The sequence below is a fragment of the Netta rufina genome (assembly GCF_964035555.1).
Source record: "Netta rufina genome assembly, chromosome: 1".
NCBI classification, from domain to species: Eukaryota; Metazoa; Chordata; class Aves; order Anseriformes; family Anatidae; genus Netta; species Netta rufina.
This window is the reverse complement of record NC_140123.1, coordinates 182,817,726-183,061,518: the sequence shown is the minus strand read 5'-3', so window position 1 is coordinate 183,061,518 and position 243,793 is coordinate 182,817,726. Positions and strand designations below refer to the sequence as shown.

Here is a 243,793-nt window from a genome sequence, read left to right as displayed (position 1 = left end):
TGGGGAAAGTTACCTCCATCCCAGCCAGACACAGTACAATATTCAGCTTCCTGAAGATCATCTTCTAGTGGGGCTGCAGTGTTCTGTCTCTCTGTGGAAAACTGCAGATCTGCCAGATTTGCCACTGGAATAACAGACAAGGGGTGCTGACAGAGTTACAGATGGGCAAAACGCATGCACCTTTCCACATCTGATATTACAGAGGTACGAAGAAGGACAAGCAGGCAGGCTTCAAGCAGTATTCCACTCTTCTGAAGGACTTTCTGAATTCTCTATTTACTTCTGTGGATCCCACTGTGTATGTTGAGGATTTGCACAGGAAAACTGTGAAGCAAGAAAAACAATGCTGTTACCAGAAATATTTTTCCAAACGGTTAACATCATAAATGTTGAAAGCATTTAAATTAGAGCAAAAATTATTGTGTATCTTGTCTATCACTGTTTCCAGCAAATAAGAGGGTCCAATATAAAGCTGCTGAAGTGGAGTTTTGTCTTCCATAATTCTAGCATGAAGATGATTCCAGTATACCCATCATGATCATGATCTGCCCATGTTTCCCACATGTCCCACATGAAGGGACTAAACTCTCTGCACTTTCTTTACTCTTTTGGTTCTTTTCATAAACAGGAGAGTGTGGTAGATACTTCATTACTTTTAGGACTGTCAGATCTTCTTCCTCTTAGTAGGTTGATTCTACTTGACTGTACAGAGTTACGAGCTGTTATGGACCTTAGAGGAAACAAAAGCAATGAAAGTAAGTAATCCCCAAGACAAATCTGTCACTCCTTAAAGAAGCACTAATAATAGAACTATGCACTGTGAAATGGCAATTAACGTACCTGCATCCCACATAGCAAGTCTGTTTTCTCACTACTCCTCTGCAATGCCAGAACTGAGGATCAAAATGACATAAACTTGGTATTTACCTCCTCTGCAGACAGTGTCAGGTAGCAGATGCTGGAGGTGACATCGTGACCAGAAGAAGAGAATCATCATCAGACGTTTGGCCTTCCTGCTAAAGGTGTAAGTAGCTGCCTGCGTGGAGGTTAGCAAAACCTGGGAAAAAAGTTTAATTAGATATGAGTATTTGTAACCAATCTATGCTTGATATGCACCTTTGCTTGAAAAACCACGTTACATTTAGAGAATCAATTCTCACTTTAAACAACCATGGACAACCATAAACAAATTTTGTTGTATAGGCCAAAATGTGCTCCTCATGTTACAGGGAAGCTGCCCTTCTGAAACCAAGGGGAAATGTGAAAAGAGTAGCTTCTTCCCTTGAAGAGCTGAAGGTACTCTGTTATGTGTAGCTGATAATCTCTGTTGGTTCAGTGTGGAGTGCTTTTGATCTCAAAGAATTTTGATCCGAGTACAGGAAAATCTGGTGCCAACTGAACCATGAACATGAACATGAACTCCATATTCAGATAACACACCATCTAGCTAAAATAAACCTTGTTGTTTATATACAACACACTCTTATGTTTTGGTGGGCTGTCATGACAAACCATAATCAGCGAAATCCATTTATTATACATGGTCATATTGTATAAAGTGATCTGCACATTTAATTTATATAGCTGAGGTCACTATTAGCTTCACTACACACAGGCCGACAACTGGAATGGTTTTATTTACATGTGTAATCAAAAAGGAAACATCTTTCGGTATTTTTCTTACTACACTTCAAAAAAATGGAAACACGATAATTCTCTATATGCCTCTTCATCTATTTATGTCCGTGTTAGCTCTTTTTTAGTGCACCATAGAAATTAGGAATGCAAAATACTCGTTAAATCATGTCCTGTTTTTTACCCACAGCTTCTGGTGATTTGGGAATTTCCCTTCCAATTTAACCACAGTTAGGTTACAGCTAAACCACTGAACAAAACAGAAAACTAGATTAAAGAGTAATTTCTGTGTTTTGCAATGCACACAAATTGGGTCAAAATAGATGTTCCTTCTAAGAAATGAATCAACTATTCTTTTCGAAAGACATTCCAGCATTGCCATGTTATGACATCTAGGAATCACCCTGATCAATGTGCAGGGGCACATTGGAGACCTAGTCTGGGGACAGCTGGTTGTTATTCTTGGATAAAATTTTGGTTACAGCTCATGCTTCAGGACCTGCTTCAACATGTACTCCTCAATGGTGAAGCTGAACCCTGGGATATTAAGGCAACAGTCCAACGTGCATTCTTGTTCTTTTCATTAGCAGTAGTGGCTTAAGCAGACTTCTTCTTTCCCTCCTCCCATCCCTGCCCCACTCAGTACCCATGCCTGCGCACACCTTCAGTTGTGTAGGATGCTGCCTGCTGAGTTGTACTGCAATATGAAAAGTTGATCCCATTAATTTTTATTTTTTTTTTCTCCTCTAGCCTGTTCAGTTCTATATTACTACATGGCTACACAGAAGGTTGTGCCAGCATAGAACCTGTCAGCATTCATTATACATGCTTCTTACTATTTTCAAGGTTTTGCTGAAATCATATTTAAGTCATCAGTGATTTAAAGGATGATAAACAATCAAGAAGGTTTGCAAAAAAATATGACTCAGGAATCCCTGAACTTCTGTTTCAACACTGATCTGAATGCAAATCAGGAGCCAAAACATAATTTTTGTATCAGTTTTCCCAGCTTTGAAAAGGACGCAATTCACTTTCTCATGCTGCTGAATTGATGAAGACATTAGTGGTACAAAAGTGGAAAGTGCTAAATAAATGCAAAAGGCTGTTGTTTTTCTGTCACCTTTTTTTCCTTTTTTTTGTTTTGTTTTGTTTTGTTTTGTTTTGTTTTGTTTCTATGTAAGGTCAGCACTTTCCGACAGAGACCAACTGCTCCTGGAGGAGATAAGGCAGGGACAACCATTATTTGCTAAAGGAGCTTCAGAAGCAAGGTTGCGCTTTTAATGCAGCTATGGCATAATTGCCTTAATGGCCTCTTTAAGCACTAAACCCTGATTCTTTCAAAAGAAGGCCCAGGTTTTGGTTTTATTCACACTACGGATCCATACTTAGTGGAGGATTGCTATTGACTTGAAAGCCCTGCTAATGTGAGCAACGGTAAGTCTAATTAATAGACTCAATGAAGATTCTTATGGATGTATATTTCTGATGGATTATTTTAGCTAAGCGGCTGCAGGTTCCTGCAATGAACCTAGTACTTGTCTTCGAGTGAGCCACTTCCCTGATCTGATAGTGCAGGCTGGCGTTTTCTGTGTTTGGGTGTATTAGCATGGCAATTTAAAAATACTTATGTAAGGTATGAGGAATTAAGAGAATGACTGAAAAGGGCATCTCAGTTTGAATCAGCAGTTCTAGTATGCACTGGAAATGCAAAAGTAGTAATTTGTCTGGTGGATATAGCCACTATTGTGAATTCCAGTGGGTACAAATGTGACCAGATATAACCTCAAGAGTTACTAAAAGCAGAAGGTCTTTATGCAGGGGTGCTGTAAGCCCTGAGAGATGGCAATTTCCCCTCGTGGGCAATAGGAATTTAAATATATTCTCTATGTGGTTGTAAAGAATACAACACTGTGCTGTTCAGTGATGTCTAGTACTCTGCTGCGAGGTCAGCATTCACAGTGGCAGTCAACAGCCACTGCAGGTAGTGGCTTTTGAATAAAAGGTCATGTTTTTCAATAGCCTCATTCTGACTGAAAGCCTGAAAGCTTCTTGGAACTTCTTGATCTCTGCAGTATAAAACCAGAATTAAATGGGAAACAGAGTTTGACAGGTAGAGACACAGTCTGCAAAAATCTCTTCAGGATGCCAATTCCCCTGTTCATTTGAGACCTAGGGAGAAATCCTAGCCCAGCAGAAGTTAGTGCGAGTTCTTCATTGACTTCAATGGATTCAAGGTTTATCCTTGATACTCTAAGAATAAAATTTCTGAAGCCCACCTCTCTCTAGGTGCTCTGGGAGTTTATTGTTACCGTAATGGAAGTCAGCACTCCCCCCACAGTGCTGAGTAAAAAGCGTTCCAGCTGGGTAAGAGTCAGACCTTATAATTAGGGATCGTCAGACAGATGGAATCACAGTCAAGACGAAACAGGAGGCATTTATTATAGAAAGCAGCCCCAATTACACACTAGCATGTTTTATAAAACCTCAGTTCCAATTTTGCTTTATTCATTTTAAGCAATTCTGCCTTCCCTTTCCGGAACACAGTACACAGGTGGAATCCATCTCACCTGGCTTTACACTGGCACAGTGTCAGAGCCCTCTGGTCACCTAGGTTGCCTTTTTCTCTATGGAGCACAATAGGAACTTTTGGAGTGCAGTTCACCTGGTCTATCTGAGATGAAGGAAAAGACTTAAACGACTCCTTTAAAGTTGGGTGCCATTAAAATTCTCAATCTCCATTCAGAGTGAGAGGAAATCTGTAGTGGAATTTGAGTCTCCCAGAGGCATTTTGGTAGAGAACCTTGTTCAAGTTCTTACTTGCTCTACTCCTTCTGTTTGCACTTCCATTTCTGCTGGATATAGCCACAGTCACCCACGTATAACTCTGAGAACAGAAATGGATGGATCATTGGTTTATATATTGGTATATATATATTGGAAAAGAGTCATATTTTTGGAATACAGTCATATTTTGGCCCAGCCTTAGCACAAGATATGAAAAGGATCAGTAAACCAAAATGTAGAAAACCCAATGTTTTCCATTTTTATTTATTGTAAAGAATACAACAGAAGTGTTTTGAAAGGGAAATACTCTAGTGTTAAAAAATGGTTTTAACCTCTGCTTTTTTAAAATCCACTACTGTGTCTAGATGTTGCTCCTGCTGAGCTCACTGGAGCTTCAGCGCTGCTTATATCCAAGCAATATCCTCAAATTAGGAATCAGCCTACCTTTCTTACCTACAGGAGCCAATCCAGTAGGTAGGTGTCTTGTCTCTAAATCATATCATGATCCCTCAAAGGACAGTGGGGACTTGTAAACAAATTTTTCATTACCATCACACGCAAAGGTGACTCAGATATATAAAAACCTTCAGTTATAAGCAGCAATTTATATAAACAATCTTCCAGTGCAAAAACCTAAAAGAGGCTCACCGTACAAACCCCAGTGTTCTAGTGCTTGTGCTACAGTTGTATGCTTTTAAGATGATGTTTTCAATGACACTGCAGGTTTCAGAAATGCCCCTGGCCTCTCAGTGGAGTGCTCTAAGCATTTGGCTAGCGGCCAGACCAGAGAACGGGGCATAAGGGAGAACATGTGCATGTCATTTCCATTAGAAAGGCTAACCTGGCCTGGCAAGGATGCTGAACTCCTGTAGAGAGCTCACAACTGACAGCTCCTGGAAAAAGCAGACAGCTCCTTTCTGGGCAGCGTTAGGTTCAGGAGCCTTCTCCTGGCATGCTCTGCCCAGGTCTGTACATAGCTTTCTCCATGGATTTCCTTGTAGCACAAGGCTGGGCTCCCAGCTGAAGCCTGGGGAGCTCCAGTGTGAGGCAGAAAACTTTGTGGGCTTAATCCTTTATTTCTCTGGGTTTGGATTCCTATCTGCGAGACTTGGAAGAGTACTGAGAAATAATGAGGTGCTAAACCCAGTAAAGAAATACTGCAGAAAGTCTCTGAATAACATCTTACTCAAAGAAAGAACCTCCAATTTTTTTTGAAGCTTACAAAGTAATAATAAAAAACCTCTTCAGTATATTCATTGAGGCCTACCTATTGCAATAAATGCAGTACTCCCTCCCCCCCCCCCCCCCCCCCCCGCAATTCATTCAACAGCCAAAGCAGCTTCCAAAATGCTCTCAATAATTTAATCAAAGCCAGACTATGCAGGAATATAATGGTGTATTCATCTGTGCCCTTTCTACTAGTTTTCAGTATGAAGTGATCAGTATGATGAATTGACACAAAATGATAAGGGATCATGAGTATTGCAAACAGTGTCCTGGTTGAATTAAATTCTGCATCCACCAAATAACTGCATGTTTTTGCAGATAGAACAGTCATATTTCATTGAATTTTGTGAACAAAAAAGGACAAGGAAATTTGCACATGGCAACATTGCCTTCCTTAGCAAACTCCATATTTTTCTTTCATCCTAAACTGAAGAAAAAAATAAGAAAATCATTTCTTATGAGTAGTTTGGAATCATTGAGTAGGAAGACCAAAGAATGACATAATTCTTATAATTCACTATTTAATTTACACTTTCTGCAGTTCAACTGAATTTTCCTCCAAATAAGCAATTTTTACCAATAAAACAGGAAAAAAAAAACACAGATGCGTTTTCTAAAAGGCATTATATTTTAGACATATAACTTACAGACCTATATGTGTTTTATTAAGTCCTCAAAGTGGAAATTAGACATTGGGAACACATAGACAACACCCTTGTGCAACAACAATATTTCCTAGAGTAAAATCTTTGGGATCAAGTGAAAACTCATCCTGTCTCACTGTTTCTTGGGCTCCAAGGAAACATAGGACTGTTCATTTCTCTTACTGCTTGACTGCCAAACCTATCCTTGTAGGTTTGTATCCTTACTGCCTGTATCAGGAATAGTGTAGCCAGCAGGACCAGGGAGGTGATCGTCCCCCTGTACTCTGCTGTGGTGAGGCTGCACCTTGAGTCCTGTGGGGCTTTGGGCCCCTTTTGGTGGTTTTACTCAGGTGGGCAGCCGAGTTCCACCACAACTGCTCTCTCACTCCCCTTCCTCAAAGGGAAAGGGGGAGAAAATGTGATGCTAAGGGCTAAAGGATTGAGATAAGGACAGGGAGATCACTCAACAATTACTGTGATGGGCAAAACAGACTCAGAGTAGGGAAAGTCCATATTCTATGATTGCTTCATGGAGAAAGGGTTATATGATCAGGAGTCTGGAAGCTCCACAACATGTCATAGGCTTGTGGATTATTTAATGCATGCACAGTGCTCAGTGGCACATCCCAAAACAACTATGCAGTTTAAAGACTGATGGAAACTTGTGCAACTTGAAGACTGACGGAAACTTGACCCACTTCAGTAAAGCTGTTCTGAGTAATGACATGGATAGCATGTACTCCTTCAGGGCTTACTGGCTTAGGGCTTGCTTTCGTCATGGGTACACTGACCACCCTTCCAGTAGGGAAACTGGAAAGGAAGTGCAGGGAAAGTGTAGTTTGTAGGGAAGCCAGCTACATGCACACCTTGGTATAGTTTTAATTAATTCTCGACAGAATAAAACATGCCAGGCCCAGGATTTCTGAATCACTGTCAGTGCTTGGGTTTTAGTTAGCATAACAACTACCTGAAAGGAAGTTGTGGGGAGCTGGGGGTCGGCCTCTTCTCTCAGGTAACTAGTGGCAGGATTGGAGGGAATGGCCTCAATCTGCACCAGGGGAGGATAAGCTTTTAAATTAGGAGACATTTCTTCTCAGAAAGAGCAGTCGGGCATTGGAGCGGGTTGCCTGGGGAGGTGGTGGCATCACTGTCCCTGGGGGTGTTCAAGGAAAGGTTGGACCTGGCGCTTAGGGACGTGGGTTAGTGAGTGACATTGGTGGTAGACGGATGGTTGGACCAGACGATCTGGAGGTCTCTTCCAGCCTTAATGCTTCTGTGATTACATGACTTACACAAAACAGGGAAAAACAGCCCATGTGCCAGTTTAAATACGAGAAGCTGCGGCTGAAAAAAGGCACGCTTTACAGAAGAGCGAGCAAACTGCGCAGAAAGCCGCCTGCGAAGGGCCACCTGCCCTCGGGCCGGGCAGCGGGCAGCGAGGCGCGGGTCTTCCAACCCCCCCCGCCCCCCCCTTCCAGGAACCGGGGGGGGGCGTTGGGGAGGCGTTGCCGGCGCCCGCCGTGACGCCACGCCGCGAGCGCTCCCCATTGGCGGCCGGCGGAGGGTGTAGCCGGAGGGCGGTCGGTGGTTGGCTGGCGCCCCGGGGCGGTGGCGGGACCGGGGCAGCGGCGGCGGCGGCGGCGGCGGGCGGAGGGAAGGGAGGGGGGGGGCAGCGCCGCCGTGCCCCCGTCCGGCCGGCCCGAGGTAGGTTCGGCGCTGCCCGGGGCCGCCGCCGCCTCCGCCCTCCGCGGCCCTCCAGGGGCCGGGGCAGGGCAGGGCAGGGCAGGGCACGGCGGCAGCGCCCGGGGCACGCTTCGGGGTGGCGGCGGTGGGTGAACGGGGCTCCAGCGGGAAAATCCGCCCGGGGAAGGGCGGCCGGCCCGCTCCGCAGCCGTGTGCTGCCGCCCCGTGCGTCCCTGCTGTGTGTTTACTCATAATTTTATATCGTCTTTAATATGCATTACTATTTTTAACATATACTATTATTATTTTTAATGTATGCCTGTATATTTTAACAATTATATTTATTTTTAACGTCCATCTATATTTTTAACATATCATTTTTAATGTATATATCTATATTTTTAACCTACTATTGTTATTTTAAGTGCAAACTTCTCTATTTTTAACATATTGGTATTATTTTTAATATATATCCGTGTTTTCCCCCTGCCCCGTTGCCCGGTGCTGCTGCAGTGTCGGCGCCAGCCCCGGCCCTGTGGCCCCACTGTGTCAGCCTGGGCACGCACCGGGAGGCCCCGCTGCGAGCTTTGGGCCTGCCAGAGGTCACGGCGAGTGTTTGCCTGCCGGCCCCGTTCCCCTGTCCAGCTCCCTCTTGGGAGCCGTGTTTTTCTCCCCGTAGGTCTGCAGGGTTGGGTGCGGGCAGCCAGCTCTCCATGCTGACCGCTCTCGCCATCATATTACAGGGTAACAGTGAGCGACCAGCTTTCCTCGAGCTCCACGAGGCACCGACAGGCTCCCCGAGGACCCTCTGAGTGTGCTGATCTGCAGCAGGATCATACAGCCCCAGCCTCTGGACATCAGCTTGTGCAGGTGGACGAGCGTGGTGACAGTAGGAGTGCCCCCGCAGAGCTTGCATGGAGGACTGTGTGCTCCTGCTAATACTTTCTTTAGCAGACTGGTTTTTCTCCTTAAGCAAGCCTGGAGTTAGATAGGACCTTTAAAGGCTTAGATACATATTTTTTTACAAGATTGAGGCGTGAGGACAAACAGGATTTTCCAAGTGACTGGAATATTAGAGGTTTAATTAGTTATTTCCATCAGTTAAAATTGCTGTGAATAGGAAATTCACGTCTTAAAAGGCCGTGTGTTTGAGATCCCCATCTTTTAATCACATGAACACCTGAAGTCCTTAGACTCCCAGGTATGTGGTGCTGACACCTTGCCATTCACAGCAGAGCTGAGCAGTGGTATGTAGGAGTGAAGAAGAGGAGAGAAGAAGTAAAGGGATAATCCTCTGCTATGGAATCTCTCCTAAGGAAGCTTTTTCACTTTGCATAATGTTTTAATTAGGAAGAAAACATTCCATTCCTGACCACATATACAATCTCTGCTAAGCAAATGGCTGTGGTCTCTTTCTTATCTTCCACGGTTTTCGACTTGTGTAAGACTTAGTTATGTACACATACTTAGCATTGGTTTCACATGTTGGACTTTCTCTTCTTTCTCTTCTGCTTGCATTACAGCCTGTGCTCTACTTTTTTTTTTTTTTTCTTCAATGTATTTATTGCTTGGTTGTTGCTTCTTTTGATGCAAGCTTTGAGAAGCGGTTGATCTTTGCATGTTTATGGTGGCAAATGTATTGGTATCTTTAGGTTTCCACTTTAAAAAAAAAAAAAAAAGTAGCACAATTAAAAAAAAAAGTTGTTATGATGAACACATTGAAAGCCTTTGTTTACAGTAGAACAAGCAGCTTGTTTCTTTAAGGCCACCCCCCCAATCTGAGATGCACCAAAGTACCCGCTGGCTTAGTGCCATTTAGGAATGAGAGCAAATTCCTGTCTCACAGAAGTAGGGTGTAACTAGAGTATAAAATACCTGGTTTGTGTTATACAGCAGATGTTAAAGGAGACCAGAACTTTTGCACAAATTATGTTTGAAGTATCTGTGTAGCAGGGTTATTTTACTCCTTTGTCTTTGCTGCCATCAGGCTTTACCATGCTCCGAGCCTTCAGTCACACAAACGGTAAGTGTGCGTTCCGTCATGCCAAGTGTCGGCACCATCACAAGTCTGTGCTGGCAATCAGGAGAGAAGACGTTAATGCATGGGAAAGGAGAGCACCCCTAGCACCAAAGCATGTTAAGGAACTGACACAGATGGGGTACAAAGTCCTGGTGCAGCCGTCGAACCGGAGAGCCATCCACGAAAAGGTAAGGTCCCATTCTGAGTTAGATGAGCAAACCAATAGCTTGACTGTTAAGCATAGTGCAGGAAAAGTAGTACTCGAAGGATGCACGTGAGAAAACCTATCACTCATTTTATTAAATGAGAAGTTACTGTGTCCTGGTGTAAGGAAAAAGGACTAGTTTGTTTAGCCTTTTAATGTAATTAATATTGACACATCAGTGGGTTTTTGGAGCTGTTCTTAATGATTACTCTCCCTTTCACCTGTCTCTGAAGAAGTGCAAGGTGCTTTTGAAGTAGAGACATGGGGATTAATTTAAAACTGATGGGTTTTTCTCTTCTGTTTTTATAGAGGCAATACTAAAAAATAAGCATTTTTTTTTAAAATAATGAATTATGCATCTTCCAATTGTGAATCCCACTCCTGCTTGAATCCCATTCCTTGTGTAAAATCAGAAGAAAAGTTTCTTTAATGCTGTGGGCTTCAGGACTGAGAGCTTTTACAATTCTTGTAGCAGCGGTAACACTGCTCTAAGGTATCTGAGCCAACAGATGAAAACTGAAACATAAGTAGGGAATTAGTGATCACTTGCGCTATCACCCTTCAGTTAAGACACAATGCTGGTTTTCACCAAAGCATGTATCACATTAGATACACAAGTACAATGTTGAAGGCTGGAATTTTAATAATGTTTTTGAGTTAAGGGGGATCAAAAATATATTTTCATATGGATAAACATTCTTTTAGAAGTTGGTCTTCAGCGTGGACTTACACAGTTTTATAAAATCGTACATCATCAGACTCATTTGTCAGATTTCTCTAAACTTATTTCCAAGTGTTTCAACACATTACAAAGGGCTGTTCATTACTGTAATACTGTAATACTATAATTAACTGTAATAAAATGTTCTCTTTGTAGTCTGTGAATTTAAGATGAATTTTGCTAATATGTAACTATGTTTTAGCCTCATATAATAGTATATTAGCATAGAAATTCAGTTTGATGTTTGATACCCCTTTTGAAAATGAGACTTAGGAATTTATCACATGCAGTAACTGGTTTCTACTTTGTAGAATTTTCTGTTTGTCCTCTGCTTGAGATGCTTTTGTGCTTAGAGCTACGAATATGGAAAGAAACAGAAACATATACTTGATTTTTGTCTTTTATAGGACTATGTCAAAGCAGGTGGCATTATTCAGGAAGACATTTCTGAAGCTTCTCTGATAGTGGGTGTGAAGAGACCTCCAGAGGACAAATTAATTCCTAAAAAGAACTATGCCTTCTTTTCTCATACTATTAAAGCCCAGGAGGCAAACATGCCCCTTTTGGATGAGATTCTAAGACAGGTAAATGCTGTCAGAACAAGGAGCAGCGTGGAGCTCAAACTGAACTTAGTCCTGGTAGAAAGCTTGCTGCCTTGTATGGTTGCTTCCAACATGTATATGCGTAGATAGCTGATGAGGACCATTTTCAGTATCCCTGCCTGGAGCTGAGTATTTTTTGCCCAGCAGATCTCTTGCTTGCAGTGCTACTGTGTGTATGTGCGTAAGGCAGATGAGCTGTGAGCATGGTGTGTGCTCAGGAGATGTTTATGCTGCGTGAACACAGGCTTGTGGGGAGTATTGGCCCTGACTGAGGGATGCAGCCAATTTGCACAAAACAAACAAACCAAGCAAAAGCAACCTCTTGGCCAGAGATGTGGCCTGCAGAGGTTGGAGTGGCCTATGGGGGTGCTCTGTGCCAAGGGTGAACAGGCAAGGCAGAGACTAATGTAGTTTTTATGTTTTAATTTTTATACATAAATCTTGTTCTGAATTATTTGCCTTCCTCATATCTTCCTATCAGCCTCTATCGGGAAGGATGACAAAGGCATATGAAAAGGTGGTTCCTAGGAAAGCAGTGTGCCACTGACTGTGCATTCACGGGAAATTTTAATATTCAATTTGCTATGTATTTTCAGGAAATTCGACTGTTTGACTATGAAAAAATGGTTGATCATAAAGGAATGCGAGTTGTGGCCTTTGGAAAGTGGGCTGGTGTAGCAGGTATAGTGCATAAAGTAAAGGCAGGCTTGCACCAAGTAACTTCCTGTAATACTTCTGGTTCTGTATGTCTCCTGAACGCTGGGGCTTTGCAATGCATTTTTAATTGTTGTGTTGCTTTTAAGAGCTTTTTTGCTTTCTGTTTTGTGCTGCCCGCTTTTGATCAGACTATGTGTCAAACAGTCCCATGGATTCCTGGCAAATCTACTATTTTATGTTGTTTTGAAGTCCCATTCATCTGTTCAGCTAACCTGAGGCAGACTTCATGTCAAGGTCAACTGAAGAGAGTTTTGAAGGATATTGTTGCTGACTGTCCTGTGGTTTGAAACAGCTTCTGTTGTTTCTTCAGGAAGCTCTCTGTATTATCTCCTTCTTTGGAGTCTGGTGATGTGTTTGCATCTGATAAAAGGATATCCAAGTATTAAATAGTGTTGGAATGAATAATGTAGGTCAACAGCAGGCTTAAGGTTATGGCCTGCTATTGAATTTCTCCTTCCCTGGTGTTGTATAGACTTTCTTTATAAGTAACAATATTATATCACAAGCAAAAATATCCAGGATGATGTTAGACTTCAGTAAGTCTCTGCAGTTTCTAACTGTGTATATTCTTAATTAACACTGATGGTGTGATTTTTCTTTTTTTTAACCTATAGGAATGATCAACATTTTGCATGGATTGGGATTACGGTTTTTAGCCCTGGGACATCACACTCCCTTCATGGTAAGAGTATATGTATATTGTTCTTCAGCAAAATGATGTACAGGTTTTGAATAATCGTCAGTATTTGGATGTGGCAAATATCCCATCTAATGACTCTGTGCCTTTGATTTCAGCACATTGGGATGGCACATAACTACAGAAATAGCAGTCAGGCCGTGCAGGCAGTACGTGATGCCGGGTATGAAATTTCTCTGGGACTGATGCCAAAGTCAGTTGGGCCCTTGACATTCGTGTTTACAGGCACTGGTAATGTTTCTAAGGTAAGAATTCTGTCTTCAGGGTGAAATACTATATTACTTTTAATAGAACTTCTTGGCATTTTATGCGTCAGGTTAAATGGGTTAAGATAGGTTCATTTTGTTTGCTTGCACTTCAGGTTTTTCAATGCCATAAGAATTTTTAAGTACCCTAAACAAATGCCTTTAATGTGAGATCATGCCTGACAAGGCTGACTATGCTAACTTCTAACCATGACAAATGGGTTAAGACTTACTCCTCCTGTCTCTTTTCCCACCTGTGTGATTTTTGTCTCCCTCTCTCCCCTCTGGGCTCACAAGGTGTGTTGAATCAGTCTGGTAAATTACGGGGAAAGAATTACCTTTCTAATACTTGAGGATTTTTCTCTTTTTCAGTAACATTGATGTGGCTTACAAATGCCAGACTTTGGAGCTGTTGTCTAGGAGGTAGGGAAAAGACACGTGCTTCTGGCAACAAAGACCAGTTAACAAGCCTCCAGCTCTAAAGAGAAAGCATTGTCATGTAAATGAGTGCCTTCTGGAAAAATGGATGGCTTGTCTGAAAGGCCCATGTTTTGCAGTCACGGCTCTTTGGGAAAGTCATTTTGAAGTTCTTTGCCTTTAGAACATCCTGGTTGGTGAGGAGTGGCTTCAGGGGTCTTCCCTAAAGAGAAACTGCTCCTCAGAAGGCAGCAAAGCTGTCTATTGTGGCTGAGTTGAGGCCTTTCAGCTCTGCTGTTGGAAATACAAAACAGATGTTAGATCGTGGGCCAGGCATTCTGCAGTAGTGGGGAGTGATGTAAATTCCTTGTGCGTAGAGTCCAGGCAGCTTTATTTTGGAGAGCAGGGGTGTGTGTGAAACAGGATCTACGTCTGTGAAGATGTTCTTGGGCAGGACTGTCGAGCTGTATGTGGCATTTCTGTACCTGTTTTCACAGACCAAATGAGCAATGTTACACTATCTCTTTGTTCTCTGCTCATTCGGAATCCTACTTTCGCTTTACAGGGTGCCCAAGAAATGTTCAATGCTCTGCCATGTGAATTTGTGGAACCACATGAGTTAAAGGAAGTTTCCCAATCTGGAGGTATGCTGTGATGATAAATGTGATTAAAAACATTGGAACCCCTTTTCTCCAAGTGTAACAGCTAATTATTATTATTATTTTTTCCTCAGACCTCAGAAAAGTTTATGGGACGGTGTTAAGTCGTCACCATCATCTTGTGAGGAAGCACGATGGAATGTATGATCCAGTAGACTATGATAAACATCCAGAACTTTACACTTCTCGCTTCAACACTGATGTGAGCATATCTTTTGTTCTTTTATGAAAGGTTTTCCAGCGTTGGTAGTTAGTATTCCTTTGTGTATCTGTTGATTGAGAGAGCATTCAAGTAAAATATTAGACCCGGAGCTTTCAACTTTGTAAAGTGCTAGATGGGAACATTGGGCATCTGTACTTTTCTTTGCAGATTGCACCCTACACGACTTGTTTAATTAACGGCATATACTGGGAACAACATACTCCTCGCTTGTTAAGTCGACAGGATGCTCAGAAGCTGCTCATGCCAGTTAGATCTGCTGCAGGTGCACCGGAGGGCTGTCCTGAGCTACCGCACAAGTAAGGCACTTCGTTTCACTAGTAGCAATTCTGCAGCATCGAGTCATAATGCTAAGCAGTTTCATGATAGTGTCTGGCAATTGATTTTGTTTCTTAATGTTGTTCTTACATGCTGTGAAACGTCTTGTTGCTCCCGCTTTTGTTCTGTGATTGGCAGTGTTGTTTTCACAGTTCAGAGTTTCTGAAAACATCACAGTAGAAACAATTAAGAGGTATCTGTCTTTCTGCAAAGGTAGTTCTGCATTTGACCCTTGTGCAGAATGCAATGCAAACATTTTCTGACATCTGGGATGTGTGCCTACTGCACCATTACCGCTAGAAATTTCTATGCATGAACAGAGTTTCAGAGTGGACAAGTTCTTTTTCTCCTCTTGACTTGCACAAGTCAGTAACTGTTTCTTACCAGCTCTGATGTCTGCAGCGGGTAGCTGGAATACTTCTCAACCCTAAATAGCTTTCAATATGGAATGCAGGGTGAAAATCCAGGGTTAGGCTCCTTTCAGTGTGGGTAGGAGCCCACCCTTTCTTTAATAGCCTGGCCAATACTGTAATAGATCTCTGGTAGACTGTCCTGAAGATATATCTTGGGAGGATATGGATATGTATCCTGGTAAGGAAGCAGGCCGTTGTCTCTTTGCCCACTTGTGACACATTTATTTATGGTACCTAACAAATAGAGACTTTAAGAGTTAACGTTGAGTAGAGCCAGAGATTGTGAGTTAGGCTCATGAACACTCCACCAGTGCCAGCTGTCTGGGAGGCAGCCATCTCGTTCAATGGTGAAGTCATTCTGGCACAGGACTGCTCACTGGTAGGTTGGGGGAATTGGAGGTGTTGACAGCACAGGAAGTACAGAGAAAAGATGGTGAATGAGTGGATTCTTCTGGTCTTTGAGAAGTTATGGATGAAATTTGGATCCTGTTGATGTGAACGGAAGTTTTATGACTAAAACAGGTCTAGATTTCCTTTGCATTTATGTAGGTCATTGTGGTGTGTTGACTTCTACGTTGGTTAAGTAGGATGAAACTACAAGGTTCGAAATTCTTCTCATGTTTCTCTCTTTTTTTCTTTTTTTTTTTCCCCTGGTGTTGACTTGTGATCTGTTATATGTTTGTTTGTAATTTGGATAATGCTGTGTTCTGTTCTTTTTTTTATTTGATTGCTTTAGACTTCTGGCAATATGTGACATTTCGGCAGACACTGGAGGATCTATAGAATTTATGACGGAGTGTACAACAATTGACAGCCCATTTTGTATGTATGATGCTGACCAGCATATTATTCATGACAGGTGGGATAGCCTTTAGTTTGTATTGCTTTCCCCTGTAATTTGTACAGTGAAATATTATATTGAAAATCATGAGCTGAAAACACTTGTGAAACGTGGTACCTTTCAAGTACCATGGAGAAATTGTTCAGAAGAGCTGTGTTCTCTCTTCCAGTGTTGAAGGCTCTGGGATTCTGATGTGTTCCATCGACAATCTGCCAGCACAGCTTCCTATAGAAGCAACAGAGTACTTTGGTGATATGCTTTTCCCATATATTGAGGAGATGGTAAGATCTTACGTATGCAACAAGGAGGTGAAAGCTTGGGCAGTCTGCTTGTTTGTTGCTTTTCTGGTCTCCTATATATTTTTAAAATGAATCTGCTGTAGAACATTAACAGACTTTGTATTTTTAAAAACAAGCTTTCTATGTCTTGAGGCAATACTTTCAAAAAGCAACATGTGAACAAGATGTTAGGGACTTGGATATCTTAGGGAAGAACCAAAAACTTTTTGTAGGCAGGAAAAAGTCTCTGGAAGGTAGCCTACTGCTGATGAAGCTTGCAAAAGGTATTAAAATCCAAGGTTTTTTTGGGTACTCAACAATCACAGTAAGACTGCTGTTTGAATTCCTATTTTTTCAAAAAAGTCAAAGGACACTGATCAGGGGCAGGATAATTTTACATCTAAAAGATGCCATTGTTGCATGCATTTAAATGCTATTAAAAAACTTGGTATTCTACTCTGAAAGAAATACGTGAAATAAAATGATTGATTTTCAATAACTTATCTCCCTAGCTGTTATCTGAAGGCTCAGAACCTCTTGAAAACCAGAATTACTCATCTGTTGTTCGAGATGTAAGTTTTGCAGTTTGCCTGTCTGCTTGTTTGCCTCTGCTTTAAAACATACAGGTGCAAAAACCCCTCAGACTTTGTTTCATGTATTTCTAGGCAGTGATTGCATCCAATGGCTCACTGACAGCTAAGTATGAATATATCCAGAAATTGAGGGAGAGCAGGTAATGCATACTTTCTTAAAGTCCAGTTCAGGACTGTAAATAAACTTCTCTGCATTCTGTTTCCCCTTTTGCATTTATTTTATCTTCTGTTTTGGTGGGCTGCTGCTATTTTGCACTGTATCTAACTTACTCCTAGCTTGCTGATTATCTTCTTCCTTCATGCACACTGTTTAAATCATTAGCATGTATTGTTACTAACTTATACTGAAGTTAGAAAGTAGCCATTTTTCTCTTCCTTATGTTAGCAAGACTAACCAGAGACAGCAAATAACCACATGCCAATATTATGTTCTTCCTGGCTCATTTAAAATGGATGTAACATACAGTCCTTTGAAAGGAATGGCTGAAAAGGCTGTCTAATGTAGCTTGAGTCTAGTTTCTTCAAGTATTGCTCAAGTGCATTGTTCGGTAGGTGGATGTATCCAGGAGCCTCTGTGAGACTCTGACTTTTCATTATACTCCTTTAGCTACAGCTTTAGCTGCTGCTTCATCCTGACCCTGTCTCAGTAGTTATCTGCCAGTGGTAACATGAAAGAAGTAGCACTGAGTGGTTTAAACTAACAGAAGTATAAATAACCTGGATATCCCTTCCCTTCCCTCTCCTCCCTGTTATTAACAAACACTATAGTTTAGCTATGAAAGATGTTAATTTGACAGTAAGTGGATACTTCTGGCTTCACGTTCATGATCGGTGCCAGCTGTAGTATGCATCGCGTAAAAATTGAAATTGGTCTGACCACAAGTGCTGCATGCACTAGTGGATGCTAAAAGCATGGTATGTTGACTTCTCAGATTTCCTTCGGGAACTTTAAGAAGTCTGGTTATGAATTTGTGCATGATGAATTATATATGGGTGCTTTTTCCACTCAAAGTAACATGCTGTTTGCTTCTCAAAGATGACAGCTTACAGTTGTTTTTATCTTGTGCTATTTAGTAGACCACCTCAAGAGGCTGTCTCAGTAACAAATTTTCTTATTCCTCACACAGCACAGTAATCTGTTTTTTTTGGCTTTCTCCATAATCATTTGCATGGTCTTGTGTGAACTACCCTGAGAATCTGGAGACTTCCTTCCCAAGGGTTTTTTTGTGGGTAGATTTTTGATATTTCTGCAGACCTGTGTATTGCATGTGATGTTCAGTTGTTCATTGGTGTTGCTCACTTAGCTATGAGAAAAACAAGACCTGCTAACACTACCCTCCCTTTACTTGTGAAGTTGGGAAATAATGCATATGAAAGTGGGGAGATAACTGCGTAAAGTGTAATGGTTTAGTTAAAGATAGGCTCTTGTTTAGAGCCTGCAAGAATTATGTGGCTTCTGGTATTACTCTAACAAAGTAGTGCTGTGTCTAGTTCAGTACCTGAGGGCTCTATTTAGACTAATTGTGTATTCTCTTTGAATGTCTGTGAACATTTCAAACTTATGCTAGCCCGGTTACATCAGCTGAACTGTCCTGGTTGCCATCAGAATGCAGGAGTGGGTTGATTTACTGAACTTTTTTCCATCCTTTCACTTTCACTTGCCTCAAACCTGCTACCAGTTCCTCATCCACAGCTGCATGTCCCATGAACACTGTGGATGTCTCAGAGGCTGATGTAACTGGATTATTTAAATTTGTAGGTAGAGAGTTGGCAATAATCTGAGATGTTCTTTTTTGGAATTCTGTTCCCACTCTTGGAGGATCATTTGGCAGCTCATGTTTGTGCCTGTCCCAGATAGGCGTGCTGCATTTCATCCAAGTGGTATCTAATTATGGACAGTGGAAAAGTTTAAAATAAGTGTGATAAGATGTTTGACTGCAAAATCCAGCTTTCTTTTATTTGGGAAGTCTCCCCTTTGTCAACACTGTTGCTTCAAGCTCCTGCATACCACTGCTGCTTCCTATAAATGAAGGGTGGAGTGGAGCTCACTCTTTTCCTTTGCTCAAGAAAGTGTAGTTGTAGAAGATGTCCTATTAGAATAGGTAGTAGGTGAAGGAAGGTCCTAGGGTTTGTCATATGAAAGGAGATGATGGGCTTAGGAGGCCTTCTGTGAATGGATTAAATCATGGCTCAACTTTTTTTTAAAAAAATAAGATCTATAAAACTTGTGTGAAGGTCAAAATGTACAGTAACCTATAATAATAATTTAGATAGATTAGACAGGTGATATGCTGGTATGTCCCTTTCAGATGTAATGTTGAAAAAAGTTACTTAAAAACAAAACCAAAAAATCCCTCTGAAAGTACAGGAATGGAGAATGGGACATTGGAATTTCGGAGATTAATTCAACCTTCCCAAATTCTCAGACAGAGGAGACGGGAATGTGCTTCAGACAGATGGATTTGGTATTGATTTAACTCTGTCTACTCAGGATAGTCTTTCAATACTATTGTTCGAGGCTTTGCGCCCCCAGATACACATTTGTACTTCATGCCATGCCTTGGGTCATGTAGTACCCCTGTTCTTATGCACTTTAGGTGTTGCTCTGGCCAGCTGCAACACTGTCCTTCATTATTTTGGTAGTTTTTGAACTGAAAAAACAACAAAAAATTGAGTTTACAGGTGCCATGTAGAGCTCCCCAAAAGTCTGAGACAACCATTATTTAGTGGAAATGTGGTTAATCCTCTTCCGAGGGCAGGAGCTTTACACAAAGTTTGTCAGCTAGAGGTCAGAGTTCTCCCTATGCCTATCCACAATGCAGGGTATGCCTGTGTAAACTCTTGGTAGATAAAAGGGAGATTGAGGAACTTGTGTATACACTTCGGAAGTTTCTCTTAAATCTTATCTTTGAAGGCCCTAACTATTAGTTGAAATTTGTTCTCAGGATATGGGGTAGGAAAAACAAAACCTCAAATAACACTGTTAATTTTGTTAAACAATAGGGCAATAAAGAACTTCCTTTTCTTCAACAATAAAAAAGTGCTATAAAAACATTTTATTTACAGCAGTTTTATTTATTGCAGTTTTTAACTGCATGGTGATGAAAATATTTTAAATGAACATTTTTACAATATTAGTTTTAACAATATAAATTTTAAGGTAAAAGGAAAGCTATAATGAGATAAAATGCATTTTCTTGCTATAGTTTATGCATTTCCGAGAGCATATTAAGTAATTGCTGATCTATGTTGTTCTGACTGACAAAATGAAATGCAGAATCTGATGTGAACACTTTATATTATAAGTCAACAGAAGAGCTTTTTTTTTGATTTTATTTTATGTAATTCAGCAGTTCCATGATGTAAAGTAAGCAAGACAGGGACTGGAATCCCTTGACAAGTCATGGCAGCCCAACATGACATAGGCAGCTTGGTGGTCCTCAAGTCATCTTGTTACAGTCATTTGGCCATTGAGGAAAACATAATGACAACTGAGGAAAAAAAATGTTCAAAATCCAGTAGCAATTGGAGAAGCAGTGGAGACATTGATGGATTTGATCTTGGTTATATTAGAGGAAGGAAACTAGAAGTTATGCAGCAGGACAGTAGCAGTACTTGACAGCTATTGACCAGTTTTGGGCTAGCTAGCCACGAATTTGACTGTTGGTCTGAATAGAGCTCTTGGTTTGTAGACTTACTAAAACATACTTATTCTGTTAGCTTTATCAGCATGCAATTTATTTCTTCTGTGTGGTTTTTAATTTTCCCTGTAACACCTCCTAGGGAGTACGCCCAGATGTTGAACATGGATAACAAGAAGAGGGTTTTAGTACTTGGCTCTGGCTACGTTTCTGGCCCTGTACTTGAGTATCTCACTAGGGATTCCAACGTTGACATCACAATTGGTATGTAAGACTTCTCTCATTTATCACGTAAAAAAACGTCTTCTATGTATAGTATGGACTTATTCCAACCAACTTGTGTGGCAGAACCTTTCTCATAAGTACTTTCATAGGATTTCATAGCTTTCTGAGAATTTTGAGTTTATATAATTGATTTGAAAATGACATAGCCTCATGGAAAGTTTATTGTTTGCATATGTAACCTATAGGGAGATTAGAAAGAAGTATTTTTCCTTCTAACCTGCTTTGGACTTGAGATTGGTGTTGTTGATAGTCAGTCTCTTTTATTGTTTCTCAGTTATGTTTTCCTCCTCACACAAGATGAAATTAGTTTTACAGACGTCTGTATGAGTAAAGTCTCCTCTGTTGTTAAAACCAGTACTGTGGTGGTAAACATTCTTCATGCCGTAACCCAGGTTTGTTTATTGCTCTGTTTAGGTTCTATCTGTAGCATATTTCAGGCTGGATATCTCCAAAACACTTCTCTGTATGCTCATAGATGATTTTACCCTAATTCTGCAATTTCAGAATTAAAACCCAGGCTGTATTGCCTGAAAGATACTTTACTAGGAAGAGATTTATTTTGAAACAACATATTTCTGTATTGTTTTAATTGTTGCTAGTTTTATTTTTATAAGTATATATTATATAAATTTTCTATTATTATTATTATTTTTTCTTTCATACTACTTTCATGCTGTGCTGCTTTTGTTACCTTTTGCAGTGGTAACAATAATACTTCTAACTCCTGGGAAAAGACTTACTAGGAAGAAGAGAGGCACTCTAAGGAAGCTGTATGCTTTTATTAGACCTGCCTGATGTGGAGGACAGGGAAGGATTACAGAAATGTGCAGCATCTATTGCCTCACCAGTAGGGAGGCTGCATCAAGTCCCTTCAATCCAGTAGTGGTAAGGGAAACCAGGTGAACTGGAAGATCTGATTTGCCAGGCTCTGTGCAAACATAGCAGGTGCCTCTTATCTGGGTAGCTTAAAAACATGCAGTTTCTATAGCGCGCACACACACCACCAGAGGGGAAAAAAAAAAAAAAAAAAGCTTGGAAGGAAAGAGACACAAAGATGTTACTTAGGCTAATATTTAACAGCAGGCAGGTAGATACGGAAAGCATAAAATGCACCTCACAGTGCCACATTTGGCTCCCTACTGCTAGGCTAGACCGCTTTAAATCCAAATGATTGAAGACTTTGAATAAAATCTTTAATTAGGAAACCTTCATGTAATCATCTGTTTTTGTTTTGAATTGTAGACTGCTTTGCCCAGTGCTGTTTCCTCAGCACAAGTTGATTAGTAGGATAGGGAGAATCACCCTCTAGCAATATTTATTTCCCTTTGACTTTGGAAAGGCCATAAGGAAATAAGGCCTTAACTTAGAGGCACAGATGCTTTTAATTCTCTATAAGCCTCTGCCCCACCTGCTGCCTTCATTGCCCGCTCCTTTCTCCTGGCTGCGTTCCCATTGCCTTCCTTGCACTGGCTGCGTGGTGAGCAAGGATGGGGGACCAATTCATTTTAAGCCAGATGTAGCAAATACTGGCTGCTTTTAACCTGGATTGCTTTTTCAGTTCCACTTTCCTTATAATGGTAAGTGCTGATGGCAGTGCAAGCAAAATAATAGGAAAAGAACAAGTGGAGGCAGGAGGGAGGTGGAGACTGGTTTTTTTTCCCTTTTAGTGATAATATCAGCACACGCAGGGCTGGTAGGACTAAGCCCTAGGTAAATATTGAAACCAGTCAGATTGGATGTGGGCCTTTTAGTTATATTTTGCCTAAGCAAAAGCTGAACATTTTTAGCTTATTATGTTAGAAGCGGCGAATGGTGAAGTGGTGAATTGTTTTTATTTATGCTATTAAGCTGGTGTTGGCTACAAATATGAATTCTGTTAAAAATATACTGAAACAGTGTTTTGAAATACTTTTTTTTTTTTTTTTTTTAAAGGAGATTTATCCATAAGTATAGTGGCTATGTGAAATGAAGGATAGGGTGGGCTTTTCTGGACATACCTTTTTTTTTTTTTGCCTCCTAAATCTCTTAGTCAACTGTGTTGAACCTACATGTTTGGCAAGGCCTTAAAACTAGCAAAGGTTTTCCTTTCTCGTTTAAACCGAACATAGCCTGAAAATGAAAAGCAAGTTGTCTTCTCTGGAGTTGTTCTCCTCCAGGGCTGTTCTCTCCAGGACTTCCTTGCTTTTCAGTGAAATAGTCTATGCATTTGTGGAAATGGCTGTTTAAAAATGTTTAAATGTTTAAAAATGGCTGTTCAAAAGCTGTTTAAATACTTAAATCTGTTTGTCTGGGTTAGAAATGTGACCATATTTTAAACCAGGAAAAAAGACGCGGTGCTGTGTAGTGGCTTAAAATGCTTTAGGCCTCAAGATAAGTTGTTGCTCTAATTGAAAATAGTTGTTTTTTAACAAGATGCTGCTAGTCTAAAGCCAGTTTTGGCACACAATTTTTTTTCCATGACAATCTTCTGTCAGGAGTCAGCACAATGCAATATTTCGTTAAATTGGAAAGCACCAGGCCTGGCTTTTCCATATTTCTGTGTGAAAGTCAAAACAAGAACAAAAACTGCACCTGTTTCAAGGAATTTGATTAGTTTGTTTCACTTGAAGGTGTAAACCTTCAAGAAAAGGTGTTTTTGGGGAGGAGGTATTTGCTCTCTGTCCCTGCACTGCCCTTCCTAGTTGTACATTGCTTCTCCAGCAAATTGGTGAGCTCATGTATGCCTATAGAAATTTAATATGGCTAGGGCCCCGAAGTGAGTTTCTGTCATTCTGGTTTACAATCCTACACCTTTCTGTGTCAAGCAGACCAGTAGATGACTCGTTTAGGTAAAAGGGTCTGTCCCTAAGTAAAGGTTAAGGGCTGACATCCCTCCCAGATCAAAGCATGAAGATCAAGTCTGTTGTGTGATTGTCCACCGAATAAATAGGGAAAAGAAGAATTACTGCTTAGTTTTGTAGTGCTGAATGTGGGATGTCATTAAGTTCCTGCTTGTTACTACTCCTACTCCTGGTTTTATCTCCATTTTTTTCAAGTTTTTTTTTTGTATGTTCCTTTTGACTCCCGCTCCCAACTATTTTTCCATTAATATTCTGGACATCTCCAGAGAAGTAGACACACCTATTGAGAAGGCAGCAGCTAATCTGGACTAAAATAATAACTACCATGTGAGGTCTTGGAAAATCAAATAAAGATGATCAGCAGAAAAACATAGCAGGTCTACTATGCTCAACCAGAAGTACCACCAGCCCCTTCAGGCATACTTGTGCTTTTTTGGAGAACCTACTTCTTCATCAGCATCAAAGCAGGATGATGACTTCTAGTTTTGCATAAATAATTTGTGTTGACCTATTCTACTGACAGGAGGAAGATTGCAGCTTAAACTTTGTTTTAAGTAAACCCATAATGGTGCTAATTGTGGGTGTTTGTTAGTAAAGAGCAGCCTGGGGCTCTTCTGAGAGTAAACGTTCTTAGGTTATTGTTCTTGCGTTATAGCAGCCATGGCTTGACACTGGAAATCGATTGACTACTTCAGATGAAGTAAAGTGCTTTATGCTTAATTTTTCTTCAACTGCTAGTAAAAAAGTATCTGTGCAACTGATTCTCTTTGGAAAGAAGCGGGCATATGTACAGCAGTTATACCTGGGCACGCTTTGGACTTGTTCATACTTAGGTAACGGTGTGTTTTATTTTTAAAACAGCATCTGTCATGGAGGAACAACTTGAACAACTGACAAAAAAATTCAGCAATGTCACTTCAGTTCATATGGATGTCCTTAAGCATGAGGAAAAGCTGTCCTCTTTGGTGAAGAAACACGATCTTGTGATCAGGTCAGAATTCCGAGTAAAACATGATAGGCTCAACTCAAAGTCATTCTGCTTCTTTCTCCTAGTTCACGGCCTAAATCAGCATTGTAACTGTGTAAAGGACCTTATGTGACTGTTTGCTAGACCTTTTGATGGAGCCTAGATGGCCACTTTTATTCTTTCTTAATGCCCAAGAACTGGGGTCATATTTGTATATGTAAATAGTTGTAACTGGCCACTGCCTTCTTGTGTAGAGAGGTGTCAGGGATAGATTTTGAAAGGAACTTTGAATGCAGCTTCTCTTTTTAAGTGTTCACCAATTACTTGGATAACTTTAGTAAGAGGGGCCAGTTGTGTCTACCAGCTTATGTGTGCCTAGGATCAAGTTTGCATGTTTTCGGGAGGAGTAAAAATTCTGACATATTGGTGATTTCACTTGAATATCCAGTTAAGAAAGATCTCTTTCCAGTTATTGAAATGGGAGGAAATGACCTTACCATTTTGTCTGTTTTGCAATGGAAGTCATGAGTGTTGTTTCTTTTCTAGCTAGAACATGCTTTTCGTGAAGTATATCAGCTGGATTGTTGTAATGAAAGGATTCTCAAGGATGGTTTTACAGTTCTGTATCTTCTAAACCTTCAGCGTGCCTGTTTAGAAGATGGTATTGAAAAGAGGTCTATGTTTTTTTTGTTCTGTATTTTTCCCTCCAAGGAAAAATATGACAGAAACGTTGTCTAAAGAATGACTCTCATATTGTTTTGCACCCTATTCTGAGTGCATCTGACAGTGACCTCTGATAGGGTGGGTGACATTTCACTTGTGTAGGTATGAAGCAACCTGGAGCAAGGCAGATGTGATGGGTGCATTTAGTTGAGCTTTTCTGTAGGCACACAAAACCATCAGTGAGAGTCTTTTCAGTGATGGCATAAGTAATGGATTGGATTTTGATGTTGTGTAATTCTCTTTCATTTGCAGTTTGCTGCCTTACTCAGCACATCCTTTGGTTGCTAAGAAATGTATTAACAACAAAGTGAACTTGGTAACAGCAAGCTACTTAACACCCGCTATGAAAGAACTCCAGAAGAGGTAGGTGTGAGAGTCTCTTTCTGGTATTGCTTCCTTCTTTGGTGTATATTTGGTGTGAACGTTTTGTAGTGTTTTACATCTGCAACCTTTAATTAGTGTTTTCTGCATTCTGTCCCTTTCCCTTCCTTTAAACGAGGACCAGATACGTTTCCCCAAAGTTGCACACAGAGACTGTAACAGAACAGAGTGAAGGATGCATGCTGCAACCTGCTCAGGCTACTGCTCTGGAAACTGGAGTATACTGTTCTGCGTGCCCCAGCTTATTTCATGTTAATGTGCCTTGTCTTCCCCCTTCAAACTTGTTTAGATGTTTGAAGGAGAAGCTGGTCTGTCCTGTTCTACCAGTGGCAGAAAGCTTAATTGTCTTCGTCTTCCCCTTATGAAAACTCATTCTTGGCTTATTGTACATTAGTCTCAAACTGGTTACAATTCTAATTACTCTAATGTTTCTGTTGTCTACTTATTTTATATGATTTAAAATTGGTTTTGGCCTGTGGCTTCATTTAGGTGATTCTCTGAGTCGCAGTACTAGAATCTCTGGAGTCAATTCAAGTGAGTGAGATAGGAATCTGACATTCAGTGTCTCTGAAAATGATAAAATGGAGAAAGCTAGACAGGTAAAGAACCAGGGCAGCAGGAATGAGAGAGGTTTATGAACTTCTCCTCCTCATATTGCTGTGATGTCAAGAGGTCATACTGCTTTTGCCAAAATAAAAACTCCAAAAAAAACAAAACCCTAAGCCAGAAGAAATCCCCTTCTCATTTGTCAATATAAAAAGTGTTTTTTATTAATAAACTTTTATTTTAAAATAAATCACCCTCATTTGTGGTGATGTGAGCTGCTTTGGAAGCTAGGCAATTGTTTTTATTAAAAAAAAAAAAATAAATTGCTTACAGCTTGGGAAAAAAGACCTTTCAATCTCTCTCCTTCTGTAGGATCTGTTACGGGCTATTACAACCAACCTTGTTTTGTCTTCTACATTGATGCAGGAAGGCAGTAAAGCACTGTCCAGGAGAACATAGGATACAGTGTACCTTGTAGAAATTTATTTTTTCACCAGCCCATAGATGTTGCATCAAACTAAGAGAAATCAAGGCTACAGTGACTTTTAGCACAATTGTACGCTTGGGGTTTTAACATCTGTTTGTATTGTTGTTTTTTTTTTTTCTCCCACAAGCTGCAGACAGAATGCAGAATTTACTGTGTTGGGGAAAGTTTGTTGGGCCTCCTTTGGACAGATTTCATGAACAAAAGTGAAATTCTGACGCTTCTCCATTTCTGCTATTTTTAGTGTAGAAGCTGCTGGTATTACAGTTATCAGTGAAGTGGGCTTGGATCCTGGTCTTGACCATATGTTGGCAATGGAATGTATTGACAAGGCAAAAGAAGTCGGTGCCACGGTAAGGTTGTCAGGCTGCGTGTGATTCTGCCAGGATTTTATTAGTAAAGCCATTCCTTTAACACTAGCCAGCTTTTGGGCATGTCACTGATATGTGATGGGTTCTGGACACCTTATTTTTTTCTGATGCTGGGAATTTGGTGCCAGCTAAACCGATTGGTGAGAGTCTGTTACCTAAGATGGGCTTGCTCCAGTGTATGTTTTGGTTTCCTCTCCTTTACAGACAGTGCCTGCATTGTGGCAGATTGATGCAGTTGTTCAGTGAAGTTCCTTCTGTTTCCCTCACTGCAGGTGATTTGGCCTGTTTGGGGGTAATGTCATCAGGAAGTTTAACAACTAGCAGGGATTCCGCAGGGTAGCTCTGTACTGTTTCCATCTTGTGTCTGTCATCCATTCATTGTTTCTTCCCTGTGGACAAATCTGACAGGTTGTATCCTACACTTCTTTCTGTGGTGGCCTACCAGCTCCAGAGCACTCTGACAATCCTCTGAGATACAAGTTCAGTTGGAGCCCACAAGGAGTCTTGCTGAATACAGTTCAGTCTGCTACGTATTTAAAAAATGGAGAGGTGAAGTAATCCTAGTATTTCCATTTAAATACCAAGAAGGTGATGTTGGGAACTGGGCTTTGTGCTGTTTGCTTTTAAGCCTAAGCACCATGGTACCTTCTAGTATCATGGTGCCTGGCTGCTGGCGGCTTTTTATTCTTACTGTATGGAATCTGATAGCAAAGGAGAAACGTGCTAATGACTAAGGCGCTAACTTGAGGTTAATGTTCTGGGTTCAGCTTCCATCAGCTTGCATGTATTGCTTTTGCTGCTTAATTGCCCTGTGTCTGTCTCTTTGAAACAAAAATGAATGTGTATCCTACTAGCTTTTCTTTCTAGTCACGTTTGCAACCCAAACAGCTTAATTTTGTACTTGCTTGGTGCTTAGCAGAATTCTCGAATTGTTTTCCTTTGGTGCAATGTGTAATGCCAACTGGCTTTTGTGGAAGCGAACAGGGCTTTCTAACAAGGTTTATATATAAGCTCTGGTCTGCTGTTTGTGCAGAAGACGGTGGAGTAGATCTAACCCAGCAAATGTCATTACCTCTGTTTTATGGAAGGATTGCAACTGATTTCTGCAAAGCTATTGCAAGCTATTGTCACATTTCTGCTTTCCGCTCCTGTTTGTTTGATCAGTCCCACTTGCTCAGAGTAGTTACTGAGCAGGGACTCTTCAAATGTCAAGGAGACTGTCGTGTATAACCACCCTAAAGTTTGGCTAATTACCTAAACCTTTCGATCTGCAAAACTGAGAAATCGTTTGAGATGCTTTGTCATGACATTTTGGTTCTCTAGTGTTCTTACTGCAGTAAGAAAAAATAGAAATTCAGGACTTGTGCATTGGATCTTTGTAAGTAAAGCAGCAACACTTAGTTGTAAGTTTCAGATGAAAGAGTCTCTTGGAGAATGTGAAAATGTTTCTTCTTTAATTCTGACCTGGTTCACCTGTTGCTAGGAAAAATTAGATCATGCATGTGAGTGATTCATTATGAGAGCACTTATTGGTAAATTGTGCAATTTTTCCTCCTTGCCACTAAATCTGTAGCAATCTCTGACTTGTGTAGGTTTCTTCCACACAAGTGTCTTGCTTCACAAACACAGTAAGATCTTAGGGCATTGGTGTGAGTTGGTTGCTTTAGTCTTTGTGCTAGAAGGAAGCCTTGCCCCTTTGGTCAGAAACCACAAAATTAATTTGTATTGGTGCTGTACAGCAGATCTGTGCATCTGCTGCTTGCAGGAAGCAGAGTTCAAGGCTTTATTTGGTAGTGATAATGGAATTAGTCAACCTTATTTTTGTTTTCCTTCAACATTGCATTCTCTCTGTGCTTTGTAACCCCAAGTGAAGATGCACATGGGAAGCAATTTTTATCAGTATATAATCTATCTTTTTTTTTTTTGTATCTTAAAAAAAACACGATAATAGTAAATAACAAAACAAACAAAATCCACTACCATCCTCCTCTTTACATTTACATTTTCCTTTTTCTAAGAAAGGGAAAGAAAAAAATTGATCAAAAAGCAAGGAGCCTATGGGAAGAATCTCCCTGCATAATGGTGTAGTTTGGGGGTTGCTCCAAAATTACAGTAGTGTAAGTGAAATGGGAATCTGCAACCTCAATATAGATGCTAAAGGAATTAAAATTACTAGGGTGTGTTAGAAGGATGTGGATTATCTGAGTCCTTTGATTAGTAATGGCTGATATAGCGCATGCTCCTTGTTCATATGCTTAATGGCTTGTGCAACTGCTTTACTTAGATTGAGCCTTTGTTTGCAGCAGAAACACTAAACGTAATGTTCCTACTTTGAGCACACTTCATCTTTTCTGTTGCAAAGTAAATCAAATTACTCCACCAAAATAATCTTGCTGTTCTTTTGCGGAATTCAGGTTATCAATATTCCTGCTGGAGGAGCGTTGCTTGATTCTGTTACTTCGATGGATTTTTTCCCAGGATTAAATTTGGAAGGTTTCCCCAACAGAGACAGTACCAAATACGCTGAGCCGTATGGTATTCAGACAGCTCACACTTTGTTAAGAGGCACCTTAAGATACAAAGTAAGATTTTATTGTTCTGTTGTTGTTCTTATTTGCCTCAAGAGATTGAATGCTGTCATTTCAACAAAGCTCTGTATTTTGTGGATGTCTGTCTTCTGAGTTAAGGTTTTTGTCAAGGCTTAAATTGTTTTGTTTTGTACATGGCATGAGAAATGGCTTATCTTTTTCCCTCTTAATACCTCTGTTTCAATAGAACAGGATTTTTTCTTTATTTCTGGGAGGGAGGGAGGCTTGCTTCGTAAAAGAAGACTGAAGGCCAATGTAGAGATATAAGGGCTACAAATTGCAATAGCTCTCTCTTTGTCAGTCTAGATACAATCTCTTGATCAGAAGCTAGAAATATGCAGAAAGCATCTTATCTCCTCATGAAGTCTTAATATGACAATATCTGCTCTTCCCTTTGGTGCCTGGTAAAACTCTCTTCTGTATAATTGTTAGCACAAAGGAAAAAAGATGTCAGTGTGTCATAAAAGAGGTGTTATTGGCTGTGCTGCAAGAAGTATGTTTCTATGGTTAGTGTTGTCTTCTTAATCACCGAAGGAGGTCAGTTGCCTTGGGTTGGGGTGATGTTGGTAGGGATGTGTGGAAGAGCACAGCGTAGCCCTAGCCATGTGGTATCCCTGCTGGGATGTGATGCTGAGCATGGCAGAAGTTAACGCTGGCCCTTCATGCACTGCTCTGTCATGGAGCAAAAAGCGATCCACTGAATGCAGAGGCTGATATCTCCTCGCAGTGCCTTTTAGAGATCAAGTTCAGATGGCTAATGGAGTCAATTTAAAAAGAGGTGTCACAGAGGGATCTGACTGCAAGGCCATCTGAGCTAATAACCTTGTGCTGGTGGAGGTGGCTCCTAATTATAATTAGCCCTCTCCAAGGGTGCTTTATTTCCACCATTCTGTTTTGTTTTTTTTAACAGTGTTTCTAGTCACTGGTACTTGAGTGTTTTCAGGTATCCAGCAGCTGTGTGGGAGTTGTCCTTGTTACTGTTAATGGGAAAAAAACAAAAATGAGCAGAAGCCAGTTGAGACTTATTTTATCATGCAGCCTATTGTCCTTTGCAGTTCCTTTTAAATACCATTCCACTCCACTCATTGTCTCTATTATTCCTGAAGAAAGATGTAAACACACAGGGTTTTTAGCTTAAAAATTAGTTTATTTGATGTCAGTACAATTAAACAATGTACAGCTGTGCTGAGCTGAATTCAGTCATGGGCTCTCTGTGGCCAGCTGGCTGATACTACCCTGTCTGTAATGATGTGCTGGCCAGCTTGGCCTTTCACTCTCATGAACCAATTCTACTTACCACAGAAAGATTGATGGCAGAACAATAATAAATCACTAAAGATGATACTGGACAATTAGGGGGAGAGGTGGAGAGGTACTGAAGGTTCTGAGGTACCAATCTGTTGTTGTAACCCCATTGGCATCATGTTATTGTAGCTGCTTTCCCATGGGCATAATGCTTAACACAAGCATTGTTGCTTCCATAACTACATTTGAATCAAAGTAAATACTCACCTCAGTTTCAAGTGGTTACTATTTTTAACTATGTCATTCTTTTATTGCAGGGATACTCTAAAACTATGGGAGGCTTTGTGAAATTGGGATTAATTAACCCAGATCCTTATCCTTTGTTAAACTCAGATGCACCACGTCTAACCTGGGTGAGTTAGTTCAATTCTTCTGCCTTCTTTTCTCTATTTTATTAACCTTTTTCTTTCTAGGATTGGGTGCCCATAGCAATGGGAATCTTGTATTGCATCCTGCTCTTCTCTGCTTTTTATTCTTAGTCACTAGGAAGATTTTCTTCAGCAGGAACACAGCACAATGCTGGAACGGGTTACCCAGGAAGGCTCTGGAGTCCCTGGCCGTGGCAGCTTTCTGGGCTCAGCTAGACATGGCATGCTATGGCTGATATGAGTGCTAGCAGAAGTCCTGCTTCAAGCAGGGCGTTGGGCTAGGTGACTGTCAGAAGTAGTCCCCTCCAGTGTTTCTCTGAATTGTCTTAAATTTTCTGCTAGTAAGACTCCAGCCCTCAGTGCTAAGTTTGCAGTGTCTATATTGGTATTGGCCTGTGGTCTTCAGTGTAAAAATTTTTTTTAGAGCATTAAGAAGTAAGAATTTAAGCCTAAAGGAGTATATGAAAATCTTTCTGTCTGTTAAAACTCTATACGGAGTTTTGTGGTTTTGTGCTTCTATACAGAGGCTTGTGTTTTTTTTGTTGTCTTCTGTTAACTTGCTTTTCTGTCTATCTTACTCATGTCTCCATGCACTTTAACTCATCAATTTTGCAAAATCTTTGCTGTTTCTTTCTCAGACATATTTTTCACTGATTTTACAAAGGCACATCTGGGGATATATATAAGTCAAGGAAAAATTTGACACTATAATGAAATATCAGATGTACCAGCTAAGGAACTTTTCCAAGGTGTGCTTTCTGGTCCATTTAGGGTTACCTGTAAGGGACGCTTTGATGGAGATGCTCTTAGTGATGCATTAAGTTCAGTTAAAGGATAAAACTGACTTAAGTTTTTTCAATAGTACTGGCATTGGTTGCTTCCTTTGCCATCAGAAGGCATTTATATGTGGGAAGTAGTTTTACTCATTTTCTATGGCAGTGGAAAGTACAGTAACTTTGAAATCTGATTTGCTTTTGTTTCGTGAGAGCTGAATACATCTAGAGTTTTGTAACATATGGATTTCTAAAAGAATTTAATTTGACCAGAGAGTATAGTTAGTAGAAAAGAATGATAAAAGGAGGCAGCCAAGGTATGACTCTTATGATATGCTGCTGTTGCACTTGACAGTCCATGTGTTGGTTCTCTGTGGGCAAAGCAGGGAATTTTCTATCTCAGTATGTTGTAGAGTGAGCTATATTTACAGAGAGTTTATTACTTGTCAGGTCTGCATGTATGTCATGTGAAATTTTTCTTGTTTTGCAAACCCCTGAGACAATAACTTTATTACCCAGATGAACAAAATTCAGATTTGTCTCCTGTGTCCTTTGTGCTTTTATCCGCGTTAATCTGGAAAAATGCACCAGGCTTACACTGTGTGAAAGGAGAGCACAGTATTTTTCTGATGATGCTGTTATTTCAAGTAATGAATGTCTTGAATATTCTCAAAACCAAAGAACTAACAAGGTGAAAAGGCTGAGTCTGACTATAATAGAGCACTGCTCATCTTCCCAAACTCCAGAGAGTTTTTTAGGCTGCAATTTCAGCAGTGTGTTCATTTCAGTGATTGGAAAACAGCCCATCAGCAATGGGCTTATTAAAGTGACTTATTTTTTGAGATGATTTTTGTCCACTTTCAGTTGTAGGGTCGGTATCTTCAAGCTTTCTTTGCAAGGATGGCTAGAATTTCTAATCCTCCTATCCTTCAGTCTCATTGCAAGCTCTGTCTCAGCAATGTAGTTACATCTTAGTACTTTTATCTTGAAATGGACATTCACTGTTTATAGATCAGCTGAGAGAGATCCTTAAGTTCCTGACTTACTAGCTGTCTCAAGGTAGCTTCCCTTTCACCTAAATATCTTCACAGTGTTTATGCAGATTTCTACATTCCTTCTTCACTGCTGGAGAAAGGGATAAGACAAGACAAGGTAGCAGGAAACAGCTGAGTGGTGGGATAGAAACTGTTTTAGGAAAAAACAACCCCTATTTTCATTTGCTGTGATTAAAAAAATCTCAAACTATCTCACTTTCCCTATTTGTACAATCTGTCTTTTCAGATGTCCTGGGTATTAGCTGAGCTTAGGTTCTGGAAACCTTGACTGGAAAGCAGTGGGAACAGATATCAGGCCTTCAGGAACTTTTTCTTTTTTATTTTAATACAGAAACAACTTATGTGCAAACTGGTTGGAATTCAGCCTCCTGTTGAATACTCTGTTCTCAGAGAAGCTGTGTTTAACAAACTGGAAAGAGACAAAAGTCAGCTTGAGGCTGTGGAATGGTATGTTTCAGTGCTTTCATTATTTTTATTTTTTAAGTAAAAAGTTCTACCAATTTTGGTCCATGTTGGGACTGTTAAATTGATATGCTGAGCAACGTGGAAATTACAAAACAGACTGTTAAATTGATATGCAATGGCATCACTCTATTTTACTACTTCTGGCAGGCTAGGATTACTGGGAGATGAACCTGTTCCAACAGCAGATTCCATTGTGGGGGCTCTTGCAAAGCACATGGAGATGAACCTGCCTTTTGGTATGTGAGAAATCTTCTTTGTGGTTATGACTGGAACAAGTCAGTATCTCTTACCAGCATTAATTATTAATTCTTATTAAGGTTTCTTAATGTCTTGAAATGAAAAATGTAACAGGGAGTGAAGAGAGTAACTGGGGGAGTAGGGAACATTACGTCTTAATAAAAACATTACATCTTTCTGTCCTCCTTTATAGCCCATATCCTAAGTGTATTTCACTTCCCTAATGTAAATGATATGTATGCACAGTGCCTTGCTTGTCAGGAAACTCATCATGTTATGACTGGGAGACAGTTAATGAATAGTTCGTGTGCTTTTCTTTTAGGCACCGGAGAGAGAGATATGATTGTTATGAGAAATGAAATAGGTCTCAGGCATCCTTCTGGTCATTTGGAAGACAAATTTATTGATCTGGTTGTCTATGGTGATAACAAAGGATATTCTGCCATGGCTAAAACTGTAGGATACCCCACAGCTATTGCTGCTAAAATGGTTCTAGATGGTAAGTGACAGATCAGCCTTCAGTGAATGTATTTCAACCTCTGTATCTCTCTTCCTATAGAAAGCAGTATGTGTAGTGTTCCTCAAGTATATATGTGTATTATTATTATTTTTAACTTACGAAACTTCTCGTCTACTTTACAGGAGTGTTTAATCTGCATGTTTGGATCTTCCGATGGCACTTCTTAATTTACTTCTAAATCTGTAGAGATGTTTATTCGTTTATTCTTCAGTGTTTCACTGGTGTAAAGAAGACCTTTGTGATAAAAATTATTTGTTTCCTTGGGAGACTATGCCACAGTGAAACAGGCTAAAATATACTTGTGTTGAGCAAACTAGCAACTTCCACTGCTACTTTACAGATTGACTAAATTTGAGGTTTGGGGCATATTACCCGGTCATGGCATGTGCTTTTATATAAACAGCCACACTCTGCCTAGTCATCACCATGTAAACATGAAATGGTGTCATTTTTCCCCCTTGCTTGTTCTTAATCTTTGGATCTCTGCTCCCCTCCTGGCTAGCTGAAATGAACAAAAACTTTTTTTTTCATCAGGACTTTAAAAGTTCATCTGAACTTTTCACCTAGCCAATTTCACAGCTGTAAGAATCAAGTTCAATCTGTGTGTGATACTGTTTTCAAATGTTTTTTCTTTATTTTTGATTCAGTACTGATGCTATTAGAGAACCTGACACCAGTCACTAAAATTGCAGATATACGTAAAATTTATGTAATTGCAATTTGATATTTGAACTTGTGAGTTGACTTTGGCTGGCTGGCAGACACCCACCCAGCCACTCTGTTAATCCCTCTTCTCAATAGGGTTGGGAGACAAAATGCAGTGAAAAAGGTTGTAGGTAGAGATGAACACAGGGAGGTCACCTACCAGTTACCATCACAGGTAAAACACATTGGATTTGGAGAAAATTAGTTTATTTCCAGATAAAATAGTTTTGGACAATGAAATACAAAGACAAATTAAAATGACACCTTCCCCCCTTCCTCTTTTTTTTCCAGGCTGAACTTCACATCTCTGTGCCCAATTCCTCAACTCTTTTCCCTGGTCCTGAGTGGTGCAGGGGAATGGGTTGCGGTTGGTCCATAACAGTTTGTCCCTGTTGCTTCTACCTCCTCAGACTTTTCCACTGCTCCAGTGTGGGCTCTCCCCAGGCTGTACTGGGAGGCTCTGCTGCAGCACCTGGAGCACCTGCTCCTCTCCCTCCCTCTTTCTCTGATGTTGTTGCTCACAGAGGTTTTTTTCTCGTACTTTGTTCCTCACTCTCCACTGCCGTGCAGCATTTTGAACCTTTCTCAAATATGTTTCCCCGAGGTGCTCCATTTTGGGCGCTGGGCCCAGCCGTGCCCCATGTTGGGCCTGTTGGAGCTGGCTGGAACTGGCTGTGTCCAGCATGGGGCAACCCTGGCCTCGCCTCACAGAGGAGCCAGCCAGTCCCACTGTCAGCACCTGGGCATGGACACACAACTTTAACACATAACACTATTTTTTTTTCCTCCTTTATTTCAGGTGAAATAGATGTCAAAGGCATGGTTATACCATTGACGAAGAACATTTATGGACCAATACTTGAACGTGTTAGGGCAGAAGGTATTGTGTACAGTACTCATAGTGTTATCAGACAGTAACTGGAAGCAATGGATTGAATCTGGTTTTGGCTTTGTTTGCTTTACCACCACAACGTGAAGAATCTAAATTTGGACCAGTTAAAGACAGTATCTGGTATTTCAGACCCAAATGGTGCCTTCCATAAAATCAGTTGCCTGACTTTGATGTAGAAACTTTAGATGCCCAGATGCATGTGTTAGTGTTTTCCTTTCAAAGCTGTAACACTTTCATGCACGTTTCAGCATCAATGAAATCTTTCCTTATATCTTTCCTAAATACCTTTTTTTTAAATAGAATTTATCTCCTAAATGTGTAGGGTTATTATTGAGTCAAAACTCAGCTGAAAGGAAAATCCACAAGTGGCTTTTGTGAAGGAAAAGTCTGCTTAATGAGTTCCCTTTATTAGTTTGAGTTTATTTTATTTTTTTTTATGTGCTGTAAACAATTCAGTAGAGATAGAAGTTATACTCAAATTTTAAGTCTTCTCCTGTTCCCTTTGACAGTATTTTTGAACTTTTTCACAATAACTATACGCAAGAAATAGTTTAGAAGTTCTGCACTACTAGCAAATAAAATCCTGTTAAATCTTGAAGATATCCAGCTGTTTGAACCTAGATCTTAATATTTGTGAAATCCATCTGTTACAAATGTAAACTTAACTCCTGCTGTCCACCAAATTAATTTTAAAACAACTTACCCTCCATTCCCTTTCCTGTTACAGAGCGGAAGCTCTTTGTGATACATCAAAATAACTGTTACGTGCTGTTTTTGCTGTTAGGAGAGCACATTAGCATTTAGCTCTGCAGCTAGGAAGGGTATTCTTAAATACACCACAGTTAATGTGTTCACAAGCTGCTCTAAATGACATGTTTACTCTTTCCACTTATCCCACGTGCCTCGTCCAGGTTAAGTACTGTTACAAAGGGAATGGTCTGTCTAATATAAGCAGCTTTGAAATGCAGTAGGCTTAGAGGCTTAAATCATTACTTTTTTGAGTTAGCTTCTGTCCTTTTGCTATCATGCTTTTGAATTGTTGCTTTGGGAGCCTATCCATACTACTCAATTCATTGCCACTTCACACTGATGAGGGTTTACCAGTGCACCAGCTTATTTGATGCTGAGTGCTGTGCTGCACAGCTGTGCCAGCTCAGCTCTAGCAGCAGTGTCACTGCACCAGCCCAGAACTGAACTTCAGTCTGAGTTCAGCTTCTCTCTGACTAAACAGCAGCTGCTTCCTTCCCGTTCAGGGCTGTTTCTGTACTTTAGCTCAGGGATTTCTACACTACCTTGCAATGCAAGTATGGATTAGACTTCTACCAGTTAGGTCTGTGCAAAGCTGTGTGCAGATGCCAGCTGCAGCTGTATCTGTGCAGCTGTCTGGAACTCCCCTTCTCTAAAGCTGAATACTGATTCTGGAGCTGTCACCTTTGACTTTGCTCACAAATGCACTTTGCTGATGAACGCACAGTCTTTTATCTCCTGAGCATCATAGTTCTATTACCATGGTCCTGAGGGGCTAGAGTTCCCAGTGTTGCTCTGTCTGGTAGGAAAAACATAGTATAACAAAGTATAGCTGAAGTTTTAATCTCCAAGACTTGCTACTCAAGATTTGGAATTTCTTTTTGCATATTTGGTGAAATAGCACCAGCAACAAAGAGGAAGGTGAAAGGAGCCAAAGAGAGAAAGAATAATGAAGGACATAATTATAGTAATGTTGTCAAAGAGGAGGGCTTTTTACATTGAATCAGTGAATGCCTTTGTGCTGTTGAATTTGGAGTCTGTTACATTGCCATGCATTTTCTGAGTATTGGATAAAATCGTGGCTCCACTGAGTTGCTGGACTTAATGTTCTGATCACTGTTGCTGCCTCTGTCCCCCAGGCAGATTAGAGGCCTAAATGTAAGGTTTAAAATTAAATTTGTATTTGTTGGTCTCTTCCATTCTGATGCTGGGTGAGACCATGATTTCACTTGAGAATTCTCTTTTTCTCTTTTACGCCACAAATACACAACCATGGAGTTATGACTCTCTCTACATATACCTTGGTTTCTCTCTATATATACCTTGTTTTTTTTTTTATTTTTTTGACCCAAAAATACAATATTTAAAGAAAATTGGATTTATTTTTTAATGTCTGAAATGACTTTGGAACATAAAAGGAATGAGCACTACAATGTGTTTTCTTCAAGAAACACTGTTACTATGGTTGAAAAATTTTGTATCAGAATGTTATTTCCCAGTGCAATGCTTTTTGTTTTCTGAGTTAGGCTTAAATGTATTGTTCAGCTTTTGTATGAAGATTAGACTTCTTGGTCCTCTTTGCATCCTGTTGGAAAGATAATTGTATCTTATACATAAGATTGCCTGAAAAATAAATCCAGAAACCTACGTGTCATTGCCATGTCATCTTTACTGTCTGATGAGATGTAAATGAATGGGATTTGTTTATTACATAGGTGGTGTGTCAACACATGTACTTCCCGATGTACGTCAAATACCTTTTCATACTTCTTACCAGATTCACAAGAGAAGACTCTTCAATGATTGTTTAAGTATCCATATTTAACTCTACAGCTATTACTGTATCATGACATCTTCATCTATAGTCTTAAGATACACAAATGGTTTTAGCACGTCTTGTAGCTGTCCTTGTGCCTAAGCACTTTAGTGGAAAGCTACAGAACAATAGATGTATAATGTCTTCCTGTGCCCCAGAAAGCAATGAAAGCTTGGTCTCTCACTACCCATCTCAGCTTGAGGGCATTTCTTTCCAAATAAGCAGCTGAATACGTGGTTTGGTTTCTGTTATCGCTGCCTGGGCTCTTAAGCTGCTTGTTCACATCAGGCTGCAAAGAACAGATTGTTTGTCACCATGCCTCTCAGTTTTTCATTTTGGAATTTGTTTTAGTGCCAGCTCTCTGTGACAGATAAGATCCCACTTTCTGAGACAGGTACACAAGACAGGTCATGCACAGCCTCTCTCTCCTTTGCCTTGGTGTTTGACTCTCAGCCTCAGATATTCCTATAGACCACTGGGGCACAAATGTATGCCTGCCAGACAAATGACATAAACCTATAGTGGAACATCTGTTGAAGGAGGGAAAAATCTGGGGTAAACTGGTTGTGACAAGGCTGGAGAAATAATAAGAGGAGGGGAGAAAAAAAAATTAGCTTTGAGTTTCCAGAAGAATTTATGAAAGCAGATCAGACCATCTCAAATGCACTGTGACCAGTTACAGGGTTATGGGATCTGACTTCCCTGATACAGAGGAATGAACTGAATAAGGCAAAGAGGCTTTTTTGTTGTTGTTGTTGGTCTCAGAAAATATTGTGGCAAAATGTCCCAAGAGAGGGCATTCTATTCCTCCTTGTGCATTTGAAAGTGTTTAACACACCAAAGCATAAACATGTGAAACAGAAATGGATGGTCAGACCTTAGCCTTGCTCCAGGGAAGTAGACAAACTAAGCCTGCAAGCTTTTCCTTGTGCCATCTGTTCCATTTTTCCTCCCCTCTCACATTTTTAATGTTAAGTATACTTTTCTAGCCTGGACATCAGTTGGCCTTCCCTTTCCTTTGTTTGAAAAACTGAAAGAAACTGGCTGTGTCCTACCCCAGCCTCTAGCGGGCTGAGTGTTTGGGTGGCAGCAGCCAAGTGGAAGTGGAGGTGCTCCAACCAAGGCTGGAGGGAGGGAGATGTGCTGGGCTGGATTGCACCCACAGTTGGAGCAACACTGCTAGAAAACATGTTCCAGATGCTTCATCCCCTTCCCCGCTACAGCATGTAAAATTCATGTGGTACTACCTGGCACGTCACCAATGAACTATTGTCTCATACACTAGAGAAAAGGAAACTCAAATAGCTGCTGTGCAGCATTAAGTGCTCAGGCTGCAGCACTCTGATCTCCAAAATGCCTGCTTGCAACTTGATGGCTGGAGGGACAGCTCTAGGAAAGTCTTCTCATGGCCTGAGGATCCAGCATGGACCATGGCCACTGGTGGTGGAACCTGCAACTCACTGGGTTTTGCCTTGATGGATCTCTTGAGCAGAGTGGGGTGCTCCATTTGGAAGATCACCAAGGCTGAGCGTCCTGTGTTGACACATCTGCACAGCATCAAACCTCAAGTTCTGGCACCAGCGCCAGGGGACTGGGACATCTCAGGCTTCCTGTATTATCTGGGTATCTGTTTCTGTTTTAACCTCAAAGTGGCAACAAAACTCCTCCACACCCCTGCTTCACTTATACTTCAGATGCACTAGAAAGAGAAATGAGTTTAAACTTGTTAAACTCATCTTGGTGTAAGCATTTACCAAAGAAAATTTCAGCCCATCTGATATTTTATACGTTATCCTAGGGTGTCATAATGAACAGACAAAGCATTGTTATAAAACTGGTAGCTAGCTTAGTCAACTGGTTTTCAAAGTCCTTACCAAGGTCTTTAACTAATGCGCTATTGTGCTGGTAGCCATGAATTCTACTCATCATTCGTTGATGACTTTTGTAAAGCTTTTCTGTAGGTGTTAAATCACAACACTATGATCTGGAAAAGTTGGTGATGATAGCAAATTAGTGTTTTTTTAACTCTCAAAGTTTCCTAAGCATACATGATGGTTGTAACTTTGTTAACAAAAATCTTAAGTGGACATGTTTATTAATATCCTGCTTCTTGCAGGAGATACATAACATCTTTTCCACACTTGACCCAGTTTGTAAAGGCAGGCTATACGTCTTCTGAGTCTGCAGCTTGGATTACAAGAAAAAAATAATTAGAATATGGCCTTTGTCTGAGATAGGAACTGACACGCATTTATTAAAATCTGTAATCCATCACAGTTGAAGATTATAGAAGATTTTTTTTTATGATTCTTATTTTTTTTTTTTCTAGATCAGAACCAATATGTATGAGTAAAGAGATTATCCTAAGCACTTATGTTTTAAATAACTTGTCAGCATGCTAAGATGATGAATGTGATTACAAACATCTCTGGAAGAAACCTCAAACAACAGCTGATTCCTTGGATTATCATTTTAAAATGTCTGCAAAACAGTTTAGGTTGAAAGGAACAGTTATATCAAGATGGGATTTTAGAAAGGAGGATTCCTTTTTTCCTTTTGTTCCGTACAGGCTTGAAAACTGTAGTAGAATTTATTGGCCTAAAAACTACTTTGTATTTACAACTATATGCAATTGCAAACACATTAATAGAAGATATCAAAAGTAAAAGCACAAAGTTATGTAAGGCTGCAAGCCAGATTTCCTTAAGAAAAGGCTGCAGGAGTAGCAGACAAGCATTACAGGCTCTTACGTTGTGTGCTAATATGGTGAAGAGGAGAAGTATAAGGTAAGAAGATTATGGAATAAGGTTTGGAAATGACCATAAGATCACAATTAACCTCTTTCATACATGTACGCTTGGTGATTAAGAGAGAAAAAATCGTGTCTGAGTGCATCCTATGTTTCTGGGATGAGAGGGGGGAATTACATAATAGAGCTGTCCTCATTAACCTAGATGTGTATGTTCAGGGTTTCAGTCAACCTAAGTACTTTAGAGGAAGTAGTAAGCAACCCTCAGGCCACCTGGAAAAAGGGTATATTGCCTTTCTTTAGGTGAAAATGTTACACACCTTTATGTCTACTACACACATACACACACACACACACATATATATACATGTATACTTTGTGCCTGAATGCTGTGAAGAATGCGATAGAGATGTTTATATTTTGGGACAAGGAGCAGATTCTGTATGTTTGTAACTCTTATCACCCGCAAAACAACACAAATATAATAATAATAATAACAAAAACCTAAGATCCTATTTTTCAAAGTGTTTAACTTGTCTAGGGATACATTGTAAATTATCTTGCACATAGAAACCAAACCTCCCTCCCATTCTTCCTGGATTTCAACATCAGCAATGATGGAAGCATGACCAGGGCCACAGGAAAAACAAACAAACAAACAAAAAAAAAACCGTAAAACTTGAAGGCAAATATCTTGGCTCAGCAAAACACATCCACTCATTTCTGAATGAATCAATCAATTTGTTATGGTTTTGAACGACAGAGGTGGGTATGGATATCTGCAGGCACAAGACCTGAAGTTGAGCTACCTGCACAGATCCTGAGCAACTACTGGGCATTACAAGGGGAACTGCTGAACACTGCCAGTGAGAGACAAATGTTATGAGTCTTGCCATTAATTCAGGCTGGATTTCACAGGTGGTTAATGGGGAGTTATCTCATATAATTTAGTTTTTTTTTAAAAAAGATCTATTTTTCTTCGGGCTCTTCTACCCTCATAAATGCCACAACCTTTTGTACAATCAGCATCTTCTCCTGCCAGTTCAGAAGACTGCAGAAAACAGATGAGTGGCCAAACTGAAACATTTTGCTTTAGTTCTTGCAGAGGTAACTCATTTAATTGCTTGCTGGAGTTTGGCTTTTGCTTTGCAAAAGGAGGCAGCAAATTGCTCAGCACCTGAATGAAGGATCTGAGCCAAAGACAGGAAGGAGAAATCTTGTGAAGGGGCAATGAAGGTGATTAGGAAACCTGGGACAAGCCATTAATTAACCTGTGGGTGACCAGGCTAAGAGACCTGCAAGGAGAGGCTAAAAGAGTTGACTTGGAAACCATAAAAGTGTTCCAAAACTGGCTTCTGAGCTTGCAGATTCCGCAGCAGCTGCAGCAGCTGTTTCCAGGTCAGTCTCGAGTCATTCTTGTAAGCAAAATCTGTCCCATGTGACAATGCAGACTGTTTACTGTGTGTGGAAGACTGATAGGCACAGACTGGAATATTTATATTTATTTTTGCAATGCCATAGGTAAAAACAATTTAACAATGCCAAGTACAGGTGTTATTCTCATAAAAACTTTTCCTTTCAAAACAAATGATTTCTATTCCCCACAAAAAGTTAAAATCACATGCAGCTATATGAGGTTAATTCCTTAAGATGCACAATTATATATCAGAAGACTTTGTTAAAATAAGAACATACTGGACTACGTCATTTTAACAAGGCAATTACACAGAACTAGAAAACTGACTCTGTAGTAAAATATAAAAATCTACAATTATAAATATAAATTTGGTCCATGGAGTCACTATAGAAGTAGCAGTATTTACAGTAAGTATCAGATTACTATTCTAAATGTCTAATTGAAATCTTAAAATGTTGAATGTTATGGAGAACAGTATTTTATTTACATTCTACTATATTAAAAGTTATATTTCTAGCAAATGTAAATTGTTATAAATACAGCAAATAAATCAAATCCTAAAACCATAACATGTTTGTTTGTAATTGAGAATCCCCTAACATCTATAAATATGATATTTTTAAGTTAAAAGTAAAGCCAGATAAATCAAAACTAATACTGAAAAAACATACCACAATTCAATTCTTAGAAACACTGTAAAAGTCAATCAAGTTAGTCCGGACATAACAATGTATTACAAGAAATCTTTCAAGAAAAGGCACACATTGTTAATGATAAAAGTTCCACAGTAAAGTTGTGTCACAGGAATGACTCTGTTGGAACGAAGGTTGGGAACTGATTATACATACAGTAGCTGGACAGATTTCCCCCCCACAAAGTATAAAACTGAAAATAATAATGGTAAACTCCAGGTGTGACCGATGTGGTTCAAGTGTGTGTGTGTGTTTAATTTGCTTTGTTAATTAAACTAAGGATTCTAAACTTTCAGCTGCGTTTCCGTCAGGTAAAGCTGAGCCATTACTGTCCATAGATGCTGAAGGGTTTTCTTCTTGCCTTGTGCTGACAAGGCTTAGAATAGCTTTGTACAGAAACTGGTACTGTTCCTGAAGAAGAAAAGAGGAAAAGTTCAGTACTTTGTCATAAATAATAGCACTAGAATACCCGGTAATGCTGTCACTCAGAAGTAATTAACACTTTATGTGTCAGTCTGTTAATGTACTGTGCTCCACAATTTGTTGTGTTACTTAGCAGCTTTATTAATTTTCAGACAAATGACTCCCCCTGCACACAATGCAGACAACGACATTAAAGAGCACAAGTTCCCACTGACTGAATGGAGTCAGGATTAGGGCTTCAATTTAGCTGTTAGCTTTTTTTTTTTTTTTCCTTAAACATGGTTTATTCTTTTTCTTTCTCTCTCTCTCTTTTTTTTTTTATTTATTTTTTATTTTTTTATTTATTTTCCTTCTGGTGGTACTTTTGGTTCCTGCTTCTGTTTTTGAAGACCTTGTGAAGTGTAGGAGGAGAGATTGCAATTTTTTTGAGAAGATTTGCTGAGGAGACCACTGCCTAGAGGGAAAGGGATCCCAGGCAGGTGCAGTGTGAAATGGGGAGTGCCAGAAATCACACGGACTACAGAAAAACAGCTGGGTGCTCTGTGTAGGGCAGCATCTTGGGACAGCAGGCACCAGGTAACAGTGGATGCTGTGAAAGGGTACAGTTGTGTTGGGTACTAGGATGGATATATGAGGATAAAGAGCTCCTGTGGTGGAAGGTGAACAGTAGGATAGACTAAATAGGTTGGGAGTATTAGGGTGGACAGAGCAGCGAGTAGGAAATGGTGGCAGGAGCATGGGAAATTTGAATTCTGAGATTAAGGGCCCAGGTCTTTGCGGGAGGCTTATAGGGCCAGGATAGTGAAGGACTTGATGGTGCCGCTAGGTGAGACGGGTCCCCATGTTCACTGTGCCATCTGCCAGGCACCTCAGTCTGTGCTATCTGGATAAGGGAAGGGGCAGCTGCACCTTTCAACCATCTGTCAGTCCTGCGTCATGTCCTGTTTATGCTGCCAGGAATGTTGTAGCCCTAACCCTAACACTGCACTCTGAAGTGTTCTCCTTACTATGTCCAGTGTAACTACAGTGTTTGGATTTGTAGCTGTATGAACAAGGGCAGGGTTCATAGCTTTTTATTTCTGTAATGATTTTTCACCTGTCTGATGCTGACTTAGTAGGTAATTGTAGTTTGTTACAGTTTTCAAGTCTTTTCTTCCTGTAAGCACAGTGACAATTGTGTCAAGTGACCCTTCAACAGATCACGAAAGATGAGAGCCCATCCTGGAATGGGAAAACAGGGTAACTACTTCAGGGTCTAGTTAGAGTAGAAATGTATTCCTTGATGGATTAAAGCCATTATTTACATGAAACAGTGCAGATTTTATTAGGACTGTGGCAGCTCTGCACATTTAGAATAAGCTCACTTGATAATTGCATAACAGTTTCATGGGAAATTCCAGATTTTGGAATAAACACCAGGTCCACTACAGCATCCCTAGAGGATAGTTTTGATTAACTCACGCAGAAACTAACACACTGATGGTGCAATAATGTTGCCCTAACATGTAAGCATGCTAATAATACCACACATATTAGAAAAAAAAATGCACACATTTTGGTTATTACTTACAATGTCTGTAAAGACTCCAGGCCTCATCAAATTTATCATCTTTGCTACCTGGTAAACATCCACTGAGTTCTCATTTTCCAGCTGGTGCATGAGTGTTGTTAGTGCACAGAAAGTGCCTGCTGTCACCCCTCCATGCCTTCGTAAAGTGAAAACAAAACAAAACAACAGTAACAACAAAACAAAAGAATGAAGCAAAAAACACAACACGAAGAAAAGTCTCTAGAAACTGGGTCAAGTTTCAACATGGAGAAAATACAGAAGCCAGGATAAATCGATAAAATGAATTTCTGTGATGTGATGTCTACATCTTCCTAAAACAGGACTGCACAGCAGTGCCTTAACACAATCTTCACAGCTTTTGGCTACAACTTCTGGAAAGTCTTTAACAGCCTGTCTCAGACATAGTTTCCATATGTCTCAGACATATGACGTATGTCTCAGACATAGTCCTCTACTAACCAAATCCCAGAGGCCTCAGGGCCCTTTTACATTTCAGTATTTATGACCACTGCTAAACAGCTGGCAGAGGGTAGGATGCCTCATCTCAATAGTCTTACTTCCCTCAGTAACACGCAATGAAGCCCTGATAGATTTCTTCTCCAGTGCCCAACTCGGCAATTATCTGGACTATAAAAATGATAGAGCTGAATTGAGAACATTCAGAGCGGGATAAATACAAAATGTTTCTCTTGTTGATGCAACTGAAACAGAAGCAGCAGCACTGTTGTTAGGTGCAGACTTTGTGGCTTGTTTCAGTGGCTTTCACTGTAAATGAGATAATAAATGGCTCTACACAAAAGCATGAAAAACAACTGTAGGCTGCAATGCTTACTCATCATGTACAATCATGGGTCCATCGCGGTTGGAAGCTTCCTCTTTGATGATGCTGATCAGTTCAAAGGTTTTGCTAATAGGACTGTCAGGATTTGGCCATTTTGGACACTGAAAATGCCTCACTTCAAGTACATAGTCATCCTAAAAGAGTGAAAAAAGCATAAATCTATTTGGTGAAAGATTGACTGAATTCTTATCCTTGCCTCTGCTACAGTCTGGCTCCAGTCTCCAGATACAAAACCATACCCCTGTGGAAGTTGGACTGTCTTATTCCCCGTGTCCCCACATTGCCTACAGAGATTACTCTCTATTTGGGTGTTTCAAGGGTGTGGGATTTTACCACTCATTTACCATAGAAAATGTGGCAAAAGCATAGGCATTACCTTTAACAAACCAAATCCTGAGAGTTTATGACAGCGTTACCTGTGTAGCTTCTAAAATAAAATCTTGGATTATAAGCTTTTCCTCATTAGACAGACACTTGTGTTCTTCAGCAATCATAGTGACTTTGAAACTCTCACAGTTTATAGGCTCGTCTTTGTTTGGCCAATAGACAAATTCATCTTCAGCCTCCAGGAAAAAACAAAAGCCATAAAAATAAGTACTGTTCAGCTCTTAAAATAAAAATTAATTGAACATAAAAATGTACCATGTACGCAATCAATGCAGATGCCTAGATTTAGATTGGTTACTCAAAATCTGAATGGGATGACAACTGTGATGGTTTTCAGACACCTTTGTAGTGACCCTGACCAGAACATGGTATGCCTTAGAGTTAGCCAGCCACAGAACAGCCAACATGTGCTGTGCTGCTCTGTGCCACACAGACAGACTGGATATGTGCTATCCTCTCCTGTAAAGCTTTACTTCTAATAAAGACCATTTAACAGAGTCTGACTTTATACTTTACTTATACTTAATACTTTACAGAGTCTGAGAGCCTTTCTTACAGGGCTTATAATGAGCCAGCACCTCTTGGTGCAAAACATCCTCCCTTATTACAAAGGCAAACTTAGAAATTCACCTGTTTTGTAGGACGTGTAACATTCATAAAATATTTGATGAGGAAAAAAACACCAAAAACATATATTGCCTTCGTGTGACATGGTTTTCCACTCATGCAAGACTCTCCAAAGCATATGCATGGCTTTCATCCAAACTCATTACCAAACACGATGCCCTTTCATGCTCAAAGTACTAAGCTAAAAGCTCTCAGATATTCCTAAAATACATTTCTAGTAACAGAAATCCATATTCATTTGTTATTAAATTACACATAAAAGATGAACACCTGAGCTTCTTTCACTGTTTATAGAGTCAAATAGATGAACTAGAGAAATGATCTCCTATTTCTCCCATACTTAATAATGGCTTAGGGAGCCATATTACACCTCAATTAAAAGTCCTGGAGCAAAGCTAAACTTGCAAAAAGGTGGCTTCTGCTGTTTGTCTCTTTTTTTATAAATTATGCAGGAATGATAAAATACCTTATCATCTCAACTGTAATTTGCCAGGGTAGGGATCTGCAGGTTAAGCTAAATGATTTGGGGGGAGTTTTACACTCAGTATAGTATTATTACCTTTTAATTGATTTTTGGGAAAATCCTGCATATTATAATATGGTAATACTACTACAATTCATACATAAAACCACAACAATCAGCCATTAATCTTACCATATTCTGGCTATCAGGAAGCATGACTATTAGCTGGGCATTATGATCCCATATCATTCTCCAGAAATCCTTGATAGTGTGTAGTAAGGGATGCTGGGTAATAATGAATTCATTACTTTGATAATAACCCTGCAAAATAAAACCATCACAGTAGGAATTGATACCCATCTCTTAACATTTACAGGAGTCTTCTTCTGGACAGAAACAGAAACCTGAAAAGTTAATTCCAGAGTTTGTGCCTTTTTGGCTTCCTGCAAATATTAGAAGAATAAAAAACTTTAACCACAGTATTTTCCAGGTGAAAAGCATAAAATCAATTACTCTGAAACAATTTGTAAAACTTTGAAAAATTTGAATAAGAAAATACAAAAGAAATCAGGAGGTACTTGAACAGCCATCTCAGAATGAAAATGCATTAGCTCAGACACACAAGCTGATTGTTCTACATTAGCCTGACTTCTAAAGTTGTTGGACACCTGAAAACAAATGACAGAATGTTTGGAAGATCTGCAAAAATCCCAAATAGTGTATTAAACTGCATAGATGTCTCAGACTATCTGCTTACCACAAAAGCCAGCTATGTTGAACTAATGCATAAACACCGTAGGGAGCTTGCCCTTCTCTTTACTGAATGTCCAGGAAGCATTTATTCCTCACTCTCAGTTAATGAAGGGGAAAAGGGTTGAAGGAAATTCAGGGAACAGAAAGCTAATGAAAAGCTGTTGAGTTATGCTGCTTTGGGCTATGCCAACTGCAAAAGCTGGCATAACATGCCAGTAAGATGAGCAGGCAGGAAAGCAAAACACAGTACAGCCATTAAAAGCCAACTTATTAGTTAATACTTTAGAAAACCTCAAAAGAATCTTCCATATTCAGATTTACTATTTTTTAAAACTATGATGGGATTTCTGGTCCTACTGATAGTCAAAATGCAATGCTTTTAACTGAATTTAAAATAGTAATAATGGTAATAGTACACCCTGGTGGAGGTAACTTTTTCACTGAAAGACTCAATAATGGAAGAAAGGAGCTTTCAAAATCAGGATTGCACCACTAAAATGTGGACACCTGGCAGCTTCACAAACAGCTATACAATGGGACACTATTTTTAAGCAGTGCAGTTAGCTGACTTACCATAATATAGGAAGCATTTATGTAGTCTGTCCCTTCACCAGACAGTGATGAGATACCCACTCTAGATCTTTCCACTGTAAGAAAAAAAAAAGCCCTGGACATCTTGAATTGATTCATATATTACTGTAATTATCCCATATATTTAACAGTATGATAACAACACTAAAACCCACCAGTCAGGATAAAGCGTTATCCAGATGTCTATTTTGTTTTCCTACGTGTAGTACATTTTGCCACCCAGAGAAGCCAATCTGAACAAGCTTACCAGGAATGATGGATGAAGTTCGGTTCTTTTCTCTGTTACACTGCTTGAGTGCAGTTGAATAATCACACTGCTGTGTGTTAGACTGGCTCAACAACTGAAAAAATGAAGTTAAAAAAAATCAGGTCCCCGTGCAAGAGTCGTTATTTCATTAGCTGCATTAAACAGAGAGGTGCACATATGGCAGGTTAGCTGTATCTCTTAAGACATCTAGTTATCTGGCTAAACTAGTTGGCAAGTTATCAGAGACTTATCTCTTCACTATTTTCAATGGTTCAAACGTTTCTTGAGCCCTAAACATATCTTTGAAGGAAATTCCCCTCTAAGTTTTTCCTGCATCCAGCACCCCACTGCTTGTTGTCACCCCAGTGTCACTTCCAATCTGCCTGCACAGTTGTTCACACAACTTTAAATAGTTTGGCAAACAGTAAAAGTCTGTACAGAAAAATCTGCACTGTTACACAGATGGTGTAACTCCTGACGTGAGGTAGCCCCAGTCAGGAGCTTCCTGATGTTCTCTCGAAACCTGTGAGAGGCATATAGGACTGATATGGGGGCCTCATTGTCTTGCTTGTTTCAACTAATACAATTCAAACAGAAAAAACATCAAAGTGTTCATTTATAGCCTGCTGAATTCATATCTGTTTTATAGCCATGGCCTTAAACTGAGGGGAATATGTTATTTGACCAATATAGTTCATAATTTTCATCGGAAAGTCTTTCTAGATAGTTGTGTTTATCTTTGGAGATCTTCATGCAAAGGCATATAGTTAGATTTTCCAAAATTTGCTTACTTGCCTGTTTCTTATGCTCTTGCTTTTGGAAAAAAAAAAAAATCTTATTTGAGAATACATAAATAGTTGTTGGGTCCCAATTAGCTGCATACATTTGTCAACATGCTCTATTAAATTACAGATAGGGCAAGGTAAAGAAAGTTGTGTTGGGATACCTATGTTCAGGTCATTCGAGCTTACAACCCTAAAACTTTTCATACTGCTATCTCAGGGAGCTCACCTTGAATTGTTTCTCCAGTCTGGTCTTTCCTGTTGGTCCGGGTATCAAGAGAGCATTAACGTAGGCATGAATGTGAGTCTCAAGGACTTCTGTCTCTTTACTAAGTATCGCTTCAACCAATGCATCATGAATGAAGATGTATTGCTCCTAGGAAAATAAAACCAAGCATCTAAGCTGTAATTATATTCAGTTTCCCCTGGACATCTCTGGCTAAGCTGTCACTTCTGACATGGGCAGCATTTCTTCACAGCTTGCTACTGCAGAGGAGTTTTCTCAAAAGGGGTCCTCTACAGTGAGTGCCGTTCCTCTCCAGTGACAGTACGCATTTACCAGTGCAATTGAACTACACATGCAATGTATATATGATATAATATCAAATCCCCACCACCTGTGGTATGTTACATTCATATATACATTCATGTTTAACTCAATACCGTTAAAAATGCAAGCATAGGCTGAAGTCAAATTTTCAAGTCAGCTTGTTATGCGGCTCTCCCTGCATTTCTTTCTTGCAATAAAGTGATCACTCTCAGTTCCTACTGCTATCTTCTATTTTCTCTCTCACTTCCTTTGGAACAAGTGCCCATGCTGCTGTTGATTACCTTTTCTTCTATTGAAAGGCACCGGGGAAGCTAAACACCTGTTCTTGGAACCTGAAATAGACTTTCAAATGCCCTGCTGTTGCCCTTATTGTTTTCTTCTGGTCTTTCGCTATTCTGTATATAACCTTCAGTTTAAATCAGCTATAGATAATCTTCTGTTGAAACAGCTTCTTTCCAACTTATTATTGCCTGATATCAATTGTTTGATCACATTCAGTGAAGATCTGAACACCTGAAAATGGTGTTTCCTTAAAAAAATCCATGACAAAAATGCATGCCCTGCCAAGGAAGTGCTACTGTGGGAAGCATGATAAAGGTTTTCTCTCTTCTGAGACCTCCATAATAAACAGACAAGAGCTTACAGGTAGTTCATTTTTTTTAGTGCATTACTCTACAGGAGCCTACAGGATGCCACTAGAAATATAAGGGAACAAAAAGGTAAAGTCTAGTCTGGTGACTGGCTGCCTGTTTTTTCTGATGTTGCCAACATGAAGACTGTATCACCTCTCCTCCTGCAAACAAAAATGTGAAAAGTAAGTCTCTCTTTAGGTATATATTTGTCTTACCTCAGTCTGCACCAAATAGTTCCTTTGGGTACGTATGTGTTTTAAGAATCCAAATATGTTGACTGTCCCCTCGTGCTGAATTTGCTGCAGCATGCTGTCTAACACTATGTATGTGCCTGTCCTTCCAACTCCAGCACTATAAAACAAAAAAATATCCTTGAGCCTGAAGTAAAATAGTCATGAAAAAGATTGTTTTTCTGTATATGTATATTTCAACAAATTGGTGCATAGGGAAGGCTTTGCTTTACAAATTTTGTTATTGTATGATCACATCACTTTGCTGAAACTTCAAGACTCCTAATAAAGAAAAATCTTTCCTTTTTTTTTTTTTTGTGTGTGTGTGTGTGTGTGTGTGCAAGAATAGCTCTAATGATCGTTTTCTTAAACGATTTTTAAAATATCAATTGAAATAGAACTAAGTGCAGATCTGCATTGTCATGTTTTTGATACTCCTTAGGATACTTTGTCAAGTATACCTAGAATGTACAGTGTATGTCAGTACTGGGGCACAGTCAATGTGCCCAAATTCCTCTATGTTGAAATACACAACACTTCAAAGGAAAAGTTGCATTATAGCACCCATTACAGATACTGCCTGCAGAGCTTTCAAAGATACCAGACTGAGGAAAACCCCAGGAAGTGGCAGAGCTGCTGAAGGTACGTCTGTAAAAGGAAAAGCTTAGTACTCTTCAGACATGGCTAAGAGTGCAAGCAATGATTGAGACCCTTCTGAAAGAGGGGAGATGCAGAAGAAAGGGTTAAGCAACTCCTGTTATGAACTCTGATTCATTTGGCATAACAATGGCTGTACTGTAAAATGAAAAAAAAAAATTTTTTTTCTTCCATAAAACATCTGGATCAGGAGTACAAAGTTGAGAGGTCCCCTCTTGGTTATCTGAAGCTGTTATGTGTATTGGTACATGTATCGGGGCAGCAACACTGCGCTGAGTCTGCACGGACCATTGCAGACAGATCAAGACCCAGACCACACATGCTAATTCATGCACCCTATTTCTTCCTCAGAAGTGACACAAAGCATGGGTAGCATGAGCTTTGGTTGCTGTAATATGTTGTCTAAATAAACATGGTATAAAAATGAAAGGTCCAGGTTATCAACATACCAGGAGACACAGAAAAAAAAGTACAGATTACCAGACAGCATCAGTACTTGTTTTGAAAGACAAAACATGTAAAGTACCAAAACACAAAAATAGCTAAATAAGGTTTCATGAAGTTCCTCAGATATGTACTCCACAGAGCCTGTAAAGATAAGCAAAAGTTAATTTTCTAAATTTCCCTTGAGTTTAGAGTGCATGGTGATAGGTGAACTAAAACTGCTGCAGACAGAGGTGAAATATTTTTGTGACCCAATGGAGAGGTCTGACTGAAGCCACACAACTTACCACTGTTTACTTTTTAAAAACTCAATTTAATTGGTTTATAATGTACTGCTGATCTCTCAGCCCAGTGGCATAGATCTCAGACTTGGTGTTTTGGGAAAACTCTTATTTTGAACTCCTCAAGAAGAGACAGATGCAGATAGCAGCAGAACAACCAAAATGTAGAATTTTCATTTTCCAAGCTAAAAACAGATTTCAGTCATATTAGATCATCCCAGAAATAATAATAAAAAAAAATCTTCATTTGCAGTATTTGTGAGGCGACTTTACCTGTTGGCTTCCTCAGAGTCAGCTCCAGAAGGACAGAATTCATGAGGAGGTTCTCTTTCCAAATGTTCCATCAAAGGTGAGGTACTACAGTGGAAAACCAGAACCTGCTTATATATTTTACAATAACCTGGTCCTCCACGGGCATTGTGAAGTCATTCCAGGCCCTACAAAGCCCTTTTTAACCAATTTTCCCTGGGCTGCCCAGTTTCAGTGAGGACTGACATTACACCTGCCTGCACACATGCAGACCTCACACCGCTCCCCAGTGCTACTCCATTGCAAAGGGCTGCTAGAGCGCAGAGTAATGTTAAAAACAGCAGAGGTGTAGTTCAGCCAGGAACAGAGTGAGTCTTCTTTTGTGCACAGAGCTTCTCTTAGGGTTACGGAGTATCCCTGAACCAAAGAAAGCACCAGCCAAAACCATCCTATTGATATATTTGCAGAAAGGAAAAAATTACATCTATACACATATCTGATAAGCTCATAGCAATCAAAACAGCAGTAGAGAAGTGTGCAAAAAAGTAAAATGGAAAGCATTTTTGCAAAAAAAAAAAAAAAAAAAGAGAACATAGTGCAGAGCAGCAGCATCTTGTTTATAGCCACTATGGAGGCTTATAGAAATTGCATAGAGAGTTGATTAGTTGGCCTTACCAAGGACAGAAATACCAGCTAAGAAATTATTCTTCTTCCAACAGGAATTGTTAAACGTGAGAGTGAAGTTTTGCTTAACCCACCACTGATTTTTTTTTCCTTTTTTTTTTTTCTGCAAAACAAAAGTGGAGTGAACCTTATGGTGGTAAAAAGCACACCTGCAATGAACCACAACAGGCCCAACAGCATGGCGCTTGGCATGCGATGCCTTCCGCACGAAGGTGAGCACGGGCAGTGTGTACTCGGGAACACCCATATCAGGCCACTGGGTATAATGGTACTGAGTTACTGCACGTCCACTAGACCTCCCTTTCTGGGAACCCTGCAACAGAAAAATAATTCCATATAGAAGCAGCCCACATTTAAAAGGCAACTCTTCACAGTTTTACTTATGTACCTGATACTTCAAGAATTAATACTCTCCCTATATAATTAACGAGTGTACCAGAGTACTATCTAGCCCTGCATATTCCAGCATTCAAATAGAACAGGAAGGACCAGTGTTTCTGTCCCATCAACCTGTCCACTGAATGGAAAAATGACCTGGCATTCACTGTCCCTTAGAAAGACAAAGTGAAAGGCTGAGAGCATTGGAGGTATAATAATTTACAGCTGTTCTCAAAATTCAACAGATATCTCTGCCACTTTGCTCCTCTGCTGGCTCGACAGAAACGGTAGGATTCATGTCACCCAGCTTTAGTAATGTACAAGAGATGTAGCCTCTTTTAGGCTTCTTTTCTAAGCCCCTTACCTCAGTGGCAACTGAGAGACAGACATACTTTCAGAGAGCTGTCACCTTATTCAAAGAGAAGTTCTTAAAATAGATGAGATAAACTTGATAGTAGGTGCTGTACTTTATTCATTAATAGTACAGGGAAGCTGAGAGACTAGATATCTAAGATTTAGGTGGCTGTAAATAAAACAGTCTTTAAGAATCCCCCTCAAAGTAGCCAGCCTCTTTTGTAACCACTCACTTTTCCCCAAATTATGCTTTCAGAATGCCATTGCAGAACATGCTGGTACTGACTTCCTTAAGAAAAGGTTTGGATTCACCTGTTTTGTAGAGGAGTAAAAATTCCTTCCTTAAAAAGGAAAATTGGTAGCTGAGGTGGAGGATTCAATTCTTCCCACATATTCTACTAGCTGGTCTTGTTCTGAAAATTTGTCCTCCTTCTCACCAGTCAGGGAAGGTCCACATCAGCCCTCCCATGTAATCACATCCTCTTCCCCGAAGGTTCTACACCACACCAGTGGTGAGATACTGTAGGCCAGTATCTCACAGAATCATAGAATGGTTATGGTTGGAAGAGACCTCTGGAGGCCATCAGGTCAAACATCCCTGCTCAAGTGCGTATTGAGCAGGGCACCAGCATAGCAAATGAGTGTTTCCTGATATTCACATGGAACCCTGATATTTACATGTCCATTGCCTCTTGCACTGTCCTTGGGCACCACTGAAAAAAGCCTGGCTCTGTCTTCTTTGCACCCTCCTTCAGGTATCTATACACATTGATGAGATTCCACCCTAAACCTTCTTTTCTCCAGACTGAACAGCCTCAGCCTCTCCTCATAGGAAGGGTGCTCCAGTCCCTTGATCTTCTTGGTGGCCCTCTATAGGACTCTTTCCAGTATGTCCATGTCTCTCTTCTACTGAGTGGCTCAGAGCTGGATATGGTACTCCAGGTGCAATGCTTCACCAATGCTGAATAGAGGAGAAGGATCACTTCCCTGGACTTGCTGACAGCACTTTGCGTAACACAGCCCTGGATATCACTGGCCTTCTTAGCAGCAAGGGCGCATTGCTCACTCATGTTCAACTTCTTATTTATCAGAACTCCCAGGTCCTTTACTTTCGAGCTGCTTTCCAGCTGGTTGGCCCCCAGCATGTACTGGAGCCTGGAGTTTCCTTCCCCAGGTGCAGGACTTCGTACGAGATTTTTGTTGCTCCACCTCTCCAGTCTGTTGAGATCACTCTGGATGGCTGCACAGCCATCTGTTGAGTCAGGCACTCCCCCCAGTTTTATGTAATCTGTGACTTTACTGAAGGTGCACTCTATCCCATCTTCCAGACAGTTAATGAAAATGTTAAACAGGACTGCACCCAGTATTGACCCCTGGGGTACTCTACTTGTTACTGGCCTCCAGCTATGCTTTGCATCACTACCTCCTCAGCTCCTCAGCTCTCAGATCTCATCAACTCTGAAGCATTTTGATGAGCATCTTGTCTGGTTGAAACCTATGCCATTCAGCATTACCTATACAGTAGAAAACTGTCAACAACTACCTTAAAAATACTCCAAGAAAATGTTACCACTTCTTTTTGCCCAATCTGTTTTCAGGATATCACAAACCTTTTTGATCTTGGTGTTTCTAACAGTAAAATTCCTCACAGTGTAGTAGGCAAGTACATGAACACTCTTCTGAGTAACCAAGAAGTTCCCATATTCTTCACTACCTTCGGCAGGCCAGTACTGGTCACATTTTCTCTGTTAGAAAGCAAAGCAGAAAGAGAGAAATAAAGAAAGGAAAAATGTCAAATTATCAAGGTGTATCATTTGATTTTATGAGCACAGTCAAGCACAAAACATGCAGAGACTCTTGATATGGCTTGTTTATAATAGACATGATGCTCACAAGAAAATAAATAATGTATATTTTGTTTGTTCTATAGAGAGATGACTGTGCAAAGATGTACTTTATTTGGAATACTCCAAAATAAAAACCAGAGAGGCTTAAATCATACTATAAGAGCTTAAAGTTCTCTAATAATGTGGAACCTGCCATTCTGTAGGCATTCTAAAATCGAAAGACAGTAGCAGATAATCTACACAAGTTACAGGAATACATTCAAGTCAGTAGAGTCATATGTGGCTTTTGGCTGGTTCATAGCATGGATATAGTATATTCACCTGACAGATAGAGTATATTCACCTGATCAGTGAAGATAACAGTGAGTTTGTCTGCAGCCAGAATGATACAGAGCTGTGATGTCCAGCCCTTTTGTAGGGAAGTCATACAACATTTTCCAGGAGTACTAGAAGATACATGTTTGTACCATGCTGTTTACAAAGTGGTGAAACACCCAGTGTGGCCCTCGTCTACATCTGCTGTTTGTATTATTTAATAACGCTTGTTCATATGACAAAGCTTGCATGCATTTTAGGCATTGCTGCCAGTATGTGGCAGGGGTGATGCAATGTCTCCTCATTTCACCCAGGTGTACCTGCATGGTCTCATCATATAACCAGGGGAACAGACATCCTCTGATAGGAGTTGACCTTATGTTGTCTCACTGGACAAATGAATATCTGGGCCTGTGATAAGACAGAAACTGTGGGTCCCATGGGACAGTGACAGGAAGTAGCCACTCAGTGTTCAGAAAAATTCACCTGAACTATAGCTTTTTCGTTTCCAGGGACACCCCTGGGAAAGAGAATGACAGTTAACAGAGTATGTTCCAAGGCCAACATTCAGTCCACTCCTGAATACAGACAAGAAGTCTTTTTCAGTAGAAGACAATTTTTTGTAGTTATAGAATTTTTCTATTTTCATGACATCAGTTGTTGGCAATTGAATTTAAATGTTTTCTTTAGTTTCGTAATACAAATCCTTATCTTTATACTTCTATAGCCAAACTTAATATAAACATCTACTACAAACTATTGCTTTTTGCTCAGAAAAAAATCTAAAACATTTTTGAAAGAGAGAAAGGAGCCTGTTACAGGTAGATCTATCAACATCAGAGAGAGAAATAGGAAACAAAGGTACTCATACCCTTCCTTTCTCAACGAGATTAGTTATCATCACAATAACTTCTACGTTATGTTCCCATATCATTCTCCAGAAATCTTCTGCGGTTGATTTTAGTGGCCCTTGAGCTGCGATGTAGGCTTTTGGCTTGTTGTAGCCCTAAATTGAAATATAACAAATGACACTTATCAAATCAGAGACCACAAGAAAAAGGAGGTTGGGAGGGGTATATGACATTTTACGTTTCTATTTTTAAAGAATCTCAAAAACATTTAAGTACTTTTGAATTTATAACTATCCAAATCACAGAAAGCCTGTGGTACCAGATGACATGAATGGAACTGTTATGTCAATGTTTATCATTCCAACAAATGGGATATATATTCAAATGCCCATGTTATGGCAGAATGTTGACATGATAGTGATTATGAGACATCTGTTATGATAGTGGTTTAAGAAATGAATCAAGATCATTCGCATGTAAATTACTTGGTAACGAAAACTGAATAAATGGTACCTCGGCAAGGCTCACAGCCAACTGGCATCTTCCTCTCATGAGATTATCTCAGACAGAAGAATTAGCCACTTACCAAAAATGTATAAAAGAATAAACATTCAGATGTGAAATGCTTCTGAAATGACTCAGATGTGACAGAACATTTTTTTAGTTTCATAAAGCTCTTCACTAAGCTGCAGCTGCTACAGTATCAAGATGGATCTGAGAAACGATTGGAGTTTTACCTGCATTTTAAGTTTCTATGTTTAACATTAAAGGCTTTTTTTTTTTTTTTAAAGTGATATTATGATTTTATTTTTTAATTGTCTATTCACCTCCACACATCACTATTTACAGAAAAGACTGACAGATGAATGGGCTGGCAGACAGAAAAAGTAGAAAAAGGCACTTACATCAACATAGTTGGCATTAATATAATCAGTCAGTTTTCCATCCTTTTCTGAAAGCTGTGCTAGTTTAACCCTAGTATGATCATCTGTAGTAAGACAAGGGAGAAAATAAGCATAGTTTCCTCCAAGAATCATAATCTTTCTATAAGAATTCTTTAGATTTCTATAATAAATTGAAAAAATGATTTTTTCAATGCATACAAGTAATACAGGGATGGTCACATGTGCAAACACCCCGTGCTTAGATATGAATCAGATACAAAATTCTAGTTCACAGAAAAATAAATTAATGAATCCAAGGATTCAGATATTCAGAAATCTATTCCAGAAGTAAATTACAATATCATTTAAAAGCAAGCATGATCAACTTTCCCTAGAAAAATTTATGGTCTTTTTGAAGTCCTTGGAAGCTGAACATTGTGCAACTGATTAAAACCTGAGGCTCTTGTAAAAAACAGTCCTCTTAAAAATGAATGAAAAGGATGACAGCGTAAAGTGGCCTTGTCATAACTTTTCAGTATAATATAGTGGGGAAAAAAAATCAGGTATCCAGTAATGTCTACCGTATCCACTGTACAGGGATACAGAGGGGCATGTCTGCACAGCATCCTGGCTGCACTGAGATGTCCCAAACAATTCAGGAACTGATGTTTAGGCGCATTCATTCCAAATTAAAGACAGCAGAGTCTGGAGCCTAGAGAGTAATGGGAGCTTGGAGCTTCATCTGAAGAGCCTCAGCTCTGGTAATCCAGACAGCAAGTGGCTATCTCAGGGTGAGCTGAAGCTTTCTTTAGCCTTCATTGGCTATCATATCATATTGGCTATCATACGGACTTGATTCAGTTCCACATGACAATCCTAGTTACTTGAGCTGAGTTACTTGTTAGTAAGCTGCTTGAGCACTGCCCTGTGATAACAAAGTCCCTGGTGCTGGGTTGGCACTCTTTGTATGATCAGATATCAACACACATAGTGGCAGAGGAAAACCTGTGACTTTCCTCTAGAGGTATCTTCAGCCAGGTGGAATGGGATTTCTTGCAACTGACGTAGAGTCCACATTGCCTCTTGTAAAATGGGTTGATTCTGTCTCTTTTTCTATAAATCTCTAGCACCACTGAATGTTTAATTTATATTTAATTTAGAGCTTGTTATCAGAACAAAGATGAAATATTATAGAGAATTAATAAAAATATATTAAACCACCAAAATGATCAAGAGCCTAGAGACAATGGTTTCAAAGAGAGATTAACCAAACTGAATAGATGCATTTCAGAGAAGAAAAGTCTGTCATAGTGAGGCTAAGCAAGGGGAAGATATGTCTTGGCTAATGAAACTGTGACATTACTTTGTGGCTGGGCACAAAACAACATAAAACCAGTACATTTATATTTATGTATGTCGGCAAATACATCCATGGATTGTGAAGCTCCAAGAGAGGATATATCATCATTATTCCAGATCAAAGGTGTATTAATTTTGACATCAAAACATTACTCCTTTGGCTTTGAAATGATATTACAGTGAAATCTCCCAACTCCCTTTGGGTCATAACAGAAGAAATAAATATGCCTTGCTAACAAGTGCTGAGCACAGCAGCAGGATGCCAGAGGACTAACTTGAAGAGAAGTGAAATATCAGACTATTCCTCTCCAGGCATTTTGCTGAACAGTATCCAGAGTTTTCAGTATAGAGGGCTTGTTTGTTTGTTTTGTCTTCCTCTAGTAATTGATGTAAGTCTATACTTGTCTATAATTGTTTCTTAAACAAAACATCAAGTGATGCATTTACTTACAAGCAACAATGTTTATATATCGATTCTTATTCTTGTTGTCAGGGTGATTAGAGCTGTCTGATGTAATACCTAGATCTACAGTACAGCTCTGGATTTCCTGAAAAAAATGTGCATCATACTTTAATAAGTATCAAGGTATATAAAATTTCTTAAAATACAGTAAGTCAGCAAGAAAAGAACCACAACCTTATACCCAGTTATCTATGATATTTTACAACTACTTCATTGCTAGAAAAAAATGCAGTGAAATAATTCCTTACCTGATAAAACTCTTTCAGTGTCTAATGAGGGAATGGATGCAAAAAAAAGTAAAAAAAATCAAATTCCACAGCACAGAACAAATGGTAAAAGAGTTTATATAAATTACAGTTACTATATGGAAGACAATTATGGTCATGCAATATATATCTCCATGCTAACAACAAAGCTGAATATTTTGATGTAACTCTTACAAGACACAAGAAGCAATTTTCCTGTTAAAATATTGACATCTCTTTTCCTGTCTTTAGATTTAACATTAGACCTTATGCCTGTGAAAGCTACATACATGAGCAACATCTCTGACATATTTAACTGTTAATAGGATTTCTTAATGGTCCTTGTAACTGCATTAGTTTCTCTGCTAAACCCTTTCGCTCTCTTTGCATTCAGCTGTGAAGCCTCTACTGGAACATGGCAGCATGCCACTCAGAAAACTTCATGGGATGGCAGTACAACCCTCTGACAGCCGTTTCTCAATGAATCCAATCTTTTTATGAAGATTGCCTGCAGGAGACAGGCTTGAGAAGACAGGCACAAAGTTTATACATTATTATTTTTTATTATTTTTTGATTATGTTAACTGACAGGAAACTCAAGCATTTATAAGGCCAACATTAGAAATGAGCTGTCATGACTAAAAGTACTACAATATTACCCAACACTTTCTAGCATTTATTTCAATATTAATCATCTTTATCTTCAGCTATTTAAATATATAATATAATATATGATAATTATAATATAATTATAATTATAACATTATTATATAATAATATAATATAATATAATTATAATATAATATAATATAATTATAATAAATTATATATATATATATATATATAATATATAAATATATAAAGAGTGGTTACCAGTCTGAAAATTATATTTTAAATATGAGTTGTTTTATAGTAACATACCCAAAAAACTCAACCACCCTTGTGCACTCATCTCCAAATATATGCTGACCGCGATGTTTAGATTTAAATTCTTCTGTATTTTCTATATTCTTTGTCAGTAAAGAAAAGGCCAAGAGACTAATTCTGGGGTAGCTAGTAATCTAAAAAGGATCTCCAAGAAATGATGATACTGAATTTTTTGTTCTAATTAAAACAAAAATGAAAAAATTTAGATGGCGTATGCTCAATGAGGAACTTGGTATTTGGTATGACCCATATGGTATTTGGATCACTGTAGTAATTTAGGAAAAGAAGATCATGAACAAAGTGATTTCTTCATTGGTTTTCTCACTAAAGGGTATTGTTACCATTGCATTTACACACAGTCTTTCAATATTTGCTTTTATTAACAGCTGGTCTATGTGGAGCCCATTTCAGTCAGTGCGTATGCACATGCTTAATATAACATATAAACATGCACTGGACATTCAGAAGTATTTACAAATTCAGTCCAAAAATTGGATGGATATTCTGAATGTCTAATGAATTAGAGAAGAAAAACTTATGAATAAAGGTAGGTGAACCACATCAAATTTTTGGTCTATTGGGTAACAACACATCAGATGGGGAAACAGAAGCAATACCCAAAGATGCAAAACTATGAATTTCTTTACTTTCAATATCATTTTTGCAGCAGGAATATTAAAACAGTTTTAAGTTAATAGAGATCGATTAAAAAAATGCTTCCGTCACAACTCTTTGATTTATTAGAGAACGCTTTTCAAGAGCTTTAATAGCACAGCTTTAATTACAGTTTATAATGGTTTATAATGTTTCTTTGATAAGTGACTTAAATTAGAACTTATGTATCTTTAATTGCTTGTAATGCATATGAATGTGAAAAACAATGAAGTTTTGCATGAATTAATTACATATGGTGATAGTAACATTATACGATGACAATATGTTTCAAAGTTTTGAAATACATTACACGAATCATATATTGTATGAGAGTAATTGTAAAGCTTTCACTACCACATATGAAGACTCTATATTAGCTCCCCTGTTAATCAGGAGTCTTGTCACATGTATTCATTATTACTTCCATATTTTTTTTCTTTGTAAATGGAACAAGTAAATGTATGTAGCTTCTACAAAATTAAGTTGGCATTAGTGTTGGAAAAGCTTTAAATCTACATCTATATCTGTTAAACCATATAGAATGCATTATTTTTGCACAGATTATTCACAGAACTATTTAGCATTATATCACAGCAATGAACATACCTGTCTGCATACCAGTCCTGCTAGCTTTTGTAAATCTCCCTAGCCTCTAGGTATGAACAGTCATTCCCGGGCTTACAAAACTCATATTTAAATGCGCTTATGAAATTGGTCCCCAAGTCAGAAAAAAAGCCCCCCCCCCTTTTTTTTTTTTTTTTTTTTTTTTTCCCCAGGCACTTAAAATTAACATTATCTGTATGCGCTAAGAAAGATGACGTCATAGAGCCATACCTCAAATTCTTCAGAAAAACCATTACTTGCATGTAAATCTGCAACATGTTTTGGAAAATGCTTTATTGGAATTGCTCCAACATCATCTTAGGGGTGGGAAAAGACAAAAAATATATTTATGAAGAATAAAAAGCCAGAGTAACATATAAAGAAGTTCATATGTAGGCAATCCACACAACATCCTGAAATAAAATTTTTGGCATGAACTTTGGATATACAGCTTCCCATAAAAATAAAAACACTGTTAACATTTCTAAAACCATTCTCAAACACTTAGGCATTCTCAAACACTTATGGCTATTCTGAGGGAAGATAGGGAAAATGCTCAACTAGGTCTTGCTCTGGCCTTAAGCTCCCAAAATAAAGGTGCTGATTCTGCAAATGCTGAGCTTGCCTGAAGAGCTCTTGGTTGACTGAACTTGACTGAAAAGTCAAGGGGAACTGGAAGGTTTAGCAGTTTGTTAAAAGATGTTCAAATGGAGAGGGTAGGATCAGAATTCTGGATAATTCTGGTAAAGAATGATCAGGCAGAGGAGTCTGGATGCTTCAGTGTTGCACTGGGACTCTGATACAGTACATGGACTAGCCACGTTGTCCCTAACCTACTAAATTAATGCAGCATTATGTGAGTAGTATAATTTTAACTGATGTGTTGCATATTTGCATTAGCATCCAAAGGAAACAACAACCAATTTACATTTTTTACTGAATAAATGAGTTTATCCAGCAAGAATTTTCCCCCATTCTACCCATGATTACCTATTGATATAATTTTATGTCTGATCCTGGAGTATTGACTGCAAATTCTTACGTCAGGCTTCATACTTCAAGTTATAAGTGGAAGATTTAAGATTTTCTGAATACCCACAAATCAAACATCTACATTTTCAACCAACAAATGTGACTCATGTAACTCATGGGTCCAAATACTGAGTCTGAATTTTTCATCAGATGTTTATATTCCAGTACATCTCCTTGCTACTTTATACAAATACAGAAAAACACTCATGTAGAACATTCATTAGTGATCATGTCAAAAACCTTTGGGACCTTTAATCTATTCTTTCTAGCAAATACGCTAGGTAAACAAAGTCATCTGTTCTGTTAATTACCTGTTAAAGGACAACATTATTTTAGCTGGTTTTGGCTCTGAAGAATACCAATTTTGTTTATTTATTTATTTATTGGAATGCCTTTCATGGATTAAAAATATGTTTATTTCACAATATATAAGTTCAGCACTATTTCATATGAGAAAGAAACGTCAAAAACATTGACCAAAGACTTCATATTTACATCAACAGATGTTCAGCAGTTGGGCCACCTAATAATTTTAGCTTTCAGTTACCAATAATTTGTTGATTCGTATTGAGATCCATCTGGTCTTCTACTTACGTGAATGGATCTGCATACAAAAAGTGAATTTATCCAGTCAAGCCTAAGGGAAGCTGAACAAATGTGTTACACTATCTTCACACTTCAGAGATGAAACCTGGCATAAAGTGTTTATTCTAATCATATGCAAACACAAAACCAGAAGGGAAGGTGGATAACCCTAAGAGTGAGGACAGAAAGGGAGAAAGAGATCTCAGGCTTGGTGTAAATACTATTTTATTTCCTAGCCAGTGTTAATCTCCTAATTCAATAAATTCTGACTTCAGGAGAATATTTTGTTTCTGGATAGTAGGTATCCCTTGAAGCTAACTGAATGTTGATATCAGTTCCTAATATTACTCTTTCACTCATTTGTGCTTAATAGATCCTTGGATTATACTGTGAAGTGCCAAGGCATTTTTTTCTGAATAACTGCAGATCTCCAACTTTTGCCAATGAAACTCCACAAAAGGAAAACTCAATATAAAACAAGATCTGTGGAGTGTGCTTCTGGACAAAGTTATAATAATTAAAAAAAGTCTATAAATAAGCAGTTACAAAATGCTCTTCCTTCTTTATGTTCTTTGCCAATATTATATGACAGTTAGTCTGAATTGTAAAATTACACCACTGAAACACGTGTGATAGAAAACACAAAACCTGCTCACTTGACATCTCTTGTACACAAAATAAAGTAAAAGTATTATTTTTTTTTTTCAGTGCTGGACTTTAGAATATTTTATAGAATATTTTATGTATCTGTTAGTCACTTAAAAAAACACTTTTCTCTTTAATATTTATCGGTATTTCAGAAGTAAAATGTCCAGCATCAAAACACATATTTTAAACACTCAAATAACTGTAAGTGCAATTCTGTCTTATGACAATGGAAAACACTATCTCCCTGAGGTGAGCTGGTCAGGAAAAATTGCAAGAAAATTATACAGTTGTACTGCAATACAGTTAATGATAGAGAATAAGAGCTGAAATTTCCTGTAATGATTGCCACTTGACATTCATATATAATGACATGTTTTCTGAAATCAAGCTACATGCCTGCCTATTAACCATTTAGAAAAAGGTTATCTGTCTCCTAACAACAGCAATCAATGTAAGAAGCATTTAAAGATGCCTACAATTCAGTGACAACAGAGCCTAATGTCTGGGGTTTATTTAATTAAATGTGTTTACTAGTTATCTATACAAGGGCTGATTCTCCTTCCCCTACTCATTCTGAGGGTAACCAATGCCCAACCAATGCCCTGTGTAACTGCAAAATTTACAAAAGCATTCTTTGTGGAATAAGGTATCTTTTTCTCATTTGTGAAAATGTGACTTGGGGTCTGTTGCAGAATTAACCTATTTAACTTACTTTTTATTCTACCCAGTTTGAAAGAGCAAGGAGGGCTGCACATACTCCTCTGATTGATACCTTTGAGGAAGAGAGAAAAAAACAGCTTCTCCAAAAAACTATAGTGGATATGGAAAGATAAAATGCTGATTATATTCTGTACTTGTGTATCATTTTTGAGAGGTTCACAGAGAATTTTACTGATAGAAAACATGCCAATAAAATATATCAGAGTTAATGAAAACATTGTAATTGTTAATGAAATGCAGATACATGAGGCATACCTGGGTCACACAGGTAAAAAAGTAAAGGTGGTGTTATATACATAGGTGATCAATTAAAGGAAAACATGCAGCAGAGTGTGTTGCTGGTGTAATCCTCTGCTTTGTGACAGTAAACTAGAGCTGCTTAGTGTAGCTCAAACGGGGGTGACACTGGTTAAAAGACACAGCATCTCCCTGTGACTGCTCTGTAAGGTGAGGATACTTCTCATCTGTGCCACAGGAGAGAATATTAGTAACAGTAACCTCTGACTCCACCAAGTGCACCTGTGTAGAAGTGGGTACAAGTGAAGAATTCATAAAGACACACACAAGGCAACACCTTTCAACAGCTAACACCAATCCACAGGACAGTTGACAAAAAATACCTGAGACTGGGAAGACTGGAGCTGGGGGAGCAGAAATCACTCGAGGTGACGTATTATCTTCTAAATAAAAGTGAGCAGTCTGGAAACATTTCCTAGAGGAGAAGAAACATAAATAAGTATTGCAAACACAAAGCATTGCCTAAAACTTTTCAGAATTCTGGCATCATTTAGTCAAGATACAAAATCATGGTTTTGAAAAACAGTTCTCATGGAGCATCACATGTAACTGCTACAATATAAATATTCCTCCAATATACCCCAAATTATGTACACAACTTGAAGATACTTCATTAACTCAGCATAATATGTAGTTCATGCATCTTTACCTATACAAGAGGCAGAAGATAGAGCAGACATCAGACATAGTGAAAGCTGAAAGAGGAACTCCGCATCAGGAGCTACTGTAGATGCTGTACAACAACCAACAACTTCAAGTATAAAAAATGCCATTGTCTTCCTGGCTTATCCAAATTTGCACACATAATTACCATTCACTTTCATGTGATTATGCTAGCCTGAAGATGGAGCAGTGTATGAGATCAGCCCTGGTAATTCATCGATAGAGCCTACTGCACACATGGAAATGCAGTCAGACGCAACATGATTTGTAGCAGACAAAAAAGAAGCTCTGGGCTACTGTGACTGTATTAAACAATTTTTTCATAATGTTGTTTTCAAAACACTGAGGGACACCTTAACCAAGAAGGACTTCCTGAAGTTGACAGACAAATGCAGGGGAATTTATGACTCCAGGAGATGCTAGATTTGTTGAAAAACACTGAAGGATGAATACAAATGGAATCAACCTTTGCTATGACCCACAATATTATTTGTATCTGTGCTGTAATCCAGATGTGAGGATAATAAGAATAGCGTCTGTTAAGAGTCCGAGCTATTCAAGGGACTGAATAACCAACTGCTGCTGTAAGCATTTCAAAGCCTCCTTAATTAAAAAATCTCCATATGATTAGACATGCTAATAACAATCTTTACTCTGGGTCACTTAATCTATTTGAAATATTAGTCAATAATCATTAAATTTAAAAAGAAATGTATGCATCAGGGAAATATTAATCTCATTTTGTATTACAAGATTCTACTTTTTGAAAGCTGTTGCCTGGAGTTACTGTACGATCTTTTTCTGTTTTCTGTGCTCAGTGTTATTTTAAATTCTAATTCGGCATTGTCCCTGTAAATGAGTATCACTGCACTAATAAACCTCCTCATATAACTGTTATAACCACACGGAAGTTTTGAGCCTTCTTTGAGTAATAAATATGTGGATGCTGTCATTCTTTCCAGAACCATTCATGTAGATCATAAAGGCTTTGGTAAGCTTATTTCAACTAAACCTCTGGGAAACATGCACATACTCATGGAATGTACTGGGAATTTTCTGTCTTTGTGTACAATACAGATTTTATTAAAACACAAGAAAAAAGTAGAGAGCTACATCAAAAAGAAAATAATGGCATGCAAAATAGTTCACACGACAATTAAATTTGGAGTCCAACTAGAATCCCCTAAAAGTAGTTTGTGATGGTCACAGAAGGGCTTGCAATTTTCTGTGTACTTAGCTTTACTTAGAAATGGCAGTTTTGGCTGTAAATCAAGAATATATTCAGGATATGCTTGGGAACACCTTTCTAGTTATTAAACAGGATCTTACATTTGCACCCCATGGAGCTAGTGGCTGCTGAGGTGAGAGAGACTCTCAATGCTAGCATAGTACTTAAGAGTTAGTCTCAGACCTGTGTGTAAAATGACTGTGGGAGGCAGGAGTACCAAAGTACTTCACGTCACTAAACACTTTTGGAAATCTGGTACTGTCTGCTGGGCACTGAGAGTCTTGGTGTTCTATGTTTATTAAAAACAGCATCAACCAACCAAACATGCCAACCAGCTAAAGTACTAAAACCAAAAAAATGTTCTCTCCCCTATGCTTACAGCTTATGAACAATGATCATACATGAACTTTATGGAACAATGCTGAAGAGATTTGGCATCTCTTTGCCTGAGAAATGATTGAACTAAACAGAATTTAATTAGTGTAATGGTTTTCACATCTAAAGCAGTGATTTAAATGTCCTCATAATATGCTATCCATTCACTATCCTTCACTGAGCCACTGTATCTTTAATCTTTAACAAGTTAATTGTGGCTGAAAATAAATTACACCCTTAGCACATTTGGGAGACAAATTCATAGCAGTTGACTTAACCTGCAATAAGACTCATAAATAGGCGCTCCATCTGCTTCTGCATCAGCAGTGAAAGCCTTCATGACTAAACCTAATGTTAATAACCATGTCTCGTTAATTATTACTTGTTGTTAATGAAAAAAGTGATGACTATTTCAAACTTCCAGACAAAGGTCCCATCACTCAATGCTAACCTGATTATTTAATTTACACCTTTCATCACAGCATTTAGATCTTCAACCTAAAACTGTAATTTGTAATTTAGACACTGCACTTCTTAGAACACACACTTTATATCTGAGATAGTGCTAAAACATTGAATTAATTAGAGTGTCTGTATCTGTACAGGAAGCCATGAAGCAGCAGCTCTTTGGTTTAACAAGAGAGATGCTAGATCTGAGTGAACGTTTCAGTGTGAACTGCTTGGGAGAAGACTGCACCTCAGACTGCAGAGGACTTAATTTTTCTGGCACATGGGCTTCTGGACTTCACCCCTGGACAGAAAGGGTGTGTAGGGTGCTCACTGCTTGTTTAGGCTGAGGAAGGAGCTGAACTTCCAAAGAAAGTGGCATCTGGGACTGGATGGGTATACCCACTGTTCACCCAAAACGGTCTTACAGGCATGGTTACTTCTTTCTCTGAGAATGTCAGGGCTTTTTGTTCTCACAGGGCATCTGGCAATGGGTATTCTCAAATACTTATTAGAATTTATTTTTAAATGGTTCTAATTGTTTGAATCCAGAAGTGGATCCAAAGGATATTTAAATGGCTTCTTAGCGAATTCAATGATTCCAGTGATCCCATTTTTAAATGGGTCCAATTCATTTTAAAGTCTTGTCAGCTGAAATTTTATTTTTCAGATTATATTAACTCTTTTATTTATGGTTTGATGTTACATAGTTGATCATCCATTCTCTTTCATGGATGGGTGAAGGTGACCTTTATAAGTTTAAATCTGTTTTTAATGTGTTTCCACATATGCAAGTTTAATTATCCCTACAGAGGATACTACTGTCCCTATAGAGGATATTACTATCCCTACTCTTTTTGCATAGCTGAACACAGGATTCAAGGCATCAGTTCAAATCATAGAGAAGAAAATGGACATTCTTTGGTAGCTGTGTTTCAGAGATACAGGATAGAAGAGGAAAGTTAAAATTTAAATGATTGCTCAGGAAGTTGCCTGTCATTGGGCTGGCAATTTCTGAAGCACTGCTGTCATGCAGCTTCTAGGAGGCTTCATGACAGCCAGCTGATATTCAGTATTTCTAAAGATAAAAATGTAGCTGGAACTGCATTAGCAGTTCACTGTTCACATTATTAGAGCTAGTCTCTTACTGAGATTCATATGTGCTTGTTGAAAAAGAATATTGAATGGTACAATTCCCACTGACAACTATTACCATTTTACTGTTTTCTAAGCTCTTCTTATGTTAACCATTATAAAAACTGATTTGCACAAATAGACTGACATTTTTTCCTATAAATCATTTAATCAGGTTCATTTTCATCGATCAATACTATGAACTGTTCCAAAAGAGTACATATACACATAAATTTCCAGTATATGTCAGCACAGAGAAACTTTCAGTTTGAGTCACCTTAATAGATAAGGTTAATTCAACAAAATGGGAATGATAAAGCTATCCAGAAATGAGGAAAACAGAGTGTGGAGATTCAAATATCCCTGCTGCATAGTGTGCAAGGACTCAATCAAGTAGATAGATACCAAGAGGGATATATAGACTTTAGGTTTGGGTGGAAAATTCTCTCCAGTTATAAAAAAAAGTGACCTGGAAGAGAAGGCCATTAAATAGGTAAAAGATTCTCCTTATTTATTCCACTGTAATCTTAATCATTCTGGAGAAATTAAAGGAAAATGACATTGCTTGGAAATTGCATGAATTATAAAAGGTTTGATGCAGAATGCCATAGTAATTCAAAACTATGCATTTTCCTACTGGCAATTAGATATTCTTTAGACAATGCTATCATTAAAGTTTTTATCCCTGCCAGAGAGATGAGTATTTTATCACAGAAAGATTGAAATTCTGCCTAATGAGATAGTGAAGAGATTGGGGAATTTCCTCAAGTGCTGATTAACAATTTAATGTAAAAACCAAAAACAACAAATAAAACAAAACCCAAACAACAGATGGTACAGAATTATTTTACTGATACATGTCATTTGAGTGAAGAACAAAATAATTTTGCCTTTTTTTTTTTTTTTTGTTTAACCTTGAAAAGCTGGAATTTGATGCTCTTGGTAGGCTCTATTTGCTTTTTATTTTTATTTTTTTTTAAAGATTATACCGTTTGTACATGCAAATCAGGAGCTAATGGTGACACTATTCAATCAAATATCCATCCAGGTTATAACATTTTTTTTTTCTTTTTTTTTTTTTTCTTCAGAACACTTTTTGCCAAAGGAATATAGAATATATTCTTGCAAACCTAAACTTTTTTATTAACTTTATTGGCCCATATAAAAGAGAAATAAGTAAAAAATACACTATCGAAAGAAATACTGACTGCTTACATAAATTATTTCAAAATCAGCTAAGCCTAACCATAAAAATGTTTATAGCTACATAGCAATAAACTTAAAGTTATAATTTGATTTTTCACAGACTTTAAAAAGAGTTGAGGGTCTTGTCACCTTTGAAAGAGGGCCACAAAATCCTACCCACAATACTTACTGTTTGTGTTCCATTCCTCTGAAACAAGAAACATGTTACTAGTGTTATCATAAAGCCCAAGAAAATTTTCTCAAGGATTAACAAAAAAAGAGCTCCATATTTTATTTTGTAGTACACAAGAAATACAGGAAAGATTAAATTCAGCTTCAAGAAGATATTACTGCTAACGGGATTTTTGCTTTATTTTGAAAGACCTATGTTACAGAATTGTTCATTCCCAGAGAAAGAATACAAAATGAACACAATGTTATTTGACAAAAACAAGCCTGTAACACATGTAGGATTACTAAAACTGCACTGTACAATCTGGGTCTTAAAATGGATGGTGTTCCCTGGCAAATTGAACAGATTTGAAATAATATTTAGGTTCAAGGTTGAATCCATTTGGAAGATGAGTATAAATGTTCATGTTGTGTAACATGAAAGATAGGAAAAGGTTCTAAATATAAAAGTAGTTAGCTGGAAATCCTGTGATGGAGAATGTAATTATCCAACTAGACATAAACCAAGAAATGAGTTGTGCAATTCTTCCTGTAATTAACTGTTTCTTTGAAAAGAAGAATAAATCTTTCTGACATTCACTCTTTAAAAGTGTCTTTAAGGCTGGCTGGCTTGTTACCATGTTTTCCTGGAATGAAGGAAGCTCCAACTCAATTTTTTAAGCCTAGTTCATTGAGGATGGATGTATTCTGTCCACGTGTGGGATATGGGCTGCTGGACATATAGAAAACCAGAGTCAGGATGAGAAGCAAAGTCAGCGAGCACAATCCTGACACCATAGCTTAAGGGTTACAGTAGTAAGGAGCTGAGAGAGGGCAGTCCTGGTTCTTGTTCCTGGTTCTTCACCACTTTTATATGTTTTAGATTAAGCAGGACTGGGTAGCAGAAAGAAAAAGAAGAAACAAACTCTGGAATCAAAATCTGGAATCTGAGATGTTTGATCCTACCTCCCCCTTTGTTTGTACAGCTCCTGGAAGATCAAGGTCCTGTTCCTTGCTGCTAGATTATGTGTTAGTACTACGCAAGCAGTGAAGGGATCTGGTCCCTAGCAATCACAAAACAGTAGGAGTCTCCAAGACAGGAAGTTTTTGTAACTTATGTATATCCCTTCTTGTCCATGACATTTCCTTCTTGGCAAGCCACACTCTCAGGAAAGGGTTAGGGTTGTACATGGATTTTGAAAGCCCGTGAAAGCTTAAACAGCCCTCCCTGTCCCTAGGAAGAATCTCTGGCTTTATCTGCAGCCAACGAAGAAGAGTCAAAAGTTTGAGCATTGCCACATACTGTCACATTGCTAACAAGATTCCTCGTATGCTTGTAGCTTAGGCCACCTTGCACTATTGCACACAATGCTTGACACAGAGACAGGTTAGGCCCAGGGACCATCCCTGGTACATGATCTGAATGCATCCACCTCATTTTTCCCCCAGTGAAAGAAGAGACTTTGGCTGTACCGAAGTGACCTGTGCCATGCCAGTTGGCCACAGGACTGGAGAAAAATTCTGGTCCACCTTGTTTCACAGAATAGACACAGTCTTTTGCCCTCAGTGGTTATCTATTCTGGATTTCTTGTATATCTATCACTTCTCTTTAGCCTATATGTTTTTTTCTTATTATCAATTTATCAAGTCACAGAGAAACATATCAATGAGGGAACCTGAGCAAATGTGCACATAGGAAACATCTTTAATTACTGAACATGATATAAGCTACCCAGGAAATGATTTTAAAATATTTACAAGCTATCCCATTTCTATCTTGCATACAATGCCAGCTACAGTATGCTCCTACATTCCTTCAGTCCTTTATCAATTACTTATTCATATGGTCCTGTTGAGGACCATAAATTCTTGTCTTAAATTGATAACTACCAATTGATAACTACCTCTTTTTTTTTTTTTTTTTTTTTTTTTTTTTTTTTTTTTTTAACAGTTATACAATTGGGAACATAGGAAACAAACCCGTATCATGCTCTTTATTTTTCTTCTTCCTCCTGTTCTTCTCAGTGCTCTGTTAACTCAGTTGGTTTCCAGGCATTAATAATCAAAGTAATTGTTAACTAAAATCTCTCAAAATGAAAATAAAGTATTTGCAATGGTTTAACACTCTGAAACCAGAAAGAATTGTAACTGAGCATTTTGGAAAGAAATCACCTTGTTACTTTATGTCACTGCAGCTCTATTCATTGCTCACTTTGGGAGTAATACAAAGACGCAGAGAGACAAGATCCAGTCTCCCTCCAGTAAAGCAGCTCAGTAACGTCAATTGCAGTTTTCAAATCAGAGCTCTTTAGAACTGGAAAAAAAGTAAAACAACAAAACAACAACAACCAACAACTTACCTCCAGTATATGAGAATACCCACAAGAATCACTAGACAGATAAAAGTCAGGGCTGATACGACCACAAGTGGTATAACTGTCTTCTTCTCTGATTCCAGACTCTCAGCTAGACCGATACGAGACTCATGGCTACTATTACTTGCCTCTGCAGTCAGAGAAAATTGAAACAGTTCATGTTTAAATTATGAAAAACGCACAGCATGAGTGAATGTGTCTTATAATGAGCCTACTTATTATCACTTACCTTTTTTAATTTTTTTATTTTTATTTATTTATTTTTACTATGCACCGCTGATAATGTATACATTTGCAAACCAGCTTACAGAAAATAAGCAGACAGAGGGCAAAGCAAAGTGTTCAAGCTTTTGTGACTCAGCCTTCCAGCAGTGGAGACTTCTCTTTGTAAAAATAGCAGATGGTTGTTAAAATATAGGAGAAGAAAGTTTTTTATTTTCATCTGTTTATTAGCTGAAAGTCAAATGAGTTAAGGGATCTGAATATATAAAGAACACTTTGGTATTAATCTGTTACTCACGTATTGCAAATCATTTCTCTTTGACTAATAATGAAATGTGATTTTTTATTTTTATTTTTTACAATAGAAAATCTCTACATGATTTCTTTATTGCACTTAAGACTCTTGTATTTTAATACGATGTCCATTTAGTAACCTGCCTTATAGACACATTAAAAAAATCCTAATTCCTTTGAATTCAATTGCAGTATTCTTCTACTGCAACAAGAATTAAATTTCCTACCTCCATCTTTACAGGGAATCCAATTATTGTTTAGATATTGTCTAGATTTCATGTATCTGTCAGTCTTGTAAAGTTGGAAGACCAAAATATTTGGACAATGAATCTGCATTGAGGTTAAAATTATGTATTTTATAAGCTAATTAAAATAAGAGACCATAAAGGTGGATGAGACCAATCCTGTAGGCTTTACTATGGTCATCCCTTTATAAGTAAGCACTTAATTTAGACAGAAAATAACTGATTCTTTTAAATCTGTGCAGCTTACTGTGATCTGTGATGATTATGTGAGTTAAAACACAGAAATAATGGCTTTCATGCTTTTTAGAATTAAACTAATTTTCTAGATTTTCTAAGACAATTACAAGTTTTCTGCTTTAGTGAGCAGTCCTAATACAACGAATGTTCTGTATGGGAGTAGAATTTTGCTGTCTACAAATCAGCTGCCCTCTACTGGGATTTCAAGACCAATTCTATGTGAATGCAAAACTTTCAAGCAAAGGGGAGAAGAGAATGGAGTTAGATATGAAAAAAATACCGACAAAAAAGCCTATGTCCTAAAGAGGATGTCAAAAAACAGCTTCACACAGTCCAAATTTCCAGGCAGCACTTGGCTTGTGTTTTCTTGAGTTTTATAGCTTTCTATACAAAGATGTCTAGGCTTCAATCTTGCAGGTATCTCCTTGGTTTTAGTTCAAAGTGCTCAAACGTTTAAACTATTCACTACCTTTTAAATCCTCAGTGTGTAAAGTGATTGCAGGCAAAAGTTGCTTCTGAAAGTTTGTCCTCCAGTTTCTGGTGAGTAGACTAAAATCAGTATTTTCTATTGATTTCAGTGGAAACTAAATATATGTATGAGAGATCAGGATACAACCCCTCTGAAGCATTCACACTTGCTTATCCCATTCTGGAGTAATTCATAGGGTGAGACCCAGCCTCATCTGTGTGAGGGCAGGGTTCCTTCAAACTGCATGACAAAATCTGTCCTCCTATGTGGAATTCCTATTCTCCTATGTGGAATGAAGAGTGGCAATTTCCTGCAACAAGGAGCTTCTTGCCCATTTGGCCATCACTCCAATGATGGTGGCTGAAAAGGCAGTCTCGTCTGTAGCAGATTTCTTGCTCCTTAATATGCTCCCCAACATGCTTGGATTATACACATTATTCTTCAAAGTAATTAATCTTATGTTTTTTCAACTGATGTTGAAAAGTTTAGAAAGCCACAGTGGTCTCATGGAGAAAGTCCTAGTTCTGAAGAAGTGTGAATAAAAGTCAACTACAGAGTGGGAAAAATTTAAATGACAGTTTTGCTGTAATAATCAAAACAAGATAATTCATTATTTTTTGCTGAATTCACTGTAATGTGTACAAAACCTCTCAGGTATATTTGATTTACTAGAGACCATGTTAGACATGCACACATTTATTTTTCAGGTTTGAAAAGACTATACTGGCATAATTTGTTAGAAAAAAATATGTACATGAAAAAATACTGTATGGTATCTTTCAATAATATCTAGAAAACAAAATTTAAGGCTATTGTGCTACTATTCTATTCTTATGTAGTCTTTTTTTCATTACTCTTAGTAATAGTTCAAGCTCATTGTTAATTAGCAATGACACCCATTACGTAAACTATAAATCTACTATGGTAACATTCATTTGTATTTGCAATAGAGCTTTTGAAATATTAATGTTCTTTTGCTGATATAATAAAAAAAAAAGTATTTGATCCGTGTGGTAACCACTTACCTACTGAATGACACCTTCCACTTATTGATTCAGTTTTATGATGCCTACCTTGTTAGGACTAATAATAATTTCAGCATATTTTTAATGTTATTTCATTTTTTTTTCTTACTTTCTCTTTTTCATATTATATTAGCCCCAACTATACAGAGTGTCGATTTACCACCTTTTTGTATTAGTATTCTCGTGTTCATGAGTAGTATCATCTCATGATTTTGCTGCGTATTTGTAGGACTGGGCCTAAAATTTCATATGCTTTGCAGAGCCCGTTTCTTGGTGGATTTAGCTGGATGATACTGCCCTCTACAGATGCTATGAATGCTTATGCTACGAATGCTTAAGCTCAATTTATTTAATTTATTTTCTAAAATAAAAGTTCTTTTTTTTTTTTTTCCTCCTCCTTCCCCCCCTCAAATCATAGACATTTTTTTTTTTCTGATTTTACTCTCACATTTTCAGCACTCTAACAAGGGGCAATACAAATTATGTGTCTGAATAGATCAAGTTTTCAACAACACATTTTTAAGAATACAGGAAATGCTTTGTATTCATGCAGTTCTTATCTATGTGAGGTGTAGTTTTGCCTTCTGATCTTATCAGACACAGTTCACAAAAACTCGCACTGACTTCAGTTAGGAACTCCTAATTAGGAAAATAACACTAAATGTATAAAAAAAAAGTACAGAAGAACCTGTCTCTATTGTTTTGAAATTGCACAAAACTGACACAAAAAGTCTGAATCTTACTGAAATTTGAAGTTGGCATATGCAGAATAAAAATGAATGTTTTTGAGTTAAGATCTATCAGAATCATACTGAAACATATTCTTCCATGTTCAATACACCTTTGAAAATAAAAAATAAAACACAAGGACAAAAATGTGCTGTCATAATTTAAAAACAGAACCTCAGAGATAAGTTTCTTCTGGGAAAGGTATTGTTTCCTCTTTTTTTATGGGCAGCACTTGTCTTTGTATAAGAAACTTACATCCCTTTACTACCTTAAAACTAAAATTAAATCATTAACATTGAAACAAATTTGTTTTTTAAGTGCATCACCCAACTGCTGCTGATGGTACACGTCTATTCAAAAGCAGAACAGGAATCTCCCTTCTGAAGAGTAGTTCAGTTGCTGTTTTAAGTAGCCAGAAATAGCACTTGCTAGCTAGCCAGCTCAACATGCACCCCCTGTTCCCCAGTTCTTCCTTAATCACACCCATGGGCCCTGTTCTCCTTTTATTATATGTATTTCTCATTCTCTACAGCACAAAAGTATCCCCTTGCAGCTATCCATGGTATGCATTACTTATCCATAACTAACCTGCCTCAGAGATGTTGAATACTGATGAGTGATCACTAGTTACAGATGAGGCTGATGACTGTGATGATCCAGGAGTTAATTCTGAGTTACCTGCTTCAACTGCCCCTTCCGTTTCTCTCTCGTTAAGGTCAGGAAAACTGAAATCTGTTGATGTTTCATTATCATTAAGGCTATCTGAGGTACCTTGGCCAGAACCACTTTCTTCATCACTTGTAAAAACAGCCCAAGACTTAGACTCTGATGTGTTTTGCAATGGGATACTAGCAGTTTGAATACTCTTCTCCAAAACTGTAGGGTTGTTGTGCTTCTTGGATATCACACTTGCTGGCAAAGTTGGTACAGATGTGTAATTATGTCTGTCCGTGGCATGGTTTATATGACTGTCTGATGCAGCAGTTGAAATTTTCTCTTCTTCTTCAGGTTTCTCAGAATGCGAGCTTATAATTTGGTTGCTCTGGTCCTTGTTATTGTTTACCTCTCCATTTTGTTCCTCTACTACCATATCCTGAGCTTCTCTATGGGAAGTGCATGATATACAGTTACTTATGGGAAAGCCATCATCATATTCATCGTAGTCATCCTCAACTACAGAAGGCCACATATCGGTACTGGACGTGATACTGGGAGACAACCCAGATGATTCTCTAGAAGGAACCAGCAACTTATTCAAAGTTACAGGGTTCTCACTTTTGGGAGGAACAGCCATAACAGAAATATGTACATTTGGTAAAGGAAAGGTGTGATGAACAGACACATCAGAATCAGAAACCACTGCAGGCATTTGAACAGGATCAAAACCAAGTGAAGAACTTGAAGAGACACTGGCAGCCTCACTTTGTTCAAAAATACTTGAAGAGACATGACTGTCTGGAGGAGTAGCTACATTTGGTAATGTATCAGCAGTTAGGAAGGGAGTTGTTACTGCATTTGCTGCTTGGGGGGGAAAGGCATTTTCTAAACTGGTCAGCTGGAACGAAACATCACTACTGTACAATGAAGGCATAACCTGCTGAACATCTTCACTGTTAAACAAGCTGGATGGAACATATTCCTCACTTGCATAAGATAAACTTTGAAGTGACGCTGTGGGCTTACTAAAAGTGTTGGACAACATATCAGCAACAGAAGGTGCAGATGTAGAAGGCAACATAGTTTCATTTGTAGCAGAACCTGGTGCCATTTGATGCAATATTTGGTCAAATGTAGAACTATCTTTATAAACCCTGGAGCTTTCAGCCAATATCGGATCACTAGGCACAACTGCAGCTGTGTTAAACAGAGTGCCATCGCCAGAAGTTTGGAAGGAGGATTTCAGTAAAGCTTCATTATTTAATGCAGCTGAGGCCTCATAAAAGTACGGCTGAGTTGAGGATAACATTTTGCTATAAGCATGGGCAGAGATAGCTTGTTCTGAGATTGCACTAAGCACAGGTTTAAGCAAAGTGTCATCAGAGGCTGAAGATGTAACATGCAAAGGCTGAACAGAAAGGTGATTTTCTGTAAGTTTACTAATATCGTGATCAAATACCTTAGTAGTGGGAATAGCAAAAGAGACTGGAAGGATTCCCTTTGTGCTAGAAACAGGAAGTGGACTTTCTTGCAGAGACGTATTCTGCTTAATTATATCATTATTAAAAACAGATGTAGAAGGTTCAGGTATCACTTTACTTTCAGCATTGGAAGCCATTTCTCTTAAAGAAGAAGAAATTTGCAGTTCTTTCTCATCTCCATACACAACATCACCTTTTTGAAGCATCTTATTAACATCACTAAACCCAGATGATTCATATGTAATTTCATCTACAGAATCAGAGGAAGAAACGTTAAGTATGGTCAAAGTGTCTGTATCAGGCAAAAGGGACTCACTACCAGAGTATGCTTCAGACCAATCCAGATCACTAGACAGAGAGCGCGTAGGCTGCAGCAAAGTATCAGCTTGTGATATTACAGAGGAAGGTTTATGCACCAGTACATTGTTATAGCTGCTAAATAAATGATCCTGACGAAATATGTCAACAGAATCATGCACAAATTCTGCAGAGTCATAAGAAACAGTAAAGCTTTGGAGGGAGCCCACATTACTAGACAAAGCATAAGGAAGTTCAGACATTGTAGATAGTACATGCACATTTAAATCACTGCTGGATGGTTCGACTTCAGAAAATATGTGAGTTCTATTATGACCAAATATCAGTGTCTCTGAAGCAGCATGAGTAGTCTGATGTGACACCACATCAGAATATTGAGCAAGGCTTGGCCGCATTAATGTATCACCCTCTGCCAATGTCAAAGAAGCATGCAGGGACACCTTATCACTTGCAACGGCTGGAGTAGCACTTTGTGGAAACATTCGAGAAACTGTGTACAGACGGTGAAACATTTTACTACTGGAGGAAGCAGAGGAAAATGTAAGCAAAGGTACATCATCATAGGAAGACAGGGTGGGTTCAAATGACACATCAACACTGGGAAATACAGGTGTAGCATGCAAGGTCACATCACTATCTGATGTAGCAGGGGTAGTGTCGAGCATCTGAGAGTCAAACAATAAAGGGGTGACTAGAGGAAACACTTCACTACTGTAGGAAGGTTGAAGAGGTATCTCACCATTATAGACTGGCTGAGTTGTCTGAGAGAGTACCTCACTGGCAGCAGAAGCAGAACCATATTCTCCAGAGCTTGAAGAGACAGAGTGAGGTGATAATTCAGCAGAGGAGAAAGCAAAGGTAGGATAATGTGGCAATTCTAAATCCGCATCTGAAGTGTCTTGTGAAATCACTGGGCTGCTTGAATAGGGCACTGTAGCTGGCTTTAATTCCTCTACATAAGCCTCAGTGTAACTGGTCTGAGACAATTGCCTGCTATCCGATGTACCAACAGACTGAGTTGTTAGATCTGTAGTGTTATGAAACCACATATTTCCATCAGCAGCAGATGTATGCTTTGGAGGTTCATCAGAGCTTGAGGATGCTACACTTTCTGAAATGTATTTAATGGAGCCCTGGGAAAGAACATCCTGCATGCTTATATCTGGGCTTCCTGAAGGAAGGATGTCTTCTTGGGAAGTCTCCTCTCTAACCGGCTGTGCTGAAGAAGTGGTAAGAATGGAATTCCAAAAGTCATCAGATTCCTGATCATGTTTAAAAGGAGGCAATAAGAAATCTTCATTGCTATGGCCAGTAGTTGTTATTCTGGTTGGTTCAGTGCCTGAAGAAAGGTATATGTATTCTTCTTCTATGCCTTTGGTGGAGTCAATGAGTTGAGGAGGAACTCCAGTAATTGTTCGGGATTCCAAAAAAGGATCTTCCTCTTCTTCAGAAATTTCACTAACAGGTGGAGAAGTAGGATAATAAACTGCTTTGAAAACATCATCCTTACCATTCAATTCTTCTTCTTTTGTTAAGTATCTATTTCTTTTAGCATCATTAGGTTTAGTTCCCATGTTTTCTTGACTGTAGCTGGATGTAGTCACCTGGAAATCTTTCCTCCTTATTTGGTTTATTGCACTGTCAGTGCTAGGAATCATTGCAATTTCTTCATCCACCTCTGTTTCCTTTTCATCAACTTCATCCTTTGAAAAAATATCATAGCCGAAGACAATTAAGTGTTTATAGACACTGTACACAAACAAAAGCCAAAACTTCAATAATATATTTCTCTGGCTCCATAAAAACAAGAGGTGCAAGACAACTGACAACCTTTCAGAAGATTGCTGATCTTAAAACAAAACATATAGTTGTAAGATTAGGTATCCTCTTCACTTGAGAATATTATTTATTTGAAAGACAAATAAAAAAATCCTGTGCACATCTTCTGACATGATGTGTTACTTTTATTCTGAGAGATAAAAAACACTTATTTATTTATATTTATTACTCAGAAAGTTCTACACCTTTCTAATAAAATGCAATTGTACATGCAGTACACATTAATGAAAAAGGATTTTGCTATCAGAATATCCTGGAGATTTGCATTAATATTCTATTTATTGATTAAACTGTCCTAATAACAGAATATCATCATAGTTTCCTAGACCAGGATGCAAAACTTTATTGTGTAAAAGTTTCACAAGTCTTGTGAGTGACTCTATCTAGTCCTTGTTATGATCCTTTGTTTGCTGAACACAAATAATGATATCTTGTAAAAAGTCTACATCAGGGTTTTGACTTTTAAGACCAGATCCAATAAATAAATAAATAATGTAACCAGGATCTAGGTGGTCCTTGAGGACCAAAGTTCAAATCCTGTCCTTGTCCCCAGCTTCCCCTGACCCATATCCAAAACTGTAGAGTACATTCATCTAAATTGCTCAGGAAGGAATTTTGATCAAGCACAGCTTGATCAAACACACAACACTGCAAAATGTGCAGCACAGCTCTGTACAAGGACCACAACTCTTTCCATTGACTTGATAGGCACACTTATGGCTAATAGACACCATCAGGACATAAAATCTCGCAGAACAGAATAATAGAATCAGAGAATGGCTTGGGTTGAAAGGGACCTGAAAGATCATATAGTTTCAACCCCCCTGCCAAGGGCAGGGATGTCACCCACTAGACCAGGCTGCCCAAAGCCCCATCCAACCTGGCCTTGAGCACCTCCAGGAATGGGGCATCCACAACTTCTCTGGGCAACCTGTTCCAGTGTCTCAGCACCTTCATAGTAAAGAATTTCCTCCTAATATCTAATTCAAATCTCCCCTCTTTCAGTTTAAAAGCATGCCTTCTTGTCCTATCACTATCTGCCCATGCAAAAAGTTGCTCTCCAAATACAATCAAAACTGTTTTTCTTTTGAAGATACATCTTGATGATGTGGTGGTAATTCCCAACTGTTTTTATTCAAGACCATAATGTTGAGAACACTCTGAAAATAGGAGACTGGGATGCAATTCTCAGTCTGAGAAACCCTCTGTTTCCACTACAGTTTAGTCTGAGTTGATGTCCCATTCCTGCACTGAAGTGAGAAAGGCACTGCAGGGAGATGAATGCAAAGTGAAGGGTCTGGGAAGTAAGGTGCCCCAAATGAAACATGAACGAGCAAACTATTAACTGGGACACACAACTGATAGGACAGTTAACTTTTATTCAGTCTTACTAGAGACTGAATAAAATAGACTGAACATATAAGTTTATTCAGTCTTTAACCACTAGACAAGACAAGAGCTGTGTTTCACACAGCAGTCCCTTTTTTTGTTTTAGGAATATATACTGCACTCACACCACACAGGGGACCTCAGACATGACTCTCAGGTTTGAATTTCATTCCAATGTACGAACTATCTCTCCAATTAACTAACAAGGACTTGTCACACAGTGAGAATACTGTGGTCAGAAATTGAAACAGTAAAATAAAATTCCTGAGGGATTGCTTGACACCTATGTAGATCTTACTGAAGGCCCAACTTGTAAAATCTGCATTGATCTATTTTAATAATTTAATTGTGATATTTACATCTCTTTCCTTGCTAGAATGCAAGAAACCTAGTTACCAAATATGTAGATCATAGAATCATAGAAGTATTTAGATTGGAAAAGACCTCTAGAGTCATCAAATCCAACCATTAACCTAGAACTGCCAAGTCTACCACTAAACCACGTCCTTAAGCACTATTTTATAAAGTCTGAAGAGGGTATCATAAAAACATCTAAAATTATGTGAAATAGTTATACTATAAACTTTAATCTCTAACTTGAGTTCAAGAAGTAAGGGCAACTGACCCTCCAAAAATTTTGAAATTTCATTATTTGGAATGATAGCTGTTAAACTCAACACAGAGTGCGCACACACAAATCTTATTCTTGAGCACAAGTGCCTTCCTCCCTTACTTTAGTTTACCACCTTATAAGACTTTCCTGTTATAAGTAAGACCAAGTCAGATTTCTCTTTAAACAACTCTAAAAAGCTTAATACTGAATTACAACTTCGATTCTTCTAAATGAACAATTTTGTCATCGACTTCACTCCGAGGTAAGAGTAACCTGATGTCTCATTTTCAAAAATATTTAGGCTTGCAACTATATCCTGTAATTTCCCTTACTTCTCCATATATCTCCAGCTCCACAGAAGTGTTTAGATAACGAGATATCTCTAAAGTCATCTATGGAAAAATACAGCTGAAAGAGAAGGTGCTATATGCATACATATGTATGTATGCATAAATGCAGAAAATATATTCAGTTGGTGACATATGTCTGTAAATTTTCACAAAACATCTATTTAATTTTATTGAAATGTGTGGATTACTTTGAAATACTCTTTCAAAAGGAAATGAATGTTATACCTCATATTCTTCAGTTTCATTCAGTTCAGGAATGAGGTCAGCCTCTATAAAAGAAAAATATAAACCATATCACCCAACATTTTAAATTCACAAAATTATTGACTCCACAAGGACCCAGTTGATTAGTTAATGAATTTATTGAGATTCAGTCTGAATTTATTGAGATTGTGTTTGAAGAATGGACCTAGCTTCCTAGCTCTAAGGGTAACAGAACTCATCCAGGCCAGAGGTTTTCAGTTACAATAGTCCTGACTGGCCCTAATTTGATACTGCATTATATATTGAATATGCACTGTGGAAACACGTCTAAGTTTATGAGAATGTTGTCCATGAGAAACCACAGTTGAATGCTGAAATACAGTAAAGAGAAAAGTCAGTCTGGGAATAAAGCATTTCTCTACGTTTACTCTGCAAGTTCCAAATATATTCTTGTAAAATGATCTGTTCTATAATTTTTGTACAGAAAATTCCTCATTTGTGCACTCACGCTTGGAGTTATGTACTATTGCAAGCCATGACATCATATTCACCACTGGCCTCCACCTCTGTCAGGGCAGACTAAACAGACCCATCCGTTATTACAGTCATGGCTCCAGTGGTTAAGGTCTTCAAACTTGTCTCCACTACAATGTAAGAAACAGAACACAGTTGTACCACATTCCATGAAAGATATGGATGATATCATCCAGGTACTGGGCACTGTTCAAAGAGATACTCTAAAGCTTCTGGGGTCAAGCAAGAATCCATGTGAAAATCCTTCCTTCTAAAGAATAGAGGTAGTCTTTCACCTTCTTTCTCACTGTCTTTTTGACCAAAACCAGTATTATGTTTGTGATAGTGGTCAGAAAGAGAGGCTTCAAAGCAGGTAGAAGAAACTTTCAAATCAAACTGGCATGGCCTTGAGTGATGAAATCTCACTCCCTTTCCACAGTGTGAACTCATTCTACTGCTCCCTTTATCTTCAGAAAGCCCAATTCCCTTTCTTAGTCTTTCTTTCTCTTTTAGTTCTTCTTTCTCTTAAGCAATGTTGTAGTGCCCTGTCCATTCATCAGTGCTAACATGGATTCTGAATTTGATTTACACTGAGTGAAAATGCCAGTCTCTCAGCCTGGGAAGTGATTCTAACAACAACATCCCACAGAATTGTCTACATCTCCTCTGTCATTCCCAAATGGAGTTGTCTCAGTACTCTAGTATAAAGATACCATAGTTATACTTCTTATCTCTGCAAAGTCAGACAGACATAATTTGTATTGTCTGCAGTCTGTCCGTATTTCCAAACACACTGAGGCACATATTATATGCAACATAAAATTAGATAAAGTTTATTACACAAACAAGGTCTATTTTATTAGTAGATTCTGGAACTTAAAAACACGTTGACTGAACCTGCACAAAAGTTTCATAAATTGTTTTTCAATAACTAACTTTTTATATATTACCAAGTGCTTGGTAATTGGTAATGAATTAACCTTTTATTAATGATATAGAGAAAAATTATCTTACCTCTGACTCCTGGAAGCCTAGGAGGCTCCGGGGTAGGGTGGGGAGGGGAGCGGAGGGGAGGAAGGGATGGAGGAGGAGATAATGATATTCCCTGGCTTCTCAATGATAGAAATCAAACATCATAAGACATTAATTTGAAAAGTCTTTCTACAGTAGACCCATATCATATATTATGAACTCAAGAGACTTCTCTGAAAAATAAAAGTACAGAGAAATACTACCTATTCATTCTGTGGTCACTAGTCTTGAGCTGATCTCTAATCAGACAATCAGAAAAATAAAACGTATTAATTGTGCCAGATTATACAATATGATATGTGCCCTCTAATTCCAGAAGCAGGACTCTATAGTTTCTTGCTGTTGCTTCTATGGAGAGACATTAACATAAACATATATATTTTATATATATATGTATATACTATATATATTAAAAACACTCAATTTTCTACCATTTTACCAAGGCATTTTAATTTTACTTGGTCATAAAAATGCCAAAAGCCTTAGAGACACAAACTTACTGAAACTCTGTTAACCCTGATGCTGAGTTTTTGTTTTGGCAGCATATTATAGAAATGTACTAACATCCTCCAACTAATCAGAAGAATCGCCCCCCGAAAAAACAACCCATTAATATAGGTTGATAAACAAATTTGTTTATTTATTCTGGAACCACATATTGCTTTTTCTAGAGCTTACATTTTAAATAGTTAAATCTTTAGTTAGAAAGTTTTGAAGATGTATTTTTATATAATAATGCATTTTAATGACAGATGAAGAAATGATAAAAAAAGACAGAAATAGGAAACATTCCCTACATTTAAACTCAATGAAAATCTTTAAAAAACTTCTGATTTGTAAGTGTAGAATAACACACACACCATAAACTTCTGTACTGTCTTATGTAATAAATTTCACAGTAAGAAAAATGTGAAGCCTGTGTCTTTTGTTTAAATTAGCTTTCAGATATCTACAGTTATCAGTACAACATTAGAAAAAAGTACCCTCAAGTGAAACACTGAGTATATGCTTAGTGTTTTTAGGACATAAATCACTCACAAAGACAAGTTACAAAGAAATATCATAGTTAGACCCTCACAAAGATAGCATCATTTGACCTTATGAGCTGCCATCGGTTTAAAAGCAATATCCCAGCATGTTGTTTTTTTTTTTTTTTTTGATAAATCCCAACCAATGTCTCCTCCACACAAGAAGATGAGAGGAGAGATATATTATTTTTGTGTCCTGTGTCAGTTAAAGCAATTAAATACCACTGGTATTAATGACACAACAAACTACTGCAGAACTTTCAGAGCTATACAGATGTTATCTAGAGAGTCAAAGCACACATTCAGATATTCAAAATCCAGTTCTAATAACAAACGAAAAATTGGTAAGTAAAAATTGGACTTTCATCAAAGCTGATTAAGCACTATGTATATGATTTACTTTACTTTTAATGGAGGCTGGGCAGGTACATCAGGTAGGGCAGCTACTGGCTTTCACTAATTGGAAACAGATTGGAAAAAAATCACCTGTGCATGCACACTTTATCACAAGCTGAAATGCTGCCGCCTGAACAGTTTAGGAATAAAACAACGTGCAGAAGTCTCAAATATGATCATCTGTGGGATGTCATATCAGAGATCCTGAGGCCTGATTCCACAAATTAAAATGATTTTAGAAATCAACAGGGGGGACAGAGGATGACAGAGAGTCAAAAGAGGTCATTCCTATTAGAAAGCACTGGCAAGGAGAACCTTAGTTTACACACAGGGTGCAGAGAAGGCATGAGAAACATTCTCCCCTTGCAAGCGTCTCAGAAGGAGAAGGCTAAAACAATGTGAGTTTTCTGAACACCAGGTTAGTGTACTGAAACTTCCCTCTTTAAGAGTGGCCACTCCAAGGGCTGAATTCTTTCCGGAAAAGGGCCCGCCTAATACTTCCACATGTCTCATGCCTTTTTAACTTTTAATGTGAAGATTAATTGATCTGGAGGTGACTGCAGTGGTTTTCACCTTAATTAAACTGGCTTACTCAGTAATTCTTGAATATGAAACTTTTAGTTTATGCTTTATGTGAGTCAATTTTATTTCATGTCTTCATGGTGAAGATAACTTTTCTTTCATAAATTCACAAGCAGGAGCTCCAAGAAATCTCCTTTTGCCTCAAGATCTATAAAGCAGATCACAAAACCAATTTGATGTTATAGTTGTAATCATCAAGTAGCTCTGAACAAATCTTTCTCATAAGATATTACATTTTCATATCTGTTGTTTCATATTTGTGATATTAAATATGAAAATATTTGCTATATTTACAGCAGTTAATTCAGATGTAAATAATTAGTAAAAATAAGTATGTAAATACACATTAATATTAGAAATGAATGGAAGTTTTCATTTATTTATTTATTTGCATTTTAAAATTATATCCAGAGCTAAGATAGTATTTATAAATATCTGTAGAGCAATGCACACCCCTATCAATCATACTAATTATATGGGAAGGATTTTTACCTGAACATTCCTCATTTAACACTTTCAGATATACCACTGTTGAAGTGTCAACTTTGTGTCAGTGTCAGCTAGGAAGCATCACAAAGTAATAGCTTTTATGAATCATGTAGAATATTCATTTTAGTATTTTGTTTTAAATTATAAACTCCCCCCTTTCCCTCTCTCTCTCTCTCTCTCTTGTTTTTTTTTTTTTAACTTACAATATCCTTGAAAGACTTAATTTAATCTGAAATAATCTCCCTCAATTTTGAAGCTCTTGCAAATTAAACACCTTAAGCAGACCTGAAACTGTTACAGATTTTCAGAGCTGTCTGAAATTTGAAAAAAAAAAAATACAACCAACAACCAGGTGTTTATATGGTTCTGATTTGTGTAATGTTTAATTATCCTCTTTACAATTATTTATTTTGAAAAAAAAAAAAAAAAAGAAAATTTGGGATAAGAAAGCTTGCATACATTCATTTTCTTCAATGCACGTTAAGGAGACATATTTAAATGTTTAAATGGAAGAAAACACAAAAATAACATTTTCCAGTTACGCTAACCTGTTTATACTTTCATACTGCAGATAGATACATCTTTACATTATTTTTCCACTTTGGAATCCTTGCGCCATACTTGCTCTTTCTTTAATAAAAATAAATTAGTGTAAAAATTTATTTTTATAGGCAGGAGAATATCAGATCTTCACTCAGAACTGCTAAATATAACATTTATTGCACCAAAATCTCTTATCAGACAAATGTCAGAGAAATTCTGAAGAGATGCTGGAGGGTGAAGTGTATCTCCAAAGCAAGGCACTTTTCCTTCTAGTGCCATGAACACAAACCCATTGCTGCCCTCAGCAGAAGCACAGAAATGATGCAGGGCTCAAATCTGCATTGCTGTGCAGCTGCAGAATGCCAGACACCCCACCAGCCTCTTGCTGGGCTTGGTCTCCAGCAACATTTGCCTGCACCCCAGGTGTGCTGTGCAGTGCTGGAATCCCAGTCCCAGATCTTGTCTCCCTGCCTGCCTGTGCATCTGCATTTCCTTCCAAAGGGAGTCATGGCACATTACAGGGTGGTATGCAGCCAGGTCTGATTGATAGATCTACAGCAGGGATACAAGGATAGTAGTAGGGTGGATTATCCTGTGGATATTACCTACACTGGATTTTTGTTTTTCTTAGCTTTTGAAGCTGTGTTGGCAGCACTGTGCCAACTGTAGTTGTTGACTTTGCTATTGTTTAATAATGACAACACCGAACTATTTATTTATCGCTCCATGCAGAAATGGATGTGGGATTGTGTAAATGAAATCTCTTCTGTGTAAATGAAATCTCATCTGAAAAAAAATTTCAAGCATAGGATGAGCAAATTTTGGAGAGGAATTGGGGAGATATAGGGACTAAAAGGCAGATAAGAAATAAACAGAAAAGTGAAATGTCAGAACCTTCTTGTGGACCAAAGAGAAATATGAAAATTCTTATAGATATTAGCATAAGAGTCCAAAAATTTTTCTTAATACATTGTGTTTGAAAGACAAGGTAGACGTTTATAGAAACATTATACGTACTATATCTGAATCTACCTCTACCTCCTTCTGGCAATGTCATTATTGCCTATTACAATTATTAATTCACTATTCATGCAGAAAATGTTATCAAGACTCATTTTCCTTCTCGGTGCAAAGGAACGGTGTTCCCCCAAAATGAAAAGCTAACCTGGTTTCCCAAGTACATCACAACATTGCTAAAGACTGCGCTGTAGCTAAACAGACTTAACTAAGTGTAAAACTGAACTTACACAGTCTACAAATAAGCAACCAGAATCTAGGTCCTTAGATTGAAAAAAAAAAAAAAAAAGTGGTTTGTTACATGGTCAAAAAGGTTTTGTTTGTTCCTATGATCAGTTATAGGTTTCTTAATTCACAGGGTGAATTCTGATGCTGAAACTTCCACAGAATGTAAAGAATTATTAAGGACAAGATCAAGCTCCATGCTATAGTTTCACATTATTTCATATTTACCAGCAGGCATAGAAGAGGTAAATCTGGTTGTGCAATCAGTAAGATTTGTTTGTTAGACCTTTTGATTTTTTGCGAGGCAACATTAAGAAGCAAGGGAATTCCATCACCGCAAGTGCTTTGAAATCAAACTCCAAGTAATCATAAGTAATCAAATTTCAAAATCAATTGATATGGATTTATGTCATACTTTGGGTTTCTATTACTTGTTTCCTTAACACTTTGGCAATGTGGTTGGATTTTGGGAGTCAGGAGGACGATTGATCCATAGAGAAATAATACCAAACATGGCTTTATTTCTCTACGTCATATTCCTAAAAAAAATACACTTGTGAGATTTGAAATAAGGTAGGTGTTTTTCAGAATATTTTTAGAGTTAAAAACATTAACATGCAATCTTTCATAGGTAATGTTTACAAGGAATGGGGAATTATATCATGATAAAATATCAGTAGCAAAGAACAAGCTGAAGGTTAACAGCAGTGATTTTGAAATTTCATTTTAGCATATTTTGACAGTTGCACATTTTAACTGGTTTGCAAACAAACTACTTCACCAAGTGCAGATTTTCAGCTCGAAGTGATCACTAAGCTCAAAAGAACACTTACCTTGGTCCTCTAAAGGCATATCAACAATGACTTGGTCACTGTGTTTCCCATACAGCCCATTAGAACAAACAGCAACTATCTGAAGAACATAACTTGTATTGGGCAGCAGGTTATTTAGAATAGCCCCCTAAAAGAAAAACCACATGTAATCATTTACTTGCAAAGATGTATCAAATATCTGGAAATGTTAATATTTTTTTCATAACACACTTTTCATACAAAGCATAAAGGTCCTTTCTTTTAGGACTCTAATATAAGCTTTTTACATTTTATTGTCACAAAAACTTTTCAGGCAACTTTGAAAAGAAATTCTTGTGAATTTTTAAATTGAGGATGCCAAACTGCATACTTATGTAATGAAGAATACTACTTTAGGTAATCAGTTTAGGCAACATTACCTGTGATAAGCTTATGAGTCTTTGAAGAGACTGACAGGAACAGACCACACACATGAAATACCACAAAGCTGTAAATCACTAACTTAATACTTATAGCAGTATGATAGTACTGATTCTCATTAGCTGCTTGTGTAGGTCATTCTTTTCAGATCACTAAGCAATGAAGTACAGATCACTATTAATTGACTGTCTAAGGAGCTCCAGGTTTTATGGCTAAGAAGCTCTGAGTTTGACACGGTCATAACATTTTGGTGATACTACAGGTAAATCAGAACATCAATCTGCAAACGCTTTCTCTGTTTATGGTCTAAAGAGTTTTGTTTGTTTGTTTAATCACCTCTGTGGCATCACAGCCAAAGAATGAAGTACAGCTTCTCTAAGATGTAGCCAAAGATATATATGTATATATTTTTTACTGAATCAGTTCCCAGCTACCATTTAATCCTTTAAGATAATTAACAAGAGCTTTGCCATCACCATTTTGTATGAAACTTGAAGAGTTTACAGTTACCAAGTCCTGATACCCATCTGTCAGAAATTCATGCTTAGTCTGGTCTTCTCCATCCAGTTGTTGATAAAAGACAGCAAATTTCTCAATCATGGTATCATACACAACCCGAGGTCTTTCCCACGTAACCAGAAGACTAGTATAATTCTTTGGATCAGACTGGACATTTTCAGGTTCTGAGCTGCAAACTGAAAGAAAGAAAAGAAGGAGTGTGTTATTAAACAGTATAAATTACTCTAATAAAATCTTGATGTACCTCCTGTCAAAATTAGTGCAAGTCTTTGAAGTGCCTCATTTTTAGCTTTCTACTAAAATATGTGAGGTGTCATGCACTATTAAAAGAAACAGAGTTGGAAAACTAGTTTTTCAAAAGCTTGTTAATTTGGGGACTGAGACCTCTTTTCCCCCACTTTTTAATACTCTATTTTGAGAAAGATTTGTATCCAGTTCCTATTATCATTAGAAGAGCTCTCCCACCAGCTGTTTTTTTTGTTTGTTTTTTTTTTTTTTTAAATGTTGTTTTAAAGATTATATGTAAATATATCATACTTGAATTACCTCTCAAGGGTGTTTTAATCTTTTTATAGAAGAGTCAAAAGGCATATTGGGAGGGAAAAGAACCTATTGGATTAGCTGGCAATGATTTCATATTTCATCACTTAAACATCAACTGTAGAAATGCAGTAAGAGGCACCAACAGGTTGTTTGTTTGTTTTTTTGGAAGCAACATAACCAAAAGGCCTGAATCTCGTCTATATCCCTTGTCCTTTCACACCATCATCCAATGAGAACATCCTTTGCCTTACTTTAGCTTGAAAACCATGTATAAGTAGCGAAGGATGTTGAAAGAAGTGGGGAGGAGGAGGTATGAGGCAGCTTGGGTTTGGCAAAGTGGGAATGCTCTCCAGACTTTTTCAGCCTGCTCCCATTACTATGTCCTGGGCGTTGCTCTGGATATCCCAGCTTGATGAAGTCCTGGGCCTGTCCCATGAACACCTTCTTGGTGAGCCTGGACCTTGCTCTCCAGGCAAAATCTGACTAGGCAGCTACTATTGCACATCTTCCAGTCTTTCTCTTCTTTTCTCTTCCAATACATTTTTCATCTTATTCAAGTAAGCCGAATCTTCCAATACATTTCTAGATGTACACATGTACTGATTACCAGCTTGCTAGAAATTACTGAGATTCTGTCATTTGTTATTTAAATCACCCAAATACCTGTGTGTAGATTAAAAATATTATGCAAGGTCAAGATACATTAACCTGTGTGACTAAATTAGCAGAAAATGTAAATTATTTAGCACAAGATCACTGAAGAATGAGTAATAGACTGTGATACATGAAAAATTAAAGCAAAACAGTATACAGCTGCATTGTTCATGGCTGCTTGTTTTTGGGCTGAAAACTGTTTGCCTTCCTCGGTCTCATCATCCCATATGCTGGTGTTAGACACAGAACTGATGAATGGAAGTGGCTATAAAAAGTGTTCACTAATTTTTGGCTCCCAACTTGACACCATAGCAAGTAGGTATCTTGGAATGAGAGCCAAGATTGAAACTGCATGTTTTAAGCATTTTGGTTGCTGAGCCTGAATTTGTGCCTCTCCCCTAGCTTTTGGAATTTCTTTTTGACTGTACTGAATTTCCTTTTCTATGTGCTTTAATGTATGTTGAGAAAGAATATTATTCACTCTATTGCTTCTTTTATTACCCCATTTATATTGCTCTATTTCATCTATTAAACTAGTCAAAATCACTGATCAAAGTACACGAAGTTTACAATTTAATTAAATTTTGCATATTAAAATTTGAGGGTGGATATATTTTTATTAGAAAATTTTAACGACTTTTGTATGAGTAATTTCGTAGTAATTCCCTATTTGGAATAAATGAGGAAATATTTTTCAAATCTAAGAATATGTTTAAAAACAACTGTGAGCATCTAGCAAAAAGCAAGTAAAAGAAACACTCTAACTAGAAAGCAAGAGATGTAGGTTTTTTGGAGCTCTCTTAAAGGAAGCAAACACCATGATACTGCATTTTGGAAGGAAGAAAATTCTTTCAACTAACTTTGCAATTCACCATTTGAACACAGGAGGGCACTCAAAACATAATGTTTTGAAAACCAAATTTCTTCCACTTTGTATGCAGGTGGGACGTTCTGAGAACTCTAGTCGGAGTTACTTAATGGAAGATATGCAGCATTTTGTGTGCGTGCGTGTGTGAGCTAACAGTAGAAGCAGTATTAGTCTGTAATTTAGTTTGAATTGTATAGCTGCTTACCGGGCTTTGAAACCACCATGCAGTGTATTGGACATACCATTTTATTCTTTATACTGAATTATTTTAATTGAAGTAATTAAATAGCAAATTTAAAAGTATAAATAATTTTTCAAGTTGTATACATTTCTTTCCACTACTGAAACTAGTCATGCCAGCTCATTTCCACCAGATGGCATAAGTAAATCATTAGACCAGAAAAGATGATTCCCTTCTCAATTCTGAGCAATAAGGCAGAAAAAAACAAACTTTTTTTTTTTTTTTTTTTTTTTTTTAATGACTGAATCAAAATATTCGTGTCTTGGTAAGTGTTTAAATTAACTCTCCAAGCATTTTTTTTTTTTTTTTGTAATATAAGTACCAAGTTTCCCCCTGATACAAATTCAAATTACAAACTTTTCTCTGGTCTTTTTTCCTCCCTTCCTCATTTGTCTATGAGTGAATCTGATTCTGAAATCTTAGACTATTTTAAGGTTAATTAGATATTATAAAACTTTTAAAGCTGAAAGTTTGGAGTCTTCAATATTTTGTTTATTTTATTTTGTGTTGTTCTTCCAACTATGTTCTTCGAAGACCGGCTTTTCTCCCTTTTGTTTTCATTCTTTTGATGTTTGTCTTGTTCCTTTCAGCAGTGACCAACAGTATTCCTGGATGACAGTCATCTGCACATTATTTGCACATTATCTGCACACTGATTCCTTCCCAAGCTGGTGTCTCTTGCTTTTCTTTAAATGCCTTTTCATCTGTTATCTTGCCTGTGCTGCTCCCTTCCTTTTCTAGACACTCATAGTAACACTTAGGTACTTTGGTCCTAACTACTCCCATTTCCCTCTTGAGAGCCTGGGAAAAGCCAGGAGGTCATGTATGAATTTAATGAAAGACTTCTGCTCTGATATTAAGGTTTTGAAAACCTGAGCAACGAGACTACAAGAAAGAAAGTTTTTGAGTCTCTTCTAGTCTGAAGTCAGAGATATTCAACTAGATTTTTTATTTTTTTATTTTTTTTTTCTTTTCAAGTCTCAAAACAGCAAAATACAATTCATGGATTCATGGGAAGCGGGAGATCTATTCCCCTGCTGGAATTTTAGGTAAAAAAGAGACCAGAATCTGGCTTTTGGGATTCTCTCCATTTATCACTTTCTCAGTAGTCTGCATGAAATGAATTTGGTGACTTCAATCCAACTTCTGTTGAAAAAGCATCCACATTACACAACTAAGAATCAAATGGGTTTGTAAAACAAAATCCTCTTTAAATCCCTGAAAAGGCAGCTTTGTTTAGGTCTAAAATGCGTTAAAAGGGCAGTGCAAGGAAGCTTGAACTGATGTGATCTTCACTGAATGTTTGGTTGAGACAAGCATTTAATTTTACACTCCATTTAATCTGACATATTTTATGATTGGTAGTTTTTTTTCTCTGAAGTGATACATTTCTGAATAATAATAGTGTACTACTTTCTACACAATTTAAAATGAGTATTTTCATACTCAGTGAATCTTTTACTGAAAATTGTCTTTCAACCTGTGAAGAGAGGAATGACTATTCAGTAAATACCTGCTTCATGAATTTCTTCTTGTCCAGTGTACGAGGAAAACACTTGCCCAAAGAACTTATATTGCTGCTCTCGAAAGTTGTTTTGCAGGTAGTCCATCAGCATAACATAGCCAGACTGCTGCATTGTAAGAACTTCACAGAATACAGCTAACTAGAAGAGGTGACAAAAATAAAGTTATAACAAATTAACCACATTCTTCCAACAGGCAAAAGCCCTGAGAAAAAGGCACTGGGCAAACTCTCCCTGATGAGCTCTCTCAGATGACAATGAAATTTTGCTGGTCTGTACCAGCAGTATATCTACCCATTTACTCTACTTGAACTTCTCAATCGTTCTGCTTTTGGACATGCTCTGCCTACTAGTTGGCCAGGGAAATACTGAAGGAGCATTTTGTTTTCTCTGGACCAGAAGTCCAGACAGTCTGCAGGGATAGGAAGTGTGTTTTTACTCCCTTATAAGGTGAATAATGACACAGAATTAAGTCCTGGACTTAAAAAAAAAAAAAAAAAAAAAGAGAGAGAGAGAAAGAGAGAGAGAGAAAAGGAAAAGATAACACACACAAATAATTTTTTAACTTGACTGCTGTATGAAAAAGAATTACAATTAGAGAAAAGAAATGCCAGGTTGTTGGGCTGGTAATGAATGACATGAGCTTTTACCACATACATGCCAACTGCTTTTCTCTGTTATCATGTAAAATTGTTTAATTTTAATACGTTACATAAATTACCTGGTTCTCAGAAATACTAATTGTATCTTTGAACACAATCCATTCAACTGTTTCTGAGCAGGGAGGAGTTGATAGAGACCCATTATAAGTGTAATATTTGTCTGTTGTATTTGGCAAAAGGTTCAGCAAAATAAATGGTTCTAAGGCAGCCTGTTTTCCTGAAAGAAAAAAAAAAAAACAAAAAAAAAAAAACACAAAAGAAGCCAAAACATTTTTAAAAGTCAGATAATTAAAATACTGCAGAAGCAATGAACAAATAGAAATCACACTCTTGAAAAGAGTTATCATTATGGAAACAAGCTAATTTTGAGATTATTCAAAATCTGATCTCCAGAGACTAGCAAACAAACTAATTGCTGGACCTTTCCTATTTAGCTTGGATAAATATTGTTGCATAACAACATTGTTTATTTGGTGAAGTTCTAATGGGTTATTCCAGTAATAAATAAAGTAACTGTTATAGTTGTTCATAAAAAATTGTTCATCTAACATTCCTAGTAAATGTCTGAGATTCCAAATTTTTGTCTCACCCATAAATTTCAAAGAGAAAATATGTTAATTTTTTTATTTGGTGTATCAACTTTGGTCAAGTTGTTGAGTTTCTCAAAGGATCTTAACTTCCACAGAAAATCTCTGCCAGTGGAACTGTTGCTGTGACAGGTCTGTGAGTTGTACTGCTTATGTCTGCAGAGGCAGAAATTTGTTGTATTGGGAGATTTTAAAATGGTGGCAATAAAAGCTTTACATAATGAAGAAAAGGATGCACAGATATCTCGCAGGAGAGTATGACCCTTCTGTTTATTGTTCTGTGAAAATAATATCACCTCTTTCAGGTCACCATTTTATCTGCTACCTTGTCAGCTGGGAGCATGAGTGATGAATTGGTGACAGCTCACCCAGGGAAAGGTAAGTTCATGCTGTTATGACAGTAGGGTCCAGCAACAGAAATTGGCAGAAATGGTACTGCCTTCCTCAAGGCAGAATTTTTCAGTTTGTGACGATTATCAATGATCTGCTTTACTGATTGGTGTATCCAAAATAGTACTTGTTTTTCACACCTTGGAGTACTGCAGATCCTTATATATTTTATTTCAATCTAAAGTAACTGATTTTAAATGTCTTCGTCTTTGATAAACATGAATATTTCATGAATATCCAGATTGTGCATTATCTTGTAGTTTTACAGATATACTACTTCTAGAGCCTGGGTGGATTTCTGACCTGTCCTTGTCTTCATAATTCCTTACAAATTTGGTAAGAACAGTAAGTTATATCAACAGTTTATTACAAATCATTGATGCTTTTTATTTTGTACAGGGACTATTTCACAGAGTTAAGGTTTAAAAGGTAGCTCTTCCCTTCTCTCTAATCCACATATAACGAAAGGGAAACATTTAGCACTGCCAAGCAAAGCACATCCTTCTATTCCTCTTGTCAACATATTAGCTACCTTCAGACAGTGGCTATCATTGTTATCTGATAAATGTTTAGTTGATGCATTTTTCCTTCAGTAAAAATGAATGGCCAGTCCATGTTAGATAAAGTCTTGGGGACATGAAACTTCTCATTTATAGTAAGAATCCTGCTATAGATTTTTCAACTTTGGATTTTAAAATGCCAAAGTGATTGAGAATCTAGGTTTTAAAATCAAACACCCACAAAGGATTATAAGAAACAGAGTGTGTCTAGAAGGAATAGGAGTCCTCTGTACAACCTGAGAGCTCAGCAGCTGGGATCCAAATGCATACAATACAGATGTGACTGACAAGGACAGTTCATATATATTGCAGACAAGGACAGATTGTATGCTATTCATTTTTCTTCATGATGAACAACTTGATTTACTTGTGACCTGAGTTTTCAGAGCTCATTTGCACTCTATTCAAGAAAACCATATTCTGCTCATTGTTGAAATGCCATGTAGTGTCTGTATCTTGAATCTTGCTGCCGATAATTTACAGCTCCCATCCAAGGCTGTAGGACAGTATCTGCCTTGATGTATTACTCATTCTCCTTTGTGTTTCACAGAAGATGGCACACAAAGATAGTGAATTCTAACAGCTTTCGATGTCCCCCTACTCTGTCTTTGTAATTTACAGGAGTTACTCCCTTTTATATTCATTGAACAGTGTTTGTTTTCTGGAGAAAAACGATCTCAATTTTACTGTCATGCTTTTGAAAGCTTTCAAAATAGTGACATTAAGAGTCTTTAACAACTTCCAAACCATCAATATTAAAGGTCTTTGCAATGCTCAAGTATCGTTACATGTAGGAAAACTGAGGCAATGTTAACTATTTTGTTAGGGTCGTGGCCATTCATGGAGCAAGAAAATAAACCTATTCAGGACAGTAGTCATTTGTGTTTATTCTTCTGTGAAGCCACTATGTAACCGAATTAGAAACAGAGTACATATCTCTTCATGCACCGCCCTGAAGTCCATGTGGTTTAGTGTAAAACCGTAAGAAATTCTAAAACACTGAAGAGCAAACAGCTGGTATAAATAATACTAGTACAAATGTAATATAATCAAATTATTTCAAATTTGCATAGCAGCTACTGAAAAAAAAAGCATTTGACCCCCCTGAGTCTACTGAATACTAACGTTCATACAATATTTGATGTTTGTAAAACACATCTTGGATGGATACAACTGCACTATTTGGCTTCCAACCACATATAATACTCCAGTAATCTATGCCTAAGAAAGTTTGTGGAACAAATCAGACCTTTCTTTTCACCTAGCATTTTAAAAGTTGCAAATTTTTTGTGATAATTATATTTATTCATTTACAGTAACTGATGGTCTTACAAATAATGTCTTGTACTAAACTAAATGTATGATTTATGTCATTTCTTAAAAAAAATAAATGTGTCTGAGCTCTTGAGAACTGCGTTCCTGAATGACTTTAAAGTTTCATAATTATGCTGAAATGGAACTTAGTCTAACGGTATTCAATAAAACATGGCAGCAGACTTACCAAAACGACTAACACTATCTACTCCATTAATGATTGGAATATAATCCGGATTATCTTCTAGTCCAATCTGTTAAAAAGAAATTGCATTTTTTACAGCACAGACTTCATGAAAAAAAAATTGAAGGTTGCAGTTTACCAACAAAATTATACACAACCTAAAGGAGTGCAAACATATTTGCCCATTTGCTTTTTTTGTGAAAATAAATTAGAAAAACATATGTAAATTTTTAACTCAGTGATCACACATTGGAACCCGTTAAATTCAGATTGAACATCTGCTGTTTCAAAGCTTGCTTAATGACACAAAGATGTATTTTGTTTACCTCAAACAAAATTGATAAAGCTCTTAGCTTTCCATTTCCTTTAATTGCCTCTTCGAAATTTGTAAATTGATCTGCATCATAGCAGTAGATTTGCATCTGCAAATAAAATGTATTAAAATATGTTATATACAAAATAAAATTAATTATTTATATGCCTAGTTTGTGAAAAAAAAAATGTTCAAGAGAATTAATTAATAGAATTAATTAAGAAGCTGTTACTTATCTAAAAAAGATCTATACCAGAAAACCACTAAGTCTGTAGGAGTAGAGCATATCAAGGAGCATATTCTCCATGGAAAATAGAGTAAGCCTAGATAACTAGCTGATAATGGATGTCTAACCTAGAGTACTCAGGTGAGATGAATCTTGAAATCAGTCCTATAACACAAACTAAAAGGCAAGGCGTCTTGTCTGCATCTGCCTTGCAGTAAGTGTAGAGAAATGTGGTAAAAAAAAAAAATAAAAAAATCCAGGTATTCTGTGACCACATTTGCTGTCATGGGCATTGGATTTACATCTCTTCCTCCTCTCTTCTGGTGCAGTTGGGAAATCTCTTCCATTGCCATGTCACTGACAGCAGGAGCTCATGGTGGCTTTTCTTGTGGTGGATCCTCTCTTGGATCTGGAGAGTGATCCTCTCTTAGGTGATGATGGAGGTGATCCTCTCTTAGATCTCTTGGTGGGACAGATGGGGTGTGAATGGGAACTTTTAAATAGCTGTGAGGTAAAGAAAACATTTCCCAAGGAAAGCTCCTGGCTCACAGCTCTTCATGGAAAATAGGACAACCTTGGCCCTACTGCTTTGCTCTGACACAGAAATCCAGTGTCTGAAGTGTGGAGCAGCTCGGTTGCCTGCCACAACTGTGCCTTTTTAGCTGGAAAGCGATCATATCACAACAATGGGGGTTGAAAGATGGTCTGCAGAATGTTTTCAGCAAATGAAGAGCTGCTCCTTGCTTCCTCCCCATCCTCACACCACTACAAGATCTGTCAAAACAGCCCGGAGCCACACAGGACCAGCTCTCATGTACTGGCTCCTGGCATACTGCCTCAACTCCCCTTCCAACGTGGCAGGATAGCCACACTTCTCCACGAGACAAGCAGCTTCTGGCTCTCACGGGCTCTCAACAAATCCCCAGCTTTGAAAAATCCATTTCCACCTTAAATAAACCACAACTTGGAGTAAGGTAAGCCAAACCTGTGGGTTTTAAACTTTGTCAGACTAGTAGGAGCAGCTCCCAATATCATCTTAAAGGATGTGTCAAAATGCACAGCTTAGACACCCTCAATGGACTAATGCCTCACAATGCTGTTCTCATCATTTAAATATTACTAAAATATTACTAATTTGGATTGAAGTGATGATTAAATTCACAACTAGACTTTAAATAAGTGATGAACAAAGGTGTTTAGTAAACAATGTTACTTTTTTGCAGAATCAAAAATCCTCAAAATGGATTCTGTACTTTACCTCAAGGGGAAATTTTTGTCCTTCCAAACTATGTTCTGATCCATCCGATGATGCGTTGCATTTTCCCCAGTGAAAAGTGATCTTGCTTGCTTTGAATACAGTGTCTAAGCCACCTCCACTTACATAATGATCATTTGTCAGGTTAATTTCCACTGAACAAAGAGATAGAGGAAAAAAAAAAGCACACACAGAAGTGTCAATATAAAGGCCAGACAAGGCATCTGTGACTCTCATATTTCAGTGTAGGTGCTAAAAGTTAAATATTATATGATTCTTTTCCTATATTTCATATGCAGCTTGTCAGGAATCTGGTTATTCAAAGTAAGAAGTGTGTTAATTCATTATTAACTTGGAGAAATATGTTTCATTTCATGCTGTAATTCATAAAACAGTCTATTGAAGTGCACTGTTTGTCTGTGTCAGAAAACTTGCCACACAATCAGGCTAAGCAGTGCAGAAACACTGGCTTAGCTACCAGCCTGACCTTCCAAGAAAAGAAAATCCTAAAATATGTAGCTTCCTGAAAGCATCAATATTTTTAAGAAAAAGGAAAAAAATGAAACAACTCATTATGATCATAATTCTAGATACCAACCATAAGGCAACAGATGAAAAAAAGAAAAAAAGGTATAGCCAGTTACCAGGAGGTCTGTCCTGTCTGGGAGACCCCTTACCTGTGGGGCAGCCTTCACCATGAGGAAGTGATGACAGGTCCTCAGCTGGACAGGGCTGTATACAAACTGCAGATGGGACTAAACATTTGTCTGCTGGAGGGAATTAACAGGATGGAATAGACCAAAGCCACACATTTGGTGTTTCCACCTGCAGAGACTGTGAATTTTTTGACCTCTTGCTAAAACAGAACTAATGTCATTGCATTTTATTACATCCTTCTCCTCAAGACCTTGAAGACAATTTTAACTGCAGAGTTTAGCAGTTCTTTTTATAATATCTGAATCACCGCAGAGGAGGAAGAACTCACATCAACTGAATTGGACTTTAAAAAATCTATTTCACTATCACTATTTATATCAGGTACTAGGGCAAAGGGTAGTAAGTGATAATTATAATTCATAAATAAACAGAAACAATAACACCAAAAACATCCAAATAGACCTCCTGAGGGCCAAGAGAGCTGCCCAGACCCTCAGTTGCAGGGATCTCCAGAATCTGGAAGCCCCCTGGGGCCTGAAGACAGAGGTGGGTGTCGTGGGCACAAGGGTGCCCAGCTGGATGAACTTTTAGAGCACATTGCTGTGTTGTGAGAGGAGCTCACTGGGCAGTATAGTATCCAGGAATCTGAGTGAAAGATTGATGCATGGTATTGTGCACTGACATGGTCTGAGCGACAGCCAGACCTCAAGTCCTGGCAAGGTTTAGGTAAGCTGGCTTCCAACCCTGAACTGACAGACATGACTAACGCACAAGATCAGGAAGACTGACCCTCATCTGTGCTTGGAGTAGGAGGAACAGTCCTCTTCCTTGTCACTGAGGTGCCCCTATGCAACAGATATGATGCTCTGGGGCTGGAAAAAGGAGAGTGTGTGAACAATGGTCAAGACCCAGGAAAGGACAACTGCACAAAGTTGGACCAACCAACTACCTGTATTAGAATGAGTGCCACCAAAAAGGAGTGAAGGGTGTTAGTAATTGGTGATTCCTTGCTGAGAGTCACTGAAGCACCCATTTGCCATCTGGACAATCTCTCTAGTGAGGTTTGCTGCCTCTCATGGGCCCACATTTACAATATCAGAAAAAGGCTACCAAGACTGGTAATGCCAGAAGACTACCACCCATTTCTCCTCTTTCATGTAGGGTCAAATGAGTCTGCAACAAGGAATGTTAAGAAAAGTTCATGTTAAGAAATGTTAGATTTACCTCAGTGTTAAGAAATGCAAAGATTGTGGAGAGCTGCCTCTGAGAAACAGCCATGAGCAGGTTGAGAGCTTGGGGTAAAAATTAAGGACTGAATCAATAAAGAACGCCTTGTGGTCAGTCTACTACAGGCTGCTTGATCAAAGGGAGCCTGTTGAGGCCTTCTTGCTTCAGTTGTAAGAAGCTTCTTCCTTGCAGGCTCTCATCCTGATGGGGGATTTCAACCATCTGCATTTCTGCTGGAAAGCTACACAGCAGGCTGTAAGCAATCCAGAAGACTCCTTGAGTGCACTGAGGATAACTGCCTGGTCCAGGTATTATACAAACCAACCAGAGGATAATCTTTATTGGACCTGTTGCTCACCAGTGTGGACGAACTCATTAAAGAGGTCAAGACTGGAGACAGTCTGGGCTGCAGTGACCATACCCTGGCTGAGTTTGTAATCTCAAGGAATATGGGTCTGACAAAGAGCAAAGTCAGAGCCTGGAAGTTTAGCTGTTTAAAGGATTAGTGGATGAGATCCTCCATGAAACTGTCCTTAGAGACATAGGAACTGATCAGAGATGGAAACTCATTAAGGACACTTAGAGAGCAAGAACTCTCCATCCCCATGTCAATCAGGGAAGGCAGGAAATCAGTGTGGCTGAGCAAGGACCTGTGGACTTGTTGGACCTATTGAGTTGTAAGAAGGAAATGTGCAGGTTTTAGAAGGGACATGTTGCCTGGGAAGAGTAAAGGGTTGTCATCCAGATCTATAAATTGGAAAGATATGTATTTGAAGCGTGGACTATTTGGTGCATATGAAAATGTCTGGATGGCTATAACCAGACAGTGGTGGTCAATGGCTCTGTGTCCAGGTGGAGGCCAGTGATGAGTGGTGTCCCTCGGGGGTCTGTCTTGGGACTGGTGATTAATGTGTTGTTTAATGTCTATCAGTGACATGAACAGTGGGATTGAGTGCACCCTCAGCAAGTTTTCAGATGACACCAAGCTGAGTGGTGCAGTTGGACCAGATGGTCTTGGGGGTCTTTTACAACCTTAACGATTATATGATTCTATGAGTTGATACAACAGAAGGAAAGGACACCATCCATAGAAACCTAGACAAACTAAAAAAGTGGGCCCATGGGAACCTAATCAGATTCTAACAAGTCTAAATACAATGTGCTGCACTTGGGTTAGGGCAATCCCAGACATGAGCACAGACTGGGAGAAGAACTCATTGAAAGCAGCCCTGCTGAGAAGGACTTGGGGGTTCTGGTGGACAAAAAGCTCGACATGAACGAGCAGTGTGTGCTTGCAGACCAGAAGGCCAACTGTGTCCTGGGCTGCATCAACAGAGGAGTGGCCAGGAGGTTGAAGGAGATGAGTGTCCCCCTCTGCTCTGTCCTTGAGAGGCATCCAGGTCTATGGCTCACAGCAGAGGAGGGCCACAAAGATGATCAGAGGGCTGGAGCACCTCTCCTACGAAGAAAGGTTTAGAGAGTTGAGGTTGTTCAGCCTAGAGAAAAGAAGGCTCCAGGGACACGTCATTGGGGCCTTTCAACAGTTAGAGGAGGCTTATAAGAAAGATGGAGACTGACTTTTTACATGGGCAGATAGTGACAGGACAAGGGGTTTAGGTTTTAAACTAAAAGATGGTAGATTTAGATTAGGTGTTAGGAGAAAATTCTTCACTCAGAGGGTGGTGAGGGACTGGAACAGGTTGCCCAGAGAAGCTGTGGATGCCCCATACCTGGAGGTGTTCAAGAGCAGGTTGGATAAGGCCCTGAGCAAGCAGATCTACTGGGTGGCAGTGGGAAGGCAGGGGAGTTGGAAGTAGATGATCTTTAAAGTCCCTTCCAACCTAAGCCTTTCTATGCTTCTATGAACAAAACAAAACAAAACAAAACAAAACAAAACAAAATAAAATGTTTGGCCAAGGCATCTCACAGGATCTAGTTAAGGCTCAGAGACAATTGTTAAGAAACACCTTCCTTTATGCCTATGCCTGCAACAAGAAACAGTGCTTCCAAGAAGCAGCTTTGGGTACTGCTATTCTGGACTTATAGAGCAAAGTGGTTGCAAGAATATTATTTGACAATGTAAATGCCACCATAAGCTTATTTTACAGCTATCTACTATGCAGATAGTTATTACTGCATGTCTAGAATCTTAAGTGAATATACATATATATTATTAAAAGTATACATACATATGTCTAAGTGTGATTAATCCCACCCAGAGTTTTTTGAAACTACAACTGGTCCATGAAGTACTTTCAGATGAGTAGGTGATTTATTCATACTTTAAAAAATAATAATTCTGTATACTCAATGAAGATTCTAGACATGTAGTAATAACTATCATTATTTTGTAGAAAACTCTAAATTACTGTTTAGCTTCAGTGGAGTGCTCATGATGGGATGATAGTGATGCTGTGATTGCATTGGCTCTATCTGTCTGTGCACATAATTTCCATTTGTGTTTTAGTGATTTCTCTGTTATGCTTGGTTATAGTTATCACCTCTCTTTTGTTATTAATAATATTTGATGGATAAATTCAGAATGCAGAGGCTAAGGAAAAGTAAAACGAAAAAAAGTTTCATTAAAAGTCCTTGGCTGGCCTCCTTTGCTGACCTCTTTAAACTCCAAAAATGATTTTTTTTTTAAATTTTTATTTTTTACCTGTTTTGCCCGTGTTGCGAATGAAAGTATCTTCTGAAGTTTCCTTTTCCCATCCATGGAATTTAAGTTTCTTCAGATTCACATTTACTTGGGTGAGATCTTCATCTATATTGATAGGAGATTGTTTGGCACCATTGCAGGCTGAATATTTCTTTCCCCAGTTCTTTTGGTTCAAAGTTCCTAGAAATCAAAACATTGTGGTAAAAACATTTAAAACTTAAATTGGCATCCATATATTGTAATGTAGGAAATTTAAAACAGTTTGCAATCTGTGGTCAGAATACCTTCCCTTCATCTGTAGCAATACTCAACACAACTACATTTGCGTTGTATCTTCAAGAATTAGGTCACATTTTAATGATTTTAGATATTATACTCAAATGAATATGAATCTCCAGGGAAAGCAGGAAACAAGAAAAACACCTCAAGCATGACATATAGAAATAATAAATAAAACACGAAAGAAATAAGCTTTCAGATGAAAGAAACTGGCATTTGAAAAGAATTTGGGAGTTACTGTGAAACCCTCCTTTCCAAAAAACTTTCATCATACGAATGTCACCAGCATTCCTCCTGCCCAAAGAATTCGAAACCTTTTAAAATAAATGAAATCATAATATCTTTAAAGTAATCTTTACACAGAAGGAAAAATGATAAATGATTTTACTTGGCAAAAGGTAAAAGGTTTGTGATGCTCCGCCTAGACAGCCTGGCAGTAAGGCCTGGCTTTGTCTGTGGTGGACCATGCAGAGGGACTCCAGCTACCACTCTGTGTAGCTGCCAGGAGGTCCTGTGCTTCAGCGGGGTGCCTCCTTTAGGGCTCAGGGGCTGGCATGGCATTTGAGACATGGTACAACATGGTACGGTTTAGACACGGACAACATGGACACAGACAGCATGTCCTTGAATTTCGCCAAAGACTTGATTATGTTCCTTAACAAATGATGAAGTACTGTACAGCCCAGTGTGAGGGGTTAGCAGCTGCTCCAATAATCTTTTGATTATATAATATAGTAATATAAGTTATACAATATTTTAGCTGTATATGCATTTAAATATATACAAATTTATTTTTTTTTCCTGACAGGATATTCTGATAACACTTGAAGGGGCTAATTAAAATCAAGGGTTGACTGTGCAGACCTAAGAAAAAATAACTGCTTCAGTTAGCTTCCCACTTACTAGTAGTTAAGAGCTAATATTATTGCATCCAATGCACACATTTAAATTCTATTAGACATGCTGAAATGAGCCAGTGCTCATTTACAGGCTGCTGTGGTACATCCAAGTCTGTCAGTGGAAGATTTGCTGTATTGTACCCCAGGCAAGGACAGCCCTCGTATTGCACTCAGAAAACTCAGTGAGGGGGGAAGAGATGCAGCCAGTAACCATGACAATAGGCAGTAATACAAGATGCTCGTCTGGATAGCTAGCCACCTAGAAACAAACCTGAGCTAAATTATTCAACAAGTATTGAGTCAGGTGAGTTACCAATATCGCCTTGCCACATCAGAAATACTGGGCGTCAGATGGCACATAAACCCATCTGCTTCTTTTAAACAGGAACACAAGAAACTGCTAGGCACAATGGCCAAGCAAACCAAAAAGAATTTTAGTTATAGTGTTATGAAGCTGAATTTCCTGCAGGTGGGGATTACAGCCCCGTACAGAGTGAGCAATGGTCCTTTGAGAAGGGCACACTGCTCAGCTGCTGGCTCCTCCTCAAGTAATGCCTCCTTTGAGTATCAGCTGTGAGCTGTAGTTTATCACCTAGACAAAAAATGTAATATCTTGATTTTTAATGTGCGTTTAATATGAAAAGAATGAGTAATATTTTGTTTTCTCTCTCAAAAGCTTCCTTTAAAAAATCCGAGTCCAAGTAAAGCTGAAGTTGGAGATGAGCATATTCAGGTCATTTATAATTTTCTAAAAAAATATTAAATGCCTTTAAACTCAAAAAAGCCAATTTAATATTAGCATAAACTAAAATAATTAACTTTTTAAACAGAAAAGCCTCCAAACAAGGTCAGACATAACCTTGAGAAATAACCATTCTCAGCTTGCCCTGTGCATCCCTGTAGACAGGCCTTTGTTTCTAGATATGCTTTCATCCAACTCCATGATCTTCCAAGCTGTTGCAAACCCATTGGAGTCTCCCTGGCTCTCTGAATGGCTCTGCCATTTTAGGCCTGGCTGGCTGCCCACGGCTATCCCTTGGAGTTAGGCCACACTGCCAGCTCTGCTCTCTGCCTCTTTTACTTGCCCGTGACTTCGTGAGGCTGTTTCCCCAATGAAACAGGTAGAAACCTTTTCACTCTTTCCACTGACATACACGGTCTCCTGGCTAATGTGCAATCTCTCCTTCAGCACATCATCTTATGTCTGTATTCAGCATGCATTTTCCTTATTCTGCTCCTTCCTTCACTGACACTAGAATTGACGGAAAATCATCCTATGTCCCACCACTTGGATATTTTCTCTCACATTTCTTCTGATGAATGTAAGTATCCCAGATTTGAATTTTCCCTTTAAATTTCCTTCTATCCACTATCAAGTTCAATTCAAACACATACATTAAAATTAGAGAAACTGTAATTTCCTTCTAAGTTTCCTAGTTTCATATTTCATGTTTCTGCTTTGCTATGTAGAACGTAAATTCTTTGCCTTGGTAGTTGTTATTTGAGCATCAGTGTATAATATAACTAATCCCTAGCATGAAGCTAATGATAACATTAGTAATCTTAGCTCATCCCAGAAGACAGTGTTGTGCCAACACTGTAATGCATCACAGTATCCTGAGCCAGGGCACTTGGAGTTAGGTAGGATGCCAGCTATAGGCACTACAGTGATGCTCAGCTGAGGAAGTTTCTTCTTTCATTCTGGAAGTGAAGCTTTTCATTAATATTGCCAGAAAGAAATGAGAGAAGTTGAAAGGCTTGGTGAGATGAAGAACATTAGTTCCTGTTTCCTAGCAAGGCCTGAAAGCTGTGAGATGAGCTTCCTAAAAATATTTGAAAATGTTATGCTTCTTTTTATATGTAGGCACAATGACAATTCAGTCAAGAGATTATAATACAAAGATTCTCTTTTCAGAAAGAACTTATTGTTACTGAAATCTTAGGGCACCTCTGAATCCTTTGCCCCCTCTCCCCCCCAAAAAAAAACAAAACAAAACAAAGCAAAACAACAACAAAAAAACACTTTAGAACAGTGATTTTCATGTAATTACTTGTATGTGTTGCCATACACTCGCTAATACACATGGTAAGAAGCTGATCTATGTACCCTATGTATGAAAAAACAAAAAGGAAATGCTGATTCTGCTACCCTCTGGTTGACAAAAAATAAAAATACATCTATTCTGTTTGTTTGAATGATAGCTGAAATCATGTAAGGATAAATGAAAAGTATCTCCTGGTTGTACAGGCCAAGTGATAAATCTTCTAGCTAAGACAAATAAAATGTATGCCCCAAATTAATGCTCCTGCTGGAAAATCTGAATAGGTGTGTGACAACTTTTAATCAGTTTTCTTCTTTCTGGTCCAGCAGATATTATTATTATTATTGCTCAGAGCTGCAGAAATACATGTGACCTACACACTCAGAAACACAGGCAATATGGGAGCTTTTTCACAGGAAAAAATGATACTGAGACTAGTAATGAGGAATGAGATCTGTGTACATTTTATTTGTCAAGTGCAAAACCACACTTACTCAGTAGTTGTTGAGAAGTTGTAGCATTGATCAAAAGCTGTGGAATTAAATGTAAAAGATGAGGAACTAAATGTAAAGGTAATCAATGACAGGGTCCATTCTGAAGTAGGAACATGAGGAATTTCAGAAGGAACTGGGGCTCAGTTGTGATGGTTCAAATTATATTTGAACAGTAAAATATATGTCTAATGTTGGAGCAGATAATGATTGTCTACATTAGCAAGTGAGTGGATTTATAGAGTCAAACAGTTGGGGTTGAGGGCTGGATGTCCACACCATGTCTTGCAGAAGGTTTTTACCTCAGCCTATCTCTGTCTAGCCTCATGGACTGAATGTCCATTGGCGAATGAAGTACATTAGATGTACTGTTGCAGCACATCTCATATTTAATACCAGTAGTGATGATCCATGACCCATGTCATGCACTCTGAGACAATTCTGCCTTGGGAATCAAAGCCTGGCAAGTGGGGAACCACCAGGAGGTTTGCTTCAGAAGTCCAGTCCTGATCTAATCTAAAATGCTGATGTAAATACACCCAGTGTAGGCAGCAGGTGGTGGAACTGCTGTGGTTTACATGCCTTCTAGAAAAGCAAAGTAAAAGCAAAAGAACCAAATGTTTTTAAACAAGAGCAGATTGTTTTACTGTAGGTGTTATGATGGAAACCATAAATCAAAGCAGTGCCAGCCATTTTGAAAAATATTGTTGAAACTGAGCTTGGAAAATGAATTTCTCCAAACTGTTCCTTGCTTAGGAGGAAATCTGAGGAGAATAAAAATGTGCATGATGTAATGTGAAGAGTGCACAGAGGAAGTAATGTTTGTCAAAGCTGTCAGCTCTGAAGAAGTAACTGACAATTCACTGCGAATGAAAATGAGCCTGAACTCAGAAGATGACAAGTTAATAGAAGGCTGCCTATACCATAACCTTTACCATTTTTCCCAAGGCAAAATGTCCAATGAAAATTTGTCTGCTCTCTCTTTCTAGGAAATGTTCATACTCATCTCTGCTCCTCATCCTTATCCTCCTGAGTCAATCCCTGCAATGAACATGCTATTCTCATTTTGTGCTCCACTTCTATCTCCTGCAGCTTTTGGAAGATCTGGACCAGAAGGCGTTACTGTAGCTCAGTCTTCTGTAACAATACTTGAAAGAAAAAACATCTGTCAAACATTTCTCTGTGTGTCTGCATCCTATGTAAACAGAACAACTGAGCAGGGCTGAAGATAGCTGTGAAATTGAGTGGGCTGTGGTCCTCCCAGCAGCTTGCCAGGAAAGGGGTTTCTCAGCATACTGACATGCTACTATGTGCCTGTCTGGTGAGCTGTAAGCCTTCATGATGAGTTCTGCTGTTTACTACTGTGTAGCAATGCTGCCTGCATGTAATATAGAATTTATGCAAAATAGTCCTTTTAAATCAATTGAAAATATCCCTATACAGAGAGAACTTAAACCTTGAACCAAATGAATGGAATTCTAAACACATTAAACAAATACTCTGCTTTTCCTCTTCATACTGAATATGGCTATAGCTTCTGAAGAAATGGGATGTTAAAAATAAACCTTGGGCCTTATAGAATTAATATCTTAATATTAAATATCATAAAATTTTATTAGTGAGGAGATATGTTTTGCTTGGAAAATTTTATTTGCCAGCATTTCTTTTTAGTAACTTGTTTTTACATCACAGCGTTTGCATTCTTAGCTCTTATTAGGATTGTGTTTCTTGTGAATGGACATACTCCTAAGCATGTATGTCCTCAGGGACTGTAAGAAGCCTTAGCTTCAATGACAGTTACAGAAAAAGAAATGCTTTAAACATTTGCTAAGGTGAAGAAGCCATACTTACTTCATAAACCTAAACTCTGAAACACAAAAAGGTTAACATCATTGTTGTTAGATATCTACTGATAGAAAGAGGAATACAATATAATACCTTAGTTTTAGATCACAACACAATTCTTATCAGACACATAGCATAAATGTTGCCTCTGGAACTGACAATACAGCCTGAGTAAAATAACAGGTAGGGCAGAAAAAGTCATAGGTGTGGTTAAGGTTTTCCTTTGTTTCTACCTCATTTATTATTACAACATTTAAACTGATGTGAACCCTAGCATTTATGTTATAGATGAAAGGCAGCAGAAAAGAGAGGGTTTTTTTTTTTTTTTACCTCTACTTATTTTCTTTCTCTCCATTTTTCATCAGATTTTGCAATGATACCATTACTTTTTAAAATATGTATTGTTGGACATTTATGGAAGATGAAGGATTTACCTAAAAGAACTATTCTTTTTTCCTCTTTGCTTCTGCTTCAGTGTTTAGATAGAGCATCCAAACTGGATCAATAGAAGAGATGGAAATTATTGTGGTTTTGTCAGGGACAGAGTTCATTTTCTTGACAGAGGCTCACACAGGTTTCAGATTTTTGATGAAAATAGTGGTGATGACACATTGATGTTTTAGTTGTTGGAGAGCAGTGCTTACACAGAACCAAGGACTTTTCGACTTCTTGTGCTGCCTTGACAGAGAGGAAGCTGGAGGTACACAAGAAGCTGGGAAAGGACACAGCCAGGACAGCTGCACAGGCTGGCCAAAGCCTTATGGTGTCATACTCAGCAGTAAAAGCAGGGCTAAAGGAGGAGGAGGGGGGACATGTTCAGAGTGATGGCATTTGTCTTTCCAAGAAACCGTTACGCGCGATGAGCCCTGCTTTCTTGGAAGTGACTGAATGCCTGCCTGCTTATGGGATGTAGTGAATGATTTTTTTTATTTTTTTTTTGTGTTGCTTGTGTGCACGGCTTTTGCTGTACCTACTGAACTGTATTTATCTCAGCCTATGAGTTCTTGCACTTTTACCTCTCTGATTCTCTCTCCCATCCTACCTAGGGAGACTGAGCCATTGACTACATGGCACTGAGCTGCCTGCTAGGGCTCAGCCACAACAGAGATCAACAAACCACAGTATGCCTCATATCACTAAAGGTAATGCACTTAGCTTGTTACCAGAAGTTGCACAATGCCGTTTCTAATCCTCCAAAAGTAGGTAAGTGATTTCAATGCACATTCTGGATGAGTGTGTGAAGAGCCGCACCACTGGCCAAGAGAAAGAAGTACTGCCAATCTGCCAATGCTAATCTTTAGATGTAATCATAGCTCTCTGGAGAAACATCTTGGACAACAAAACATAGAAGGTTTAAGTTTTAAGTAGAAACTTAAAACTTAAAGTTTTTTAAAACTTTAAGTTTTTTAAGTAGAAAACAATATTTCTGTTTCACCTTGATCTTTATTTTAAGGATTTTTGTGTTTTGTAGCTTTTTTTTTTTGTTTTTGTTTGTTTGTTTGTTTGTTTGTTTTTGTCCCTCCAAAAAAGCCCTAATTACTCCCCCAGCACTGTTCATGATGAGTCTCATAAATTCTGCATAAATTCTTCAGACTGAAAAAATTTATATTTTAAAGGGTGAAATTACTTCTCATGTCAGAGAAGAAGTTTTGGTTTCCAGTTTTAGGCTTAGACAATTTTCATGCCTGTCTCAGCATTTAATTGCAAGTAGATTTTACAAGATGGGATTGCTTGCCAATGTCTACGTCAAGTGTTCAAAAATGAAGGTAATTACACTGGTTATGTTAAAGACAACTCACAGATTAACTGGCTGGTCACTATAAAAGCTTTAATCATATTTAAATGATCAAAGTTCAACACTAAGAAAATAACTTGCTTTCAAATGAGAAGCTAAGTATATTTATCCTTTAGATTTATTTATTTCTTTTTTTTGGTGCACCTAGATTGACAGAGAAATGAATGCAATACATTTCCCTACATGCATTTTCCAATTGTAGGATTTAACATTTCAGATGAAGAAAACATAATCCACAACAAATTCTATTTGTTTTGCAACTAGATGAATTCAGGAAAAACAAAATGTCTAATCTATTATTTTGTTTAGTGTCTTATTTGTCATATTTGTATCTAAGTGTCAGCTTAGTATTACCTACATTGTATTCCAATATACTGTGTGCATTGCATGCATATGCACACAAGAAGATAAATATGAGCTGCATAAACAGAAAAACATGGACTTTTCTTGAGGAGAAAACCCTAAAGGATGGCCCAGCACTAACCTGATTTTTTTTTTTTTGTGTTCCTCATATTAAGCATATTTGACCACTTACTCATTATTAAAATCTAATCTAGCAGGTGGGTCAGGAAAATTCTGATGTAACGTTTTGTTATCTTCAGATCATCATGTATTTCTTTTATCTTTTGTCTTATTTAAATATAAACTTCATGCTTCCTCCACATCTTTGGTCACTGAGACTCCTTTCAATAAAATAACCAAAAAACAGCTGAGTTTTTTTTTTTTTTTAATCCTTTTCATTCCCACATTAAAAAAAAAAAAAAAGGGAAAAAAAAAAAAAAGAAATCAGATAGAATAAACTACAGTTCTTGAGATACAACAAAAAACTGTAATCAGTATTATGAATACAGTGGCTGCCTGGTGATTTTTCTTCCTCGGAGTCAATCTGATAATGATTCATAGTCAGCCTAAGTGAATTACTGAGCAAAATGTGTAGGAGGATGAATGCCAATGGACAGCTTTCTTTCAGTATAGCAACTGTTTGCTGTTCATCTTCTCCTTTCATTCCCTGATGTATCTGGCCATTGCTGGCTAATTAGAAAATATATATTCAAACACTTCTATGCCAGAGAAATACAGATTATCACTGATGCTCCATTTGCAGTACACTCAATGGGATTGCTGTTTAGATTAGAAGAAAGATTATGTGAGAAACTCAATCAACATTTTAAGATACCTCTTTTCTATTATTCTCATCCCATTTCTCCTGAATTTTCTTAAAAGTACTGCCAGAGAATCATGTAGCAATATAAAATGAAAACTTGCCAAGTAATTTTGATAAATAATAGTGTTAAGATCTAAGCTATATCTTTCATATCTTTCAAATAAGTGTAAAGGAAGAAAATTTGGTACAGTGCTAAATGGGAAAATGCCAAGTAAAAAAGAAACACGTTCTTCCTCCTGTTTTTTTTTTTTTTTTTTTTTTTTTGACAGTATGTGAAGCCATATCTGGAAAACCTGGATACTTCTAAACCTTTCCCTAAGGAATTCAGGTAGTAGGAATGATTTTCTTTATCTTTAGTGATATGTAAGATCATGAAACTGTATACAGCAGTGCTGAGTGACAGAGATCATTCCAAGATCTCAAAAAAACAGAGCTGAAAACAGATCTGGAATATGTGGAGCTGACTCACTATTACACTAAGAAATAGGAAAAAGTCTTTTTGGACAGCACTGAGGAAAACAGCCTCTGACTGAATTTCATATACCATAGAGCTGCATTTCTTTTCGTGTTGTACATTATAGAATTAGCCACCAATTTTGTGTCATGTCAGTGTTCAAGGCCTGTTTGGTTCCCACTAGGGAAAGGACTCCTCACCTGTTCCTGAACAGCTGGGCACACTGCTGGCAAGAAAGAACGTATAGAATGGGACAGACACTTAGTCCTCCACCACCTCCCTGATTTGCAAGGTAAAGGCAACAGTCATTCCAACACCATACAGCCCCATCAGAGTTCAGCTGTGCTTCCTTTGAAGTGGATCTGAAGTTTACTCCCAAATTTACATAAGTTGAACAGAGAACATGTGGATTCTATTGTCTTCAAATTGCTGAAGAGGGGCATAACTGGAACTTATGGAGGTTTCTCCCTCTGCCCCATATCCTACAAGCACCACTCTATTTGAAATGGGATGGTGGAGTATGACAGAAATTGCACAGAGTCAAAGCCTGCACTGACTTTAAACAGACAATATAAATGCACTTTAAAGGACAATCAGCTAAAGCAAAATAAGAGGAAACAATAATCTACTTCAAGTGCAGCATTCAGCATCTGTCTGATAAGTGATAGTTGATGTCGTCCCAGGAGATGAGCACAATGAAACCCATCTTCAGCAAGAAACCTCATTTTTACCAGAGTGTAGATCACCATCTAAGTCTAATGAATTGCTCTATGAAAGTCTTTGCTTTTCTCTGCTCATTACTACAAGGTAGATTCTGCTGCATTTTAGGAATGATCTTGGGTGTCAGAACCAGGCACTCAGTACAGAAACAAAATTCAGCAATGAATTTTAAAAGATATCATGCCACTTCCTTCTTCTCAGCTTTTCAACACATTAGCAGTTCTAACAATGTTGGATTTCACTGAGAATATCAATACTGTCTCATTTTTTCTTTGGTTATGGCACGGCCTCTCTCCTTCCCCCCATCCACTTCCTTCCTTTCCTCTTTCCTTCTTCCTTCTTTTGTTTCTCTCCTCCCTCCCCCCCCCCCCCCCCCCCCCCCCCCCAATTAATATTAAATGTTAATACGAAGTTTGTTTACTTTCAGGAAAAGTACTGTGGTGGTGTGTCACAGAGGCACTTTTTGCAGTTACCAACTGTGTGCATTACTATATTGCTATCACTGAGGAAACAACTTCTGTCATTACTAGTCAGTCTACAAGAATAATACATCTAAGAAAGGCCACAGTCATAGGTTCTGATCCAAAACCTACTGAAGTATAAAAAAAAAATAAAAATCACAAGTAGATTCTCTGGGCTTTTGATCAGATCAGCAGTGCATACATAAATAATAATAATAAAAAAATAATAATAATAAAAAAAAAGACTGCTAAATAAGACTTGTGGAACATTGGATGCAAATTTCCATGAAATGCCACGAAGAAGGTTGGCATTTACCCTGGGATTACCCTTGAATAGCAAAAAGGCATCTATTTCAACTTTAAAGAATAACTTAAATGATCACCAAAAGCAAGGACTAGACAGAAATAAACCAAAGCAAGACAAATATAAAAGAATACTGGATTACATCACTGCTCAGTCAGTCCCAGCAGCTGCCAGTAGATAAATTACCCTAATGTCCAAAACCACATAGATGAAATTCTTTTTTTTTTCTTTTTCTTTTTCCTTTCCTTTTTCTTTTTTTTTTTTTTTCTCCCTAGGTTCTTATTTGTATAGAGCTTCAATTTTTATAACAAATAAATTCCACATATCTCTAACATAACAAATAATTCCACATATTTCTAGAAGAACATAATACCATAGCAAAGTGTGATTTCTTTTTACAATATTTTAGCAGGATTTGGTATCATACTTCTATGGGAACTTCAGTATATATTATGCTTGCATAATGGTGAGGATAAGAGGAGGTGATGGGCAGGCATTTGTTTAATACTATTATATTCAGCCATATGGATTTCTCACACAGAGCTACAGCAGTATGTGTGTTTACTTTCAGAGATTTTTCATGTATCATTTTTGACTTTAGAAAGCCAATTCCAGTTCATAAACAATGAGTTTGACTGCAATCACAAAAACTGCCTTCCCTCTCCACATACCTCACCCCCAATAAAAGAAAATCTTTCTGAAAAACTTAAGGAGCACCAAGTTTTTAAAGCAACCACTATGTACTCTCTGGAATGTACTGTAACAAGCTGATGTAGCTAGGCAACCAGCATGATTAAAAAAAAAAAAATTAGTCACTTTTGTCAATAATAATAGCAATGTATTATTTTGAGAGAGATAAAAAAATACACACGAAACATAGATCTTTATGCTAGAGGATATGAGCCTCATACACACAAAAGTACCATTCTGTATGTGTCCATTGTAAGCCATGTTATGCTTTTTTTCTTATTCTAAATCACTGAGATGGAGACAGATCACTTAACGTGATGAATCACTGATGAAGGCTGCCTGTAACATTGGGGTTGGTAAAGCTTCCCTGAGTTTTGTTTTGATATAGGTTTTCAAAATCACCCTTTTTGACTAGGGATGCAACCTGAATATTTTTAAAGTACAGAAAACATGTAGATGTAAGTGGCAAGAAGATAAAAAACAGTCCACCCTTGACATTCCACAAAACTTCCTGTACTAATGGTGTTACTTTATTTGGACTTAGTATAATTTCAGAATTATCATTATGTTTCCTTTTTTTTTTCTTTTTTTTTTTTTTTCCACGGACACTACAGCAGATTCTTTCGGAACTACCATAGCAAAGTAAGTTTATGACTCTTCCTCTGATAATATTCCATGATAAATTTTAATAACACTTTTACATGATTATTCCCTTTTTGAGACTATCACATCCTCAGAAACACTTCTTACCAACCGTTCCAGTAAGTGTCATCACCCAGACCTGATGTGATAATAGCATTGCGTAAATTACATTGTGTAAATTAAACTTCCAAGAACTTTTTCCACAAATGTGATGTACAAATCTGTTTTTACCTCTGCAGATATATAAAAAAAAGGTCTAACCAGGTTTAAAAATTTTTCAGTATTAAGAACTTTCAGAGCTACTTTCAATGCTGAGTAATTATTCTTAATAGTGTAATGTTAAAAACTATTGAGAAGTACACGTAACTCACCTCAAATGGGGAACTCACTGTCCAATACTAGTATTTAATCTCAGATTTTCCATTCTACCCTACACTGGAAACTATGTTTGTAATGGGGATAAAAGCAGTATTAACTGCTTCAGATGCCTGCAATTAATTCACACATCTCTGGTCAATCGCAGTCTCACATCTCAGTCAGCCAGTTCTTGTCCCTTCATGAATTCTGGGGTGATAAAACTTCTGAAACTAAGAGTTAATTCATTGCACAGCTTGTACTGAGAAACAAATAGAAACTGTTATCATAACCTACTCCCTCCGAGACAAAAGTTCACAGTCAGGATTTCAGTTTTTGTATCATTATTCTTTTAAATTCACTAAGCTATTTATTGGCTTAGTACTTCCTTTATTCATTTATTTATTTATTTCTATCTATGGCTAACACACAAAATAATAAATTTCCATGAAGATTTCTGCCATTATTTCTCTCTCTCTCTCTCTCTCTCTCTCTCTCTCTCTCTTTTTTTTATTATTAATTATTATTATTTTTCCTGCAAGGAGAAAAATATTTTCATTTTATTTCTATACATAAAAGGTAGAAAGGGATCAGAAGTACCAGTTACTTTCTTTCTTCACATTGTTACCCAGGGATCAAATGTAGGGTACTTTTTATCTCTTGCCAGCTTAGTCTTTTACACTTTCCACTAAGTAAGCCATTCAAGTAAGAAGATACCTTTCATATTACAGCACAACAGGACAAATTAAAGGTATGCTTCTTGGTTCATTTATCTATTTTAGATGGGAAGCAATTATGGCAGAAGCAAGAGGAACACATGGTATTCCTGACACATTAATGTCACCTAACCATCGGACTCTTCTCCATGCAGAGGAACAATGACTTTCTGCCACAAAGAAAACATGTTACCATTCATGTAAAGATAATTATCCAGTTCCAAGAGAGGAATGGATACACACGAGTGTCTTTAATAGCAAGTATTCCCAAGCACTCAAGAATCCCAACAGTTCTAGATTTGTGGATGGCTTCTATACAAGCAGAAGAAGATTAGTTTCATTCTGTGAAACTCTATCTACTACTTCCTCTTTCCTTTTCCTTCTTGGTGGAAAGTATCAATTCAATGCTCAAGAGAAATGTATGCTACCCTAAACATGTCATCTGGAATGTAAATGTTATCTTGTTACCTTAAACAGTACACTTTTAATTACTGAATTACTCTAGAGTAAAATTTTTCTGAAAAGAATCTTCCCTGTTCAGACTACTAGGAATTGGACAGATATAACCAAATTAATGACATGTAATTTCTTGCACTAAGTTATCAGCTACCAAAGTAGGTCTGAAAGCAGTTGTGACAAAATCTCCCCAGTACATATCTATGGTGAAGCTAATCAAAACACAGTTAATCAAGCTCAAGAGACCAATCTATGTTAGAGTTCATAGGTTCCCACATTTTCATCAGAAATTCTCTAAGTTACATAATTTCTATCAGTGCCTGTGCCCTGAGGCACTGTCAGTTTGACTGAACTGAGCAACCATCATCAAAAGCCATTTTGGATTCACAAACACATCCCTTGCCACTATACCCCAAGGCACTGACCTAGCTGGAGTGACCTTCAGACTATGCAGCCAACAGCACTGAGATGAAAGAAAAGCCATGAAGTCATACCTGTCTCGACTCAAGAACATGGATGGCCAATTTTAATACAATATCCAAGCAGTTCAATCCAGGTAGCAAACTTAGAACACGTGTTAGATACCCTCCTCCCTCTGATGCCTCAGTAGTTAGCACTTTCACAATGGGACATGCTAAACCTTTTTATGCTTAAGAAGGCTACACAGCCAAGTTACTGCAAAATACCTACCACATTTCAAATTTGCACCCTAGGTTATTCCACATACACCTTCCACAGGGGCACACAAGACTGAAATCATTGCCTAATTCTTCTATAATATTTCTCTGGTCTTTTAATTTTCATTTGAATTTGGTTCCAGTCCCCAAACCAGGTCTGTGATGGCAGCCAGGTATTCAGGACACTGAAAGTACATGTAACAATGAAACTGTTTATATATCATTGAGACCTATTTACACAAAGAGATCATATTTCTATGGCAAAATAAAGTCTACTATTACTAATGCAACAAGACCAACTAATTGTTACAAATAATTATATACAGTACATTTCTAGGGGTTTTGTGTTTGCTACACTCGCACAATGACTAGTGTTTGCTATATGGCACTGAATGCATTAAGAGATTTCTGGCACAGTTCTGTAGCTATCAGCCAGTCTGTGTCAAAAGATGATATCTATTTCTATATTCTCAGGTATGAAATGCAGATTGCATGTAAAAAAATTATAATCAGGAAAAGGAGAGAAGAAAATATCACCTAGATTATATGAAATATAAACCAACAATTTACTGTTTTAAAACTTTTTTAAATTTTAATTTTATTTATTTATTTATTTATTTTATTCCTGGAAGAATATTTTTTGTGTCTTTGAGTTCTTCATGCACACTTTACACCACAGCTCATGTGTCATAGTCTCCCAGTGCTCCTAGTCTTTGAGGATCTGGGTATGACTTCACCCTAATTACAGTAGTTGTGGATGACTACTGTAGGCATTAATTGCTTCTGGGCTGGAAAGTCAGGCAAAAGATTATGATGATTAAAGAGGCCAGAGATTCTAGCATATCTGCACAGATGAGCATAGGTATCCCAAAGCTTACTCTGCTACTGAAGTCCAGAATGTATATCCCTGAGTACAATTTTGAAGATATGAAAGGATTAGTCTCATTCTTGAATGACTTGCATGACATTTACACAGAGATTTCAGTCTGAAGGGGCTGATCAAAAAACCCTGTAGGTGAATTATATGATTCTTCTCCATCAGTTTTAAGATAGGGAATAACATATTAGGCTAGGAAAAGGTGGGAGCTCAAGGGTAGGAAGGCAAGGCAAAAGCACTATATAAAAGAAAGTTTTTGAGAAAATGCAGAGAGAGCTTCTTGCATATGTAATTGTGAACATTTTTTTTTTTTTTATTGCCTATTGGCTGTAGGCAGCAACAATCTTCCCTTCATCAGAATCAGCTTTATCTTTGAATAATATCCTGAATCTCATGTTTTCAGTACAGCCTGCTTCCCTGTGGGGAAACATCACATCTAGAAGCTTCAGTTAGTGGAGTTTCCATGGAATTGTTCCTGCAAAGAAAAGATGTTTTTGACTTAATAGAAAATACTGCCAGTTTGTGACTGTGAGTCACAGGAGAACTGCTGAAAATGATGTTTCTTTCTAGATTAGCTCTTTATTTTTGCTAATATCCAGTCACACTGTAGTTCTGATAAACAATTATTTCACTGGTGGTTGTCCTTGAAGCTCTTATTTTGTGGAGACTGACCATAAAGTCTTACAGTGAGACTCGCCTCACTCTTGTCACCTCTCAGCTTGCCATGCTTTTGCATTTCCTTCCTTCTCTAGTTTAGTGATGCTCTTTTGTCTTTTGTCTAAGACACTTGCTCCGAACTGCATTATCACAGAGTGGCTGCTGTTGGAAGGCACCTCTGGAGGCCACCAGGGCCACCAAACAGCCAGTTGCTCAGGTCTATGTCCAGGTGGCATTTGAGTATCTCCAAGGAGGGGTCTCCACAGCCTCTCTGGGCAACCTGGGCCAGTGCTCAGCAAAGACATGTTTCCTGATGTTTAGATGGAAAACTCTCATATTCCATCTGTGCCCATTGCCTCTCGTCCTGTCCTTGGTCACCACTGAAAAGAGCCTGACTCTGTCCTGTTTGCACCCTCACTTCAGGTCTTTGTACACACTGAAGAGATCCCACCCTAAGCCTCCTCTTCTCCAGGCTGAACAGTCCAAACTCTCTCAGTCTTTCCTCATAGGAGAGATGCTCTAGTCCCTTTATCATTTTTGTGGTCCTTTGCTGGACTCTTTCCAGTATGCCCATATCTCTCTTGTACTGGGGATCCCAGAACTGGACCCAGCACGTCAGGTGTGGTCTCATCAATGCTGAGTAGAGGGGAAGGATCACCTTGCTGGACCTGCTGACAGTACTCTGCCTATCGTAGCCCAGAATACCATTAACTAATCAGCAGCAAGCACACTTGCTCGCTCATGTTCAACTTGGTGTCCACAACAAGACCCAGGTCCTTTTCTGACAAGTTTCTTTCCAGATGGTCACCTTCTAGCATATTCTGGTGCCTGGGTTTGTTCCTTCCCAGGTGCATGACTTCGCAGTTGTTGGACTGCATGAGATTCCCGTCGGTTGATTTCTCCAGCCCGTCAAAGTCCCTCAGCACTCAGAGTTTTATATCAACATCAAACTTCCTGAAGATACACTCTGCCCCATCATCATCTTCACTGATGAAGATGAAAAGCAATACTTTAATGTACTGTAATGAAGATGTTACAGTAATAGGGATGAGCACTGAAAAAAAAAAGCAAAAGCAACATCATTTTTTCCCTTTATGCTGGTCCTTACAAAGAAAAAACAACATGAACTGGTGAAGCCAAGTCAGAGAAGAAATCTCTTGACCAGAGCTTCATAAACAATGCCAGAACTTTACATCGTAAGTCTTCTGCATGGCTATCTTCCCCCCACACTCCTACACATTTATGGTGTCCATAAGAACTGGGAAGGAGATATGCACAGTACTGCACAGGCTGGGAAGCTATATTCCATGACCACATTGGCAATGCTAGGAAGCAGATCCTGAAGAGCACTGCCGTTGCCAGCCTCTGCACTGTCACCTTTTAGTATTACTGTCCTCCTGCCAAAGCAAAATACTGAGGGACACTGTGAGGGACTCATGATACTAGCATTTAGTCTCCCACCAGGGAGGAATCTTGTTGACAATTGTCTCCTTGTCTCCCTTCTTAGCTGAGCAGAATTTAATTAAAGCACATTTCCTCAGAACATTTGATCACTGTTCAGATAATGCTCAGCTTACAGGCACAGAGCTTCTGTGGCTGAAGGAAGAACTAAGGGAGCTTTAGTCCCTGCCCTTGCACACTCTGCACTTACAGGTCCTTTGACTTGACTACAGCTGTGTATCTGTACCAATTCACCCCTTCAGATCAGGTATGATAAGTCCCTGTTCTACAATAACTAGAACCCATTGAAAGACTGTAAAGCATGATTTTGCCTTTAATTTAGTATGTAATTTAATTTAGTATCAGGACAAAACATTAGCTGCATAAAATAAATATTGCCACTACACATACCACAATGGTTCCCTTGTTAATGCTGCTGCTGCTGCTGATTGCTAAATATTTGGCAGTTGCATTTCACCAGATGTGCTACTTAAATGGCCATTTAGGACAGAGAATTTCCATCCCCTGACTTGCACAGTTTCATAGTTCTCATCGTTTTACAAACTGGGTATTTGATGGAGCATAAATATGTAAGATCTTACTCAATTTTAATAGACTTTGAAAACTAAAATTTTCTTTAAAAAAATTGAAGGAAACAAAAGTGATGCCGGTAGTATAGTGTCGTCTCTTTTGTGTCAGGACAGGACTGAAATGCTGTAGCTGATACTGAAAACAAATTTAAATTTTTTTCAACTGCACTGGTCTAATGAGTGCTTAAGGGATACCTTGTGAAGGAGCTAAAGAAAAGAAGAACTTACAGTCAAGAAACATGATTAGTGCTGTGGGTTCCTGTGAAGCATTAACTTGACAGCCATGCACAAGTCAACAGTATTTTTGTTCTCTCCTCTCTACTGGGGGTATTGTTTCAAAGAGGGTCATCGGTTTTCAAGTCTGGCTTCTACTTACATTGTTAAAATCTTGCAAGACCCCCATTAGAATAATGGGTCCTGACATATATTTCCTAATTTGCTGTATGATATAACTACTGTGGACAACTGTAATCATACTCCAACTGCTGCTATAGAAAGAGGTTTTAAAGAAATTGCTCCATTAATCTGAGATGTAATCTGCATCTGTGGTGGTATAAACAATATGTCTTGTGGGATGACAGCATTAATATTTTATTAATAACTCCTTGGACTGCCTGCTACATGAACTATGGAATGTAAAAACAACTTTCATTGAAGCAAAGGATGAAAAATAAGAGGCGGATTTATAAATAGCCTTAAGAAATATTTGAGCCATTTCTAGATCTTATAAACTGCATTTGTGCTAAATATTTTGGCTTTTAAATTGCAATTTTGCTGCCCTGCATAGACTTTAAAGGATGCTTGCTGCCAACTTAAAATCTGGCCAGTCATTTTCAAGAGAATCAGATAACTTGGTTTGTGGGATCATATTTGCCAGCCTTTGAGGTTTCACAATCACATCGTCTATTTTTAAAGGATATTTTTCTTCTGATCATCCATATATTTCACTCAAACTGAAAGAGTGAGAGGGGAAATACACTGAAGTTTTCAGCTGTCTCTCTGGGACAGAGCACAGGCTTAATCCAATGCATCTAATGTAACTGGTGATATATGCTGCATAGCTGAAGGCCAAAAGACCTGCAGGGAGAGATTCAGTATCCATAAGCTCAGTGCCTTGCTCTCTTCACTGGCCTTACAGAAGGCACACATTTTTTCAGAGGGCAACCCAGTTCAATTGCATCTCTCCTCATGGCAATGGCTGCATACAATGTACAGCTCACTTTCCGCCCTAGTGGTGAGAGCGTTGTCTGAGGGAGCAATGACTTGGTTTCATAGTTTTATTCTTCCTGAAGGAACTATGCCGAGATATTAGGAAATGGCCTAACTAGTAAAAGAGAGAAGTGGTCATCATTTCTGAAAAGGCTTGGCTGCTGTGGCCCCTAGGCAGCAAGAGACCTCAGCTCTCAGGGTGACAAGAAGCCTAGCTTTCACCTAGTGGTTATAGCATTCACTGGAGGGGAAGGAGAGCAAGGGAACAGCCTGAAGTCTGGTCTCTGCTTCTAGGTCTGTTTTTTTTTTTTTTTTTTTTTTTTTTTTTTACCATTTATTCAGATATAATCTAATTTGAGAGAGGCAGGGAAGCTGCATCTGGAACCTTGACTCCAGTGAGCTGTGCTAATTTGCAGGAAAATTGCAGCATAATGCAAGTTGTAGGAAGAGTAAAGGAGCTGTAGGAGGCTGTAGGAGGCTAGATAGAGTAGTTACTGTTCATGTAGGTGCCTGCAACTTTGGAGCCTGGTGTGTAAGATAGAGACGCACATAAACAAAAAAGGGCATTTAAATGGAAAAGTATTGCTTGACTGTATGTTTTACTTACACTTATCTAATTAATAGCAGTGGATGTTTCCTTTGAAAATCATAAAATTAAGTGATACTCAAGCCTGATGGATATGATGTCTTTATGCAGAGGCAGAGAGCCCTGCTCCTCATACACACCAGCATTCATGCACTCTGCTCCCAGACAAAAGCCAGTGATTTCTGACAACTAGAATAGCCTCTTCTTGGTTTATAGAAAGACGTCAGAGGGAAGAACAAAGATATTTGGGAAATGACAGAGACATTTTTTTCCTGACTGTGTCTCTGTCTTTAAATCACCCAAGTGCATAAGCCTGCAAATTGTATTCAGTTCTCAGAAACCTCAAGGGACAGCTTAGCTAGAATCAGGTCCTAAATGGCTTTATCTTAGGTGAAAAGAGCATCTACTTAAATGTACTTCTATAATGTGTCAGTTTATTATAAAAGCATGCACAAAACTTACAAAATTACGTGATCACTATGGACTGTTCAGCAAACAGAAAATGGTTTGTGCTCTAAAGAGCATATGCAAGAGGGTGATGAGGATATGCAGGTGCAAGCCTGACATTTAAAAAAAGTGATTACAACTGTTTTTTTTCCAGATCAGCTATTGCTGTGTGGATTTTGTTTGTAACTATTCAATCTTTAGGCATATATTCTGCCTCCATTATGCAGTATCATTATGACACACAAAAGAAACTTAACATTATCCTCCCAGAGAAATTCATAATACACCACGGTGCAGTCACCTCTGGGAATATTATAAAGAAATCATCAGCTAGGTAGAAAGGAAAAAAGGATGACACGAAGGAGCCTGACTCACCAAGGACAAATGCATGAGCACAGGTGATGCACTGTGTGGCTTGGAGGAAGCTGTGAAGGTGTTCTGAGATGGCATGCTGACAAAGCTGACTTCTCATATTATCACATTAATGTAAAATGCGAATGCTAGGACAAATACAGAGCATCTACTCAAAGCCATTAGTTGTCTGAAGAGGTGATTCAGCATGACTGCATTGCCACGCTAGAACAGCAGAAGGTTTGATAAAGTGATGGGCTGTGCCCCCAAACAGAGAAGAAGCTAAAAACAAAAAGCAGAATAAAAACAAAAGCAGAATATCTGACCCCCAGGCTGCTCTGACAGGAAAGTCAGCAGGTTCCAGATGCTGACAATCCAGCTGGTTTGAGCTGCTAAGCAGCCAGCCCTCAGATATCTGCTCTGGAGAGCTTTTCCTTCAGACAGAGGTTATGAACATTCATGACTGAAGTCTTGGAGTAGTCAGAAGGACAGAAAATTAAATCAATTTAATCTCTAATTGTCTACAATAAATGTCCAAAGAAGAGCAAAAACATTTGAATATTAATGCAAAGTAAATGAGTTTAGGCTTCAAAATAAGATCCACAAGATTTGGAGTAGTAAGTTATTGACAAAACTCACAAAAAAAAAAAAGAACATAGAATTACAAGAAAACTTCCTTGCCATATTTCAACTGTATGTGCAAATCAGACAAGTACTGAAAACAAGCCAGAGTGGTTTAAGAAGTTACTGCCCTCACAAACTAGTTTCTGCTGCACCAGATCGCCCTGCATTTCCATTGAAAATAATTCTTAGTAGTCTAAATCAACCATGTAATATCAAACTAATTCAGCACATATTTTATGGTTGGATCTGAGAGAACTTGCCCAAGAAACACTTGCCCTAGACAGAAGGTGAGTTGATAAAATAAACCTAATCTTTCCAGATTCCAGAACCAAAATGAGGACATACTAGACCTTTCAGGGAATTGACTGCCTTTTTTTTTTTTTTTCCACTTTTTTTTTTTTTCACTTTTTTTTTTTTTTTCCTCCGAAAAGTGAAGTTATACATTTTTCTGTTTCTCCTTATAAGAAATATTTTTGTTTGGAATACTTCCTGCAATCCACCCTTCTACAGCCTCAAACAGTCCAAAATGAGGAAATAATGTAGCATTGAAAATCTCTGTCTTCACCAAACAGTTGATGATTAGTAAAATAGTAAACAAATGAAATATGAATTGAATTGAATTCAACAATTGAATTGAATAACTTCAGAAATGGCTGGTAGTATTCTCTTTGCCTATAGAACACATACATTTACTAGGCACTACTTGAAAGGTGATTAAATAGGATTTTAAGCTGCCCCAAAACATCAAAGATGTGTAAGACTGAAAGGTCATCTGGATGCTTTCCTTCATCACATGATCAAGTATGATCAGACAAGTAAGATCTTTCCTATCTTTTTTTTCAAGGTTTCAATTAAATGTATTCCACATTCTTCCTAAGCAACCTGTGCCTGGGTTTCTCACAGTCATTTTTTCCTCATATTGCACGTACACTTTCTCTTCTGCAAATTAAACTGTTTCATCCTTACCACATCAGTGCAGTGGAGAACAACTGATCACTTTATAATAACTTTTAAATATTTGAAGACTATTATTGTAACTCTTTTCTTAGTTCATTCAGTTTTTTTTTGTTTGTTTGTTTTTTAAGCAGTTCAGGTTTTCTTAGGTCCCTGTCATTCTTGTTGTTTCTTCTCTAGACCCGTTCTCAATTTGTCACCATCTTTTCTACTAGTGTGCAGGTCAAGGATGAATACAGAAGTACAACTGAGACCTCTCTAGTGACAAGTAGAGCAGAATAATTGCCTCCCATGCTTTATGCAACATTCTTGTTAATTCACCTCAGAATGGGATTGTCTCTTTTTTTTTTTTTTTTTTTTTTTTTTTTTTTTTTTTTTTTATGCAATAGCAGCATATTCGTAATTCAAACTTAATTATAGCCAACTGTCAGATACACACCTAACCAGATGGCCCCCAGTTTTCACCTGTATTTTTTTTCTTTTCCACTTTGAGTGTTTTCTGCTTTTTGTCACCATTGTATTCACAGACTCTATTCAATTGATTTCTGACCATTTCTCCAATTCATCATTCTGAATTCTGATTATGTCCCCCACATTCTTGCAAGTTCCTACATGGTGTCCTCCATGAATTTGCTAATCCCCTCTCTTCTGTCATCCAAGATATTAGTAAAATTACTGAACAATGTCATATCTAGGAAGAGGTTATGTTGGTTATATCTTGATAGGCTTTATGAAATTACTTTTTATTTTCACATTACCAAAAAAAAAAAAGTCTCCTTCATTCTTGGTTTTGTAGAAAAAAAAAAAAGTTATAGCTGCATGCATTAATTTGGAGCTGGTACTACCATAGGCTGAAACAATAGCTCTGGAAAGTGTAAACTGAGTCATTCATCTTAGTGAGATATTAAATATGAAGTTTCAGGACAATTAAATGTCAACATTAATTTTCACTGATGATCAGCTTTGTAGAATCAAGCTCATATGTAAGTAATTTCTTTTATCATGTCAAATAATGAGGGGTCCAGGCAGGGATAGCTAATTGCCATTGGGTATACCGGAGTGATTCTTCACTTAATTGACAAAATATCCTAGTTTTTGCCAAGATAATTTGTCCAATCCTTTCATATTTTTTACACACAAAGCAGAATAAATATTTGCAACGACTTCCTGAGCACTTTTGCTACCTATCCCATAATTGCTAAAATCCACTCATTTTATTATTGTTTATAAACATGCTGCATTTTTAATGTGATATAAATTGTAACTATAAGTTAGGACTGATTCAAAGTTCAGTTTTAAGTAAATAGATATATTTTCATTGATTTCAGTTGGCTTTAGGTCCATCTGTTAGGAAAAAAGTTTGAAATTTGAATAAAGGCAATTAGTTGCAGTTGTAAAATTTAGTACTTACACAACAATAATTAAAAAGTTATTTACACTAAAATTTATCAAAATGTAATTTATCTGTGGGTGATAGTATGCTCCTAATAAGGCTGCTAAGTAGGTATTTAATATTCATACAAGCATTTATTTTAAGACTATAAATCATTGCAATTTAATAGTGCTTGAAAAGGAAAGAAACTTTTAATATAAGCAACATTTTTCCTAGGATACAGAACACTTTATTAGCTAACTTCCTTATATTGAGTCATTCTCATGAAGTCAATGGAGCTACAGCAAGGCTGAATTTGCCCACAGAATATTAATGAGAGGATGGCCAGTTGTTTAGGTGGTATCCAAATTCTTCTATCTTGGTAGAAAGGAAGAAAAAATAAAAAGAAGTCTTTGAAAAACTGGAAATTATGTGATGGTGCTGAATAGATCAATAATAAACACCCAAAAGTGTTACTACAGTATACGGCAAATCAGTACTTTCTCTAATTTAGTAAATAAAAGAAAATGCTAAGCAGTGGTAAATGGGAACTACTAGGCTATGCATGGGTAGGAAACTCCCAAGTATCTCTGTGCTTCTGATTACACCTACTGATGACACTATATGTGAAAACATGCTATCACAGGGAAGTCCAGGATAACATATGGAAAAAAAAAGCTCACCTTGAGAACTGAAGTAGTAAAAACAGGGAAGAAATTCAACAACGTGGTTGTTGAATTTAGACTGCTAGAGACTATTCTATTACTACATTTAGAGACTACTAGTAGGAGTTCTTGTTACATAGGAGGATGTCATAATTGGAAACTACGAGAGAGGAGGAGAATCGGATTATGTCAGTCAGTCACAGAGGATTGTAAACAGTGTGACGGAAAGGCAAATGACTTCTGAATCTTTAACTAGGCAAGTCCTAGTAAAGACAGAAAAGTGTAAACGTCTCTGCACAAACTCATGGGAAGAGCTCCTTTGGGATAAGCACACGACATGCTGGTCACCTATTTTGAAGACAAAGGAAGATTCAAAGGAATCAAAAGTGAGCAAATAAAGCTGATAAAATGATCAAAAGGGGACAAGAAAAGACTAAAACCTCTTAGTTTAATTTAAAAACAAACATGAGAGTGATATCAGTGCAGGTAAATCCTGGCAATGGAAAAGATCAGCTTCTGGAGAAACAAGTGAGCAGACTAACTCTATCAGAAGAATGAGATGACATTGACAGTGCATTAGCACGGTTGGCCTGGAAATCCAGGTAAAGTTTAAATGTCAAGCATGAAGTTCTGTGATAGTCTTTTAGTGCAACTAAAAAGAAAACAACTGCTTTGTTAAAACAGAGTTTGGTTAACTTCGTGCAGGATATAGAAGGCATGCTTGACTGTAATAGCAGGATGTTGAAGCTGGGGAGTCATTTCTGGTTCTAATAAGAAAAAACCTGAACAATTTAATGAAAGGAACTTAATCACTGTGGAAAATCCAACTGACTTCATTTATAGGGCTAAAGTTGAGCAACTGGAGAGAAAGACCATGTGTTGAGAGCTCTTCTCTGATGGCTGAATCTGATGCAATGTTTCCAGTTTATTGAACCATTTATTGAAACAGAACATGACCAATTTACCTTGAAACAAATGGCTGGAACAGAACTTACTGCTAACTTATTCTTTGGAACAAAGGCTTTTATTCACGTTTATTTTGAAATCTGTCTATGAAGTGAATGATACATTTTAGAGAAAACAGCATGACTCAGTTGCATCTATTTCAAAACGAGTTTTAAAATCAATTGGTATTTTCAAAAGGACATAGCTATTTCAGCTACAAACATATCTCCAGATTGTTAGTTATAAACCTGAGGTTTAAAAAATAATGTTTTCCAATGGCTGGATACAAGATGTACTTTTTATTGTCTTTCACAACAGGAAACCATATCAAAGAAAAGTTTTTTTTTTTTTCTTTCTTTTTTTTTTTTTCTGATGACATTGTTTCAGATTGATTAATACTTTATGAGGAAACATAATGTTTTCATACCTTCTTAAAGAAGGCAGTTAATGAATATAGCATAACATAAATCTCAGTGTTATTCATCAGCTTTTATATTTATGTATAGAGCTGCTGAGTTGACAAGCTCACCAGCAGGTTTATATATGCAGCATGTAACACATCTGTAGATACAGCAATACAGTCACAAATGGAAGGACTAGGCAGATATTCTTAATTGATTGATGGTTTTCAGATGGTATAAAATTGAGGCCAATCTTACACAAAATATGCACCAAAAAGCATCTTTGGTTATGTTCCATTTAACCATGATATAGCAAGTAAATTGGTTTATCACAGTATGTTCCTATAAAATGTACAGTGGTTTTGCTGGCTGCTGTGAACTCTTGCAGCCATTCCAGCAGAAGGCACCATGGTAACCACACTGGAGAGTGTCCCTGACATTTAGGAAAAGGCAGCTGAGAGAGACTGCAAGATAGTCAAGGAAACATGCAGCTGACTCTTTCTCTGTTAGTTACTCAGGAGGAGAAAGAGTTTCTCCTGGAAACACACAAGGCAGTGGCAAATTGACAGATTTTTCATGCAGCTGCTAATAAATGTCAAGGAGAAGCAGGCAACAAAACACCACACAATCTTTTGGTGAGTGGGAAAAAGAAAAACTTTATGATGAAAAAGGGAAACTGAAGTAGTGGCTACACCATTAGAGAAGAAATAAGCCAATTTGACAAAAAGTGTCAAATGGAAAGGGTAGAAAGATGGCTCTAGAAAAAGGGATGGAGTGAGAAGACACAGGAAGTCATGCAGAAAAGCTCTTTTTAGCACATACTCCATAGCTAAAGCAAGCAGTTTCAAGGGGAACCTCAGATGTGTGATCAAGCCACTGCAACAGATTATCATCTGTTCCTTTTATTTGCAGGAGAACAAATGTTCTTATTTTGATTGGATACACATAGTATGGTCACATTAGGACTGGCATGTATACAGATTTCTCTTTGGTGGTTCAGATGTGTTGGTAAAGATTAGTTACGGTACATACTGTATCTGTTTGAAGCAAGTACTCACAGTTGAAGAAAATGAATGGTTGTGTTATTTAAATTATACATTTCCTCCCCAGTAAAACATGTTACATATTGTGTGCCACCTGTTTGTGCTGGTCTTCTTTCATCTGTCCTGCATGCTCTGAAATCAGGTAAAAACATATTAAGGAGGTGAAGAGCTGGTGCTCCTATTTAGCAATAACATCGCTTGGAACTCCTTGGCTCTGTTCACAGAGTAAAGTTAGCTTTCATGAATAGGCATTTGACCAGAAAAACATAAATATCTTTTTCCTTGTAATTTTTCCCTGAATATCATTCAAGCCAGAGCTATTTGCTTCTCTGAACATTGACAGAAATCGTACAGCTAAAAAACCCAAGATAGCTTACTGTGTATAAGCAAAGTGGTGAGAACATGTAAAAACAGGCAGAAAATCTACTCTCTTCAGAAATGGTTCTACTCTATTCAGAAATTATTTATGAACCATGACCCAATGATCCTAAATACTCCAGAAAATGTTTTGTTTTTTTTTTTTTTTTTCAGTTTTTCCCTTCTAGTTAATCAAGCAGGGTAATGCAAGATAGGCATTTTGTTGCATGCTTCTTTTTTCATTAACTCATTAAAAATAATTGTTGTCAGTCTGTGACCATACACCCAAGCCCTGAATTTACTCCTTACATAGATAGGAAATATTAGAAGTTTAAGATAGATTTCCAAGTCTGTATATGTAAATTATTATTTTTTTCCCAGCATTTGGTACCTCACTTTTCCATTTTCAATATCTTCATTTTCTTAACTGTCTTTTAAACATTTCTCTGGTTAACACAGTTTTCATCAGATAAAGCTCTCTGACAGAGAAGGCACTGACAGAGAAACACCACATTCAGAGGGAAAACAGCTTAGCTCTGACATGCAGCATCTATAATAATGGATGGAAGAAGACAGTCAATTGTTTCTGTGGCTCCTAAAATAGGATCACTGCCAGGCAATATCAGATCAAGCCACAGTTTAATTTCTCATAAAGAAAGCTCTCACAGGAGAGCAGAAAAAGGCCCCTGCAGGAAGGATGTGGAGTTTGTTGTGAGCACAACTGCTAAAGCATAGCAGGAAATGGCTAAATCTATGTGCAGCTAGACGCCTGAACCGGGCCTTTTTAAAAAAAAACACTTTATGCACCTTTCACAGCTGAAAGACATCAGAAGTGAACTTCTGTATTCTGGCAACCAAACAATGGAGGGTACAGCTCAGCTGATAAATCTAGTGGAGGCACAGCCTCTGTCCTGTGGACTCTGCTGCTAAGAAACAGTTTTAGACCTTGACAACTTTCAGCAGGACTTTCTCCACAAGATGAAATGCCTTTGAATGTGCCAAAGTAGTTTCATGCACATCACAAGTGCAGAATAAAGGCAGGGGGAAGAAAAGCTGTGAAATTCAAAGACAAATATGGGGCCACAGAGCTTTAATTTGGAATCACACACATTGGGATGTAAGCAGCTTTTAGGCATGCCATCTCCAAGGTGGTGTGGAAAGCTTGTTACTGTGATAGAGAAACAGGGCACAGACCTCTTTGAAGAAACTTTCTAGAATGAATCTTCCCATTGTAAGTAAATTATATAATTATCCTGTATAATTCAGTTTCTTAGAAGTGTGCTGATGTGCCAATACAAGTCATGATACTGCATATAAATCAAGTGTATACAAATAAACACCACGTCATCCCTCAGAGACTCTTGACATAGTATTCTATGTACAAACAAGAATGATTTCTGCCTCTTGCTAATTTATTCACCTAGACATGAATTACTACCACTTTCAGCAAGCCTTCAGACTGAACTAGCTGTTGCTGGCACCAGCAGAACTTCATGGCCTTTGCAACAGTGAGCAGGTGGGAAGAAATGCAGCAACCATGCTAATGCTTCACAAGTGAGCCCAGGCACAAATCTACCAACTGGGCTGGCTCTGAACATGCAGTTGAAGTGAAGCAGAGGTACATTTTGTCTCTGAAGGTGACATTATTTACACATAACAGGGGCACCTGTAGAACTGAAAGCACCATTTTTTTCCTACAAGTTAAATTTAGAAAGGGCAGGACTTTTTCAGTGGGTCGTTTTTTTTGTTTTGTTTGTGTCTTGTTGTTGTTTTTCAGAAAATGTTGATTCATCCAAAACAAAACTTCTCATGGGATTCCCCAGTCTTGTATATTGAAAAATTTTGGAAAAAATATTTTTCTGGAAAAAAAAAATCATGTTATAGAATTTAAAAATGAAATTCGAAATATGAAATTCCAAAATAAACAGTTTTAGCATGAAAGATGGATTATAGTAATTTGCATTAACTTAGCATTAAAAATTTTTAAATGGAAATAGGATGTTCTGCTCCTCCCATGCTCTGCTTAACTCAAGTCAGGCACATTTGAAGATACCAAGCTTACTAAGCTTGCAGTGGTTGTGGCTTTAAGGGCACCTGAGCCCACATGAGAGCTTTCTCCTGTCAAAGAAGGAGGCCACACTCCTCCTTCTTAGGATACTTCCTCCTACCTTCATCTTCATACTTCATCTACCTTCTTTCTCTGCTCCTAGCAATGCAGACTTAGCTAGCCATGTATTTTTTAGGACTGCTTTAACCACTATTTGCCCATAGAAAAACTTGTTAAGTCATGAACGGCATCAAATTTGTGAGTATGTTGTAGAGTTAATTATTGCCCTTACTTCAGTAGGTTTGTAAACTGTGCATACTGAATTGAATGGGGTTTGAGTACAATAGGAGAAAAAAATTAACACAGGTTATTATAAATAGATCAGAATACCCCTTTGAATAAAAATGTTCATAAGTGGGACCTAAGCAAAAGGGCTGTAGCAGGTAAGTAAAACAAGGTCTTCTGTAAATATAATCAATGGGAGAATTACTTGCAGGGCTCTAAACTTCACATATCTGTAAATCATCTTGATGAAAATCTCAAAATAGTCATCTCTGCAGTCTGGAAGCAAGTAGTCCTCAAGCACATATCCTTCTCACTTTAGCACTGATTGAATGCACTTGTAAATGAGAAATCATTCACTAATATATATATGAGGATACTTTTATGATCCTTTTCAAGGGTAAAGAGGCTTAAACACAAGCTCTAATCTACTGTGAGGTATCTCTTTTTTCTTTTTCTTTTTTTTTTAATTTTTATTTTTTGGTTTTCATCTAAGTTTGGTGTAGTCCCAAAGACAGCACTCCTAAAAAAGCTTTCGATTTCAAATCACATTTACTTAATGGGTAGTTTCTATATCTCTGTGAACCCTGTCCAGACCTTGTTAAAACAGCAGTGCCACACTATCCAAATACCTTATGTGTTGATCTCTACACTTCAGAAAAAGACTCTCCTGCATTTAAATAATCTAGTTGGTGCTCAGAATGAAGTGATATGCTGTTTCTGAAAATGACCCAAATGGTTCACAGCATTTAAAGAAAGAAATGGGGGAAGGGACAGGCCTTATCAGAGTTCCTTATGAGGAAATTGCATACAAATGACTTACATCTTTATTGACTGAAAAATGACTTTTTTTTTTTTTTTTTTTTTTTTTTACCAATGAGATGCCAAATATGGATACCAACATGCTGTTCTTCATACCTGTCCTACAAACATCCAACTTTGAATGGTCAATGAATATGGGGTTAATTTCCCCTCTCCCAAAACCCTATGCAAGTTGTACTCAGTTTATCCTATAAATATTGACTGAATTGAAGCTTAATAAATTGCACTTTTCTTCTAGCAGCCTTCTACTCCTCAAATATCATCTCATTACAGAAGAGAATGGAGACAGCTGATGTTTGAACCATATTACTTCATATGAATTCAAATGTCTGACCACAAATATCCTGAGTAGATTTCTTGTGTTGAACAACTTCCCTTGTGTTTTTGATTCAGTAAATTAAGATATCTTAAAAGGGGACTTCTCTATGGTCATCGATGCCATAGTGTCACTCCCTGATTTAGGACACCTTGTCTCTTTAATGTGAACAGATGCACAACACTGTAACTTTTGTTGCTGAATCATCAGCCTTCACAAAACCATAATAATATAATAGGCTTGTTAAATAATGAGTCTCTGAGTGTAGTGACAAAATACTGGAACTGTGAGTGGCTGTACAATCTGGAGGATGTAAATACATGCAATGAGCTATTATGCAAGAAAAGGTATGACAGCCTCTGAAGCATAAGGTCTACTAAAAAATAAGAGATCCTCTGCAGAGCTACTGTTATATGAGTTAATAAAAGAATGCACATTATCTTGATTAATTACGATGCATCCCTCATACAAGGAACACTCAGGGCTCAAGAGTATAGACTTTATTTTATTAGTCACAACTGATGCAGCACATCACTCATGATTATACTCTGTGAATGTAAAACAAAATGCAAATTATTTCATAGGCGATGAAAAGACAAATCTCACAAACGTATGTTGATACTGCCATGATAGCTAGATGGCAAGAAAAAATGTGAAGTTAATTTGATATGCATCATCTCCCAAGAGTTTTATCCAGCTAGTGATGACAGGACGTTTCATCAGTTTTTTCCAGGGCTGTCCTAGAGACTTTTCACTTTGGTCTGGTAGAGCTGTCTATTAAATCAGTTGGTTCAGCAGGCAGCTCCTGGATCACAACTCTAGCCAGCTCCTGCTGGTGCCTCCACACACAGCTTGACTCTTAGGTTTGGCTCATGAAATGGTTTTTCTACCTAATGCCTCACTGGACTGTAATGGATGGGATCCAGACCCTGCACCTCCACCCTCCCACTGCCTTTGTCCTGATCCAGGAACTATTTCATATTCTTCTGGAAATAGCCCCTTGAAGCTGGCTGTACTTGAACCTAACTTGCTCTTATATCAGCATGCTAACTTCAAACTCATTTCCACATTCCTTTTAACACATAAGCATTGTTTTTAGGAATAGCAGGCATCATATGCAGGGTTAACAGCTTCTTCACATAGAAGGAATAGCAAGACCAAAGAGACACACATACACTCTTCAGTACAGCTTCTCCTCTATTGCAACTGCAAGGCAAAAGGCCTTGCAGCTACATCCTTGGCCTTGTCTATCCTTCCAACAGATGGCTGTTGAACAGGGAGACAGGTTGATGATGAGGGAAGATCCTGAAACTTTCCAGTTTCCCTGTATCAAATTGATGAGTAATAGAAGCAGAAGGCAACTTATAGAATAAGTACAATCAGCTACCAATGTCAGAATTGCTTTCTTGAGCCACAGTTGAGAAAATGCAGATCCTTACTTACTTTTTAGGCTGAGTGAAAAGCAAAATAGACCTGTAAATATTTATGGACATATGCAACAACTTATTTTCCCATAAACTTTACAAGCAATGAATGTGTGAATTGTCACAGTAGTAGCAGGTGATAAAACAAAATTTGAAATTAAAACACTGTGTCTTATTTGGGCTATAAGGAGAATTACATTTTCTCAGTATCACTGAAAATAAGATTATTTTCATTTCATAGCCTTTCTATAGGCATCTACATATGAAGCCACAAGCAAAAAGTTCCAGATGCTGGGGTGGCAAAAATAGCCTTTCAAATGACAGCTAAGGTTTTATCCTTGTAGAAACAGTAATGAGGAACAATAAACTATGGAGATATCTCCAGAGCATATTGAATCAGACATAAAATGATAACAATTTTAACAAATTATTTTAGTGTTCAACATGGGAGTAAAAACAACAAACCATTATATTTAGGTGTTGTTACAGTGGATACTGATGCAAGTGTCAGAAGAGAATCAACATCCTGACAAATTTTACCACTGAGATATACCAGTTATTCAAAATTATCTGAAAAGATGGTAATTAATTATCCTGATGAACACGGTGTTGTGTGTGAGTCAGCAGCGTGCCCTTGCAGTGAGGAAGGCCAAGATACCAGGCAACATTAACAAGACTGGCCAGCAAGACAAGGGAAATGATTATTTTCCTCTATGGTGCACTAGTAAGGTGACATCTAGAATAGTGGGTCCGGTTTTGACTTCCTTCCCGAGCCAGCATGAGACAGATATTGACAAACTAAGGGCCACTGATATTGTCAGGTGATTGGAGGACATCTTGTACAAGGATGTCCTTGTACTGAGGCAACTGAGTTTGTAGAGGCTGGAGATCATAGAATAGAATCATAGAATATGCTGTTAGAAGGGACCCACAAGAATCACTGAGTCCAACTCCTGGCTCTAACAGAGGACCACCCAGAAATCAAAACATGTCTGAGAGTATTGTCCGAACATTCCTTGAATTCCAGCAGGCTCGGTGCTGTAACCACTGCCCCGGGGAGCCTGTTCCAGAGCCCAAGCACCTTTGGGTGCAGAACCTTTCCCTAACACCCAGCCTGACCCTCCCCTGTCCCAGCTCCATGCCGTTCCCTTGGGTCCTGTCGCTGTCCCCAGAGTGCAGAGCTCAGTGCCTGCCCCTCCACTCCCCTTGTGAAGGATCTGCAGGCCGCAATGAGGCCTCCCTCAGCCTGTTCTGCTCTGGGCTGAACAAACCAAGGGACCTCAAACACTCTTCATATGTCTTTCCCTCTAGACCCTTTGCCATCTTTGTAGCCCTCCTTTGGACACTAATAGCTTTATGTCCTTATATTGTGGTGTCCCAAACTGTATAGAGTACTTGAGGTGAGGACACCCCAGCACAGGGTAGAGAGAGGAATGAGGGAGCATGGCTGAAGTCTACTGTAAAGGTGATCTACAAGCAGTGCACAAGTGAAAGGTAAGAGGCAATAATCACAAGTTGCTATAAGAGAAATTGCAGTTGTCTAAATGAAAAAAAAAAAACAACTTCAGAACGAAGGTAAAACATGTCACTGAGGCTGCATTGTCTCCCTCTTTGGAGATTTTCAAAACTCAGTTGGACAAGGTCTGAACAACCTGCTTGAACTTTGAAGTTATCTGTGCTTTGAGTAGGGGGTTGGACCAGCTGATCTTCAAAGAGCCCTTCAACCCAAAATTATTCTGTTTCTGTAGTCCAGAATCCACTCCACCTCCCATCCACCCACATCCCCCTCAAGAAAAAGTAAATACACATTCTTCTCGAAAAAAAAAAACAACCCAAACAACCAAACCACAAAATTGTCCTTCAAGTACCTGGAGGCTCAGCATTTTAGACTGAAATCACTCTTTGCCCAAGATCAGAGTTGCCTGTGTCTATGGAGCAACTGTGGATCATTGTATCACATAATGAATGGCAGCACAAACTGAACTTAATAGCCTTGCTAAGACAAAGAACACTGAACTGGATGTGCTATTCATTTACATAACAAATTCAATTTTAAAAAGTTTTGTAATTCCTGGAAGGCTATTCAGAATTTCTTGCTTCTAACAGATTTCAGCTCTGGTTTTCCCCTAAACCACATAACCTGTTTGTTGCAGAACAAACAAGAACCCAAATTCCAGGAGTAATAACCTCAACAGAAAGAAATTTCACTAAAAAACAAACAAACAAACAAACAAAAACAAACAAACAGACAAACAAACCCACAACAAACCCACATTACTTTTGGTGTTGTTTGATAATTTGACAGGAACATTCACATTTGGAGTTTCACAAGCTACTGTCAACCAGACGTTAAAAATAAGAAAACATTATATCATTACTTCTGTCAAAGGCAATGCAGATAAACAAAGCAATAAAATGTTAATACTTCATTTGTATGTTAGAAAAATAATGGAAGCTCATATTGCCTGCCTAATGGCTTGAAATAATGAGATTACCTAACCTTAGTGATGCAGCTAAATAATGTCTGAATGATCTTTGGTCATCAATCAGTATGTAAATGATTTGAGGAAATATATTTTCTCAGCACACCTGTTTTTTCTACAAGTAAAAATGGTTTGATTTGCTTTTAGTATATGATGTCATCCACAAATTTTCATTATGTCATCAAAAATAATTTCTATCACTTTTTTAATAAAAAAAAATGAAAGGTTGCTCAACTAAAGCTTACTAATAAATTAGTTTTAAACCACTTATTCATGAAAAAATGGATGCAACTCCAAAGTGTATTTGCACTCTCCACACCTTTAACACTCACTCCATTTGTTTATACAAATATATGTAAAGTCAGCACATACAAACACAAAAACATCATGCTTGAAAGTGCAGGCTTTCCCTATAGATTAAAGTTGCAGTCCTAGAATTACTACAAAATGTTTCCAGTAACATCTACACCTTCATTAGGCATTTACCCAAGAATCAAAATCTGATGATGAGTCACATAACTTACAGTAGGTGAAACTGCTGTATTAGGAAACTTCACCTTCAAAAATTACGTGATTTCAGCAGGTAATTCTAGTTCTAGTTCTAGTTTTGTTTTACTTTTTCCTCGTAGCAAAAGGAGTTTATTGACCCACTGTGGCTAATGCATTTGAAATTTCTTATTTGATATAGAGAATGAAGTCTGCTCTAACTCAGATAAATTTACCAGGCCAGTTAGACAATTCTTACTCATAGCTGATCAAACTCTATAGCTGTAGGATGCCAAGGCCTACTCTTAAAACTTCATTGCCACAAAGAGGCTATTTTTTCAGGTTTTTCAGTGAGTGCATTATAAAATAGAGGAATATAACTTGTGTCTGAGGAAAGGATGAACTGCCAAAGTATAGGCCATCTATTCAGAAATGTGCATGTTGGTTTATGTCTCAAAGCCATAAATCTGAGTTAGGTGTAGTAGTTATACATGTACATACAAGTACCTGACAACACTTGCACTTGTGCTCTAAACATTCTGAGCAGAGCCTCAGGAATAAAATGAGATTAAAATAAGCAAATAATTTATTAGAAATGAATGAGATCAAAATAAGTATGTCTCAGCCTCCCGACTTCTGTGCCTCCAATGCACAGTGATGTTAAAATTTGTAATTTTTCTTCACATTCAGGAACGCTGTGTTTTTTAAGTGCAAGTTGAATTTGCATATTCCATTCACACCATGAACCAACTCCATGGCATTTCAGAAACATACCATTTATCACAAGGTTCACGATACCTAGACACCAAGTACCTGATTTACATGCAGCCATGCCAAAAAGCTTTGAAAATCCTTGTTCTTCCATGACTGGAGCTGGCTGCGTTATGTGTGCTGGGGACCCATAGGGCAGCAGGAACATGACTCTTGCACTCAGCCACCCCACTGCCAGCAGTAGAGTCTCTAGGGCAAGGCACATGAAGTGAGATGACTACATGAAGGCATCTCACACATTGAGAGTGAACTAACTGATCTGAATCCTCCAGCTTGTAAAAGTCCATGCTATTTTGCCATCCAGCAATACAAAATACACAGCATACATAACCTGTGACTATTGCAGCAGCTGCACAGCGGGTTTGTGCTCTATGTGGACTGGGAAAGAGCTCTATCGTTCTCTGATGTTCTATGCAAAATCCATTCACTATTCTTTAAAGTAAATTCATAAATTGCCCTCTGGTCACCTGTAATCCTGGAGGCTTATCCTTGCGTTTCTCTAACTGCAATATTAAAAAAACGGATGGATTTTGAACATGAAATATTGTATCGATTGATTGTATGCTTGGATTTTGCAGTACAATGTGTGTAAGGGTGAGTTTTCATTATAAATCTCATTTTGAAGGGTTTATGACTAGCCTGTTTCAATTCTCTCTAGGCTCAAAACTTGTTAGATATATTTTGCCCTGGAAGATAAAAACTGTCTTGAAAATGAGAAAGACAGTGAAAAGAAAGAAAAAGAATGGTATTATTTTCTTTAACTACAGGAACGTATTTTGAACCAAATATATGAAAAATTGAAATTTGATAATCTTTATTTCTTTTAACATTTTTTTTTCTCTTTTCTGTTTGAAACAGTAACATAAATAATTATAAATGTAAGATACTAAATACATTCACAGGAAGCCACTTTTTTAGTTCTGCATAAAATATACGTATTATTTAGGACAAATTTACCTTTCCAATATTATTGAAAGTTGCTTGACTTATACAGAATAATCTAAGGAGTCAAACTGTGAATTTCCCATAATCCTTCTGTGATTTTAGGCAAAGTTTATGCAGAATTTAAGGGTATATCTTAGGGGTTTCCTGCTTACATAAATGAGAGAGCTTATTGCCCAAATGACTGACTTTTTAGGATAAGCAGGATGGTACCTGGAAAAGGTAATCAGGCAATCAGAGGCAAAGTGCAGTAGTTCATACACAGTGTATGCATATGTTTCCACCCACAAAATGTGATTTATCTTGTTTCAGCTGTTCTGTATGCTTTTCAGACTTACGAGAATAGTAACATTCAGACAAAAGAGTACCTAACAATGAAAGCTCAGCCTTCACATGGAAAATAAGGATCTGATTGGTGACAGCCAACATGACTTCACTGAGGGCAGGTCAGGTCTGAAAAATTTGGTGGCCTTCTACGATGGTGTTACAGCACTGGTGGATAGGGGAAGAGCAAATGATATGTCATTCTTGCCCATCTACCTTAACTTGGGCAAAGCATTTGGCACTGCCCCACATGAAATCATTGTCTCTAAATTGGAGAGACATGGACGTGATGGATGGACCACTCAGTGCATAAGGAATTGGTTGTATGGTCACACTCAGAGAGTTGAGGTCAATGGCTCAATGTCCAAGTGGAGATCAGTAATGAGTGGTGTTCCTCATAGGTCAGTAGTGGGGATGGCACTATTTAACACCTTTGCCAGTGACATTGAGTGCACCCTCAGCAAGTTTTCCAATGACACCAAGACATGTGGTGCAGCCGATAAGCTGGAGGGAAGGAATGCCATCCAGAGGGACCTTGAGAGACTTAGAGGTGGAACTGTGAGAACCTCACAAAGTTCAACAAGGCCAAGTGCAAGGTCCTGCATCTGGGTCGGGGCAATCCCAGATACAAATACAGACTGTGTAGAGCATGGATTTAGAGCAGCCCTGATGAGAAGACTTGGAGGGTGTTGGTTGACGAGAAGCTCGATATGAGCTGGCAATGTACGCTTGCAGCCCAAAAAGTGAACCGTGTCCCAGGCTGCATCAAAAGAAGTGTGGCCAGTACACAGGCTGAGGGAGGTGATTGTCCTCCTCTGCTCTGCTCTCATGAGACCCCACCTGGAGTACTTCATTCATCTCTGGAGCCCCCAGTACAAGGACATGGAAGTATTAGAATGAGTCCAGAGGAGGGACACAAAAATGATCAGGGGGCTGGAGCACCTCTCCTACAAAGGCTGAGGAAGTTGGTGTTGTTCAATCTGGAGAAGATTGATCTTCTAGCAGCTTTCCAGTACCTAGAGGGGCCTAGAGGGAGGCTACAGGAAAGCTGGAGAGGGACTCTTTGCCAGGGAGTGTAGTGATAGGACAAAGGGGAATGGATTTAAACTAAAAGAGGGTAGATTAAGAGTAGATATAAGTAGGAAATTATTTACTCAGAGGGTGGTGAGGTGCTGGAACAGCATGAGAGAAGCTGGAACTTCTCTCATCCCAGAGAAGCTGTGGATGCCCCATCTCTGGATGTGTTCAAGGCCAGGTTGGATAGGGCTTTGGGCAACCTGGTCTGGTGGAAGTATCACCAGACAGTATCAGCCCACTGCAGGGGGTTAGAACTAGATGGTCTATAAAGTCCCTTCCAATGCAAATCATCCTATGGTTCTGTGATTCATCAAATAAAGCAAGTCTCAAGGTTAAGGTTCTAAGGATGAGGGCTTTCTTGTTCCAAAAGTAACAGATATAGGAAACAAAATAACCTATCCCATTGTAAATTTACTGTAATTTTTCAGAATCAATTTCTCATGATTTTAGTTTAATAATTGTTTAGGCATACAGTGAGTGGTATACATACATCATGTGCTCTTTAAATTAAGAGAATGAACATAAGAATATGAAAGCAAATCAAGTTCTTCAGTAAGACAGTTTTGCTTACCTGTGTATGACCAATCTATCTCTTCAATCAATTTCCGCTGTTGTCTATAGTATCCGTACACCAAATCTGCAAAGTAACAATGAATTTACAACATGAAAACTGGAAGCTTAACAGGAACAAGACAAGTAGATGACCCCCTCACTCCCAATACTATTGTAATTACTGATGTATGGTGTACCTAGTCTTAATTTTGGACTTTGAATGGTACTTGTGAACTGTAATATAAATACTGTTCGTATTGTAGCATATAAAGGTCACAAACAAAGCAAAGACAAATGCTTTTCAGTTTATCTGAATCTCATTTGTTATTCAATTTTTAACTTTTAGCGTAAAATTAGACATACATATGCTGGTATGATTAATGGTTTCTTCCTCCCAAACTTCATTACATACAGGTGTTTGTTTATTTATTTATTTATTGTTCACATTGTATCTAATTTCCTTCCTTCCTTCCTTCCTTCCTTCCTTCCTTCCTTCCTTCCTTCCTTCCTTCCTTCCTTCCTTCCTTCCTTCCTTCCTTCCTTCCTTCCTTCCTTCCTTCCTTCCTTCCTTTATAATTTCAACTGAATTTTCCCCTTTAAAATTAATACAGCTATCACCAGACCTCTCCCTGAAGAAACTGTCTTCTGTGATGTCCTTTATAAAGAACTAGTCTAGTTTACTTGGAAGTCAATGAAACCTAAATTTTTACTTCAGTGTGATTAGGACTTTACAGTTTTCTCTAACTTTGTGTTATTGATGCAATTTAAAGATAGTGAATAAATATTCTAAAATGTCATTTCAGTGTGGACTAGCATCAGCAATATTATAGCTGATGTATGTGAAGTTATTTGTATCTCTATAAACTTTATTGAGAAAGGCTAAATATTACTTTTTAATGACATTATTTGTCTCTAGAGAGACTAACTATATAAACGCTCATTGATTATTTTTTTTTTGACTACAGAATAACCTTCACTGTTATGCTTTTTATGTCCATATAACTCTAGCAATGCTACTGGTGCATGCAAAAGGAAGACTATGCCCTCGATACTTATTAATATATGCAAATTGGAGATACATTTTTTGAGACTATCATTTCTAAAGTAATAATCTTTACTAGCTTCATTAAATACTGTTCTAGAGAAGCACAATATAACCTACTTAAGAAATAATTGCATATGAACACATTGAGCACACATATGGATTGCCTCCTTGAGAAAATGCCATAGAATTAGGCTCACATTCTGCAGTAAATACAATTTCATGAAACATTTGCATAGCATTCATTTCTTTTTCTTTAATGGGAACAAGTCTGCAGTGCTGATTATGGGATGTTAAATCATAATTGCTATTTGCAAGGTTAGCAATGTTCTGTACTTTACAATGATGGTCTACCTATCTAAATTCCACATATTTTAATAACATTAGGCCACCTGCCTCCCCCATGAAACTGTGATTCCCCTTAAATGTGTTTTCTCTTCCCTTTCTCCCTCCCCATCAAAAAACACCCTTGCAACACTTAGCAACATTCACTCATGACTAAGATTTCTACAGAAAGATCAAACCTTATATCTTAGTCCTGGAACTGAAAGCAAAAGGCTTTACTTGCACTCATTGTCTTTGGACTATATTTTCAAGTTAATATACATTGTGCTTGCTTCTTTAATTAATTATGTAAAAGAAAGCTGTTTAAGTTCTGATTCACAGGTGTTAGTTGCTGTCTCCAGTTTCCTCCTTTATCCATTGTCCTCCTAATTGTTACTTCAAACAATCAGTTGAGCATTCATATGCTAAGTAAGCAGGGTTTGGGCGTGAGAGCGTCCCACCACTTTTTAAATTCCAGATGGAGGTCTGATGGACAAGGAGTGATAGCTTCAATGAACAAGAAAAAAAGGGGCAAGGTTCACTTTTTTTTTGGTGCATTACACACTTATAGACCCAGTAAATCTTATGGAAAGTCTTTATAAATGTCAGGAGACCTTAGGAGTTCATACACCTTTTCTCCTCTGCTATTCACCTATTGTGCTCCCACAGTCCCTTCACAGCACAGTCACAGGCAGTGATTGTCAGTGGTTTTGGTATTGCCTCTTTCTGCTACAAACGTGACAAAATGAAGGAAGAAAAGCAAATTTCACTTGGGGAAGGAAACAATTGAGGAACTGTGGCTAGCAGGGGTGTCAGATAAAAGTGTGTGCTTCTGTGTGAGTGTATGGGGACAAGTGCATGCAGCAATTTTTCCCTTGAGCTTTGCTAGCTTTCCTGGCGCCCAGTAAACAGCCAGTGACCAGCCAACAGTAGAGACCAGGTGGAAGGTTAGTGTTTTATTTTAGAGTTAACGAATTAACTTCCATTTTGCTTTTGGGATATGACAACAATACAAGAATGTATTTAAGTTAAATACACATGTTAAGTTAAAAACACGTATTAAATACAACAGTGTATTTAAGTTCCTTACATGTAATTTAAATGAATGTGGTATTAATGAGAAAGTCTTCACAAAAGCATTGTGATGTTATATGTAAATCTTTGATACTGACACTTGAGCTTTTAAAGTTATCAGCTTGAGAGTCAGCATGGCTCTTGTGACACCGACTGACTCTCTTGAGCTAGTGCCCAAAACAGTTTGAATTCTATTGATACTTTATGAAGCAAAAAAATCCTTAATATTCTCTTCTTTCAGGATTCTGCTGAATATGTTTCCAAAGACTTTTGATTAATTCATAGAGCAAAACAGCTCAGGTGTGAGGTCACATTTCAACCAGTTGTATGGTTATCTTTCTATGTATGTCAGGGAGACATGCAAGATATCATATCATTAATTGCTTTTTGTTCCCTTCTCTACCCTCCTTCAGAGACTGCATGAGTCTGTGAGACTTGCTTGCTTTATATTCTATCTAACTAGTCAACAGCCCTGTTCCAGAGGCCCATAAAGTTAGGAAATGTGGTGGCCAATGCTTCAGTGTTTGTGAGGAGCAGCTGGACTGACTAATTTGTTGTTGACCTTGTCTCATGTTCAGTCATGGGGAAAAAAACAGAGAAGAAGGGCTTCTGGTTAAAGCATAGTACTGGGAGTAGTAAGACCTTGTAGATTTTTTTTTTTTTTTTTCCAATTTAGAATGTGTAAATAGCCAGGTTTTCTTCCTCCTGACATGAGTCTGGTATTTCTTTTGCACCTATTGGCCTTTGTTCAGTTGCTTTTTATTTACTGCTCTGAATTAAGCATTCAGATACTCAGTGTGTATTTATTCATACGTAAAGGTAAACACTGAATAGTTTTAAAGATTAAAGGAAATATATGTGAGTGAAATCTTGATTTAGCACTCTGTGCTGGGATAAATAAGTGGAAACAGGACCTCATATCTCTGATTTTTGACAGGGAAAATCCTCTGACAGATTCTGACGCAAGTCACAAGTGCCCTCCAGAGACTCTTCTCTTAAGCCTTAGCAAAAGGGTATTGAGAAGACAGTTATTGATGCACAAAGCATGTTTGGGGATGTTACAATCGATGTGCTGCTTTGCTATGCAGGAGAAAGGTCAGACGTAATCTGGGACTGTAATTTATACCAGTCTGCTGTAATTTTACCAGGTCTTTATGCCTGTCCTTTTTGCCAAGGCGGTGTCAAGAGATACCAGCTGCTAGACTCAAGAGGACAAAAGGACAACCTTCTGTTTTTTAGCCTAAGCTACAGCGTGAACTTCTGAGCTGCACCTCCAGTAAAGCCTGCATTTACAAGACTATGCCAACAGATTCCATTTTTATAGAAGCTTGGACACATTTAGATAAAAGTTTTTCTGCAAAGGCGCTGATGTTCTTTGTGCACAGTAGAGGTAGGCACTCTTAACTCATCATTCAACTTGCAAAAACATCATGTGGTCCTAGGAAGTTACACATCACTCAGTATTTTCCTCCTGTCCCAAAATCTAACCGAGAAGCAAAGAGTAGAAGTTCTAAATTAATATGCATTCATCTAGTTCAAGTGGACAATGGCAACGCGTTACAGACATGCATTGACATTAAAATCAATAGGAATTTCAATTTACATGGACAGGATTTGATCTGTGGTTCATATGTCAAAGAAGAGCATAGGAACTTTCTGGATTCTAGCAAGCATTTAAGCAATCACTGAAAATGATACAAAATACATTTGAAATTAAATACACAGTGAAGAAGTTTTCATTTTAAACAAAGTTGTGTCTCATGAGATCTTTCCTGTGTACACTTGCATTATTGACACTGCATGAGCTGGATGCTATGAATACTAGGAGCTTGTACTGGTTTAGAAAAGATTAGAATAATCTGTAAGTGACAAACACCTCTTAAACACAATGCCATTGCTTTTGGTTTACCATATCTCTGAGCCAGATGCAGATGAAATTGGGAGCATTATACTGGGAAATGATCATTACATATTTACCTTATTTTAATGTATTTGCTTAGGCATTTGGTATTGGTTATTGTGAAGGACAGACAACTGGCTTGACCTAGCAAAACAGTCTGAAAATTTTTATTCAAATATGGTGCTTGCCAATACACTCAGTAAACTGTTTGGCAGGACAAAGGACTGGTCACCCAGGTTCAGATTTTCTACTAGACAGACTGATTTAAATCCACTGAAGGTTATCAAGATGCACCAACTTATGTCTGAATTTGAATGTATTGGATAATGCTCATTCAAATACAGTGGTGTAGTTCTGACCTTATGCCCTACTTGATCTTTCTACTCTTCAACAGCACTCTTATAGAATGTAAAATATTTTGATGGTCATATTTTTTAGACCAAGACATTGGAGAAGAGTTAGGTTTAAACATGAACAACAAATTGAAATTGTATGATAAGAATACAAAGCTACAAGGTAGCTCAAGGAACAGCTTAGAAACATGTGTACCTGGTGTCTAAGAAGTGTCCAGGACACTGGACAAAATTTCTGCAAATAAGTCAGAGAGGAGGACAAAATGCATGGCTAGAATAATAATAACTTTTTTTTTTTTTTTTTTAAAAAAAAAAAAAAGCTAAATATGATTATCAAAATAGACGTTTCCTGTCACATATTAAAAATAATATAATTAAATAGATCAAAATACCTTTATTATGCAAATTCTACTTCAGGAAATAAACAGAATCTTAAACATAACTAAAACTAACAAAATCAGCCCTACTAATAAATAGTGTATTCTCTCCTTATTTTACCTTCTATTAACAGAAGGTTTCAGGACCCTCTTCAATACCTTTCATCCATCTTGTGATGGTGTAGCTTCATTTTCTCATCTGCATGATTTATACTGATGGAGGAATGGAAAGATTAAAAGCACAGTCTACTAACAGTCACAACGTTCTAATGACAGGAAGTATCTATAAATCCCTTTGAGATAAAATACATTTGTCTGAATAAGGTCTCTTTTATGGATTTGTTCAATTTGGTAATGTCATCTGTAAAATCCTTAAAAATACTAAAGTGATTTTATACCCAACCTCTACCATTTCATGTACATTTTCCCCTTGAAAGTCGAAGTGTTTAAATCTTTTTTCAAGATGGGTCTAAGAATTCTGACAGCCTTAGAGAAATTTAAAAATATTTTTTAATCCACAGTTCCTTCTGTGTAGGCTTATTTCAGGCATCAATATATTTTAGGGTATCTATAAAGAGAGTCATTTCCCTTAATTATGCTGGAGTGTAGGCTGCTCATTCTGATATGGATTGAAAAACCAAGACCTTCCCTGCACTAAATATAAAGCCAAAGCAGCTTTTTAAAATTTGTCAGCTTTTGTGTGTATTTACTAAAAGCACTTATTTACTAATATGAATTACACAAATCTAGAAAGAAAGAAAAAAAAAAAAAAAGATTGATTGCTTTCATTTAAAAGCAGTTATCATTAAGCACCAGAGTATTAGTAGGCACTCTGCTTACTTAACCTGTCAAAACTTTACAGTGAACAGTGCCATGAATTAAAAGAATAGTGGTTACGGTATGAGCTAATGTTTATAAATCACATTTAATCGTGGTTTTCCAGTGTACCTGTATATGAAAAAACAACAAGGACTCCAGTTTGATCAATTTAGGTTCTATTCCATTGTAATTTTACTTGCCTGGTGCTTACAGAATACCCTGATTTTCTAGACAAGTGGAAAGTGGGAGGGAGCTCGGGATACCACAGGATATGATCCAATCTGCTTAAGTTTGCTGCTTCCCAATTTAACGGTGACTACAAGCAAAGTAATAGGATGCATCTTTCCATTTGTGGTCTTGTACACCTAAACATCATCTGAAGATTGAGGAAAATGATCTGATAGACTTCAGCTTTCAACACAACCATTAGCAGTTAGTTGAAGCATTGATCAATGCTTTTAAATATTAGCTTTTAAAGCTTCACTAGGAATCTATGTAGCATTCAAGTGCCTGCTCATTGAAACAAGGTTGGCAAGAGAGTTTAGGTGGGAGACTGGTATAGACAGAATGTCCAGAATAGATATTTCTGAACAGGCATGGTGAAATTAAGTTTCTGTGAAGCTCTTGGGCTAAATACAAAGATACCTCAACAATTTAAGAACCTACAGAGTAGGTAACCCAGGAAGTCTGGATGACTGGCCTGCATCTGAAGATGATGAATGGATTCCAGGCATCTAAAGCCAAAACCAGAAGGGAATTAGGAGAACTGTAATCTCCCCCAAGATATGACACTAATGTCCCATGTATTAAGTGAGGCAAAATGGATTTTACCATAGAAATGGAAATTTTTATTCAAATGCAGGTATCAAGCAGTGCCTTTTGGGACACGCTCATATCTCTGCTACTACAGACTCCTTTCCTCAAACCCAGGCTGTCTTTTAATGCTATATGTGTAAAATAATGGGATCACATAAATAAAAAAACTAGGAGTACATCCAGACCAGACATGAACAAACAAAAATTCAATCAAGTCAGTGAAATTACAGGCAATTGGTTTCAAAATGAATTAATTTCTCTTTTAGCATTACCAAAGGAGTAGGAAAATAGAGAGTTGAGCAGAACTGGACTTTGTTTAAACATAAATACTAATGATAACATAATTTTATTTGCATTATACTTGTCAATGTTATTGCTATTCCACAGATAAACTGAGGAAAACTTTTCTGATTTTGATTTCTAGCAAAATTGAGTGTAAAGAATTATGATAAATATAGTTAAGAATGTGAAAGTGTGGAAGTGAAAGAATGAAGAATATGTGCTTTACCTCTTACATTTAACACCTAAGTGTCAAAATATTTACAATCCTCCTTCCAACAAACAAAAACTTGTTGCAATAGACATTTCAGAACTGCAATGAAAGATAAAAAAAAAATTAAGTCCTATACAAAAATCTCAGCTTTCTTGTTTAAATGGCTTTTGGAAGAGTTTTTAAAAATTGTTGATACCTTTCTCTAATGTCTCTCCACCTGTTAACATTTATAGATCAGTAAAACTCTACAGTTTTGGTAATACACCTCTAAACTTCTTGTGAGTAGACCTTATGCAAGTCATCTCAAAGAAACATTTACTGAAATGAATGCATTTTAGCACAGTAGAGGTTATAAAGTCAGCTGTTAGAAACTTTATCTTTTGCAAACTTTCAGAAGTTAAAATGATCTTGTAGACTCCAATGAACACCCTCAGATGGAACCATATAATGGGTGGCAGAATGAGAGAAATATATAAAGGAGGAAGTCTTTAATTATTAAGTACTTTCCTCTCCTCCATATTGGATTCTGGACTAGTGAATTCTGCTCAACCATTATCCTTCTAGTCATTTTCCAATAAGTTTCCTGAAAGGTGGCTCTTTAGATAGCAGTATCTTCTTTTGCCTCAGGGAGGTATTTACTTTAAACATCTTGGTTAAATTCTTTTTTTCAATAACCTTTGTTATTGCCCTGGATGTTTTTGCATAAGTATTTGTATAAGTCTAGATACTATGCCATAAACCTCTTACAAAACCATACCAAAACCATTCTACTCCCATGAAGAAACTCTTCAGTCAGAATTTTATGACCAAAAAGTTCTAAAGCTGAACATGGACATCTGATACCAAATGCATATCTATAAAAACATGTATCTCTACTTGAAAAAGAATATATGAATATAATGAAAACAATATGATGGAAATGTTGTAAATAAATATAGGAACTATTTTTTGACAAATCCTTACATTTATATATATGTGCATAGGTATGTATAAGTATGTATCTAATGATTTGTCAAAATGGAGTATGTATCTCTCTGTATAAACATAGATGTTCTGATATCTTATAATTGTATCAAATTAGAAATCTCAATTTTACTCTTTTTTCCTTAGGCATTTCTTTTTATTGTAACTGAATACATACACATATTATTTGGAAAAGGAAAGGAAGCACCTCACAACTGCTACAGACAACAGAGAAAAATGTGAACACTGACACACTAAAAGAACAAAACAAAGGCAAAACAGTCACTTAGTGTGTTCTTATTTTCTGAGAAAAAAAAAAAAAAGAGGTTCTTTCTACTAGAATATGGAAGAATTATTAATGCAGAGGTATATGTGGGATCTACAGAATAACTGTAATTACATTTGAATTCATTTATGATATTATATCTCAAAATACAGTGAGGTGATGAACCCGAATTTATGCTTCCTCCTTCCCTACAGCTCATTTATTGCAGGACTGGAGACCCTGCTGTTGCTTTCATTTTCTCCCACATCATGCAGGCTCTCTTAACCAGAGAGCACAGAGTACTCATCATACCTGTTTCTGCAGATAGCTTATATCTGCCTTCTGGATGTCTTGGGGAGCATTTGCAATGTAGTTTTGCATCTGTCCAGGCAGAGAAAGGAAGCAAACTTGTGTTTCCTGATGTCCATGGAGTTTTCAAGACAGCAGGATATAGTGAAACATGAAAAGTAATAGGAGCTTAACACTATAAATGTGTGTTTTAACACTAGAAAAGTGTGTTCTGGCAAGGTTTAATTTTGAAAGAGTGCCCAAAAGATGATTAATTCTTTAAGAGTTTTAGATATGAAATAGGCTCCAAGCTGTCCAGTATCCAGTCAGAGAAATTCCCAGCAAATTCTAAAACTTAATTTTAAGCATTTGGGAAACTATCAGGTTAAGAACTGTCTGGAGTTCCACAAGCAGTCATCCAAGCCTTAGAGCTATCAAGAGCACACAGCCTGAAGTTTAATTAATTAGGCCTCTTTTTTTTTTTTTTGGTGGGATAACTCATCAATCTGCTGCAGCAATTTTGAAACTGATTTCAAAAACTTATGAATCATTACAAGCAGATCAAACTACATCTTCCTGTTTTCCCATGAATTCTAAGGAATTCAGTTTTAGTCCTAGGTTTTAGAGGATTTATGGAAGAATGGCAGCTCCAGAGGGAACTGGTGGTGTGGGTTTTCCTCCATGTTTTGCCAACTCCTACACAATGCAAATAAAACATCGCACCAGAGCTGTATTTTCCTACAATTCAGGCACTTAGTGCTCCCACCAGGCTCTTGCTAGTCAGCATGTCTTACTCTTATTTTGAAAAGTATCTGGTCCTCTGCTTCATCAATCATAAAAAAAAAAAAAAGTGTGGTGTACTATTCTATGGAACAATATTTTTACTTTCACAAACAGCTGAAAACAAAAGGATGTACTGATTGCTCCTGGAGGTCTATTGTAGATAACTACAACAATATTCTTAACACTTGATTTTTTTTCCCCATCACATTTTGATAAAACATGAGATATCAAATAAAATAAGATGCCATTTTAAAAAGTATTTTCTTCAAATTTCCTTTCTTGATCTCATTTTTTAATTCTCTTCTGTGCCTTGCTATCTACATTGCATCCTTTCTGAGTCTTATTATCTACATTGCATCTACCATTTGATATAATCTTGAGGTCAAATTCTGTCTCATATTTCATATGTGTTCAAAGAGAGTGCCATGATCAAAATAGGAAACCCATCCTAGTCCTGTCCTACATCACCCAAAAAACTGGAACTTCACAGATGATTTCGGAATTCAGATGCTTATAATATTTTGTATTGGAGACTCAGAAGAGTGGCAGATCATTTTGCATGTTCTATGTGGTCATGTATCTTGGTCATTTGTATTTAATCAAAAAGCTCCTCACCTTGGAGAGGAGAGGTAAATCTCTCAGGGAGGCTATACAGCCCATGTGAATCCAGACAGAACATTACACCACTGTATACACACCTCTTCCCCCCACCCCCCTAACATCTAACAGGTATATGTAACAGTAAAAGGAAACAGAATATAGCTTTGATGTATACAATACAACAGGGGAGGAAAAAACAAAACCAACCAAAGAAAAGACCTGTTTTGTTAGATCATATTCTTTCTCTTCTAATCCCTGCTGAATTCTGTCAGCAGACATAAGCCTAGTTGAACAAGGTTTGACCCAAATGTGGAAATAATAGCCCCATAAGATGATAGATACATGGTTTAATCGATCATTGTAAACATGAAATTTCACCTTACTGCAATAACTATTTCCCCATACAATCCAACTTTTCACTAAGGCAGTAAAAAGCCTTTTCCCAGGTCTCAGGTGGTCGTGGCACTCCATGAAAAGCCTTAATTTGTGCACTGAACCACAAAATGGAGGTTCTGACCTCTTGTTACTTGCAATCCTACACTGAGTGTATAACATGGTTTGAACTGAAAATCTCATTGCAGCAATCCTCCTTCCAGGTTCAGATTAGTTCAATACAACTGAAAGTTCATATACTGTGGCAGTCAGCTGTCAACACTCAATAACCAACTGCAAATTGACTGTGACTTTCTAGCAGCAAGAAATTAAATCTTTGAAACAAAAATCAGGAAGCCTGGGAATGTCATTATGAATCATAGGCAATTTTTAACCACATAGTAATATTGTAACACGAAGAAATTAAATACAACATATCTAACTAATAAATTTGTTTTCAGTTAATTGCAATGATTCATTTACCAAGATTAAATTATTTTTATTGCCAATTAATAGAGCAATTAACTGCTCTGTCAATTAACTGCATCCCAAATTAGAGGAAAACATTATCTAAAAATGTATGGTGAGTTAATGGTTTGAGCACACTTAAATCTTATAAGTAGGCTTCAATACACCTAAAGTCACTTGTCGACTTACAGTTAGCTGACAAGGTCATTCCCACATTGTGAATTCACCTGCCTAAGCTCTTTTCTGGTTTGGATTGTATCTCCCAACAGAACTAAGGAGCTGGGGCTCTTAAGTGATGAAGAATTAGTTCTCCATAGGGGATTTAACACTGAACTCCCATTGTAGGCTCTCAAAGATCCTCAAAGCCCTTGATAAATGGACACCTGCTCTTGGTCTAGGTGTAGAGCACTAAAACCCTGGATAAAGGCATTAATTATCAGGCTGTGAAGTATGTCTGCCTGTCTCTCCCTCTCATGAATATTCATATAAATGTTTTATGGTATGGAGAAAACTTCAATGGGCTGGATTGAGAGTGTCTTCTCTTAATATTCTTTGGCAAGTAATTAGGATGCCTTGTACAGGGCCTTTTAGACACTTCTGCCATTGTACAAGGGAGAAAGCCTGACTCTGTGATCATCTTACACATCTGGCCAAGTAATGCAAGGTTATGAATAGGGGGTGGTCTGGATGTTTACCTATAGACTTAGTAGAAGTGCTCTCTCTGGCTGTTTTCTTGTAAACATTTCCACTTAGATGCGCAAAACCTAACAGACAAAATGAACAGGGTGCTAAAACTCACTTCCCTGGGTGAGCAAGGATGGTTTAAGCTTTTAGACTCTGGACAACACCTTGGGAAAAATAAAACTGTGGAGAGGGGAGGGGAGGAGCGTACAGCTAACTATATCAAAGCAACTCCGTGCAATAATAATATAAATATATTAACATGGCTACAACACTGACTTTAGCAAAGAAAAGCCAAAAGAATTCATAAACAACAGCATGACTAAATAAACAGCACAATGTAACAGAATAGTAACAAAGAAATAGGATTTAAGTTACCATGTGTAAAATGGCCAAATGGTGAAAAAAGACAAAGCTTACAGAAACAACACAGGTGTGAACCTGACAAAATATGACAAGATATGACAGGAGTTCATATCTTGAACACAAACAAGCATAACCTTTCTTGAGAAACCCTTAAAACATGCACAAAAGATAGCTCATATAGTGACAGCAGATGAGCCATTAACTGCAATATTATTTAAACTGATGTTCAAGTGACAGCAAGGGTGTCAAATCAATATATTGACACCGACCTTTAGGAAATATGGAACACTTTTTTTTTTTTTTTTAAGATCATCTAAATAAAAATATTTCCAATTTTGAAAGGGATTAAACTTTGTAGAAGTCTTCAAAATGTCTATTATTTGACAAGAAATGGAAACACATGGTTAAAATATTCAAGAGGGTATGCTGCAATGCTACAATGCACTCATGTTTCAAGGAAGTTCATAGAGTAATAACTAGGAAGGTAAAAGTGTAACAACACCAAAAGATGTTCAGATTTAATTGATGCAGCAGCAAAAATAATTATTTAGAAAAAAATTGCTTTGAGAAAAACTAATCTACTTTTTCTTTACTGGGTTTTCAATTAATTTTATCAGCTGAAAGAAGAGTCCAGGGCATCCCTGGAGAGCTAAATCAAGTTCTTCATCCATTGTATAGCTGGAGTCCATTTGAAATTTGCAAATATGTTGGAAATGCTGAAGAACTGCCCTTAAATGATCTGTGTAGTTTCATCTGGAAAACTGAGTCCTGTGCTGGTCTTGAATTCTCAAAAATAATCAGGCACAGTAACATGGGACAGAGGAAACACTAATGAAAGTGACCATGGAAAAGTTCCAAATAAGGGGATATGGAAAGGGCTAAGAATGCTTATTTTGGAAAGAAAACAAATATAAAGAATAATGAATGTTGTTGAGATGAAGATTGGGAACTTTTGTTCTCCCTCTCTCTACAAGAACAAGAACACCCGGGGGCATTAATGAGAAGTCTGAAAGTAGAAAAACCAGTGAAAGGATACACTTCTTTTCACATCTAGGCAATTATCACTGCAGGAAGCTGCCAAGGCTAACTGCAGAATCTAACCACTAAGCAAAGATCGAAATAGCTGTGAAGATATCAAGAATATTTGGAGTTATCACACTACATTTAGAAAGGAGCCTGGCATGGATATGATTACAGATGTGTGAGAAAGACTGCTGAGTATCTCACTGCTGCCTACTGGGAGATTTCACGGCCATTCTTGTGAGGCATCAGGCCTCTGTCAAACAATAGTAAATTCAGGTATGACACAGGATGGCTATTCCTGCCATTTGCATACTATACAGCAGTGACCCATGGCATCTGACACAGTGGCAGTACGTGCCCTAGATGAAATACAGTTACTATTAAAACTTTAAATAGACATCACTTATTGTCCTGTAAGGGACACTCTACTTGCATCCAGGTAAGCAAAGAAGCTAACTTTGAGAAGTTGGCTGGAGCACCTGATATGATTGGCTCTTTCCTTGCTTAGATTCAGGGATGTCCCTAAATGCCTTTTAGCCATGTTTCCCTTAACAGTCTAAAATTTTGTCACTGATAGCAAGATATGACTGTGAATTGATATACCAGGTAAACAGAAAAATCTCTGATCCACCAGTTGTAGCCTCCTTCCAGAACTGGAGATTACATGACTCTTGCTGTTTTATTGCAATACCCACCGTGGTCAAAGATCAAATGCTCCTTGTAGACACTACTGCCTTTCACTCCATTCTTTGAGAGAATAGGACTGAACAATTTTTTGCCTAACCAACACTGCAAAATACACTTTCTATAAACTCTTGGGCAATGGTATTTTCAAATGGTGTCCTTCTGCAATTTCTCACTCATCCTCAAAAATTGATTCCTCTGTAAGGGCTTTTTTAAGGTGATTGCTGCTAATAATAATATTGCCTTTTTCTTTGGCCAGTTTCTAGCCATTCTGCTGTATCTAACTGTGTTTGTCATGGAGAACCAGAGAACCAGGAGAATAGCCTGATCTGGCCATTCACAAATACACCTTCCAGAAAAGCAAGAGATATTACTAAACAGTAAACTCCTGTCTGTTCAAACTCTCTCTCTCTCTTTTTTTTTTTTCTTTTTTTTTTTTCCTAATTTCTCCCTGCTGTTGTGCTGTTGTCTGCTGCTGTGGAGCAGCACAATTTATATGCTCAGTAAAAACACATGCGATTATAATACTTATCTAACTGTTCCTTTGTCTTGATGAGATGATACTGTTGTGTACACTAGGATCACCCACTGATGGTCTTTTCCATTATGCCTTGAGCAGTTACCATGTTTCCCATTACAGTTTTAACATCCAAACGTCACCACTAGTGAACAAGCATAGGGCACTAAAGCTCTTATGAAAATAATTCCTGGAATTTACATCTCTTAAATTGGATAATGGACAAGTACCAGCTGTTCCTGCTGTGTTAATTCAGAGTTTTGACTTTAAAGACTTGCCTCTTCCTACTGGAAAGCTGTTGGGTAATGTCATTCTAAAGGAAGGCCAGGAAATGTAGTTACATTGCTCTCTAAATATAGTTTCGCACAGCTATACAGGAAATTCATTTAGCTAATATTGGTATAAAATGTTCAAGTAGCACTAGACAAATACTGTAAAAAAGCCTGACATGGATTACAGACACCATATCTTTCATTTTATTACATTTATTTTATTGAGTATTTCTATTTCTTCCATGTCATCCTCATCAAAAGAAAAACATCCCCAGTGCAAGTCTATCATTATACTGTGGAAATAGACTGTAGCATATTAGGTAAGATAACCATATCTTTTACTTTCACCATAAGAACTAGATGAAGCTGAGACAAGTATTAGTTAATCTGGCAAATAAAATCTCTGCTGAATACTCAAATACAGGTTGCCTAATGCTACTCTTCCTGGTACTTGTACTGTAATTTAATTTAAATGCAGAAGGACACTCCAAATGTAGCTGCTGGGTAGGGTTTCTTCATGTTAAAAGTAAAGAGGAATACAGTTTGAACTACTTCTTACCTGGGTAACTGTACCAGCAGAGACTTTTGTGCCTGAAGAAAAGCAGGGTAAAGTGGAGAAACTAGGCCTTTTTGTTATGTCCTATAAAGGTCAATGTAAGACAATATGATAGAGAGACTCTGAATTAATATGTTTTCTCAAGCAACTCTGTGTCTAACTTCCCAGGTGTGCTGACCACCCCAGAGCAGAGCAGGACTCCTACTCTACCCAGGAAGGCAGTGAGGACTGCTGCTGCTGAATTTCCAGTCCCAGAGAAACACTGCATGAATTCACTTATCTCCCAGGCACAAGGCAGGTAATGAGCCAGGACCACTCTGCCATTTTCATGCTTCTAGTTGCCCACATAGAGGTTGTAAATAACTGCCAATTTATTTATTTTTTTCCTGTATTTCAGGGCTGTATCTGTTCTTCAGCTGTTATTTTTTTATGCTCCTTTACAGATAAATGATCTATTTTGACTGTAGCAGGTGACCAGCATTAAGTTCTTTCAAAGAGAAACCCTTAAAAAATGATGTCCAGCTCTGATTAAGTTGACTATCTGAATTCAAAGCATGTCTTGACTGCTTTCCATGAAAACAACTGATCCTTTTCATGGGTTAATGCCATTGTAACTTCCTCTACACATTGAACAGATTACCATGGACACAAATTCAGACTCCTTCCATTCACACAAGGTCCCTAGAAATTTGCATAAGTCGGCAGAGAGAACAGGCAGCCAAGCTTTCACTGGCATGAATATTGTGATGAAACTTTCAAACAATCTGCACTTTTGTCTCCTGAAAAATAGTTTACAGTACAAAACTGCAACGTAGCTAAATAATAAAGGAAAAAATATTTTAGGTGATTATTTTAAATAGTCTTTTAAATAAATAATCACTACCCAATTACCTTAAATTAATTCATGGCAAAATCAAAACTGTTTGTAAAAGTCCTATTAATCCCATGTACAATAAAAAAAGTTACTTTTCTATGCCGTAATACTGGGCTTTTTTATCTCAAAGTGAGTCACAGCAGTGCATCTGCTGCACATAAACCAAAACTAAAATATAATACCTATGCTGGACCAAGAAAGTATTCTCAATACAGTTTGTGACCTTTAAAAAAAGACAGGCATTTTTGCCATAAACAAACTATCCCAAATATAAGGAGGGTACTTCTCCTGACATTTAAACCTATTTCTGTAAGCTTTGTTCAAGAAATTTCACTGAAATCAGCTTTGGAACATAAAACATCATTGCAATTTTGCATTCAAGGGTTTTGTAGGAGGAGAGGTCAGGATAGGGTCATCCAGAGGTTGGAGTTATTAGAACTATCTTTAGGTATCATTGTCATGAATTAATTTTAAAAAGAGCAAGGCAGACTCCAGTCTTCCAAACTCAAATTTTCGTACTGAATATTGTACAACTAAATCACCTGAATCATTCTTGAAATGCTTCCCTGAAAAGAAGCAATACACCTATTGTTACAAAATATCTCCTGAGGAGAAAATCAGATATTTCTCAGGAATCTGAATTGCTTTTATTAGGCTAACCTTTTGGTGAATGTTATGTGAACATGAAGAAAGGTCAGTGCATTCCTTGAACAGCTCTTAATCCAAAGACACTGAGGGATGCACAGCCTGTCCCAAATGCTTCAGTGTATATATCAGACCTTATTGATATCTAATCTTTCCACTTCCACCCCTCTCAGTTTATTTAAGAACACACACTGTGTGTTTGCTTTGATAAAATCCTCCCACTGCTGGCTTCCAAACCTTTCTTGGCATCTTCTGCATCTGCAGAACCCTTCCTGCGACTCTGTTGTGTCCATGTTGAAGAAATTATCAGAAATGAAATATATATCTGTTCTTTTCTAACAGATTCACATTGAGGTTTTAAGTTAACCAACATTTTCATTGTAAAGCCTTTCCATCTAACAAAATTAATTGCTTTTTAATAAAAGGAATCCTATTTTATTATTATTTTTTTTAATCTGGAATCTATTTTTAAAGCCCATAAAAATAATTACAAAGTGAACATATTTTAGAGTTCAGAGTTAATTGCTAGTTTTCTGATAAGCTGTGAAGTATTTTTAAGTCAGACTACTATTGTAATGGTTCTAATCACAAAGCTCTTTCTTGTCTTCCTTAAGCAGCCAAGCCCTTCTGTAAGGAACTGTAGTTCCACTGGAAAAACAGCAAGTTTTGCCACTGATTTTGTTAAACCATTAGGCTTAGGTGTGATCTGAGAGCACAAAAACTCATAATGTTATCTCAAATGCCCTCAATTCAGATAGCTTAGAACAGAATTTCCACAAATAAACTGGAACAAACTTTTCCTTCTATTTTACCCTACACCTTTAAAGCAATGTACCCATTGTGCTTTAAACTACATGCTCATACAAACACAAGGTTTAACAATTACTTCCAAAATATACAATACTTTCCCTAGTAAAATAAAAAAGAGAGTTTAGACAGTTCAGAGGCATTTTTTTTTTTAAATTAAATTTTTCATATTTTTTGCTCTGTGCAAAAGAATTAAAAATTCTTAAACTGACATCAACCATCATGCATTTCATGATTGCATGATTACATAATGATCTCCATCTGGGACTTTGAAGCTAATCTTGAGGCTGTATCTTAATTTTTGCTCTTAAAATTAACCTGGGAAGAAATTAAGCATCTTGAAATTCATCTCAAAAAAGTGAATCCCGAGTTTCCAAGTGATCTTTGTTCAAGGGCATGAATGGAATAGATAGATTGGAAAAGAAGCTGAAAAATCTGACTTTGGTCCAGAAATACTAACAACAGATATATATCTTATAGCCACACCACTTTCTGTAATTCAGCATTCAACACCTCATGCAATATCATTGACTTGTTACTTCAGCTGTACCATCAGCTCTTCAAGACATTCTCATCAAAAAAAATCTCTCCTTAAAGGGGAAATAGCTTTAATGTGAGCAAGCAATATATTAATGATACACTGTTTCATTTATGGGAAATTCAAATTTCCCAAGCTACAAGCAATGATTAGTTGCAGTTATATGCAACTTACTGCCTCTTTCCAAACCATAAGCTTCTTCACAAATATAGCATATAGTATATACAAATATAATATACTTCAGCAAAATAAGAGGAAAAAAAGATAAAATAAAACCTTTTTTTTTTTTTTTTTTTTTTTTTTCAGTTTTAGAGAAAGAAACATGAAATTAAGCAAGAAATAAATGCCATCTTTGATGAAAGAGTAAAGCATACCTCTTGATGGTGTGCTGGCTACAATCCATTTGAACAGTGCCTTTTGAAATGTCTTGAAGAACATCACAGATAATTGAATACAACAAGAAATAGATAACTGTGTCAAAGTCTACATTAACAGAGTTCTAATCTTCATCCCAAAGGGGAAAGATATGTGGTCCTTGAACTGTTTGAATATATGGATCAGCAGTAACCCTACTTTCTCTTGTACTATGAGGCACAATAATGGAAGGGACCCATGGCAACATGAGTCTCCTAGGCATCTTGTAGCTGAAGCTAGAAAGAAAAAAACAATAAAGGTCTAGCCTTCTTCTGCAAATTCTAAGTTTCATTTAAATATATGTTTGTCATTAGGAGACTGCAGCAACATGAAGTTTCCAGGGGACCTTGGCTTTTCATAAATACCTGAATCCATTCACTTTTTGAGGTCAATATGCAGAAGACCACAGACTGTGTATCCGGTCATTTTTATTTTTCTATCAGTAAAACTTACTCTAGATAGAAATTAAGTCCTCACATCATTCCAAACTAGGAGATAAGGGCTTCATATCTCTTTCTTATATATTTTTTAAAGAAGGGGAATTAAAACTTCAGAGTGTACGTGGAGATTAAAGTCCAAAAATCTAGAGCTTTTGGAAAACAGAAATCACCTGGAAGAAGTTCATCCAAAACAGGACCCAAACCTTTACACTCCTGCCTTCTAGTGCCTTTCTTCCTTTTCCCCTTCCTTTCATTCTCTCTCTCTTTTTTTTTTTTTTTTTTTTGTTCCTTCTGCTTTATTTTTTAACTTGAACGTTTTCATCTGTCTACTTTTTTTCTTTCGTCAACTTTAAGTTGCCCAGTTAGCCTTCCTATCAGATGTCATTCCATAGCACTTCTTTCCAGATTTTTAATGTTTTAATTGTTCTACCTAATCTGCTTTCATACATTTTATAATGCTGAGGCCCACCTGGTGAGAAGGACCCATATCTTCATCTGCTGCCAGGGAAAGCTCATGTGTCACTGAAGAATCAATACAGGCAATAGCTGAAAGATGGTTGTAGTCATCAAAGCAGTCAGATCCTTTTTCCTAGGATCACACTGGGAGCAGACCAAGGGTTTTCTACCAGCCAAATGAATTGTTCTGGCCTGCTCTTAATGGCTATCTCTACCCTAGAATAGGCAGAAACCTATTTGTGTGCATGAATTGTGTCGGGCAAGTGCAATAAGCTCAGTGTGATAGGAGTAAGCTTCTCAGCCCTGGTAAAAATGACAGCTAAGGGCAGACTGTTGCCATCAAATTAACTCCCCAGGGAAAGAAAGCTGCCAGCAATGGGCTGAATGATGGATGAATTGTTCTGTGAGGCTGCAAATAACACACAGACCATGGCTTGAACATTCCCTTTTTCTCGTATCAAATTGAAGCTCCCCTTTTCGCCTACAAGTTTGTGCCTCAGATTTGATTTACCCATCACTAGTCCACAGGGTCTCATTTGCATTTCATAATTTACCTTTATCTTTATGGTTGTCTTTTCTCAGCATACTCCTCTTATACTGCTGATTCATAAGATGAGCTCTGTCATCATCAGCAAAGCAAACTCCTTCATATCTAAACCACTTCTTTATTAATTGTCATGCACTTACTTTCTCAAGGTTTGACATTATTAATTTTTTCATAATTAGATTACGGTTGAATGAAGATCTCATTTCTGCCAAGTGCCAACAAAGTGCAAACACTATAACATGTCTGCTTTTTTTGAGTAAATACAAATTCTATCAGTGTTAATTCTGCCTCCTGTGAAGGTGTGTAATGAAAGAGAGATTAGAGTATTAGTAAAGAGAATTCTATATTGTTGTTCTAATGCACGTTTGCTAGTTTGATGTCAACTAATTGGTAAATCAGGCACTGATGAAAGGGTTGCTTTTTAATTTATCTAACAACACCTGGCTTATTGCCAAATGAATGGGCTCACTGCTCTTGTATTGGCAGAATGCTAGTTTATTTATGTGAGGATCAAGTTTTATTCATTCATTAAAAAAGCATCTAGTCCTTTATGAACTCCATACCACCACTGGGAGGAAAGGAGATGGAATAATATAACTGTAGAAAAAAACAGTTCCTGCTGGTTTTATTGGCATCTTGATTAATGGAATCATAGAGTGGCTCAGGTTGAAAGGGACCTTAAAGACCACCTAGTTCCATACCCTTCCACCATGGGCAGGGATGTCACCCACTAGATCAGGTTGACCAGGGCCTCACCCAGCCTGGCCTTGAACACTTCCAGGGATGGGGCATCCACAGCTCCTTTTTGTTTTGTTTTGTTTCCGTTTCCTGCTGACTATGGTCCCTGGTCATGAGTCTTCGGACTTGAAGATATAATGTACTGACTTATACAGTAGATAGCTGGAAACAGGTGTTGCGGAGTCATAAGCTTCTGTAGATGCCTGTATCTCTAAAAGATATTATTTTAAAGTTCCAATACTTCCTATTTTGTCTTTAACTAAACGGGGAAGGACCTCACAAATATAAAACTCTTGAAATACCTTGTTATGGAATGTGTTTTCCACCCATCATAGAATTCTGGCTTGGAGGAAAAAGAATAAAGATTTTCCCTTTAAAGATGCAAGTACAACATCAATTTTATTTTCTAGAATGAATGCAATTCAGTCAAGCACATCCTTCTTCATGACTAGAGCCTTGGATGGATTCTTAAAATAAACTCATTGTAGATATCACATAAAAAAGAATGTAGAGTTGTTTTTCTTCAATTAAAATCACTGTGAAATGTAGCTGAAATATATTCTCCAGTACTGTCTCCCTCAAACAGAACCTTCATTCTGTGCAAGCCTGTCCATTCCCCCCTTGCACACTGAAATTCTTCACAACCATGACCCTCACAAGTCCAAATTTTCAACTTCTCTTTAACATAACCAGTTATTACTGAAGGTGTATACCTTTTGCTGAAAGCCAGCAAAGTCCCTCTTTGATCTGCAATGAACAACTGTGTTCTGTCCATAGAAGCATCAGTGTGCTATACTCAGGAGCAGCGAGTTTCAGTCAAATCTTGGTTTTGTATATTGTGCAAAGATGTGGCATTAGGTCTCTATGAATTCTTTATACATGAAACCTTTTCCAACCTAATTACTTTGCGGAATAAGAATTTTTTTTTTGTTAGTTTTGTTTTGTTTCTTGGTTGTTATAACCTGAAAATCACTGTCAGCACTCACTTATTAACAATCATTATCATGATTTATTTGCAGCATTGCCAGAACATCCACAGAACTCTAGCTGCCTTGGGACTGCATGCTGTATAAACAGAATGTAAATGAAGATCTCAGATATGGATGTTTGCCATAGGTGGCATGTTAAAATTGCCTAGAATCTGCAGTTCAGGACTCCCCACCTTCCTTTCAGACAAGAAATCCTTGCCACTAGAAAAACAGGATTTTCTGAAGGGAAATCTGGGTCACATACACATGTATGGTCCAGGAAGAGGAGGAGAGGACAAGGAGTGTGCAAGGTCCCTTATGAGTAGGACATGAGAGGAGAGCTCATGTGCCAGACACAGAAAAGGAGCTGAGGCAGGGTGGTAGTGCAGGGGGATGCTACTTCCCCAAACCTGGCACTGCTCTTCTCATTGCATCACTTCTCGCTGCAAGTGTCAACAAGTGTTTTCTATAATTTGTTTATTGTGTATTTGCTACAAGTATTACATAGTGTTACATACCTATATGTATTTAGACATCACTGTTGTGATCATGCCAAGAAAATTGTACAAACAATTCCCATTAAAAACAAATATACGCAAGGCTGCTCTTCTCTTGCTTGAATGTTTTTTTTCTGTTGTGATGGATGAGCATCTCATAAACTGATCTGCATTAGACTCCACCTGGCTGCATTTTTTAAACAGAAGAAACTAGCAGCATTACTCTCTTCATTTTCCTCACTATAAGGAAGGAAGAAAGGCTTTCAGACAGCTGAGAGAGAAAGCTTGGGATTCAGACACTTCATTTCATCTCTCTCTGGGTTTGGTGATGTGAAGCCTGTAAAAGTCACAGTAGGCGTAGTTCAACTTCCTTCTCCAGCCTCCTTTTGTAGTAGTTACAAAAGGCAAGTAGATGTAGACTGCAGCAGCATCAAAATAAAAAAATAAAGATAATAAAAAAATTGAAATAAACAGAAGCTGCACCAGTGCCAGATATCTCATTTGTGAACTAACTTCCTTCCTTCCTTCCTTCCTTCCTTCCTTCCTTCCTTCCTTCCTTCCTTCCTTCCTTCCTTCCTTCCTTCCTTCCTTCCTTCCTTCCTTCCTTCCTTCCTTCCTTCCTTCCTTCCTTCCCCTTTCACTCTTCTTTTCTTCCATTTTCTCTCTTCCTCTCTCTATATTTCTCTACTGGATTTCAATGTATTTTGGAATAAGGATTCTGGAAACTACATTAACAACACCTTTTTCTTGTCAGTAGGACTCACCACTTTTTTATGATTTTCAGGATATTATGCCTGTCTTCCTTCTCCTACACTTCTGGCTATACACAGCATATAAATATTAAATTACAGGAATTAGATAAAACAGAACCATGGGTATCCCCACCCAGTATAGGTGCCTTTCTTCATGCTGACTTCCAAATGGGGACAGTGAGGTAACAGGCCTTGTGGCAATCCATGGTCTCCGGTATCTTTGGGTCATGAGGTATGAATTTCTCTTTAGGAATATGGTCAGAGAGGATCCACTGCAGGATAAATGCTCAGACCAGTTGTTTTGACCCAAGTTGTCAAATGGGAATGTACATGCAGCCTCAGCTAAGTGAAGCTATACATCATTGGGAGGGCTGTGCTCATGCTGGAAGGGCCATCTGTCACCAGAGGCAGCCCCTTGCATGCCAGTGCTCACATGGTAGTATCTGTGCACCCTAATATTTATGTAGTTCTTTTGTTCCTAAACTGACTTAATGAAGTATGGTGATATTGGTTCACACAAAACACTTCTGAGTTAAATACTGCTATCTCTGTCTTACAGATGAGGAACTGAGACAGGCTTACTCCATACCTCTTCGAAAACCTTGACTCACAGGACTGGCTAAAAAAAAAAAATGCTTCACCAACTCAACTTCCTTTTATGCTGGACAATATTTATTTATTTATCCATTTGTGTATTTATTTCCTAACAGCTCTTCCCATCTTCTCTGTCCCATCAGCTTCTCTTTCTGTATTTTACTACATTTCTCAGCTCCTGTGTGTAGGTGTCATACTGATGTTCTGTTTTTGTGTGGTAACTTACACAATGAAATCCTGGTCATGGACAAGCACATTAGTTGTTATCAATATATAAATGATAAATGACAGCAATTTGCTGATTATACAGCATCTCCAGATGTTGGTTTCAGCCCAGATCCAGATTTTGTTTCTGAAAATGCTTTTAACAGGCACATATTTGCATATGACAGCACTATACTAGCTTAAAATATCCATGTATCCTTAAACTATTCTATAATGCCTCTTTATTTTCTTAAAAATTTATCATTTTCTTCCTTCTATCCATGAATAACTGGAAGTTATTTGAGGATGTGTACAAAGTTTCCAAGCAAAGACAACACTATTTTACACAGAAGAACCTATTAAATTTCAGTTATTAGAAAAAAAATCAATAAATTAAGTAAATAGTTTGATGGATGCTATTGCTGAACCCACAACCATTGCTACTCAAGCAAAGAAAACAGCTTCATTTATTTTGCTTTTGGAAGACACAACAGCAAAATCAACCTCCCAGACTGCAGTTAGTTTTTTTTACAAAATATTCCTATCCTTGAAAACAAAAGATTAAGATTTTAGACACACTTTTATCGTTGTTTTAAAAATCTTGACTTTTTTTTTTTTTTTAATAATTTTATTAAAGCATCTATGTTAGAACATAGGACAGATCAGAATATTTTCATTGAGTTCATGTCTAGCACTGTATCAGAATTTAGCCTTGTAATAGCATAGAAATAAAAATAATAAAATATGTGAAGAGGGCATGAAAGTAAAATTCTCCAGTTACATCTTATCATCAGACCATAAGTACACATAACTGCAGACTTCCTAGAAATTCCATAGTCATTTATGCAATACAGAGATACTGAAATGGCTTCAAATCGAGTTTTGGAAGGAGCAATACCAAATCTTTCTCTGGCCCTGTGCCACGTCAGTATATCTAGCAGTTTGCAGTTCTGTCGCTGTATCTCTCCAGCTTAAGTCACGCATTTATTTCCTGCTCTGGAGTGATCAAAGCTTTTCCATCTAAAATGGAACACCATCATTGCCAATTTCAAAGGTTTTTAGGAAGTTACTTTGTAGATTTAAAATCATTAGCAACAGCCTTAGAAGATATAACTCACTAGATGAGCATTAAGTGTTACACAAACCTTAATTAATTATGGGTTTGACTAAGCCTTTAAGGTTTGGACTGTATAGGGAGTGGTGTAATATGCTCCACCTCAGCTGAAAGCCTTGGTGATATGGAGCTTTTTGAAGTCTCAGTGACTCACTGGAGAAATGAGCCTGTTGTCTCCATTCCATCTAAAGCAGCTGATTTGTTACAGAAAGGAGCACACGCTGTATTTCCTTCCAGGACACTGCAGCTGCTGCTCACTCGGTTGCCATACCTGCCTGAGGCAGAAAATCTCCTGGAATTTCAACAGAGGTGGTGTAAATGCATACAGTTCCTACACAGACTGAGGATACAGCCATGCAGTTTTCTTTTCTGGGAGTGATACAGTGCATTTTTGTGTTTGACTGGCTCAGTTTCCACAACACAGAAAAAATAGGAACTGGTCCAAGACGAAAGATGCACAGACTTCATGGAGCAGGGGTAAGTAGCCAGCTATTCAGAGATGCCCAGAAGACCTAGATAAGCATCAGACCAATACATCCAGGAGATATAACAGCATTCTCAACCAGGTTTCAGAACTCCAGGAGACGACAGAAATCCTGGTGTTTTTTTACATTGGATAGTAGCTAGACAAAAGACAGAAATAATCAAACTGACAGGGACTGGAACCCCATGTCTCACTCATTTCACTGTGAGACATAACCCAGCATGGTCCAACTGCTGACCCAAGGCTTTAATCCAACCTACAAAACATATTTTCTGGCTTGTCTCCTCTCCCCTGTCTCAGAGCAGCTCTTCCAACAGTACAGGCTGTGTCTGCAGCCAAATGCCTCCATCCACATTTGCATCCATCCCAGCACAGAGACATACAGCCACAGACAGACAGCAATGTGGGGGGATGTGGTGGGGGGAAAAGGGAGGGGACAACAACTCTAGAAATATTAGACCTAGGATTTGCTGTTTGCACATGCTGCAGTTGCTGCTTCTGGGGAGGGCAGTGGTGGCACAGTGAAGAAATGAGAGTGAAAATCCAATCCAATGCCTGAAAATGCTGAGCTGGAGCACCTCAACTTCTACATTATATTGGGCAAGTTAATTAGGTTTTCTCTTTCAGACTTTTGTATTGTTCCCGTTTTCAGCCTGGGTGGACATCAGCACCATTGCTCATCTTCAACAGCTATGCTCTGTCACCCTGTGGGTAACACAACTTTCCACAGCTGTGGTTCAAAATCCCTTACACAGGAAAGGCTTAGGATTGCAATCTCCTCTTTCTTCAGCAAATCTTTTACTATTTGATGATTATGAAAAGTATCAGCATCTTATAGCTATTTCAAGAGTAGCAAGATAAATCCTGAATTTCAAGATGCTTTTTGTCAAGTCTAGCCATGTAAAGCTTGGACCTGATGACCTTTTGAGGTCCCATCCAACCTGGGCTGTGATTCTATATGATTCTATAAAGATGTTTCAGCATAGTTATTCTCGATATGTAGAGGCACTAAGAGAAACTTCCCAGTTTATTCCTTTCTTAATGCTTTATTATCTATCTACACAGATCATTATTCTATCATCCAGGCTTGCATGTCCCAATACCAGATGTGCTGGCTGCTACAGATCCAGTCCAGGTGCCTAAAACTCTCATGCTCTATATACATGTATGACAACCAGGACTCCTAACCCAGCATTTTGAGTTCTGTTACACAATGACTAAATTTCTTCTTTGATCTAACCCAAAAGCTACTCTGAGTGGGCCAGATTTCCTAGTGCTTTCAAGAGAACACCAGACTTCAGGGGACCAAGATTTGGTATGTTTAGAAAAACTCTTGCATATCCAGATAATCCTTTAACTAAAGAACAAAAAAGCCCTCAATAAGCATTGCTTTTCCATTAAAAGCCAGATTACGGTTTTATTCAAATGCACTGCTTGCAGCAGGGATAAAATGTGTAGATCATATTAGAAAAAAAGCTGATTAATTCTTATCACCTTATTAACCAACAGCAAGAATATATTTTCTGGTTGTTCCATGTACATTTTCTTCTATTTTACTCAACTGTATGTAACCTGAAACTATCCTTTATGCATCACTGCCTCATCATCTTCACCTGATTTAGCTGAACCTGTCTTCTTCAATTCAGCATGTCAATAAGGGCATTTTTAATCTGTTCTAAATTGCACTTACAATTTGTTTTCATATGATGTATCTCTTTTGCCATTGCAAACATTTAAAGTGTTGCAAAAGCTAATCAGATTAGATCATTTAGTATGTGCACATATTCCTAATGAACAACGCATATTGATTCCTGCTGGCATCTTTCCCTCCATGAGTATAGACACTCAGACAAATCTTTAGCAGATTGTATGTCACAGTCTTATCACCTCTCACGGAAAGGCTGGAATTTCCCATACAGTGAAGACTAATGCTACATGGAAACATACTTCTTACTATTATAAATTCCACAGCTGATGGTACAAATCAGGAAAAAATCGAAAATATTGAGGCCTATAGGACAGCTTCCCAAAATCTTTTTTGTGTGGATGTGTTTTTCACCAATGGATTAAAAAAACAATTTCTACTCTGGGATGTTTTTCGGTATTCCTGAATGAATATGGGTCTGTACCACGGGGTCCATCCCTCAAGAGAAAACTGCTCCAACCTGGCTCCCCTATGGGCAGCAGCTCCTGCCAGGTCACCTGCTCCTGAGTGGTCTCCTCTCCACGGGCTACAGGTCCGGCCCGGAATCTGCCCCAGCAGGGGTCTTCCACAGGCTGCAGCCTCCGTTGGTACAGGGCTACCTGCTCCACTGTGGTCTCCTCCACAGGCTGCAGCGTGGAAACCTGCTCCACCGTGGTACTCCATGGGCTGCAGGGGGACATCCTGCTTCACCATGGTCCTCACCACAGGCCGCAGGGGACTTCTGCTCTGGCACCTGGAGCACCTCTCCCCCTCATTCTGCACTGACCTTGGCGCCTGCAAGGCCGTTCCTCACTCCTCTCACTCTCCCAGCTGCTGTGTGGTGCAGCGTTTTTTTTCCCTGTCTTAAATATGCTCTTACAGAGGTGCAAAACATCACTTATTGGCTCGGCTCTGGTCAACAATGGAGCCCTTACCAAACATGGGGCAGCTTCTAGATCCTTCTCACAGAAACCACCCCTATGGCCCCCTGCTACCAAAACCTTGCCACGTAAACCCACTACACTTATACAGCATGTAAAATTTACAAAATGCCAGAATTTGCCAATGTATCCTTTATTCAACCCTTTTATGCATTTCAATAAAGCTTTTCAGCACATGATTCTCATTCTGAACTTCCCCGTGAAGCCCTTAACCCTCCCAGTCTACAACATCAGTTTCCACTTCCTTGGGGCCTCCCATTAACAGTGTTTACATTATGCTGATTGATTTGGAAAAAGCAACCCACTTCTAAGGCACATTGCAACTGTCCTGAATTAGAAAAGAATCAGTGAAACATAAAAAAAGGAAATGACTTGCACCAGCACGCTATGGATATTTATGGTAAAATCCCATTTCTACTGCACTGACTCATTTTATTTGTCTCTGTAGGCTTCTGAGCCAGCCTGGGCTTCATGGGCTCTACAGAATGAGTGGACACCAGAAGCTGAGGAATGTCCTTTCCCCTTCATTTCCTACAGCCTTATCCCTTGAGAAAGTGAGAACACTGCCAGTTCTTAAAGATGTTCCATGAGCTCATATCTTAACTAAACCCCTACCTCCTAAAGTCATACAATGACAAGAGATTTCAAATAGCTTTCTTACTTGGTGGTTATATAAATATTTAAAATGGCAAAGTGTTAACAAACACTTGTTTGTTTGTTTTCTGGATAGATTGACAACATTTAATTCTCTACGTAGTTTGAAATGCTGAGTGGTACTCGAGATGTGAGTAACCACTCAGTCCCCAGTAACTCAGCTTACAAATGTGTCAGTCTGGAGCGAGGAAAGGCCATTTGCTGTTGCTTCAGCCATGGGCAGCTGGCTGGCACAGCCACGTGCACACTGCTCAGCTTTCTCATCTAGCACAGTTGAAACAGTAAGATGGTACTCACTTAAAGTGACTCTGAGGTCACTGATGCAGTTCCGTTCCTACCTATTTTTCTATTGCAGGAGATGCAGGAGCTTGAAGAAATGCATGGAGCTCTATACAGAAAAAATAGGTTTTTTCCCCTCCTATTGTTTGCATTGGAAAGACTATCTAAAAATTTCATTAATTGAATAGGTAGGATCCTTCTTCTGGTTTTCAATTTAAATTTGCACAGGGCCAGTTTGTATCCTTTTTATTTATTTATTTTTTCCTCAGCACTATCCCATAACTTGAATACTTCTTTTGGATCTTTTTATTCCTGATGCTCATCCAGGATTTATTCAAGCACAGTTCTGCTGATAACTCCAGTATGATCTGTGCACCTACAGTGATACAAACCTAAGGTGTATAAAAAAAAGATAACTTGCTTCCTTGGGATTTTTCTGCAACAAGCTACTATTGCAAGATAAATGAAATGCAAAGCCACAGTCTAAAAATCAAAGGAAATTACAAAGAAGGAGGGAGGCACAGGCCATACAGGACTCATCCTGATCTCAAAGCAGATGATGGGTTGTGTGCTGACCGCACCATGTACCGTGAAACATTCCCCACACCTAACAGCATGCTCCAGTGGACTTGGGGAAAGAATTCTGCAGCCTGTCAGGAAATCCAAACCTGCCAAATCCCAGCCACACACATCTACCACCACAAGAGCTACAAAATGAAATTATAGAAACAAATGACATACACTTGGAATATATTTTTTTTCCAAATATCTTGAAACAGATATAACACAGTTGGTCAGTTTGGGGATGGAGCTAGAAGACAAACTGCCTGGGGTAATATCAGATCACTTATAAAGCCAGCTGTTAATCTGATCATTAGCTCATTTAGTCCAAGGAAGCAGCTGTCTTTCTTTTTGGGAACTTCATTTAAAATCATGGAGTCTCACATGTAAAGCCAGCACAGAAATAAGTGTCTCTCTCTCAAACACTGATTTTCAAGGCTTCGTTTGCCCTCAAAATACTGGCTTTACCTTTCAAACAGCTTTCAGTTCTTCTACATAAGCTGCCCCTGCAGAGCACCAGAAATTTTTATTTTCCAAGGCTTTGACAGATTTTGAAAAATAGCAGCATATTTCAACAAATATTTTTGAAAAATTTCAATACAAAACAGCCTAAATCTCAATGAATTCAAAATTAATTTCCTAATAAAATTAGGAAATTTTAAATGATTTTTTTTTTCTTTCAAAATTCTGTTAGGGCATTTACAGAAACATTGATCTTCATTCAAGATACCTTTGATTTCATTTATTTCTTTTTCAAAATCCTTTATTTACAGCTTTGAAGACCAAATTTGCAATGCTATTTCCATACACTAAAAGTACTCTAAATATTTCTTATTTCCCCCTTTCTAATGCTATTATTTAATCAAGTCTTAATTTCTTTTACTGTTATCCTATCTCAGCCAACAGATAAATAAGCAAGTGAAGATGGATACCTCTTCAAATACTACCTGTTTTATATTTCAATCCTCAGGTAATCTAGTATGTAGTAGAAATCTTTTGGATTGAACAATGAGGATCAGAATTCAGAGCCAGAGTGCAAATAGATATACCTTCCCTAAAAACTCTTAATGAAATCTCTCACTAGGCAGGTGAGCAGTCCTAATATCTTCAGAAGGAATACTTAACTCAGCAACCCCTGGATACTCATATACCCATGGGCTTGTCCCAGCCTTTGAAAAGTAGAAGCCCCTGTAGAACATCTAAGATAGTGGTACACTTGTTATGGGGTTTTCCTTCTCAATATAAATATTTTATATATATATATATATATATATTTATATATATAAAGTCGGGAATGTACATATAAACTGAATGGTTATGGAACTAAAGCAAATGATCAACACATAAAACAAAACAAAACACCACCCTTTAGAGCGCTGTGTTAACCCATCTGATGGAGGAGCGATGGATGGAGTGTATATTGAGTTTAAAGGAGTAAATCTTATTTACATTTAGTGTGCTAAAACAGAATATTAAATTGTTGAATGCTATCTGCAAAGTAGAATCTCTAAAATTTCTACATTACACAGAGAATTTTCTAAATTCTCTCAACTAAAGTCTATAAATTTAGCGAAATATCTTCAGGACTAAAAATAGTGAATTACTTCATCATGTGAGACATAAAGGGCTGTAGGAGAAAAACACATGTATATATACCTTTTGTGTCTCTCTAGATGCTATAGAAATCTAGAGAAGTAAATATTGCTTGTTATATACTAAGTAGACAAGCCATGTCTAGCCCACCTTTTAGCTGCTGAATCTGAAGCTGCAGCATAAGCTGTGTATTCAGGAGACCTGACAAAAGCCCTGATGTGAGACAGCATTTAGCTGAATTACCTAGCTGTTAGGCACTCGATGTAGGCTCCAGAACCTTGAAGTTCAGACTCCTACACTGTCTTTAGGTGAGCTGGACAAAGTGCAGTGCAGTAACAAGCAAGTCAGTGCAATAATGAGCTACTGGCTTGTCCAAAGGGCATTCAGCTGCCCAGAACAGCTAATGTAAATTGTTGAGTAGGTGGAAACATATCTGAGATTTGTTCTTCTTTGGGATGTTGGGTCCTTCATAAGTGCAACCTGGAATGTACTCCCAAGAGCGTCTGTAACTTGCAAAGAAATGAGGAAAAAGAACCCTTTTAAGAACACAACTGGGAAAAAAAGCAGTGGTAGTGATTTATACATTGTATCCAGCAAGCAGATAATGAAATACAGAGTGGAAGCAGGGATAATGTCTCACATTTCCTCTCTTGCTGTACTATCCCATTGGTGCAGAGACCTGTCTCCAAAAGCCTGAAGAAGATGCTTAAGGAACATTAAGAAAAATGCAAACTTTTGCGATATGCTTGAAAACTTCCTTCCAAACTCTCCCAACCTCTATTTCCAGCTCAAAAAAAAATCTGAAATGGATGTAATTTCCACCTGATTAGCAACCTTCAGTAGATTCCACTTCAAGATCTTGTCCAGTACTCCCTCAAAACATTTTGCTCTCACAGCAACCTACAGCAGAGATTCACAAATCTATCACCTTTTGAACGAAGAACCATCATTTTACTTTATTTCATTTAATTTTTAAATTTGGCTCCTACTGCCTTCATTTGTTGTCCCCTTGCACTTATATTTGAAGAGTCAGTGAAGAATCTATTCCCATCTACTCTCTTTATCTCTCTCATGAGATTAGAATGCACTATAAAACAAACTCTTTAGTTTTCTTTGTTCTCAACAGGGAACTTAGCTTATTTAGTCATTCGTGAAAATAAATACCTGTGATCTTCCCCACTGATCTTTTACTCATTTCCAAGTCAACTGTGCCCTTTAAGAGATGAGTGGAACACAAGCATACACAAGATTTAAGAAGCGGGTTGGCTGTGACTTTATGCAGTGGCATAACTGATATAGTTCTTCTCCCTGTGCTTTCGCTGTAATTCCTAGAATTTTAGAATTTTACTTTTTTTTTTTTTTTTTAAGGCAAAATTCTTTAGCTTAAACAAAAACATGAAGAGCCTCTCATTTGACAAAACCTGGTGTTTGGAGACGGAAGATATAGGTAAAAACCCCTTTAGCTCTGAACAGGTCTTCCCTCTAGAATGTATTTCCTTGGTAAAATACTTAATCACTGAGCAACAAAGTGAGAAGACAGAGTCATCACCTTGTCCTTTTTCTTAAACAGAAATTGCAGCAGATCAAGACACCTGATCTTATCAGGACATAATTTGGGAAGCCTTATTGATTTAGGGATGGGGAAAGTCATCTGAAAGCATATTTGGTTTGAATCCCAGTTAAAGTTAGGAAAGAACGATGGACTGAGAAGTAAACAAAAGGGTCACTTAAAGGTACATGTATATGCAGAAGAGGAATTCCCCCTGCCAGAAAATTTCCCTGGAAGGCCCTAAAGTTACTAGCTGAGTTGGTGAACTTTTTAATCAAAATTGTGGATTCAGGAATCTAAGTTCCACTGGCATCCTACTTTCAGTGCTGAGCTGTCTTTACCAGATGTAACATAGTGTTTTTGTTATCCATGGGACTTTTACCAGAATAAGGACTTCTGAAACTAGCTAACTTAAACAACAGCTCCTGGAGTCTTTAATTAGTAATGAAACATATTAGTTGCTAGGGTGAAATATAGCTACTTCTGATAGAACAAAGAACACTTAAGTCTAACTATGGTTCAGAAGAGAGAAGCAATAGGAGCTTCTGAGAAGCATGCCTCAGCTATAATACTTCACGATGCTTTAAAGCCTGCACTTTGACCAGAGAGTCTCATAATAACAACCTGTAAAGAAAAAAATAATTATATATATATATATATATATACACATCCCTATTTCATTTCTAAAATCTCTACTGAATCATTCATTTCCACCTGAGCTTCAAGACTGAATTGACTGACATTGGTATTTTGTATTCAACAAGCAACCTGGACCACACCTTTCCTCAAAAGTACTTCACTGCCAGCAGTTCCTCCACAACCTGCTGGAGCCAAGTTTCTTTTACAGCCTCCTTGGAAAAAAAAAAAATCTTTAATTTAGTGGATTCTGTTTATTTAATACTTTAATTCCTTTTCTTTCTGTTGATTTATCTTTCTAATGCAGAAGCTTTGACTTGTATTGAAAAAGGTAACTTTTGTCTTTATGGGAAAAGAAGCTTATTGAATAGCCAAAGGATGTCTCATACAGGAAAGCCACATAAATGGTGCATGAAGCTGTAAGAATTGCGCTGTTAAATGGGAGAAGGGGGCTCCGGAACTGCTGCAGACTTCCTGGCCCTAAGGGGAATACTGAGAAGCTCTGCACGTTTGAAGAGGAATTGAAATTGTCAGCGAAAGAACAGAATCTGTTCACTCTTAAATTCCTAATTAGAGAACTCATAGTAGGAAGTGACCACTTACATGATGAGCGAAGAGAATGAAGGAAATTGCCTTCCTTAAAAACAGCAAGTGTCTAAATTCATAAATTATCATCCTGATTTGTAATCCAGATTATAGCTAGAAAAGTTTCAAATTGTCATAGTAATTTTTTATATTTCATTTAATTTCTCTCCAGAAAGGAGTATATTTAGAGGGGAAGTAATGACAAGTATAATTTAGAAATCTTTCCTTATATGCTGTATAGATTAAAAACTGGAAATTACAGCTTTATAGATATGCCCCATAGACTTGTGTGGGTTACAGTGATGTTATTTTTTAACTCATTGATTTCTGCATGACTTTTCATACCTGTCAGTATTTGAACCTAAACCAAATCCATACAGTATATATAGATTTCAATATATATAATTCTCAATGGTACATAAATACAGAATATGTAGATTGTTAAAATGGATATTTAAACAGTCTTCAGATTCCTGTTTAGTTTTAGACTTATGTTTTACATGTACGACTAAATTTCTCCATAAGAACTATGCATCATCATCCAAAGGAATGTTGTCTTAATAGTAAAATACGCTAAAGCATTACAAATAAAGTACAGTAATATTACTGTGCTATAATTAAGTCTGAATTATGCCAAATACCTGGCCTACAAAATTACTGACAAAAAAAAAAAGAAAAAAAAAGAAAGAAAAAAAAAGAAAGAAAAAGAGAGATTAGAGCTAATAAGAAGGCTCTGATCCCTTATTCATTTAACAGACTAAGGGATTATTGAACCTAAATGTGCGTTCATGAGAATGAACAGAAAGCCTAATCAGATTTAGAAATCTATGCCTTAGTTAGGGCCATCCAATAAAGAGAAGTTGCTTTTCTTGTTGGTAGTGAGATATATGCTGTCTGCTAGCGTGGAAATACAGTCCTGATGTCAGCTTTATAATAAAAACTAGAATACTTAGAGAAACTTTTCTTGTGAATACATGGTACTGGAATGCCAGAAACAAGCCAAAAAATGAGAGATTTTCTCTAGAGAGTGAAAAATTAAAGTGAAACACAGCTAATTAAACAATTCATAGGGTTTAATTAGCTGTCTTTTGAAAGGCAAAATGCTGGCTGAGGTCAGACAGTGATAGTAATAAGGTGTAGATGAGCTAATTTGGGTGAGACTTTTTACATTATTTGGGGAAATTACCCTTACATTTTCCTAGTGAGAGAGGGAATATTTTTTAAGTCTTGCCTAAATATTTACATCTCTTTGATTCAAATTTAGCCACAATTATAATGTAATTTGTTAAAACATGTTCCTTTTTCTATTAATATTTTCTTGCCTACACAGATTCATAAATAGCCTACTTATTGAAAAAAAAGACTCCAGATATTTTTCCTAAAGTACAATGAGACAAAAGCTACAAAAAGGACATACCCCATTGACTTTAAGTAGGTTATACAGAACACATAAGCCAGGGCGGAATTTCAAAGGTTATTTTCAGCCTGAAATATATGTTGAATAAATGTAATTACAGATTCATATACTTCTCATTTAAAAGGAAAATGTAAAAAACAAGTGGATTGTCCACAGAGTTTTTTTTCTTTGATTTAGGAACAGAAAAAACTTCATAGGAAATCTCTTTCTAACTACACAGTACTGTTCACAAATAATCACACAGGACTTCTCATGTGCCCTTACTTGTGCCTGAATAGCATCTTACTCCACAAGTAGTTCCATTGAAGTTCGCTGAATGGCACTCACTGAGAATACTCGGATAATGCCCTGCTCCATAAATAATTACATCAGTACTTGGCTTCAGTAGCACTGTGGAGGAAGGTGCTATTCATATCTCAGCAGGGTTATTAGAACCAAGCCCCTAAGCATTTCTTCAATAACACAGAGAACGAACTGTCGCTGTCTTGTCATTTCCAAAGGAACTTTTTGCCTCAGTCTCCTCTAATAGTTTTTTCATCAGTGAGGTTGATTTGGCTTTCTTGTCTTTTCTAAACTCATATGAGACTGAGATTTTCCTGATGAGCCTCCCAGAGGCAATAGCAAAACTCCCAAACAGATTCACTAGAAAGAACCTCCTGTACAGCTCTCTACATGACCAGCTGAAAACTCAACAACATTTTTTGAAACTACAGGCAAACGAGGCCAGGATCGACATGTTGCTTTGCCTCCAGCTAGTAAGCACAGTCTCCAGAAAGCAAAGGCAGATTGCCATGCTCTTCAGCAAAGCCCCATTCACAGAGCCCTGGTTGTGATGTGACATGGTGTCTTCTGTACCAGAGATGCGTAATGGTAAGAGCCAACCTGTCTGACCCAGTTCTCCTCTCTCACCAAGCCCTAGGAGCCGCCATTTATTTCATTTTATTTTTTTTTTTTAATGAGAAAATAAAAGAAAGTATTGTCAATACTCTAATCAAATGTTTAATCCTATGGACTAATCCTATCAGATGAAAGCACATTTACTTAAGGAGAGATACTCAAGGAGGAACATATTCAAATGAAATCTGACTAAATCTGACTAATAACCTGCACAGGGTGTTCACTTTTGGGAACAATCATGCCATTGAACACACTGAGGAGGCTAGCTTGTGAGTCTTCAGAACGAGCCACCATTGAAACCAAATCACACATCACATCTAGAAAGGGTGTCCCTTCAGGTCAGGTTTGAAACCAATAGCCTGTCAGTCCAGAGGGAAAAAAAAAAAAAAAAAAAAAAAAAAAGGTAGTTACAGCTTGTATTATACCTCATACGTGAGTAAGAATATTGTATTTTCCCATAGTGACAGAACCTTTAAATTAATGAGTATAACATACACATGCACACCAAGTTTTGAATATTACACTGTACAAAAACACCTAATCTCTAAAAAAGAATAAGATGAAATTATTAACAAAATATAAGTTTCATTAGAAAAGTTATGTTTGTGTCCTGTATTGTTTATGGTGTGCTAGGATTATTTCTACATGAAAGTCAGTCTCCAAAAGGGAATCATGGTGTATTATGCTATGATCGTAACATGGTATTCTGATCTGAACGCGAACATTTTCATAATATACCTCCATACACATATACAGACACCTGGTAATTTTGTCTCTTGAACAGTCCTGAGAGTACATCTGATCTTAGGAAACAGGCTGGCAGGATAAGAAAGATGATGTGAAACCTCCCCAAAAGTTTTAAGATAAGTCACTCTTTGCCAAACCAGCATGAGAGAAGCATTTCAGTTTAAGTACCCTGTTTTTAGAGATAAGTAAGTTTAAAAGTGACGTTAAAATGTTACCAATGCAAGAATCATATATTTTAGTTTAAGGTCAGTTACATTCGTATTTATAGTCGAAATATCCCACTGAACTTTCAGACAGGGGGTAAAAACGTTTTTCAGAAGTAATTTTTGCCAAGGAGAAGAACTCAGCACGGACTTGCTTTCACTCAGTCACCTAACCCCGATCTTTGTTTATAGAGCATCATAGTTTCAGAAGCAGCACCACCTATTGGGTGGAAAATGTAGGTTAGCGTCTACTTTATCACGAGAGACCTATTGTAAAACTGGTTTTGTATATCATGGGCTGAAGCTTTTAAGTTCCTCATGCTTAAATACAAGCGATCAACTAGTATTTTCTAGTGATCTATTTGACAGAAGCATACAAATTCAAAGCAAACATTCAGTACAATACCAACCCCATCCCTTAAGCTCCTAATATTTGGCAAAGTATTTAAGACAGCACTTCTAGCAGCATCAAGTGACTCACGCTGGTTGTAACAACAGCGAACAACAGAGCACTGCATGATTTTATGAGGCACTCCAGTTGCACAGATCTCAATGAGCTGAAAATTAATTTGGTTATGTAAGTAGCCCTCCTAAAATCTATATATGAATCCATACTCTATATGGAATCCATGTCCCGTGTGAATGAATGAATTATATTTGGCTTTTTCAAGGCACCTTTATCTCTTTTGAGGGCAATCGCTGACGTTGCCAGTTCTTGGAGAACAAGTCTTTTTATTTATTTTATTTTATTTTATTTTATTTTATTTTATTTTATTTTATTTTATTTTATTTTATTTTATTTTATTTTATTTTATTTTATTTTATTTTATTTTTTTGGACTGAAATTTTGCACCCATCCCCGGTTCTCTTCCCAGCGGATCGTGCGAGGGGCAAAGTCAGATTTGGTGCCCCACGCGGGGCAGCCCGGTGCCTGCCGGTGGGTCCCCCGGTCCCTCTCGCCACCCGTGGGTGCGGGCTCCTCCGGGGGGACTCGATGGGAGCGGAGCTTCGGGGGGTAACGGGGACCCTGCATCCCGGGACGGGGGAAGCGGTGCCACGCGTGGGGCGGCGGCGCGTTCCCACGGCCGGGGCTGACGCCGGGAGCGCTCAGCACCAGGGATCGGAGCGGGGAGCAAAGTTGGTCGCAAACCCCCGGGGTTAATTCACAGAAATCGCACTCACCCACTCTGAGGATACAGACGAGCTGGATGCAGGCAACCAAGCGCCCTAGAATGAGCATGTCCAAAACCGTCCTTTTCCCCCCCTCCCTGCCTGTCCCTCCGTCCGTCCGGCTGCCTCAGCCTCCTGCCCTGCTGCCCGCCGGCTCGCCCAGCCGCACCTCTCCCCACCGCGGGGGGGTGAAGCCGGCAAAGCTCCGCTCCGCTCCGCGGCCGCGCCCGGCGGCCGCCCCCAGGGCGCGGGCGGGCGGGGACGAGCTGCGGGGGGGGGGAGGAGACCACGGCTTCAGCGCATCGCGGAGCGGCCGCGGGTGCCTGCGGGGGAGCGCGCGGGGCGCGGGTGCGGATGCTCGGGAGGCTGCGGGTGCGTGCGCGGAAAGGGGAGAAGCTCTAGGAGTGAGGGGGGGTGAAGGGGAAGGGGGGGTAAAGGGGAGGCGGGGACCGCGCTCTGCTGGGCGGGCGCGCACGTGTGCGCGCGGGGGAGTGCGCGTGCCCGTGCGCGGGGGGGGGGGGGGGGGGGTGCGGGTGCGTGGGTGCGGGAGCGGGCGCGGCGGGGGGGTGAGGGAAGGGGCTGCTCCCACCTCAATCCCCCATCCCATTACCTTCCCTCCCCCCCAGCAGAATCTATTACTGGAGGGACACCCAGTCCCCGTCCCGTCCCCCCCCGGACACCCCCACATAGACACAGCCGTTCGAAGGAAAAGTTTTTTTTTTTTTTTTTTTTGGGGGGGGGGTCCTGGGGTTTCAAAGGTCGGCGGGAATAGGAGCGCCGCGACCCCCGGCTCCGCAGAGCCTCGCAGCTGCGGCAGCCCCCGGGGATGCTGCAGGTGGCGGGGCCGGAGGAGCCCCGTTAAAAAGCCATCGCCGCCGAGACGGCTCCCGGCGGTGATTTCAGGGCCCGCTTTTGCTGCCGAGGGCAACGGTGCGAGGCATGGCAGGGAGCTGAGCCGGGCTGGAGGCGCTGCCGGCCTGGATGTAGGGGGCGTTTGTTCGCAGGCTGCTCGCCGAGCCGGGAGGCACGGGTGCGTGTCCCCTGGGAGCTGCAGGGGGAGCGGGGGAAGGGGCTGGAGCAGCAGGATGCCATTATCCGCCTTGGAAGTGGGTCAGGGCGCGGGCACTGGCATCGTTTCTTCGGGAAGACAAAACAAGAGGGGAAAAGAAAAAAAAAAGGAAACAAAACAACAACAACAACAAAACGCCAAATCAACCCACAAACGAAGCCCAAAGCACCCAAACAAGAAGCGTAAAATGACCCACTGGGAGCCCCAGTCGAGACACTCCGAGCTGGCAGGGAGCAGCCACGTGGCCTCCAGGCCGAGGCAGCTCTGCCCCGGCCTTTCCAGCACCGAGCTCGGGTGTCCTGGTGAAAAAAGTTGATTGTAAAAGGCCTCCTAAAAACTCCTCTGCGTATCCCACGCAGGGTGCTAGAGACACCGCTGAATGGTAGGCTAATAACATATATCCTCATAGAGCCTTGAGAATAATAACTTGAGGCTTTGGGACCATGAGATGACACGCATGATCCTCTGCTTCATCCCAGGGCTGCTGAGGTGCAGCCCGGGGGCAGCGTGAATGGTTTCAGTGTTTGAGATACTGTTCCCAGCTGAGTGAAACCCTCTACTCTGCATGGATGTGATGCGACTTTTAATAGTGGGCAACTTAAGTGTGAAAACACTCGGTGCTGTATAGGTATGCTGCTCTGCTGGGCCTCATAGTCCTTGGGCATGGGGGCTGCTGCTGCCAGCTTCTCCTTCAAGGAAAACAAAGAAAAAAACCCTGCCAGTTTTTCATTTTGATGCCCACCTGCTCTACCTGGCTGTTTGGTTTGGGGTATTAGAGCTATCTTGCAGTGAAGCAAATTGGGAATTTCTGAGTGAGCAAAAGTTGTAGGAGAAATTGCCGAGATGTTCAAGCAGTCGATTGTATTTGAAAATTTGTATTTGAAGATTGTATTTAGGACTGGACGTGTCTCTCAAGCAAGGTCAGCATCTTTCAGCATCTTCCATACAATAGAGGCTGATTCATTAGGAGATGCTCTGAGTGACAGTTCTTGTTCAACATGTCTGGTATCATGGCAAGAAATAAGTTCTCTGTGCTGATATCCCCTAGCAAAAGATTATTCTAAAGCTGTCCTAAAGGAAAATGTTGTTAGTCAGCTGATTTTAGTGCTTTTGAAAGAACCCAGACATCAGGAAACCACTGTAGTAACTTCAAAACACATAGATGTACAAAGAAGCTCAAACACAGACAGGTGTATGCCAGTTAAAATATTAATACCCCTGGATGGTATATTCAAGATAAACACTAGCTTCAACACCACTTTGGAATTGGCTCAGTTTCTCAGTAGCAATAAGAATCATACTATATTATGGAGTGATATATACTGATATTAAAATGCACAGGATAAAGTTTACAGTACTCAACAATTTCCAGAACATAGCATGGAATAATGAGTTATTTTGTTAAGGGCCACAGATGGTAAAGGAGGAATGTATTTAGTCTCTAGATGATTCTTCACCATCTTACTTTTTACGTAGGTATTTTATTATGGCCAAATGCGAGGTAATATATCTATGAATATACAATGCTGCAAGTGCCTGCAGGACTGCATTAATTCTTGGCTGCCAAGGTATATATCCACTTGACTTTCTCAAGCTGGTGGGTAGACATAACTGGATTATGTTGCTTGTGAGTATGTGTGAGCCTGCAGAACCATCAGACCTCCACTCCATCCTGCTAGGGACCACTTTTTGAGCAGTTTGGTACCTTTTCATCTGCAGGTTTTCAGCTGTGGTCAAAGCTTTGTGACCATGTGACAAGACAAATGGATCACCTCCATCAGCTGCTAAAGCAGTTATCTGCTCAGGTAAGTATTGGAAAAGCTTTGGATAGGCCAGCGTACTCCCTTTCTTACATGATTTCTTTGAGAATTCACTTTTATTTACTCCACAAATCCAGTTGCCCATCATAGGCACACAAACTGAACAGCAACCACAGTGCTCATAGATGGCACAATTATTTCCTAGTTTTCCACAATGAATTGCTACACAGAGATAATCTGGCCCTGACATAGTCTTTTTGCCAAGTTAACTTTCCTCTTCAATAGGTGGTACACTGAAATATTTTACACGGAGAGTGACAAACACTTAGAAAGAGCACCAGTGAATGTCAGCCTCTCCACCATTTGAAATCTTTACATCAAGAATTTAGTGTCCTTAAAACATGACCACAAATGTCTGCACTAAAACTGCTTGCGCAGTTTCATAGCCTGTACCACAGAGTGCCTATGTTTTTTTCAGAACAATGTCAATTGCTTGTTGCATTTATCTTCTGCTTCTCTTGTGGTAAATATTTTCATTTTTAGTAGTCTTTGATATTTGTCAAATTCTTTTGGGGTTTATTTTCTTTTCCTTTCTTTCCGATATGAAGGTTGCACCACCAGCATGGTATGTACCATACAGTAGGTTAACAAAGAATCTGGTGGTCTTCTATTTTTAGTTTCTAGTTAGCTGGAGAAACCCAAGTGTAAATTCAAAACATTAAAAAGGTAGATGTGAAAGCTGTGTGTTGTCCTGGCAATGGTTATGACTGCCATCATTAGGAGTATCACTGAGACACACAATGCAACTGCAAAACCTCAAATCATTAAGTGCCATGTTTAAGTTACATGTGTTAGAACTTTCTGATCAGACTACTGCTTTTACCAAGAGTATCTAAGATTAAATACCCCTTGACATGGAGGCATACTGGCATAGGATCTCTTTTTTTTTTTTTTTTTTTTTTTTTGTAATAACATAAAAAATTGAAAGTGGAAACAGTATTTTTATGTTCCTCAGTTTTGTTTGGCATGTTAGCAGAGATTCAAGAAAATTAAAAACTTATTAACAAAGAGATAAAGACTTTAAATATATATAATTTAAGGGACTTCTATTTTCTTAGAATCCATGTATAGTTGTATTGTTTTCAGTTTCAGGACTGGTCTGAGTCATTACTCTCCTCAAAGAACACAGAAAAAGAAGAAAAATGGTGATACTGAACCACTGATTTGCCCCTTTACTAAACAGATGTAACCAAACAGCTTCTCAAAGCTAAACCCAAGGACAGTAGATGGTGTATATTTTCCTCTCAGAAAGAGATCAGGGTTTGACAGAAGTCAGGTGCTATCAGAGTTGGGAAGAGCTACGGGAAAAAGTCTATTCAGGCGATTCAGTTTTATTATTTTACTTCTCAGTAAGAAGCAGCTGAAAAGAGCTAGGCTGTTATGTGCACTAAAGACAACACAGCTTAAACCTGACTTTTTTGCAGCTCTCTGCCTGGCCTAGCTTTGGGAAAGGCTTCAACATCATTTCTTCTGGCAAAGTGGGTGATCTGATGAAAGGTTTATGGGCTAGAAATCTTAGTTATCTGTTTTTCCCAGACTTATCAGTTGATCTTGAAAAAAAAATAAATATATCTCTGCAAACTCTGTTGCCTCTTCTGGCAACAACAGCCTGTACCTAGCTGATACTTTCAGTGTGGAACAGCTGCCCCTTGTTAGATCTGTTAAAGAACAGCTTCAAACCTCAATACTTGCTGAGCAGAGTAGTTATAGAGATTAGTAGCACATGAGATGTAAGAAATGCTGGGCTGAAATGCAAACACTGAACAGATTATTTTTATATATATGTATGGTGGGCAGGTGGGCAGCCGAGCTCCACCACAACCGTTTTCTCACTCCCCCCCTCCTCAGAGGGGAAGAGGGAGAAAATCTGATGCCAAGGGCTCAAGGGTTGAGATAAGGATAGGGAGATCATTCAACAGTTATCATGACATGCAAAACAGACTCAGCATAGGGAGATTAGTAAAATTAGTAAAATTTATTACCTATTACTAACAAGCTAGAGAAGTGAGAAACAAAGGAAAGAAACTAAAAATATCTTCTCCTATCCACCCTCTTCCACCTCCTCCCCCCAAGCAGCGCAGGGGAACAGGGACTGGGGGCTATGGTCAGTCCCTGACGCTTTGTCCCCACTGCTTCTTCATGGTCACTCTTTGCCCCTGCTCCCCATGGGGTCCCTCCCACAGGATACCGTCCTTCCCAAGCTGATCCTGCATGGGCTTCCCACAGGCAGCACCTCTTCAAGAACTGCTCCCATGCGGCTCTGTACCACAGGGTCCATCCATCCCCCAGGAGCAAACTACTCCAGCACGGGTCCCCCATGGGTGGGTGGCAGCTCCCCCCAGACCCCCTGCTCCTGCATGGGCTCCTCTCCATGGGCTTCAGCTCTGTCCCGGGGCCTGCTCCTGCGGGGGCTCTCCATGGGCCGCAGCCTCCTCCAGGCCACAGCCACCTGCTCCACCGGGGGCTCCTCCACCCATGGGGGGGCTGCAGCGTGGAGATCTGCTCCATGTGGGACCCATGGGCTGCAGGGGGACAGCCTGCTCCACCAGGGGCCTCTCCACAGGCCACAGGGGAACTGCTGCTGTGTGCCTGGAGCACCTCCTGCCCTCCTGCTGCACTGAGCTTGGTGTCTGCAGGGCTGCTTCTCACTCCTCACTCTTCCAGCTGCTGTTGTGCAGCAGTTTTTTTCCCCTTAAATCTGCTCTCACAGAGGCAAAAACAACATTGCTTATTAGCTCAGCTCATGGGCAGTGGCAGGTCCCTTTTGGAGCTGTCTGGAGCAGTCTCTGATCTAACATAGGGCGGGTTCTGGATTCTTCTTACAGAAGCCACCCCTGCAGCCCCCTGCTATCAAAACCTAGACACATAAACTCACTACAATACATATATGGGCACTGAGTAAAAATTTTCTGTTTCCTTCCATATTCCCTTGTAGCCACAGTAGCGGTTCAGTCGCAATCAACTTCTCTTTCACAGTCTAGTAGTACACTGTAAGACATGTACTTACTATTCAACAACCTATTGCAAACAAGTGTTTTCAAGATTCTCCATGAAGGTTGGCAATATTCTTCCACAGGAAAAAAAAAAAAAGCTATCTGTGAAAGAAAAATGCACAACTGTCTGACCTCCTGACAGTGCTTTCAGTTCTCTGAGAGGCATGGCCATGTAAAATGCTCTGAGTCCAATTGCAAATCCCTTCCAATGCTCTAGATGAACTTACATGCCTCTAGGGACATTTGGTTATTTTCCCTCCTGTTATGCAGGAACAGAGAAAATGAAACTAATATTTCACACATCTATTTAGCATTCCTATTCATTTCTGCTTGGGTTATTAAATAGAAAATTGGGAACACAAGCACAGCTACTACCACAGTAGCATATCATCTTACTGTATTGTTACCTGCTAGCAACACCATAGTTTCCCACAGAGACAGAAAAGACTAATCCCTGAAATGGTAAATGAAGAGAGGGTATGAGGGAATTATTTAAAATCAGACTCCTCCCCAGGTCCCAAACACACAGAAGCATGACATCCGAAGAAGTTTGTTTTTTGCTTGTATCTCTGTAGAGGGGCAGGTAGGATTAGGTCTGCGTGTATGCTGGACGTGGTTGCAGCCTGATGCAGTGTCTCCCTGCCCTGCTGTGAGGACATGGCCTGTGAGATCACCTTGTCCAGATACTGAATTTGGTTCTCCACTCTGAGCCATGTAAGAAGCCCATCATATTTCCTGTCACCCAAGTAGTGAAGTAAGTCTAAAAGTTACAAGTTCACTGGTCTACCTCCCAGCTCTTACTGTCAGTAAAGCCCTGTTTATAGTGTGTAAAGGAACAGTCTCTATCCCAGGGAAAAAGGTTCTTTCAATCAGTAACTGCAGAATAAGACACTGTTTTCGGTGGTGTTGATGGTCAAAAGGCTCTTTTTCTGCTGCCCTCTTTTTAAAGATAGAGTACATCCTGACAGGAAATTCAGACAAGAAAAAACAAAATGTATGCTTATGAAAACAGAACACCAAAAATGGAAAACTCCATCGCATGCTCCAGCTATGTATGAAAGGCATGCATAGAATCAAACATATGATCATGCAGAGTAAAAACAAACAGTTCCTATGTATGTGACATGCTTTAACAACAGCCCACTTAATAATAAATAAATAAATAAATAAATAAAAATACCTCACAACCACCCATTAAACTGAGATCTATTAAATCAACTCCAGCCAAAAGGAAGTTGTTTTGGCTTATTTGAAAATCTAATCAAACTGTATTTCATACTTTGACATAATATTTACTATTTTTCTCCTATTTCATTTGTGAATCTGGTGGTCTTCTTATTACAGCAAGTACCATCCTACAAACACAATAGATGTGAAGTCCCTGGAACAATTTGTCATGATCATCATGCTTGGGTAAACACTGTTGATGCTGCTGCACAGAGAAGTTTTCAAATAATGCATATTGAATGCTAGGAACAATTTACTGCTGGTAAATGAAGCAAAAATTGTCTTTTTCTTGGATTATTATTAGTATTATTTTTACTGCACTTACAACAAATTGTACCACCAACAAGTTTTAGAGGGTATGTTTCAATTTTACAGGTGGAACTAAACACAGCTTTGATTGTGGAACTGACCTAGTATTGGGCTGCCATTATTCTCATTGCTTTTAAATGTATTAAATGCATACATGCTTTTTTTTTTTTTTTCTCTTTTTTTTTTCTCTCTTTTTTTTTTTTTTTTTAAATGTATATATTTTAAATCTACTATATCTACTATTCACCTGGGGATAAAAGAAAACAGCAACAAAGTAGCAGCAAAGATATGCTGATGTGCAATAACCCAGCTTAAAAATAGCCACTATCTGTCAGCATTCAAGGCATTCTCAGAATAAACTGTTCACAGCTCCTCCTTCTTCTGACAGTAACGCCAATGATGCTGATACATTGATAGGGAAATAAAAAGAGGCAGAGATATTGACTCCTAGCACATAGAAACAAAAAGCACAAGTTTTTCAAGTAGGGAAAAGATGAACTAAGTAAAATAATATTCCTCTTTAATATCTAAAAATATTCAAGACAGTTATTCCATTGTAGTGGGTTTAAAGATCTCAGAACACCTATTGCTAGAAAAAGAAACTTCTAACATTTGAAAAAAATTTAATCAGAAAACTTAGACATATATTAGTTTAGCTATTCAGTCTTCTTCAGAGCTGCCTATCAATTGTGGCAACTGAAATCTATAATATTTAATATACACATATATAATGTCATTCATGTAAGCAAAAGAATCCTAGATTCTAATAGAAAATGATGGGCTCTGAGATTATTATTACCATTCAGGAGAGAGATTTTGGGTTATGATAGATAGCTCAATAAAAATAGCTCAGGAATTGGTAGATGTTAAAAAGAAAGGCAAATACGATGTTAGTAATTATTAGAAAGCAAATAGAAAACAAAGCCAGGAATGTTATTTAGACCATGCTATCCTATTCTCGCCACTTCTAACTCAGACTCTGAATACAAAATGATTCTTCAGAATGTCTTTTTTTTTTTCTTTTTTTTTTTTTCCTTTCATTATATAAACACAAATCCCTAAATTTCATTCTTCTATTTCCTCAAAATTGATGTAGCAAAGTTGTGAAAGAGTGAGAGTGAGAGAACAAAGAGGGCAATCAAAGATATGGTGGTATGGCTTCATTATTTAAGGAACAGCAAAGAATATATTTGTGGGAAAAAAGAGTCTAGGATTTCTTAGTCTGGAAAACACAACATACAAAGTCTGTAGAACCAGACCAGACCATGGAGAAGGTAGATGGGGAATGACTGCTGACAACAAAGTGAGCATGAGCTGAGTTCAGAAAATACTTCAAAACCAAAGTTACTCTTGCAAAGAGAGTCAGACCTGTAGATATTCCTGGCAATGGTATTTGGGACTCAATGGATTTATAAGTTCAAGGGCAGACCAACAACAGTTTGAAAGGAAGATTCATTGAGGGTTACTAAATGGATATGTAACATCAGTCTGAGGAAATCTCCTGAACTCAGAATAGTGAGGGGTTGCAGGTTACTTGGTGAAAGTACCATATATCTGTCTTCTTCTTGTTCATGTCTCTGAACCTGTTAACTATTGGAGAGTGGATGGATGCTCTTTCAGAACCAAACACCACTTCTGGATTACATTCTTATAGGTGCCTTCAGAACAGACAACTGACACCTTTAGAGGTCGTGTTAATTACAGATATGATCCTGATTGATGACATAAACCATAGCGGATTTATATATTCCAGACAAAAAATAAAGATAAGAGTGTTTGCTCTCAGAACATCAAAGTACTCTGTCTGCAACTAATAAGTATGCTATCAGGTTATGCTAAAAGACATTAATTGTCTTTTTGATGATTCTAAAATACAATTGGAAAAATGTAAACATTTCCATGGAACTGAATTTCAGGAGAAAAGTAAATCCCTACATATGTTTTATGATTAAGGTGAGGGTTAGAAACGTGTCTTCTCCATTGTGTTCTTTCGCTGTTTTAAAATGCTGTATAATATCATTTGGATGAATACTGAGATGTTAGACAATCCTTAGTATCAGGCTACATGAAGTCACACTACCAGAATCAGTAGGATTCCTTGTTTTGTGGATATCCCTGAAAAGCCCACAATGAATTCCTGATTCTGTCTTTGACTATCTGAGGAGGTAAAGGTTGCCAATAAAGAAATCTAAAAGTAAAGGCCTCCAAGATGACTATGCTAACATTATAGCTCATGGAGAACTGGTAGTTTTTTTCTGACCATATGTCAGTGCCTATTTCACAGAACACATTGAACAGCTCTCTAAATTCCACTTATGACCTGTTGTGGTTTAACCCGGCAGGCAACTAAGCACCACACAGCTGTTCGCTTACTCAGTGGAATGGGGGAGAGTCAGAAAAAGGTAAAACTCATGGGTTGAGATAAAGACGGTTTAATAGGACAGGCAACAGTAACAGATAACAATAACAATAACAATAATAATAATAATAATAATACGTATATACAAAGCAAGAGATGCCCAGTGCAATTTACTCACCATCCTCTTACTGATGCCTAGCCTATTCCAGAGCAGTGGCTGCACCCCATGGGGCAATTTTCCCCAGTTTTATTGTTCAGTATGACATCATATGGGACTGGACATCTCTTTGGCCAGTTTGGACCAGGTGTCCTGGCTGTGTGCCCTCCAACCTCCTTGTGCACCCCCAGCCTCCTTGCTGGCAGGGCAGCATGAGAAGCTGAAAAGTCCTTGGCTCCATGTAAGTGCTGCTCAGCAACAACTAAAACATCAGTGTGTTATCAATGGCAATTTTCTCCTAAATCCAAAACACAGCAACATACCAGCCACTATGAAGAAAATTAACTCTATCTTAGCCAAATCAAGGCCAGTATCTCAGTTCAGATATTCACTGACTACACCAAGAACTTGGACACCTCACATACACAGAGGTAATTCAGGGCTTGATATATGTCCTGGTTTCAGTTAGCACAGAATTAATTTTCTTCCTAGTAGCTGGTGGAATGCTGTGTTTTGGCTTAGAATGAGAAGAGTGCTGATAACACCCCGATGCTTTAATTGTTGCAGAGCAGTGCTTATACTAAGCCAAGGACATCTCAGCCTTTGCTCTGTCCTGCCAACGGGCAGGCTGGGGGGTGCAGTAAGAGCTGGGAGGGGACAGACCCAGGACAGGTGACCCAAACTAGCCAAAGGGGTATTCCATACCATCTGACGTCATGCTAAACAATATATAGGGGTGGCTAGCCGGGGGGAGGGGGCCGGACTGCTCGGGGTTAGGCTGGGCATCGGTCAGCGGGTGGTGAGCAATTGCATTGTGCATCACTTGTTTGTACATACTATTATTACTTTCGTATTATCCCCATTGTATCATCATTATTATTATTGTTATTATTATTTTTGTTATTTTTTTTTTTCCTGTCTTATTAAACTGTCTTTATCTCAACTCACGGGCTTCACTTTCCATTTCTCTCCCCCGTCCCAGAGAGGGAGGGGGGAGGGTGAGCGAACGGCTGCGTGGTGTTTAGCTGCCGGTCGGGTTAAACCACGACAGTCTTTTTGGCGCCCAACGTGGGGCCCGAAAGGTTGAGATAACGGCAGATCTGATCAGAGTGTGTTAAACTAAAATTGGTGTAAGGATTAGACCTGCTTAATAGTCACTTGTCATGATGCTGATTGCTTTAATCACAACTCTGCTGCGCCTGTTTTCCAAATTGAGTATTATAGTACATTATTTTCCGTATTTGCTCTCTGTAGTGTTGTTTCTCCTCTCCGGGCCCTGGTTTCAGACCATTATGGTACTAAGTGTTATAGCAATGGCTTATGAGACGATAAGATATCTGGTCATGACTCTAACTTGGTATTTATACTCAGTAACATCGTGGACTCTGTACTTTGGAAACAGCATCTTGGGAACTATTAGCAATTATACCTATTGTTTTTCTCCATTAGAGAGTCAATCTGTGGAGGGGAAAGGGGAGGATATTTTTCCTTACTTGCTTACTCTCCCTTTCTCCTTCACCACCCCTGTATCCTCCTGGGTCACTCTGCCTTCCTCCTTCACCACCCTCTTATCCCCTGAGCTTGTCACAATAGCTCTCCAAGATATTGAATATTTCTGGAATACTCAGAATACCATAGTCTTGTTGTTCTGCCTCATGAATGCACTTCAGATTCTGCTTAAAGTTAAACAACTACTTATGAAGCTCATCCGGAGATCTGCCCGGAGGCAGTATAGTTGTGGGTGGCAGGGAGTATGGGTGGATATGGGCAGGCATCTAGAGCAGTTGGCACCCCCAGTGTGTTGGAAATTCACCCCTGAACAATGGCAAAATCCTCAAAAACTGGCAGAATGCTTGAAAAAAAGGTGTAATGATTCTGGCAGTTCCAAAGTAACACAAATCATTGTAACGTGCTGGGGCCTGGCTCATGCCTATCGAGCTGCCATTGATACTGCTGTCAACTTAGTGACAGACCCTGCGGCCACTCCAAACCCTGTGACAGATCCAACGGCCACTGTGACCCCTACGGTGGATTCTGCAGCTACTCCAGTCCCAGTTCCTGCAACTGCTCCAGCTCCAGCTCCTGCAGCCGCTCCAGCTCCAGCTCCTGCAGCCGCTCCAGTCCCAGCTCCTGCAGCCGCTCCAGCTCCAGCTCCTGCAGCCGCTCCAGTCCCAGCTCCTGCAGCCGCTCCAGTCCCAGCTCCTGCAGCCGCTCCAGTCCCAGCTCCTGCAGCTGCTCCAGTCCCAGCTCCTGCAGTCGCTCCAGTTCCAGCTCCGGCCGCTACTCCAGTCCCAGTTCCTGCAACTGCTCCAGCTCCAGCTCCTGAAGCCGCTCCAGCTCCAGCTCCTGCAGCTGCTCCAGTCCCAGTTCCTGCAGTCGCTCCAGTTCCAGCTCCGGCCGCTACTCCAGTCCCAGTTCCTGCAACTGCTCCAGTCCCAGCTCCTGAAGCCGCTCCAGCTCCAGCTCCTGAAGCCGCTCCAGCTCCAGCTCCTACTGCTGCTCCAGTCCCAGCTCCTGCAACTGCTCCAGCTCCAGCTCCAGCTCCTGTAGCCGCTACAGCTCCGGTTCCTGCAACTGCTCCAGCTCCTGTAGCCGCTCCAGCTCCTGTGGCCGTGTCAGAGAAACGAGCTGTAGCAGTGCAAGTTGACCCTGCAGAGGGCATTCCAACCCCTGTGGCAGACCCTATAACAAAGTCAGAGAAACGAGCAGTAGCAGTGCAAGCTGCCCCTGTAGAGAAGGTGAAAATATGGTACAGAAATTCAAGTCGTTTAGAACGCAGAGAGTCTTCTGCCAATCCAGGTAAGGCTTCTGCCAAAACTAAGTATAGAGATGACGAAGATGATGACGACGCTGGGCCGTCAAGGATTCAGGAGGAGGAAGATGAGGATGCCGAAAGAGCAACAGTAACTACCCGAAGCCTAAACGAGCGCGAGCTACGAGATGTGCGAAAAGATTTTGGTCGCTGTATAGGTGAGCAGCTTGTCACCTGGCTGCTCCGGTGCTGGGACTCTGGAGCCAATTGTGTGGAATTAGACGGCAGGGAAGCCAAGCGGCTGGGATCCCTTGCTCGAGACGCCGGCATTGACAAAGCAATTGCAGATGGAGCACGACCCACCAGCCTCTGGAGGCGTCTCCTCTCAGCTGTGAGGGAAAGGTATCCCTTCAAGGAAGATATTTTATGTCTACCAGGCAAGTGGACCACTATGGAGAAGGGAATCCAGTACCTGAGGGAATTAGCCGTACGGGAAGTGATTTATGAGGATCCAGACCTCAATCAAACATCCACAGATCCAGATGAAGTCAAGTGTACACGACCCATGTGGCGGAAGTTTGTACGGAGTGCACCATCATCATATGCCAGCTCATTGGCAATAATGGCCTGGAAAGAGGATGAGGAACCCACAGTGGGTGAAGCGGCTAAACAACTCCGGCAGTACGAAGAAAGTCTCTCCTCTTCCTTACAGGCCTGCGTCTCAGCTGTGGAGAAACTTTCTGAAAAGGTTCACCAACTTGAAGAGAATCTATTGTCCTCCCCACCTGAACCAACCAGTGCCCACCGACCAAAGGAGAACACTTGGGAGAAACTTTCTGAAAAGGTTCACCAACTTGAAGAGAGATTATTCTCCTTCGCACCTGTACAAAGCAGTGTCTCAGCTGTCAGGGGTAGGCGTTCACCCACACAAGGAAGACGATATGGTGGGTACTCACCCCGTGCCACCCTGTGGTTTTACTTACGAGACCATGGAGAGGACATGAGAAAGTGGGATGGAAAATCTACCGCGACCCTAGAGGCACGGGTACGTGAGTTGCAAAAGAAAACAATCAGGAAAAAGGGATTCTCCGAAAAGTTTGCTGCTCCAACTTCCAGCAGACAGTCCTTCAAACACAGAAACGAGGAAGATTCTGACCAGGATTAGGGGGGCCCTGCCTCCAGCCAGGGGGAGGAAAGGGACAATCGAGTTTATTGGACTGTGTGGATTCGATGGCCTGGCACATCACGCGCACAGAAGTATAAGGCTTTAGTAGACACCGGTGCACAATGTACTATAATGCCATCGAGCTATAAAGGACCAGAGCCCATCTATATTTGTGGAGTGACAGGGGGATCTCAGCAGTTGACTGTATTGGAGGCTGAAGTGAGTCTGACTGGGAATGAGTGGGAAAAGCACCGCATTGTGACTGGTCCGGATGCTCCATGTATCCTTGGCATAGACTATCTTAAAAGAGGATACTGCAAGGACCCAAAAGGGTTCCGGTGGGCTTTTGGTATTGCTGCCTTAGAGACAGAGGGCATTAAACAATTATCTACCTTGCCTGGTCTCTCAGAGGACCCCTCTGTTGTGGGGTTGCTGAGGGTCGAAGAACAGCAAGTGCCAATCGCTACCACAACTGTGCACCGGCGGCAATATCGCACCAACCGAGACTCCCTGATTCCCATCCATAAGCTAATTCGTCAATTGGAGAGCCAAGGAGTGATCAGCAAGACTCATTCACCTTTCAATAGTCCCATATGGCCAGTGCGAAAGTCTAATGGCGAGTGGAGACTAACAGTGGACTATCGCGGCCTGAACGAAGTCACGCCACCACTGAGTGCTGCAGTGCCGGACATGCTGGAACTTCAGTATGAACTTGAATCGAAGGCAGCCAAGTGGTACGCCACAATTGATATCGCTAATGCATTTTTCTCCATCCCTCTAGCAGCAGAGTGCAGGCCACAATTTGCCTTCACTTGGAGGGGAGTCCAATATACTTGGAATAGGCTGCCCCAGGGGTGGAAACACAGCCCTACCATTTGCCATGGGCTGATCCAGTCTGCACTAGAGCAGGGGGAAGCTCCTGAACACCTGCAGTACATCGATGACATTATTGTGTGGGGTGACACAGCAGAGGAAGTTTTCGAGAAAGGGAAGAAAATAGTCCAAATCCTTCTGAAAGCCGGTTTTGCCATAAAACAAAATAAAGTCAAAGGACCTGCACGGGAGATCCAGTTTTTAGGAATAAAATGGCAAGATGGACGTCGTCAAATCCCAATGGATGTGATCAACAAAATAACAGCTATGTCTCCACCAACTAACAAAAAAGAAACACAGACTTTCCTAGGTGTTGTGGGGTTTTGGAGAATGCACATCCCAAATTACAGTCTGATTGTAAACCCACTCTACCAAGTAACTCGCAAGAAGAATGAGTTTGAATGGGGCCCTGAACAACGACAAGCCTTTGAACAAATCAAGCAGGAAATAGTCCATGCAGTAGCCCTTGGGCCAGTTCGAACAGGACCAGATGTAAAGAATGTGCTCTACACTGCAGCCGGGGAGAACGGCCCCACCTGGAGCCTCTGGCAGAAAGAACCTGGGGAAACTCGAGGTCGGCCTCTGGGGTTTTGGAGTCGGGGATACAGAGGATCTGAGGCCCGCTATACTCCAACTGAAAAGGAGATATTGGCAGCATATGAAGGAGTTCGATCTGCTTCGGAGGTGGTCGGTACTGAAGCGCAGCTCCTCCTAGCACCCCGATTACCGGTACTAGGCTGGATGTTCAAGGGAAGGGTCCCCTCTACGCATCATGCAACTGATGCTACATGGAGCAAGTGGGTTGCACTGATTACTCAGCGGGCTCGAATAGGAAACCCCAGTCGCCCAGGAATATTGGAAGTGATCATGGACTGGCCAGAAGGCAAATACTTTGGGATATCATCAGAGGAGGAGGTGGGTCGTGCTGAAGAAGCCCCACTATACAACCAGTTGCCAGAGAATGAAAAGAAATATGCCCTGTTCACTGATGGGTCCTGTCGTATTGTGGGGAAGCATCGGAGATGGAAGGCTGCTGTATGGAGTCCTACGCGACGAGTTGCAGAAGCTGCTGAGGGAGAAGGTGAATCGAGTCAGTTTGCAGAAGTGAAAGCCATTCAGCTGGCTTTAGACATTGCTGAACGAGAAAAATGGCCAGTTCTCTATCTCTACACCGATTCATGGATGGTAGCAAATGCCCTGTGGGGATGGTTACAGCAATGGAAGCAAAACAACTGGCAGCGTAGGGGCAAACCTATCTGGGCTGCTGCATTGTGGCAAGATATTGCTGCTCGGGTAGAGAACCTGGCTGTGAAAGTACGCCACGTAGATGCTCATGTGCCCAAGAATCGGGCTACTGAAGAACATCAAAACAACCAGCAGGTGGATCAGGCTGCTAAGATTGAAGTAGCTCAGGTGGACCTGGATTGGCAGCATAAAGGTGAATTATTTATAGCCCGATGGGCCCATGACACCTCAGGCCATCAAGGTAGAGATGCAACATACAGATGGGCTCGTGATCGAGGGGTGGACTTGACCATGGACGCTATAGCACAGGTTATTCATGACTGTGAAACATGTGCTGCAATCAAGCAAGCCAAACGGTCAAAGCCTCTTTGGTATGGAGGACGATGGCTGAAATATAAATATGGAGAGGCCTGGCAGATTGATTACATCACACTCCCTCAAACTCGCAATGGCAAGCGCCACGTACTTACAATGGTGGAAGCAACCACCGGATGGCTGGAAACATATCCTGTGCCTCATGCTACCGCCCGGAACACCATCCTGGGCCTTGAAAAGCAAGTCCTATGGCGACATGGCACCCCAGAAAGAATAGAATCAGATAATGGGACTCACTTCCGAAACAACCTTATAGACACTTGGGCCAAAGAACATGGTATTGAATGGGTGTATCACATCCCCTATCATGCACCAGCCTCCGAGAAAGTTGAACGATACAATGGCCTGTTAAAGACTACCTTGAAAGCAATGGGCGCTGGGACGTTCAAAAACTGGGATACGCATTTGGCAAAGGCCACCTGGTTAGTCAATACTAGGGGATCTACCAACCGAGCTGGACCTGCCCAATCAAACCTGTTACGTACTGTAGATAGGGATAAAGTTCCTGTAGTGCATGTAAAAAATATGCTGGGTAAAACAGTCTGGGCTACTCCTGCCTCAGGAAAAGGCAAACCTATTCGTGGAATTGTTTTCGCTCAGGGACCTGGATATACTTGGTGGGTGATGCAAAAGAACGGAGAGGTCCGGTGTATACCTCAAGGAGATTTAATACTGGGTGAGAATAGCCCATGAACTGAATTGTACCATGTTAATTACTATATAATACTGTATGTTACCACTACCATGACTACTATAGGTGACTAATTAGAATGTATGGAAAAGAGTGTAACCTGAGCATGACATAAATGGTATGGAATAAGGGGTGGATAGATGTCCTGGTTTCAGTTAGCACAGAATTAATTTTCTTCCTAGTAGCTGGTGGAATGCTGTGTTTTGGCTTAGAATGAGAAGAGTGCTGATAACACCCCGATGCTTTAATTGTTGCAGAGCAGTGCTTATACTAAGCCAAGGACATCTCAGCCTTTGCTCTGTCCTGCCAACGGGCAGGCTGGGGGGTGCAGTAAGAGCTGGGAGGGGACAGACCCAGGACAGGTGACCCAAACTAGCCAAAGGGGTATTCCATACCATCTGACGTCATGCTAAACAATATATAGGGGTGGCTAGCCGGGGGGAGGGGGCCGGACTGCTCGGGGTTAGGCTGGGCATCGGTCAGCGGGTGGTGAGCAATTGCATTGTGCATCACTTGTTTGTACATACTATTATTACTTTCGTATTATCCCCATTGTATCATCATTATTATTATTGTTATTATTATTTTTGTTATTTTTTTTTTTCCTGTCTTATTAAACTGTCTTTATCTCAACTCACGGGCTTCACTTTCCATTTCTCTCCCCCGTCCCAGAGAGGGAGGGGGGAGGGTGAGCGAACGGCTGCGTGGTGTTTAGCTGCCGGTCGGGTTAAACCACGACAATATAGCTTCCTAAATGTAGACTAGTGATATTTGGGAACCTGAGAACATCCATGACCTCCACACTCTGCTGTCCGATCTGCCTCAGGATTTAGAGGAGACCTACAGCATCAAGGATTTGCATGATACCCATAAGGCATCTCAAGTGACACCAGATGCCTGCCTATACATAGGTAAATCAACTCAGTCATTGTCTTCAGGATTAATCTTCTCTCTGGTTTGTCACCTTGAGGGAACTGCTAGGAGATAATTTTCCAAGGGATATCAGTGCATGGGTGTTGAGTTTCATTCCATATTGCCTTCAGACACCTGGCTGTTGGACTGTGATTCACGGTCAGTGCTACATTCGGTGGGGACTGGGGGATGTGCAGATATTCCCTCTTTCTATGTAGGACTGACTCTGGTGTTCACGTGCAATTGGGATCCCAGTCCTTCCATGTACCTGTGATCATGGGTACTTGTATTTGGCCTCCTCCTTCTCCCCTGGTGGGGATGAGGAAATACCTCTCATTGTGATGTGGTGCTTGGCAGAATGGGATTTGGGTACTTGTGGATAGCTGGGAGAAAAAACAGGTAAGCAAAGGCTGGTGTTCGCTCCATGTGGGTTTGTATACTGGTTTTATACAGTGCTATACATGGAGAAGTTGCAATACCCTGCATGAGAGTGGGCAAATACATCAGTGAGATGGCACAACCATTATGCTGGGAAGAAAGAGAAGATGTGATACTTGTATGGAGGGGGAGGAAGAAATGGACTGCCATTGGGCTTGGAGAGGGAAGGAGAAAGTTGACTACTTAGTGGGAAATGAAGGAAATAAAGTACTTACAGAAGAGGTGAATGAAGCTGTACCAGGTCCTAAAAACAGATCTGGCAACCATGGCTGCCAAGGTTTAACTGTCTTGGTCTAGGTCATCTGTCAAGGTATTAAGAGTTTGGCTCACTTTTCAAACATAAATGAGGAAGGAAATGGCCACGTTTTGTTTGTACAGTTGCTGAAGCTCCCATGTAGACAGCAGGACACTCCAGTTCTTTACCGTCCTCATGTACAAAGTTCACTGCTTCTTTTGCTTCCCCAGAGTTTGCTTGGAGGTCCTGGGACCCATTAAGTTTCTTAAGTCCTTTTGTGGGTTCTGCTCCTTTGTTTTTCTGCTCTACATGTTTCTATCTGCTCAGGAAAGATAAGAGTACTTCTCTGATCAAATGGGGATTTTGGAGATAAGAACTCTGCAGACTGCTTAGTAATAGGAGTCTTTCAGACAAAAGTAGCCTGTGCCACACCTACAGCAGTCTGTGGCACTCCAAGCTCTATTTAGATTAAAGACTGTGAAAAAGAAGATTATTATCGAGATCCTATACCTATATCTCACATAATTATATATGAAAGTATGAATAACCTTGTTGAAACATCTCATATTTAGGTAAATAATTATAAATAGGAGACAGGGAGGCTTAGTAAGAAGGATTAACACACATGAGTGGCTACATTAATGAACTGTTAGCATAAATGAAATACTTTGAACTTTCATCATTTGGAACAAATAAGCTTGTTCATCTCTTGAGTGATTTGTGAATGTACCAGAAATGCCCTCCAAACTTTGATATGCAAGATAGCTACTTTAATAGGGGAGGGAGGAGAGAAAGGTGGAGTACTGTGTGTATGAATGTGTGTGTGCAGTACAGCAAGCTCCCACACTATTTCACTTTATTTTCTTTCTTTCTTTCTCTCTCTCTCTTTTTTTTTTTTTTCTTTTTTTTTTTTTCCCACTTTACTTTCAGACTCCAGCAGCAGCGGCTTCTCCACTTCAGTTCAGCCCCAGGGGTACTTAGCTGGATGGTCAGTCTTTCTAAGGACTTCTGCATCTACTGACTGCCCTGAAGATGACAACAGCCTTAAAAGACTTGCCGTGTGTATTGCAGATTCCATAACTAGAAGTAGTAGGACTCTGAAAAATGGGTACTTTTTCCACACTCCTAGAATACATGCTGAAAAGTGACAACTAAACCAACGATTGGAATGTAACTGAAAATATACAATGTGCTCCCATATACCAGAACACAGATTCACACCTCTGATTTTTTCATTAAAATTAATTTAAAGATCACAAACCATTGTATGATACTGGCAAGTATGCATGTCATGAAATTAATGTTTTTGTAACTCAAATCTTGTTATGGTGCTGGATTATGTCCAATTGTCACAGCCAAAAACTGTGCAGTAACTATAAAACATCACGTCTTTTTCCTGAAAGAATAGTTTCATAGTTTCTTGGTACATATGGTAAGTACAACTTGAAACATTTTGCATTGGGTTTCTTTGCACTCAGCATTGATGGCATTGAGCAGTGAAGGGTTTTCTCCTCCCATTTTCTTTCTCCTCAAATTTCTGGGACATACATGACTGCTATACCTGTGAAATGGCTGCAAAACACTACAGTAACATGAATCATCGTGCTTTAAAATGCCACCTTAATGCCACCAACTGCAACAGCTTTGTAGGTGGGCTACGAGGCCATCTATTGAAAGTGGGACCAAAAGATAGGAGACTAGCAGCTTTCTTAGTTGCCCCAAACTTCACCTTCTGCAGCCATAAACAAAGGTCCTTATAGTAACCTTATGTCTACACAGGCATTGTGGAACATCACCCTACATGAACAGCAGATTTTATGGCATAGACATAATGCACAAATGACAGTGAAAGAAAAAGAGTGAGAGAATAGGGCTTCTGGCCTGTTACTCCCATTTCAAAACTGAGAATACCCATGTGAGTACAGCTTAGTCGTTTTTAAGGCTTTGTTTTTAAGGCTTTAATATCATGTTTTAAGGAAACACGTTCAAGAAAGCTTTAGCATAACTATCTATTTTGTTTCAATGTGGAAAAAGAAGTACATTTTACTTGGCTATGTTAGGCAGCATTGTAAGTTAGTGAGCCAGGTGTCTGGGAGGAATAAAACAAGATGTAAGAGTTGTATCTCTTAGCAGGCCCATCAGGAAAAGATGAGGAGATTTAAGCTGGAAGAAATCTTTGAAGTACAGCATAGCGTGGCAAATCCCAAATGATAAAACTGTGACTATCACTGTAATAGAAAAAGAAGGAAACCTAAAACAAGAGGGAAGTTTTGATTTTATACATATCTCCCATCCTATTAATGCCATAAATATGGTATTTGACAGTGACATGGTTAAAAAGATAGTCAGTGGTAAAATTTCACTTATTCTCAATGGGCCATGACTTATTTTAACCTCTGGGTTTTTGTAATAGTGTACTATGGATCAGTTCAAAACTTAAAGCATCTTTTCTTTAATATTTGAACTATTGAATAGATAATTGTGTTTCCCTTACCACTGGACTTGCTATGAATGATTCTGGGAGACAGATTACTATTTCTCAGCATGGGTTGATTTTCTGAACTATATTTGTAAAATTAAAAAGACGGTATTCAAATGCCATTGTCTCTCATACACTTCTCCCCAGAGTGCTGGATGACTATTGCTAAAACCAAGCTATCCTTCTGGCAGGGACTGTAACTTTATAATGCTGCCTCTAGGTCAAGCTTGGGATAAGAAAGCCTCTGAAAATGTGGATGACCTTTCTCTTCCTGATATTTCCTTCATTACCCCATATAACCGTTATATGACCACCCTGATATGAGGAATACTCTCACAAGGTTCAGGTAGGACAATGACACAGAGAATCTGTGCAGATAAGACAATGCTTGTGCAGTCCCAGGGTATATATGGAAAAATGCACCTTATGTAGTTTTAGGCATGGGACTGACAGTATGGCAGCACTCAAGCTTGCTACTCCTAATCTGTTGTCATTTTGATTCAGATAAAGATATTGAGACTTTACAGAACAGGGTGCATCTTTCCTGTTTATGAAGAAAATTCATATTCATATTATATTGAGTAAAGAATTCATAAATCTTTTATGGGATGCAATGAAAATGAAATCCTGGCCTCTGGTGAAGTCAGTGGTACAACTCCCCTATTTACAAGGGTTCATGGTTTAATCTAATCCTCTGTGTTTTGTAAAATAAACATTTTACAGCTTCATTGTCTTCAATACTTAATACTTCAATACTCAATGTCTCTGGTTCAGCTTTGAAATTGTTAGTAGAATGGGCACTGTACTTATGCTTTTCAATGACTGTCACTTCCTTCTGGCTTTGGAAGGTCAGGTGGAAAACAAATGTTTTTGAAAGGTAGATTGCAGAGGCAGAGAAATAATCTTTCCAGTACAACAGGGAAGGAAGATTAAAATACATAGTGAGACACATTGTCCTCCAACAGCAACAAGTGAGAAAGTGTGGGGAAAACACCAGTGGAATAATATAAATATTTGAAGTCAAGCATAAAAAATGTTATAAGATGTAAAACACAATGTGTGATATATGATATATAAGATATATGCATAAGATATATATGATATGTGAGGAAAGACATCGGACATGAGATATGAGATATAAGACATAAGACATTATGACAGATGACATAGCCTATCCCCACCCTGGAATTTGCATGGTTCTTTTCTTGAGTATCTCTTAAATACTGTAAACAAGGAATTCTATTCATTTTTCTGATCTAGAACCATGTCTGTGTTATTGTATTTTTAGATAAAATCTGATTGTATCTAAAACCAAGTGGAACTCTATATTGAGCTTCCATAAAAAAATTACATAAATCCTCAAAGGACTTGACTTATGCTCATATATTAAACCCCAGAATCACTGAAAGAGATGAGGACCTGAAAGTTTACCCTGAAATGTTTGGCTATCCCAGTACACATTCAGACTCTGCTGTGTCATTTGTCTGACATACATAATAGCTTCAAGGATATACAGAAAAGAGCTCTTGAATCAGCACCTTCCCTTTCACTGCTGCAGGAGCTTTAAAAAAACATCTGTAGCAAGTAATTCTGAAATTCTTGTAAATGTATGAAATAGATAATTCTTACTAATACTGGGTGAAGGAAAGCCCTCTGTAGTTTATTTTTATGTCACAAAACAGATTTTTCTCCTAGCACAAACTTATTGAAGGCAGTTTTTGCCCAAGAATATTCAGTTGTTGGTAAGACTTGTGTTGTTTCACTATACATAAAAAGGAAATATTTCAGAATACCTGTGAAATCTGCACATATTTCTGAAACTGAATCCAAATCATATGGAGTATCAGAAAGATTGGCTTGGCATGCCAGGAAGAAAATACAGCAGACGGTGATTTTTTTTTTTTAAATCTCAGACTAGAAGTTATGTTCTTTAATTTGAACAGGATTTCACTCATTTCAATTTACACAAGTGCTGTAGGAAAAGAAGAAGGAAAAAAAAAAAAAAAGCAGAACAAAAACCCAACACCCCAAACCACAGGTACTTTATTCAATTTTCTTTTAGCTAGGTAGTCTGAATAGAATTAGTGTTGGCAAGATGCTTCAGCTGAAAGTGGACAAATGTGTATTTTTTAAGCCTACGATCTCACTAAAGGCCAAACTGTGCAACTCTTTCTCATGTTAATGAGAAAGTGAAGTCAACGGGATATGTAAGTGCTTAACAACTTCAGTAAAGATTTCATAATCTGGCCCTAAATGCTTTTGCTTTGATAGATCTTTGCCTCTGTCTCGATGTCTCACTGCTGCTCTGTCTTTTGAAAACAGGTTATCTATAAAAGTTTTGCTGGTGGTATGTTATGAAAAGAGAGCTCAGTAGGCTTCCTGCCATTTTTTGAAAACCTGTTAACAGTACATATTAATTGCAGTTTGCTCCCAACTTCAATATAAATATAATTTTATGATGATCTACAAGCTCCATCTGACAGTACCGAGAACCATAATATCAAGATATGTACAGCATCCATCATCATGACTGACACAGATTAGACAACTGTACTTTTTATCAGAGACTCCTATCTCTGAAGACACTCTCAGTGCAGGGCAAAGCCAAATGAAATGCAAATAATACAGTGTAATTTTTAAAAACACCGATATAAAATATTTCTTTAGCAGCTTTTTTTTTTTTTTTCTCTTTTTTTTTTTTTTTTTTTTTTTTAAGAAAGAGAACTGCTCTTTGATCTCCTTGAGAATGAGAATAAATGTTTCAGTAGCCAAGGAAGGCTCTTGAGAGGAGACAGGATCATTCTAGCCTTGGACCTATATGCTCCTCCTGCAGTGATATCTTATCTATAGGCTGCATAAGATAATACTAACTTGAAAACGAGTATAATTCACACAGTTAAATATCATGACCCATATTCACTGTATCAGACTCTTCCCCTTGGGCAGAGAGAATCGAGCCCTACTCTGCTTTCTGAAAGACAGCTCAGTCTAACCCACAAAACTAAACCAGTGAAAAATGAAAGTGATCTCAGTGAAAGAAGCTGCTGCAAATGCATGTGCATCTTTGCTTACCACACAGCTCTCAGGCTCGTGTTCAGCTTGCAGTACTGCGCCTGTGCACTGGGAGCCTAAAAAGGATGTTCTATAAATCAAATCACCAGTGAAAAGGCATTCTTTAATTTTACAGACTACAAATGGCATGCATCTGCTCCTGCAGCCTCTCCACTGAATACTTAATGCAGGGAGTAAATGCTATTCATGATATTAGGGAGAGATTCTTTCACTACCAACAAATGCAATTCAAACTGCAAATGAACTCCAAATTCTTTTTTTTTTTTTTTTTTCCATTTCCTTGTGTCACATGGAAACCAGAAAAAAAAAGCTGTGGTTGACCTTAGACTAAGATCACTGTGGCACTATCATTGTCGGTACTCTACCACCCTTTTCATACTATGGTGCAGCAAAGGAGACTCCTGACCATGCAGTGGAGCAGCTCTGGGTTCAGTGTTTGCTTCAATGATGGTGTGTTCTTGTCCTCTCCCTTCACTAAAAAACAAGGCTATAGTTATCATCCATATCTCCAGCAGTGGCAATCTCTTTCTCAGTCCTGCTGAGGAACACAGGTCAAAAAGAGAGGTAAGCAGGGTAGCAGCTGACGCTCAGCAGAGTTTCTGAGCTAAAAGCACTCCCTTGCTATGTATCTGCTGCAGGCTGTAGCTGCTGAGGACTGAGGCATCATGCAGCAATGAGATTTAAGGATTGGTTTAAAGTGAGTGTCCAGTCCCTGTCTCACCAGTGGCTAAGCTGTTCTGCTTCAAAACCAATTTACTGTCTAGCCATATCCTAATAATCCGCATGTGGTGTTGCATATATACAGACACTGATACATCAGCTACAAAATATGCATTTAATAGGCTGAGTTGAAGATTTTGGTGAAAAGCCATTTTAGAAAACAGGAAAAGGACTGTTATTTGAGTGAACCATGATGATTTTCTACTTTTAAAACAAAAAATTCCAAATTTTTGCCAGTTGACTCCCAAAAAAACTAAATGATGTTGACTTTTTCTGAATTAAACAAGAAACAGCCTCTATCAACTTTGTACCAGGTCCTTTTTGCATATTTCTTATGACAGTTTTAAAGCTCCGTAACTCCACTGAATAAATGATAGTTTGCAGAAGCATGAAATTAATGTAAAGCAATGGCTCACCAGTCAGGGCAAGGTACCCGCAGTTGAAACTCTGTTCCATCCTCTATCCCAAGAAATCCAACCTTATCCTTTTCCCTAGGAAACCTCTGAAAACTGCCCTGGCAGCAACTGAGCTGCAAGGCAAGTATATCTGTTTTCTATACTTGCATTTCTAATCCAAGCTGTTTGATTACTTTAATAGCATTACATTACACCAAAGTGAATTCAGATTACTATTCTTGAAATCATTGGATTTACTCCACATAAACACCAGCAGGGCTGACTGCACGATTTCATGTAAAGAGGTTTCAAATGTGGAAAAGACAGTGTAAACTATGATCACTTATAAGAGTCCAATGCCATTCCTGAGAACCATGTAGGCTGTGCGGCAACTGATATGAAAATAAAGAATCTAGGAAAAAAAATACCTTTTTGCTTTCTTAATCTGGGAATACTATGTAAATCTAAGGGGGTGCAAATCAATAATATTTGAGAAGTTAAAAAGAAATTACCTAGTTCTTATTCATCTTCTCAGGATAGCACTCACTCTCTTTTAAATCATTTTATTGAAGCAGTAGAGGACAGACAGTACTGATGCACATACCTTCATTGTGGGATACCATATCTACACCTCTGTTGAGTCTGGTCTGCGTCTTAGACCCATCTTCCACTTCTGTGAGAAAGACTCATCCACTAGGCTACTCTCCTAGGCCAAAGCTGAGAGAAGATCTCTTAGCAGCAGAGGCAAAAACAAAAGTTACTCTTACAAGGATGAAGTGCTAGACTGCCTCTCCATGGGAAATGGTAAAATAAATGGATTTGTTGCTCCTGCAGGGAGGAAAGATTGAGTACAGAAGGTGTCAATTGCTCTCTCTTCTTCCCCTCAAGGTGAAAGCCATTGCCCTGGCCCAATATGACCTGGTTACTCCCTGACCAAGCAAACTTGGTTTCTTACATACAGGAAAAGCCTAGCTTTGGTCATTTGCTGTCCTTCTCCATTGCAGAAAAATGTTTTTGCTTCCTTTGTCTGAGCTCATGCCATAGAGTATCACACCAGAGGTGTGATGTTCTCTGTATTGACCAGGAACTCCATCTTGAAACTTGGAAATATTTCCGGTGATGAAGATCATAAGCATTGTAAAATTCTTCATGGTTTCTGATCTGTATCTGTAAACAATAGAAATTAGTGATAGACCAATAACCTTTGATAAAAAAAGAAATGGCAGAAAAATCTCCTAAGCAGTATTGATACTTATCTTTTTAATATCTATATACAAATGAGAAAGTTTGATTAATGTCTATCAAGAGATTTGAGGATTTGAAATAGGACAAGGTGCATGTCCTGAGCACTGAAGTACACCTATAACTATTAGGATCAATGAGAACTTTGATAGCTCAGTAAAAAACAGCAGAAACAAAGGTAGAGACAAATCATGAGAAATTTTGATCAGAAGACAACATAAATAATGTTTGTCCTCATCAGGTCGTCAGCTACAGATCATCAATTATACTTCATTATCTGTATGGTGTTCCTTTTTCTCAACCGCCTCTAACAAAATGTTGCTATGTATCAGTTTGTGTCTGTAGAAATGACAGTAATTGCAAAAACTTTCTTTGTGCCACAATGGAAATAGCAAAGGTCCAAGGAAATTCCCCCAGAATGTGAACTTTGGTGGCATACCATATTCATTTATTAATTTAGCAACTGAACATTTGCATAAAGCTCAGGTAGAACTATTCCTATGAATAATCTTGCACAATAACATCAGACATCTCTACTAATCCTACAGAACATCAAAAGCAATGCTGGCTGCTATTCAACACTGGGTTCAGTGCCATGACAACAGATGGAATTCATGGCTGAGGGGTAAAAAAAAAAAAGACTTCCATCCCCCTGTCACTTTTTGTAAGAATCCCTAAAGAGAAAATTATGCAAACTAGTAGAAACTGAATGTAGAACAGGAATGCCTGTGAACGTGTGCTATCTGCAGTTATACAAAACAGCTTATTTATGAAACAGAATGTAAGTGATAAAAGTAAATGCGGAAATCTTATTTAAATTCTTGCAAAGGGCAAAGAGGAGGAGGAGGGGTAACAGGCTGAATTTCTCTTCTTTCCAGTTCAGGGCGAGCAGACTGAAATTCACATTATTATGGTCACAGACAGATGACATTAAAATGTATTTCTGACATTGTTAAAATTAACATTCTTATGTTTTGTGAAGAGATTATTCTGAGATATTTTAATCTAAATATATATGTTTTGCAATATTTTGATATCTTTAGATAGAACATTTTGGGTATTACTGCCCGGTATTATAGGAAACCTAAAATGAAAATCCATCTGCTAAAGTTACTCATTGATTTACATCTTCCATTAAAAAGAAGACTGTTGAGATGAATGGGAATTACCAGTGTAAAGGAAGAGATACCTTGTACATACCGTTGTTATTTATTTATTTATTTTTCTCTAGTCAACAGTCCATGGAAATAAGCTGATGAGTCAGATGTGTGTCTACTATGCATCTACTACAGACCACTGTTACTTCAAAAGACCATTCAATCTGACTTAGCAAGCTTAGACAATGTTACCAAATGTTATGATGCACAAGTTACAGGTAAAAAGATCAAGTAACAACAGAGTCAGTGTGATGGGTAGAAAAATAATTATGGGAACTGAAAGGAAAGTCATAAAAGAGAAGGGATACTTTTTCAGGCTGGATCCAGTGTTACATTGGTCATAACAGAATTTTTCCATTTGCTAAGATGCTTGCATGATCATATACTGAGCAGAATATAGAACATAAATGGCAATTCTTAAAAGGTATTTTCTAGTTATCTATCCCTGTATGCAATAGAAGCACGATGTTCCATAAATAGATTTTCAGAATTGTCTTCACATTTTCTTAGCAACAGAAATATAGCTTTGCATGAAGCTGTCCATCAGAACCATCTGTAGTACAGAACAGAAGCATGAGTGATTTTTTTATTTTTTTTCTACAAGATGGTAGTCAGAACTAACCATATGGTTCTGCATTCATTTTATTTTTGAATGCTTATTTAGTACCCTGATTTTTGGGTACCTCAGGAAAAGAAAAGAAAAAAAAAAAAAGTTTTAACATTTCCTGACCTAACTACAAGAGCAGTAAGCAAACTTGCAGTGGTCTGCCATTACGAGAATTTATAAGGACGAAAAGCTTAACTGAATGCCTTATGTTATTATCCTCGACCCTTGGAGATGTTTGGCTCAGGGTCTTCTTGCTTTGTGGCTTTGACTGCATAACACTGAGAATTTTCTTTTATTGAATTTTCCATATATTGTGAAAAGAAACAGCCAGCCTTAGATACCAGCTGCAGAGTTGTTCCTTATTTTACTTTTCTACTTTAATTTATTGCTGGTTGGTATGATACAAAACACTCCAGTAATGTCTTTCTAAGATACCTAGTATTTGTGTCTGGTTCTTTGACCTGACCAATGGCAAAGTATAAGAACAGATAGGGAAAACTCCTCTGCCCGATTGGTGTGATCAGATGCTCAGCTGTGCATAGTTGCATTCAAGAGTATTTAGCTGCAGATGTAAGATTTCAGGGGCATTTTGAAAATGTGGTTAAAAGTATAAACTGTATATCTGCCTTGTTTTAGATTCCCAGTTTGTATACTATTAAAGCATCTATTTGGCCTTTAGCAAGGGCTACTCCTCCTCCTATTGTTTTATGTAAAATTTAGTGCCTGAGTAAATTATAGGCTTGTTAAAACTGATCATCAGCCGAGGGAAGAAATAAATCAATCATGATAGAGTCATAGAAAAAGTTACATTTTTTCAGGCTAAGGAGGAATTTAATGTGCTCATTAAAAAAAAAAATATCCACTAACAAAGTTAACATTCTCATACAATGGAAAAATGCCTAATTCCATGATACACAATGGGGCATCCAATTTAGAAAGGGTCAGTGAGTTTCAGAGGTCTCTTTCCTCCTTTCTGGAGGGGATACGTTCTTTGGAAACCTACCTTTTGAGGAAAGGGTGGAAGGCAGCAAGACCTATTGAGATGACAATGAGATCAAAAAAGAAGGAGTGATTATTCAAATCCCTCAGAGAAATAAAAGCCTGAAGCAAGAAGAACTGAACCCAAAAAGGAGCAGGCAGGGTGGGGAACGGGCAAAGGGGAATGAGAAGCAGAAACTGAATGAAGAGGGCAAGGTCTGAATGGGCAGCAGTGAAAGAACTAGGAGTTGAAAAGGGAAGGAGGAGGGGAGAGTAGGGCTGAGGAAGAGAAGAAAGCAGTGAGAGGCACATCATGGTGAATGAAGCAGAGATGGAAAGTTTATTCTTGTCAGCTTGTAACAACTCTTTTGAATACTTCAGATGATAGGTCTATGATGCTAAAACACAGCTTAATTGTATTGCTTTTCCTGGGATCAGATTTATCAAAGTTTCTATTTTTACGTCTGTTGTCAGAGTGGGCCACACTGGTGAGTGGCAGGTACTGTAAAGTTTCAGAAGGCCATGAGACAGCACATCCAGTCCTCTGGTTGGTTGCTTAGATACCCTAATGAATTGTATTAGGAATTTCTCACCTCACATTTGTACTCTGCTATGTTTCAAGTATTGCATTTCAGATAATACCATGAGCAGACTTTGGGCATGCAAAAATAAACTCTTTTTTTTTTTAAGATGAAAACTACTTACAGAATAGCTGCAACTGCAACAAGAATTTTGCCAGATAGATTGATTTCATTGTCATTTTTCTAAATTCTTCTTTCTGCAGCCTGCGCTTTTTCCTCTGAATTCCCTGAAGGTCACAATAGCCCAATTATTGACACACCAAAAGCTGGAATAATCTTCAAAACTAAATTAGAGCAGACTGCAAATCCATTGAAGGATATATCTGATGATGGGTGCCTGAAAAAGGAGTTGGTAATAAGCCCAGCAAAATGAAACAATGCTTTCAATGTTCTGGCTTTTATATCAGGAGGAACCATGTGGCAGGACATGTTGTGACATTTCCCTAAAGTGAGCTGAGATGTTAGCCTAACACTGTGATCTACAAATGGATTTCTCCAGGACAGTGTCACAGAAGTAGCAAAATATGTAAGCTTTTTTTTTTATGAGGGGTAACTGTTAAGTCAGTTAAAAATACAAGCACTCAAGGAATGTGAGTTACACAGAAAACATTGTCTTCAACCCCCCAAAAGAGGATAGAGAATCTAGTGATGTGCACTGATGGGTTAATATTAATCTCTCTCTCATTTTTTTTTTTTTCTTTAACTGTTGCCCCTTAACAGAAATAAATGTATTTATTGGGTAACAAGATAAAGGCAAGTTATGAGCGAAGTGGAGACACATCAGTGTTTTTTTTAATAAGTGGTTCCTAATTAAGGCAAAATACTGTCCATGCACTTATGTCACAATTAATTTAAATTTCAAACTCTTAAAACATTTCATTACACTTATTAACTGAAGAAAAGCTAAATTTATCCCATCTTAATTCCCTTCCACTTTTTGAGCCTAATGGTTCATCTGCAAGTGTAGTTTCCCTTGTGATATTGGAATGCAATGAGATGGGAATCAGTGCCGTTTCCAAGCTTGTGGAAATGCAAACTTGTGGGGATCTGGCAATCAAGACACAGAGGGCTTTTGGCCCCCAGATTAGTTATCTTCTTTTGCATCATTTTAATGTATTGCACAATTTGGATCAGACTCACTCTCTTTTCTCTACCCTGTATTGGGAAAGAGAAAATGAAGAGGAAGCTGATGCCAGAGAATTGATAGAAGAGGAGGGAGAAGAGAGCAAAAGAATGTGAAAATGAAAGTAAAAAGAAAAAGACAGACACTTGTTCCAATGGAGTTTAGATGAGAAAAGTTATGGGAAAGATAATGGATCATGTGGCAGTGAACTCTTTTACAAATACTCAAAGGTTGTAGAAGTTGGATTACCACCTGAGAATTTAAGAAAATCCAAAAAAGTAAACTTAATATGTTGTGTTATTAGTTATTTGTGAAGAACCATAAGTTCTGTGAAAATATGCACTAACATGTACCTAAATTAACATAGATATGAAGTACATTGAGTAATATAACTGTGGAAATAGTGAGATAAAATGAGGTCTCTGATTAAATACAGGATATGGAAGAATGAGATAATTTGAACATCTTGTCACAATTTCTGATAGGAAGGAAGTTAATAAACAGTGACTGTTAGGAAAGAATAACTGATTTACTGTAGGAAGAGCTGGAGGAATAAAATCTCCCACTAAGGATGTTACTCACAAAGTCAGCTTAGGAAAAGATAATTTTAAATCAGTATAAAATATATTTTGCCATAGGCAAGATATACATTCTCATGTGTTCTGCAAGATTATTATTTTTTTTTCCCCCTCCAAATTAAGTTAAACTACTTAAAGATACTTTGTGCAATCAAATTCTCCAAAGAAACATCAGGAAGCTTGTGCAAGATTTCTGTCTATGTAGATTCCTGAAAAGAGGAATACATCCAAAAAAAAGATGGCTACAGCTGCTATTCTTCTGGGTTTAGTTACAGTAAAGTGCAGATGTAAGTGTCTTGCAAAGTATTCAAAGTATAATTCAAAGTGCATCAAAGAGTAGCATCTGCAGAATTAATCTTCCCATTTAAAAAATGTGACATAGTAAATAACATTTCTGAAGAAATTCATGAGTTTGCATTCCTAATCTCTCCTCATACAAATGCAATGTCCCTCTGTTTCTGCATGTTCATGAACCTAGAACTGGAAAACTCTTAACAGGCACTCTAAATGGAGTGCTAACCATGATTTCTTAATGACTTACTCTGGCATTTGCTTAGATGAAACCACAGTTCTCATTGGAAATAAAAAAGCATATTGTCCAGACTTTTCAAAAAGTCATTTTTCCTCTTTTCCCATCAGGGTTTCTTTTTTGTTGGTTTCCTATTGATAGCAGGCATTAGTAGATGAGTAACTAATAACTTGCCTCCAAAGAATTCTCATAAGTGGATTTCCCCATGGCAAAATCATTGCATAGCAAGGACTCTGCTGAAACTGTGCATATCAGATATAAGACTGACGAACAGTCACTCTGCAGTGGCAGCAGCCACCCTTGAGAGGATGTATTAATTGGATCTCACAAATCCCTGGAGGCCTGATGAGCCCTACACAATGAAGTCCCTTCTGTCTCTTGTGGCTAAAAGACATACACAAAATACTTTAATACACTACTCGGTTGGCTTAACATTTGGGCTCATTCTTGAGCCAAGGAGCAGTTTAAGTGATCCATTTTAGAGCATTTCACTAAAGGTATTATGACTCAGGGCTCCCACACCCCATCATGTTACTATATTTAACAACTGACCAAACACTGGCTGAACTGCAGTAATTGCCTACGTGCACACCCTGGGGTAATAGGAAAAAGCAGCTTGGGTTGGATTAGGCCACAATAAAAGAGATGCAAGCTAAGTAGAAACACCTAATGCTTGCCCCAGGATCAGAGCATGCATTCTGATTAATACAGCTGCTTGAATGACAAGTGAAGACCTGTACAGCTGAGGTAACCTGCATATACATCCAAACCCTCAGAGTAACTATTGTTCTCTGGCTTATTCTTGGCTCTTGGAATGGATGAGTTTACTATAAAACTTCAAAGGATAAAAGGCTGCTCTCCTACTCTGGCCACCAAGGAGTAGGTGTGAGACTCCTGAGATATGGCCCCTGTTCAGCCTGCTCATCCTGCCCTGCTCCCACCACTCACAGATAGAGTCCCAAAGAAGGAAGACATTGTGGTCTACACAAGGTCTGCACTAAAAGCAATATATGCAAAACAGGGATCTCACTCTCGGATCTCACTCTCCAGCTCAGCCGGACATGGACACATCTAACCTTCAGAAACCTAGGACTTCCAATGTTGTGCAACAATTTCTATCATTTGACTGCATGAACATACCTGCCTGTTAACACTTGCTTCTAGAAAGTCTTCAGTGAACCTGGTTTGCCTACTTGAGAGGATGCATGAAAGTGTCAGCACTCAGAAGGATGCTTAAGTTCATATAGGCTTCTGTGCTAAGTTGTTAGGGACTTGACTGAAAACACCTCATTATTTAGTCAACAGAAATTTGCAAACCCTAAAAGAAAGATATCTGAAGACAATAAAGATATGGGAGAGGAGAAAGGTAAAGCATAAATTATAGAAACATGAAGACAGAGTGGTTTGAAGAGAAAGAAGATCTTTTAAGGAATGAAGAGCTATTCCAATCCCTGTTATACAAGATAGATAAGTACATATGACAAAATATGAAGATTATGTTGAAATAGTATACTCCTTGTAGGGTCACCACATGAGTTAGATATGTAGCAAGTTATACAGTCTGTCTTTCCTGTGTGACTTCCATAAAATCCATATTCAGCAAGTCCTGCTTTCTTGCAAACAATGGGACATTCAGTTTATATGGGAGCGGTGAGGGCACTCCAGTGAAAAGAGAGGGCACAGAATGGGACAGAGAAGCAACATTGGCACAAAAGAGGCAAAGAATGTCAATTCAGAAGGCGGGTGTGAAAGTAAAATCTGCTTCCATGCCTGCTACAGTATATATTACACAACTGGCACTTACTTGGCAAATCACCCACCCAAGCACTGACCTTGGCAACATCACAGGGATAACCTCTATGTGAGGAAGGACTGTTCTTCAACAATGTCTCCAAAATGTTTGGCACCAAAGTACTTTTTTTAAGAAAGCAAGCATTTCTTCCACTTCTTATTTCAGTCAAAAAACAGCATTTTCTTTTGGCTGCAAAGGAGACTTCCTGTCCGTGACTTTTGTGATATTCTTCATATAGTGTTCCAGATTATTTGATATTGCGTATAAATGCCATTGCACAACCATCCAATTTTTTGGATGTTCCCATGTTACAGAGCAATGGGTGTATTCAAAGACTTGCCCAACTAAAATGATCTCCTTGTTAATTATTTGAAGAATGATGACAGAATGCTTGGGGTTGCAATGCCCTGGTAGAAAATCTTCTGAAGGAAAAATGGAAAGCATTCCAAATACTGGTGAAATCGAGATGTTTCTCTGTCGCTGACGTTCTGTCTTGTGCATAGAGGAGAAAGATTAGGGATATTAGCATCTGTTGTTATCTTTTATTGCTTTAACAAAGTAAATCTGCTATTCACTTCACTGTTTTATGGAGGTCATATAATTACATAACATATTCAGATCATGTAGAAGCTCAGCAGCCTTTTCTATAAACATGAGAGTGAGCTCTATTAACTATGTTATTAGTTTGTGTGAGCAAAGTTGGTAATGTGTTCTAGACATCACAGCATATACCTTTTGGACAGGTACTTTAAAAAGGGATGGGATCACATGAATCCTAGAATAAGACTGTGTGTTTCTGAGCACACTCCAAGGATGAAAATCAGTCTTCTCAATAAGGACTTAAGGCTTTCAATGACACTTGGGGTTAATTTTTATAATCATTGGAATTATGATTGCTAGAAGGAAACAGATGTGTTAGTCTTCAAATTAGTAAAGAAATGTGAAAGGGAACAGACAGATGTTTATTACAATTGAGATTAAATAAAATGAATTCCTAGAGAGTTGGTAAATACAGATTTCCATTTGATCTCTAAAGAATAACTAAAACTTTTCAGTGAAGTCAAATACTAGGATATCTGTTATGCACAACAAATTCAGTGTTTGAAACAGGAGTAGGAGTCACATACAAATATGTAGGTATTATAAGCTATTTACACTCTAGTTGATGACTCCCACAGAAAGCCTGTTCAAGTGGAACATGGACATTACTTTTAAAGAATATAGGTATAAATAATATGAGTTTTAAAGGATGCAGTCATTCTGAGAACTAATCTTACTAGGAAAAGTTGCACTAATGTACTAGCAGATACCTACTCTGTAGGTAAACATTGTAAGAAGCCTTCTAAATGGTGTTTTGCCCATATGCATTACTACCAGATGGCATAAAAATGGCATCACATGTCAATCTCTCTCTTTTTCTCTTTCACTGTCACTGTCACTTTCTTTGATGAATGGAGGGTCACAGCCAAAACTACAAACTATGACAAAATCCTGGGGCCAAAATTAGGAAAAAAGTTGCATTTTGAGCCCCAAATTGACCATTTTAATAATGTCAAGAAGGGGCAGGCCCAAGGCCTGATCAGATGGGATCTGCAGCTGACATTCAACATCTTTCTGACCTGGAACAGACAATTGGTCTGGGTGGGACCTTTAGCTTAGCTTTTGACACATCTCTGCTCTGAGACTGCAGTGTGCCCTGTGTTGGATGCTGGAACTTCCAGACTGGCTTTGCAGACCTTAAACATCATGAGACTACTAGGTATGGGTTTCCTGGAGGGCTTCACACAGCAACATCAGTTCAGTGCCATTGTCTTCAAAAGAAACATTTCCCTTTAGGACACCAGGAATCACAAAGGGAAAAGGATTTCTAAGGGAATGAGCAACAGGTCACAGAAACTGAGCCTAAAAGCCAAAATGTAAGAAATCTTAAGCTCCAGACTTTTGCTAGATAAAGATGTTCCTTGTATCCATCGGATTTTGCATGTCTTCCTCAATTTGTCTGTTTTGGAACAGGGAACACTTCTATAAGATTTTGCAGGATCTTTGCATTTAAGTGATCTGTCCATACACTGTCCAATAATGTCACGAAGTCAACAGCAGGGACTTGCAAATTTCCCTTGCTGGTACAGTGTATAGTAAACTCTGCTTGCATCTCGAGTCTTGTGGTCTCTGTAAGCCTTAATCACCCTGTGTGCTGGACAAAAGACAAAGTGCTCTCTCTCAGAGCTATATTGCTGTGGCTTGTAACTCTTGCATAAAGATCTTAAGGCAGAAGGTTTCTCTCTTCTGCCCAGAATAACTGCACTCAGCTTTTTGGATTACAGCTGAGATGACTGCTTCACAACCTAACAGCAACAGCAAACAAAATATGATGACATGAAATTCAACAAAGATTTTTGATGAACAGACATCAGCAAGTTACTGTAGGTCTGTCAACATGAGTGTTTAATCCTGCTATTTTAAGTTCTTGGACTGTTTTATTTATAGCCATTTCTGTGTCTTGTCACAGTGGCATCTGAGTGGCTCACAAGACTCCCATGAGCAAAGCAAAGAATTATCTCAGTTGGGGGTGGGGGTGGGGGGTGAGAAGAGGAGGCTGAGAGAAGTGGCAGTCAAGCAGAGCATTTGCACAACAGCCAAAATCACAATCCATCCTTCCTCCCCTTTATGAGTTCCCCATCCTTCCTTCCTTTTACTAGACTGTTGGCCAAATAAATATGTGCTTTCCATCCAAAGGTCTTTCTCCTGGTTTTATCATCATGATCGAGCTAATTGGGAGCAGGAGGGTAAATGAGGCATAGCTGATGTATGTGGCATGATGCCCAGCTGACGCTACTATTAAGCTGATGCCGGAAAAGTTAGGAAACCATAGCCTGGCACTGAATAATAGGCCTATTGCAACTGAAGTGTAGGGCAGAGAGAGATTTTCCTGCAGCTGGCACCTTGTCTACAAGTGGTGTACAAGAGAAAGTAATGAATGACTTGACTCTTTATGTTTCCTATGTGCATTTTATCACAGTTCATCAGGCACCCATGAGTCTGACTGATGATTCCATGTAAAAAGCAACAATAATTTCCCGTAAGAGAAATGAGTGACAGCTGAAGAATAAGCTGCAATTATAATCTCCCTTTTCATGGGTTAGGTTGACAATTTAACCAACTGTGTTCATTAACTGATTTAAGTTCCAATTCCCTGCTTTTATGTCTGATGTGAATATCTTTAAGTTAAACATTGCTTGTGATGCAGAATAATGGCTAGCAGCTAATGTCATAAATAAGGAACATGGGAATGAAACTAAACTTTCATTTCCAAATGAATATACTCCATTGAGATAAGGTACCTGGCACATTGGTCAGCACTTTTTCCATTAAGAGCCCATGTTTGCCCAAAGGGGAGCATCTGTTAAGATCACTGCTGCCACATGGAAGCCTTTCCCCATATGTAATACATACAAAATGAAATGAGGACACTTTTTTTCTTTTTCTTTTCTTTTCTTTTCTTTTCTTTTCTTTTCTTTTCTTTTCTTTTCTTTTCTTTTCTTTTCTTTTCTTTTCTTTTCTTTTCTTTTCTTTTCTTTTCTTTTCTTTTCTTTTCTTTTCTCTCTCTTCTCTTCTCTTCTCTTCTCTTCTCTTCTCTTCTCTTCTCTTCTCTTCTCTTCTCTTCTCTTCTCTTCTCTTCTCTTCTCTTCTCTTCTCTTCTCTTCTCTTCTCTTCTCTTCTCTTCTCTTCTCTTCTCTTCTCTTCTCTTCTCTTCTCTTCTCTTCCTCTTCTCTTCTCTTTTTCTTTTCTTTCTTTCTTTTTTTTTTTTTCCAATCTATTACAAATTAAATGCATGTGTTTAGCAAAAGAGAAAAACAGCTATGTAAAAGCCAAACTCTAACTAATAAACACAAGTGAAAGTTTCCCTTTCCCCGTCTATATTCTGATCTTCTCCAAATATGCTAATATGCTATAGGTATCTGACTTTGGAGGGACAAGGCTGAGCAACTTGGATGAGAGAGCCAAATCACCAAAGATTTTTATGAAGCTTCAGAGCTATTAGTGGGTATGTTACTGCTTTGTTGGAGATGGTGATGATTTACAGGAAACTTGTGGGTAATTAAAGGCTGCACAGAGTGGTTGTCATTAAAAAGCAATTATTTACCATTGATTAGCATATTATGGTGAGACTAATTAAGCAGAGGAACAACTTATTCAGAGTTTTGATGGATTCACCATTGCTGGGAATTTTGTTCAATGTTGGCTGTTTTTGTAACAGATATGAGCACATTCAAACACAAAATCGTAAACAATACAATATTCCAACCTCCCTTTGTAAGGGTCTGTATTTTAATTAGGATTTTTTCCTTCCATGGTGTTAGAGATGTTATAGGTTTCTGCATACTCATAAGAGAGGCTATTGCTACATTTATTTGGGTGGAGCAGCCTCTGGTAAAGGTTATTCTTTAACACTTATCTGCATGCGTCTTTTCTTCCTCACCACAAGTCAGTGCAGCCCAGGATTAAAGAGTGGAGGCTGGGAATTGACTCATGGCTCCTTTGCTCTACTGTTGGTTACATGCCATATCTAAATCACCTTCTTATTGAAGAGATGTATGTAGGGAATTTTCAGATTAGGTACAGAACTGGTTCTTCGAGGTTATTTCATCTTCATAAGAACACAGGAATCATTTTGGGAAGGATGGAGGGGCAAGGAACAGCGACATGGCAGAGACAGTGGAGATGTTCTTATGTGTCAGAAGAGTCATACCCAAGAAAACACCCTTAGGACTCTGCACCAGTCCACTGCAGTATTTAGCAATAGTAATTAATCCAAGTTCAGAGCTATAGTAAGAATTTTCATTGCATGGACACTGAACCCACCAAGGTTTTTCTATTCCTCTTTTTTTTTTTTTTTTTTTTTTGAGTTCCCTGTCCCTTAGTCCCTTACAGCAGCTGCTGCTGCTGTGGGTTTACATCTGCTTTTTCTGTGCAGGTTTGCTGCCATATGGCATCATAATTCTCCCTTGCTCACTACAGCTCTGCCTACTCTCCTAGTATCCATGGCATTATTGAATAGTACATCACTTTGTTCTCTGTCATGTGTTTTTGCTATTATTTATGAATCTGATTTTTTTTGTCCACAGACCTGAAAGCTTAATGAAAGTAATGACAATCACTTTTGTATAAAATTGTTGTCATCCATTACCTGAAGTATATGGGAAATTTTGTTGTTTACACCCATCCTTACCAGGTCTACAAAGCTCTGTCAGTGACCAAAAAGATGACCCCAAATGTGTCATCTCTGGAAAATACACTTTTCAACAAAGCATATCCTAGAAAAATATCAGAGATGATATGTCCATCTGGGCTCGGAATTTTTCACAATGTCCCCTGAAATCAAACATTTGCTCTGTAGGTCAACCAGGCTCATCATTCACAGTCTATCGGTGTATTTGCCTTGTGATTTCAGGGTGCTGTGGGTAGGCAGATGGGTTTAACTGCCCCTAGGCTTTGGAACTTTTCTCAAGTACTACATCATCCAGAGGGGAAGTAAGTCAGAGATGATAATGAAAGGAAGAGAAATTTAACTAGGTTTTTCTCTCATTCTCCTACCTGTATGTTACAGTCCCTCTGATGTTTGCTGAATATACATGAATAGCATTTCTTCTGAAAGACCCTCAACTGAAAACACACCTGCATCAGACACAAGGGAATGTTTTTTTTGGCCAACCTGAAGCCTGGTATACCAAAGATGGTGGCAAACAAAACTGTTTTCAACCTGTCACATCCTTATGCCCTTCTCTAGATGAAAGGAGAAGATACATATCAGAAAAATACCCATCAGATAAATGAAGCCTATTATTATATTAGAGAATTTCTTGGGCTCATTTGGTCACCTACTGTGCATTATTCACTAGGAGGTGAAAATCAGCTCAAGCCAGGAGCAAACTGACTGAAGACTATAGGATCGAACAGTTAGAGTTCAGAGTTGCCAGATGTCAACTGATAGCTTCTTTGCTTTCTGCTTTGTTACAGTGTGAAGTGCCTCACACAGAAAACTGGGATGGCATATGAATAATAAATATTGCTGAATAACAGCTGGAGTTTCTCAGGGTGCCTGTGTTCTCTTCAGTGAAATGCCTCCCTGTATAATTTACTAGGTATCTCTCATTAAAGCAGAGGTAGTATATAAAATTACAGTTAACAAAACAATGCGTCTGAACAAAAAGGGTCACTGTGTTGCCTGGCAACTCTTAGTCCATCCAAACCCAAATGTCTGCTATCACAGATCCATGTTAATTTGTGCTGTTTGTGAGCAGAATCAGCTATGGGAACTCAATGCTCTTTGGTTATCAGTAGGAGGATCTCTTCTGTAGCTGGGCTCTGCCCAGCCTCATCCCAGCTTTCAGCCTTGGTGGGCCTCCTTGCTCCCCATGCAGGACCACCTGGACAGGAAAAACTGGCATTTTAGTGCACATCCCACTGGTGTGGGGTGGGAGTAAATCCTGAATTCTCTGTACCTGGGAGTCAGGGGACATCATACATACACCTGGGTCTCTCAAAATAGTTCTAGAGATAACATAACTGTTATTAACTTGCTTTGAATACTGTTCCCATTATCAGGCAACAGCTTCAGTCTTTGAGCAAGAGGCTTGGGGATAAATTCTGTGCATATATTACTATGCTTGTTTCTTCAGTTCAATGGTAGAGGAGCATTATGGGCCTTTTCTTATGATATAATGTCACAATTAGCTGTGAGAACCACTGAGCCTATTACAAGGGACATTTCATGCAATCATGTTTGCTGAAAAATTTTTCATGCTTGCAAGAACAAGAATATATACCCAATTATTTTAGAGTGGTAATTTTCTCCACGTGGACTTAATAAGAAAATGAATAAAGAGAAAGTAGGTTTTTTGTTTTGTTTTCGTTTCATAAGCTCAAGTTTCAGAAAACAGATTGTATAAATGTTATTACATTGATAGCCATTAGAATTATAATGATAACAATAAAATCTTGTTCTCAGGAGGCCAGGAAGAAATTTGATGTAAATAGACTCAGCTCCATGGAAGCTTGTCGATTTGTGCCAATTGATACCAATTGAGAATCTGTCCTGACCTTTCATTCAGGGATATAAAAGTGCCCTGGTGAAAACTCCAAATTTTGAAAACAGCAGAATACTGTTAAGACACACTTAACCTTGGAAACAGGAAGATTCAATAATAGAGTCTATGATAACTGTTTTTTAGGGGTCTGTGAGGGGGTAAAAGTGAATCATATTTTGTCACTCTGAGTTATGCTGAATTGAACATCAGTATGGGAGAAGAGTTGATTTTGGTGAAATTGCTCACAGATTAAGGTATTTATTCAGTGACAGTTAAATTGGCAGAATTAGATAGTATGATAAATACAAATGAGTTTTTTTGTTTGTTTGTTTTTTTGTTTTGAAAGACAGATGATGAAACAGTGTAGCTTCTTTCAAGTCTATGTGCTTATCTAACCACTTATACACTGATTTACCTGGGCATATCACTGCAGAAACTGAAAAAACTTCCTAACATTCATGTACGCTTGTGCCAAGAAGACGGGATTCTCTTTTCAGGTGTTCCCTTCTGCTTGCTCCTACTTGTGGCAGGCACCCAAAGTGTCTCTCTCTGCTTGAATTATATACCTAGATTGGGTTTATAATGCCTGCATTAAAAAAGGGGTGAGAATGCACTCTGTATTCAAATGCTAAATCATCTCTCATATTGCAGTATTTGAGAGGAGCTTTGAGTAAGAAAGGTTCATGTTGTTCCTCTCTGTGAACTGCTTTCACACAGCATACAACTGTACCTTCAGTCTTTCTTTCACCTGCTCTGTTTTTCTTTCCTGCAGTAAAGAACAAACAAACAAACAGAAGACTTTTTTCTCTTGCTTATTACTTCTGTCTTTGTCTTCACCTGGGAATTTCTGCCCCTATCTTCTCCCCTTCTAAATATAACTCTTCTCATTTGTCCCACTTTGCCAGAGCTACTGAGGACTGCAGCCCCAAGAGCTCTGTCTTTATAGCCTTGAATACCTTGGTATAATATATAATATATAATATATAATGGGGTAACAATTGCCTGATAACAAATTTCTGTACTTTGCAAGTCAATTTAGTAACAATAGCCAGAGTCGCTGTGAAGTTTCTCCTATGGATATACATTTCCATGTCTGTGTGATGCCTCTTCATTTGCCAGTAGATGTGCTGAGTCTATGCATCTGGAGAGGTGTAGTCACCAGTAAGGCTTATTTTGCTAATCATTCCCACATCACACAGAGTAGGAGGCAAGAGCACTCCTGTGACAGGGTTTAGTGATCAACTGTTTTCTGATTCCCTGCATGATATATGAGTTATCAAGGACAATGTCTAACTCAAATAATGTAAAGCACAAAGTAACTTTTTCTTAGCTCTGAAGTTATAAATGCAAAACTTGGAAAGCTGTTAGATGGGAAGAGCAAAAGGAAAACAATGAGATTAATTGCAGAAAAAAATCTTTTGTAGCAGCTATGACATGAATTGCAGAGTGGGTAATTTCAGAATCATTAGAAGATTCTGTATTTTGAGAGATAAATGACAATAATAACTGTAGGTGTTTTGGATTTATGAGTGAATTGAAAGCTCTAGGGTTTGGTGTAGAGATGTGTTTGCAGTAAAAAATGTGAGATCAACTAAGACTTATGAAGAGGAGGCTGAACACAGTGAAAACAAATAAAGAAGTTTGTTGAGGGATATTTAAAGAGGAATAAATCTTTTAGTACCTAGGTAGATAAGCTACAACACAAACAACGAGCAACATTAAACAGAGAAACATACATTGGAACATATAGGAGCTGAATCACTCCATCAGTAGATATTACATTACCTTATCTGAATATTTAAGTACAGGAAATAATGTGATACATTACATATCAGAAAAAAAATGCAGTGAAGCTATGGTTTTGGAATAAAGCAATGAGTATATTGCAAACTAAGGAAGATAAAGAAAAATAAAGAAATATAAGGAACAAAGAATTAGTGTAGTGCAAGTAAGCACTGATTTAACTGACTTCATACTAACTGCTGTGGGGAAGGGAAGGGAAGGGAAGGGAAGGGAAGGGAAGGGAAGGGAAGGGAAGGGAAGGGAAGGGAAGGGAAGGGAAAGGGAAGGGAAGGGAAGGGAAGGGAAGGGGAAGGGAAGGGAAGGGAAGGGAAGGGAAGGGAAGGGAAGGGAAGGGAAGGGAAGGGAAGGGAAGAAGCAGATCTTTGCATATGTAGGCATGAATATAATTAACAAAATAGACTCAATCTTGAATTTAATTACATAGCAAGTGCAAGTAAAGTGGTTGTAATGCTGTTATGGAAATGTGACTGTGATAAACTTATTCACATTACATTCTGTTGCTAATTCAATTTCCATGCACAAGCGCAAAATGTGAGGTCTAGTTCTGTCACTATAGATGAAACAAAAAAAAAATGTATAAAGGAAGATATGTTTTGTAGCTCTTTCAGTAATTCAGTATTAAAAAACTATGTTTCCCTTCCTAATAGAAGTTAAACTTAAAATTAAACAAACAAAATAACAATTTTATAGTCAGTGTTTATGCCCATAAATGATAAATACTGCATTAAAAAAAAATGAAACATCTACACTAAAATTATAGATGAAAACTCATGCTGAGAATGAAAGAGAAATAAACTTGAAGAAAATATTGGTGAAATCTAGGAAATATATGGAAAAAGAAGATTTTCTCCCTGCCTGAGTCCTCTGCTTCTCTTTTTTATCACAGGAGTATTACTACACTTGCTCTTCACAGTTACAACTATATTACTAATTAAAATGTTAATACATTCTTAAAGTGAATTGAAGCATTTGTTCTTTGATTCTGTGCACTATATGAACTGCAATCCATATATATGCCAATCTTGGATTTTTGTTGCAGGGTGGTAAAAGCTCTGGAAAATGTCTATGCTCTAAAGATCTAATTAGCTTTAGAATGGATGGTTTAGGGACCTGTCGTCCAGATGACATAGAATTTGGTAAGAATATTCAATTTTGCCAAAACAATTTTATGCTCATTTCACGTCTATTTTTTCTAGGTTTCAGAGTTAAGGGTAGGGGTCAACAGGTGAATATACTCGACCAAGCAAACTCCTGCTGAGCAGTGGAAAGCATTGTATCATTGTTCCCTGGTAAATAAGTCACATGCTCATTTTTGAGCACGTCGCTACATGAACAGTGTTGTTACGTGAGGTAAGTGTGGCAGAAAGCACTGTAGAGTAGGTGTGTACACGTGGGAAGTAGCTGACAACAGTATGCCCTTTACCTGAGATAACTTTTGTAATGATATGCTGGTCATACCATTAGATCCATCATAGAAACCCATCTGCAGTCTTAATGTTGGAAAAGTTGTAGAAAACAATTTAATACCATCATCAGGTTACTGTTGATGACTTGACTTTCCAGTTTCCTCTATTGACTGAGGATTTTGTGGGTTTTAGGACTTACGGTTGGTTAATAGAAAGCTCTGGTTTCTTAGCAGTGATGTGCTTACTGTTCATGGATATGTCTCTGAGGAAAAGATGTATATGCTTCTGATGCTAACATACAGTTCTGGCATTGTAGCCACAGGAGTACTATGCTAAGTGTAATACATCACCTGGTTTGTGAGAAGAAGAAATGCATTTGGAAAAGTTTCATTAGAACATGAACTTCTCAGCACCATAGCCTAAACCACATAGTAACTTACCAAGTGGGAGAGTCACAAAAGGCCAATTTCTGAACAAAGCAAAACACTGTGAAGCCAGTTCAGACAAAAGAAAATCCTTTTTGATTTCTCACTTGGATCTTTGAATTTATTTTTTTTAAGTTTGTGCTTAGAAAACATTCTAGGCAAGTAAGCATCCTAAAAGTGAGAACAAAAGTGTTATATTGGAAGTCATTTTTAGCCTGGTAATAAAAAGTTGCAGTCAAAGGTGGCCCACATGGTCATTGTATGTGGCTCTGGTAGGGTGAGGAGTATGTGGCAGTAGTCTCCAATCTGAGTGGCCTAAGTGGCTTCCAAGGAACAAATATTTGCAGATCTCCATCCTTTGTCAGTGTTGCCTTTAAATCTTTTAGTGTTTCACTTTGTTTAAATTCAACATCAAGCACCTGAACCTTCTGTAGAAGATAACAGAAGGGCAGCAACAGAAGAAGAGAATTTGTCCAATGGTTGTGTATAACAGTTGATTACTTTTGTAATTCCTTCATAAGGACAGCACTGGTGTTTTCACATATGTCAACCTATGAAATGAGGAGGGTCATTATTAAAGGCTTCTGACTCTAACCACTAATGTATTTATACGTCTGATGTAACTCATTCTTAGTTTATGATCCTCCTTCATTCTCATCTCTGTCTTGAAAGATGAGTTGTCCCAAGCCTTACCTTAGTCATGCCCTCAAGTTATGACTGATACAGCAACCCTGATAATGAAAGCTAGTCCTGCTACTTCCTCTAAAACCAAAATCCAAGGAGATCATAGAATCATAGAATGGCTTGGGTTGGAAGGGACCATAAAGGTCATCTAGTTTCACTCCCCCTGCCATGGTATGGGATGCCACGTACTAGAGCAGGTTGCCTGGGGCGTTGTCCAACCTGGCCTTGAATACTTCTAGGGGCATCCACAGCTTCTCTAGACAACCTGCTCCAGTGCCTCACCGCCCTCTGAGTGAAGAAGTTCCTCCTAATATCTAATCTAAATCCCCCCTCTTTTAGTTTAAAACCATCCCCCCTTGTCCTATCATTATCTGCCTGAGCAAAAAGTTGCTCTCCATCTCTTTTATAAGCCCCCTCTAACTGAATAGCTGCAACGAGGTCTTCCCAGGGCCCTCTCTTCTTCAGGTTGAACATCCCAAGCTCTCTCAGCCTTTTTTCATACAAGAGGTGCTCCAGTCCACTGATCATCTTTGTGGCCCTCTTCTGAACCTACTCTAACGGATCCTTATCTTTCTTGTGATGGTGGTGCCAGACCTGGATGCAGCACTCCAAGTGGGGCCTCACAAGGGCAGAGAAGATGAGCACAATCACCTCCTCTGCCTTTCTGGCCACATTTGTTGATGCAGTCCAGGATGCAGTTGGCCTTCTGGGCTACAAGTTCATGTTGCTGGCTCATGTCAAGAACTCCCAAGCATTTCTCAGCAGGGCTGCTCTCAGTTCTCACTGAGAGCAAGTTCTTCTCCCAGTTCTCACTGACAGCAAGTTCTTCTCCCAGTCTGTACTCATGTCTGGGATTGCCCCAACTCAGGTGCTGCACCTTATACTTGGAATTGTTGAACCTCATTAGGTTCACATGGGCCCACTCCTCAAGCTTGTCCAGGACCTTTTGGATGGCATCACTTTGTTCATCAACTACACCACTCAGCTTGGTGTCATCTGCAAACTTAATGAGGATGCACTCAATCCCATTTTCTATGCTGTCGTTAAAGATATTAAACAGTACCAGTCCCAAGACTGGGACTGTCCCTTAGGGACACCACTCATCACCGGCCTCCACCTGGACATAGAACCATTGACCACCACTCTCTGGGTGCGGCCTCCAAGCCAATTACTTATCCACTGGATGGTCCACCTATCAAGTCCATCTTTCTCAAATTTGGAGACCAGGATGTCACGTGGGACAATGTCAAAGGCCTTGCAGAAATCCAGGTAGATGACACTGGTTGGTCTTCCCTTAGATACTTTTGCTTTCTCTCCCAAGAGGCTGTGTTCCAGAACAAAAGGACTGATGGTGCAAGTAAGTGAATATTCATATTGGTTTTCAAAATGCCTAAAACATCAGACCTAAAGGACAAAAATTGCGAATCACATTTTTGGAAGTTTTCTTTGCATATGTTGCACTACCCCAATAGGATATAAAGAACATGGTGCATAATCATTATTTTTGTATAAAGCAGGTGTTTAGAAGGTTAGATAGAAAATAACTGCTGTTAGTGAGAGCAGAAAAGAACACCAGCAGAGATATTCCCTGTAGAATATGCTGGAGAACACTGCTAGAAAAACAAAAAACAAAAAACAATGCTATGTACGCAAAATAAAATAAGGTAAGGTTTCCTCTGAAGTAGGATGTCTCTTGTTCATCTTTGAGAACATTAGTCATCATACTTTTGAAATTATATTGTCAAAATGTTTCTTTTTGATGACCTATCTTAAATTGCTCTTCTAGCTATAATGTGAAAATGTGCTTTCCCATATTGAGATTCAATTACATCAGAATTTGTGAGCTTTTCCGAGAGTTTTAACTCCTTTAAATAATTTTACAATATAAGAATTATATTTCTGGGTTAAACAGAGAAAATATTTCTGTCCACAAAAAAAAAAGGGGGGGGGGAAGGGGTTATTCCTGATGTTAACAGGAAAATATCAGCCAGGGCAGGACATTATATATGTGGATGTGGTCTACCTTGACTTCAGCAAGGCTTTTGACACCGTCTCCCACAGCATTCTCCTCAAGAAACTGGCTGCTCTTGGCTTGGACTGGCGTACGCTTCGTTGGGTTAGAAACTGGCTGGATAGCCGGGCCCAAAGAGTTGTGGTGAATGAAGTCAAATCCAGTTGGAGGCCAGTCACTAGTGGTGTTCCCCAGGGCTCGGTGCTGGGGCTGGTCCTCTTTAATATCTTCATTGATGATCTGGATGAGGGCATTGAGTGCACCCTCAGTAAGTTCGCAGATGGCACCAAGTTAGGTGCGTGTGTTGATCTGCTCGAGGGTAGGAAGGCTCTGCAGGAGGATCTGGATAGGCTGCACCGATGGGCTGAGGTCAACTGCATGAAGTTCAACAAGGCCAAGTGCCAGGTCCTGCACCTGGGGCACAATAACCCCAAGCAGAGCTACAGGCTGGGAGAGGAATGGTTGGAAAGCTGCCTGGCAGAGAAGGGCCTGGGAGTATTGGTGGATAGTTGTCTGAATATGAGCCAGCAGTGTGCTCAGGTGGCCAAGAAGGCCAACGGCAACCTGGCTTGTATAAGAAGCAGTGTGGCAGCAAGGCTAGGGAAGTGATCGTCCCCCTGTACTTGGCTCTGGTGAGGCCGCACCTCGAGTACTGTGTTCAGTTTTGGGCCCCTCGCTACAAGAAGGACATCGAGGTGCTCGAGCGAGTCCAGAGAAGGGTGACGAAGCTGGTGAGGGGTCTGGAGAACAAGTCCTGTGAGGAGCGTCTGAGGGAGCTGGGCTTGTTCAGCCTGGAGAAAATGAGGCTCAGGGGAGACCTTATTGCTCTCTATAGGTACCTTAAAGGAGGCTGTAGTGAGGTGGGTGTTGGTCTGTTCTCCCATGGACGAGAGGTAACGGGCTAAAGTTGCACCAGGGGAGTTTTAGGTTGGATGTTAGGAAGAGCTTCTTTTCCAAAAGGGTTGTTAGACATTGGAATGGGCTGCCCAGGGAAGTGGTGGAGTCACCATCCCTGGAGGTCTTTAAAAGACGTTTAGATGTAGAGCTTAGCGATATGTTTAGTGGAGGACTTGTTAGTGTTAGGTCAGAGGTTGGACTCGATGATCTTGAGGTCTCTTCCAACCTAGAAATTCTGTGATTCTGTGATTATCACTTAACCCATCAGTAAGAAACAAGATCTGTGGCACATTCTTATGAAAGCTGACATCCAGGTTAGCTTTTGTCTAAGGTAGGAATAAAAGTAGTCCGGTATTGTTATCCCTTGTAAAGAAAAGCAAATGTAAACCGAAGCCTGTGTACCGACTCCATTTCAGGAGTCATTTAATAATAACAATAATAATAATAATAATAATAATAATAATTAATAATAATAATAATAATAATAATAATAATAATAATAATAATAATAGCTGTGGCATGAAAATTTTACTTTTTTTTTTTTTTTTTTTTTTCTCTCCTGGTCCTTAAAGCGTAATGATTAAAGAAAAGCACCCAAATGCTTCATTGCCCCTCTTTTGTGTGCACACGTTCACTTCAGAAGCTGTGTTGTGTACAGGTGCAACGGAATATATGAAATGGCATATAAATATTTATTTTTATTTCTCAGCCATTCAGTTTCTTCTGGGATGAATTGGGCTGCTCTATATTGCCTTCAGCATATCCACTGTTCACCCAGTTACATTTCCAATGGAATCTGCATTGTTTGTGTTTTTTTTTTTTTTTTTTTTTTTTTTTTTGTATTGGTTTGCTTCTTTGTACAGGAGAAACTCAGAAAGAACTTAAACATAACACTAGGAAAAAGTAATTTTTTTATATACACCTAATATCACAGCTAGTGTAAAGGATGTTAAATAGATAAAAATGAGGAGCATTTTTTTCTTAAAATTAGAGTTTTGAAAATTAAACATTTAAAGCGGAATACATAAGGAATTTGTTAATGAGGCCTAATTTGTATGTATCAAATTCATCAGTTAAATGTGCACTTCATCATTCCACTGTTGTTAAAGGAGAACTGCAACAGGAACAAACATCTCAGAAATAGGTGAACTGATGGACTAGTATAACTAAATAAATTAGTTTCAAAACTCTTTATCTAACTTATTTGAGTTTTTAAATAGAATGAACATTAATCATGTCTGTTTCAGGATTCACTTTAATACATATCTGATGAGCTTTGAAAACTCAGAAATTCTCTTTTATTTAGGCTTTTCTAAATACTGAAGTAGAATCAAACTTGGATTTAAAGGAATATTAGCTCTCTCCTCACATATTCTGTCTAGTCTTGTGAGAGCTGCCCATTGTACCCAAATACAACAGTTTCTTTAGCAGTGCTGAATCTTAGACACTAAAGACAGCCTCTCCTCAATGGGGGTTACTACAAGGGGAAAAAGAAATTTTCAGTGCGTCAGAGAGGGGACAATCTAATCCTCTTTGCTGGTACATCTGCTCTGGCAGTTTTGCTCTACAAATCAAAAGGCATTCCATTAATTAAAGTTCCTTTTTTCTTTCATTTTTATTCAGCTTAAGAAATGTGACCAGTATTCCAAAAGAAAAAGAAAAAGGAAAAAAAAAAAAAAAAAAAAAAGGGGGGTTTCAGCCCACTTCAATCACAAATATCCACCACCAGAAGAGTATGCACTCTGGCTTTCCCTTTCCCTTTCCCTTTCCTTTTCCCTTTCCCTTTCCTTTTCCCTTTCCCTTTCCCTTTCCCTTTCCCTTTCCCTTTCCCTTTCCCTTTCCCTTTCCCTTTCCCTTTCCCTTTCCCTTTCCCTTTCCCTTTCCCTTTCCCTTTCCCTTTCCCTTTCCCTTTCCCTTTCCCTTTCCCTTTCCCTTTCCCTTTCCCTTTCCCTTTCCCTTTTCTTTTCTTTTCTTTTCTTTTCTTTTCTTTTCTTTTCTTTTCTTTTCTTTTCTTTTCTTTTCTTTTCTTTTCTTTTCTTTTCTTTTCTTTTCTCTTCTCTTCTCTTCTCTTCTCGTCTCTTCTCTTCTCTTCTCTTCTCTTCTCTTCTCTTCTCTTCTCTTCTCTTCTCTTCTCTTCTCTTCTCTTCTCTTCTCTTCTCCTTTCCTTCTTTTATTTTTATTTTTATTTTTATTTTTATTTTTATTTTTATTTTTATTTTTATTTTTATTTTTATTTTTATTTTTATTTTTATTTATTTTTATTTTTATTTTTAATGTTTATGTTTATTCTTATTTTTATTCATATTTTTATTTTTTATTTTTATTTTATTTTTATTTTTATTTTCTTTCTTCTTCTTCTTTTTTTTTTCTTTTTTTTCTTTCTTCCTCTCTCTTTTTATGGAGAACCTTCTCCTTTGGCAAAGTGTGATGCATTCAGAGAGCCTTACAAAACAAAGCTTTCAGTTCTTGGTCAGCAACAAACTCATCTTTGTTCATGAAGCTCTATTAAGGAAAGAAGGCCAATTTTATGCAGGTTTCTATGGTCTGCAGCACAAAGGCATCTATCTGCATGCAAGTTATCTGGCAGGCACACAGCAGACTATGAGATCATCTATTTTAGCTATCGCCAGCTGCAATGAGGAACTGTAAAAAATTATAAACTGGTTTATATAGTGTTTTTATTTTTTTTTCAAAGGGGTGGCACTACAGATTTATGCATTGTTTTGTAGACAGATAACAAGTGCAGCTAATGGAGTGCCTTTGCATCTAGATCTCAGGATTTGGTCTGCATTTCCCCAGTGAGTCTCACTCTGTTTTGATTGGATACTAATGTCATCTGTCTTAAGCAGGAAGTGATGCTCGAGTGCTTTATCCCTGGGGTTTTAACTGTTGTCTAAGGAATCTTGGTCCTTTATTTGATGGACTTTTACTGTTCTTTTGCAACCATCCACTATTATTCCACAGTGGGTGGCCAGCTATTTAACACTTGCCAGTTGCATCATACACTACCCATGTACTGTAATTTCACAGCATGAGGAAAAAGAGAATATTTCAAATTTTCTCCCGATAGAAGAAGAGGAAGAAGTTTTGAGAAGGGAACTTGGATAGAATCAGAGGAGTTTTTGTATGAAAAAAAAAAATAAAGAAAAAATATCAGCACATTATTCAGTAGAGTTCTACAGGGTGACACAGGACAAATCCATCTCTTACCTATTCGACTGTTGGACTATCCTAAGCAGCATGTATAACCATATCTATAGTACAATGGACAGACCCCATTCAATCTGGTTGGGTATGAACTGGATCTGTGGTGCAGATTGACTACACAAGTGAAGGGTTGAGCTGCATTTAGATGCAGTGTCAGTTTAATGGGTTTCCATGTATATTAGCATACTTGGGGAGAAACGAGTGTGAATAGAGAAAGAATCAACCAGAAAATGCTTTCCTGCCAGGCAGTATTCCACTTACACCCAGTGCCCACCTTATGGACAGGTGAGCAAGATACTACATAGTAAAGGATAGTGGGAAACTGCATTATGTCAATTCTTGCACAGAAAACCACCTTAAGCTTGCTTTTACTACGCAGGGACTGCATGGAAGTTGATTCTCATTGAAGAAGTGAGTCTGAGCTGCACTATCCGGTAAAATTATCATTTCCCTAAATGTAAAGGTTAAGTATACCTTCCCCATGTTATAGGCATTCTCTTGAATCTATCAATGGAATTCTAAAATCTCAAACCAAGGGGTTTATAATTTGTTTTCTGAAAGCAAATCTTCCCAGAATATACCTTCTGGGATTTCTCTTACATGAAAATAACATAATTCCTTGTAATTTCTGTATATCATATCTCTCTTAGAACTAAAATAACATAAAAGAAGGTGGAAGAAAAGAGTATGGTAGTCATGCTTCATGGGGTGTGTGAGATATATTTACCTGATGAGTAAAAGCAACACAAGATTCTCCCTTTCAAGCCTATTTGACTGAGAACTTTGTTACAAAGGAATATAAAAGATTCATAAGATTTTGTTATCCAACACCAGCAGTTTGGAAACAATTAAATTCTGTAAATAGAGAATACTGTGTACTTTTCATTAAAGCAGCATATCCGATTGCAGTTAGTGCCACAGGAAACTCACCATGTTCATGAAAACCAAACCCTTACATACAGCATATTCTGGCCTAACCAGTGTGATCCTGCAATCCCAATGACGATTATTCTGTGCATGCCTTGTGGATCATGGCATCTGTTCTTAGGTACAGAGCAACACACTTACAACAAGTGAATACGTACTATTGCAGCAGTAGCTGGAATACTATGAAGGCCCACATCTACTGCTGTAAATAGGTGACTGCATTTTTGCTGCCTCCCTAGATGAAATCCCGGTTTTTCCTTAGGATATATATATGTAGATGCCCTAGGCATTAGAATGTATTATTACTTTGTATTCTTAGTATTATTATTATTTTGTATTAACATTACTGTTTACTAGCCTCTGCCCACGGTAGCAGATGTTGCATAAATGCTTGTGAGAACTCTGTGTGTGTTTGAGAAGATGATTTCTCACTTTGCTTTTAGCATTTCTTATAGGAGCCAAAAAATAAGTCTTGTTTTGTTCCCAAATATGAAAGAAAATTCATGCCTTCAGTAACACCTTTGTGAGTGGGTGAGAAGTGAGCTATATTTCAAATGAATTATTTAACCACCCACACAAGGTTTTATATGGATGATTAACCTGTTAGTGTGTCTTCTCTTAGTGTTTGTGATATGTATTTTTAATGCATACACATGCATGTGCATGCACACACATGCACACATACAAAGAAGGCATGTATCTACCCCAAAACTTGATATCTCATTATAGAAGAAATGAAGGAATAGAAAATATAAACAGGCTTTCAGTAAAACATTCAATTTGGAAGAATACTAACTAACATACATCCCTGTACATAAAGATATTCAAAATAATATTTCCTAATAATGATGATCTGAAGCTATTTCTATTTCTAACAATAAAGAAGCAAGCTTCTGTATGTATTTGGCTAGCAAATGCATTCAGGTATCTATTCATCCAGTCACTAGGGGACTGCTGGAGGAATTTCTCTATGAAATACTGTCTAGGATAAGAGTCAAAAATCTCTCATGAGCTGAATTTATATATTATGAGGTCCCACTGACTTCATCTGCTAATGGTAGAGCTACTACAACTTAATTACCTGCCACGTCTCATGTAGGCCTTCGTAACAGGCCACATGAACACTCCATGGGAAGTAAGAAGAATTTGACTGTACTTAACCTGCACAGGAAGAGCCACATAAGCCTTATTTGCACAGCTTAGCAGTGTAAGCATAACAGTTACTGCTGCCCAGCTGACATGAAGTAACTTATTATGCTGTAGTAATCATGAGGCTGTGGCTTCAATAGGATTTATGTTTCTAAGTGCTTATGTCATTTTTGAAAAAGGGACTTCAACAGCTTAAATCATTTAGGAACTTTTGAAGATTTTACCTTAAGCAATGTTAATAATGCCTTCCAGTTTTATAGGAATTAATCTGTTCTGGGTTTTTACTCTTTGATGATCTCTGCAGTGCTGAAGGATGTATTTTTCTGTTGGAGCTATATATTGCGTTTTGATAATAACCCCTACTCTTTTTTTTTTTTTTTTTTTTTTTTTTTTGTAATATAACATATGGGACTGGAGCCAGATTTCTTCAGACAGGAAGAAGGCTTCATTTCGAGGGGACTTCTTGCATGATATGTTCAATTCCATGGGAATATCTAAGCAGGAGAAAAAGGCACAAAAATAGGATATTGGATATTTCTAATCCAGTGTTTTGTCTGGAGCCCAAAAGTCAGTCCAAATTGTTCTTTTCCACCTGATCACAGATTATTTTCTATATGCAACAAAAGGGTGATATATGCAAGGTATCAGAAGAGTATCAAGAGATACTTTGTTCTCTTACTGTGCTAGAGACAAAGATGTGTATGATACTGGTGTATGCATCACAAGTTATGTTTAAATAGATACAAGCTTTGAAATTACTGGGCATAAGCAAATATCCATAAAGTTACTGTAAGAATGCAGAAAACCAAGGCCAGACTTACCAATAAAGGGAGAGGCACATCCAAACTGATTGTGTGGTTAAGCTTCTGCTCAGGTCTGAAACAATCTGCTATTTCCGTTTTTAACATTATGTTATCCCTTTGGTAATATGGATTGATATACATGTATAATGGCGATGCTTGGAGAGCAAAAGGTGATGTTTCCAAACAAAGTCTTAATTTAAAAAAACAATTCTTTTTCAGTAGTTTCAATATGTGAAATGATGAAATGATGCATTCATTTCTGTTGTGTAACACAGTTCAACATAATTTGCTTATTTATTTATTTTATCACTAGGTATTCTGTGCTTTTTGTAAAAATATGTGAAGTACAGAATTACTTGTTGCCCTACAAAGCACCATGAACTAGCTGACTGGGGTAATTTCATGTTCATTTGGGAAATAACAGTATTTATCTTTTTCCTCACTGGGGATTTGAATAAATCTTACGAATTTAAGGAAGCCAGTATTTCTGAAATCACAAAGAGACCACATCTAAAGATCAAATAGCATGTAGCTAACACTTCCTTCCCAAGTGAAAGAACCAGCAAAAATTCTTACTTTTAGATCTGCACTTGCCTAAAATTCCAGCCTTTCAGGGAATGCAGGTAGGTTCAGAAAGAGGCTTTCACAGGATTTCAGTAGACTACAAGTTTCTTGTCACTTGACAGCACTGACTGTCTTTAACTGTTATGAACAGAAATATGATTCAAATCTGCCTTTAAGTGGCATTGTGGAAGGCTTCTCAGAGCTTCCTTGCTTGTGGGGTGTTTCATGTTCATACTTCGTAAATCAAAATGTGTCCTCAGATACCTGAATTTTTAAAAACAGCATGGTTATTCTTCAGCTGCCTTTGGCTCGCTTGAGTTCCATCATGCCTTCACAGGAAAATTTTATTTTTCTCCTACTCACAGTACCATGCTTTGCAATGCTCATATTACTGTTTGTTATTTTGCCAAAAACTTTGTTTTCTTTACTGTCAGACAACCAACCAGATATATATGTAGCAACTTGACAGCACCATGGAGGGAGCGGGAGCCTTTGATGTAAATTTGGAGAATTAAAACTAAAAAGACCTTTTTGAACTTATGAAGGGCTGTTTTCTAGAGTTTTAATTACTATCAGTAAACCTAGATACACATACAACTTTCATTGCAATGTATAGGGTATGATACACCCGTTTTGATTTTCTCCCAGTGAAGACATTACTTTAAAGCTGATTGAGTTTTCTACCACTTATCAAAATGGTAACAGAGTGTATGAAGTGTTCATATGTTAGAGCAAGGGATTTATCTTTAATTTATATAGCTGATCAAAAAGAAAATCAAGGCCCAACATAGATCTTAGTTATTTATATAAATACATGTGTACACACACACATATATATATACACATGTACACAGCAAGGAGAGATCAGATGTGATAACTGTCTTTAATCAGAGGGAAAAGCAGTGTCTGGAAGTTAAAACAGATACTTAGGTATATGCTATATATTTTAACAGTCAGGTTAGCTCTGTTGGAACAAAACTATTACACAAATCATGTCTGACTCAATCTCTAAGCCTTGCTGGTATTTCTGAGAAAAATTCACATTATTGTGGTCACTGTAATGGTGTCAATGATCTGCTGTCTTCCTTGGTTTTAAAAGAACAGATTATATATTATCCATGATATTTTATATATATATATATATATATATATATATATATATGCGCAATATATAACATGGAAAAAAATCATAAAATCATAGAATGGTTTGGGTTGAAAGGGATCTTAAAGATCATTTAGCTCCAACCCATCTGCCATGGACAAGGTCACCTCCCACAAGACCAGGTTGCTCAAAGCCCCATCCAGCCTGGCCAGGTTTATATAGTGTTTTTACATTCACCAGTTACCATCGTGGGCAAAACAGATTAAGCATAGGGACATTAGTAAAATTTATTGCTCATCACTAGTGGACTAGACCAGTGAGAAACTAAAAGCAAACTAAAAACACCTTCTCCCCATCCACCCTCTTCCACCTCCTCCCCCCAAGCAGAACAGGGGAACAGGAAATGGGGGCTGTGGTCAGTCCCTGAAGCCTCATCTCCACTGCTCCTTCACAGTCCCTCTCTGCCCATGCTCCACGTGGGGTCCCTCCCACGGGATGCTGTCCTTCCCGAACTGAGCCTGCAAGGGCTGCCCACAGGCAGCAGCTCTTCAAGCACTGCTCCCACACGGCTCCGTACCATGGGGTCCATCCCCCAGGAGCAAACTACTCCAACACAGATCCCCCACGGGTGGGTGGCAGCTCCCCCGAGCTCCCCTGCTCCTGTGTGGGCTCCTCTCCACGAGCTGCAGCTCCGGCCTGGGGCCTGCTCCTGCAGGGGCTCTCCATGGGCCGCAGCCTCCTCCAGGCCACAGCCACCTGCTCCACCGGGGGCTCCTCCACCCATGGGGGGGCTGCAGCGTGGAGATCTGCTCCATGTGGGACTCATGGGCTGCAGGGGGACAGCCTGCTCCACCAGGGGCCTCTCCAACGGGCTGCCAGGGAACTGGTGCTGCGTGCCTGGAGCACCTCCTGCTGCACTGACCTGGGGGTCTGCAGGGCTGCTTCTCACTCCTCACTCTTCCAGCTGCTGTTGTGCAGCAGTTTTTTTCCCCCTTAAATCTGCTCTCACAGAGGCACAAACAGCATTGCTTATTAGCTCAGCTCATGGGCAGTGGCAGGCCCCTTTTGGAGCTGTCTGGAGCTGGCTCTGATCTAATACGGGGCAGCTTCTTGATTCTTTTCACCCGTGCAGTGCCCCTGCTACTAAACCCTTGCCATGTAAACCCAATACAGCCTCCATAGCACGACATGCTGATGGCAACCTGGTGGAATCCAGCTGATGTGCTGGATGGGAAGACTTGGACATTAACGTTGTCTAAAGTCCTGTACCAACAGGGAGTGTTGATACAATCAATGTGAACCCCAAATTTTAGCAAACTAAAACACATCATTAATGAAGAAATGATGGATGTGTTTTCTCACTGTCCTTTGTTTTCAGGCAGTATCACAGAGATAGCTCAACTTTTTATGGTATTTGTTTCTTCCTCTTGTTTTACTTATCTCTAGCTTTCTCAACAGGTGGAATAAATTATTCTAGTTATTAGGAGAAGTTCTGAATTTGGGGGAAGTATCACTGGATGATGTTCTGCATTCTGTGCTGGGCAGCAGGTCAGTCTGTCTCATCATGTTTTCTTATTTTTCATGATTTGTGACTTACAAAATTTGGTATTCACCCTGTCTAACTTTATACTCCTATGTTGTTGTGTTTTTGCATGAACTACCTGTTAGTGGCTGCACTTATGTAAATAAAGTGAAGTAGGTATTATCACAATGTAAGTAATTTATCTATTGTACACCCTATTTTAAAATGAGAAAGTAAATAAACAAATTTAAAAAAAAAATCAAAACAAAAGGCTTTGAACTTTTCAGAAGCAAATATATTTACTGAGAAATTCTGAAATTTGATTTTTTTTCTATAGCAACTCATAGAAAAAGGTGTTAATGAAATATCAGAATTTCTTTAATTTTAGACATTTTTTCATCCAGAAATGTTCAGCTTAAAAAGTCGTTGACATAGGACTTGAAGTTCTTCCACTGAAAATGGAAATTTCTCATTGACTTCAGTGGATTTAGGAATATGTCACACCATTTGATTTTTTGAAACAGTTTACACATGCAGTTGCCATCGACTTAAGTAAAAATTGTCAGTAACATGCACCTCTGAAATATGGTTGCTATGTTAGGATGCAGTTATCTCACTGACACAGAATCTGATATACGAACAAGCAGAATACAATGTTCCTTCTCTCACACCTCACATCACTTAATAAGAAATCCCTGTTACCCATTAAGGTCTTCAATAAAAGAACAAGCAGTTTCTGACTCAAGCTTCCTACCATGGTGAGACTTCAAAAAGGAGTCACGGTCAGTAGCATTTGACATTTGAGGTCTGATGAGGCTTCTGTGTTTGACATTAAATATTAAATTGGATTTGAAAATGTTAAGCAACAGCAAGCCTGTTGTTCCTTGTGTATGTGTGCACATCAACTATCTTTAAAAAGGAGGTGACTCATGAATCCAACACACTTTATAACATCAGCAGAAGTATCAATACAGTTCTAGCAGCACGGTAAGACTCAAAGTAGTCTTGAATAAAATAATACTGAAGTAGTGCTAGTTTTCTTTAATAATTCACGGAGTTCAGTATCCAGCAGGTCACAAACCTTGTGGAAATATATTGAGTTTGGACAGATAAAAAGAAGCTGCTTAAGATGAACAATTATTAAATCCCTTAGAGTGTAGGACTTGCCATTCCAGTGGGAGGAAAAAGCCAGATAGAAAGCAGAGCACCTGCGGGCTGGCTTGGAAAGGTATGGTGGGAATACTGGAACTTTGAGAGAGGATGTAGCAGTGGAGTACGGGGAGGAAGAAATTCTCTGAGAGCAATTGAAAACTCCTAAGAATTGATTAGAAAGGGATGGAAGACATGTTCTAGGTCAAAGAGAAGCATGGAAATCTGAAGGCAGGTGTGGTGGTTTTACTCAGGTGGGCAGCCGAGCTCCACCACAACCGCTCTCTCACTCCCCCTCTCCTCAAAGAGGAAGGGGGAGAAAATACAACATGGAGAACTCGAGGTTTGAGATGAGAAAGGTTTCATTAAAGGGAAAGGGAATGGGGAGGAAAAAAAGAAACAAAAGAAACACAAGTCCGTGTGGAAGCACAGAGAGAGGAAAAAAAAAATTATTCTCTACTTCCCATCAACGAGCGATGTTTGGCCACGTCCTGGGAAGCAGGGCCTCAAAACGCGTAGTGGTTGTTCAGGAGGTACAGCCCCTTCCCCCCACGAGAGCCCCCCCTTTTATTGCTGAGTGTGACATCATGTGGTATGGAATATCCCTTTGGTTGGTTTAGGTCAGCTGCCCTGGCAATGTCCCCTCCCCATCACTTGCCCACCCCCAGCCTTCTGGCTCTTGGGGGCTTGGAAGGAGTCCTGATGCGGTGCCAGCACTATGCAGCAATAGACACAACACTGGAGTGATATCAGTGCTGTTCCAGCTACGAGTGCAGAGCACAGCACTGTGAGGGTTGCTGCAGGGAAAAGGTGACTCCAGCTCAGACAGACCCAAAACAACTTCCACCCCTTATTCCATAACATTTGTGTCACAATCAGGTACAGTTTAATATATAGATGTTCTCATCACCATTGTTTTCTGTCCATTGAAGCATTTATATGCCTGTACTTCTCTTTATTCCATAGGTCTTTTCCCAAAATGTTCATAAAAACTGTTGATGGTTTCAGCTTCATCTGTCAAAGTGGTCGCTCAGGGCAGGCGAAGTTGGTCTTCTTGACACCAGCACCAGCTTAGCTCACATCACTGTTGCACTTGCCCGGTTCCTTGCGAAGTTGACCTGTCGTTGGTTCTGCAGTGTCCTCCTACAACACATAACTTTGATGACAGATTAATTTTCTCCCAGTGTTAAATCACACTTGATATCCCCATCTTTCTGCCTTACCCACCAGGTATACCCTGGTCCTTGGGCAAAGACAATCCCACGAGTGGGTTTGCCTTTTCCCATGGCAGGGGCAACCCACACCGCCTTCCCCATCCGCTTTCCTACATGCACTACATGGACTTTAGCTTCTCCCACAGTATGTAGGGGTTTTGTTTCAGCAGGACCAGGACGGCTTTCAGACCCCCTGTTGTTAACTAGACAAGTGGGTAACCTGTGTAATGGCTTCAATGGTTAGGTCCACCCCTCGATCATGAGCCCGTCTGTATGTGGCATCCCTCCCCAGATGTCCTGATGTTTCATGGGCCCACCGAGCTACAAACAGCTCACCGTTACGTCCCCAGTTCAGGTCCACCTGAGCTACTTCAATTTTCGAAGCTCGATCTTCTTCTTCGTTGTTCTGATGTTCTTCGGTAGCACGATTCTTAGGCATATGGGCATCTACATGACGTACCTTTACAGCCAGATTTTCTACCCGGGCAGCAATATCTTGCCACAGGGTAGCAGCCCAGATAGGTTTACCTCTGCGCTGCCAGTTGTTCTGTTTCCATTGTTGCAGCCACCCGCACAGCTTATTTGCCACCATCCATGAGTCAGTGTAGAGATACAGTACCAGCCATTTTTCTCTTTCAGCAATTTCTAGGGCCAGTTGCATAGCTTTCACTTCTGCATACTGACTCGACTCACCTTCCCCTTCCATGGCCTCCACAACTTGTCGTGTGGGACTCCACACAGCAGCTTTCCACTTCCGATGGCTCCCTACCACAAGGCAGGATCCGTCAGTGAACAACACATACTGCTTTCTGTCTTCTGGCAACTCATTGTATGGTGGTGCCTCTTCAGCATGAGTTACTTCTTGTCGGTGCTCCAAAATCCCTGCCCTCTGGCCAGTCCACAATCTCTTCCAGGATTCCCGGGTGGTTGAGGGTCGAGCCCTCTGTGTAATTAACACTACCCATTTACTCCACGTAGCGTCTGTTGCATGATGTGTAGTGGGGATTTTCCCTTTGAACATCCAATGTAACACAGGTAGCCGTGGGACCAAGAGAAGTTGTGCTTCTGTACCAACAACTTGCGAAGCAGCTCGAATCCCCTCATATGCTGTTAATATTTCCTTTTCAGATGGGGTGTAGTTGGCTTCTGATCCTCGATAGCCCCGGCTCCAGAACCCCAGAGGTCAGCCTCGAGTTTCTCCTGGGGTCTTCTGTCAGAGGCTCCAGGTGAGCCCATGCTCCCCAGCTGCAGTGTAAAGTATGTTTTGCACAGCTGGTCCGGTATGGACAGGCCCAAGGACTACTGCATGAGCTATATCTTGTTTGAGTTGTTCAAAGGCCTGTTGTTGCTTGGGGTTGTTGTTGCTGTCTGAGTTCTGTGTTCATATAAAGCATGCTTTAAACTATTGGAGAGAGAATTCTGCAGGGGACTTGTAGTAGCTGCAGTGCTTAAGCTCTGGACTTGTGGCTTCTGATGTGACCAGAACCTCTTGGTAGGATACAAACCTGTACCTTACAGTGGCTGGTTGTTTATTGTAAATGTAATTAGCCTCAGTGTATATAAATATGTAGTAGTTTTTATTATAATACACCACAGTCAATTCATTGTTCTAATAGTTATGTTACTGCCCGGTGAAGAGTATGGAACTTAAGCTATGAAGATCGGAATAAATAAGTGATAGAAGTATTTATTCAGAAGTAGTTCTATAAAACACATCAGAGCTCAGCATGTGCAGAACAGCTGTAATCTTGATGCCATCTATGAAACTGCATTCAGAGTTTAACAGATTGCTGATGACTAATCTATTGTTTTTCCAAATCAAAGTAAGTGATCAGTATACACGATATCACAGAATTGTCTTCTGAGTCAGAGTTGTCCTCCCAAGAAAGCAAAAAGTTCAAAGCAAACACATACTCATTTGACTGCCAAGTTCAAAGCAAGTAAGATACTGTCCTGCAGAGCACTGCAGTTATTGATCTTGATGCTATGTGTCATTTTGCTCATTGATTGTGTACCCTGAGTTCCAGATTTACCTGGGTTTTTGTTCTGCCATGGAAGTGAGATTATTTTGTTTGTTTGAGGGAAAGAGAGGGGAACTGACTGTCGCATGCATACTCTGAGAACAAGGGCGACAATGCCTGTCAGAAGAAGGAAGAGGCACTAGTGAAAGCTGAGAGGCTGAGTGCCATACTGCCGACAGGAAATGAGGAAGGTTTATTTTAGTGTTTCATAATGACTCTTGCATCATGCAATTATAAACTCTATAAATGTCCATCACATTACCTCCACCTCCCATTTGCTGTAATTGGAAGCCATTGTCCAGGATATCTTATATATCTTATATATCATATATCTTATATCTTATATATCTTATATATCACAATAGTTTTGTTCTCCCATCTGTCGTAGTTCCACTACACCATCCACAGTGGGTAAAAGTGCCTGAGTTGTGCTCCATCAACAGCTGGCAGAGGAGCAGAGTATAGTTCTCAGTATAGAAGTGCACTCTGCATCTATTCATTCAGTTACAGCTTGGAAATGGAAGATCTTAGGTCTAAAGCACAGAACTCTGAAAGTTTTAAATAAACTAGCTAGAGAGAACATGAAATGTGATCCAATCCACTCTTGGAACAAAAAAAAAATAATAAAAAAATGCTGAGGTCAATTTTCTATCTAATAAATGCTTCTTCTTTTGGTTTTGTTAAAAGTCTAGTAAGGTGCCATACATTCAGGAAGTAAGGTAATTAACCTTATTTTGCT

The 243,793-nt window shown here is 38.7% G+C and overlaps 2 protein-coding genes across 5 annotated transcripts; one reads left to right on the top strand and one right to left on the bottom strand.

The window, feature by feature from the left end:
- Positions 1–7,951: 7,951 nt before the first annotated feature.
- On the top strand, positions 7,952–38,466 carry AASS (aminoadipate-semialdehyde synthase). 4 transcript variants are annotated; one of them, XM_084282283.1, is made up of 25 exons: positions 7,952–7,994; positions 8,717–8,843; positions 9,961–10,181; positions 11,327–11,503; positions 12,118–12,202; positions 12,853–12,920; positions 13,034–13,180; positions 14,163–14,241; positions 14,331–14,458; positions 14,627–14,775; positions 15,944–16,066; positions 16,218–16,329; positions 16,839–16,898; positions 16,992–17,059; positions 20,703–20,824; positions 24,547–24,676; positions 25,628–25,738; positions 27,031–27,139; positions 27,566–27,706; positions 29,572–29,739; positions 31,308–31,403; positions 33,578–33,693; positions 33,859–33,947; positions 34,271–34,447; positions 35,973–38,466. In XM_084282283.1, the coding sequence occupies exons 3-25, from the start codon at positions 9,969–9,971 to the stop codon at positions 36,089–36,091; spliced, it is 2,787 nt and encodes a 928-aa protein (XP_084138409.1). In that variant the 5' UTR covers positions 7,952–7,994; positions 8,717–8,843; positions 9,961–9,968; the 3' UTR covers positions 36,092–38,466. The 4 variants fall into 4 exon arrangements, with proteins under 4 accessions (XP_084138409.1, XP_084138410.1, XP_084138408.1 ...); XM_084282284.1 differs by lacking the exon at positions 7,952–7,994 and adding an exon at positions 8,027–8,198; XM_084282282.1 differs by lacking the exon at positions 7,952–7,994 and adding an exon at positions 8,027–8,211.
- A 5,290-nt stretch (positions 38,467–43,756) lies between these two features.
- PTPRZ1 (protein tyrosine phosphatase receptor type Z1) lies at positions 43,757–181,279 on the bottom strand (the record flags this gene model as incomplete). Its single annotated transcript, XM_084284857.1, has 29 exons — positions 43,757–43,897; positions 45,480–45,615; positions 46,312–46,454; positions 46,737–46,883; positions 47,990–48,118; positions 49,124–49,197; positions 49,389–49,482; positions 50,400–50,546; positions 51,568–51,703; positions 54,047–54,210; positions 56,240–56,374; positions 57,663–57,797; positions 58,548–58,630; positions 60,337–60,433; positions 63,009–63,094; positions 66,383–66,474; positions 73,623–73,767; positions 77,447–81,017; positions 83,731–83,774; positions 90,368–90,494; positions 91,277–91,461; positions 95,105–95,255; positions 95,836–95,993; positions 98,815–98,881; positions 99,138–99,233; positions 100,609–100,760; positions 105,152–105,331; positions 143,205–143,270; positions 181,222–181,279. The coding sequence occupies 29 exons, from the start codon at positions 181,277–181,279 to the stop codon at positions 43,757–43,759; spliced, it is 6,939 nt and encodes a 2,312-aa protein (XP_084140983.1).
- Positions 181,280–243,793: the final 62,514 nt, after the last annotated feature.

What these genes read in the sequence shown, in the direction of transcription:
- AASS (XM_084282283.1), top strand. Translation starts at nt 9,969, where the DNA reads ATGCTCCGAGCCTTCAGTCACACAAACGGTAAGTGTGCGTTCCGTCAT. An exon ending in CTTCTCGCTTCAACACTGAT is followed by an intron (nt 14,459 to 14,626) that starts GTGAGCATATCT and finishes TTTTCTTTGCAG; the next exon opens with ATTGCACCCTACACGACTTG. An exon ending in GAGGCACCTTAAGATACAAA is followed by an intron (nt 29,740 to 31,307) that starts GTAAGATTTTAT and finishes CTTTTATTGCAG; the next exon opens with GGATACTCTAAAACTATGGG.